The 247,259-nt window shown below is 44.9% G+C and overlaps 2 protein-coding genes across 10 annotated transcripts; one reads left to right on the top strand and one right to left on the bottom strand.

Moving 5' to 3' along the window:
* The first annotated feature begins 82,052 nt into the window (after positions 1 to 82,052).
* LOXL4 (lysyl oxidase like 4) lies at positions 82,053 to 101,080 on the top strand. 3 transcript variants are annotated; one of them, XM_032882785.1, is made up of 15 exons: positions 82,053 to 82,153; positions 85,911 to 86,219; positions 86,765 to 86,943; positions 87,853 to 88,058; positions 89,402 to 89,440; positions 89,586 to 89,772; positions 90,631 to 90,817; positions 90,999 to 91,153; positions 91,816 to 91,983; positions 92,989 to 93,151; positions 95,192 to 95,435; positions 96,532 to 96,647; positions 97,314 to 97,450; positions 97,778 to 97,889; positions 100,047 to 101,080. In XM_032882785.1, exons 2-15 carry the CDS (start codon positions 85,946 to 85,948, stop codon positions 100,112 to 100,114), a joined length of 2,235 nt encoding a protein of 744 aa, XP_032738676.1. In that variant the 5' UTR covers positions 82,053 to 82,153; positions 85,911 to 85,945; the 3' UTR covers positions 100,115 to 101,080. The 3 variants fall into 3 exon arrangements, with proteins under 3 accessions (XP_032738676.1, XP_032738660.1, XP_032738667.1); XM_032882769.1 differs by lacking the exon at positions 82,053 to 82,153 and adding an exon at positions 82,179 to 82,481; XM_032882776.1 differs by lacking the exon at positions 82,053 to 82,153 and adding an exon at positions 82,179 to 82,481 and having other exon boundaries at positions 90,634 to 90,817.
* A 2,756-nt stretch (positions 101,081 to 103,836) lies between these two features.
* On the bottom strand, positions 103,837 to 195,826 carry R3HCC1L (R3H domain and coiled-coil containing 1 like). Of its 7 annotated transcripts, none has more exons than XM_032882708.1 (8): positions 195,741 to 195,826; positions 177,825 to 177,933; positions 137,484 to 139,297; positions 124,207 to 124,382; positions 119,080 to 119,150; positions 118,109 to 118,204; positions 117,481 to 117,621; positions 103,837 to 104,622 (listed from the first exon to the last, which is right to left on the bottom strand). In XM_032882708.1, the coding sequence occupies exons 3-8, from the start codon at positions 139,281 to 139,283 to the stop codon at positions 104,555 to 104,557; spliced, it is 2,352 nt and encodes a 783-aa protein (XP_032738599.1). In that variant the 5' UTR covers positions 139,284 to 139,297; positions 177,825 to 177,933; positions 195,741 to 195,826; the 3' UTR covers positions 103,837 to 104,554. The 7 variants fall into 7 exon arrangements, 6 of the variants coding, with proteins under 6 accessions (XP_032738599.1, XP_032738609.1, XP_032738629.1 ...); XM_032882718.1 differs by lacking the exon at positions 195,741 to 195,826 and adding an exon at positions 195,413 to 195,719; XM_032882738.1 differs by lacking the exons at positions 177,825 to 177,933; positions 195,741 to 195,826 and adding an exon at positions 141,774 to 141,847.
* Positions 195,827 to 247,259: the final 51,433 nt, after the last annotated feature.

A 247,259-nucleotide genomic window follows, 5' to 3' on the forward strand; every position in this document is an offset into this window, starting at 1 on the left:
CTCCTGCTTTTCAAAGAGAGTCAGAGACTGATGGGCATAGAGACAACAGAATATTTTTGGCCCCCATGGAAATTTAAAACCACTTTTAAACATTAGGTTCCTTGTACCTCTTTGGAAAGATGAGATATTGCAATCTGGGGCTTTTTCACTGTGGAAGCATTTGCCATTAAATAACCAGCTGCTGTTTTTCTCCTTTAAAACACACATACCAAACCGCACAGGCAGGGGTTCTCCCTGCGATCAAGTCACTTCCATCCCACCTCCTAACCCCCAGGGATTTTATGTTTCCCAGGAGGGACAGCACACTGGAAATCTAATTCACCTAGCAAACTTCAGGCAGACACAGAGAAAGCAAACAGAGCCATAAGTGGCTCATTTATTTTGCCATATTTAGTTGCTTCGAGGCCCTCAGGGGCTCACAAGTCCCTCCAGGTCACAAAAACAAGCCAGCAGCTCCAGCGGGACCTTCTAAATGCAAGCACAAAGGCCCCCTTGTTTGCAGGAGATCATCTGTGAGGCTGGAAGGGCAGGAAATGGTTTAGAAGGTTCTGAACTGGGCCTCGTTGCCTCCAGGTTCCCTCCCTCTGCCCAGGCTGCACTCCTTCCGAGACCTTTCAGAAATGTCTAGCACTTCTCCTCCCAGCTTAAAACCTCACTGATGGTAGGAAGGGAGACGACCAGACATTCTGAACCTCCTGATGTAGTTTTTTTGGGGGGAGAAAAAAAGCGGTCAAACCTGCATCTGATACTGTTTCCAGCTCTAACCTGCAATTTATAGGAAACACACAGATAAAGTACATGATTCATGACCCCATAGGTTCGCAGCCCACAAAATCCAGGTTGTAGAAGACTCTACGGGACCCATGGCCAGGTTTCTTCAACAAAAAATTGCAAGGGGGAGAAAAGAGATGTAAGGGGAGCCTATGAATTCAAGGGACTTCAGAAAGCAATTTACAAATTTCATATAAATTAAGTAAACTGTTAAGAAAAAGGGGGGAGGATGACACCTGACTGCATACTTGGTGATATTAAGGAAATATTGTTAAACATTTTCCATGACTTAATGGTATGGTGGTAGTGGGTTTTTGTTTGTTTGTTTGTTTATTTTAAGAGTCTTTACCTTTTAGAGACACATCCTAAATATTTACAATCAAAACCACATGATGTCTGGGACTCAGCGTTGAATTACTCCAGGAGGGTGGGAAGAAGTGGAGGTCCAGCAGAAACTAGACTGGCCACGAGCTAGACAGGGTCCCTTGTATTGTTCCCTCTACTTTGGGGATATTTGGAAAACTGCTAAAATAAAATTTTTACATGGAAACAGTGTTCTGATGGCTCCCCAGGAACCCAGGGCCTCTATCAGCAGTGATGGATTTCACTGAGACTCCAGATGAAATATATTGCCTCCACTCGAAAAAATAGACACACACACACTCAGATACTGCCATACAATTTGGGAGATCACAGACCTTTGTGATGCCCCCCTTACACTCTGGCCCTCAAGTTCAAGTATATTAACCAATGCCCTTTGTGATCCGGCCCCAACGACCTCTGCAGCTTCTCTCCACCACCTGCTACAGAAGGGGCCCACACTCCATCCTCCGGCCTCTACTCATGAGGTCCCCTCTTTCTGAAGACACTTTGCTAAGAAGGCCCACATCATGTCACCCCTGCCCCGAGTTCTTGCTGACCATCAGCAAGCCCACTACCTGGCCCCCGCCCCCTCCCGCTGGCTGCGGATGCACCAGCCCCGTGGCCTGCCCAGTACTGGGAGCCTGGGCTTATAGCTTTGGTCCTGTTACACCGTGGGCTCTCCCGGGGCCAAGTCACCATTTTCTCTTCTACGCTGAGCCCAGAGCTTTGCACAGCCAATAAATGTTGGTCAAAATGAATTCAATGGAAAATTTAAAGCCCCAGGGTCAGGGGAGAGCTAATGGGATCTCACAGCTCCAATACTGTGTGTCAGAGCAGGGGAATAAAACGCTGAGCTCACGGCTAGCTAGTGGGTCCTGGTCACATTTGTTAGGTGAGGAGTCTGTGCCCCAGGGTGGCGAGGGTGGAAGGGGACTTGGCCCAGTCCAGTGGCCAGCACAGCCGCAGCCCAAGGGCACTCTGGCCCACGAGAGTCCTGTGTCTAGTGCTTCACTGTCTCCCCGAACAGCCTAGGGAGAACCTGTCTGCCAGGGGAGAAGGCCGTCCTCCTGGACTAGGGCCCATCCTGCTGCTCTTGAAGGTGCCGGTCGGCTTGCAAATCTGGGGTCTGCCTGTCCATCCTTGCATGCCACCCTCCCTCTCTCACACCTTCTCTTCTCTCGGGCGGCAAGTACTCTCTCGAGTTAAGCCTCAGTCACCCCTCCGTGTAGATTAGTGCCATCTATCAGCCAAGGGAAGGTGGGGGACTGCACATTCGATACTCAGCTGAGACCCGAGGCTTCTGGAACTACAAAAGCAGGATGCTACAGAACGAAGGGCCCAACCAGAAGACGTGGGCAAATATTAAGTCTAGGGCAGAGCGGCCAAAACCAGGGAAGAAGCCAGCAGGCCCCGCAGGAATGAACATGGGGCTCAGTCAGGAGCAGATGGAGCCAAGGACAAAGCCAGAAGGCGGACCCCAGGGGCTAAGCCTCCACTGCCCACGATGGCATTAGCCTGGCACTTGGTCTTTCTTTTAAGGGGTTTAGCCTTTCCCGTTTTCTAGAAGGCACCTGTGGGCTTGGGAAGGTGGGAGAGGCCCAAAGGAGACTAGCATGGCTTCTCTGAGCCTGCACTGAAGTCTACGTGTCTGGGCAGTTACAAACTAATACCCTATTTGCCCTTCCAGGCACCTTGCAGGAAGGAAGGAAGGGCTGTCCCGAGTGCCGTACTGAGGTATAACCGTGGGCACCGTACCTGTCATCTCTGGTGATTTTGCCCGTCATCCTCTGCAGCAGGTGCTGTACTCCCACCTGAGAGTTGGGGAAACGGAGATGTGGCAAGGTGGTCAAGTCCCTTTGCAAGGATATGTGGTTAGCAGGGAGTGGCACTGGGACGAGAACCCAGACCGGGGCCTCTTGAGGGAGGGGAGAAGGAGGCTCCCGCATTCCTTGGGGAGCACGCTTGTGCCTCAGTCTCCCCCGTCTGCTGGGGCCACCGACAGCAGTGCTGCTCAAACCCCAGCCTGGAATGGATGTGTGGGGGCTGTGCAAGCGTGAGTTGGTGGTGGAGTGACCTCCAGGCTGCCCGGGGAGCAGGCAGGGGTGCCGGCCCCAGCAGGTAGGAGTGGGCTTGACCAGCCTTTGCTCTCTCTCCAGCTCCCCTCCTTGCTGGACGCTGAGGCAGCCGCTGCCAGGAGAAAGTTCCAGAGAAGGTCCTTCCTCTCCAGGGCTCCTGCTTCCCGGGGCAAGATGTCTGACGCTAAAATCCCCTGCTTCCTTTTCTGTCGGTAGCATCTTACGGGGGACCTCCAAGTTGTGTTCCAGCTTCGTCCCGCCTACATTCTCTGAAAGATCTGGAAATTGCTTTTATCACCCTCTCATTATCTCATTAGCTATGAGGTGGCCAGGACTTGCCCCGTTTTGTTCTTCAAAGCTCCCAGCCCCACTCACCTCCTCCCTGCACCCGATGAAGGAAGCGCCAGCAGGGAGAGCAGAGGCTTTCCCTCCCCCGCCCTTTCTTGTGTGCAGAGCGTTAATTCCCACTATTTGTTCCTTCGGTCCTGCTTTAATCACAGACCTCCGCTGCCGTTTTTTCGCCTTTAAAGACTTTTGCGGGCACTTCCTGAGTCTCCTGAAGCTGGTCTGTCCAACTCGCGTCCTGGACGTGGGGCAGTTCTTCCCTTCGTTGCGATGATAACCTCTGCCCCAACGCCAAGTATCTGCAGCCCCGCGCCGCCCTTCTCCCCAGGAAGATGCCCCCAGACCGCAAGCCTCAGCTTCTTCATCTGTCCTCATAGCAATACGAACTAGCATGGGAGGTGTCCCCGTTTTCCAAGCCCGTTCCCTGCCCCAGGTGACCCTCCCAGTGACCCCAAGCTCATTTCGCTGCTGGGGAAACTGAGGTTCAGAGACTCTCTGAGGCCACTCTGCCGTGCAAGCTGTCCTGGCGCCTGCCTTGTGAAAGTGTGTTTGCTCCTTTCACCTCATTACTTGGGACCAGCAACAACCCAGGGATGTTCGATACATTCTTTCTCTGGGAGGACCTCGCTGTGGGTCACGTGCATGATTGTGTCTGCCCAAGCTCAGCAACCAGGAAAAGGGAGAATTTTGGCCACCACTCTTTGACTCCTGCAAGGGCTGAGGGGTATCTGCTCCTCTTTGTCCCATGTTTCTAGGCTCCAGGTCTCTTCTGCTCTGTGGGGGACAATGAGAGCCCCTCCATAGGCTTATCTGCCACCCCCCTCTCCAGTCTGGCCTCAGGGCCACATCTGGCAGCTCTCCCACATCTCTGCCCCCTCTCAACATCTGGAACTTCTTTGCAGAATGCATCAGCCCCTGCATTTCATTGGTTGTCACAGTAGAGTTTATCCGTTCCTTTCCAAACATTCTAAAACACTTTGGAACTTACACGGGAACGTCTTCAATAACCTTGCCGCTGCCCGTCTCCCTACCCACCCACCCCACTCTTGAACTTATATAGTTCTCCTGATTGCATGCAATTTCTGGATGTTAACACCTGTGGAACTTATGAACCTTTTAGATTCTTCATAACTGATGCTTTCCTTCTTGATTGGAAGAGGCACGGGACGTTTTCTCATCCTGGCTCGAACACACTCCATGGCCTAAGCAACCGCGTCCTTCAGAGACAGGACTTCGTCTGGGCTTGTGCTCACAAGCTTGGCCCATCCCCACGATCCAAAGCCTGTAGCCACCACCATGAGCACCTGTCTCAGTCGACTTGGACTGCTGTAGCAGATTACCACAAAGCAGGGGCTGAAACAACACTCTTTGATCTCTCACAATTCTGGAGTCCAGGAAGTCCAAGATCGAGATTCAGTGGCATGTGAGGGCCTACTTCCTGGTTCATAAAAGACGATCCTTTTCACTGTCTCATCACATGATGGAAGGGAAGAGGGAGCTCTCTGGGGGTCTCTTTTATGAGGGCACTAATTCCATTCATGGAAGTGCCTCATGACCAAACCACCTACCCCAAGCCTACAGATCCAAACACCGTCATGCTGGGGATTAGGTCTCAACCTGTGAATTTGGGGGTCACACAAACATTTAGTCCTCAGCAGTACCTCCTGTCTATACAGCCTGCCCTCTGTGGGACTGGGGAGAGTCTTGTTCACACAGTGAGATCGTTCTTCCTGGCATGGGATTCTTTTTTTTTTTTTTAAGATTTTATTTATTTATTTGACAGACAGAGATCACAAGTATGCAGAGAGGCAGGCAGAGAGCGAGGAGGAAGCAGGCTCTCCGCTGAACAGGGAGGCTGATGCGGGGCTCGATCCCAGGACCCTGGGATCATGACCTGAGCTGAAGGCAGAGGCTTTAACCCACTGAACCACCCACGTGCCCCCAGCATGGGATTCTCCTTGTATAGCCTTTCCTCCAGTCTGGGAGCCTCCCCGAGAAGTCACAGCACAAGGAGTGTGTGTCTTGTGGACGTAGGACAGGGGTGGGGGAGCTGTCCATGGGAGTGTTGGTCTGATGAAGGCAAAACTCTCTGAGAGATAGCCATGTGCCCTAAACCAAGGCTCATGGTAACGACCGGCATAGAAGAAAGGCGAGCCGGGTCAGCAAAGAGAGCAATGGAGTCATAGCGTAGGGCAGTTCAGGAAATTAAATCTCAGAATCTGATTCTCACTGGAAAAAAACAAAAAAAAAAAAAAAAGAAAGGAAACTATGTGAGGTGATGAATGTGCTAATTAACTTGATGGGGATATCCTTTCATAACGTGTATGTATATCAAATCACCAGGCCTACACTTCAATTATCTTACAATTGTATTTGTCAATGATACGTAGGTAAAGCTGGGAAAAAATAAGACAAACACAAATAAATAACAAAACCCTATTCCTAGCTATTCCCACCCCACCTCTTTTTACCTTTTCCGGTTTGGTATTTTTTTATCTTGAAATAATTTAGATTCCCAAGAAAGTTGCAAAACAGTACAAAGATAGGCAAAACTTCTTCGTTTTAAAAGAGAGCACAAAACTTTACCTAGTTTCCCCAAATTCTTATGTAATTATAACCCAATCTCAAAACAAGGAAATCGACCCTGGGGCAACATGTGACCTTGGTTCTATGCCATTTCTCTCACGTAGGTTTATGTAAACACCAACACAGTCAAAATACAGAACTATCGGGGCGCCTGGGTGGCTCAGTGGGTTAAGCCGCTGCCTTCGGCTCGGGTCATGATCTCAGGGTCCTGGGATCGAGTCCCGCATCGGGCTCTCTGCTCAGCGGGGAGCCTGCTTCCCTCTCTCTCTCTCTGCCTGCCTCTCTGTCTACTTGTGATCTCTCTCTGTCAAATCAATAAATAAAATCTTTAAAAAAAAATACAGAACTATCCTATCTGTATGAAAAATATAGCTTCCCTTTCATAGGGTCCTAAAAAGGTTCTCGGTGCTCTGCTAAGCAGAATCTCCTTTACTTCCTGTAACACCCTGTATAGCTAGAGTCTATGACTGTCTCCTGAATTATTAATTATAATCATTAGGACGGAAGCACAACATGGACACGTGTCTTCCCAAGGGTCTCACAGCTAGTAAATGGCAGAGAGCAAGGACTGAAGCTGCAGTCTTCGGCTGTCCGTCACATAGGCAACCATGCTGTGTCGCCTCAGGGCCTGGGTCAGGAGCCCCTTTTAGCCTGTACCTGTGGAGGATCAGGCTGGGCTGGACCTTCTGAACCCAGAGACTGAGAAGAATATCATCCTTACATCTGCCTTGTCTGATTTCGTCCCCAGAACCTGACACTCTCCGGGTTCAGGTTAGCAAATGTTTAGTGTGGAAAGTGGTTTGTGGCAGAAAATAGAAAAACAACATCATTTAAGGAGAAGTCAACCTTACCCAAGAGAATGGATTTGTAAGAGAATGAAATTGAGCAAGAAGAAGGTTTTCTCCAGGTTAGCAGGGAAGGGCAAGCCAAGACAGAGGTCAGATCGGGTTGGAAACACATTGCCAAAGATCGCTGGAAGGGAGGTAAGTGGCAGGGTGGAGGGAGGCGCCTAGAAGGTGCTACAGATACACAGAGGCCTGCAAATCTCCACCTTTTCCTCCCCATATAGCAGTGATGCTGTTCAGAGCAGACTCCGGGGTGCCTGCCTCCATTCCCACCTCATTCCTACTCCATTCTCTAAAAGAAATTCCCACTTGCAGCCTCATTTGCTATGGGGATATCAAAACTGGAGGCTGTGTGTCTTTCCTACTGCTTCTAACCAGGCAGAACCAAAAGAGGACCATGAACTGTGAGCAATGCTCAGTGTGTTGTGCCCAAAGAAAGACTCTCCTGAACCATGAAAAGTGATTTTGTTTCATCTCATCACGCATAGACCAGTGGATTCACTGGATATTGGCTGGTGTGGACTCACGAATTCATCACCTATGGCCTAGTGGATTCAGAGTATGGAATCATCACATAGAACTTCCGGATTTACTCCACTCTGTCCAGGCTCTACAATTCAGTCTTTTATTAGTATAGCAACAATGAAACTCCCTTTTCTAGAACATAAACTCCCCAGACCACTTTCTGTCCTGGAGCACCTCAATGGATCTCTCCTCTTGTGTGAGTTCCATCACAAAGCAAGCCTTTCCTTGGTCACATGTGGTCTCTGGTTCTCCTTGAACAATTTCTTTCCCTCTCACTCAGGCAATCCCTTCGAACTACAAAGGGGGATGATAATGTGTATTACAAAGAAATCTCGAATAGGTTTCCTTTCTTTCTTCTTCCCAGTATGACGTCTTTACCTCTGAAAGAAACAAGTTGTAACATATCCCGCCTGATCATGACACGGTGGTTGACAGCAAATCAACCCCCATCATTTTTTCCTGCAAAATGCAGCCCATGTTTTCAAACCTATCGCAAGTTGACGGTAGTGGGTCTCTGTGTAGTCAGTTAGTGTGGCTGCTGGAAGAATGTCGCTAATTTTGAAATGCCTTAAAGTGGTTTCCACTTGGCAAGCGAGATCGCTGCTCTTTAGTGAGATGGTATTTTTGGAAGTGACTTGATGTGGCCATTCACACAGCCATTACTCACACGTAGCCTCTTTCCCTCCTTTTTTTTTTGGTAATGGCTGCAACATTTTATAGTTACATGTTAATCCCATTTTCTACTTCCTTCTCCACTAAGCTCAGACCAGGCTGTGATATGTTTAAAGCCTCCTCTCAGCATGAAGCAAGGATGCCTGAATTCTTAGTTGACAGCAGCTTGCAGACTTGGAAGATTTCCCTCCGTTATCCTGGAGACTGTGGGCTTGTTTGAGGTCAGGATGCGGGAAGTATCTGTGTTGGCAAGACCCGCTGGGTCCCCGGGGAGCTATATTCCAACAGCAAGAAAAATGTTGTGAGTCCAGCTTAGCTGTGAGTCCAGATGTGCACACTCAGAAGAGACAGCACGCTGAGAAGCATTCAAGGTGAACACTCAGGGCAGCTGCTCTTCAGAAGCAAGGCCTGTAATTTGGCACCAAGTACCCTTTCCTGCCGTTTGTCTGGAATTGACATTGCCGGTCAGGGGGTTTGGAGATCGGCTATAAATCTCTCCCGCCTCTGATTGGATCTAGCAAGCTGCCAGCCCTCATGGGACACGCAGGTAGGTTGGCTCCTCAGTGGGCTACCTCCAGCTGTCCTGTGCGGGAGGTGGCCTCAGGGAATGAGTTATGGCCCCCGGGCCATGATCATTATTTGGAAGTTCTGCACATGGAATTGTTACCTGTGTCTGCAGGTCCCAGGAGGGCAGAACTTAAATGTTCCAGCAGATCGGTTGATTCACTTAGCTGTGATCTAGAAATTCTATGGAGAGGAACATGGGAAGGAGTTGTTGGATGGGAGTGTCAGAGGCCCGGGAGAGGCCTGTGTTGATGGATGGGGAACAGTCCCAGTCCGATCCACGAGGCGACTGATGAACCAGTGGGAACTTCGGGTTCAATGTCCACAGGCGGCAGACCTGCTGGGGGCAGGTGGGTTTTGTTACAGCTGTCATTTTTGTCCTTCCAAGGGATCCCAATAAGAGATATTCCTAAAAGAAGAGTGTCTTCATTGAAATCTAACATTTTCTAAGATAAAGTTTTTCTGTGTCCCAGACACCCTGCATAAGATTTCCCAATCCTCACAGTAGCCTTTTGCCACCGGTGCTGGGATCCATCTTTTGCCGATGACGACAATGAGGCTCAGAGAGGACCAAAGGATGTGCCCTCAGCTGGCAAGTAGCAGGACAGAGGTTCAATTCATCCCTCCTTCTTGAAGTTCCTTTACCGCTAAACAGATGTACTAATCTGCTTGGTCTGCTTTCACAAACTATCCCAGACTGGATGGCTTAAACAACAGCAGTGCTAGAAATAGTGCTGGAAAGTGGGAAGTGAAATATCAAGGTGCTAGTCCATTCAGATTTTGGGGGGTTGCCCTCGCCCTGGCTTGCATATCACTACCTTCCTGCTGTGTCCTCATACCACAGAGACAGAGAGAGAGAAAGAGGAATAGGGAGAGACAGGGAGAGAGAACAGCAACAGGGAGAAAGGAAGAGACAAAGAGAGAGAGAGAGACAGACAGGCATTCTGGTGTCCCTTCTTAGAAGAACACTTGCCCTATGGGTTCGAGGCCCCATTCCATGACCTCATTTAACCTCAACCACTTCCATAGAGGCTCTGTCTCCAAATATAGCCACACTGGGGGTTAGGGCTTTGCATTACGAATTGGTGGTGGGCGCACAATTTACAACAGAGGGCTACTGATTCTGACTTGACGTGAGTACACAAAAAAACCTCTATATCCAGCTCAGCAAGCAAACACTTGTCTTGCTTACACCTGCTCTCCTTCAAGGAGAGCTGCACCTGGGCATGTCTGATGAGAGCGGTGGCAGAGAACTGGGGTTACTGGGGTTGAGGGCTAGACCTAGGTCACGCATCCCAGTGAGATGCATAGGTCTGGCTGGAGAAGGGGTGTGTGAGCCACAGGTTACTCTGAGAGGGGTGGGGTTTGAGGCTTCCCAAAGGGGATCTGGGATTGTGGATGGAAGAAGGATTCTCTTTCCCTTCCCTCTTCCCTTTCTTTCCCTTTTCCCTATTATTTTATATTATTTATTGATTTTGGTCTTTGCCTCCCTACGGGCAGAATTCAGTGGAACCATGGAGGCCACAGTCTGTCTATTCTCATATCATAGTAACTCAGGGACTTAATGAAAGTAATGCCACAAATTCTTCTTGACTATCTCCCACCTCCTAAGCCAGCCCATTTTCAAGTATCTTTGAATGACCCAAGCTCGCTCTCCCTGCAGCTGCTGGTTCTACCTCCTGGAGCAAGACAAATGGAGGCAGGCCTTTAGAAGACAAGAACAAATCTTTTCTCTCTGCTTGAAATTTACAGTTCCCTCACCTCACTTCAAGCCCAGCATTTCCATTCATATCTCCATCTCTAAGACGAACCAGCCAGTTTCTAAAATATACTTTATTTCTACACTGGCAGCAAATTCTAGTTAAATCCGTATGCATTCACCAGAATTAAGCCCATTTTAACTATTCCCTCCATTGCTTCCTTCTGAGCCAGGAAGCTGCCATTCATCCCCTCAAAGACTCCTTAATGAGCATTATCTATGCGCCAAGACCACCAAGGCATAAGGACGACAGCTGAGGAAGAGCATCAGAATTCCCACTCTCCTAGAGCTTTGAGTCTAATGGAGGAGTCAGGCAAACAAACAAGAATGTCAGGTAGGAAATGCCACAAAATAATAACACTTTCGTTCACAGTCGAACTATAGTTCTCAAATCTAGTGAGCGCTTATTTTGAGCAAGGCACTTTGCTGTTGCAGAAGAAAGCATCTTGGGTGGAAGTATAGGGTTTGTTTATTTGTATGGGCTTCATAGAACTTTGTGCTTTTTGATCCTCCCAAGAACCTGGTAAAATAAACAGGATGGGCATTATTTTGTTTTAAGGTTTTATTTATTTATTTGAGAAAGAGAGTGAGAGCTGGCGGGGAGGGCAGGGGCAGAGGGAGAGGGACAAGCAGACTCCCTACTGAGCAGGGTGCCCCAGACAGGCGTCTAGGACTGGGGCTCAACGTGGGGCTCGATCCCAGGACCCTGGGATCATGGCTTGAGCCAAAGGCAGACGCTTAACAGCCTGAACCACCCAAGTGCCCCCTAGGATAGGCATTATTTTGATCATGAAGCTCATTTTGCAAACGAGAAAACTGAGACTCATTTTAGCAGCGACTCACAGCCAGGGAAGGCTCCCCAAGCCCGCTCTCACCGGGCATTAGCAGTATCGCATGCCAGGTTTTGACAAATGTATGCGTTCATATATTTATTGGGTGCCTTCGGTTTGTCTTGGATCTCCCCATCATCATCAGGTTTTGTAGGGAGGACCCTGATGTGGGGAGCCAGGAAGAGACTGGCTGGGAGGAAGGGACATCATCACCGAGCAGGGAGGCAGCTTTCTGAGTCAGGAAGTGTGGGGTGAGACATCTGGGGAGGTCACGCGGCCACTCCGTTCAATAGCCAGGACCGAGAGGCAGGCCAGGAGCCCCTGTGGGTCACTGCGCACAGCTGCAGGGAAACAACTGCGCTGTGGGGGCTGCGGGACCGAGGAGCAGAAGGAAATGTCTCCTAACAACTGAGGAGGCGGCTGCGTTTGGCAGTCTGCTAAATGAGGTGACAAAAAATGCTTCTGGCTCCCTCGCCGAGTCTCCGCCTTAGCAAGGACTCTCAGCCCTTCCCTCCTCCTCCATCCACTAAGAAGAGGCAACTCAGAGCACAAAGCACCCATCCTTCTCCAGATTGCTCATTGTTCATCTTTTAGTCTAAAAAAAAAAAAACAAAAACAAAAACAAAAACAAAAACACAAAACCTACACAGGACACGTTTTATTCACTCTCTGATCAGTTCTTTAAGCATTCTGCTGGGTAACCTCACGTGTCTACACACGTGTGGACACGTATCAATCCATCGTGTTTGCAGGCGCCATTGGGGCAGAAGCTGGGGGCGGGTGGGGACTGGCCATTGAGATGGTGCAGGGCTCTGTCAGACACATCTGAGAAAACAGGTGGTGGGAAGCGGGCTCCGCATGAGACACCAGACAGAATGGGAGGAAACCCTGACTTGGGCATGAGGAGGTGCGATGATGCTGGACACGGGAGAGCAGAGGCTTTCCATCTTTTTCCCTCCTGCCTCAGCAGTGGAATCCTGACTCCTTTCTGAAAAGGACTACCCATCGCCACAGAGAGTCCAAGAAGACGACAGGGCCTGGGCTCTGATGAGTGAGCCACACTCTGCCACACTCAGCGGTCAGACCTCGGTTTTCTATGGTGAGACGCTAAGCACCATGAGTCCCTTAGAAGGACATGCAGAATGAAAGTAAAATGTAAACTAGGGGCATAGAGAACAAAGCAAAAATTGAAATCAGGAAGTCCAATTCAGACACTTGATGGGTTGGATGGCCTTTGATTTGCCATCAGTCCGAGTAGGCATGTGTGACAGAATCTCTCCGACCCCATGTGCTAGTCTAGAACATGACAGGAATGGGCCAAGGGAGCCCAGACACACTCACAAGACTGCAGGAGGGATGAGAGGCAGAGGAATGCTTGCAAAGAATTCCTCAAAGACACTCGAGGTTTTCAGATCTTGCTATTCTGCTCTCAGCAGCCCATTTCCCAGTTTCCAGTGTTTTCACTTATGTGAGCTCCTTCATGAAGTCTTCACGGGGACTGCCTGCCCCTCATTTCACTGCTGGGGTTATGACCCCGTGGGGGCCATGAGCTGGGCTGTGCGAGGTGAGGTGCATCCCAGGACCCACACGGAAACCAGGCTGTCTGACCGGGCTCCTCTCGGTGTTCCTAGTCTGGTCTCGAACCTGCCACATCATCCTGCCTCGTCCTCCACTCCTTCATCTGTTCCTCATCTCCTACACTCTCGACTTCCGACCTTGACCCCAGCCTGTGGCCCATATTCATCCCTGTCCACGTAGGACTGGACATGTTCTCCCTCTACCATTTCTGGGCTCCCCTCCCCACCACGATCCACATTCAGCCTTGGGTTGCCTTTGTGTTTGTTGATCTATGCCACACTTGGTTCAGACCTCAAGACACACCCCCGGTGCGAGGCGGTGTGACCAGCATCTGCAAGAAAGGAATTCGAAGATACCGTACCAGAGAATTATGCACATAAAGCAAGAGGGTCTTTCTGCCACATCTCTGAACAGGAAAATCAATTCCACAAATATTTATTGAACACTTATTCTGTGGAAGGCATGGTCTGTATATTAAGAAGAAAAATGGTACGGCCTTGAGGTGGTGGAAAAAATAAAAACATGGTTCAACCAATTTGTAAATGTCTGAGAGACTACAGGGAACAAGGTAGGCTCCATAAAGCCCTTGTCCAATCAGACTAATATCTCTATTTATTCCAAAATAAGAATAATGACATTTCAAAGGCTATGTCATCCCTTTGGACAGTGATATGACTTCTGTTCCAGCAACCAAACAATGAGCTACATCAAGAAGTGGCACCTTGCCTGAGGGAATGAGCCAGGCGATCAGAAGGGGGTCCCGGGGGACAGCCGCGGGCAGCCACACGCCGCCGGACAAACAGCAGCTCCCAGGGAAGTGGCTTCCAGGCTTGAAAGCAAAGCTTAGCTGGGAAAACCCATGCTGCTAGCTTCTCCTTGGCCCCATTTCCAGGAGTTCTTTCCCCTTCCCACATTAAGAAACCCATGTGGCTCCACGTACTTCATATGTGTTTTCTTTTTTCTTATGGAAGGACCATTGTTCACCCCTTCTTGGCACATGGATCTCAGAGATTAATGCAAAGCTTCTAGGGCTGTACTTGACTGATGGAAATTAGAGGTAGAGGGGCATCTGGGTAGCTCAGTGGGTTAAAGTCTCTGCCTTCTGCTCAGGTCATGATCCCAACATCCTGGGATCAAGCCCCACATGGGGCTCTCTGCTCAGTGGGGAGCCTGCTTCCCCCTCTCTCTGCCTGCCTCTCTGCCTGCTTGTGATCTCTTGTCTGTCAAATAAAAATGAAAGAAAGAAAGAAAGAAAGAAAGAAAGAAAGAATAAAGAAATTAGAGGTAGAAACGAAAGAGAGCAGACCATGACTAGACCCCTGGGAGAATCCCCCCTCAGCAATCAGGCTACAAAAATGTGCCTTCTGGGGCATCACATAGAGTTATGGAACTGTGACGCTGAAGTGCATGAGACCAGTTCCAGAAGAGGGCACCCAGCCTCAGCTCAAAACTCAGCACTGGTCATGGCTACCCTTGCTGGCCAACCAGGGGGTGGTTGGGCCACCATGATTCTCAGCGCGCTCTCTTTCTGTTCATTTCCAAAATGACTTCCACTCCATGATCATGGCTTCTCCCTCTCCAGGGCCATCATAAAAAAGCATAATTCCTCAAATTTTCAGTGTCTGGGAATTGAACGCAAGATTAAGAGCTCCTCGAGTGTAGGGACCAAATGAAATATTTGAGACCCTTTTACAATTATGAAAGAAATTCAGCTCCCGGTGTGAAATTCAAACCACCTAGAGAAGATATTCCGGTCTCCCTTCACCTCTTCCCCTAGGATACCTGCTATGAATAGGTTGTCAGGTATGTGTCCAGACCTTTTATTATGCATTTCCATTCATCAAGGGTATGATTTCCACTTTTAAAGAGCTCTGTCTGGCTGCAGGGTGGAGAATGGAGTCCAGGAGGAGCCAGGAGCAAAAACAGGAAGTCCACGAAGGCAAAGTGAAAAATAATGGCCGCCTGGGCAAATATGGCAGCAAGGAGATGGAATCAAGTGGGCAGATGCAATGTATTTTGGGGAGGCAGCACCAGTAAATAATTGTTCAGTGACTCACTGAGCCAATGTTTGAGGTGACCTTCCTTTTGCGGTGTTCCACTTCTGGCCACCTTCTCCAACTGTCAGAAAACCAGAGAGCTTTAAAAATACATCCAAGCTTCCGCTCACCTGCCATCATCTAAACACTGTCCCTGGACAGCAGAGCAGATGATAGGCTGGGGAACTGCCTTGGCTAGAGGCAGAGGAAACTTTTCCTTTCAAATCCCTATTTTTAAGCACCGAGCACTTACTAGAGAGTGACCCTCCAACGTGCACGTATATTTAGCTCCTGACGGTTTCCAACCTTGGGCGGAATTTGAAGAGGCCGGATATTTGGGAAAATAACCAACTCACACTACCTTTTGAATTGCCCCCAGATTTATCCCTGGGGTGTGAGCCTATTTGCAGATTTCTTTTCCCTTCCCACTTGTTTTTAAGCTGCTGAGTCGTCCCTATACATAGCCAGGCAAGAAGCTGGCTTTGCCACGAAAATAGCGCCTTAGAGAAACAGAGCAATTTGGAAAAAGCCAAAATAGCTTTTTGCGGTAAGCTTGAGTGTCTCAAGTTTGATATTGATTTCAGTGCCCTCTCGGGTGTGGTTTTCTGGAATCGCAGGTGGAGGCAGGTCCCGGTACCACCCTTGTTTACTTCCTGGTACACACAACACACAGTGGCCCTCTGGCCACTTCTGTTGAGAATGTGGATGTAAACTCAGGGAGCAGACTTATTTTCGCATATGGTCACCAAACCTGTAGATGCTACGTTCACAATGGCCCATGGATGTCTTATAATGAATTTCAGACACCACAGAACATCCCATTTTTTTTCTACAAAACGTGATTCCTTCCACTAAGTGCTCCTTGAATTCCTTTCCTTTTGCTTTAGTGTTCGCTGCCTGGGTGACTTTTGGAAATTAGTGGCATTACTTCAGATCAGTGGTTTTCCACCCCTCCGCAACTCCGGCCTATAAGCACCTGCGGATGGGGTCTGGGCACGTGTAATGTGAAAAGGCTGCCTGGTTTGAGCCCTTTCACTCCCACTGTTTTGGTACCATCTGCACGTGCATGCTACTAGGACACAGGGAACATCTGAGTAATCAAAATGCAGGTGGTAGAAAGGCCAGGCCACTGCAAGTCTATGCCTAGAAACCCCAGCTGAGATCTTGAAGATCTCAGAAGACAAAGAAGCTATCTTTGTCCACCACGTGCAAGAGAAAAGGACACCTCTCCTCCAAAACAAATCAATAACAGATAGAATATATGAATCTCAAAATAATTATGCTGGGTAAAAGAAGCCAGACAAAAAAAATAAGTGCATACGGAAGAATTCCACTCATAAAAATTCTAGAAAACGCAAACTAATCTATAGTGATAGAAAGCATATCTTCATTTGCTAGGAGCAAGAAGGGAGGAGGGTAGGGATTATGATAGGGACTTAAGGAAACATCTTGGGATGATGGACATGTTCGTTATCTTGAGTGTGGCAATGATTTCGTGAGCAGATACATATGTCAGAGTTCATCAGATTATACCCTTGAAGTATGTACAGTTTGTTGTACATTGGTTATACTTCAAAAAAGATGGGAAAACTAAAACTACTCCAAAAGAATAAGACAGGCAGTGCTGTTCACTACTCTTGAGCCATAGGAGGAATATCAGACTAGAGTAACAGCTCATCTTCAGCACCATGCGTAACCCGTGTCAACCACGATGAGCATTACCTCATTAAATCCTCATAACAACCTTAGGAGGAAAGGCAGGTGTACAAATAATGAGTAGATTGCTCAAATTCCTTCAGTATGTAAGGGGTAGAGCTGGAATTGGGCCCATACCAAAATGGCTCCACAGCCTAATCTCCTAAATCCAAAGAAGTATTTAGTTCTGGCTTTGCCACTAAACAGGCAAGTGACTGAGTTGAGAGGGTCCCCATGCAAATATGCTTCCAAGGGCCTGAACACCTCTCAAGCAATGTCTTTTTATAATAAGACTTTCCCCCTTTTGGGTGGACTGGGGTGGGGCGGGCTCACCAGTTTATTTCCAAAATTAGTCAAAGCCTATAAGTCTTAAATAAAAAGCTGGTTGGTGCCATTTAACTATAATGTGGCAATTTGAATGTAGGAGTCACTATGTTTGAAACATAATAGTGCATTTGACTTTCTACTCCATACTTTTAATGAGTTTTTTTTTTTAAGATTTATTCATTTATTTATTTATTTGAGAGAGAGCACAAGAGCACAAGCAGGAGGAGGGGCAGAAGCAGACTCCCTGCTGAGCAGGGAGCATGATGCAGAGCTCAATCCCAGGACCCTGGAATCATGACCTGAGCCAAAGGTAGAGGCTTAACCAACTGAGTCACCCACATGCCCCAGCTACTCCATACTTTTTAAAAAATGGGTGGGTCACTGAGAGTCCCTCATGGCCACTCCTCTGGGAAGCTGAGGTAGCAGGCTATCCACATGGACAGGGCTGCTGATGCCGAATTTCTGAGTCCCACAAGGGGAAGCCCTACTCCCCTCCCTGCAAGGGAAGAAAGTTACCAGAATCTTAGAGCTCTTAGCTCTTCTCCATATCCCAGTGCTCCATCCTGCCTGGAAGAGGGGTAAGAAGCTTTCTTTTCTCTCTTGTTGGGTCTTGGGATTGTTGTACCCACACCTCATAAGCCCGCAAGTGTTCAAGTCTCAATTTTCCCCAGTTAGTAGGAAAAGAACCTGTGGCTGACTCCCCTCCAAAACTAATAAAGTATCCCTTCCTCGGACTAATGCCATGACCTTGAGCAAGTCACGTCAGCATTCCTTGCACCAGTTCCCTCAGATACAATAAAAATAACAAGTTATTAGTTAAATGGCATTGGGCAAATCGTCTAATGTCTCTGTGCCTCATTTTTCTCATCTGTGAAATGGGACTAAAAACAGTTGTTTCGTGTCATATGGGTAGTCATATGACTTACATAAGCATTAAATGAAATGATGCAACTGTTGTTAGCTGCGGCTGATCATTCCTGTGCCCCTTACAAAGAGCTTTAGGTGTTCATTTTGTATGCATGCTACAGAGGAGGATCCCAAGGTCTAAGAAAGTTAAGTAACTTGCTTAGTTAGTGAATACAAGCTAAAACTTGAGCCCCGAATTGACTACATGATGGAAAGGTCCCTCCCACTCTAGCATGAGGTGATTTTTTTTTCTTTTTGACACCAGCAATGTTAACTCCATAGCGTCCTTCCTACAACGTTTCCCAAATCCCACTTCCAACTCTTGGATTGTCACAGAGATGAAGATAGTAGGCAGAGTCCCCGATCCAGGACATTGTCCCCTGTCGGCAAGGAAATGGAGGTGGGAGTGACTGGAGGGAGCCCTCCTCCCCCCCACTGGAGGGCACTGTCTCATGTTGGCGAGTCCTTGAAACCTTAATGGCTTCCCCAATCAGCAGGTCACTTCTCCTCACCTGGGGTCTGCTGACCAGGTTAATTTCCCACTTCCAAAAGTATCTCTTGCTAGTGAGTCAGAGAACTTGTTTCTGATTTGAACTCTGAAGTTATCTGGAAACGGATGGAAAGCCTCCACAGTGATCTTGAATCAATAGCAATCCTGAAGGACACCCAGACACTTGATTTAGAAGCATCTTTGTGAACCAGACTAAAAATCTGGGATAGCAATGCCGAAACTATAACTTCTGAATCTTCTTTATTTACTGCTGCCAAATCCCAAACCTTATCTGTCAGTTCAGCGGTCTAGTTAAGAGGAACATTTCTCAGGGACAAAAATGTTGAACTGAGTTTGCCTTCAAAATTGAAAGAAGAGAAAACAGCTTGTGTTTGCTCTCTATCCGTGCCTTAATACTCCACGTTCTGGCTTCTGGGTGTAAGAAACAGAAAGCCACTTGGGGTAATTTAAATAAAAAAGTTATGGAAGAGTGAAGGGCATCTGAAGGTCACAGGGTTATACACTCATATCTACATTCTTTTTCTTAAAGAATATATTCTTAAAGCTGCTTAAGCTTTGGCCCCCATCCAAGCTGGACTATTCCTGTGCCCCGTGCTTTGGTTCTCTGCAGATTGGCCTCCTCTTCTGGCCTACCGACCTGTGGGCAGTGTTTAAAGTGTCAGCCTGAGGCCAATCTCTACATACCATTCAGCACAGGACCTGGGTACATCGCTGGAAGTTGTTGCTGCTTTTGGCTCAGATCCTGGGTAGAAAGGATCTCACCAGTTGTTGGCCAACAATGCCTGACTCTCTCCTCATCCAATCACTTGGAAGAGTGTAGCAGAGGGGAATCCATTGGTATGAAAATGCAGCTGTCCTTTCAGCATAGCCTTTGAGTGAGGGGGATTCCCACAGAAGGTAGCCCCAGACTATGTTAACCACAGTGAGAGGCAACCTACGGGGAAAGACTTTGAGGAAAATGATCAAGTCCCCCAATTGCTCTTCCTCCTCTTCCTTCTCTTTATTTCCCTTTCCTTCCCTTGGAGGTGGCAGTAGGGCCAGGGGCTAAGGGACAGCTGGGCCAAGGCAGTGGTGCCTGGCCCATGGCTCAGGAAGCTTCTATGGGCTGAGATGGTGGAAGCCAGGCTGGAAATTCAGAGGCTTCTGGCCTTGTCAGGAGATGGGAGACATAAGGGGGAGTGAGTGGAGGAGTAAATACTTTGGGGCTGGTTGGAGCTAAGTTTCTCACTTCTAGAGAAGGGATTTACAAGGAGGGAACAGAGAACCATAGAATCCTGAGGTGATGGGCTATTGTTGGAAGTGTTGGTGTAAACCTGTGGTCCGACAGAGACAAAGACAGTGAGATGACAGAGATAAGTAGGCAGGCAGTGAAAAAGAAGAAGTAGCTCTTCTTTATCTTAAATGTCAACAAACAAATGGGAAAAGAATGATGGCAACCAATTATCCCTGTTGGGCAGCCATTGCAGGGGTTGTTGATAAAGGCAGAAACAAATGCGAAGGCGGAGATGTCTCCCCAACCATATTCTGTGGTTAAAAAATACTTGTCAGCCACAGAGGGGTAAGTGGTGAGTTGATGGTAGACACGACCTTGACCTGACGGGTGACTGAGGACCCGTCACGGTGGTGCGAAGAGTTGACCGGGAGCCTCCTGATGAAATGCACCATAGCCTCATTTTTGTGCTTTCCCTGTTAAAATGCATGGCCTGAGTCTAGGCATGAGGAACATGCCTAGACTCTCACTGGAAAACCCCAGTGAGAGATCTGTACGCTTTATAAACGGTCAAGGTCAAGAAAGAGAGGGAAAGACTGAGGAACTGTCCCACACTGAAAGGAACTCAATGAGATAACCAGAGGCAGTGTGTGATCTTGGACTGGTCTTGAGCCAGGCAAGAAGAGGAAACATTGTTGGAAGAGTTGGCACATTCTGGATGAGCTCTGTGAACGAGATGGCACTTTCACAGCAGTATTTCCTGTTTCAGAGGATTTGTGGCTGTTACCGAGGAGAGTGTCCTTGATTTAGGGAAGTACATACTGCAGTATTTAGGGGCACGAGGGATCATGTCTGCAACTCATCTTCAAAGAGTTCAGGGTAGAAACACAGAGACAGAGATGGTAATGGAGCAAACGGGGTATCGTGTTAACAAATGGGGAATCTGGGTAAAGGTATAATAAAGGAAGTAGATATGTCCAGGGACAGCAAGTATAAATAGAAGGTATCTTAAGGAAGTTCTTGGAACTCTTCTTGCAAGTTCCCATAAGTCCAAAAGGACTTCAAGTTACAAAAATGTGTTTAAAAAGCAAACAAGTTTTTAAATTTCTATCCATGCCCTTGAACTCTGGATATAACGGGAAAGAAGGGCCTCTTCACTGTGCTGAGCAGAGCCTCTGAAAAATTCCAGCCATTATCTACCTCAGTGAAGTGAGGACATCCCCCTCTTCTACTGACCACCTCAAAAACACTCCAAAAAAAACAAGAAACAAAACAACAGAATAAAAAAAATAAAAACTGGGAAAAAAAGGCAAAATAAAATAAAATTTAAAAAAACTCTCACAAGTATAAACAAGGAACTGGTCCTGCTTTGGTAAGATGGTATGAGGTAAACCCCTTGTTTCTTAGAAGCAAACTACCGATTCAGGCCAGAAGTCGAAAGCCTCTGAATGTTAAAAATAAGTGCCTCTTGCAACGGCTAGACCTGATTGTGCTGAGGCAAAAATCACTGTCCATAATGTTTTCATTTACTTCAGACCTGTTACAAATCTCGACATTGAAGAAGACAGCCCAGCCTGAGGAGCCCATGCCTGGGAGTCTGACGTGGCTGGATTCAAACTCGGACTCCTCCACTTTCCACTCCCCACACTTTCCCGTGTGTCTTCAGGCAGTTCCCGCAACCCTTCTGTACCTTGGCCGCCGGGCCTGGAGGGTGGGGATCAGAGAAGCTCCTTCCTACGGTTGTGGTGAGGGTTGAGGAGGTACCAGATGTCAAGCATCCTGCGTTTGAAAGACCTTTGATAAACACCTGTCACCTTGCTTTCTGTGAAATACGGAAAAACGTCAAGGCCCACCCGGATCCCTGGGCCATGCTTTGGGAACCATCTCAGCAGACCCACAGGCACTTTGCCAGGTTCACGGGCATCTCTTCGAGCCCAGGACTCCAGCCGGATGTGATTTCTTGCCTTCACCCGAATGCCATTCCTTCTGCCTGTCTTTATTTCAACCAGACATCCCTTTATCTAGCAGCACCGAGCCCCGGCGATGCTTCTGACGCTCTCAAATTTATTCTTTTCCCTTGAAGACACTTCCTTTCACTCCTCATGGCTTATAAGCTGGGGAGACCCAGAGGAAAAATGTTCATCTGTCGCAGCCTGTCTGCAAAGAGGAGCAACACGGTAAGAAATTGGACTGAGATGAATTTTCAAAGGACTGAGCTTAATAGCAAAAAGCCAAATAAATCTGAAGGAGTGTATACACGAGACCCAGGGGCAGGGCTTTGGGTCCTTGTCTCTGAGAGGCTGGTTTATCTGGAGAAGAATGTGTCATCTTTTCAAAGCCAGCCTGATGTCAGGACGAGCGATTGTTCTTGGGCTGTCCTCCCATCGTTTGTCACGCACAGTAGGGAGCTGGCCAGGGAGCCGCCGTGGCGGGACAGGCCTCATGATCCTCTCTTAGTCTATCCTTCACCGTCATGTCAGCTGGGACTCGAGAGGGAGAAGAGAAGGATGGACCCTCTGGGCTTTCCGGCTCTCACACGAATTGCTTCCAACTGAGGGGGGACAGAGAAGAAAGGACAGTACAGACAAATGGCCCTAAAGATGCTCTGATTCTATTCAGAGCCAACTTACTCTCTGGAAGCTGGCAAGTTGCCTCCAAACATGCTTCCTGAAGAGCACCCCGACACGGGGGTTCCTCTCTTTCCCCCACAACACAGAACTATAAAATAGTACTGCATTTTAAAAGTGCTTCCTCCCCCCTTTTTCTCATTGCCGAAGACCTACACAGTATTTTAGTAAATACAGATAAGCTCAAAACGAGGGTGAGGGAAAGAAAACAAAATAGCCTAAAGTCCTACTGATAAATACGTATTTTCCTTTTTCCAAAAATAAAATGGTCCTATGCCTGATCTTTTGCAACCTCCATTTTTCACTGAACAGGGAACTGAGAAGCATTGTCCTTCGTCGTTAAGAATCCTTCCAAGCTATGCTTTGTGTTGATTGTACTATGTTCCCGTGGAACACCAGGTATTTGACTCAATCTCTGACAGTAACTACGTAGGTTGCTTCCACACTTTATAGACGATGCAGCAAGGAATACTGTTTAGAGCTCAGTCCTCACATGCAACTGTGACTATTTCCTTAGAATAAGTTCCCACAGACAAAATTAGTGTAGCTATAGTATGCGTACTTTATTTTATTTTTTTTTAAGATTTTATTCATCTATATGACAGAGAGGGAGAGAGCGCACAAGCAGGGGGAGCAGCAGGCAGAGGGAGAAACAGACTCCCCACCGATCAAGGAGCTGGATGTGGGACTCGATCCCGGGACCCACCATGACCTGAGCAGAACGCAGACATTTAACCCACTGAGCCACCCAGGTGTCTCAGGATGCACATTTAAAAAAGGTTTTGTGATATACTGCCTGGTTATCTGCCCGAGAAGTTGTACCAATGAAGTAACACGTTCTTCCTGGCAGGAGATGGCAGCTGCCGGTGTCTTCCAGCATCTTCTTTACCCTATTGCGAAAGTAATGCATGTGATTTCTTTACCCAACTTGGAAAAGTGGGATCGGGTTTAGTAACCGTGAGAGAAGGAGAAACAGGAATGAACAGCTGTTCAAGCAGACCTCCAGAATCAGGATTTACAAAAGCCAGCCTTCTCTCTCTTGTTTTTCTACTTAGAGAAGGCACACGAGCTCCATCCAGAAGGTCTGGGAGGTGCAGCACGTTTGGGAACAAAAGAATCCTCTGAATTTCCGCCACCCAGAGGTTCGCACCATGATTCCAGCAGCTTTCCTTTCGGTCGTTCATGTTGACAGATGTGTCTTGTTCATGTAAAGGAAATATTACTGGTGTCATTCCGTGTTGTGGTCATGTTTTGTCCTTTACCAAGGGCTTGCCCTCCTTCCCCCACTTAGGACACCGCCTTGCTTGCTTCTCACTCTTTCAGGGGGACCAGGGCAAGGCAGCTTCGGTGGGGGGCGGTGCTGTACTTTCTCAGCCTGGCTCCTGGGGAGGACGTCACACATCTCCCCCAAGCCCTTGACCTCTGGCTTTAACCCAGGCCTCTAAACACACCTAACCAGGCCTGCTTCTACAACCACCCATAAGCCATTAGCTGAGGCTGCATAAAGTCTAGAAGGTTCATCCCTAAGATCTCAGCTTCTCTCTAGGACCCGTGTAATGAACGAACGCCTGAAGAACGTTTCTGCATTTCCTGCAGAGGTCTTTGGAGAGAGTGTGTATGATGTACCTCTGTGTCCTTATATTGAGAGCCTCGTGAGAAATTTGTGCTCATACTGAGTGCCGGAGAAAAGTTTGCCTCTCCCGACAAATGGCTCTACTTCCTTTGGTCCAATAACTCATCATATCTCCCTTTTCGCTTTAGCTCAATTTAATGTGCAATTGCAGTAACTATCTTCTGCTAGGTTTCTGCTTTAATCATTTCCTTCCTTCATCCATGTGACTTTGGATATTTCATCTCTAACCTCACTGTCCTGGGGCCTATATTTTTGATTGTCAGTCATCGCAAATTTGTTTGGAAGTTGGTAGGAACACCCGTCATAAATAAATAAACAATCATCTTGACCCATAGGTCCCCTCTTTAAGGTCATATCTGCCTTAGTAATTAATAATTCCCTTCATTAACTCCAAGTGCCTTCCTGGTATTTCCAGACAACTGCACTTGGAGCTATTATAAGATGCACTTGGGTACATTAGACCTGAATGAGAAGAGTTGGATTTTTTAGGAATAAATTATAATATATTGGTGCCGCTTAGTCATTTTCCTGTATAACCACAGTCCTTGTATTCTCTCAGAACAAATATACTTCTCACGGGGCACCTGGGTGGCTCAGTGGGTGGTCTGCCTTCAGTTCAGGTCATGATCTCAGGGTCCCAAGATAGAGCCTCCCGGTTCAGTCATCTGCTTCTCCCTCTCTCCACTCATGCTCTCTCTCTTTCTCAAATAAATAAATAAAGTCTTTTTTAAAAAATACACTTCTTACTGTTGTGACAGTAGGTTGTTTCCCTGCAAGGATGGTAGCCAAGCCACTTCCATGCCAGCCCACTTGGTGACTGATAAAATGAAATGCATAGGGGCTTCTAGGCAGTGCTCTGGGATCTGTGGGAGGGGACACTATTTTTTCTGACCCAGTTCTGTCACTGATCATCTCTTTCCCCCTAAGGCCCCACTGCCACACATCCCCCTAAAGCCCCGCAAAGTCACATATTTCCCTTGCGCAGAGAACCCAGACTTCTCTGGTGTGTGTCTCTCACTTTGGTGTTTGTCACCTTGATGATCTCTCAATCTTGTAAACGCTCTTCCCCCTCTCAGGGCCCACTCTTTACGTGGTAGATTAGAGTAGAGACCACAATTCTTCACCCATTCCCTGCAAATACGCACTTCCGCTGGCCTCAACATGGGCATGTGCAGGTCCCCACTCCTTGACTTCACGCTGGTCCCTGGGGGTTGCCTCGGCCAATAGCAGAGGGACCAAAGTCACAGTGTATAGTTGCCAGCCAAGGTCTCCAGAGGCCTGGCAGGCTTCCTTTTGTTCCCTGTGAGCTTTGAGGACACTGATGCCCCTTCAGCCTGGGGTCCATATGAAACAGAGCTTTCCTGGATAACTTGTACATCTGTGAGCAAACCAAGTGCCTATTGTCTTATGGCACAGAGATGCTATCCTTGTTTGTTATACAGCAAAACTGACTGGTACACCCTGTGACAGATCCTTCTGGGAAGATCTGGTTCTTTTCTCTGCCCTTATCCTTTGGCCTGGATTCTGCAGACCATTTGGTGCATTCCCAGGTCCCTGGAAATTCGACTTCACTCCCCTGTATGGTCCCAGCCTGTCCCAAATAGCCCAGCTGAGGTCAGAGTCCTGAGACTCCTGTTTGTCCCATGGCTAGAATCTCTAATTAGGTCGCTGTGGAATGTATGCATCTGTCCCTGGAATTCGGGTCCTTGGCACTAAGCATAGTGCCCTGTTCCCAGGGTGCAGTAACAACACGCTGGGCCTGCACTTAGTGCCTCCACGTGTTAGTTCTGATGCTCCGTAGATTTACGGGGTAAGTATTATCCTCATGTTCGCTGTACACGAGTCAGAGGCCCTCAAAGGAAAGTAACTCGCCCAGATCTCCTGGCTGCAGGGAAGGGGAACTCAAACCTGCCTATGTGCTAGTCCAGAGTCACCCTTTTAGCTGCATAAATTGTGTGAATTGGGGGTGCCTGTGTGGCTTGGTCGGTTAAGCAGCTGCTTTCCGCTCTCGTCATGATCTCAGGGTCCTGAGATTGAGTCCCGCATTGAAATCCCTGCTCAGAGGGAAGATGGCTTCTCCCTCTCCTCCCTGCTCACGCTCTTTCTCGCAATCTCTATCTTTCTCTCTCAAATAAATAAATAAAATGCTGTGTTTTTTTTTTTTTATTTTAATTTTGTGAATGCCAACCAGGTTGGCAGACAAAGCAGTCTCAGTCATGCCGGGCTCACCTTATCTGTGCTTGGGGCAGAAGGCTGAATGAGGGGCCATGTGCTGGGCTGGGTAGCTGCCATCTCACCATTGCTCCCTCCCCGCACTCCTAATACTCCTGCAAGTGGCCTCCTAGATGGGAATCGTGACAGGATCCTGTGTAGGTCCCATGTAAGACCCCCTTGCTATGTCCTGCTGAGTAAGAGTGAGGCCTTGTGGGGGAGGAGGCCAGAGAATTCAGAAGCAAGGGAATGATGGATCCTCAAGAAGGCTTTCCAGAACTTCAGTGGGGAGCTCCAGATGGCTTGTGCAAAGGATCACTTGCTTTTCCAAGTCGATGCCTAAGGGCCCACAACTGTCCCAAACCATATAGTCACAGCAAGGCAGAGATGGATAGGGCCCTGGAAAACTTTGGTTCCAGAGGGAAAAACTGTGGCCTGTTTCTTTACACTACAGGATCCCACTCCTCACTTCCCAGCAGCAGCAGCAAGAAGTATAGGGCCAGAGCAGCATGGCAGTCCTCTTAGCAAAGCTTATTATAAGCCTATGTCTTTAACTTAGCTCGAGATCGTATCCCTTAATCCTAATTCTGAATCTGGAGCATGACTCCTCGTGTGTGAACTCATTCAGCCGAGGCTTGAATGCGCCAGACTCTCCCAAGGCAGACACTCTCTGGGCCCTGCAGGATGGAAGGTGCACCTTTTCCTCTAGACACCTCCAGATCTTTTGTTTAGGTGCATAGATTAATATGGTGAAAACCTGTCCCTTCCCCACTCCACAGGCCCCAGGGACGGTAGAAATTGCTCCCCCCAGAAGTCTCTAGGGAATGGAATATGTTTCAAAGCCGACGTGTGCCAATGGCATCCTGGAGAGAAGGGGTCCGCCTACTTCCACTTGTTTTCCACCTCCTAGCACGTCTGCTTCCCACCCTGCAATGAGTGTCTCACCTGAGAGATGAGGTTTACTTCCCAAGAGACTAATTCCTTGGAGTGGTGACCCAAGGTGGGTTCTGTTTATGTCTGAGAAGGCTTTATCTATCCTGTATCGATTCTCCAGGAGCAAAGAAAAGAGAGGGTCACTCCCTCCCCATCTTTACCCCCACGCCTGGTCCACAGTGCTCTTACAGACCTGGATTCCTCGCGGAGAGGGAGGCTGAGATCCACTCAGAAATGTCCCCAGAGGCCAGCGGGGAATGCATGTCCCCCCTGCCCTTCGACAGGTCTGCCAGAGGTGACAGCCTGGCGGTCCCCTGGCTTTCGCAGCCGCCCGGCGCCTCCCTCGCCCCTCCCCTGACAGGTGTAAATTGGCTCACAAATCCTGCCATTCCTTTCGCCCGCGCTCCACTGCGTTTCCTCGGCGATTTTCTGGTTTATTGCCCATTGCCTGGTTGCTAAGACTCCTTGTAAATTGCATTGCCCTCTGCTTTGCTCTGCCATTTGTCCAGGCTCAACATGGAAGCTGTTGTCCCGGCATTTGCCACGTGCCGGCTGTGAATCGCTCCAAAGTCAGAGCACTGCTGCAGGCGGGCCGCCACCGGAATGGCAAGGAGGCTGCACGGTGAGACGGACCCCCAAGGGCACAGAGCTAATTTATGCCACTAGGCAGAACTCATCTTTCTCGCCTGTCTCATTCCAGAGGAGGAATCAATATATTGAGGTGGTGGGCTTGCTCAGCGCTCTCGAAATGTTCCTTGATGCCATCACCCTCTAGGGACTGCAGGTGACTAAAAGACAGACAGATGGCCCTCCACTAGCGCTACAGAGACAGACAGACAAGATGTGACCAAGAAGAGGCAGAAAATGCAGGCTCCGGTCAGATGATCAAATCAGGTTCAAATGCAAGCTCTCTCACTTCCTGGCTGTGTGACCTTGAATAAGTTACCTCAGCGCTCTGTGCTTGCATTGCTCCTCTATAAAACAGAAGTACCAAGAGCACTCACTGCATTGGATTGTTGTGAGGTTTAAATGAGATGGTATTTAGAACTCCTACTCCCTGGCATATATACTAAGAGCTCAATAAATGTTAACGATTACTGCTATTATCATCAACGACATTGTTGTCCCAAAGCAGCAAGCTGGAAGCCGGTGAACACCGCACCCCGCCCATCCCTTCACCCTGCCGACTGGTCCCACACTGCAGCACCATTATTCCGACCACTCCTTTGGCTCCGTGTGTCTCGTTCGTTCCCTCCCTTGTGTGCCTTCCTCTCCAGCTCCCCCCCGGCTGACACAGTGGCTTCACATTTTCTTACACCCTTTAATCAGGAGAGGCAAGGAACTCGTCATAATGAAAAGAGGGGTCCGGGCTTTTGCTCCCTCCGCTTCAGAGCAGAATGTTATATGACGCATCACATTGCTACAGATGCCATATAGTTATATAAATTACAGGCAATGTTTTTATAACATGTACATATGAACCTTTATATAGATAACCTCTTTGTGTGGGTTCCTCTAAGAAGGTGAATGTGCATTCTCTTGGCACAGAACATTTCTCAAATGTTCTCAGCAGCCACCAGAGTCCAACGTGCTGATGGAGGCCTTCCACGTTAGCCTTCCTCTCAGCTGCCTTTATCGGAGAATGTTGCAGACCCCTGGGGGCTTAGAGGTCACTCTAAGGAACTCAGAAGTGGAAGGAAGCTCAGGAGTTACTGAACCCAAACTCTAGCCATGTCTGCGAGCCCCGTTTCCAGCCACCACTAGTCAATGGATACTGGTCTCCACGGAGAGAGATTTTTCAGTGATGGGTGGCTCAAGACAGCAGAAAGGGACTTCTTAAAACTGGAACTGAAATTTCTCCTTTTACAATTCCTTGCCAGACACCCTCTTGGACAACACTGAAGAAAACCGGAACTTTTACACACAACAGGCTTTTCAAATATTTGACTCCCCACCCCCAACCCCATCTTTCCTTCGTCCTCTCTTCTCCAGGCTAAAAAAAGCCCAAATTCCCTCAAGTATTCCAGGCCCAGTTTCTGGACCCTTCTCCATCTCATTCACTCCCCCAACCACACCCTGGGACTGACACGACCAGCATTAATGTATTCCTTACAACGCAGAGCCTGGAACAGATCCATCTAGATGTGGCCCGACCAGCCCAGGGGCTCTCACTGTGATCCCACGTGAAATTCAGATGTGTTCTCTGATCTAAAATCTGAAGGGCTCTCCAGGTGTAGCTTTGACAACTGAAACCTCCTCAGGTCTTGTTCTCCAGGACTGGTACTCAGCCGTGACTCCCCTAAACTGCATTTGCCACACTGATTCCTTCACCTAAAAGTGGAACTTTATACATTGTTCCTTGTGGTCCTGGGCTGCTCATCTCCATTTCCTCGACCAAGCAGGGATGGGTGCATCCAGGGGGCGGCCTCAACCACTCCAGCACTTAGAGAAGCAGGCATATTTACCGTGACCCTCTGTGTCTCCTTCCCCAGCCTCTGCCACGGTGCTTTGTATGCAGTAGTTGCTCAGTATGCAGTAGGCACTCACTAACAGCTAATTCTGTATCTAACCTGCCCTGTCGCCCCCAAATCCCAAGCTCCACCATGTGATAGATGTGAAAGCCCTCTGACTATTGCCAGGTGCTGTAAAGATATCACTTATTATTAATGTCATAAGGGCAACCGGATGCTGATGGAAGGCAGGAGCCCTTGGTGGTTTTCTCTACCCCCACGGTGGCTGGAAGGACGCCTTTCACACAGCAGGTGCTCCGTGAAGGTAATCGGTTGAACTGAACCGCAACAGCTTGCCCTGCAACTCAGACACAGACTTAGAAGAAGAAAGTCCAACATGGGGTGGAACGTTCTGGCCAGGTTGTGACAGGAGATGAAGGCACAGGACTAAGCAGGGAAGTAAGAAGAGAAGTGAGGACAATTCTGAACCTGACGGGATTCATCTCCCAGGCGTCTGCGCCCAATCAGCTCTCCACGCAACTGGCCAGGCCGTGGCTAAATGGCTTCAATGTGACAAGAATTTATGATTGCTCACGAGGCTATGGGTCCAAGGGGTCGGTCCCAGCCAGGCTTGGCTGGCCTCGACTGAGCTCCATTTTGCATCTGCAGTCAGCTGGCAGGTCAGCTGGGGTCCCCTCACACGGAGGTCTGGCGGCTGGCTGCAGGCAGGCTGGGGTGATGGGGTGCTGGGTTGTGAGTCTCCTATCACCCAGCAAGCTAGCTCTTGCTTATTCACTTGGCCGCTTAGCTGGGTTCTAAAGACAAAGCGGAGGTGCCCAAGATGTCTTGAGGTCTTGACATGGACTAACCACTGTCGCTTCTACTGTATTCCACGGGCCAGAGCAAGTGACAAAGCCAGCCCCTATTTAAGGGGTGAGCATAGGGGGTCCTCTACCACTTCATGTGAGGAGTTAGAATTACCTTGCAAAAGGTACACTTATAGTGAGATATGAAGAATTGAGGACATTTTAATCAATTTACCCCTTCCTTGCTTCCGTCCTTCAATCCATTCTTGCATCCATCCATCCATCTGTCCATCCATCCACCCATCAATCCGTCCATCCTTCAATACACTCCTCCTTCCGTCCATCCACCCCTCCTTCCGTCCTTCCATCCCTCCGTCTATCCTTTCACACTGCTTGGATACCGACCATAGGACAGAACCACGCCAAGTGCTGGAGGTATGGCTGGAGAACATGCATGGTGGCGACATGAGCCCCAGACTCTAGAAGCAGGTTCCAGTCTGAAGAAAGCCACCATTGAGGCAGATCTGAAGGGGGACTGCTGATAGCCATAGTTGCTTGCAGGAACAAAGTCGCCTCTGTCTTGCTGTGGCCACAGGAAGACGGTCCCTGTGCAGATGCTCCATCCACAGTCATTCGTCCCCGTGACCAGGCTACACCCCGACACCCGTCTGCCTTCCCACAGCTGCTGCCAGCATCATGAACAATTTATGAATTCAGTCAGTCACTGTGCACGTTGCCACATCGCATGTCAGTCTCACCCTGGCAAGGACATAAACAACCTGATGGGCCCCTTGAGGACTCAAGGAGCCTGGCAATGAAGTTGGCTGTAGAGCTCCGGCGGGGTGACTTGGGACAAGGCGAGGACTGCCAGACCGGGCACAGCCTAGGATAGAAAGCCCTGTGTGGAGCTCTTGGCAGGGCACTGTTATAGCTCAGTTTTATGAGCTCTTAAATCTCAACATTTACTAAAATGAGGGAGCCCGGCAGGAAGATTAAGCACTGTTGGTCCCTTTAAATCATCAGCACCAGCCATCCTGGGGGCTAGATTTGTTTTAGACCCTGGCATGATCTCTGTGTCAAAGACCCAGGGAAATGAGTGGTAGTTAATAGCTCGGTTCCTTGCCAAGTTCTGCCACGTACTAGCTGTATGACCTTGAGCAGGTGACAGAACATCTCTGTGCCTCAGTTTCCTCTTCTGTAGGCGGGGCTGTAAGCACCGGAAAGAGAATGCCTAGGAAGTTCAAGGGTAGTGTTATAGGATACGGTGACTCTGGGGGCTCTTGGTAGCTCCCAGCCCCAGGAAGAACCCCTCTCCTCCCTCTTCACTCCACCATGACCTGGAACACCAGAGGCCCACGATTCACGTTGCTGTAGAAGCCTTCAACTCTTAATCAACCAGAGTCAGAAAGATATGCTCTGACCCAGCCTTAAATGGCTCAGACCTTGGACTACTCTGAAATCACTCAGAGTTGCCCTGGGGCCCAGGGTAGAGCAGAGGCATGCTGCTTTACGCTGCGAATCTGCTGAGTGACTCCAGAAAAGTCATCTAACCTCTCTGAGTCTCGTAATGCTCCCAGGGACTTCGGAAGAATACACACGGCATCAGGATGAAAGTCCTTCAGAAATTGTAAATCTCTGCGTAATTCACTCATTCGTTCAACAAACATTCACTGAACACCGCGAGCCAAGCCCTCTGCCAAGCGCTGGAGATGGACAGAAGAGTGAGCCTCCATCCTTGCCAGACACTCCCGGCTGTGCGGACAAGCACTCAGTCAGGAAGCTCCTATCCTCAGGACGGGGTCTGGGGGAGGCCAGGGAGAGTGGCAGGTGTGCCCCGTGTCAGGGAGGATTCCCGGAGGAGGCAAGAACTGTTAAAGCGTGACAACCAGAAGGGCTTAGGCCGACCAAAGGCTGAGAGAGAGCAGGAGAGGAAGGACAAGGAGGATGAGATGACCGACTGGGGCCTCCGGCTCATATCCGCAGCAGGAGATCAGGAGGGGGAAGAGGAGAAGGCAAGCTCATGCAGGAGCCCATAGGCCACCCGGAGGGAGCTGGAGCTAACCTGAGATCACAGGGTGGCAGTCAGCCACAGCAGCTTGGACTCGGAGGAGCTAACCTGTGCTCACACGTGTCCTGAGCACTGACTGCCTGCCAAGCGCCGCACACAGGTCTTCCCAGAGAAGTCACCATAAAGGAAGGCAGTCAGCACCTGCATGTCACAGGGGAAGCAACCGCATTCCCCACCTGAGGCCCCCCGGAGAATCAGAAGCCAAGTTGGCTCTGGCCCCCAGGCAGCAATGCGTTACCCCCTCTCTGGGGCCCTGGTGAAGTGCAGCCTCCCCCACTGTCCCCAGGAACTTCAGAAGGAGGCCGTCCTCAGACCGCCCCACCCCCCCACTCCGCAGAGCTGGTTCACCCACACCTGCTGCGCTTCTCACTCCTCCTTGCCCCCCTCCAGTTGCTGAGAACAGGAATCACCTGATCCAAATTTAACCTCCCCCAGGACCTAGCGTGGAACCTGCCAGTAAACTCTGTTCCCCAGAGAGGGCACTTGGAAATCCTCTTCATTAGACTCCTAATGTGGGAAATTAAAACTACGAGCTCGAAGCTTTTTAGGGCAGCAAATAGTATTTACGGTAATACCGTTTTAGAAGATCAAATATTTATAACAGGGGAGACTCCATCATGCGGCCCGATGTCTGAGTTTCTGGGGCCGTGGCAGCTGCATTACAGACGCGCCCAGTCATTAAAACACTTTCAGGGCGCCTGGGTGGCTCAGTGGGTTGGGCCTCTGCCTTAGGCTCAGGTCATGATCTCAGGGTTCCGGGATCGAGCCCCGCATCGGGCTCTCTGCTCGGCGGGAGGCCTGCTTCCCCCTCTCTCTCTGTCTGCCTCTCTGCCTACTTCTGATCCCTCTCTCCCTCTGTCAAATGGATAAATAAAACCTTTTAAAAAAAAAAAAAAAACCACTTTCAAAACCATTTATGCTCCTGATAGCTCCTCTCCAGGGGGCAGGAGCTTTCCGGGGCTCAGTGCCAGTGACTGCAACAATGTCTCCTCTGTTCCCTCTCTCTTGGGCTAGGGGGATGTCCCCGCTTTGTTCAGGTGCTGGTGTTCCCATGGTGTCCTTTCCTATCATCCATCATTACAGCTGATGCTGGAATTACCATCCTTCTTTCTGAATTCCCACCTAAGAGTTCATTCCTTAAAGGACAGACAGTGTCTGCCTTCTGCCTGCTGTCTCCTCGGAGCCTAGGCCAGAGCCTGACACATGGTAAGGGCTGAGTACATTATTATGGAAGGAACGCCATGCCCCAAACTCATCATTTTCGTTAAGAGCCTATTGTGGATTCATCAAAGAGGGATCTTCCTAAATCTTTTTTTCCCTCCAGCTCCGTTTGCTGCGTATGCTTTTTTTAAGAGACTCCATTTTACAAGGGAGTATTTTTTTTTTTTTTGTCTGATTTAAAGTCATTTCTTCCAGGTCCAGAGTGTATCCCTTGCTTACGTGCTCCCTCTTAACTATTTTTTTCTCTTTCATCCTTGTCTCATATTATTATTAAAAGAATTTTATTATTATTTGTATAGTCTATTCTTTTTATTTCTCTGTTTTCTTACCCCAAACCTTCACCCTCTTGGTGTTCTGGAAACTTCTCTGAACCATCTCTGACCTGGGGTGTGTCAGAGATCAAGAAGCATGCCACACCCCCCCATGGCTAGTTCACTGCTGAGTTCAGAGGTAGGCAATGTTTTCCAGGAGGAAAGCTAATCAGTACCCAATATCTGGGCGTCCAGATCTTTGTAGCAGGTCCTCCTGTAAATTCCCGCAGGGGCTCTGCAGGGACACCAGGTCCTTTTACTGGGTTTTATTGGAGAGCTCAGTAAGATGCAGTTTAGGTCAGGGGGCCAGTGGCCTTGATCCCAGGATAGGCCCTTCCCCAGACTGATTGAGAAGTGGGGTGTGTGGACTCTAGAGCCCGGGGCCAACACCTGTGATGTGGCCTTGACCCAGACAACATCCCTCTGCATGGGCAGGTGGAGAAAGACAAGTCAAAATGTGGCCAGGAAGCAATGAGGCTATGTTTGGCTAATGAAACGAAGCTGCTTTTCTGGTTTCATCCCAAAGGCCAAAAGACGTCTTCAAGAGAGTTTCCTATCAATTCTATTAGACGTGAAGTCTAATGAGACTCTTCTGCAAAATCTTCAATGCCTTACATTTATCGGTTTGCCCGTACCTGTATACAGTTTCCACCTCCCCCAATACTGATGAATTAGTGACAAACGGCTTCTCTCAAACATCCTGCTTACTTACGTGTTCAATGATTTTGTCCTTCGTTATAGATCAGTGGTTCTCAAACTTGTCCGTGCGGCTGAGCACCTGGAAGTTAAGGGCTTTTTGCGGAACACCATGAAATACTGATACATTTAATCCCATTATGTGGGCCAGGAACAATTTTACTAGCAGAAAATATGACTCTATGAATGTGTGCAACCTAATAGCGTGACCACAAACACACGTGTCCTGCAAGGGGGGGAAAAAAGCTATTGGGCTGAGATCGGCTCTGTGCACAGTTTCTAGTTGGTATCTTTTGGTTGCTTGTTCATTCATGCTGTTTCCTTCTGGGGCTGCCGATTGGTCAAGGAGCCGTAGGCACCAAAGCCTTAAGAAAGAACTCAGGGGTGGAGGTAAGCAGAGCAGGCGTGAGCAGGAATCCAGTCCTCGAGGGTCAGAAAGCCCTTCCAGCTGCCCAGACAAGGGGCTCTGGTGTCTGCAGTGCCCCAGGGACTCAGGCAGCCCTCCCGCACTGTCCCCAGGCCCTGCAACTGCTAAGACCTGGGGCTAAAGCCCTTGATTCCTCGCCTGATCCCTGCAATCTCATGTTCTTGTATAACCTTATGACACCTGGGCCAGTCTCTCCCTCGTGACCGTGACAAACCAGGCGGCTGTAACTGGAAGGATGGAGGAGCAAGAAGTTGCCACCAGACAATGGATGTCACCCAGGAGAGACCCCACCCAGATAATCCAGGATGATCTCACCCCTGAACTAAGCAGTTGCCACCCAAGGAAGAGGTTTTTTATTCCCTCCTCTCCCACCACAGCCCCACCCTCTGTTCTTTCTGCCATCCATGGTCTTCGTGGACTCCTGTCTTCCACCAATGTTTTCTTCCACTTAGCTCTGTATCCCTCGTACCCGTTTCCTAGGGCTGCCATAACAAATGAACTCAAACTCTGGGTCTTAGAACAATAGAAATTTATTTTCTCATAGTTCTGGAGGCCTGAAGTCCAAAATCAATATCACTAGGTCAAAATCAAGCAGGGCTACACCCCCTCCAAAGGCTGTAGGAGAGATCCCTGGCCTCTCCCAGCTGTGGCTGGTTCCAAGTGTTCTTTAGGCTCGTGTTTGCTTGACTCCAAGCCCTCCTTCTCTCACTTTATCTGGTCTTCTTCTTTTCTGTCTCTTAAAAGGGTTTAAGGTCCACTCAGATAACCCAGAATGATCTCACCTCAAGATCCTTAATGTGATCTCAACCACAAAAACCCTTTTGCCAAATAAGGTCACATTCATAATTTCTGGGGATTAAGGCAATGGACATATCTTGGGGGAAAGCAACTGGGGGATCTGGGGGCGGGGGCCACTGCTTAACCCACAACACCCAAGATAGGATCACTCTAGTGAAAAATCTCATCACCAGGGATGATGTTAGCTTGCCTATATATCCCTCCTCTGTGGGTTCCCTATGCCCTAGTCTGCTTCCCCATCTCACTCTTGCCCACAGTCTTGGCTGATGAATTAGTGACAAACGGCTTCTCTCAAACATCCTGCTTACTTACGTGTTCAATGATTATTGCAAGATCTAGATCATGCCTGGACCCTACAGAAGCCACCCCAGTGAATGAACGGCCCCACCAACAGGTGAACCTAAGAATTGCACTTAGCTTCACTCTCATATCCTAAGACCAGCACACCTGACCTTCTAGAAGGAAGTAGATTTTCCACACAGACTGGCTTACTCCAAAATGATAAATAAATTATTTTTTTAATTTATCTTTTTAAAGCTAGCTCCTGAAGATGGTCTTTTGGGGACAAAGTCGACAATAGTAAAGAAAACAATTTCAATTGTTTATTTTCTACCATTAGGACCAGAAAGTAGGATTATCACAGTCTGATTAAAGCTGAGACTTCCTGAGGCCACTGGAAAGCCTCATCTCCTCTGCCTCTGGGGAAATATTGTCCTTAAGATGGTAAATATAATAAAGCAGATGATGCTTGAGAACAGAGTTTCACCTCTGGCTGGTTCTTCCAGGTGCGGCAAAATGGAAAGATGAAGTCGCTGCGAAGTCTAGACAGAGCCCCAACCCCAGAGGAATTCCATGGGGCCGGTGAGTGAGGGTCCCCAACTTTACCCCACGAATCCCTTCGTGCTTTGGTGCTTCTGAAATGCTTACCATCTGCCACAGGATAATAATTTCTCGTGCTGCTTGTCATCAGGCTGTTAAAATTCCTCCTCTTATATATTCATTTGAGCCATTTGGATTTTCCATCTCATTGTCTCTTATACGCAGTGCAGAATGGTGAAGGAGCCTAGACAGCTCTTTCCAATCAAACAACACCATTTTTTTCTCCTTTCAGAAGGTGACACTGAACAGAAGCAAGGCGGCGAGGGGACCCCCCCCCCCCCCGCCATCCCAGCCTACAGGGCTCATAGCCGGCATGGACAGACCCACCTCCAGCTGAAAGCATGGACCATGACCTCAGTGCATCTCAGACAGAGCAGCAAGCAGGAAATTCTGGCTGAGGGGTACCTCAGCATCACTTCCTGGCCGAGTAGTTAGAAAATAGTCTGGGTTCTTTTTTTTTTTTTTTTTTTTTAATGTCTTGTGTCTCACCAGACTGTGAATTCCCAAGGACAGAGATGATCATAGTACTAATAGCCACCATTTATCCAGCGCTTACTGTGGGCCCCGCGCTGTTCTAAGCATTTATTTTATATACACGACCTAGGCGAACCCTCATTATTGCTCGGCGAGCTGGGTGCTGCTGCTGGCTTCGTTTTGAAGGTGATGGTGCTGATACACAGGTGGCTGAAGTGGCCCAAGGATGGGGCTGGAGTCTGAATCCAGTCCCACCAATGCCAGAGCTTCTGTTCTTACCCCCCAATGCCAAACACAGTGCCTGTCACCCGGGAGGCATTGCATAAAATGAAGTGAAAAGAACAAGTGGAAAAATGAATACCTTTTCCCTACTCCTCTGCTTTGCCCACGATCAGCAGGCCCTGTCCCCATCAGCTCTTCCCAGCACTGAGATTGCAGCCTGACCCATCCGGCCAGTCCTCCAGTCCTCCCCCTGAAGGACCCCGGCCTGCTGACTTCACCAGTGCTGCTGTGTGATTGGGGCGGGGGAGGGGGGTAGCTGGCCATAGTTCTACAGAGTGAAAATCCAGAGGACAAGAGGAGAGAGAAACCAAACTTTTCTGCTGAGACTCCCGTGGGTGTGGCCACCACAGGTGAAGGCAAGTGGTTTGTCCTGTCCACGCATTTCCTGTTTCATGGCTCCCTTCCCTCTCCTTTTGCAGACTACCTGAGCCTGGTATTGGCTGCTGAGTAAAGAGGCATAAAGTAGATGTGAGAAGAGGCCTGGTCCCCGGGGTGCCCACCGAGAAGGACAGAGTGAACCTGGATCTTTTCCAGGAATCAGAGTCTCAGAGAGCAGAGGGCTCCTGAGGGCGACCAAGACGTAAAGGGACAGGACTCTGGAGTGGGCAGACTGGGTGCTCCAGCCCAGCTGAGTGGCTCAGGGAAACCTCAGCCTTTAAAACCTTCATTTCTTCATCTGTAAACCCAGGACGGTCAGCCCTCTTAATTATGAGGATGAATAAGATACAAATATGTAAAGGGCCCACCCAGTTCTCTCCTGGTCTGGCCTAGGGACTGGCCTGAGTCTTTCTGGGTCTGAAACACAGCCTCACACAGGACGGCAGTAAAATGCATTAGAACTACATGTCCCCGCTTAGAGCCTCCGCTCCACAGCTTCTTGGTTGCACGACTTCGCGATTTTTCTCTATGCCTCAGTTTCTCCAGCTCTAAGAGATGGTGTGCACTCGTCCCTCCTTCACAGTTGTGAGGATGAAGGAAGGGAAGGGCTGGAGGAGTGTCCCTCTGACTAGTAACCTCACAGCAGCAGCAGGGACAGCCTGTTCGTGACGACCCCCTCCTCATCCCCAGAGATGGGGAAGCACTGTCACCAGCAAGGACTCGCGGGAGAAGGCCCCCTCAGTCCCTTCGCCTCACACTGGAGCATCCGACATCAAAGGCCTCAGGAAAGGATCTGGAGCCCTTAGGACCCTGTGCCCTCCCTCAGAATACACAGAACCCCCCACACCCTCCATAGGAGAACACTTCTCCCCTAGCAAAGATTCAGGAACTCAGGTCTGGGGCTCTGTAGAGAGAGACCAGGGTGGGAACCCCAGGTCTGCTACATGTCCCCATACATTAAGTACTTAGCCTCTCCGGATCTCAGTTTCCTTATCTGTAAAGTGGGGGAAATCACGGTACGCAATGCCCTAGGGTTAAGCCTTAAATGAGATAATGCATGTAACTCATTTAGAATAGACACTGGCAAATCGTGAGCCCTTGGTATAGTTTGGCTATAACCCTATCTGTACCGTGCTTTACAGTTTATAAAGCATTTTTACATATTGTCTCTCCTTTTGACCATCCAATCAGAGTGGCAGACCCCAGGGGCCTCCCAATTCATCAGGTGCTGGCCATTCCAAAGTGGGAATTAGCCCCATTTGCCAGAAGAACTCAAGGATCAGAAAGGACGCGTGACAGACCCAAGGCCGGGCCAAGCCTTATGACACGGAAGAGCATCCCCTTCATCACAGTGCCAGGCTATTTCCCAACCAAGGAAAAAATGTCACCACAACCATGGAGACATTTAATTTTTTACAGCCCTGGGGATCTAAGTTACTTCTTGGCCCCGGCTCTGTGGGCAAACAGCTTTGCTTCATGTCACCTCTGAGAAGAGACCACTGTTACAAGGCCAAACCTTAGTCTTTGACATGCTAGAAACAGTTGCCCACCTCTTTTCATCCTGTAAATAAACACCTGGCATCTGGCCAGGGGCAGGGTGACCTCAGCAGAGATGAAAGCAGAGCCCTGTTGACAACCCCACCCCCCAAGCTGGAGGCAAATGGCCCCTCCTCTGTTGTTTTCCAGTATCTTCTCCCCATTAAAATGCAGCCTATGTCAATGCCCTGTTGGAAATTGTGCTTTTGCATATGTTGTGGACACTGTGACGGTACTCGTGTTCCCCAAACACTCATTTGCTGACCCAAGGGATCCCTGTAGCTAGGAGTCTCGGAGGCCTGAATAATCCCCCGATTGCAAAAGACACCCTTTAAGAGAGCAGCCAAAGCTAAACCCAGGCACCGGCAGATACATCTTCTGTGGAAGACAGCAAAGATGGATGAACACCAGCAGCCCCAAACAGAGATCCTTCTAGTTTATTCTAAAAGAAGCAAATGTGTTCATTACTCCCCTGGCCCCACCGTGGAGCTGCCCCAGGGTCCCGGGTCCCAACATATGCTCCATGGAACATTCCAGCAGTGTGAATAAATAATTCACCAGGCGCAAGAAGGCATTGGAAGAGGGGGTGCCATTACCCAATAAGTTTGAGAAGGTCTGGACTAAACAACGTTAAACCAGTGTCCTTCCTTCTCAAGCCTTTGAAAATGCTAACAGAGAGGAGCTACAAAAGAAGGGTCCAGAGCGAGATGCTTCCCATCAACATCTCCCACCCCCCCGGGGAACGGGGCTTCGAAATGCGGCCATTCTGGAAATGCCCCAGTCCCCATCCTGAGAACTCCACAAAAGCCAAGCCTGCCTTCTTTATCGTTGCTTCCCAAAAGCTCCTGGCGCAGCACCTGTCCTACAGTAGACAGCAATAAGTTTGTGACTTTAACTGAATTCTAAACCCCTTTTCATTCTAAAGCTGGTCATCAGTGGCTTTGCAAGGTGTTCGTCCTTGGAATTCTAGCAACAGATTTTAATGCTCCCAAGTGTCCCTGAACACTTGAAGCAGTTTCTACTTTGGCCTCAATTAAATGTAGCTTAAATTCCTGCCCAGGATGTTACTGGCTTCTGAGAACTCTTTCCTGGGATACCTAGCTCTTACTCTTGAAGGCAAGAGAAAAGCAATCGGCCACAAGCCCCCTCCTCCCTTCCCTGGTGTGTGGCCTTGAGCAGGGCACAGACTCCATTTCTCATGGGAAACACGAATGCGATTCCTTCCGAGGCTCACCTTGAGGATTTAATGAGAGAATGGAAGTGACATACCCGGCACACCGTGGGCCCTTTCTCGATATTAGCTCCTTCCTTCGTCACACTTCCCAAAGTCTGAGTGAGTCCCAGAGACAGGTGCACCTGCTGACAGGTGCCACCAAAGAGCTTGGGCGAGACCCTTGCAGAGGGAAATGCAAACCTCTAACTGACCCAACGAAAGGCTCACAAACGGCAATGTTGTACCTCCCCAGAGGCCCAAAAGTGAGGTCCCGGCTGAGCTGTCCCAGCTTACAGAGGTCCTCTGCTGGACGGAAGGCATCTACACTTACTCAGAACCACAGAATGCCTGGTACTCGGCCTGAGGTTTTAGCAAATAGTTCATAACCCGCATCACCAAACTCAACTTCCCTCTCGGGGCACTGAAGCTGACCCTGGGCAGTCGGCAGCTCGGAGCCAGCAGAGAGGGACAGACACATGTGCCCCAGTGTCCTGGCTTGGCCATTTAGTAGCGGTGCGATTGGGAGCATGCTAATGTCTTCAAGCCTCATTTTCCTTGCCTATAAAATGGGAATCATGATGCCTATCTCCTCAGAATGTTATTACAAAGATGAAATGAGCAAAATGGAAAGACTTTATAAACTGTGGAGTGTCCCCCCATTCTAAGAGAAGCTGTTTTGATGTTCTTTCTTGGGACAAGCCCTGTGATGTGGCCAGGGCTTCCGAGGTATGGTATGGGCTGCCCAGGGCAAGGAGGCTCTTCTCTCTGGATCCTGCAATGGAGACAGTGTCATACCCTTCGGGGACAGCTCTCTGTGACCGCCTCCCGGGAGACTCAGCTGACTTTCAGCCTAGCACTCCAACAACCTGCATAGGTTCCCTTCCTTTAAATAAAAGTGACCTTCACTGAGCGCATACTAAGAGCCGACCACGGCACCAGGGGTGCTGGGTTGCATATTAGCGAGTTCACATGTAGCCCCGTGGTTTGGGCAAGACTAGCTTCACTTCACATTTAGGGAGACGAAGACCTGGGGACCACGCTGGGGAGAGGGAAAGAGGCCAAAAAAAAAAAAAAAAAAAAAAGGAGAGAGAGAGCGAGCGAGAAATGATCTGTTTTCAAGGGAGGTGTCTGTTACCACCTGGTCAGTGAATGGAAATGATGAATCATCAGCCACTAAATTACTATTATAAGCATTAGGGAGCGACAGAAGAAAATGAGTAGAGAACGATTAAAAAACCGAGAGCAAAATGCCGGGTGCACCACGGCTGCAGCCGAGGGACGACACTCCCAGATGTGAGCAGTGGGCTTTTAGGTGGATTCTCACGTGAGTTAATTGCATTTTGTAAGTGGGGGAGAGAGGGCACAGGTGCCCACGTTATGGGAAGGTGAGACTTCCCTGGTGAGACTGGAGGTGCTGGGAGCTGGGACAGCATTTACAGGTAAAGGGACTGGCTGTGCAGGGAGCTGGGGTTGGCCAAGTCCAGAGGTTTAGTGGAGCCCAGAGCACGAGGAGGGAATTGGGAGGATTGGGACTGGGAAACCAGAGCATAGAAGTGCTTCCGCATCACGGGGTGGGCTGTTTTCTTTGGTTTCCAGGCAGCAGAGAGCCCTGTTTCCGCACAGGGTGTGATAACGTGTTGCTGTCTCTGTTCCCTGGTGTAAAGAGGGTCCAAGGATTGCCCCATAGGGTGGGGTCCCTTGCAGAAGGAACTCTCGAGTCTCCCTCTCTGAGGGTAGATTTGAGCCCTCTGTGTCTTTCTAGGAGCCAGGACCGAGGCACCCTTTCCCTGAGGAGCCTGCCTAAGCCCCAGCTTTCCCCGGGCTGGACTCCAGGGCCCCGGAAGCCTCAGGGAGCCTTGTAGCAGAAGCTGGTTCAGGGACGGCCATAAGAGGGCAGGAGAGCGCTGGTAATGGGCACTGCAGCAGAAAGCTTCTGCGGAGCAGCATGGGCCTGACCCGCAGCGGGAGGCCCTAGGAGCATGGCCCTAGGGTGTCCGGATGGGATGGGGTGGGATGCAGTGGGGTGTGGGAAAGAGAAGGAGAGGGAGGGGGGTAAGGCTAACACCGTCCCTTGTTGCAAATACCATGATGAACACTGGACTATGTCAGACAGACCTGGGTTGGATTCCCAGATGAATCACTTCCTGGCTGTGTGAGATTGGGCGAGTTAACGGACCTCTCTGTGCATCATTTCCTCTAAGGGAAATTAGGAAATGTTAATAGCAGAGTTATTGAGGTGTTCACACCAAAGAAGGGGAGGCAGTCCTGCAATGATCCTAAAGCTCTGGCAATGCCTGTCTTACACAGAGGTGCACATACGGCGGCTTGAATGTGGTCAGGGATGGGGGCTTCTCTCACCTTTATTTGGAAGAAAGTCCACTGGGGTCACTCACCTGCAGTCTCCCCAGGGCCCCTCTCACCCTCGTCCCTCACCCCATCCCTATCACTTTCCCAGCAACACCAGGAAGCTTGCCCACCCAGCACCTGACTGCAAGGAGCTGCCAGGATGTGCCTCTAAGTGTGAGGGTCCCCTCCAGGAATTCCTTCCACCTATGCCCTAAGAAGCCTGCTAGGGCCACTTCTCCCGAGCAGAGTGAGTCTGAAGTTCATGAGACACATGCACACACAGAGTCTCAGAGCTCAGACCGCAGAGAAAGTCTTCTCTGGGGAGTTGCCTGGGGAAATCGGGGCTCTTATCGCATTCCTCTTCTGCCTCCTGCACATCCCCACTTTTGTCCCTTTAGGATCTACAGGTTTAGGGAGAAGGGTGCTAGATCCCCTTCACTGATGGCCCCAAGGGATGCTCAGAGAGGTGGTGGGGAACAGAGGTGAGGACCACACCTGTATTACTATTTTGGGGGTTCCCAGCTCCCAACAGGGGGTCTCTTAGTTCACCTAATACATATGTGTGGTCATCAGATTGTGTTCCAATTACCTGGTAACAACTGGGGACCACAAGCCCCCCTGCCCTCACCCTAGACCATGCAAATAGAAGCAGCTGACCCTGGGTCACCACCTTAATAATCTCTAGGTCCTTACAATTAGGGAGTCATGGACCCCTTTGAGAATCACATAAAAGCAATCGAAACTTTTCCCCAGAGAAAGCCACCTTCACATTCCTTTCTGCATACCTTTTTAGAGAATTTATGGATTTCCCAGCTAAGGGCCACTCATGGGCCCTCCTGGACAAGATTCCCTGTACCAGCTCCTAGGAGAACTGCTCACCCTGAGAATCAGGAGATTAGGACTGGAACGGATTCTGAGGACTAGAACAGACTCTGCAACCTTAAGCAAATCAATTTGCGTCTGTGGGCCTCAGTTTTCCCATCTGTAAAATGGGGGCAATGATAATAACACTGCTCACCTTATCAAGGTTTAAGGACCAGATATGCCAGTGTGCAGATCAGAAACACAGTGGCTAGTTCTTTCAAGGGGCAACCTCCCTTCTGGGTCCTGACAGGGGTGTACAACCTCTACCTGTGCAGAGCTCATGTTAGAGGTCCAGGCACCTCATCTAGAACATAAAAGGAAGGACTGTATCCTTGGTCCCAGTTCTCTCATCCCTCAAGCTCTCTGTTTCTAGGAATACCATGGGCCACCCAGGCTAGAAGCTTGGCCTTCCTCCTCACCCAGCCCCCTGTGGCCACTCCGTCACCCTTTAGATATCTCTCAGTTCTGTCCTGCCTTCGATCACTCTCTCATCTGGATGACTCCAACAGCACCCAGTCCACAGTCTTGTCCCTCTGATCCCTCCACAAAAGAGTATCACAGGATCTTCCTAAAACTCCTATGTGATCGTGTCACTCTCCTGCTTCACCTCCCCCAGGGCTTGCCATGGCCTCCAGGATAAAAATCACACAGCCCAACATGACCCACATGGTCCAGCACATGCCTCTGCCCATCTCTCATACTCCCCAAAGGCTTGAGGCTCCCAGATGTGCACTGCTCTTCCTAGAATGTTTGTTCCCAGGCTTCCCTTCTCTTCCCATCTCCTCCTTTCCCTTCTCTGGCTCCCACGTGCCCAGGTGCTCTCCACCTAAAACTCACATGCTCTGCAAGGCCTTCCTGTCCCCTCTCACCAGGGCCAGGTTAGGAGTCCCCTCCCGCTTGCCTCTCTACTCCCTCCATCCCCCCATCAAATCACCAACCACGCTGAGTTCTAATCACCTACAGCCCCACTCAGTCACAAGCTCGCCATGGACAGGGACGAAGCCTGAATCAGGGCAGCCCCAACCCTTAGCGGTATCTGGCCTGGGGTAAACAGATGCTCCAGATGTTGACTGGGCATGTGGATGGTTTATCCGGGCACAGAAGCCATGGCCTTTGAGCACTACGCCCACCCTGCAGTGCTCAAAGACAGCATGGCTCTTTTGTGTTCCCTTCCCTGCTCCCCTCTGTGTGGCCCATCCCTTTTCCTGTAGAAAACACTTATCCCAGCCATGAGCTGCAAAGAACCTTGGAACCCAATTAAGTGAACAAATAATGAGCAGAGCTAACATCTGACACTTGATTCAATCCTCAACAACAGGCCTATGAGGTTACTGTCCCATTTCACAGACTAGAAAGCCAAGGCATGGAGAAATTCAGAGCTTTTCCCAAGCCCTTGCAGCCAGCTTCCACATCTGGGCTGTCCGATCCAAGAGAGACTTACCCTCTCGTACCAAATCACCCCTGGGTCACGCTGCAGATTTGTAGGGAGCCAGGATTGCAGCTCAGACCCCCACTCTGGGCTTGGGTCTTTGTCCTTGCCATCCTGCCTCCTCTGGGCAGCCCCAAGCCCAGAGGACGCCACTCTTGGCCTCTCCCCTAACACCCTGCTGCCTGTACAGCCCAAGGGGCTTCCTGACAGCTGAGCTCCTTTTCCAAGCCTGCCAGACCCCACAGGCATGCGCACAAGGTCCCCCCGCTCCCACCAGCTCCTACCCCGGGAGCTGCAGCGAGGACAGGAGGGCGACTCACCACGACATGAACCCAGTTCCTGAGAGGCGGACTATCTCTCACAGCCCCCAGCATCTCATCCCAGACCTTTCTCCACCCAGCCGCCCTGCTCCGAGCTGCATGCCATCCCCTCTGTTTTTATGTGCCCTCTCCCTCAGTGGGCGGGCTTCACACCTTGGTTTCCCGGACCAAGCCCTGGGGGCCAGCAGAGGAGGGGGTTGGGGGGCGGCTGGGGAGGTGCCTCCAGGGTGGCAGGCAGAGAGGGGCTCTGGTCCTCCTTCCCCACTTCTACTAGAGAGGCCCAACTGTCAGTCTGTTTCATGTAACAGAATTCCATGCATACTTCTCTTTGAACAAAGAGTTCTTTCTGAATGTGAGGAGGCCTTCAAGCCCCTAAGGTGGGCCACACCCTCAGCAGGTGCTGAGCTCCTCCAAGCCTTGTCTTCACGTTAGTGTCCCGCCAGACAGATTCCAGCCCCTCTCCTGTTGTCACCTTGCTCATATTTATAGCATTACCGTGACCACCAGAGAGCATAACGGGCTTTTTAGGCCAAATCAATTAAACTCTGCCCGTAAGTCATGTCTCCCCGATGGCTTCTACCACCCTCCTCTGAATTTGTTCTATCTTCATTATCTCGGCTCTTCATGGCCAGGGGAGGGCACTGCCCAGGAGTTCACACATGGGTTACTGGGGGAGGTCTCCCTCTCTTTCCAGCCCCATCTCCGTCCTTCTGCCCAACAGCACTTCCCGATCCCTGGCTGCAGACCTGGGCTGTGCTGTCCTCCCCCTTGTAAACTGGGAAGCAGAATCTCCTCAAGAAGGGGACATTGGTTTTTCCTCCTTTTTCTCTTTGCTCCATCCAATCTACAAATACCAAGCATCTACGCAGTGGGGTGTACACCTGGCCAGCACCTCAAGATCGCAACATGCACAGATGATTGACTTCCAAGACAGGCCCCACTGCCCTGCCATCCTGTGGAAGCTGGTGTGAAGCATTTCCCAAGGGTTGACTGTGAGCCCAGGGATTCATGAAGGTAGAACAGGGGATCTAGGAGCTTAAGGCAATGATACTATGTTCTCATTTCTCATCTAAATAAAAAATAAAATATTTGCTTTTTCAAATGGTGTGCGTGCTCTGAAGGCATGCCATGAGAACATGCCCACCGACTCAGCTGAAATCAGGAAAACTTGCCGGTGACTCAGTCCCCAGCCCATTGGCTCATCACGTAGCAGACCCCTGAGAAGCACCCTGGTAGTTTTCGCTATCACACAGTATTAAACTCTTTTTATGTTTAGTCATACTCGGCTTAATTTACACCCAGTATGGACCATTGGTTTAAGACAAGAAGCATAAGGAACACTGAGATGGAAATATGATACCGAGTTAATGAAGAGCATAAAAAACAGAATAATTCTCAAAATTTTCCCGGTATTCCATAAGACATTGCTAAAAAGGGCAAACACACAGTTTGCCCTTTTTATTTATTAAGAATAATAATTATAGGCAATTTGGCCTTTTTATTTATTAAGAAAAAAGATGATCCACTATAAAGTGTTTCTGAAAACACACTGTAATGTGTTTTTGAAAAGTGTTTATAAATAGCAGTTTCAAGCTTTCTTCTTAGTCTCAATACACAATGGAAGAAAATCCTTTACATTAAAAAAAAAAGGGGGGGGGGAATGCCTGGGTGGCTCAGTCAGTTAAGTTGCTGCCTTCAGCTCAGGTCATGATCCCAGGGTCCTGGGATCGAGTCCCACATCGGGCTCCTTGCTCTGCAGGAAGCCTGCTTCTCTCTCCGCCTCTGCCTGCTTGTGTGCGTGCTCTCTTTCTCTCTCTGACAAATAAATAAATAAATAAATAAATATTTTTTTTAAAAGTTGATTTTTCAAAACACAAAAATTTCAGTAACCCCAAGAAATGTGTCCTAAAAAAACAGCTTTTGATGCTGCAACTTATAATTAAAACCTGCATTTTAAAATATATTTGTTCTCCAAATTAAACATCAAATTATAATTTTGTCAACAAATCACCTTTCTGCATAATTAACTTAAAGCAAATTAAACATTATTTATCACTTATTCAGTGGGAGAAATGCTTAAATTCATCTTTAAGCATTATGGATATAATTAAAGAGTGATTAAAATAAACTTTATAACACAATCTTTAATAACACCCTGATCTAAAATTATATTATTACATTTAAAAATTACTCTCTTACATACCACAGAAAAATTACAAAATGATTTTTAAAAATTAATTAGTGTTGTTCTCTAAATTTTTGCAATTTTTCTTCTTTCTGAGTTCCAGGACAGATCAGCATTTGTGAGACCCTGCTGTTAGATAAAGTTGTATGCCCACTTCTGGCCAATGAGTTGGGAAGTAGAAATTTCTAGACCTTCCAAATTTCCTTTTCCCTCTGGCACAGTGACTGGTGACATTTGGGACGGTGGCTGTTCCATCAGTCGGAGTCCCTAGACCACCGCGATGAGAACAGCACTCCTGTTGTCCCATAATGGACATGTTGACCAAGCAAGAAAGAAAACTGTTTTAACTCACTGAAGTTTGGAGACTGTTACTGTATCTTACCCAAACCTATCTTGACTGATATAATTCACATGTGAGAATGTGTGAGATTATCTACCACTTTATTCCCAGATAATCTCTACCTCTAGAAATAATAATAGAGTGGGTCAAGCTTGGGTCTTGGGGAAGCACACCTGTGTCTGGATCCTGTAGCTTGGGCAACTTATTTTACTTCTCTGAACTTAGTTTCCTCATCTTCAATTGCCTGTATAATACCTACCTCGACTGGCTGGTAAAAGGATTAGAATAACATATAGAAAAGGTCTTGCACCAAATCTAACATACAGACACATTGGAAATAGAAGACATTATAGATATTTTAGTAAATGTCTTTCCTCTTCCCAGCACCACTTGTCCATGTTCCTTTCCTGCAGCAAACTACTCCTCCCCCTCTCTAATCATGTGATTCTAACGAGACTGCCAATCATGGTGGGCCATGCCCTGGCAGAAAGGATGGGCCTGTAACCAAGTCCTCACCTATCCCCCGCTCATTCATAGTGATTGGTCAAAGGGCTAAGCAGGTGACCCAAGCATGGCCAGTCGGGATGCTTCCATAGGATTTGATGTAAGGACAATGAGAGAGGTTTCGTCCTCCATAGAGAGCAATGGATGATGTCATAAGCCTAGAGCTGACAGCCATATTATTCCCTACAGACAGATAAAACTCTTCAATGAAAGAAGAGAGAAGAGCCAAGAGATGGAGTAATGTGGTGGAGAGAAGGAAAAAAGAGGAAAAGAAGGAAAGAGGGGAAGAGAGGGAGAGAAAAAGAGAGGAGAAATGAGCTCTCATCATAGTTACTCTAGATCCATCCAGCCTTTTCTGATGCCAGCAAATACCTCTTTATTCCTAGTTACATGAGTCAATAAATTCCTCGTGGGTTAAGCTAGTTTGTGTTGAGTTTCTGTTGTTTGCAATCAAAAGCATCTTGATGAGTTCAGACATGCACACACAGCCATAGCACAATCCAGGCAGGATGTGATAAGCATCGCAGAAGACACACCAAAGGTGAGCAAAAATACAGGGGAGGGAGTAGTCAGGTCTGACTGGCTAAAGCAGGTGATGATCAGGAAAGGCTTCCTGAAGGAGGTGGCATTTCAAGCAGAGCCTTCAAGAAGGGTAACCTGTCCATGAGTTTTGTTGTATTTATTTATTTTACCTTTTTAAGCACTGAGAATATACATTCTCTCCCCCACCTCATCCCTTTCAGACCTGGACAATAAATCTAGGAGGTGATGTGAATTTTCCCCCCTTTCCTATGATTAAAAATTAAAATCGTGTTAAAGAAAACATTTAAAAAGCTTCCAGAGAGATCTTTCTTAAGCCCCGTAGTTTCCCCACATCTCCCACCACCCCCGAATACTAATCAGGCATCAACAAAGCAACAGGTACCAGGGAAACACACATAAACAAGGCAGACACACCTTCCAACTTCATGGTCCACCGGGAGAGGGTGGAGGACGAGGCATCATAAATATTGATGAGAGCCCCGAGAGAAAGCAACAAGGAGCAAGATGGAAAATAACTGGGGGGTAGAGGGTGAGGCATCCATCTCACACAGGATGTCCAAAGCCTTTCTAAGGCTTCAGAAAAGAAGGCTTATTTCCTTCAGAAAAGAAGGAGGCAGTCATAAATGAGAGGAAGCCCATCGGGGCAAAGGGACCAGTGTGTTCAGAGGCTCGGAGCTGGAAGGAACAGAATGTTAGGGGACTTGAAGGAAGAGCGATATGGATACAACGTGATAATGAGAAGGAAGCTGGAGGAGATGAACCTGACAGATAGCCAAGGGCTCAAGCATGCAGTCTGGACAGCCATGGAAGGAACTGGGGTTTATTTTATGGGTCTAGAAAATTCCTGTAAAGTTTCAAGCTGGGGAATGACAAGATCTCTCCTATCCCCATCACTATAAGCCCAAATCCTAACTTTTGCCCCACCAGTCTCACGTGGCAGGATCTAAGGACCTCACTCACCTGACTGTTTGCTCTAGCTTCCTCCCCGAGGGCCAGTGTCCTAGTCCTGGCTGCCGGCCCCCTCTGTCCTGGCCACCGGCCCCCACTATCCTGGCCATCGGCCCCCACTATCCTGGCCGCCAGCCCCCACTGTCCTGGTGCTCAATTTCCAGCCTTGATTATTTGCCCTGAAGTCCATTTTCTCTGAGATTGGGGCCCCCCTGTTCTCCTCACTCTTCCCAGGCTAGAGTGTTTCAAAGTATCAAACCAGCATCCGAATCAGAACCACCCACGGAGCTTGTGCAAAACCAACCCCCAAGAGTTTGTAGAAGCTTCTGAAGCCTTCCTTCTCATATGAGGTGGGGTTTCTTTCTCCTGGCATCCCTCCCCAGGACTGACCCCTTGCTGCTGGTTGTCCTGCTTTGCCTTCCCGCTAGGCACCCAACACAGACCACCCGCCCAGGGTCCTCCCAACTTCCCAAACTCTGAATAGCCGAGGCCCATCTGCCAGCCCATGTCCCTAGCTGTTTCTTACAGGACATCCTCCTGAGTGGTGGCCGTCAGCTTGAACCACCAACACCTGTCCACCAGCCCCCTGTCCTCCTCCCCAGAGCCCCCTGGCTGGTCAGCTTCTCGCCCCTTTCAGCTGGGGATCCACAAGCCCTACAGGCAGATCTGCTTCCCCACCACCCCCGCACTGCCCCATGGCGAAACACGTGGGCTTTGTGGCTGGACGGCCTGAGTCTGAATCCTGGCGTTGCTACGGACCAGCTGGGTTGCCTCAGGCAAGTTACTCTCTTTGAGTTTCAGTCTCTTGTCTGGGAAATGAAGTGAATAGTGACTATCTTATCCTTTTGCCATGAAGATTAAATGAAATAATACATTTAGTCATTGGCAGTACATAGCCAGCACTCAATAAATGTTAGTTACTGTTGCTATTATTACTGTTGCCATGATTACTATTATTATTCCTGGCCAGGTGTGATGAGCTTGACAACCAAGCTCCCGTTCTCTTAAGCGATGATAGAAGCCTTCCTCCTGACATAAGCTTCTTCTCCCTGCTGTCCCTCCCTGAACGAGGACACTGGTCCAGTTGTCCTATGGTATTTCAGGAGATAGAAAATGGCAGGAAGCGAGTCCCTCCAGGAACAAATCGTCCCTTCCCCCAGGATAGAGCACATGGCCTGTGCTGATTGTTTACGATGAAGAGGGTTTGAACCCCTGTCCCCTCCTCCCATTTCTGCTGCCCTGGCTAAAATCTATTTTTATCAGCTTTGTACTCCCCTGAGCTATTTGGCTTCAGGGAACAGTTTCTCCGGTGGAAGGGGAAAAAAAAAAAAAAAAACACATAACCTCTAAGCCTCTCTCTAAAATCAATTGCAAGAGTGGTTCTGCTGCTCTGGCACCTTTGTGAGCTCCAGCTGGGAGACCAGCTGTTGGGATGCTGGGCCGAGGAGCTGAGCTCCGGCATACACGCCGCCGCCCCCCACGCCTGATGGGAGAAGAACGCGTTTTCTCCCAGACCAACTGTCTGGGGGTGGCCTGAGAGCTCCAGGCTCTAGAGGCAGGGCCAAGGTGGACACAAACCCGTATGTGAGCCTCCCCTTACCTGGCACCTACAGGCCATGTCAGGAAGTGGGCTGCCCAGAACCACACCTATTAGGGCTGGCGAGGCCACAGAAATCCTCTCCTGCAGCCTCTCTGGCAAACAGCTAGGGAGCTAAGGCCAGAGAGAAAGGCGCTCTCTGAGCCCTCACTGAGGCAAAGCCACAGCTCCTGGCCTCACCATGACCTCCCTGGGGGACTCATTGGCTGGGCTGCTCAGCCAGGTCATCTGTTGCCCAGAGTAACGGCCACATCTGGCTACACCAGCGTCCCTCTCCAGCCATCTGGTTGGCCCCTGGTCTCAGTCTGTTTACTGCCAGCATCGCCTTCCTGTTTGTTTTCTTACAGGAAGATCCAGAGGGGCCAGGCAGGGCCACAGCAATTGAATGGCCCTTCTGAAGAGCGGACTGTTATTCCAGCAACTCTGGAATGTCTAGAAGGATGAAGTAGCTGTTTGCAGGGATGGGGATCTGGGCCTGGTGCTAGCCCTGCGTGTGTTATGAGGTCAGAATTCTTAAATGGTACCGCATCCCCGATTTCAAAGCCTGTGTGCATCATTTCCATGCCCGCCCCTTCCCATGACCCCCAAGAGGTTAAGGCCAAGGGGCTTTGGAGCCACCACAACCCAAAGATGATCAGCTGGGGATGAAGCAGTCAACCAAGCAGCCTGGCCGCTAGCTCCCGCTCTTCCCTCTAGAATCGGAGTTTTGGAAACCACTTTAGTTCCAGGTACCTGGGCCAGACACCATAGACAGAATGAGATTTACTATAAGTGAGATGCAGAAAGTACCTCAAAATGTATGGGGTTTCCAAATAGAGGGTCACAGCAGCACATACAGCCTCTTTGTATAAAACAGACAGAAGTTCCCCTTCTACAGCTCATTTTGTTTCCAACTGTTGAAAAATTGTTGTGAGGTATTGTTTTTTTAAAAGATTTTATTCATTTATTTGACAGAGAGAGATCACAAGCAGGCAGAGAGGCAAGCAGAGAGAGAGGAGGAAGCAGGCTCCCTGCTGAGCAGAGAGCCCGATGCGGGGCTCGATCCCAGGACCCTGAGATCATGACCTGAGCCGAAGGCAGCGGCTTAACCCACTGAGCCACCCAGGCGCCCCAGTGATGTATTGATTTTGTTAGCACAATATATCTGATGGCCAGGAAACTATGGTACTTCGTTTACAAACCTGCAACATACACGACGTGAAGGGAACCGCTACGGTTACACGCAACATCACCGGGTATGTGGTGGCCTAGGGCACCGCCTCTTACCTCAGACCCTTCCAAAGTGGCCCTGTCCAGGCCTGTGACTCTCCGTTTCCATTCCCTGAACAACTGGCTCAGCCTGGGATAGACAGCTAGTAGTGACCCACAAACTCAGGGAGGAGATCGAGGGTGACCCAGGCGAGGCCGTAAGTGTCTCCCCGGCCCTCCCTGGCACAGGGAAATGGCCAGAGGCTCCGCATAGAGATAGGAGCTCAGGCCACCATCTGCTTGGAACAGGAAGAGCAGAGCAGAAGAGCAGGGAGCTGCTATTAGCCATGTAGATGGACGGTGTTGAAGGGGTGGTGGGTATTGGGGACCAGCCAGCACGGAGGAATGTAAGGAGAGCAATAAATGGGGCAGAGAGCTGAATGCTTCCAGAAAGCATTGAGACTCTACTCCCAGGGTCTTTTCTCTAAGCAGGGAAAGGATTATCCTAACTAATTTCTCGGGTGGAGAACAGATTGCTAGGTAAGATTCCCCACAGGCTGAGGACAGAACAACTGGACTCCTAGATCCTCCCCACCACAATCTCTCCGAATAGGGGAAGAAGACGGAAGTCAGACCCTTGGGGGCTTAAAATCTATTTCCACCTTCCTTTAGGAACCAATAAGTCTCCCACTTCTCCTCCCTTACCCCGCCAACCCTCCCTCCATCCATCTGGGCCCTCACCCTTGTCACTGCCTCTGGGCTCATTATCTGCCCACTGATATTCAGAATGATTTCATTAACGTCATCGCAAATGCAGTCATGAAGAACGTATTAAGGAAGTTTGAACCGGCCAGTGCTTCCCACAAAGAGCCAACTTAAATACCAAGCAAAGTATCCATTTACAGTGTCAAAGAAAACCCGCAATGCCTGGGGTCGAAGAAATATTGTTGCTCCTGGTCGATGTGGAGGGTGCTGCTGGAGAAGCTGCAGGAAAATTATTAATATCTATTTTGGGGAGACGTAGATTAAAAATAAACAGCAGTGGTTGAGGGCAGACATGTGACAATGTAGCAAATGTGAAAAACAAGTGCAAGGATGTTCAGTCACAGATTTCGAGCCTGAATGATCAAGCTTTATTTGTTCTCTGTACGGTTCATAATTTTAACCTTTTATTATGCAAAGCAGCCAGTTTGGTTTTACATTGCCAAAGGAAGCTTGGATGATTAACAGATCACATTTGTCAATCACTTCATCTATGAAAAGGTGGGTTAGCCTGAAAGAGATTTTTTTTTTAAGTTGTTTTCAACTTCTAGGACACGGAGGCATGAGCACCCAAAGTCAGCATTTTCTCCCAAAAGCTGACGCAGATGAAAACTTAAGGTGAGGAAGGAGGCTACAGAGGATGACCCAAGATAATCCCTGGGGTCCCAGGGAAGAAAGCCTCCCTGCATGCCAGTGAACAGCCTTCAGCTTCCAAAGGTGCAGGGAAGGAGCTAAGCGGCCAAGCAGGAGGGTTTGGTCTTCCTTGCTCCTTGGGAGCTCTCCAGGGTCCTGGACAGCCTCTGCATGAAACTGACCTACTGGACCATCAGGCCATGAGCAGGCCATGAACTGGGCTGTAGTCTCTGCCTTCCTGGCTTTTACCCTCCAGATACCGGCTACACCTAATATGAACAGCTTGCCAGTGTCTGTAGCCTCTGCAGACTCACACGACATGCAAAATCAGGGTAGCTGAAAGAAACTAGATTTTCATGTCAGATGTGGGTTCCACCCCCTACGTGAGTTGAGAAAGTTACCTCTTCTCCTTGAGCTTCAACTCTCTTTTCTGTAAAATTAGATAACAACATGTGCCTTTTTGGGTTGGAAACTTTTTTAATGTTGTTGAATATTAAATACTTATCTTGTTTGTGTCTGGCATAAAGCAGGTCTCAATAACAAATGCATGACATTATGACGTTTGTCAGCTTTCATGCCATGCCTGGGCTGCTTCAGCAACCTGTCAATCCCTGGACTGGTGACCCTAATTCCCCGTTCTTGAGTTAGGACTCAGTGGTCACCAGCAACAGAAAATGGGCATGGGCTTATGTTTAAAAAAAAAATGGGGGGTGTCGCATTACAAGGACATGATGATGTCTAACGGAAGCCAAGAGCCTGAGTGTGCCACGCTTCAGTAGGATGGTAAACTGGGAGTGGTGAGGTCACCAGCACACTTTGCCATCTCCTATCCCTGCTCTTCTCTGGTGTCTCCTTATTACATCTGTAGGCAATTGTCTCTGGTCTTCCACCCACCGGCAGAAAATGCGCTCTGGTGTTCACGAGCATTCACTTTATAGGTCTAAATAGATACTGGGCTAGACTGGCTCTATTTTCTCAGTTCTGATTCTTGTTTTTTGGAAGAGAAAATAAGATTGGACCTGTTGGGAATGTTCCCTGGTTAAAACAAGCCAGAGTGGGGGCGGGTCACCCAGCGGGAACATGGCTACTGGTCCATCCCAGGAGAGACAGAGTGAACACACATCCAATATTGGTTTCCCAGTCTGTGTGCCAGAGACAATGGCACCCTGAAGAAGATACTCCTGACCAAGAAGAACTGCCGTACATAGAGCCGAGCCTAGACTGTCTCCATACAACCTGTTCTAGAATAAATGTCCAGGCTCAAAGGGCTTACCTGCATAACCCCATGCTCTTGGGACACTTCTTCGCATCCTTTTTCCTACCGGTGTGTCCTAACAGCCTCACCACAGCCTCTGTTACCTGCCTTGGTAGTGCTTCTCAATTTAGCCGACCATCAGAATCACGTAGAGAGTGTTTAAAATGTGGGGATACTTAGAGCATCCCCACACTCCACCCCTTTCCCAGGGATTGTTTTAAAGCTGGGGGTGGGTGGGGGGATGGGGAGGAACTTATTTTTAAACAGCTTCCCTGGGTGATTTGGATTTACATCAGACTTGAGAGCCCTGAACCAGAGTAAACAGTCTTTTAGCACAAACGTAAATTAAGGCTCTATTATGCTAAGCCCGGGGGTAAAGGCTTTAGATATGATTTCTATAAACTGTTTCTGCTTCACCCCTCAGAGGGATAAGATGGCCTTCTTGTCTGCTGCACTGGCAAGCTTGCCAGAGCGCGATGCCTTGGGGATTGCCCCAGGGTGATTAACAGAATGATTGCTTCCGTACCATGAAGGGTTATGTCCCGTTTTCCCAAGAGCCCTCAGAAGAATGGTACCTGCAAGCCTGCAATTGGAGAAGAACAGTATTTCAGGGAAAGACAGCTACGTGAATGCCCATGGGACAGTGGGGTAGGGACTGGCCTGTGATTACAGGGCCATATTCCTCCTTGAGCCACTGTTTACATAATCCAACAGCCAGGACTAATTGTTAAGAGTCACTGCTAGTGGAAAACAAGAGCCCTCAGCCTGGCTAAGAGGGGCAGAAAGGCTCTGGGGCTGGGTGGGAGAGGACAGTTAGGACCAGCAAAGAATCAGGGCAGCTGGACAACAAGCAGAGAATATGGAAAAGCTTGAGGGGACTGGGGAGCTCGGAGGAAATCAGTTAGAGGGAGCAAAGAACTAGACAGAAAACACCAACTTCTCAGGAAGTCCAGAGAAGGATACTGGGCAGAAACAAGCTGACCACAGCTGGCCTACAGAGGCTTGTAGACTTGAGTAATTTCAGGGGAAATTTCAGGAGAAGGGTTTGCAGACCTCTCCAGAAGCAGAGGATTTGGCCTTAGCCAAAAACTTGCCTCTAACAAGCTGTGCGACCTTGGACAAGCGGCCAAGCCTCGCTGGGTCTCAGTTTCTCCATCAGTAAAATGGCAGAGCGGGAGTCACGGCTCTCCAGGGTCTGTTCCAGCTCCGAGACAGCATGATGTGGCCCCCAAGCAGGGGAGACTCAACTAGGGCTGCTCTGCGTGCTGGACTCTCCCCCTCACCCCAGGCCGGGTCTGTGGGACCACCTCACACTCAGATCCCCCATCCTGAGGGGACCACCCCTAATGACAGACTAGGAGGAGGGAGGAGCCTGGCAGCCTGGGAGGGGGCCATGGAGGTGGAGTATCACAGCCATCTAAGGAGCAGAGAGGTCGACAGCATAAGGAGACCTGACACCAGACCCATGTTCCCATTGTGGGCTTCTCCCTACAACACCCACCCCAAGGACCTCAAGGAACCCTGCAAGGAGGGCTCACTACTCCTAGTGGCAGAAGGGAAACCTGATTTCTGCTCACAATCAAGTTACGCAGGCCAACCAGGGCATCAGGTTTTTTGCTCCGGGCTGGAATGGCCCCATCGCAGTGTGGTAACTGGCTAAGTGGGCAGCCATCCACGCCTTTGATGGATGAAAAACAGATGCTGAATTACAGCTTCCTCGTGCTATCTGGTAGCTGTGGGGTCTGCATCAGTCAGTCTCTGGTGGGGGAAACAGAAACCACAGCAGTTCTTTTAGCAGAGAGAATTTAATCTAGAGAATTGGTTCAAGTCATGGATGGGAGCTGCCGGCCCCAGGGCAGGAGCAGAGTGACAGCCATGGTCTCCAGAGTGAAGTTGCTTGTAAGCAGGGCTGCGGCGGGAGGAGCGAGCAGGGAGCCGGGCATCTGCTGCCCAGCTGGTGTATCTGAGCGGGGTGCAGGGAGGCTGATTCTAGAAGCCTGTCAGAACGAACTTCTGCTGCCAGGATGCAGGACCTTCGTTAGGGTGAGGCTGACGGGAACAAGAAGCAAATCTGGAAAGAGCAAGAAAGAGTTCTCTCCTCCTCTTACCTTCTTGTCCTGTTCCGGTCTCCCCACTGGCCCAGCTGGGGCACCACAGAGCTGAATGCAGAGAATGGGGTTGGCTGAGTGACTGTATTTGGTAGCCATGGGGCCTGGTGGTGGGGGAGAATTCAGGAGGTCGGGGGTGGGCGGCAGTGTGAAAACTCAGCTAAAGCTTGCTCTGATGTGATGTTTAGGGATCCAGGGAAGTCCCAGGGTCCAGTAGCAGGATTTGGAGTGAGACCCAAGCTCAGGATGGCAGCAGTGGGTGTCTCAGTAACTCAGGGCTGGACAAGCCCCCTCCAGAGACAGGAAAGTGGACAAAGGCTGGCCTGTGGCCTCATCCCTTTGGGTGTCCACGCTTCTTCCCCTGGGGGTAGCCGGAACAGACCTGGGGAAACCCATACCTCCTCCATGCAGGTATGGGTAAGAAGTGAGCACCCCCCCTCCTACCCCCAGGGGGCCCTGCTTCTGCCTCCACCAACCACTGTCCTTGCTGGGTCAAACCCACTCACCACTGGAAGAAGGAAGGGTAAGAGCTCCTATTCTCATGCTAGAGATATTGGCAATGCACCAGAGCCATGTGTCAAATTTTGCATTGGTCCCTTTGAACTGGCTCCTTCACCTTGGAGCGCCAAGTCTGGGAAGCAGCTGCCTGTGTAGACCTGTACAGAAACGTGACCCAGTGGAGCAGCCACACTGTGTGCTACGGGCCCTCGGCCTTTACTATGTCATGGGGCAGCCGGATCGCCCACCGCTGCTGCAGCCTGCGCCCCCTCTTCCCCCGCCCAGGACAAGCAGTGATTGAATTGGCAGCCCTCACCAATCCCTTGCTCCCAGGTGCGCTGACACTGAGGCGCCTGTCTGTACCACTTTCCGCGGAATTGGATTCTCCTGTGTCTTCAGAGACTCCCTTCCCCACCCCCACAGCCGTGTTGCCTGGGATCCCCTCCTGGGCCTCATCATCCTCATCTGGGGTCCAAGACCCCTAGGAAATGATGAAAAGGAGAGGAGCCTCATGTTCACACCAAAGCTGGCCCCCCAAGAAGACCCAGACAGGGATGACATATGGGCCTCTACCACTGCCGGCAGCCCTGGAGGCCCCCATGGAAAGTGCTTGCAGCCAGGCTGCCCTTGGGAGTCTGGCTGGCCCACTCAGGCTTGAGGTTTCTCTGAGCGAGCCCTGCTGAGCCTGGGTTGGTATGTTTTCCCCGAAACTCTGTCACACCCATATCTACATGACACCCAGCACTTTGAGCTCCAAGCATACTTTTGAAAAGGGAAAATCTAGGTCAGACAGACAAACCATCCAGGCAAGGTTTCAAAGGACTTTCCATTCCCCAAACCCTTCCCTTTGAACTTGGCCAAAACTTTCCTCCTAGGCTGGTATTTCTTCCTGAGAATGACAGCCCAAAGGTGAAAAATGCAGGGCAGCGCTCACCACAAGTGGGTGGGGTTGTTTTTGAGTCTGATGAGTAAGCGAGGAAAAGTACTGGCAGCCGAGGCTAGCAGCCCAGTCCCGCCGGGGATGGCCCGGCTCTGTGCCAAGGCCTGTGCCTGTCGCTCATGCCATGAGCTGCCACTCAGAGAACTTCCCTCGTGGAACCACAACTGGGTCAAGTCACCACGCTGGCCTTTCCTCCCCATGCCTCCTGGTGTGGCCCCGTGGGGCCCAGGCCATCCGCAGACTCCAGCTCCTCGAAGTGCCGAAGCCACATGGGGCTGGTGGGCAGTGCCAACATCCGTGTCACCATCCCAGGTCTCTTCCCTGGGTCCTCGGGACACTCCTGTCCATGTGCCCTGGGACCCTGGCTCAGTTGGCCAATTCTAGCTCATTCCTCTCTGGGGGACTTTCCCCAGGAGCAGGTGGAGTGATTGCATGTTGTCCTCTCTGGGCATGTGTATGATTTGGGGGATGGGAGTGAGGGGTGGGCTTTCTTTCTCTGGGACCCTAGGAAGTAGAGCATAACTCAAAGGAATAACCACACAGACCTCACATGGCCCCCACAGCCATCCACTGCTCCCCAGCATCCAGAGGGAAAAGGGCTTTGGAGTCCCTCAGGCAGTCCCAAAAGATTCCAGAGAAAGCCCTGGAGCCTGCTGCCCCCACCAGCCCAACACCATGGGGTAAGGGGGGCAGACGGTTGGCAGTGTGGACACTCCTTCAAGAGCTGAGGCAAATGGCCCCAGTGGATAGACCTGCTGTGGGACTGAAGTCCGGAGAGCTAAAGGCAGGGTCCGCGGGTTGGGCCCCAGAACCGCCCTCCTGCACGTGTCGTCTGTCTTCCTGGGACCGTCAGAGCTAGACATGGCCCAGCAGAGGGAGATCCTTCACTTTGCCATTTTGATTTTATTTGGGGCATACAGGAACACGTGTATAGGTTCACATACCCACCACAGCAATCAGGGTATAGGACAGTTCCGTCACCCCCAAAACTCACGCTGCTGCTTCGTAGACAACCCTCCTTCCACCACAACCCCTGGCAATGCTGATCTTCTGCCAACCAAGTAAAAACAAAGTCCAGGAATGAATTACATGGCAGGCAGCAGGGATGGTGAGCCATTCAGGGCTTCCCCCAAAACACCGTAACGTGCGTAAGGTTGAGAACCCCTCAAGCCGAGGCTTCAGGTGGACTCAGGGGAACATGATCATTGGTGGGGAGAGATGGGGATTTGTCACCAGAGAGCTGGGTCTTAGCTTGGCCTCAGCTGTGTGCCCATTGGCAGGCTTCTGGGCTTTTCTGAACCTCCATTTACTGGGACTGATGCTTGCAGGTTTGAGAAGGGTGTTTCCGTTGGGAGGGGGGTCAGGCTTGGTGGTGAGTATCCGAAGAAGGTCTACACCAAGTCGTAGGCCCCAAGTGTGGCTTACCTGGAAGCGGTGTTGGAGGAAAGAACCCCTGTTGAAATAGTGAAAACAAGTTACTTTGTAGCCATGCAAACTCCCCGCTAAGAAGTCTGTGGTGGGACAACAGTTCCTGGAATGAGAGCCAGGGAGCAGATCTGACCCAGGGGAGAGAGCAAAAATGGCAAATGTGGGGTATAAATATGAACTTTCTCTTGGGACCACCCCTATGCCTCTGCTCTTCCTCACCTTCCTGGGTTTGGACCCTGAGAATCTAAGCTTCCGCAGCAGGGAGGTTCCCTGAGCAGATGGTAGGTCAGGAAATGAGGCTTTGAACCAGGGAGACCTAGTTCAAGGCCTAGTTCAAGCCACTTTCTGGCTGGATGACCGTGGAAGAGTCCCTCAACTTTGCCAGCTTCGTTTTCGTCATCGGTAGATGGGGGTGATAACAGCTCCTCCGTCATGGGGCTGTCCTGAGTGTCAAATGAAGCAACACCTGGACCGCCCCCATGTGGGCCCAGCGCACACCGTGTTTCCGGAAAGGTCAGTTTGTTTGTTGCTCTGTTGTTGTGATCATTTTTTAAACTTCAAGGAAGGATGCCGGACCTCAGTTTCCGAAACTCTCTCCCAGCTCTACTCTTGGTTAAAAGAGTGGGTCCTACTTCATCATTCTGGAAATCTACAGTCATCCAAAACTGATTTCCTGGAAACAAGGGCTACCCTGGGAAAAGAGCCAGTTCTGGCCTAGTTTTCACCCCTGGACCCAAAATGACATGACCACCAGTGTTGTTGATTGCAGACCAGAAATTCTCAAGCTCCTCATCCCTGGTGGAAGGAGTCAGGTCAAGGGCTTCTGGAGGCTGAACCAGGAGCCAGAGGAGCCTGGGGTCCTGGTCCGCCCTGCAGCCATCTGTCACTCACGCCCCCTCCGGCCCACAGTCATTCTCCAAACGCATGCTTTAAGTCATGGAGGTTTTTTCCTGGACTCAGCCACACACAGTGAGGGGACATTCAACACCCGCCCCAACTCATAAATGTACAAGCAGACTCCATTTTGCCTCAACAGGTACCTGAAAACAGCATAATAAAATGAATTGTTGTAAAGCAGCCCACGTTGTCCCAGAGGCCCACGGTTGTAATTGGTGGTTACTGGTCTGATCAGTGGTGACTTAACAGCAAATTTATATCACCAACAACGTCATAAAAGCAAATACTGTATGTCTCCATAATCACTTACAATATTCCAGCTCTGCTCCAAGTCCTATAAAATGGGCATAAATATACTGAACACTTTACTACATGAAAGGAACCAATGGCCTATTTGCAATATATGTGCAGCTATAAAAAATACAACTGTGTCATAAATCTGAACTAAAACCAATATTCCAGCCTTAATGGACATCAATTAAATATTTAATTAATGCCCGTTTTCCCTACTCGCTTTGAATTCCAAATGAATTTGGGAAGGATGATTTGGGGGGCTCTGATCTCTTTTAAAAATGGCCCAGGGACGTCCGCATGGTTACCTTTGTCCCTCAGTATGTGAAGGTCCTGGAGGAGGCATTGGCATCAGGCTTCACGAGTGAGTGAGCGAGTGAGAGGCGGTTGCTAGGAATGGTGGGAATCCCACGGAAGAGCCAAAGGGCTACCCCCCACTGCGCCCCTGCCCCTCCCTCCTCTGGAGGAGAAGCCACCCTGCCCAGTCACCCTGTGAGGCCCGAGGCTGCTCCAGCGCCTGGCTGCGGAGCTAAGGTGGGGAAGGCGGGCTGATGGAGTCACCACAGGAGGGACCACGGGTGTCAAGAGTTGTGGGCAGCTCTTCACGTGCAGAAGCCTGGGCCTCCCCCTGACATCCCACGACATTGTGGCTGGGACAGGGCCGAGGAACCTGCATGTCAGCCAGCCCCTGTCTGACCCTGGTGCACACTGGGGCTTGAGAATCCCTGCACGGGAGTGACTCTCCCCTCACTCCACTCCTGGTCATGCCCATGTGCCAGCACGCCCGCATGCGAGGGCCCTCCATGAGCCACGCCGGAACGACCCTTCCCTCCCTGTGGGGCCACACTGTCACTCGTTCGTGGTGCCTCTTTCTAGACCTTTTTTTTTTTTTCTTTTAGACCTTTTTAAAAATGTATTTGCAGACCCATATGTCATTTGAAGTTACTCTCATGTACACAGATGGCGTCATGCTACATGTGTTGATGGGGAACTTGCTTCTCTCCCTTTACAAAATGCCAGGCAACCCCGCCGTGTCCGCGCCTGCAGATCTGCCTCATTGTTTCTCTCTCCGTGTCCCTCTCTCTCTCTCTCTCATTCTCTCGCTGTCTCACATGGCACTGCATAACTAGGTTCTGCCGTGGGTTATTTCATCAGTCCCCCGCTGAGGAATGTGTAAACGGCCCCCCTCCTTTGTTCTGGTCACTAGCCACATTTCTTTGCACAAGCCTGGGGTTCATTCCCACTCTTACTATTTACGGGCACTAGGCCTAGGCAAGGAAGGAGAGAGAGAGCTCTGGGGACGGCTCCTGGCGAGGCAGGCAGCACTTGGGTGGACAGCCTTCCAACAACAAGCAGGCCGTTAGCTCAAACATGAGCTTTTCTCACTCACCTGCCTACACCTTAATCCCTTGGGACGTGGCATAACCTCCCAGCTGTGTCTCCCTTTGATGCCACTGCCTGGAGCTTCCTAACCCACCATGGGATTGGGCCGTTCCCCTCCTCCACCCGCGGCTCCAGGCAGGGCCCGCCTCCTTCCCCAGCCGCCGCTCCATCCAGTCCACGCCTGTCCAGGGTCGTCCCCCTTCGGGTCCCACCACTGACCTGCTCCAACCCACCGGGAGTGCCCACTCTCTGACTGAGTGCCATGCGGGAGGCTGTGCGGGCAGCCTTCCCACCCAGGCTGTGTCCCTCTGGACAAACCACCTGCTCCTCAAACCCACCCAAACTACTCAAACAGGGCTCACTCCTCCACGAGACCCCCCTCAGATCACTCCCGCCGCAAGCCTTCCCGCCGGCCTTCGGACTCCCCAGACACATGTCCCCTCCTGTTGGGATCTTCGCTCTAAGTCGGGCTGGGGGCAGCAGCCAGAGGCCCCGTGCTGAGGGCAGGAGAGGCCCTACCCCGAGGCTGCCCTGGCCGGCGAGAGAGGACCATGACATTTGCAGGTAGTTGCCTCCTTCTTGCCTTCACGTGCTCCCTGCGTGACTTAAAGCTCGCAGCGTCTTCTCCGCACGTCAAATTGACCCTCTTAGCTGACTGCTAGCACCAGTGCACAGAGCCTCGTAATGTCTGAAACTGGCCGTAAGAGCCATCCCAGTCCCAGCGTCTGTGTTCTCTGATTCAGCAAGTGACGGCCCAGCCCTTCCTCTGGCCTGGCTGCGGGCCCCAGAAGCCCTCCACCTCCCAGGCTCTGCCGAGCCTCCCTCAGCTGCGGGCTCTGACGGCTCTCAAGCTGCCGCGCCAGCCTCACCAGGGTGCTGGGCGAGCCCAGAACGCATCTATCACAGCCCCTACACCCTCTCTCCCTGATGGCAGCATTCTCACCTTGGGGTGCACGAGAGTCATCGAGGGCTTTAGTTCAGACTCAGTGGAGGCCCCACCAGAGTTTCGGATTCAGAAGGTCTGGGGTGGAGCCTGATAATGGGCATTTCTAGTAAGCTCCCAGGGGATGTCGAAGCTGTGGGTCTAGGGGACACACTTGGAGAACCACTGTCTTCCAGGGTTTGGAACTGGTTCCCGCTGCCCTAATTTTGGGTGAGATGAGCCTGAGGGAAATCCCTGGTTACTTTACATCCATCACCAAATCTTGTTCTCTTTCTGCAGCTGGCTTTATGCAGCCGGCAGCGGTGGCCGGCCGCCCGGCTGTGAGCTAAGCAGGGAGGGCAGCTTTGCAGGGTGGTGACCAGGTTGCTTCAAGGCACCGCTGGCATCAGAATCACCATTGCTTGAATCCCCTTCCTCTTCCCTGGCGCAGGCCAGCTATCCCTTTATTTCAATGCTTTGTGGTCCCTTGGAGACCACTTTGCAAACCTGACGAAAGCAATAGATTCCTTTCCCTAGAAAAGCATATCTACTCTTAATATTGCATGCAGGGATGCCTGGGTGGCTCGTCGGTTAAGCCACTGCCTTTGGCTTGGGTCATGATCTCATGGTCCTGGGATCGAGTCCCGAATTGGGCTCCTTGCTCAGTGGGGAGCCTGCTTCTCTCTCTGCCTCTGCCTGCCACTCTGCCTGCATTTGCTCTCTATCTCTGACAAATAATAAATAAAATCTTAAAAAAATATATAGCATGCGATTTGGCAGGACATCACAGATGCCCCCAAAGCCCACCACAGAACCCAGATCAAGGACCCTGCTCTACCTCAGCCATTCTTAACCTTCAGTGTGCAATAAGATGTCGCCTGGGCACTTAAAAAATACAGATGCCCAGAGACGCCTATAACCACCACCACAGAGGTTCTGACGCAATCTGTCTGGGGCGGGAAGGAGGCTTGAATCTTTTTTAATGTGCGGTCAAGTTGAAAACACTGAAGTTTGCCTCCTTCCTTTGGACCAGTCCTTCCTCCCCTTTCCACACTGCTTCGACCCTTCTTAAGGCCCTTCTGCTTCACGGGACCCCAGGCCAGTCCTGAGCCCCTGTTGCTTGCCATGATGATTATGGGTGCATGGGATGGCTTGGTGTCTGTCCAGGGTCACCTCACTTCAATTATCATCCTCACAAAGGTTCATGGTCAATCTCTAGGCTGTAACCGTGTCTTCTCTGAGAGGGCGTCTGGAGCAGTCAACCCCATCCTTCCCACCTGGGAATGGCCGTATGCCCCATTAACCCGGCAGCTCCTTCCCGCTTAGATTCTATCAGCGATAGAAGGAGCTGCTGTTCTGTCTTGTCTTCAGAAACAATTAAGATGAAGAAGTATCCCAAGCAACCACATGGAAAGGTCGGCTTCAGCCCAGGGCATTCGCGCACCTGTGAGAATCACGGGGCCAGAGGACGTCCCAGGAAGGTACTTTAAGACTTCCAAGACGTGGGACTCCACAATCAATACTTGGAGACAACATAGGCGATTGTAAATTGATTAAGTGAAGCGCTTAAATAAAACAATCCCAGTCTAATGATCGCTCATCTCTGACTCGAGGTACACTCTAAAGTTAGAAAAAACCATCTGTGGTTTCTCCCTACTCCTTCTGGGGAACTCAGGCAGGAAGAAGTAGAGCTTGAGGGTGGGGACTCAGGGGGAGAAGAGGAACAGTGGGCCCACTCTTGTCCCTTGCCTAGGCAGCTGGGGTTTCTATCTGTCCGGCATCCTGTCCCCTTTGTGGCACCAGCACTTCACACTCCCGTTGAGGGACTCAAACCCCATTCCATGATGCCTTGGTACCACTGCCAAACTTCCCCACTCCACCCCCACACCCTTGTCCCTAAGCATCCTCTGCCCCAGTCGGAGCTTCCCTGGTTGAATTTCAACTTGACTGATATAACCTAAGACCTCTTTACTGGCAGCCACGTAAACCAACTGCCCCTTGGTTGGCTACTAACCAGGCCCTCTGCACTGGGAGCCTGTTACCAGCCTGGATTATTCAGCTTTTCCTATATCCTTGCAATAAATTCCTTTTTTGTTTAAATTAGCTAAAGTTGGTGTCTGTTGTTTCTAGGCAACACAGGCTGATTAACTGATCCATGTCAGCCCAAAGGGCCCTCGTAGGAAAGATCCAAGGGGTGCCAGATAAGAAGCTGTATCTTGTGTTTTCTACCAGGACAGGGTGGGGGCATGCAAGCTGCTCTAGGACTAGCCTGAGTGTAGGCACTGTGCAGGTCAAGGCCATACTGAGCGGGTACCAATGCTGCAGGTGTGGCCAAGTTCAGCCATATCAGGGTTGAGGTCCATGAAGGCAACACACTGTGGAATAGCCACTTTCCAGCAACCAGAGGTGACACAGCAATGGGGCAGCTGCTCCTTCTTTGCAGAGTTTGGTCCTCTCACAGCAGAAATGTCCATCTGTGCTAGAACTATGGTTTCCTATGGTTGCTGTAACAAATTACTACAAACTACCTGGCTTAAAACAACAGAAATTTATTCTCTCAAAATCTGGTCACCAGAGGTCTGAAATCAAGGTGTTGGTAGGGCCACGCTCCCTCTGAAGGCTCTAGGGGAGAGTCCTTCCTTGCTTCATCCAGCTTCATGGAAGTTCCAGAAGTTCTTGACTTCTGGCAGTACAACTCCAGTCTCTAATTTCATTTTTAGGTGGTCTTCTTTCCTGTGTTCATGTGTCTCAAATTTCCCTCTCCTTTCTTTCATGATGACATTAGTCATTGGATTTGAGAGGCCCCCTAAATCTAAGATGATCTTATTTTTGTGTCTTTAATTGCATCTGCAAAGACCTTTCTTCCAAATAAGGCCACCTTCTTAGATTCTGGGAGTTAGGACTTGGACATATTGCATTTGGGGCCACTATTCAACCTGCTACAGATGGTATCTGATAATGGAATCCAGCCCTTCCTACCCCCAACCCCCATCAGAAAGCAGTTTGTATCTCATGGGAGTCAATGCTGGAGGAATTTTGATTGACTAAAAGTATAGCAGAGTTTGAATCAGGTTAGGAGCAACCGAGGCATAATGGTCAGGGGTATGCCATAGGTCAAAATATGCTGCAGGGCAAAGATTATAGGACTAGTTGTCAGTGCACCTAGATTCCATACTCACTGCATGGTAATATAGTAGATGCTTCTTATGCACCATTCCACACCCCTGCAGGGTGGTTCACACTTCAAAGGTAAACTTCACAATAGAGGACACAGTTGGAGAAAGAGTTGGTAAATAAATGCCCTAAACATAAGACTCTGGAAGGTAGAGAGAAGAAGGCAAACCATCCAGGGATCTTGGAAACCAAGGAATGAAATGACATTGAGTTCCCTGAGTTTTCTTTTTGCCTCATATATTCCAGACTTGTTAGTGAAGAAGCCAGCTACCTGGCAACACCAATAGTCACAGACCACAAAAGCTCCAGCCAAAGACTACTCTCTCAGCCAAAGGCTCGGGAAGTCTATCCAGACAGAAAACTTTTAGACAATGACTGCTCTACTTCAGCAAACACCATTGGGAAAACAAACAAACAAACAAACACAACAACAACACTGTGGTACCATTTCCCCACAACCTAAGGAACACATACATATATACACAACAGCAAGAGCCAAGTAAAGAGTCTAGATTTCCACCATTATGAGGCTGTAACAAGACACCTAATCCCCACCCCAAAGCAGGGTGGTATAATAGTAGAAGGTTGAGTAGGGAGCTGAGACTTGCATCTCTACTGAGTGGAGGCATATTAAGAAATCTTCAGGAAAAAAAAAAGAAGAAGAAGAAGAGGGAGGAGGAGGTGGAGGAGGAGAAAAAGAAGAAAAAGAAGGAAGGAGGAGATGGGGAGGAGGAGAACAAAAAGAAGAAGAAGAAGAGGAAAAAGAAGAAGAAATAGAAGGGGAGAGGGGTAAAAAAAAAAAGGAGAAGAAGAAGAAGAGGAGGAGGAAGAGAGGACGGAGAAGAAGAAGAAGAAAGAAAATATTTTTAAAAACCAAAAGAAAACTTTAGAACAGAAAAATTCAATAACCAAATTTTAAAATCTCAGTGGGTAAACTTGAGAACATAATGGAGAGAACAGAGGGAAGAATCAGTGGATTCAAGGATAGAGAAATAGAAATGACCTAATCTGAACAATGTAAAGAAAATAGAATTAAAGAAAGAAGAAGAGTGAATGAAGCCTCAGGGAACTGCAGAACTATAATGAAAGATCTAATATTCATCATTCATGTCACTGGAGTCCCAGAAACAGCAGAAAATTAGGGCAGGACTGAAAAAATACTTGAAGAAGTAATGGCTGAAAATGTTCCAAATTTCGCAGAATGAATAAACCTATAAATTCAAGAAGATGAACAAACTCCAAACAGGATAAATCCAAACAAATTCATACCGAGACACATCATAGTCAGACTTCTGAAAACCAAAGGCAGAAAAATCTTGAAAGCAGAGAAAGAAAAATGACCTTACCTATAGGGGAAAAACAATTTGAATGACAGTAGATTTATCATCAGGAACTAAGGACCAGAAATAAATGGCACATTTCAAGAAAGGAAAGAAATGAAAGAAAAGAACTGTCAAGACAGAATTTTATATCCAACAAGAAAAATTCTTCATGCATGAAGGGGTAATCAAGCCCTTCTCAGATGAAAAAAAAAAAAAAAACTAAAAATTTGTTGTCAGGAGGTGTATCCTAAAAGAATGGCCAGCAGTTCTCTAAACAGAGGGAAATGGTAAAAAGAAAGGAGTTTGAAACATCAGGAGGGAAGAAAGAAAAACAGAAAAATAAAAAGATGAGTAAATACCTATTTTCTTCTGTTCTTGAGTTTTCTAAGTTATGTTTGACAGTTGAAGCAAAACTTATTAACACTGTCTGGTATGGTTATAAATTATGTAAAGGAAATATTTAAGACAACTATATTATAAATGGAAGAAGATAAAGAGACAAAGAAAGATAAGGTTTCTACAGTTCACTCTAACTGGGAAAATGGCAATATCAGTAGACTTAAAAATTATATATGTTTGGGGCGCCTGGGTGGCTCAGTGGGTTAAGCCGCTGCCTTCGGCTCAGGTCATGATCTCGGAGTCCTGGGATCGAGCCCCGCGTCGGGCTCTCTGCTCAGCAGGGAGCCTGCTTCCTCCTCTCTCTCTGCCTGCCTCTCTGCCTGCTTGTGATCTCTCTGTCAAATAAATAAATAAAATCTTTAAAAAAAATTATATATGTTTAATGTATTACCTAAAGTGACCACGAAAAAATGCTACACAAATTGAGGGTATCATGCTTAGCAAAATAAGTCAATCAGAGAAAGACAACTATCATATGATCTCCCTGATATGAGGGAGAGGAGATGCAACATGGGGGGTTAAGGGGGTAGGAGAAGAGTAAATGAAACAAGATGGGATTGGGAGGGAGACAAACCTTAAGTGACTCTTAATCTCACAAAACAAACTGAGGGTTGATGGAGGGAGGGGGTTGGGGGGGGTGGGGATATGGACATTGGGGAGGGTATATGCTATGGTGAGTGCTGTGAAGTGTGTAAACCTGGCGATTCACAGACCTGTACCCCGGGGATAAAAATATATTATATGTTTATAAAAAATAAAATTTAAAAAAATGCTACACAAAGAGACACTCTCAAAAACACTATAGGGGCACCTGGGTGGCTCAGTGGGTTAAAGCCTCTGCCTTCGGCTCAGGTCATGATCCCAGGGTCCTGGGATCGGACCCCACATCGGGCTCTCTGCTCTGCGGGGAGCCTGCTTCCTCCTCTCTCTCTCTCTGCCTGCCTCTCTGCCTACTTGTGATCTCTGTCTCTCAAATAAATAAATAAAATCTTAAAAAAATAAAATAAATTGTTTAAAAAAAAAAACACACTATAGATTAGGGGTGTCTGGATGGCTCAGTCAGGTAAGCCTCTGCCTTTGGCTCAGGTTATGAGCCCTGTGTCTGGCTTCCCTGCTCAGCAGGCAGGATGTTTCTTCTCCCTCTGCCGCTCCCCCGCATGGTGCTCTCTCACTCTCTCTCAAATGAAGAAATAAAATCTTTTTTTAAAAATACTATAGATTAATCAAAATGTTGAAGTAGCACACAGGAAGGCAGGGAAAAGAAAGGGAGAAACAAACAAACAAAAAAATCCAGACAAAACAGAAAAGAAAAAGAACTAAAATGACAGACGTAAGCACTGATATATCAGTAATTGCATTAAATGTAAATGGTCTAAATACACCAGTTAAAAGGCAGAGTTGACAGAGTGGACTTAAAAACATGACCCAACTATATTCTGTCTACAAGCAACTCATTTCAAATATAATGACATATGTAGCTGGAAGGAAAGGATAGGGAAATAAAAAACACATCACTCAAGAATTGATCAAAAGGGGGCGCCTGGGTGGCTCAGGGGGTTAAAGCCTCTGCTTTCGGCTCAGGTCGTGATCCCGGCGTCCTGGGATCGAGCCCCGCATCGGGCTCTCTGCTCAGTGGGGAACCTGCTTTCTCTCTCTCTCTCTCTCTCTCTACCTATGATCTCTCTCTGTCAAATAAATAAATAAAATCTTTAAAAAAAAAAAAAAAGAATTGATCAAAAGAAGGCAAGTGGGGCTATATTAATCTCAGAAAAAGTATAGTTGAGAGCAAAGATGACGACCAGAAAGAGAGAGGCATTATGTAATAATAAAAGGGACAATCCACCAAAAAGAGCAATTATTAAATATGTATGTATGAACAAAAGAGCTGCAGATATGTGAAGCAATAACTGAAAGAAAAAAATATCAAATATCTATTATTTTTATAATCTATAATTACAGTTGGTGATGTCAACATTCCTCTTTTGACAATTGATAGAACAACCAGACGGAAAATCAATAAGATACAGAATTCAACACCACCATCAGTCAACAGAATCTCATTGACATTTATGGAACACCCTGCCCAATAATAACAGGATCCACATTCTTTTCAAGTATCCCTGGAACATACACCAAGATAGACCATATCCTTGGCCACAAAACAGACCTCAACAAATTTTTAAAAATTTAAATCATACAGAATGTGTTATCTGACCATAATAGAATAAAAAACAATACTAGAAATAAAACTGGAGGGGCGCCTAGGTGGCTCAGTAGGTTAAAGCCTCTGCCTTCGGCTCAGGTCATGATCTCAGGGTCCTGGGATCGAGCCCTGCATTGGGCTCCCTGCTCAGGGGGGAGCTGCTTCCCCCCTCTCTCTCTCTGCCTGCCTCTCTGTCTACTTGTGATCTCTGTCTGTCAAATAAATAAAATCTTTAAAAAAGAAAGAAAGAAAGAAAGAAAACTGGAAAATTGCCAAATACTTGAAAATTAAATGACACACTTCTAATTCATAGGAAAATTGCCATATACTTGGAAATTAAACAATACATTTCTAAATAATTCATAGGTCACAGAAGAAGTCTCGAAATAAAAAAATTGACCTGAGTGAAAATGAAAATATAACATCATATACATATTTATTTATAACATAAATGTATATATATTTATAATATATAAATTATATATATAAATATATATATATTTATAAAATAAAAAATAAAAAGTTATATATAAACATATATTTATATAATATATTTATATTATATAAATATATGTTTATATATAACTAAATGTTTATAATATTTATTTATAAATAAATAACATCAAAATTTATAAGACAGAAATAAAGCAGTATTAAGAGGAAAACTTACAGCACTGATGCTCACATTAGAAAAGAGTAAAGCCTCAAATCAGTAATCTAATTTCCTACCTCAAGAACCTAGAAAAATAACAAAATAAACACAAATCAGAGGAAGGAAATAATATGGATAAGAGCAGAAATTGAAAACAGAAAAGCAACAGAGAAAATTAATGAAACAAAAAGTTGGTTCTTTCAAAAGACTAATAAAATTGATAATCTTCTAGCAAGAAAATGACAAAGAAAAAGAGAGAAAATACACAAATTACCAATATCAGGAATAAAGCAGGGACTATAACACCTGTAGACCATACCCCCTGTCAGACATCAAAAGGATAATAAAAGAACAGTATGAACAACTCTACACAAATAACTGACAACACAGGTGAATTGGACCTACAGGTAATGCCATATTTAATGGTGAAAAACTGAATGCTTTTCCCTTAAGATTGGAAACAATTCAAGACAAAAATATCCATGCTTATCCCTTCTCTTCATCTTTATACTGGAGGTCCCACAAAATGCAATAGGACAAGATAAAGAAATAAAAGGCATCCAGACTGTAAAAGAGTGAAATAAAACTGTGTCTATTCACAGATAACATAGCTTTCTATGAAGAAAATCCAAAGGACTATATAAGCTACTAGAAGTGAGTTTAGCAATTTCGGAGGACACAAAGTCAATGCTAAAAAATGATTGTGCTTTTATTTACTAGTAATGATCAATTGAAAATTTAAGATGTCATAGTGTCAGGAGGCCTGGGTGGCTCAATTGGGTAAGCATGTGCCTTCAGCTCAGGTCATGATCTCAGGGTCCTGGGATCGAGTGCTGCATCTGACTCCTTGCTCATTAGGTCTGCTACCTGCTCTACCTGCCATTCCCACTGCTTGTGCTCTCTCTCTCTCCCTGAAAAATAAATAAATAAATAAAATATTTTAAAAAAAAATTAAAAGTGTTTAAGTGCCATCTATGATATCAGCAAAATGTGGAATACTTAGGCATAAATTCAAAACAATAGGTCATATTTGAGATCTTCAGGCCAAAAACTACAAATCATTAATTAAAGAATTCAGTGAGAAATGGAGAACTGGGATGCCTGGGTAGCTCAGTTGGTTAAGCAGCTGCCTTTGGCTCAAGTCATGATCCCAGGGTCCTGGGATCGAGCCCCAAATCAGGCTCTCTGCTCAGTGGGGAGCCTGCTTCTCTCTCTGCTTCTGCCTGCTTGTGCTCTCTCTGACAAGTAAATAAAATCTTAAAAAAAAAAAAAGGAAATGGAAAACTATGTGGTGTTCATGTTTTAGAAGGCACAATTTTCTTAAAAATTCTTCTCAAACTGATGTATAAATTCAGTGCAATTCCAGTCAAAATTCTGGTGGGTTCTTTGGTAGAAATTGATAAGCTGATTCTAAAATGTATGTGGAAACACAAAGGAACTAGAATAAACCAAAACAATTTTGAAAAAAGAACAAAGTTGGAGGACTCATACTATCTAAGACTTATTATAAAGTGATTAGCAATCAACTCAGGGTATTACTGGTGAAAAGGTAGGCTGTAGGCCAGTGAAACAGACCAGAGTGCAGGTGACACAACATGGAACCAGGGGTGAGGAGGGGCAGGGGGGCATTCTCCTCACTTCTGTGGGAAGGTGGCACCGTTCTGTGCCTTGAGATGTGGCAACTTCAGAAACATCAAGAGCAGGTGCCTGGGTGGCTCAGTGGGTTAAGCCTCTGCCTTCGGCTCAGGTCATGATCTCAGGGTCCTGGGATTGAGTCCCGCATCAGGCTCTCTGCTCAGCAGGGAGCCTGCTTCCTCCTCTCTCTCTGCCTGCCTCTCTGCCTACTTGTCATTTCTGTTAAATAAATGAATAAAACCTTTTAAAAAAAAAAAAAGAAGCATCAAGAGCTAGTCCCTCTGGCTTGGATCTCAGCACTTTCCCCAGTGAGCACTAGCCATGAATACTTGTTTTTCAAGAAGCTTCTCAGATAATGGACATCAATGGTGGGGGAGGGGAGGATGCAAAGCTGGGGTAGAAGATTAAGGAAGACGCTGCAATCTAACCCTAGTTAATAGCCTGGTTTATGAGCACGTGTCCTAGATGTGAACTGGGTGAGAATTTGGTTGGGGGTGGGGGTGGGGCCAAGGGGTGTTGGAAGAGCTCCTTAAATAATAGAGACAAGAACCTAGAAAATGTAACCTTTTCCATTAGCATGACCTCAGTAGCATGAAGAGCCTGGGAAACTTGGGTTATATTTACTTTTCTAGATTTCCCAAAGCAGCTACATTAAATAATAGGTGCTCAATAAACATCTGTGGAATGAACAAGTAAATAAAGGATCTTATCTGCACAAACAGATTCCACTGGCTGACGTAATTGATGTAATTCATATAATGATGTAAATATAATTCATGACGTATGTGACTTACATTGAGGGTAGGAACTGGGTCTTTATCTCTCTGTATCTCCACCAAGCATAGCAAAGGATATGGATATGACAGATCCCTGCCCGATATGAAATACAAGATAACATCCCCACTTGAATGAGACACATTCACCTATTAGCTCTGGTTTACAGATTCCTGCCCAAGGCACAAGGCAGTGCACCAAGTTCCCATCACACCACCTCACCACAGCGACAGTAATTCAGAGTGCTGGTGGGCAGGAGCTTATGCTCATTAATTGCTAATGAGGAGAGGAAATTATTTCCCCTAAGAAGTTAAGTTTCTGCTGCTATCTTGGTGGAATTCCTTCTCTTCCACTTTGTTTACTAGCACTCAGTGCTAAAAGGAGACATGGTTTATCTACATTTTTTTTTCCTGGATAGTTCAGTCACACTTTAGAGGTCAAGCTGTCCTAAGAAAAGTGGTTTTCAGTTAATGGCTAGGAAATGAAGCTTTTCTTGTCCTTTCTGGGCAGTTTCCTTGGTAAACAAATTAATAATCTTGTAGCTTTTTAACTCTTCTTGAGCCACTGGTGTGTCCAGAATGGTCCAAGATGAAAAATTATCCCTGCAACTCACGATGTACTGTGAATTATGAAAGCCAGGACCAGCTCCAGGAGGAAGGAGAGGGCCTCCAGAATCAGCTCCGGGTCCCTTCAGCCTGCCTGGAGCTGGTGGGGATCCGTGGTACCTGTTGGCCAACTGGTCTCCCAGATCTCAGACTTCAGGCTGATGTTCACAATGGCATAGATTTTGTGGTATTGAATAGATGGTGAAATTCCGGTAGTGCAGGAAGATCCTCCCGGAATCTCGACGTTGGCCTGACCTCCTACCCCTGGCCCAGCATGAGTAGGGCTCCTGAGGAGTGAGGAATCCCTCCAGCACCACCCCAGTGATGCTCTCCTTAGGCACACAGAGGTCCTGGTAGAACTCTATATAGGACAGAAAATAGGGCATGAAAATCCATTTGAGAATAACTGGGATGTAGAAGACTATGATCCCCCCAAAACTCGGCCCATCATACGTGAAGGAGGCTCCTCATAAAGCAAAAGGACCCCAAGAGGGCTGAGCCTACCAGGCATATCTGGGACTCTAAGGAAAAAGGCATCCACAGGACTCTAGATTCTATCAATGCAAACATTTTCCAGTAGTATCATCTAGAGTAGTGGTTCTCAAATGTTAGCAGGCATTAGAATGATCTGGAAGACGTGTTGAAACACAGGGCCTGTTAACTGGCATTTCTAACAGGTTCCCAGGGGATGCTGATGCTGCTGGTCTAGGACCACAGCCCAGGAACTGTTGGCCCGAAGTGTGACGTTGCCAGGCTCGCCTCTTCTTCTGTCTGCTGTTGTCTGAATAGGCCCATCCGTCAGCTCTGCCTTCTGGTGGGGGTTGTCTTTCTCCCCTGCACCTTCCCCCCATCCTCACTCCTGGTGTGGCCTTTAAGGTCAATGGTTCCTCACCTCACCTCCAGGACTCTGGCCCTGGTCTTGGCTCAGCTCCTGCTTCATCCAGGGACTTCGCTTGACCTCTGTCCTGGCCGGTTCCCACCCTCACCCTCCCTGGCAGGCCAGGTCAAGGGAATTCTCCACCCAGACAGTTCCTTGCTGCCCCCTCCTGGTTCCTGGAAGTTGAGCCTCGGTTACAGGGAAATTAACCCTTTGGAGCCTGTAAGACTGATCTTAGATTCTAGCCATATGGAGAGAACCAATTTCTCACAAAGAACTGTGAAAATAGGGCGACTGGGTGGCTCAGTGGGTTAAAGCCTCTGCCTTCGGCTCAGGTCATGATCTCAGGGTCCTGGGATCGAGCGCCGCATCGGGCTCTCTGCTCAGCAGAGAGCCCGCTTCCCTCTCTCTCTCTCTCTCTCTCTGCCTGCCTCTCTGCCTACTTGTGATCTCTGTCTGTCAAATAAATAAATAAAATCTTTAAAAAAAAAAAAAAGAACTGTGAAAATATTTGCAAAGTTCTAGATCAACAAACTCCGATGTAAGAGAATACAAGACTATGTTTAGGGCACGTGTATCTCTCTTGAATCAATAGCTCTGTTCCTGAACTTGGATTTCCTACTCACTAACCCAATGAATCCCGGAGATGATTCACAAATGGTTGATCCGGGGCTAGGAGTGGCTCCTAACACTTAGGTCTTCAGTCTGGCTCTGCCCCCAGATTGGTCAACGATCTTCCCCAGGAGGCTAAGAAGAGGCAAGTCCCCGGGCTAGGGAAGATGTGCCCGGGCTGGCCCACTAAAGCCTAGCACCCTCCAGTGCCACAGGAAACTGGGAGAAACAGTGAAGTTACTATATTTGCTGCTTTTGAAGATCCAGGAAAGCAGCTTGGAATAAGAAATGTTTTTTAATTTAACTTGTCTCGTGTTGCCTGAGGACAAAGGGGTTCAATTACACACGTGTGAGAAGGTCAGCACAGACTTCTGGGAGCTTCTGAAGGGGCCTCAGAGGCTTCCGGGCTGTGCACTGAGTCTTCATCCCGTCTCATTTCCCCCAGAACTTATGACTTTAATTTACTTGAATAGACGTGCATCCCAGCACCGCCAGCATTAGCTGCTGGGACAGGGAAAGGGGGGTTTGCAGGTGGCACTAGAGGGGAAGAGAGAGAATGAGAGGAGAGAGATTCTCAAGGGAACTGAAGAAGGGCTGGGGCTTGTAGCTGAGGGCGGGAGGTGGGGAGAGAACGAGAGGGGGTGAACAGGAGTGGGAGGACCTGGAGGGAGTAGGGAGGAGAGGAGGGGGTGAATGCTGGTTGATGACCCTCCTCAGGCGAGGACTTCAATATGAGAAGCAGGGTAATGAGGTATGAGCCTGTATCTGGGGGGAACGGGGGCTGAAACAGGCTGGCGACAGAGGCATGTGCTAAGCTATTGGTATCAAATCAAATTGATAGCCCACGCATCTGTGGGAACTCAGGGCCATTGAGTTGGGGCTCCCAGGGGAGGAGGTGGAAATAGGGGAGCCTAAGTCAGGTTCTCTGCCTTCCAGCAGCTTATGGGTTATTAAGATCCTCCCTGTGCACCCCGCCAGAACACCCCTCCCCAGCCCCTTACCCCAGCCCCCCACCAAAGGTATGAAGATTTAAATACCAGCTCAAGACAGCACCAGCAAAGATGAAAACTCCCACAGTCAGGCTCCGATCAAACCCGCCCTCACCCCCTGCCCCTCCTCAGAGAGCTTCAGTGCCCCCCACCTGCCAAGGTGAGGTAAGGCCCCACCTAGCTGTGGGGCTGCCTGGCCCACAGCTCTCTAAGCACCACACAAGTGACTAGGCAACCCCCTGTACCCCCAGAGCCCTCCTCTAAGCCACAGTCCCATCTCCATGTGGCACCTCCTGGCCCCACACCCATACCCATAGCCATCCTCAGAACTGGGCAAACGCTCCCTGCTCTTGCCCTCCACGCATCGGAGGGCATCCCCGAGGTCCTTGTCCAGGTGCCCCCTCCCCACAGGGCACAGAGTTCCCAGGGCCAAATGGATGTGCCCACGGGGGAGCCCCCATTCCACTTCCAAATCTGAGCTCAGTGAGTTTCTTGCCCCAAAAGCCAAGCCTGCTTCCAGGTCTTCCTCCTGAGTGCAGAGAACATCTCCAAGCTGTGTGCCCAGGCCCAGGGTGGCCAAAGGACCCCTGCTGTGAGGGTCTGGACAGACCCTCCTGTGTGTGTGTTCCTGTCACAGCAGAAGGTCCCTTGCTGTATGGGATGGGGCAGAAGGTGGAGAGGAAGGAGGTGTGCCATACTGGGGCTCAGGGACAGGGGTAGATGTTTCCCATAATACCATGTTTCACACAGAACTCTAAGGAGTAGAAAGTTCTGGATTCAAATCTGACCTTCTGGGTCTTTCCAAAGGTTTTGTTTGTCAAGGCAGGAAGATGGACTACGCTTTATTTAACAATGAGTTAGTTGGATTTTTAACTCTTAGACATATGCTACGAGGCCCTCTTTGACTCCTGCCCAGGCCCCGCCCATGTTGAGGGGGCCCGTCCAACCCCAAACGTTATCGAATAATGGCAATTTTTCCAAAGTTTTCAGAGAAACTGAGGGGAAGGTGACATTGCATATCACAAAGCAAAACTTTCTGAAATTTCTCCTTAACCAGCTCTGTCTTCCCCCAAATGAGCTCTCCCTCCTGCAGTAAACTCATCTCTCTCTCTCTCTCCCCAGGAACCATCTCCCAGGCCAGCCTCTCCCTTGGCGGCGCCCCCCACCCCCACCCCCAATCCACCTCTTCACCCATCACCACCGGCCAGACGTCTCCAAACCCCGCCAGCTCCCACCCCTCCCCTTGGGACGAAAGTCCTGTGCCTGGTTAAATAGCTCTCAGCAAAGGGTTCCATGTCGAAATGGTCAGTTCCCCTCCCTGCGTCCTGCCCTCTGTCACCCCGGCCTACTGTCCATCGCCGCCACGTCTGTGAGTCAGCTCCATCGGGTTGGCGCACAACTGAGGACAGAGACTGTCTGCTTCAGGTCCGTGACTCCTCTAGGACCTGATGCTTTGAGAGCATTCATGCAAGTTTTCATGGGCGAATTCATAGGGAGCTGGGATCAGACCGAGGCCTCACGGACAGGTAGAATATAAGAAATGAAGTCAGAAGAGGAAAGGAGGACAGGGAACAGGAGGAACAGCAGTGGATTCTCCATATCCTATGGGCATGAGTGAGCCACTGAGGATTCTTGAGCTGAGGCATGACAAAATCAATCAGCTAGGACTTACTGAAGTCAGGGACAGCCAAGATGCGGGAAGAGAGGAGAGGAGTTTGGCGCTTGGACGTCAGAGGGCATAGTTGCAGGAGGCTCTACCCTGGGACAGGCAGAAGGACTTGCCTGAGGCCACACAGTTCAGACAGAGCAAGAACTCAGATTCCCCCAATTCCTAAACGGTACAGTTTCCTCCATAATGAGTCTCCAAGGAGGTGGGGCCAGACTGAGCCTTGAAGGCCATGGAGAAGGAAATCTTGCCCAACAGCCAAGGCACTGGGTACTCTAGCCAGGTACAATACCTGGGGTACTGGCAACATCCCAGGACACAGTCTTCTGCAGGATACCTTGGCCTTCCCATTTGGAAGCATAGGCCCTGACTTGGGCAGGTTTGAGGAACACCCCATGGGGAAGAGACTCAGATACTTTTCAACCTCTCAGGTCCTCACCCTGGTGGGGAGGCAGAGAGTGATGCTTATACTCTGGGCTCTGGGGGACTGGGGGAGGGGAGACGGGATAACTGCTGACACCTGCCCTGTGCTCCATGGCTCCATGACCTCCCCACTTTACCGTCTCTCTGCTTAGTGAGAGTGGTGGGAAAGATAGACCCCCAATCAGCCAAAAGATGAGGCATCATCAGCATTATCATAACAGGAGCAGGTCTAGCCATTAGCCATCCTTCCAGGCACTTCTTCCACGAAGCCTTCAATCCTCAGACTCCCCCCGCCCAACCCCCCACAGCACCCGGAGCCCAGATCTAACCGGGCTTCTGCTGCAGTTTGCTGCTGGCTACTGTCCGCAGATAATGGGTGTGTGATTCTGGCCAAATCACTTAACCTCTCTGTGGCCCAGTGTCATCATCTGTCAAGAAGGGTGATGAAAGTGTCATCTGTGGGGATTTTCAGAGAATTAAATGAGATGATACACAGACCAACCACACCGCACCTGCTCACTGTTATGACGATGACGACGACAATGTCTCATCTCTTGGCTGATGATGAGTCTGTCTCCTCCACCACCCTGCAAAGTCCTTGAGGACAGGGATCACATCTGGCTTGTTTGTGTCTCCCAACACCACACAGCTCTAGCTCAAGCATCAGCACAAGCCGGCCCATTTATTCCAATCGCCAGCAAATACTGAGTATGTGTGATGCCCCAAGCCCCGTGGTGGACTCTGGGTTGAGAGATAAATGAGACGTTCCAAGGGCCCCCAGAGTCAAGGCAAGCATAGACCTGCGTATCAAGAGGTCCTTGGCTCTGGCTGAGGCTGTGAGCACAGACACAAAAGAGGAAGCAGGCAGTCTCCATCAAGCCCAATCTTATTGAGATGAACTCAACTGTCCCATCTGACGCCCATAGCAATCAAATTTAAGGGTGAGGAGATGGCCATTCGGCTGAGAAAATCCCCCCAGTAGTAAGCCACAGGCCTGAGCCTGGGACCCAAGCCCCTCACTTCTCAATAACAGAGCCTCACAGTGACCGCCCCCCCACCTTCCCCAGGAGATTGCTTCTCAGCCTCAGCCTCTGCCCAGTGCTTTGTAGGTCAATGGACTTCCGGGCAACACATCCATTCATTCCGTGGCTCTAGCTGGGGCCGGCCTCCAGAGTATTTTTAGTTCTGGGCAGTCGGGCCTGGGCGGGTGATTGGCAGCAGGTGGAGCCCTCCGTGTTGTTCCTGGCTAGGCATGAGAAGTGGCTGGGATTGGGGAGGGGGTTGAGGCATACCTGGCACCCTAGCCCACAGCTGCCTCATTGTCCCCACGGGTGGAGCTGGGCTGCTGCTGCTACCACTGACCCAAGGCTGGGAGCATTCTTTCCTGTTGATTCACGCAGGGAATGCTCTGGGCCCTGTTGGGGTGGGGCAGGGGCACTGGAGGGACATCTGGGACATGAGCGGCCAGCAGTGGACAGGAGTCCTCCAGCAGCTGGGTCAGTGTGACCTGGTTGTCCCCCAGGGGTCAGAAAGGTCTACCTTGCCATCCTAGCCCTTATCACATTCAGCCTCATGCCTTGTGGTGGTGTTTGCTTACATGTCTGTCTCCGCCCCCAGACTGGGAAGCCCCCCTCCTACCCCCGCAGTGTCTAGCACTCCAGCACCCTGTCTAGCAAGGAGGAGAAAATCAATAAAGATTTGCTGAAAGAATGAGCCTTTGGAAGGACACTCAGGCGAGGCTGGGGAAAGAAGGGGAACCAGGCTGTACTTAAACTGGGAGGCTGGAACTCTCTGCCCATTTTATAGACAGGGACACTGAGGCACCAGGAGGGAAGAGGACGATGCGAAAGAATTTGGAGGAAAGGGGCTGGGATTCCCATGCCTGGGAGTTCAGCTAAGCTGATTGGTCCTCCCCTCTTTCAGCCTTTTCTACTTTCATTTTATTTCACAGTAACCCCTAACCCCAACCCACCCTCTACACATACCCTCCCCCCATGGGCCTGTCAAGGGCCAGAACGGCCTCATTCAACTGTGTAAGGAGTTGTAGAGAAGGACTTACATTCTGCCATTTACTGTTTATTACTGGGGGAAGCAAGTCAGTCGTGTCTCTGGAAGCTCAGTGTTCCCAGCTGTACAATGGGCAGACCAGAGACCACCCGCTCCCGGAGTACTCAGTACATCTGGAGGCACCAGGGCAATGGCGAGGGCCGCTTGTTACTCCAAAGAGAGCACACCTGCACCACGCCATCCCAACCTCATTTGAACTGAGCCCCCCACTCCCCGCTCACCGCTCCAGCCCGCAAGAGGCTCTGGTGTCTTATGACAGCGAGGCGCTTCCTTGTGAAGGAAAACTGTGCTCTGGGCACAGACACCTCCCTATCCTCACTGGATCTGGGGATTCGGGGTGGGGGGGCAGGTCACCCGGTTTCGCAGAGAAGGACACTGCGCGGGGGACAGGGACTACTGAGGCCACAGGCACCCCAAGCAAACGCAGCCCGCTGGCGCCCCGCCGCCGGCCTCTCGCGGGGACTCTGATCCTGCCACAGTCCCTCCTGCTGCAGCGCGCCCGTTTCCTCCGCGGGAAACAGCCCCTCCCGACCCCTCGCCGCCCCCTGCACCTGGCCACCCCAGGACTTCCCGGGCCGAGCCCCGTGGACGCCCGCTCCCGGCCCGGGGCTCAGGGCAGAGGCGCCGAGCCACGGGTCGGGCTGAGCGCCCGCCTTGACCGGGTCCGCCCGGGGGCGGGGCCTGCGGGGCCTCCTCCGCAGGCGGCGGCGGCGGGGTGGGGGGCGCCCGCGGGCCGCAGCGGGATAAAAGGGCCCCAGGGCGCCCGGGGAGGCCCGTCAGCGCTCTCATCCCGGCGTCCGACTCCTGCCCGACCGTCCTCTGTGCTTCGGCTGGTGAGCCCCCGCCTGGCCCCTGGCCCCTGGCCTGTCTCGCGTTGTCCTGTCTGTCCCACTTCTGTCTCTCTGTGAGGCTGCCAGCCTCTGAAGGTTCCTGAAGGCTGGGGCTGGGAGAGGTGAGGGTCCCATGGGCAGATGGCCTAGCCTCCTAGTCGCTCACCAACCTGCTTCCAAGGGAAGTGACCAAATTAGGGAGCTTGGCCCAAGGCCCGCCCAGGGTGGCTGGCCCCAGCCCGCCCCGGGTGCCTGCGTGTCTTGTTTGTGAACATGCTGTGTGTAACCATTTCTCTGCCCTCATCGAGGAAGAAGCAAGGGAAGGGGCAAGGTGGGTTCAGATGTCAAACTTGTGACTTGGGGGACAAAGAGGCAGGGTACATAAACCAGAAATGATTATGCTGAGGGGTAGGGAGACAGTGAGTGGAGATGGGCAGAGGGCTTCAACCGCAGTATGTCCCATGCCTGGCCAGGTAAAGCTCAGAGTCATTTGCTGGCACTACTTCAGGTCACCATAATTCGTGGTCCCAGGGAGGGACCCCATCCCCCAAAGAGCTAGAGAGAAGGGGCTTCGAGTGATCCCAAGGCTGGTGCACACGAGGGCAGCCCCCCTCCCCCAACCATGTTCTCTCCTGAATATCCTTGGGCATTTCCAGCCCTTTCCAGGGGGGCCAGGTCAGGCCAGGTGCCAGCGTCCGCTGGGAACACCTGAGCAGGTGCCTGTCTGCGTCAAGCTGGCGAGATCCTGGATATCACTCAGTTGTACTCTGTTGGCACCAACTCCAGTGCCCTTACACCGAGGCTGGGTCATCAATCAGCCTGCAGCAGGGTGGAATTTCATTCATCCCCCTGCCTCCTTTCCTCCTTCCCCTCCTCCTGGATCCAGCGCCAGGTCTCCCACGGCTGAGAGCTTCTGAAGCCGGGCTGCCTGACTTTGTCCTGTCTGGGCAAGTTACTTAGCTTCTCTGGACCTCAGCTTCTCACCTATAAAGTAGAGATAAGTACTCCGTAAATAGTTTCAAATGTATTACAATAATTAATTATTAACTACCCTCCAACCTTCCTTCCCCTACACTATCCCCTTCTCTGCTTGTGAAGAGAACGGCCACTTCTGAGGCTGTTTCCTTCTCGAAGGGAGACTTCTCAGCTGGTGGTCTTCCCCATGCTGGGCACTGGAGGAACAGTTTTGGGGAGATGCGATGGAGGCTGGGTATGGAGACAGTGAGCAAACACTGAGTGCTGGGGTGGTGGGAGGTAGCTGGGAGGGCTTAATGGAGGAGGCAGCATCTAAGCTGAGTGCTGGAACACCTGTAGGGATTTACCGATCTGACACAGAGGGCTAGGGTCCTCCAAGTAGAAGGAGCAGTGAGAGCAGAGGCTGGGATGTGGAAGCAGAGGATGGACGGCTATGTTTGGGGAATGGTGAGAAGGCAAGTTTGGGGTGACCAGAAGCTACAGAAGGTCCTGCAGTGGCAGGCAGGCTGGGAAGAGGGGTCCTCCCCACATCTGACCCTCGGTTTCTGCTGCCACCCGTTCCCCCTCCCTGGGCCACTCTCATGAAAGGGAACTGTCCTCACCCAGATCCCAGTGTCCTGCAGCAGAAGGCCACCCCAGCTCCAGGCAGGCCTGGGACTATGCTCCTCTAATGAGAGCTCCAGGGTGCTGTGGGACATCAGCCCACTCCGTGGCCCATCATAGCATGTCACGGGGAGCAGGAGCCCTAGTGCCACCCCATCATTTTATAGGTGTTGCTCCTGAGTCTCAGAGAGAGGAAAGCTCCTGACTCAAGTCACGTAAGGACTTGGTGCCAGAGCAAGGAGCATCCTGACTCCTGGGGGATGGGGCAAGGGTGGGGGGTGGGGGTCATCATTCAGGTCAGACTCAAGGCAACCACTGGGTCCTAGCAGCTGGAGGGCTCTGAACCCAGTCCTTTTTCTCTTGTCATCTGGGGAAGGTCCTTACCCAGAGCGACTTCATTTTGGCTCAGTCCCTAGCTGTCCACCTCGTCCTTAGTGGGGCACGTCCCAAGCAGCCAGGCACAAGCTGCTCATGGTGACAGCCCGTCAGGAGCCCCCGCCTGCTCCAGAGCAGAGAGTCACATAAAGAAAACAGTGTTTAAGTCTGGAGAGGAAGTGCAGGAGGGATCACGGTGGGAAGAGACTTAACCACAGCACCCGGCCCCAGGGAGGGGAACCCGGAGAACCTGGGCTCAGAGGAAAAAGAAGCAAATCTGGAGGATGTCGCAAAGAAGGGTCCTGGGGACTTGCTGCTGAGTTCAGATATGGCCTCTGTTCCTTCTTTATCTGAGACGGGCTGGGACCACCCCAGCCCAGGGCTCCCCCAGGGCCGTTCCTGCTGCTGTGTGACAGTTACCTGTCCGGGAAAGCTGCTCTTGTCAGCGTCCAGCGCGCATCCGTTTGTCTAAGCTTCACGAGAATCCTATGAGGTCCTTGCTATTTGGTATCCCTGTTTCACGGAGGCAAAACTGGGGCATTGTGCTATGAAATCACCTGCCCAAGACTGCCCAGAAGTGGAATGAGAACCCAGGCAGCCTGACTCCCAGTCTCTCCCCTTAAGCATGGTGCAGTGCCACCTCGCAGCCATGCAACCGCGGATATTTACTGGGGCCACCTACGTACCGGCCTGGCACTCTTCTGAGCACTGGGGGCATGACACAGAGTCACTGTCCCTGTGGAGCATAAGTCCTGAGCCCATCTAGTGTCCTTCTAGGAGCTCCCTCTGGCCAGCTCTGGGCTCACCAAAGCCAGAGGATTGGTGGCCAGAGGGGTTGGGGGCTGTGTGCAGGAAGGAACAGGACTGAGGCCCAGTCTGTGGGAAGGGGAGCAGCAGGGGGCCCTGGGAGGCCCCCGCTACCGAGACTGACCAGCTACATAGGACCCCCGGGACAGCAGTGGCCATGCAAGAGCGGGTCTCCCCAGAACGAGCTCTCTTCTGACTCCAGTGCAGAATAGGGAGTCAAGGACACAATGTCCTCCATCATGTCCTGGGCTGGCATCAACTCCTCACCGGCTGCAGAGCCTGGCAGGGGAGGACCTCGAGCATTGGTGACTGCAGACCCTCTGGCAGCCCTCATCAGCCATGACCTCTCCCCCATGCTCCTCCCCGTGCCCCCATGCCCAAGACCAAGGCTGCTCATGTGTGAGGGGGAGAAGACCAGCCCTTAACCTCACCCCCCTAAGGACCCAGAGAGCAGCTGATTATAGGCTTCTGGAAACAGGAGCCTTCTCTCTGGCGTGTGCTCACTGCCTACTCTTTTTCCACGGCCCCTCGCCTCCTATAGGATGAAAAGCAGACCGTCCGCAGGTGCACAAGGCCCCCAATTGTCTGGCCCCAGCCCATGCCTCCACCTTCACCCACCCCCTACATACAGGACTATGCCAAGGTTAGCTATTTATTGAGAGCTATGTGGTAGGCTTGTACTAAGCACTTTAAATACAGTGTTTTATTTAACACTAACAACACTGAGACAAGGATTATTATTCCCACTTTATAGACGAGGAAATCGAGACTCAGTAAGGCCAACTTAAACTTCCTCAAGGTCACGTGAACAATGAATAGTGGGTTTCAACCCAGTTTACCAGCCTCCGAACCCAGACTCCATCGATACCACCGCAGACACGTGCCCATGGCACACACACACACCCTTGGAGGGGTCCTGCCATCTTTTGTCCCTGCCTGCAGGAGAAGCCGAGCTCAGGGGTGGAGGCGGTGATCATCGTCGCGTTTGCTCCTTCCCCAGGTGCCTTGGCCCCGGCTGCCCTCGAAGTCACCAGGATGTGGTCCCTACCGGCCGCCCTCTCCCTGCTCCTGCTGCTGCTGCTGCAGGGCCCCCCTTGCAGGCTGCAGTCGCCGAGCCCCGTGAAGCTGCGGCTGGTGGCCCCAGGGAGCAGGCCAGAGGAGGGCCGCCTGGAGGTGCTCCACCAGGGCCAGTGGGGTACCGTGTGTGATGATGACTTCGCTCTCCAGGAGGCCACCGTGGCCTGCCGCCAACTGGGCTTTGAAACAGCCCTGACCTGGGCCCACAGTGCCAAGTATGGTCAAGGGGAGGGTGAGTGCCTGGTGCTATCCAGCAGGATGACGAGGAGATGATGGTCGGTTGCCCTCCGAGGCTGGGCTCGCTGAGGCTTCCGCAGACTCCTGCCCACACTTTAATACCCAGCTCCGGTGGCCTCCCCTGTGAGGCATTCCCTGAGCACCCCAGCTGCCAGTGCCCCTGCTCTGACCGTCCCATTCTCTCCTGCAGTGAGGCCACCACCCTCCCCGCCGCCACCCTAGTCCACTCTTACAGAGTGCCTGGCACACGGGAGGTGCTCAGCAAATGTCGCTGAGTGGATGAATGGATGGAGGGATAGGTGGACAGGTAGATCTGATTGCTAGACCTACCTGGCATTTTCCAAAAACAGATTCTACCTCCTCTTTGCAGTAGGTAGGGTTATAGATATCAAGATCCCAGGAGAACCGACTCCTCTCCCCCACCCCTACTTTCTACACAGGCTCTGGAAGAAGACAGTTGATACCTGTGGGGTCCTAGGAAGGAGGCACAGTCCACAAGTGCCTCTCTGTCCCTAAGCAACCCCCTTCCCCTGCCCTCAGGACCCATCTGGCTGGACAATGTGCGCTGTGTGGGCACAGAGAGCTCCCTGGACCAGTGCAGGTCCAATGGCTGGGGTGTCAGTGACTGCAGCCACTCAGAGGACATCGGGGTGGTGTGCCACCCCCAGCGCCACCGCGGCTATCTCTCTGAGAGAGTGTCCAATGCCCTTGGGCCCCAGGTAAGGAGGCCCTTCAGGCCTTGGCCTGAGCTAAGGGTTGAGTCATGGGACATAGAGCCTCCTGGGTGATGAACCTGGAGGAAGAAGGAAGAGAAAGGGAGCAGCAGACTGGGCTGAGAGACGTCCCCTGGGACCCCACCTCCTGTTGGTGGCCCGGAGCAGATGCATGGACAGAGGCCCCGCCTGTAGCAGGCCAGGCTGGGGGACCGGGGGGGTCCAGGCTGGGGTTGCTGGGGATTGCTGAAGCTGCTTCCCATAGGGGAAGGCGGGGTGGGTGTGGGGCTGCCTTACCCCCAAGGCCAGCCACAGTTGCTGCCTCTTCCCAGCACAAACAACCTCAAGCTACAAACGGCCCAAGCAAACAACAGAAGCAGGCGGGGCGGGTGCTGGCTCTTACCCTCCAATGCTGGGCAGCCCTAGCCTGCGGACAGCGGAACCTGGCCCACGGATGCAGCAGACCAGGGTGCGGTCGGTGGCCTTCATGGTCTAAGTCACCCCGGACCCGGGGTCCCCTGGGCCAAGGATCCTGCTGGTAGTCTCTAGCAGCGGGTCTGTGTCCATCTTCCCCTCTCCCCAGGTGGCACAGAGAAGGTCCCTCTGCGTCCCTTGGAAGTCTCCCAAACTCCAAAGGCCCCAAGCCTGATCCCAAGGAGGGCACAGATCTGCCTGGTCCTCTCTTGAGTTGAGGGGAGGAGCGCAGACAGACCAAGGTTCTGCCTCGTGCTCACTGTGTGGCCTTGGCAAATACACTCTTATCTGGGCCTCTGTTTTCTGACCTGTCCAGGGAGGGCCAGGGTTGGGGGGTGATCTTTAAGTGTTCTGAGCCCTCGCTTGCCCATATGAAGGTCTGCAGTGGGCTCAGCAGGGGCAGGAGGCCTGGGGCCCTTGGTAACCTTATGCACCCTGCAGGGCCGGCGGCTGGAGGAGGTGCGGCTCAAACCCATCCTCGCCAGTGCCAAGCGGCACAGCCTGGTGACCGAGGGGGCGGTGGAGGTAAAGTACGAGGGCCACTGGCGGCAGGTGTGTGACCAGGACTGGACCAGGAACAACAGCAAGGTGGTGTGTGGCATGCTGGGCTTCCCCAGCGAGGCACCTGTCAAAAGTCTCTACTACAGGTAAGGAGAACCGGTGGGTAGAGGGGCGTGAGGGGCATGGGGTTGTGGGGAGGTGGCCGAGTGTATGCATGCCTGTGCGAGCTATACACGTGTTCCTGTGTGTGTGCGTGTGTGTGCATGTGCCTTTGTAAGGCAAGGGCCTTACAGAGTCCAGGGAGATGGGCAGGGCGGTGTCTGCAGCAAGACACTCCCTGGGTGTGTGACGGGGAGGGAAACAGGCTCCACGGATTTCCTGAGCTGCGGGGCTCTCAGAATAATGAGGACTGAGGATGAACTTGGAGACCCTGGGAAGTACCTAGAAATGGTCAGAAAAGAAAAACAGCCCTTGCTAGTCATATGGAAAGAGCTGAAAACCACTGAATGCACACCCGCGTGCCTGGTTAAAGAAGTGGACTTGACTGAAGATGCTTCTGGCAGGACCCGCCAGGACAGACCACCTGAGCCCCGGTCTCAGCTCTGCCAGTAACACGCCATGGCCATCGGCAGGGCCTCTAGACCTCGATCAGCCAGTCGGCAGGGAATTTCCTCTGCTCTGATCTGAGCCGGGCTTTGACGGCTGCACAAGTGAGCAAGGCGGGGGGTGGGGCAACACTTGGGAGACGAGACATAAAAACACTCTGTCCAAAACGTGACCGAACTGTCGCAAGATTGCATCAGCCTCTAAACGACACCAGCTCTGTGCCAGTGAAAACTGTGTGTGTTTCTCATCAAGGGAGACACGCACCACACTCCGTCTGTGTGGCCTCCCCTTGCCTACCCCCAGTCAGTTGAGCGGCTCTTAGATGGGTCTGCTCCCTGGGACCAGCCACGTGGCTCCATCCCTGGGGACGACTGGGATGTGGCCCCTGACTCCCCACTGCCTGGTAATTGCACCTCTGGGCCCGGCTGGCTCGTCCACCAACCCCCGAGGAGGGCAGCCCTGATTATAGCCTCTGGGTGGGCAGCCCCTACCAGAAAGCCTTCAACTTGCACCTGCCCCCAGAGGACGTTTACACTGGGTCGCATTTCTCAGGACACTCCCTATAGGCTCCCGTCCATCTGCATGAGGAGAGGGCGAGCTGGGGGCTGCCCACTCAGGGGCAGTCAAGTGCTGAAGAGACCCCAGTTTGGGACTCGTTGAGGAGGTACCTTGCTGGACCCCGCTGTTCTCCTGTGACATGGAGATCACCGGCGTCTGTGACGAGACCACGCTAACAGGGCTGCTGTGCGGCTTGGCGCTAAAATAATGCGGGCGAGTTTCCGGACGGAATCCCCGCGCAAACTCAAGGACAGCCATGAGAAGCCGGGGCACACTGGGTATTCAGCACTCCCTCCATCCCCCCGACTTGTTTTCTCCCACCTAGGAGAGTCTGGAATTTGAAGATGAAGGACCCCAAATCTAGGTGAGGAGCCACATCCCGAGGGGAGGGTGCCGAGGGGTATGGCACGAAGGGGCAGGGCACGTCCCTTTCCTCCCCAGTGCCTCAGCCTCCCTGACCCCCGAGCTCCCTCAACCCCTCCCCACCTTCAGGCTCCCTTGTCTTCCAGGTTGAAGACCCTGACACAGAAGAATTCCTTCTGGATCCACCGGGTCAACTGCCTGGGGACAGAGCCCCACCTGGCCAACTGCCAGGTGCAGGTGGCCCCAGCTCAGGGCAAGCGGCAGCTGGCCTGCCCGGGCGGCATGCACGCTGTGGTCAGCTGTGTGGCGGGGCACAAGGAGTCCCGGGCAGAGGTGGGTCCCACTGCGTGGCAGCAGGAGTGGGTGAGAGGGACAGGCAGGGAGGGACACTCCAGGACAGGCAGGAGCGGAAGGACCAATTGCCCCCATCGAGGAGGACTTGGTGCAGACTGGGAGGAGGAGAGCGAAGCCTAGCATGGTGGAAACGTGGGATTTATTTAAAAGGAACCGTTTATAACCCGCCCATAAATGGAAAGCTGACATCACGGGCCAGGAATAGCAGGTAACCATAAAGACAGTAATTACATCGTAGCTAACAGGGTTGAGGCCAAAGCTAGTGAACCTGAGCCTGGCCCTCTGTTAGAAAAAGCAACAAGCAAGTGCTGGTGAGGTGTTACGGACGTGGCGTCCTGGCAGTGGGATAGCGTCCTCCGTGAAACAGGAAGGACTGGAGAAGGTTTAACACGGAAGTCACTGCCCCACCGTGTGAGTCAGCTTCATTCATACCACATCCCTGCACAGCTTGAAATCATCTCACGGATCCCGTTGGGAACAGTGATCTAGTTTAACCCCAAGGATAAGGAAGGAACCAGGGCTGGACGACAGGAAGGGACACCCCCACCCCGCCCGAAGAGAGCAGGTAGAGGGTTGTGAAGGCCAAGAACCCCAGCTCCTAAGGCTCCCTTTTTACCACTGTGGCCCCTGCGGTGGTTCTTTGTCATGAGGTAAAGGCGCTTATGAAGAACGGCTTACTGGTGGATTCGAGGCAGTAGCTCTGAACCACCAGAGGTGGGACTGGAACCCTGGTCATCAGCTCGCCTGCGGGAAGGGGCCTGGCCCAGGATCCCCACAGCAGCTCCGCCATGCCCACTGCTGCCTCCTCTGCCTGCCCTGAAGCCGGTTTTCTCCCAGCAGGAGCTGAAGGTGCGCCTCCGCTCGGGGGCCCAGGTGGGAGAGGGTCGTGTTGAGGTGCTCATGAACCACCAGTGGGGGACAGTCTGCGACCACGGATGGAACCTCATCTCCGCCAGCATCGTGTGCCGTCAGCTTGGCTTTGGCTCGGCTCGGGAGGCCCTTTTTGGGGCCCAGCTGGGGCAGGGTAAGCAAGGAGGCCTGGGGTGGGGGGTAGGAGGCTGTGGATGGGCCACTGTTCTGTCCCTTGGTGGCCCTGGTGGTGAGGCCCAGGACTGAGAAAGTTCTCTCCGACTATGGGGGGTAAGCCACAGGGGTAGGGTTCTAGAGGCGGAGCTTTACATGGCACCTCCCCATCTCCTCGCTAGGCTTGGGACCCATCCACCTGAGCGAGGTGCGCTGCAGGGGTTCTGAGCGGACCCTCAGTGACTGCCCCTCACTGGAGGGGTCCCAGAATGGCTGTAAACATGAGAATGACGCTGCCGTCAGGTGCAACATCCCTGACATGGGCTTCAAGAATCAGGTGAGCTCAGCTTCCGGCATAGCCTCCATCGGGGGGCTTGGAAAGCATGGACAGGACACCACATGGAGCCCGTGGAGAGGGGATTCTCAGAGCTAGCCTGGAAAGCCTCTCTTCTAAGCCTCCCCGGCCTGGCCCATGTGTCCTCAAGGCCAGGGTCTGGCCTTCAGAGATGTCCCATGGCAACGAGGGCCCTTCACGTGGATGCGCGTTCCCACAATAGGTGCCCTGTGAGGAAGGGGTCTAGGGTAGAGGACCCCAGTGCTGTCGGTGCTGGGGAGTGTCACTGTGAGGCTGCATGGAATGGCCAGAGCTCAGGTGTCATGTGTCATGCGGACAGTGGACAAGTCACTCCTGTCTCTGAGCGTGGCTCTGTCTTCTGTCAGTTGGGGTTAATTGTCTCCTGGGGTTATTGTGAATGCAATAAGAGATACGAAATCCTTTTGCTCCTGGCAAGTCTTCGCTAATGATAGGGGCAGGCACCTTGAGTCCGACTGCTCTAGAGGGCAGGGACGCAGGGACTCTCTATCTAAGTATCTCAAGTGACAGAGAGAGAGATAAAGCCAGAGAAGGGGAGAACCAGCCAGGACCCGGCTCCAGGCTTGTAGTCCTGAGCCCTCCGCCCGGAGGCCGCCGTGCTCCTCCCACCCCTCTGACCACTGCAGGTGCGCCTGGCCGGCGGGCGCAACCCCCAGGAGGGTGTGGTGGAAGTGCAGGTGGAGGTGAACGGAGTCCGGCGCTGGGGGGCCGTGTGCAGTGACCACTGGGGGCTCACCGAAGCCATGGTGGCCTGCCGACAGCTCGGCCTGGGTTTTGCCAACCACGCGATCAAGGTAGGTCTCTGTCTTGCTTCCAAACTTCCTCTGTTAAAAGTGCTAACAACTCATTCATGCATTCATTGATTAGTTAGAGTGAAACTGGGGGCCGATGCCATGCTGGGGGCTGGGGACAGTGTGGTGAACAAGACACAGCTCCTGTCTCAGGAACAGTCAGCGAAGTGGGGAAGGCGGTCATTAACAAAACATTCACGCAACAGGCCCATACTTCCGTCTCTAGGGAAGAGGACTTGAGGCTCAGCAGACCAGGTGGGGAGGGGATAAACAGCCCACATGGGGGAAGCTTGACCCCACTGGGAAGATCGGGGACTGGGGCCAGAGTGGGGCTGTCAAGGGTGTGATGTGTGAAGGAGGGAGGAAGAGGCTGGCAAACGTTCAAAGTCTGCAATGCAGATGTCTCAAACATTTCTTCTGTGCTGTTCGGCACACTGCTGGGGCAGCGAGAACGCTGACACTCACTGCAGCAGCCCCGCTGAGAGACGATGCTGGCGTGGCCCAGACTAGTGGCAGTCCTGGGGGAGTTGTGGGTAGATTCGAGAGGGATCCGGGAAAGAAAACCACAAGGTCGTGTAGTGGCTGGGTTGGCACAACGTCCTCTGCTGGGCCCACACTGGCCGTTGCGGGAATGCCGGGCACCCTGCCCCTAGGAAATGGGACCTGTTCATGAGCACCGCCACCCCCCACCACCCAGCTATGGGAAGCAAAGCTGAGTGGGCAGCAAGGGAACGGGACCATCCTCTTCAACAGCTGAGGGCTGCCCTGTGGGTGAGGGTGGGGCAAGGCCAGTGGCGGAAGAATCTCCCTGCCTAGGTCCATGGGAGAAAGTTCTGCTGCCGGAGGGGTGCAAAGCAGCGGGGACTGTCGCCACGCTGCAGACTTTCAAGCTGGGGCCGGGCACAACCAGGTGGTGGCGGTCCAGCGGGGTTCCAGCATCAGACGGGTGTCGGAGGGGATGACTCCAAAGCATCCCCCCTGACCGGGCGCTGCCGGCTCTTTTCTCAGGACACCTGGTACTGGCAGGGGACGCCAGGGGCCACCGATGTGGTGATGAGCGGCGTGCGCTGCTCGGGCACAGAGCTGGCCCTGCAGCAGTGTCAGAGACATGGGCCGGTGCTCTGCTCCCATGGCTCAGGGCGCTCCTCGGCCGGGGTCTCCTGCACAGACAGTGAGTAGCACCCACGGCGCCACTGCTCCCCGCCGCCCCAGCCTGGCCAGCCCACACCGCCCCTTCTCAGGGAGGGCCTGGAAGGGTGGGGGGGTGGAAGGAGGGCTGGACTTGGAGCAGCGGCCCTGCCCTTTACCAGCTGTGGGTGCCCAAGTCACCCATCCCCTGGGGACCCAGTTCTGCCCTGCCCGGCTCACAGGGTTATGGTGAGGATTAAAGCAGAGGATAGGGGAACACACAAGGACGCACAGTCATGTTTTTCACTTTCTGTGTCGTGACCGAAAGTTGAAAGAAAAAAAAAAACAGGTGAGAAAACAAGAGAATGTGTTAGACTTAGTAAGGGCAGCCTTTTCTGCTGGGAACCCTATACACACGCACTAGGCCACAACCGCGTGTCCTCGTCCTGAGCTGTGGATTCCCCGGCAGGCTACAGAACAGGACTGTTCCGAGGCAGGGGTCCACCCCATGCATCTGGATGCTCGGGGCGGCCGCATCGGTCTGACACCTGCCGACCAGGTCGATGCCGATATACTGTATCTGGTCCCGAGGCTGCAGCTGGCACTGCACCAAGCGGCCACTTGACCTTCTCCCCAGACAGGCTTGCACGCCAAGACGTCCTTGATCTTTGTCAGCGAGCCTGAGCGCTCTTCTCTGTCCCACGCACCTTAGAAAATACCGGGTCCTCACGACACACCCTCACCAGCAGGGAGCTGTGTGGCACCAGCCTGTGCCTTCCCAGCACTGGGGGTCTGCTCCCCGGCCTGGGACCCCTGTACCCTTCCCTCAGAGCAGCAGCTCTCAGCCTGAAGGCTTCTGACATTTTGCCATGGGCGAGCACGGACAGGCAACCTGCCCACTGTATGGCCATCCCTATAACTCCTCTGTGATCTTTCTCATTCCTTTTCTTCTTTGCCCTCTCTCCTTCTCCGTCTCTCTGGAAGCTCTCCTTCTTTCCCTCAGGAACTCAAGGGTTTGCCGTGAGCATAGCCTAGGAATAAGCACAGGACCTTCGGGAACATTTGGTGATGGTCCAAGCCCCTCTGGCCGCCCAGCCCAGCACCCGCTACCACCCACAGTGCCCGCCTGCCAAAACTAACCAGCAGTCCCATCTCACTGTCCTCAGCACATAGACTCTCACCCGGCTGATGCCTCTCCCCAGATCTGAGCTGTCACCCTGCTCTTGCAAGGCAAAGTCCTGAGAACAGGCAACTTTTCTCCCCTAATGCGACATGGTAACAGCAGCAGAGCTCCACTGGCATGGGGGCAAGGACACATGGGGCTCCAAGGTGGGTGAGAGCCCCAGTGGCAGGAAGGGAACAGGCACTTCTGGCACGATGGACGCTTATGCACAGAGAAGCACTGGGAACGTCATCAGGGAAGAATGCACAGGACAGGCTGGTGCGAGTGCCCAGGAGAGCAGTCAGGTTAGAACAGGGACCCTGCGGGAGACACGGGCCTGAAACTGCAGCAGGGTGGACCGAATGGCAGAGCCCAGGAGCAGGCTCAGAGATGATCTCTTCCGACTCTTCCTACCAGCCCTCTCCCCTCCGCGCCCCTCCCTTGAAGGAACTGAGACCCAAAGAGAGTGACTGAGCTGGGGAAGCCAAGCTGGGCAGCAGGGCTCAGGAGGGGCTGTGTGAGCTAGACCACAAAGAGGCACTTGGAAGCTGAGGAGCATTTTACAAAGGAAATACCAGCTTACATCGACGGCATGCGTACCCAACAGTGACCTACCTGAGCACGTTACGGGTACTGGCGGTACTGGCATTATTACGATCCCCAACTTAGGGATGGGGAAAGAGAGCCAGAAGCTTAAGCAAGTCACAGAGCTAGTGAGAGGTGTGGCCAGAAACAAAGCAAGACTTGAACGCCAGCAGCCGACTCCAAAGCCGTCATGCCTAACCAGGGCACGGGAGCACTTGAACCCACCTTTCCTGACTCCTGTCCTGGGGAGAGCCCTGCCCTGCTGGTAGCTCCCCCAGAGAGGCCCTCTGCCCGAGAGCAACACGGCTGCCTCCCTTCCTTTGCCCTGTGCCGCAGGCGCTCCAGACCTGGTGATGAACGCCCAGCTCGTGCAGGAGACCGCCTACCTGGAGGACCGGCCGCTCAGCCAGCTGTACTGCGCGCACGAAGAGAACTGCCTCTCCCGGTCTGCCGACCACATGGACTGGCCCTATGGCTACCGGCGCCTCCTGCGCTTCTCCTCCCAGATCTACAACCTAGGCCGGGCCGACTTCCGGCCCAAGACAGGACGCCACAGCTGGATTTGGCACCAGTGCCACAGGTCAGTGCTCACTCACGCCATGGCTCACGAGGGACAAACAGCCAAGTCCAAGAATCAAACCAGTGTGGTCTTCCCCTCCCTGACCCCGGGCGCTCTCCTCGGAGGGGCGCGCACTCTGAGAGCCTTCCTTCCTCAACGCCTCACTGGCTTTGCCTCCAGGAGCCGGTAGGGAACTGCGGGGGCACTGACTGGCCCTGCCCCGGATGTACAGCCCTTAACGGTGCTCATGGGGTGCACCCCCCCCAGCAGCGGCTGGTGGAGCACTCCTTGCCAGCAGAGCTGGTCTTTGTTAGAATGATGTGGACAATTAATTTCTCTGTGGTGGACCTTAGGCCTTGTCTTTAAAAGCCACATAAAGTGAAAACTCCTAGAAACCTGGAAACCCAAAATAGACATCCCAACCAGGATGCTAGCTCTGCAGAAAAAGCTTGCTGGCTTCTGCAGCAGCAGAGCAAGGCCACCCAGAGACAAGTGGGAATGCAGGGACTGAAAGGAGACAATGGGCTCCTCTTTCCTATCAGGAGTCTCCAGCCCAGACAGGAAAGACAAGGCCTGTGACAAAGGCAGAATGGGAAAGTGGTGGTTTCTGCCTTCAGGACGCAGCATGGGTGGGGAAAGCGGAGTGGAGCGGGCAGCAGCGTTGGGACTTGGCCTTGCTGAGATAATGAGCACCTTCCCCTGTAGCAGGAACAGAGTTGTCATCAGGCCTGGATTGGAAACAATGGTAGCAATTTGGTCGCAGGCTCCCAGGGAGCAGAGTAAGCACCCCTCCTTGGCAGATTGGCCCGAGGCTGGCTCCTGGAGGTGCCCCTCCCTCCTGCCTCCGATTGGGCCTCGTGGCCAGGCACCGGCCTCCTGGAGGCTCGCAGGGCTGTGCTCTCCTCTCCTTCCCTGGATCCACACAGGGTGAGGGCAGCTGTGCCTGGCTGCCGGGCAGGGGGTGCCAGAAGGTAGACCATGGTCCCACGGATCCTGGCTTGGTGAGGGAGAAGGGCGCTGCCCTGACGATACCATTCCTCTCTGGATAGTGATGGGGCCCAGCGCCTTGGTCTGGCCTGCCGACTGCTCCAGGCTGACAGCGCTTCCCCTCCCGCAGGCACTACCACAGCATCGAGGTCTTCACCCACTATGACCTCCTCACTCTCAACGGCTCCAAGGTGGCTGAGGGGCACAAGGCCAGCTTCTGCCTGGAGGACACACACTGCCCCCCAGGTAGGTGGATCCCCGGCCGTGCAGCCTCCTGGTGTTCTCTTCCTCAGCCCCGTCCCGGTGAGGCTCCTTTCCGCCCTCAGCCAAGAACCCCTCAGGCACCTGGAGACTCTGGTCTGGCAACAGTCAGCACTCAAGGCATTCCAGAAAGATCGGTGTCTTACCTCCTGACATCTTAGGTGGAAGGTCCCTGCTGCTGCTGCATTCCCAGCACGCTTCATACCACCTGTAAAGGCTTCATACTCTCGGTATAAGTTGCAGGCTTGTTTCACTTTGACTAAGTTCTCTGAGGACACGGGTTGTCTAATTCCTGTTTGCAGTCCCACAGTTCCTAGCCTTTCAGAATGGCATGGCAAACGCTCGCTCTTCAGACGGTCAGAAGGATGTAGGGCTGGAACCTTCCACCCATAATTCCTAGGCCAACAGGAGTTCCCACTAGAGCATCCAGAGAAATCCTATCACACATGGGGTTTGCTACTGTGCTGGATTCATGGTTAGTAGAAATTCAGGCTCTGATTCCCAGGCAGGTTATCTAACAGAACCGCAGGTCCCTTGTCTGATTCCACTGAGGGAGAGGACTGGTGTGAGGAGTCCGTGTGTAGGGCCTGGCTTGCAGGGTCCCGAGCCCCTCCCCCTTGCCTCAGTAACCATTGGCGCCCTTCCACACAGGACTGCAGAAGCGCTATGCGTGTGCCAACTTTGGGGAGCAGGGAGTGACTGTTGGCTGCTGGGACACCTACCGGCATGACATCGATTGCCAGTGGGTGGATATCACAGATGTGGGCCCTGGGAATTACATCTTCCAGGTAAGGGGGCTTGGGGATCCCCCATAGGAACTCCATTTCCTGCAGATATTCCAAGTCTCCCTGCAGTCCCATGAGGGAAGAGTTTCACAAATAGGGTCTCCAACAGGTCTTGCACTTGAACACCGAAGAAGGATCCCGAGGACCTGGGTTTGAGTCTTGAGTCAGTGGACAACGTAGCATAGGAACGTTGACGCCTGCCCTCTGGGTGCCTGGAAGGACTAGTGAAGCGAAGGGTGTAAACACCCTTTGCAAGACTGCGTGCAGTGTAAACGATGATCACAGCCACTATCGTCACCTGCTTTCACTTGTCCCCTTGTCTCTCTGCAGGTGGTTGTGAACCCCCAATTCGAGGTGGCGGAGTCTGATTTCTCGAACAACATGATGCGGTGCCACTGCAAGTATGATGGGCACCGGGTGTGGCTGCACAACTGCCACACAGGTAACCACGAGCCCTCGTGGGGCCAGCCACCTATGGGCTCGGGAAGCTGGGAGCCCCTGCTCGCACCCTCCATGGGGCTGGAAGGTGGATGTGGAAGGCTAGGGGTAGGACAGAGATGAACATCCCTTGACATCTTCATAGGTCCGTTTCTAGACCCAACTGGTGATACCAGCAGCCTCACCCAGTCATAACTGACTTCTATACCCCTCTTTGTCCTTAAGGCTGTTTGGATTATAAACTCAGTCTCCCATCTGTCCTGGAGTCTTTTCTGTTACTTCAAGCCAAGTCTGGATTTCTCTTTCCCAGTCCCGTTATTGTTTGCCCTCCCTTTCGTATGGTCTTTCTTAGTCGTGCCCATCCTAAGTTGACTGCCTCACAGGCAGAAGGGGAGGTCCGCCAGCTCTGTGTTGCTGTCTCCAGCTGGGATCACGGAGCACAAGAAGGTGGCCGCAGAGAACAGGGCTCAGAACACTTAGAGGATTGGTCGTACTGGACAATGGAAGAAGCAGATTCAGTAGGGGACAGAGTACGGAAATGGTTGCCCTACTTGTCTAGGAAGGTAGCAGGCCCTCCTCTAGCTTCAAGTTACGAAATGCCTGAACTTGCTATGGGGAGTGTGCGTTCACACCCATGCTTAGCACATAGGGCGGGATGGCACTGGTTTATTCAATCAACAAACACTGAAGACCTACTTTTGTGTTGAATACTGTGCCAGGCACTAGGAAAATAAATAGGAGTAAAATGTGGAGCTCAGTGTCAAACAGGGTAAGCAGGCATGCCAAAGGATAACCCCAATACTCCTGATTATTCCAAACCCGTAAGAACTAATGCTGAGCAGGCACAGAGAGAAAGCAACAACTTGGGGGCTAGCAAGATCTCCCGGAGGAAATGATGCTTGAACCGGGTTTCAAAGGAGAGGCCCAAGTCCGGGAAGAAGGGAAGACTAGAGAACGAGCACAGGATTTGGCCCCCGAAGGCTTCATTGGGTTCCAAATCCAAGTCCACCACCTTCTAGCTGTAAATTGAGGAACATCTCAACCTCAAAGAAGTTTTCTTTTTTAAAATGGGGGAACCATGTACTTCAAACCCACTGAAGTGCTTTGCAAGGGGGGTTATGATAGGTCTTGCTAAGAGAATGACTCTCCTGTGGGTCCAGGAACCACTGACCAATTTTAGTCAAGGGGGGTGCAAAAAGATCAATCAGATTTATGTTTCCAGAAAGATCACTCTAGCAATGGATGCAAGACCGTAAGAGGAGAAAGAGGAAATAGTCCAAAGATTCAAAATTGTGTAACTGAGTAGGTTTTACTGTCACAAACTGAGACAGGAACATCAGAGTTACCAGGGACTGGAACCTAAGGCTGCACAGTGGAGAGCGCCTCCCGAATGCTAGTGGTGGGCTGCAAGGGATCCAGGGCGGCGAGGAAGGAAAGAAAAACAGTGCACTTTTGAGCACCGTAGGGGTCCTTGCACAAAACAGAGGACATACCAGGTGAGAATACAGTTATTTAATGAAAGGACTGGTGTGAAGAGGTGTGAATAGGACTAAGGAAATGAGGGTTGTGGAGGCATCTGAGGATAAGCCAGAGTGGGAAATTGTTAATGCCTTTCAGCTTGAAGGGGCACAGGGTGTCCTAGAGGCAGGTTAAAGTTCAAGCTTGGAGGGAGAACCTGACCGGAGCAGGAGGCGAGGGAGGCCACCACCACAGGAACAGGGAAGAAATACACCAATGTCTCCCTCCTTCTATCCACTAATCTTCTGCTGTTGCTTCTCATTGACCTAAATCAACCAGAAACAGAGGCTGAGGAAGCCAGAGGGAAGCTATCTAGAGCACAAAGAAAACAAATAAGGGTAGAGAATGAATCTGGGGATGGTGGGTAGGCAGAGTATCAGCATAACCCTTTCTACTCAATAGCCTGTTCTTCCTGATGTGCTTGAAACTACACAGCAGGGTCTGTTTCTACAAAATGTTTATGCCTATGACTGACCTGATGTAAAGGGTGAGTGGGGCAGAATGTAACTCTGTGTGTGTGTGTGTGTGTGTGTGTGTGTGTGAGAGAGAGAGAGAGAGAGAGAGAGAGAAGGAGAGAAATTGTCAGGAAGGGGATAAGAGCTCAGGAAGGTTGGCTTCTTATCCGTTCTCCTTTGGTCCACAGGGGATTCCTACCGAGCTAATTCAGAGCTCTCCCTGGAGCAGGAGCGTCTCAGGGACAACTTCATCTGAAGCCATGACTGCACACTTCCGGCTGCTGCCCACACACCAGATACCTCAGCTTACTGGAGCCATGCCCTTCGCAGAGCCCTAACTCAGAGGGAAAGGGGTCAGTGCCAAGGGGCACCAAGAACTGCTCAGGAAGCCTTTTGATGGCAAGGTCACCAAACCAAAATGGTACTGTTCCCTCAGGAGGACTCTGGGCCTGTCCCCTAAGGGCCTTTGGTCTATGGTCTATGGCCTCCAGGCTTTGTTGAGCTGAGCTCGTCTTCCACAAGGAGACCCAGTCCTTACTGGATCTTTCCCCAGAGTTCCTGATTCAGGAGCAATTAGAGATGGACTATGGCTCAGTCCCCCATTTGAATGGTGCTTTGCAAACGTCTTGGAGGAGTAGGGGACAAAAGGATAAAAATACACGGAAGACAGGATTAACTCTGCTAAAAGCTCAAAGTCACAACTGGCAGAGATGCTGATGAATCCAGGCCCTCATTTGGTCTGTGCTCATTTAGAACTCACCTGTTATTCCTAAGAATCCACTCTAGTGCCTTTACCTTTATCCTACCACACATATGGGTGTTTCTATGCTTCTGAAAGCATAGGCCTCAGGCATCCCCTTATCTCCTGATGAGCCAATACCACCAGTTACTGAGTGCTTGAGAAGGGGCAGGATTTCCAGAGCTGGCCAGATGGGGCCTTTCTACAGAATAACAAGAGAAGGCCAAGCAGAAAGATTGCTGCGGTGGTATGGACTCCAGCCCCTGCCATGCCTCTGCCATGGAAAAAAAAATATATATGCCATTCCTCTGGCAGGCAATCCAGTCTCCCTCAAGATCACTGTACGTCTCAGGACTGGCCTAAATTTCAGGTCTCAACCAAGCTTTTGGAGTGAACTTTGCATGGAATAAATTAGATACACATAAGAGATGATTTTTACAGGTTTGATGCTCTAATCCCAATAAAGGTTGCTCACTATGGACAGCTATAATGACAAGACTGGCTCTTTGCAGTTCCCAGCACACGAAGTCTAACTTCTTCCACTCTTGCTGAGCTGGGGACTAGGATGTGTGGGGGACACACTACTCACAACAGTCCTACTACATTTCTCCGATATTAGCCTATCGTCTGCTTCCCAATTCTCTCCCCAGGCTCAGCGCTGAAACGTGGGTCAGAAAGGTCAAGGGACGAAAGGGAGGAGGCAAGAAGGAAAAGTCCAAGGATTGTAAACTTTTATAACCGAGGCTGCAAAACCAAAGTGAACGGTAGCAGATGGGCAGATTTACAACAGTACTCCCCTCCCCACACCATGAGTGCCATCCCCTCCTCAGGGAGTAACAAGGGACACGATCTGTAGCTATCCTCTATTATTACAAAGACGTACTTTCTTCCTTCTTCTCTTCTACCTTCTCTCTCCTCCACTCCTTCCCCTCCTTCATTAGGCAAAGGGAGCACTGTATCTTGGCATGGCAGTTTAGGTAAACAAGGGAAGGACTGATTTCCTGTTGGACCCAGCAAACATCGCCCAAACAGTAACAACATTATACTCGCACATGCGGCTAATGGTCTGTGAAAGAATGTGCAGCCCGTGGGGGTGTGTGGCGACTGTGACTACATTCAGGCAGGGAGGTGACCCACCGCTTCTTCCTGGATCCAGTTTCCAAGAGAGCCAGGAAAAGCAGGCCAGGCAGCCAGCCACTGGCTCTGGTCTCAGTCTTGCTGCCCACATCACACGTTCGATAGATGGAGCCAGTTCCCATTCTTGGAAAAAGCTGTACAAGGGCTGTGTGTTATACCACCGAGTTGAAAGGGAAGGACATAGGAAGACTGCTGGCTGGCATGACTTGTAACTAGATGAGGAATGTTAACAGAATACCAACCACCAAATTCCAGACAGAACCAAAAATGTCGTAAGATTTTCACTTCAGCATTCTTTAGTCTCGCAGAGGCTGAAGGGCTGGGAACCTCAGCTTACTAATTAGAAGCTCAATTGATTTCTATTCCACCAAAACCTTCACTCTACGGGGAGCATAGCAGAACTCAAGGGGAATATACCTTTTTACTACAAATTCTAGGGGACACTGGGATTTAGTCATTTTACACGAAGCAACAAACACACCTTGAGAATGCATTCACTGTATTCTGGAACATATACAGAGGCAGCTACAGGGTGCTCTCTAGTCAGCTCTGCTTGTGAAGGCACGGGTTAGATGGGACCAACGATCTGGTTCCCATCTGGACAAGCTCAGTGTAGTCCTTGCTGGGCCAGGGAAGCTCCTCCTACGTCCACCCACTATACATCAATCCCGACGACTGGAAAAATAGAACTAAAAAGCACATTTTCTACTAATGGTAGAAGCACCAACACTCCATAGCTTTCAGTATTAGCTAAAAACAAATCCCTTTTCTGGACCTAATTATAAGGATAAATCTGAAAGTTCGAGGTGGCTGGAAAAAAAGCATATTCTACTAGCCACCTAGTACACAGAATCCGCATGAGAACAATACCTTATGGAGTTATGAGTAATACAAGAAAACTGGGTAATGAATATGTGGCTCTATGTTACCATTAACGAGGCCCTTAAAAGCCAGAATGCTATCAGAAAGGGGGAGCACCTCAAAGACAAGTGATAGGAACCATCATCTTGTTTACTCCCCCAGGTCCCTCTTAGCCTTGAAGAATCAAAACAGAGCAAAGGTAAACCTCAGAAATAAACCATTCAATATGGAGAATGTGCTGCCTTTCTAAGGCAGCCGTATCATTCAAACAGACCTGCCTGTCTTAGAGAAGGCTGCTGCCTGAAGACCGAGAGCACAAGTCCTGTAGCTGCCTGCCAGAGCGAGGGGCCTTGGTCTAGGCAGTACTAGGACGAGGGTCAAGAGAAGATTTTTTTCAATGCCCCAAACTTGAAAAGGAAGCACTGAGTATGAACAAGGGCACTTTCGGAACTGACCAAGCATGAGAAAACAAGGCTGAGGAAGAACTGCAAGAGGGCTCCAAGACCAGAGAGCAGCAGGGATCGCTGGGTCGGGGCTAAGAACCAAGGCCAGCGTCCTGTGAGGAACATTTGAACAGAGCCCCCACTCCACCATGTTCTAGACAATGCTAATGCTCCACCATTGTCATGGGCATGAAATCATACACATATGAGGCTCTTGCCCTCAGTGAAAGCACAGATGGGACATCATTTCTTGCTACCTCAGCCTCTTAAGGCCTAGCGCTGCCATTTCTTCAGCGTAGAACTTCTTTCCAAAAGCCATGAGAATGCAGGTAGAATATGAATAAAGCCGAAATTGGTGGCTCAGACTCGTCAGTGTCCTTTAGGAAATTTCTCACTGCCCAGAGGTGTTTGTTTTATTCTGGCAACTCTTCATTGTAATGGATGGTTTGGTGTCGCTTGCCAAGTGCCTCTGGCACAGGCTGGGAAGACGATACCAAGAATTTGCCGAGTGCCAGATGCCTTCTGCAGAATGTCAGGCGTGACAGAAACAGGAGGAAGCCAGAGGCCAGGGTGGGGGTGTACAGGGAGGGCAAGAAGGGGAGGGGGGCTACTGCACACCAATCCCAAGAGACGCATGTTTGTAGTATACTCTGGGGCAGAGAGAGGAGCAGCGGACTACTCGGTGCGGCTCAACACAGCCAACGGATCCATTGAACCCGTGCACAGCACCACAGGGATGGATGCGAGGAGAGCTGTTCTCCAAGTTTTTTGTGGGAATGACAACATTGACAAAGAGAGTGATGTGTGTCATCAAATGAGCTTTAATGTCTCCCTCTCACAGCATGATAGTATTGTTTCAACTGGAACTAGCACAAGGCTTCCACAGCTGACTTCCTGTGAGGACAGAGGCTGGCAGGCCCCTGGCTGCTGGAGCAGCCCCCAGGCCTCAGCTCGGTCCAAACACCCACATCTGCCGCAGCTCACCCGCTCTGGAGTTCTGGAAGTGACAGTGTCGATTCTGTGAGAACCAAGTACTTCAGAAACTGTTCCACCTCGGTACTAACTGCTCCCTCTACCAGCCCTCAGCTCTGTGAGGTCCGAGGGAGCACGCCGCCTTTGCAAGGCCAAAATCTCTCATCATCGCAGGTTTGAATCCTCTGTTTTGTAACTTCTTCAGACATCTTAGATGCGTGAGCCAGGCTAACAATGGGACCTGCCCCACCCAGAGCACTCCTGGAAGTCCTATTCAAGCCCGCACAAGTGAGCTTCCTGCCCAGTGGCTCCCTTCTATGCCCAACACAGGAGGGTAGTTCCACAGAACTGCAGTTAGAAGTGAAGACGGACAGGAGCTCACCTGCTTTCTGTATCCAGTCAGTGCTTATCTTGATGGCTTTCTCTCTTTCTTCCATTAACAAGCACTTCTGCATGTACACACAACTCTAGAAGGATCCTCCTATCTGAAGACTATGGAAATATTTTCTGAATTCATAGAACTAACCCCTTTGTTGAGTGATGTTCAAACCGCAGACTGGTCTCTGCCTTCCCAGATATCTTCCCGTTGCTTGGCTTCCAGTCGTTTTCTCTCTGGAAGTAAGGACAGTGTTAGAAGTAGGAGTACCCTTCATACCACCAGGTACTTCCCTTTAATCCAAATTATAAGCAAACTTTAATCATGAGACAAGGATTTCCTGGTCTACTTGTACCTGATTCCAAGAGTTAATATTTTTAACTTTCCAAGTGTTTTTTAAGTGGAAATAATGTGACTAGTACTATATAATAAAGAGAAAGATCTGGAGCTAATAGAAATAAAAAGTCTGTGGAGTGGGGCGCCTGGGTGGTTCAGCAGGCTGTGTTCAACTTCTAATCTCAGCTCAGGTCTTGATCTCAGGGTTGTGAGTTGAACCCACTTACTGAGTTCCACAATCCAGTCTTGCTGATAATGTATTTATTTTAATTCTACTTCTCAACTGTGTTAGTGGTTACACATAATTGCCTGTTATTCCCACTTCACTGATCTTTAAAAATATTCAACAGGGATAGAGAATATGTTTCAATATTCTTCTGCCTTCTTGCTCAAATGGAAATGGTAGCCACTTGGCTTTAGTTATATCTCCCTATTACAGTCTCACAGAAAAAATATTTCAGAGGCAAATCAAATTTCAGTATTTTCGGAGCACTTTCAGGAGTCAAAAATCTTCTGGTGGGGTGCCTGGGTGACTCAGTGGGTTGAAGCCTCTGCCTTCGGCTCAGGTCATGATCCCAGGGTCCTGGGATGGAGCCCGCATCAGGCTCTCCGCTCAGCAGGGAGCCTGTTTCCCCTCCTTCTCTCTCTGCCTGCTTGTGATCTCTGTCAAATAAATAAACAAAAATCTTAAAAAAAAAAAAAATCTTCTGGAATGCACAATTCCCACCTGGAAAAATGACTACATATAATCAAGAGAAACAAAGAAATATTTCTAAAACCAAAACAAAAACACAAATCTAGGCAATCCATCTTCAATTTGTAACAGAGAAGCTTAGTTTCCATATAATACTTTTACCAAAACCTAAGACAATACAGACTATACATGATCTGGTGACACAAGCACTTTGTGAAGTACCACCATACGAGCTCTAATTTCATGGCTAGTCATTCATCACCTTTACAATGAAATGTACATGATAAGCCTAAGTGCTTCCTCTCAAGGACTATTATTTCAGATAGTGCCTGTAAAAGATTTTCAAAGTCATGACCCAGGAGAATTATTAGAGAAATCAAGGTGAGTTTAGAGTTAACACTTGCTATGTTGACATACCTTTCCAAATCAGGATAATCCCTTACAAAATTCCTTTACTAAATATCTGACTGTACTTTAAGGACAAAGAACTTGGTCAGGAAGTTGACTGGCACTTGGAAATGTGAAAAAGAGAAATTCACTGCTATTTGGGCACCACCTTGTGGCATTATCTGAATATAGCAGCAAAGTTCTAACTTAAGAGACAAAAAAAACCAGGGGAAGGTGCGGTAGGGGGGTGGTCGGCAATTCAAAACTGAAGGCTAATTAATTCAATGCCTTGTGACTTGGCTTTAAGACAGGTTTGAACTGGGATTGGGATTCTCCAGGGAGACAACAGTAAGGAAAACTGGCTTGTCTAAAAGTAAAAGCAATGTTGGATGAGGGGCGCCTGGGTGGCTCAGTCGGTTAAGTGTCTGACTTCAGTTCAGGTCATGACCCCAGGGTCCTGGAATGTAGCCCCTAATCACAATCAGGATCCCTGCTCAGAGGGGAGTCTGCTACTCCCTCTCCTTCTGCCCCACCACCTCTGCTTGCGCTGTCTCTAGCTTTCTCTCTCTCTCTCAAATAAATAAAATTAAAAAAAAAAAAAAAAAAAAGCAGCAGCAATGTCAGATGAAAGCCATCAAAAACTGGTCCTGGATTCCTAGAAAAAGTGAAGAAACCAGGAAAGTGAAATACTAGAACTCAAAATTTTTAATAATAAGCTTAGAAATTTAAATCAGAAAGGCTATCTGGGAAGTTCTAAGAAAAAAGATAGAGTATAAGAATATAACTGCCCATAAACCACAAGTCCAAAATCAAAGCAGTTCTGAAAACAAAAAAAATATTTTTAAAGTTTAGGGCCAAAGCTCACTTGGTGATAAAATACGCTGGAAAAATAAGAGGCTGCTTATAGTCTTACACATGTCATTTTATGGAACAGTCATACACTTTGTGGCAGAAATATTAATGTTAGTGTATTTGACTTTGGTGTTAGGTTATGTTGGATAACCATATTATCTTTCTAAAATTAGAAAAGTTTAGAATACTCAAACATTTTCTACCCTAATGCTTTCTAATAAAAGATTATAGATCTCTACTGCCAAACATATGTAAATATAAGTGACAACTCTGGTGGTCAGCCATACCAGAAACCAGTGAAGGCTGGGGCACAAACTGAGAAGCACAAGGAAACGGTAGCAATGTGAGGCACACATGCCGAAATTCAGAACACGAGTGGACGAGGGATTTTTAAAGAAGAAATGTATGTATGGAGAGGCTAAGTGACTTGCCTAAGGTTACATAACCAGTGAAAAACTAAAGCTGGAACATGGGTCCTTAATTCTTCAACCAGCATACTTTCCAGTGTCCTGACATCTGAAAATATGTAAAAAAGGGAAAAATGAAAAAAAAAATGTAGTCAGAAAGATAAGGAAGCATGTCATCCCTTTATTAAAAAGAGAAAGGAAAGCAGATAATAGCTGACAGACTGCATGAAAAAAGCTCCTGTTAACTTTACCTCCAACAATTAAAAAAAGTAAACTAAAGAGAAAGCGCAAGCGCAGCCATAAGGACAAGGAGCTAATGGAAGAAGAGAAGAATCTGTATGAAATGATTAACCTACAGCGCACAGGGAGCAGGCCCTGCAGACTGTCATTGCCCAGTATGAGAAACCAGCTGGCGGCAATGATTCTATTAAATGAGGCGACTGAATCACCACTTATCACTGAGGGAACAAAAGGGCCTGAAGATGGGAAAAAAGGGCCAATTTGGTGTCATTTCAAAAGAAAATAAAGAAAAGGGATGTAAATTAACACTTTCAAAATCTACTTCTACACCTAAGAAAATAATGGAGAAAAAAAATCACAAAATTCCCAGGCAGCTGCCTACAGAGTAATAATCAACATGAAGACTGGAAGTACAAGTCTGGTCAAACTCATCTAATTGCCTTCTTTTATGGATTGACAGAGCTGATAGATTAAGGAGAAATAATTTAAGTAACCTCTTAATTTTAGCAAGGTTTTAGATTTTAGGCTTACCAAGTATTTATATAATCACTAATATCCTGGGAAATAAATAGTCTGGATCACAGAAGTGTTAAGGGGGCATTTAACAGTGGAGAGCAGAATGTTCTCCAATGTATTAAGTGTCAACACAAAGAACTAGGTGCTACTTATTTAGCAATAGTTGGTAAACTGGTCAGTTAATCCTAGGGTTAACATTTTCATCTCTGATTAGGTCAGGGATATGAGTTTACTAAATAGAAGGCAAAGGCAAAAATGTGAGTAAATACTGCATCTCAGAGTAGATGATCACATAAAGATGAAAAGAGAAACGTGGTTAGAAATGAAGGGAATTTCACGTTAGGGAAGAAAAGACACAAAGGAAATGCCACACGACCCAGATTATGAGTCAGCAATGCAGCAGAGCCCTTGAAGGCAGATAACAGAATGCCTAACCAGGATTTCAAAAGGTAGCAGTTGTGATTAAATTTTTTTTTATTACAGTTGACTAAGTATTCTATAGGGATGATTTTACTTTTATATTCTTAGTGATTTAATTAAGCATACTAGGGGATCAAATCATTGTTTACTTACTCTGCCTTTTAGGCCTGTGACCCAAAACATGCCTTTTAGAACCAGCCAATTAACCATGTAGCCCCAAGAGTAAAATGGAAATAAGTTATGAAATAAAATTTTGGCAGGCTCTGAAAATCAGAGAGTACCTTATTCTGAGAAGCAATGATATCTTTTATCTCCAATTTTAGGCGGGAATCAAGTGTTTTAATAAATGAAACATGGGGAAATTTTACACATACTCCTGCATCTGGTCTTTAAAATTCAGTTTTATTGTTTTGTGTGAATCACTGGTTTAAAACATGATTAAGACAAGTACAAAGGATCAAGGATGAACTATGCTTTGATTTCCCACTCTCCGTGCAGCTCTGATTATGCACTCTGCTAGACTAAAAATCACTTCTCCCATGTTCTAAGACTCACACACTAAAGTTTTTATCCTCCAAATATATACACTATCATTTGCTTAAAATGATTTGGGTACTTCTTTTTTCTCAACTTGTCCCAGGGTAATGTTACTTTCTCAATCTCCTTTAAAGAAAAGGAAAAAAAGCAAAACAAAACAAAAACTTTCTTACCTACTTTATTTATCTATTTACCTACCCACCTATTTATAAGCAGGTTCCATGCCCATTGTGGAGCCCAACACAGGACCTGAACTCACAACCCTGAGATCAAGACCTGTGCTGAGATCAAGAGTCAGACACTTAACTGACTAAGCCACCCAGGCACCCCTGAATCCCCTTTTTAATTAAGGGCTAAAACACAGACTTCTCATCAAAAGAGTAAGAGGACCAAAGCAGGGTGAGGGAACTTACCAGGAAGTATTTAAACCTCAAAATCACAAATTCCAAATTCATTAATTAGAAGGTTTTCACACGAAGTGTTCGACTCCGGGTTTTATAAAAAAAATATAGAGGACTTGAAAGAGTTCAGAGTAGAATCACGAATGAAATAAGATTTATGAAGAAAAAGTGACTAATGTCTGTCATGCATTCTTCCGTCAATGAACATACACACTGAGTATCTTTGAATGAACCAGACACTAAGCCAGATCGCAGAACTCCTCAAGTGGGGGTGGGGACAAAGCCTAGCTATTCTATAATACTATTTATAAAAGTACCTATATCAGGATGGCACATAGATTTCAATTTCCATGCTAATTCTGATCAAATGGCAGTGGTCAAGTCAAAACTCACAAAACACTGTCATGACTCAGCACTATTTGTCGCAGATGGGGAAGCTGCAGTACATACTTGTCTTCACTCTCATTATTACAAATGAACACTAATTTTCTAAGAGTCACATAAACAGAAGTATCCTGAATTTGTAAAGCACCTTTCTAAATGTTTTTACGTATTAACTTAGATTGTGCTCAAAAAATTCTCCAGGGTAAGTCAGGCATTCATTTTGCTTTGTTGGAAACTAGAGCACAGAGAGTATAAGAAACAAGCCCATGGCAACACAGCCGAAGTTAATGGCAAAACTCTATTACAGCCCAGGTTCCCTTATTCCTCAATAATCTGCTCTTGGCGTCTAAAGATTAGAACAGGATGGTGTCCACATGATCCCTATTTCCACAAAGGAAAAAAAGAAAAGGAAACTGGCTTAAACTATTATACAGATTTAAGTAAGACCCACGGAAGAATTTTTTGACAGTGAAAGCTGCTAAAAAAAAAAAAAAAAAAAAAAGCCTGCCATATTTAACTTTCTAAAGACCTTAAAAATTCTTTTATTTTGTTTTCCCCTGGGAAAAAATGTTAATTACTCCAAAGTCCTTCAAGAGGGAATTATAGCATTATAGAGAGAGCATGGGTTTTAATTAGAGAGGCCTTGGTATAAATGCCTCCTATCAATTTACCAACTAGATAACTTTGGGCCACATAGTTAACTTCCCTGGGCCAGCTCTAAACTGGAGATACTATCTTCCATCATGGGATTATCATAACTTACAACATTGCCTAGAGTTGTCTTCCCATCCTTTTAATCACAAAAACCCTATCATGTTTTTAATTCTAAAATCTTCAGAACTAAAAACTAATAATCCAATTAAAAATGGGCAAAAGACTTGAACAGATATTTCTCCAAAGACAAAATATAGATGGGGAAAGACATGAAAAGACACTCAACATCACTCAACCTCAGGGAAATACAAATCAAAACCAAAATAAGACCATCTCACACCTGCCAGAATAGCTAAAATCAAAAAGCATAAAAAACTACACATGTTGTATCATACTCAAAGGGTCTGTCCAACAAGAAGACCTAACAATTTTAAATATCTATGCCCCTAACATGGGAGCAGCCAACTATATAAACCAATTAATAACAAAATCAAAGAAATACATAGAGAATAATACAATAATAGTAGGGGACTTTAACACTCCCCTCACTGAAATGGACAGATCATCTAAGCAAAAGGTCAAAAAGGGAAATAAAGGCCTTAAATGACACACTGGACCAGATGGACATCACAGATATATTCAGGACATTCCATCCCAAAATAACAGAATACACATTCTTCTCTAGTGCACATGTAACATTCTCCAGAATAGATCACATCCTCGGTCCTAAATCAGGTCTCAACCGGTATCAAAAGATTGGGATCATTCCCTGCATATTTTCAGACCACAATGCTCTGAAGCTAGAACTCAATCACAAGAGGAAATTTGGAATGAACCCATGGAGACTAAACAGCATCCTTCTAAAAAATGAATGGGTCAACCAGGAAATTAAAGAAGAATTGAAAAAATTCATGGAAACAAATGACAATGAAATCTGTGGGTTCAAAATCTGTGGGACACAACAAAGGCAGTCCTGAGAGGAAAATATATAGCAGTACAAGCCTTTCTCAAGAAACAAGAAAGGTCTCAAATACACAACCTAACCCTACACCTAAAGGAGCTGGAGAAAGAACAACAAAGAAAGCCTAAACCCAGCAGGAGAAGAGAAATCATAAAGATGAGAGCAGAAATCAATGAAATAGAAACCAAAAAAACAACAGAACAAACCAACGAAACTAGGAGCTGGTTCTTTCAAAGAATTAATAAGATTGACAAACCCCTGGCCAGACTTACCAAAAAGAAAAGAGAAAGGAGCCAAATAAATAAAATCACGAATGAAAGAGGAGAGATCACAACCAACACCAAAGAAATACAAGCAATTATAAGAACATACTATGAGCAACTCTACGCCAACAAATTCAACAATCTGGAAGAAATGGATACATTTCTAGAGACATATAAACTACCACAACTGAACCAGGAAGAAATAGAAAACCTGAACGGACCCATAACCAGTTAGGAGATTGAAATGGTCATCAAAAATCTCCAAACAAACAAAAGTCCAGGGCCAGACGGCTTCCCAGGGGAATTCTACAAAACATTTAAAGAAGAATTAATTCCTATTCTCCTGAAACTGTTCCAAAAAATAGAAATGGAAGGAAAACTTCCAAACTCATTTCAGCATCACCTTGATCCCAAAACCAGACAAGGACCCCATCAAAAAGGAGAATTACAGACCAATATCCTTGATGAACACAGATGCAAAAATTCTCACCAAAATACTGGCCAATAGGATCCAACAGCACATTAAAAGGATTATTCACCACGACCAAGTGGGAATTATTCCAGGGCTGCAAGGCTGATTCAACATCCTCAAATCAATCAATGTGATACAATACATTAATAAAAGAAAGAACAAGAACCATATGATACTCTCAATAGATGCTGAAAAAGCATTTGACAAAGTGCAGCATCCCTTCCTGATTAAAACTCTTCAAAGTGTAGGGATAGAGGGCACATACCTCAATATTATCAAAGCCATCTATGAAAAACCCACTGCAAATATCATTCTCAATGGAGAAAAACTGGAAGCTTTTCCGCTAAGGTCAGGAACATGGAAGGGATGTCCGTTATCACCACTGCTATTCAACATAGTACTAGAAGTCCTAGCCTCAGCAATCAGACAACAAAAAGAAATAAAAGGCATACAAATCAGCAAAGAAGAAGTCAAACTATCACTCTTCGCAGATGATATGATACTATATGTGGAAAACCCAAAAGGCTCCACTCCAAAACTGCCAGAACTTGTACAGGAATTCAGTAAAGTGTCAGGATATAAAGTCAATGCACAGAAATCAGTTGCATTTCTCTACACTAACAACAAGACAGAAGAAAGAGAAATTAAGGAGTCAATCCCATTTACAATTGCACCCAAAACCGCAAGATACCTAGGAATAAACCTAACCAAAGAGGCAAAGAATCTATACTCAGAAAACTATAAAGTACTCATGAAAGAAATTGAGGAAGACACAAAGAAATGGAAAAATGTTCCATCCTTCTGGATTGGAAGAATAAATATTGTGAAAATGTCTATTCTACCTAAAGCAATCTACACATTTAATGCAATCCCTATCAAAATCCCATCAATTTTTCAAAGAAATAGAACAAATAATCCTAAAATTTATATGGAACCAGAAAAGACCTCGAATAGCCAAAGGAATATTGAAAAAGAAAACCAAAGTTGGTGGCATCACAATCCCAGACTTCAAGCTCTATTACAAAGCTGTCATCATCAAGACAGTATGGTACTGGAACAAAAACAGACACATAGATCAATGGAACAGAATAGAGAGCCCAGAAATAGACCCTCAACTCTACGGTCAACTAATCTTCGACAAAGCAGGAAGGAATGTCCAATGGAAAAAAGACAGCCTCTTCAACAAATGGTGCTGGGAAAATTGGACAGCCACACGCAGAAAAATGAAATTGGACTATTTCCTTACACCACACACAAAAATAGACTCAAAATGGATGAAGGACCTCAATGTGAGAAAGGAATCCATCCAAATCCTTGAGGAGAACACAGGCAGCAACCTCTTTGACCTCAACCACAGCAACTTCTTCCTAGGAACATCACCAAAGACAACAGAAGCAAGGGCAAAAATGAACTATTGGGATTTCATCAAGATCAAAAGCTTTTGCACAGCAAAGGAAACAGTTAACAAAACCAAAAGACAACTGACAGAATGGGAGAAGATATTTGCAAACGACATATCAGATAAAGGGATTTTGGGTATCCAAAATCTACAAAGAGCTTATCAAACTCAACACCCAAAGAACAAATAATCCAATCAAGAAATGGGCAGAGGACATGAATAGACATTTCTGCAAAGAAGACATCCAGATGGCCAACAGACACATGAAAAAATGCTCCACATCACTCCGCGTCAGGGAAATACAAATCAAAACCACAATGAGATACCACCTCACACCAGTCAGAATGGCTAAAATTAACAAGTCAAGAAATGACACATGCTGGCGAGGATGTGGAGAGAGGGGAACCCTCCTACACTGTTGGCGGAAATGCAAGCTGGTGCAACCACTCTGGAAAACAGTGTGGAGGTTCCTCAAAAAACTGAAACAAAAAACAGAGCTACCCTATGACCCAGCGATTGCACTACCGGGTATATATCCTAAAGATACAAACGTGGTGCTCCTTTCTCCGAAGGGGCACGTGCACCCGAATGTTTATAGCAGCAATGTCCACGATAGCCAAACTATGGAAAGAACCTAGGTGTCCAACAAAAGATGAATGGATAAAGAAGATGTGGTATATATATACAATAGAATACTATGCAGCCATCAAAAGAAATGAAATCTTGCCATTTGCAATGACGTGGATGGAACTAGAGGGTATTATGCTTAGCGAAATAAGTCAATCGGAGAAAGACAACTATCATATGATCTCCCTGATATGAGGAAGTGGAGATGCAATGTGGGGGGTTTGCAGGGTAGGAAAAGAAAAAATGAAAGAAGATGGGATTGGGAGGGAGACAAACCATAAAAGACTCAATCTCAAAAAACAGACTGAGAGTTGCTGGGGGTAGGGGGGACAGATGAGGGTGGTGGGGATATGGACATTGGGGAGGGTATGTGCTATGATGAGAGCTGTGAAATGTGTAAACCTGGCGATTCACAGACCTGTACCCCTGGGGATAAAAATATATTATATGTTTATTAAAAAATTAAAAAAAAAAAACTACACATGTTAGTAAGGATGTGGAGAAACAGGAACCCATGTGCACTGCTGGTGGGAATGCAAACTCGGGCAGCCACTGCGGAAGACAGTGTGGAGATTCCTTGAAACGTTAAAAATAGAACTACCATATGACCCAGTAATCACACAACTGGGTACTTACCCAAAGATTTTTAAAAAACACTAATTTGATAGGATACATGCACCCCTATGTTTACTGTAGCATTATTTACATTAGCCAAATTAAGAAGTAGCCCAAGCATCCATCAGTAGATGAATGGATAAAGAAGAGGTGGTATATATATATATACAATGGAGATTATTGAGCCATAAAAAAAAATGAAATCTTGCCATTTGCAACAACATGGACGGAGCTAGAGGCTGTAATGCTAAAAGCAAAAGAATAGCGTATGATTTTTCACTCATATGTGGAATTTAAGAAACAAACCAAAGGAACAAAGGGAGACAAACCCTTGTCTCTTTTGAGACAAACCCAAAAAACAGATTCTTAACTATAGAGAACAAACTGATGGTTACCAGAGAGGCATGGCGTCGGGGCGGGGGGGGGGGGGGGGGAGAGATAGGTGAAACAGGTGGTGGAGATTAAGAGTACATTTATCTTGATGAGGACTGAGTAATGAATAGAACTGTTGAATCACTGTACCCTATACCTGAAACGAATTTAACGCTGTACCTTATATTGGAATTTTAAAAAATTCTTCAGAACTGAAGTGAGAAGAGAAACAACTGCTTAATATCATATTTTCTTTCTTACTCAAGGCAGATATCCTCACCTGATTTTAAGTCTTAAGTAAAGAACAAAATTTTTCCATCTGTCTAATTCTCCCAAATAAGAGCACAATGCTAGAGGACAGATGCCTAGTGAAATGCCAAAAAGAGTATTACAGGAAATTTAAAATAAAAAAAGTACTGGAATCCGTGTTAGGCTCACCATACAAATAATATTTCCACTATTACTAAAAACAGCAGCAGCTAACATTCATCATGTATTTATTACAGGCCAAGAGAAACAGGAGAGCACGCATTCTGATGGGTTCTGAAAATGACTAAGCATTCCTTGTGAATTATCTCACTTCATTTCCATTTTATGGATGAGGAAACAGAGGCCTCCAGAGAGTAAGTACTCTGCCCAAGGTCACACAGCCAATAAATGGTAGAACTCAGAGTAGACATAGACAGTCTGATTACAGAATCTAATGTTACCCACTATGCTGTATGGACCCCTCCCCCTCCAGTAGAAGAAGATCTGGACAAAAAGAACTGTTCTGTATAATACCTAAATGGTACTTTTAATTTCCACAGAAAAAGATACTTTTTTTCCTTTTTTTTTTTTTTTAAGAAAAAACTCTTTGAGTAGTCTTGGGCTCCATGCAGGCAGGTACAAGAATATCTGCCTAATGCATAAAGAAGTCAGAAAGAGATATATCAGGAATTTTTCATATGCGTTTTCTCAGATATGAAGAATGGGAGAGCTCTGAAGCATAATAAAGAATCTTCTATAATCCGTACAGCCTCAGCACCAATGGATAAGAGGAACTTATCACAGGGAGTCTCCATTCACAACTAAAGGCCTTCTTTAAAAAAGTAATTAACAGGATACTCACTGAGCGATTTTTACTTGCATCACTGAACTGCCCATTGGTTAAGTGAGCATTTAAAACAAATACTTCAAATGAAGCTGCATGCCACTGTGTTTACAGAAAAACAGAGAGCAGTCCTCCAGACGGTCCCTGTGCAGCATTCCTGCCGCAGTACACGGAGCATTCCGGTTAAGGTGACACACAGGGTAGGAAGCATGAGACACTGCACAGTCGAATCTTCTCTCTCACTGAGCTTCTGAGATCATTGTGGTTATCACAGAGAAAGCACTTTCCTCAGAGATAACCAACTACTAAAGGGTCTTATGACACATTCACCTTTACTCTAGTTCTATTACTGCCATCTATAAAAAAACAGTTTCCGTAAAGGGCCTTTGAGTGAACATGCATTGGAAAAATCAAAACTGCCTCATTCTAATAACTAAGGCTTCAAAAATTAGTTGGATTCCACGCTGAAACTCTAGCACCTGCCATGACACACTCTGTCACTGGTTATCTGGCCAGTGCAGCTGAGAGTCCCCAAGCCGCCTGCTATCACCACAGCAGAGTGGACAGGAAGTATTAATGGCCTTGTTAGACCGGCAATAAACAAGGAGTTTGAAACTTCAATTCGTTTAATGGAAAAATGAAGTTACTTTTTGGTAAGTGGAATTTTCAGAATAAATTGCCTTTACAGATTCCACAGATCGTGAGCTAAGGCAATGAGACTGTCTAAAGCCTGGAAGGTTGATAAAAAGTACTTAAGTGTAAAGCCAGAATCCCAGGCCCTTACCTATAAGTCAACAGCCTAGAAAGAGGGAAGAGAGAGATTTTAACCTCAATTCCAAACTACAGGGAAAGAAAAACCCTGCTGTGCATCAATGGAAATATTTTCTAAGAACTCATAGGTACTGCAAAATAATCAGAAGATAGGTTTATCTAGATGTACTCTAATGGAGCCACTCAAGACTGTCTTTAGAGAAAAAAATACCTCCTATAGTTACTATCAACCATGTCAGTCGCTGGCTTTTCCTTAATCTGTCTTCTACCTGCAATCTAAATCATCAGATAATATCATGGCAATCACGGCCCTGTAAAACCAGAGCAAATGTTTAATGCCTGGGAGACTCCTATGTCTTCACAGGAAAATTTTGCTCAGACTTTGGCGCAAGAACTACAGAAAAAGCCATGGATGACGAGCTGAAGAGGCCGAACCTATCTCTTGGAAAACAACAGTTAAGAGCATGGATTAGGATGCCTTGTGTGTGGAACAGGAAGATAAGTCCTGAAATGTCTTCCTCCTAAATATAAGGCATGAAAACAATTTCAATAAACTTGGGAGGCTTCTAGGAAATGGAAATGACAAAATGGAATGGGCTTCGTTCATTTTTTTTAAACGCATGCCTTATAGTGAGCTCTATAGAACTAGAGAGGTCTAGAGAGCTAGAGAGGAACGCCATCACTTCAACTCACCTCGGGCTTCCTGCAGTTTCTTGAGCTCTGCTTCCCTTGCCGTTTTGCTCTGCTTACTTCGAACCCCAAGGGCACTGATGACTAACCTTCTGGCTAGGGCTGCTGAAGTTTCAGGGCGCTCCTTTGCTGGCTGCAGGAACTCTGAACGGGAAAAGCGGGCGGGAGTAGGAGGAAGTAAGAAGAGAAAGCGCTCTAGTGCCAAATGATTTAACTCTGTAATTAACATATAAAACAGACTAACAAGGGCTGCCTTAGCAGTAATTAATACAGGCCAATAGATGATGATCAGAGGAAACTAGCACGGCAAAACACAAACAACCCTGGCTTCGTTATCTATATTAACACAATTTCTACAGTGACCCTTGGAAACAGGTCAACACTGAGGTAAACCAGATAAGGATGTCATCAGAAAATGGTTGCTGCATTGATTGGCCATCTCTCTCTCTCTCTAAGTGGCTGCACAGATGCCTTGTTTCCAACATAGCCTTTTGTCTTTTCTTTAAAAACATACTTCCTTTAACACTGAAAATAAAAGTGGTATGTCTTTAGAACTCCAGATGAGGTACAAGTGCTAGAAAAAACAATAACACAACTATCAACAAGAAAAAGCCCGAGATTATAGGCTCACCAGCATAAGCTCTAGCTTTGGCCTTGGCTGCTCTTGTGGCCTGTGACAGGGGCCGGATTTTCACCATGGTATGTTTACTACCCAGAGCATCACGAGCTGCAAAGAGGAATAAATACAAGAAAATAGAAGATATGAGGAAGAGTGATAAAAGGAAAATTTAAGGCTAGCTCTCAGAAAGTATTTCCTAGATGTCTAGATGTTCCGCCTTTTTTTTTTTTTTTCTCATGGCAAACAAAAGAGATGGTCAGCTCCAGAAAATCCATAAACAGCTTGGCAAGTGATTATTTTAGATCAGGGATCGACAAACGATGGTTCTGTGACCAAATCTAGCCATCCACCTGTTCTTGTAACATTTTACTAAAACAGAGCGCCACTTCTATTCATTTGAATACTGTTCAGGGATGCTTTCTTGTTACAACAGCAGAATTAAGTAGTGACTTTCCACCCTAAAATATTTACTACCTGGCCCTTTACAGTTTGCAGACCCCTATTCTAGGTGGTTCAGACAGGAACCAACATCTCTAACATCTTTGAATGCCTCTGTATCACATCTTTCATGAGGCTAATGATGTAAGTGAAAAGGAACCAGGTATTATAATCTCTCAGGATCAAGGCCTACTTCAAATTCATTTGTCTGGGTGGAAAAAAAAAAAATCACAACATTTTTAAAATTCAGTCACACTGGCTTCTTAAATTTCTACCTATAATCTGTTTATGATCGTAACTGACAGTTACACAGCACATAACCCTGGAAGGAGTTGGCTCTCTCTCCAAATTGCTATTGGATTAAGGTGAAAAGGGAGAGGGAAAGCACATTGGTACAAAGTACTATGCCTCAAAAACCTGTATCTGCCATTTACCTACACTGGCTGGATAACATGCCAGTTGGCTAGAATAAAAGGGAAATAAGAACAAGTAGCAAGAGAAAACAGACAATAAGGAAAGACCACAGAAATCCACTAGGTGAATACCTGTAATCGGACTGGAGAATACTCCTAGGGCATGTGTGTCATCCACCCATTTAATATCAAAACCTTTCTTTCTGCAACAAAACAACACAATTTTATTTCTTAAAATAAAATTTACTTATGAAACATCTTTCAAATCGAGTCTCATAAAGCATTTCATGAGATAAACACTCAACGAGTGCACAGGTGGAATGGGGATAATGACACAAAAAACAGCTTGGAGGACAGAAGAAGCCACTGAATTTTAAAAGCAATAATACCATCCTAAAGAACTACCTGGCAGTATTTTACATTCCCAGCCATTTATAGACATCAACTAATTAATCTCCACATGTCCCTTGGGGAGGTAAAGTATTTATCACACTATTCACAAGAGATGCTCTTATGGGCACAGAACAAGAAGAGGTGAAAGGAGGAAGCAGAGAAGGGGCAGAAGAATATTGGAAGAGGAGGTAGACAGGGAAGGTCACCTGGATTTAAGGCAAACGTAGCCTCACGGACAGAGACAGAGAGGGAGACAGGTCATTCAAAGCAAGAAACAAACAAGAAAGAAACCCCCAAAAAACAAAACAAACAAAAAAGAAACCCAAGAAACTGAGAAAAAAGACAACTATAATCAGAGAGGCTGACCTATTATTTCGAGTTGTAGAAAGGAAGTAAAGGGAGAACAGGAAAGAACTGTGGCAAAGTCAGAAAAATTCAGGATAATTAAGATATCAAGATCAGAGAAACATCAGATGGGATTAGAATCAAAACAATGACCATTAAAAACACATTTATTTTGGAGCAGAGCTATTACATAGTGAACAGAATGACTATCAAAATGATGGCATTAGTTTTTCAGCAGGGAACTTAAAAACTGCTCATACATTCAACATAGTTCTGTAGAAAGGACAGGGGGTTGAGGGTCGGATACAAAAGGACTCAGGGCTCTGCCACCTTGAGTTCTTGGGCAGATTTGACTTCTCTTGAAGCTAGGTCTGCTTATCCGTAGAAATGGGCATAGCACCTTCCAAACAGTTACTGAAAATGGAAATGAGATCATCTGTGACAAGGCAAAAAGCACAGTGCTGAGGACTTACAGGCCTTTAATAAATGAACGGTGCTCATTATTTTTTATGACTAATAACAATATTCATTAGGAAGATTATTAATATTGATAAAAGATGGTGACTAAAATATAAAGTTGACTTGGGTATTTGACTCTCAGACATTATTATAGGCTTCTGCACCGTGACCTTGACTTTATTTTTATAAAGCACTATAAAGAAAGAAAAAGAGACAACAGCTAAAATATCTTCCTTCAGTCAAGAAAAAAATTCCTTTGAGGAAAAAAGGAATGAAGGAGGCTTTGAAGGTTAGAGAATTTCCTGAATGTAAGGGTAAGTTTGACCACGGCTTAAAATGACCACAGGGGTTGGAGACTGAAAAAGTTCAATAGCAGAAGAGCCTGTATGATAAGAGTTTACAAAAAGCTTAGAAAAAGACCTTAGATGGGATCTGGAGAGTCTTTTAGACTTTGGAATTTCATAATCCTTTAAAATGTTTCTCTTCTTTTGGGAATGTTTTTGGGTTTGATAGAAAAATGGTCTTGCAGGTAAGATTAGGAAGAAATAAAGCAAAAGTTAATTAATAATTCATAAGAATTAACTAGCCTTTAGTAGGAAATTCTAGACATCAATAAAACTAATCCTTGGTTTTAAAAATCATCATTACTAATAACAATCTAAGGTAGTACTAATTTGAGATTTAAGCTCATTGACTGGTTTTTAAAATCCATTAGGCACTTTATATGGAACAGGCCCTGATATAGGGTCTTAACATGTTAATGAATTTGACTGACTAACCAAACCTATACATTTAGCAGAACGTCTACGGAAAGATTAACTATTCTCTGGGATCCAGTTACCCCCTTATTTCTTTTAGCTATAGAACTGATATCCTCCTCCATCCAAATTTAAGTGAGGTACTTGGCTGCTAGCTAATTTTGCCTATTCTAAGAACTTCATAGAAAAACAGGGTGCTTTTTAAAAAGATTTTATTTGCAAGAAAGAGAGAAAATGAGCAGTTGGGATGTGGAGGGAGAGGGAGAGAGAAGCGGAATCCCTACTGAGCAGGGACCCCGATGCAGGGCTCTCTCCCGGGACCCAGAGATCATGACCTGAACTGAAGGCAGTCACTTAACCGACTGGTTCACTCAGGTGCCCCATGTTTTCGTACATAAAATTTCACTGAATACAATCATGCTCATTTGTTTACATACTCTCTGTGGCTGCTTTTATGCAATGATGGCAGAGTTGCCTAAAATATTTCCTATCTGGCTCTTCAAGAAAAAGTGGGAAGTTAAACCCTGATGCAGAATCTAACAAATTCAAGATCTACATGAACTGAATTTTAAATGCACATTTGTAGTATGAGACAAAAGACCTAGTTCATTTTTAGTATCAGGATGAGAATGTTAAAGTATAATCCTTCTTCGTATTGACTTTTTCCAGATCCTGAAGATCTTGTCTTTAATAACTTTCTTTCTGAAGCTTATTTTTTATTGTTTCTTTATTCCTGAAGCTTGTTTTCTTCTTATAAGCTAAAGATACAAAGGTATACTTGATTCTTTATCTTGTCCTATATGTGTATGAATTATATACATAACAAGAGTTAATGGAATTGTTTTCAAACCCTTTATATCAGTTTTAATTTGTATTTTCATTACATAATTTACTAAAATTAAAACAATGAAAAATGAGTGTGAAAAAGAAAAGATGTTGTGTCTAAAAAAACTTAACTGAATGCTGTGGAACAGCAGAGAATGGTGAAGTCACTAAAAAATCCAAAAATGACTATCAATTATGTTTGGGCAAAACAGCTATAAAGGACAGGAAACATTTTAATCTAAAAAGAGTAAGCACTCAGATGCCTCTAAAGGTACTTTAAAGTTCTCATTCCACTTTAGTTGATATGAGGAAAACATACAAGAACTCTTCTATCAATAGACCAGTAACTTGAAAGGAAAAAAAAAAGGCCTTGGCACCACATCAAAGACTGGCAAGTGACTAGACATTTATATGTGTTGTTAAAATAAACTAGTTGAGACACAGAACAATCATTTTTTATCATTCTCCACTTGACTATTTCTATCTCGGTGGTCAAAATAACCTCAAATCAGTAATTTAATTTACAGTGTTGCTGAACTCTTCGGGCCCTTGGTGCCTGGCAGAAGAAAACACGTATCCTCTCAGGAGAAATCCTCTTTTTCTACTGTAGACTTCAATTCCCACAAATAAAATTCCAAGGAAAACAGTTGGCTCACAATAAAAAATATTACTAAACCTGAGAATTTGCAGAAGCAGAACTAAAAAGACTTCAGGTAAAGGAATTACCAGACACAGACCATAGAAGGTCTATGTTTAATACATTCAAGAAATTTTTTAAATCTTGAAAATATTTTAGAAAAAAACAAGAAACTAAAAAATGACCACGCAGAGTTTAAAGAGAAATAGAGAACTTAGAAAAATGAAAAACAAAAAATGAAATTTAAATATTCAACGGACAGATTTAACAGCAAATCAAACACAGCTGAAGAAATAAATCAGTGAACTGGAAATCAGAGCTAAGGAAACGATTCAGAATGTAACAGAGACAAACACAAAAAATATAAAAGAGAGGTAACATTAGGATTAAGTGAGAAGGTCTAATATATATTTTCTTGATATCTTAGAGAACATAAAAGAGAAAGACTGACACAAAGGAACTACCTGAAGAGATAACTATGTGTTCTCCAAAACCAGTGAAAAATACTTAGTGATTTAAGAAGCTCAAATACTCTCAAGAAGAATAAATTCTTAAAAACACAAAGCCACATCACACTAAAATGCACAATACAAGACAAAGAGAAACCCCCTAAGAGCATCCAAAGAGAAAAGAGAGATTACATTCAGAAGCAACGGTTGTGAACTTTCAGCTTGCTTCTTATTTCCCACAGAGAAAGCCAGGAGACGGTAGAATAAATCTGCACATTTCTGAGAGAAAAATGACTGCCAACCTAGAATTCTATACCTAGCAAACATGTCTTTCAAAAACAAAGTTGAAATAATGCCATTAAAAAAACAAAACTGAACTGAGTTTGTTGACAGCTGACTGTTACTAAATTAAATGGTAAGAGTATGTTCCGTGCAAAAAGGAAATGATTTCAGATGGAAGATATGAGCTGCAAGAGGTATAAATGAAGAACACAGAAACCAGATAAATCTGAATGCTGACTCTATAAAAGAGTAACAGCAAATAATGGAGTTTAAAAAGAAAAAAAATTTTTTAAAAATAGTCTCCATAGCATATAGTTGGGAGTGGTGGAAAGGGAGGGAATGGAATTGGGAAATGGAGTTAAAAAGCCCTTATAGTGGGACGCCTGGGTGGCTCAGTTGGTTGGACGACTGCCTTCAGCTCAGGTCATGATCCTGGAGTCCCGGGATCGAGTCCCGCATCGGGCTCCCGGCTCCGCAGGGAGTCTGCTTCTCTCTCTGACCTTCTCCTTGCTCATGCTCTCTCTCACTGTCTCTCTCTCAAATAAATAAATAAAATCTTAAAAAAAAAAAAAAAGCCCTTATAGTGTTTGGAAAGAGTGTAAAAACATTAACTTTAGCCATTGGTAAGTTAAGCATGCATTTTGTAATTTCTAAAGTAACCACCAAAGAATAGAGACAGAGTATCATTTCCAAACAAAATAGAATGAGAAAAAAATACCTCATCAATCCAAAAGAAGGCAAGAAAGAAGAGAAATAGATGAAACAAACACAAAAAAAGATGGCAGGCATACATCCAAATACATCAATAATTATAATAATTATAATTATAAATGGACTAAATGCGCCATGAAGACATCCAGAAGTCATAATCGAAGACATTCTTCTTAAATGCCCAAAATGGACTCTAGAAAGACTATTTGGTATTTTTAAAGAACTTAGAAGACAGACTTGGTACAGAAGATTTCTAATGGACTTAGAAAAGACAATAAACAAAACTGATGCTAAAATAAACAATAGGGAATATGTAAACAAGAGATGATTTTTCAGAAGACATCTTAAGAAAACTTCATCTCACCTTCCCAAACATGCCCAACTATTTGCAAATACTTACTGATAACTGCAGAAAACCCGCAGGAGGTCTTCAGTACGAAATTCTTGGGGGAAGTCATAAATTTCAATGACATGTGGAAATTCACAGTCACTGAGGTCAATATCAGAAACTTCATGGTTGTAATAATCAAATCTAGGTTCCTGGATGCTTTTTCTATTCTTCATATTCCCTGATAACTAGAGAAGAAGAAGCATATAATTGACTGTTAAATCAAGCCAAAGCACTAAAAAATATCCTACCATATATAAATGATCCTTCCTTGTCTCCATATTCCAATTCCTTAATCTTTAACAGTGTCTCTGTATTAATGCTATTCACAAATACAAATACACAAATACAATAATGACCAGGAGTCTATCATCCAGTTTATATTAACATGAAGAATACTTTAAAAAGGTGTTGAAATTCCAACAAAGATAGGCAATGCATGAAACTTAACTTGCATCTATCAACCAGAGTGTGAGAAAATGTAGACTGATTAATGAAGTGAGTTACAAATGGTACATCTTGGAAAATGAATTTCAGAAAATAGCTGAAGAGATGAATTAATAACATTTGTTTTATTTGGCCTTATTGATCAGGCTCATCTCATAGTTTCTTTTCTGGGAGTAAACAAAAACAAACAAGAAATTTTTAAAATGAAAACACTTTGTTAGCCTACCTTTTCTTACATGTAGCTTACAAAGGAATTTGTTAAGACAAATGTGAGTGGTAGAAGTAATTGTATTTAAGGTCTCTAACATGACAGCTACCTACAGGAATTCCCACATCGCAGATCAGTTAAAAAAAAAAATTAACAGTAATGAAAAATACTCAAAATTCTACTATTCTAAAGAAAACTGAAGGCTATTCACTATTTCACGCTTCTGGAAGCAGAAGGGAAGGGGGAAAATGGAATATGGCATCAAAGCCAAGACAGTCCTTTGTCATTCACCTGTTATAAAACCTAGGGGCTAGTACTGATCACCCAAAGCCTTCAGACCTGAGGGTATCTTCTCCCCGTTAATCATCAGTCCAACTAGCAGTGGTGGGCGGAGGTAGAGAGTTCAACTAGGTCTCTTCCAGCTTTTCCCTAGTTTATACTATGCCTTACTGCCCATCAAATGAGGAAATGAGAATTTGCAATGTCAAGGATACATCTCCTTTCCTTGCAGAAGTAAAAAATGGATTCAAGAATTTATTTGGGAGGAAGAGGAGAGGGAAAGTGATATAGGTAGAATCAACAAAAATGTTTATTTATTGCTGTACCTCTAATTCCTTTTCTCCATTAAGCTTTAGTTTACATTAAAAAAAATAGGAATAATAATAGCACCTATACCTCACAGATAGGTGTGTAGATTAAATGATATGTAAGTGCTCAGCACACTAAGTATAAGACTTATATAATACCTAAGTATTCAATGAATTCAACCCACTTAATTGAATTTTAACTGAGTGCTGAGTGTATTACAGGCCAAGTGCCATATTATTTCCACTCTGCTTAGGATGTAGAAAGCAGGAAGAGAATTATTCCTTCCACCATAACAATGAGAAAAGATTAGGTGATCCATAAAATAGTAGCTTTTCTTGAACTCACCAGACCACTGAGCATGCGAGACGATCAAAAAAACTGAAATCCCAAGAGTGGCAAAAATCCCTCCAAACAGAAACAGAACACAGAAACTGTTTTGCCACTGACAGATCATGGTCAAAGAAGTGGGCACTATATAAGCTGGAAAGAAGAAATCAGCTACACTTAACAAATCCTTAAAAGCCTAAAGTGGGCTGGTCTATCAGTTTAAGATAACTGTCCCAGAGACAAGGAAGGTCAGTAGTCATTTCCAACTCCATCCTTATGTCAGTGTCACACCATCTTGATTACTGTAGTTTTTTAATAGGTTTCGAAATCAGAAAGTTTTATCTTCCTATTTTGTCCTGCTTTTTCAAAAATCATTTTGGCTATTCTAGTCTCTTGGATTTCCATATAAATCTGAGGATCAGTTTGCCAGTTTCTGCCCCAAAAGCTGGGGGGGGGGCGGTCGCTGGGATTTGCTGAATATGTACATCAATTTGAGAAGTATCTCAACAGTAAAAAGAAAAGATGAACATGGGATAGCTTTCCATTTACTTAGGTCTTCTTTAATTTCTTCCAACAATGTTTTGTAGTTTCTGGAGCACAAGTTTCATATTCCTTTTGTTAAATTTATTCCTAAATAATTTTTAAACGCAATTGTAAATGGAACTGTTTTCCTAATTTCATTTTTGGATTTCTGGCATTAACTTTTTGAGGTACTTTGTAAAAAACAAAATAAATCACTGCATGTCTGTGTATTTATAAACTGGGGTTAAATAATGCATTGTGAGACATAAACAATGCATGACTACAAAATGCCTTGGAATTATAAACCCTAAGAACTGATTATAAAGAGGAAGGAAAGGGGCGCCTGGGTGGCTCAGTCAGTTAAGTGTCTGCCTTCGGCTCAGGTCATGATCTCAGAATGGGATCAGGCTCCAAGCCCAGTATCAGGCTCCTTGCTCTGCGGGAAGCCTGCTTCTCCCTACTCCTGTCCCTCTGCCTGTAGCTCCCCGATTGTGCTCTCTCCCTCTGTCAAATAAATAAATAAAATCTTTAAAAAAATAAAATAAATAAATAAATAAAATAAAAAATGGTCTGCCAAGAACATCTATCTGTTTATGGTCCTTTGCTCTAACCTACCCAGCAAAACTCAACTTGACATACCTACTTTCCATTTCTAAGGAAACTACTGAGTGTTTTGGCTTCTGGGACTGGTTAAACGCAAAGTGTTAATAATAACAAAACACAATTCTTTTTTTTTTTTTTTTTAATTTGACAGATCACAAGTAGGCAGAGAGGCAGGCAGAGAGAGACAGGAGGAGGCAGGCTCCCTGCTTAGCAGAGAGCCCGATGCGGGACTCGATCCCAGGACCCTGAGATCATGACCTGAGCCGAAGGCAGAGGCTTTAACCACTGAGCCACCCAGGCGCCCAACAAAACACAATTCTTATTCTACATTTCATAACAATAGATATAAAGCCTGCAAATTAGATACTCCTGACTAGTTTTTCCTATCAGACACCACTATTATCAGGGATTCCTAACTTTTCCAAGGAGAAGGAAGAACTTCATTTCATTTCCCCATGGCACTGATATTGGTGAGATCAGTTTACGTTTCTACTAGTAACACCTTTTTTTTTTGGTGACGGTATGGTGGTAGGTAGGAGGCCATACTGTTAATGCCACTTTCTCTCCTGAGAACCCCAGCCAAACATGACAGGGAGCCTTGACAGAGTAAAGGAGAGAGGAATTTGTGACACTGAAGAGGGAAATGTCTAAGAGAACAATACGGAATGAAGTGAGGATCAGAGCAAGACTATGAAGGGAAGCGAGGAGGCGGGGCCGCTGTCACAGCGGGATTAGACAGGGCAATACAGACAGCTTTAAGGAGAGGCTCTAAGATTTCACACACCAATTACGTAGATACACCTGCACAGCCCAGCACGGTAGCTGCCAGCCACATGTTGCCACTGAGAACTTGAAAACTGTGGCTAATCTAAATTGAGATGTATTTTATCCATAAAATACACATCAGGTTCCAAAGACAATACAAAAAATAAAATATCTCATTAATAATTTCTTATATTGATTACATGTTGAAATTATATTCTGGATATATTATTAGATGACACTTCTCTTAATGCCCACTAGAAAATTTTTAATCATATACATGGTTCCTATTTGTAGCCTGCATCATATTTCTATTAGACAATTGAAACATTTACTCTAATAGTCACATATAGTAGAGCAAGTATCTGCTATACTGTCAATGTGAAACCTTCGTATTTTAAGACCTACGTATGTATTTTTCTTTCTGATGACTAAGAAATGTTTGATAGAGCAATAGAGGTTTTGAATTTGATTCATTCTAATCTCTCTATTAGACCAAGGGAATAAAATAACTCAGAGCAAATAATTTTGAGTTATGAATCACAAACATTTTAGGAATTATTATTATTATTTTTATTTTTGCCAGTGGTCTGTCTTGTTTATTTATAAAGTGTAAGTGAAATGTGAGTATTCCTTCATAGGCATAACCAGCTTCCATATTCAGCTAAATTAAAATCATCTTCCCCAAAGTGAGGGTTTTAAGACTCTTAAAGCCTCATAGTCTGGTCTTAAAAACAAGTCTGTAAAATAGTACCTGACTTGCTATGACTTAATTGCCTTGATCCCTTTTTATAGAGGAAAAAAAAGGATGAGAAGAGTAGGTCAATCAGGCATGGATCCTTGAGCTTTTTATTTTTTGTTGTTTTTTGTTTGATCCTTGGTTCTTCAAGGATCTCTTCTTCAAAAAGAAAAAAAGTTACGAAGTTACGAAGCCAGTTACTCTCTACAGACAAAAAACAAAAATATGCTACATTACTCTGGAATAAAGTCATATTTATATCTCTGTCAGATGAGCATGTCAGATGGCTGCTATTATTATCCTGATTACAAAGATGGAGGATTGCATCACCGAGAGACTAAAGGGTATCCTTAAGATTACAAATCAAATTACTGACAGAGTTTGAATCATAACTCAGGTCTCCTGACTGCTAGTCTAGTATTCCTTCCATAACATGATGGAAAGGTCTTTCAGTGAACACAATCAGAAACAGTGCTGTATTAATGTTCAGGACAACTAATTCTCTCTGATTAGGGATTTATGGATATAAACTATTCTAGAAAGAAGGAAGGGAAGGGCAAAAGGAGAAAAGGAAGGAGGGAGAAAGGGAAGATCAATGGCAAAACTAAAAAGATAGTACAAGGTTGCTGATTTCATTCTAGTTGTATATTCTAGATAGCATAAGGAGCATAAATTAAACTATCCAAAATACTGCCGTGACCATGTCATTCCTTTGATCAAAAATTTTCAGTCGCTGTACTTAAAGCTCTCATAATTTGGCCCCAACCAGAAGCCCCAACCAGAATAACAGCCTCTCAAAGACATCCATGTCCTAATTTCCCTTAACCTGTGGTTATGGTACATATGGCAAAGGAGAACGGAGGTAGCAGATGGAATTAAGGTTGCTAATCAGCTGACTTTAAATCGGGGAGATTATCCTGCATTATCAGAGTGGACCCAGTTATAACCACAAGGGTCCTTAAAAGCAGAAGAACTCAGAGGAAAACTCAGAGTCAGAGTGATGATATTAGAAAGACTCAGGGGCCCCGAGCCAAAGAATGTGGGCAGCCTCCAGGAAGTTGAAAAAGCAAGACAGTAAGTTCTCCCCAAGAGCCTCTGGAAAGGAATACAGCCTTGCCAACACCTTAATTAATTATCCCAGTGACACCCATTTTAGACTTCCGACCTCCAGAACTGTAAGTCAATAAATTTGTATTGTTTTAAGACACTATTTTGTGGTAATTTATTACAGCAGCAGTTTTATACTAATATACCTTTCTACCTTTATCTCATGTCATCCCTTAAAATATGCTAAATTCCAACCAAAGATTAATATTCACTATGCCTCAACACATCTTACTTCCTCCTCCCTATTGCTTTGGTCTTACTACTTCACAAGTGCTAATGTCTGTCAGTTTGCACATCTCAAAACATCACACCATTCTCCAAGGACATACTCAAATACCACCTCTTCTGTGATTCCTCCCCTAAATACCCCAAAGCATGGATAATCTAACTTGTCCTCTACCCTTTTACAGTTTTACTTCATCTACATTTACTTCATCTATACTACTTTTGAAATACTCATTACACAAGACCTTATATTAGAGCTGGACCTGGCTCTTCCTTCCACCTCATCCTGATCACCTAACCACTCACCCAACACACATTTAATGTATGTTCAGCATACATTACAAAAAGAACTTGAATTTCAATATGTAATAAAGTTGTATCATTACAAAAAGAACTTGAATTTCAATATGTAATAAAGTTGTATGAAATACAATAAACCAGTTTAAACTATAGGTATGTCTGTAACAAATTTACACATGGGGGCATAAGTTACAGGGAAAAGGACAACAAAGACTTGACCACAAGTTGGTGGTATAACATGATAACATGATTTACAGAATCAATCCATACAGTCAATTCTCAATTATATAGGCTAGGGTATCCAAGTTCTTTGTTTCTTTCTATTTTTCTCTTCCGCTTATATCTTATGGCTACATAACTGCTTATTAACTCACTTTCTGTTGAAGAAAATCAATTTAAAATGTCATTATTTACTATAAACCTTGATAAATGGAAAGATTTCATTGGAGAACAGGTTAAAGCTATAAACAAAACATAAAAAAAGCTTTTTGAACTATCTGGATTTAATTCTATCTAAGGTATGCCAGTATCACAGAAAGTTGAGAGTAACAGCCAAGAATTTTTCATGTTGGTCTACAGTATTGTGAAGAGACCAAAAGCTAGAATTAAAATATTTTACCCATTTAACTTCTCCTCTTTGGCAGACAGGGAAATAACACTATTTATTAAAAAAAAAAGTATTTCAAGTTTTTTCAAATTTCTCATAACCCAAATTCAAAAACATCCAAAAGGAGTTCCCTAAAAAGGTAATGCCATTGAAGTATTACAGCATAAATATTTATATGCTATGCAGCATAAGTGATAGGCCTCTTCTGTACTATTCTGGACTTACATCCTTTACAACAGAAGGATAAATTTAGACTTTTAAACTCTAACATTTTATATAGTAAGTGTAAGAGGAGAAAATGTCCCCAGTGGAATTCTCTACCCACAAATAAAAATTATCTACTTTATCTAGGCTATGCCCCCACTGGCCTTACCAGGAAACCACAGCTGGAAAGGCAAACTTTGGCTTCATAAAATTTGTAACAAGAATGGGTAGAATCCCCTGTAAGGTGTCATCTACAGATTTCTCTAGAATAGGTATAAGCAACATCTCAATACCTCTGGTTATCCTCAGTGGGAGAAAGCCATGGCCACAGCTTTGGATTAAGGCATAATTAAAGAGAAGAAGGCGGGTGGGGATGAACAAGGAAGCAGAAAAGGAAAAGGGCTAAAGGATATAAGAGAAAAGCTACAACAGTGAGACGTGTATGACAGCCCAGCCATTGGTTCAGATGATCATTTACTGACCCCAGGGTCAGAGGTTAAATTTGAAGAGCCCTAATTCTCTCCCATGGATGGTAACGTATGACACATGAATATATGGGCAAAGATCAAGTGAACTTCTGAACCGACATGGACCTGGTTCCTGTTCAGATCGTGCATAAGTTAACACGGCAGACTGGCGCTGGCATCCTTGACAAGATACTAAACCGATCCACCAAACAGATTTAATTAATAGTCAAGAGAAGTGCTGAGAAGGCAGGGAGACGTCTCTACTTCCTCCTCTTCCCAGCATGACTGGAAAGATTAGAAGGAGAGATGCCACTGATGATGCAGAAAGCTCAAAGATCAGACTACCCAAGAACAGGAGACTGCTAGAGGTCTGAATCTTCCCAAACTGTCCCCGACAGCTTGACTCAGGTACTGTTATGATAATCACTGACAATGGCTGCTCACAAGTCCTAACAAACACTGCAAAACAGATAAATGTAGCGTTCACTGCCATTCCACTTCTTGGTTTCTCTAGTTCCTGATTATGCTCCCTTCAACTAGCTAAGATCCTACATCGTATCTATGCCAGTTCTCCCAAATAAAAATTTCTTCCTCGTTTATTACTTTAGAGAGTATTAGCCCTTGCCTATTTGTCCCCATCAGGTAATACATATGTGCTTCTGACCTTCAAACTGCAGACTGAGACCCACTGCTTTAAGAAATGAGTCAGTCTTGTCGTGGGCAGGCAATGTAAGAGCATGACCCATTATCTGAAGGATTAGAAACACAGACTTCATGCATCAAGCCTAGGATCCAGCACGCCTGGGCATCCTCTCGGCTTTTCCTCAACAGTCTCAGTTTTGGGTCAATTCGCACAAATGATCTGTACACGGCTGCTCACTAGCACTTAATTTCTCTCTGTCCCACAGGCATTACTGCTAATTTATACCTCCTCACACCCCATCCCCAGATTCATAACACGAAACAGTCTGAATTTAAATATATTTTGACTGCTGGCTACCCACTTCAGGAGTCAGGCCTATAGCTGGGACCCTCTCTTCCTTTCTAGCACTCCCTCCCAAAGCCCAGCAACAGAGTCTTCAACGTGCCATACAAGAAATTTCTGATACAAATGACTCCATTAATTCAAATCAAAATGTAGATGAGTTTAATTCTTGTTAACCAAACTCTTTAACAGAAATGAACTAAAAAAATCATGAAAAAATTTAAACATTTTTAAAATTTTTAAAATCTTTGTGATAAAGCTGTTAGTATGTTTTTCTCCTGACTGGGGTAGAGTATACACGCTGGTTCTCTTTACCAACCCTACCATTTCCCCTCCCTGCTACTGTCACTGAACAGGGTATGAATTAAATGGAATAAACATTACAAGTGATATCGCTACTCCTACCCCAGCTGCCCCAACTATATTCCACATATACATGTCATGGAGCTCACTAAGGCAAAAGCACTGCCAGGGATGGAGTACAGCACGCCAGGAACCTCCCAAGCTGCAGACAAGAATGCCTCCTTGTACCAACAATAGAAGCCTAGAACAGTTTACCTCTCTTCAGTTCTGAAAAAGCATCAGAAATTAAATGCTGTTGGTGTGAACGCAGATTAAGAGGAAAAAAATTTATGTAACAAACCTAATGGAGCTCAGATGGGAGATTTTTTTCATTTTAGGAGATGTTTGGTTTAGAAATAAACTATGAGCAATGGTATCCCCTTAATATTCCCTCTCTTTCTGTATGAACCAGAGATCCAGTCATCATCCACTAGTGGACTGAACAACAAATAGAGTACTTAATTCAACCAGATTCTTCACTGGATGTCCCAAGTGACTGCATTCGAATATACGGCATGTGGAATCCTCATTTAGGCAGCCAATGACCTATTAATTCAGACATTTTAATAAAAATATTAAATATAAGTCTGCTAAAATGAGTTGCAACTAATAATAAAAGGTACTGTGAAAATAAAAATTAAAATAGTAATAAAACAGTGAAGGAGTCATATGGGAACCCTGAACTTTTCACTCAATTTTTTTCTGTAAACCTAAAACCACTCAAAAAAAAAGGAAAATCTATCAGTTTTAAGAAACAGAAAAAGAAAATAGAAATTGGGAACGTAACAACAATCTAAGTGGGGCTTCAAATCTTGTTTAATTCTACGGCCTCAATAACATGCAACGGTATCAACCAGTCTAGCGCTCAGGGATCTCATCCTCTGTTGACGCCACTCTCTAGATCACCCATCAGACAGTCAAACTTAGGACATCTCTCATGAAGTGGTTTTATATTAATTATCCTTCAGATTGTTATATGACTATCTAATCACATGGTTATATCCTGTTTCTCCAAATTAAAAAAAAAAAAAAAACACCTTAGATAAAGCTGAGAAAAAAGCTGGCATGTAACACAGTGCCTTTAAAATGGAAGTGATGGGGCGCCTGGGTGGCTCAGCCATTAAGCATCTGCCTTTGGCTCAGGTCATGATCCCAGAGTCGTGGGATCAAGCCCCACATCGGGCTCCCTGCTCAGCAGGAAGCCTGCTTTTCCCCCTTCCACTCCCTCTGCTTCTGATCTCTGACAAATAAATAAATAAGATCTTTTAAAAAATAAATAAATAAAATAAAATAAAACAGAAGTGATAATAACCATATATACCTAGCCATTTACAATTTACAGTTTCCCAAACTCTAAGTACTCGATCTTTCCATTTGACTGCAAAGTGATGAAGTACCAACTATTAATGAAGTCCCTAGGGGACGGGATATGAAGGACTTTCCTCCCTTCATTCTTCATATAATTTGCTTTTAGCGATGGAATTTTGAGGTTTTCCTTTTGCTTTTGGGCTTCCTACTTAAATTCAGAGAGCATTTTTCCCAAAGTCTATATAGGAAGAGCACATAAATGTTGAGTCAGTATACACAAAGGAAGATAGTTTGGGACAGCTGGTGTTCCTTTACTCTTCTCTTTTCCATGATTGTAACATTGTTAGTAGCCTTCTGTAGCAAAAAGAGACTCCTACCTAAATCAAGACCAGAAATGACCAGTTTCAAATGACCAGTGAAGGGACCAGATGCCACAGTCTATCAACATCAATGTTACGTTGCTGGTATCTTACTAACCCTCCTACCAATCAATAGATTTGCAGATCACTATAGGAGGCAGAAGGAGCTATGGACGTTTTTTTGTTTTTGTTTTTAAAGATTTTATGTCTTTATTTGACACAGAGAGATCATGAGGAGGCAGAGGCAGGCAGAGGGAGAGGGGGAAGCAGGTTCCCCACTGAGCAGAGAGCCCAATGCAGGGCTTGATCCCAGGACCCCAAGACCACGACCCAAGCCGAAGGCAGAGGCTTAACCCACTGAACCACCCAGGCGCCCCAGCTATGGATGTTTTATCTAGACAACAGTAATTCTTGTGTTCTCATACCAGATCTCAGAGGATTAGAAGGAGAAGTCAGGCCAACATCTTTCTCTTTATCAATTACCAACTTAAAACTTCTGGGCATCCCAAACCACGGCTTAAGGAGAGTAAGTGTGATCTTTAGAGGCTCATTAAGAATGGCAGTTCCAGGAATTCAGGAATGACCTATCTATGCTCTCTACCCACTCACGCAGTTTTAGAAGTTCAGACGTTGCAGGAAACTGCGTCACATGCCAATGGCTGCCACACCCTGCTCCACAGCATACCTCCCTGCCCATTAGAAGTATTAGACATACCTCCATGTGTAGCCATTGTCAACAAAGAAACAGGCCCACTGGGAAAAGAGCCAAAAAATCACTGGCTGGAAAATTTTCAAGACCGGCAGACATTCTGGTTTAGCCTTTAACAAAGTATGTTTGGAGCAATATAAATAATAAATTAAGAGTAATAGTCACTAGAGGGCTATTAATGTTACTGGATCTGTGGCATCTTTTAATAACATTATTATTACATCTCCTGAAACTCAAAGCACAGGAGACCATAGTTTGTGGAGTTGCAGCCGCTACTTGCTTTCTCAATCCATTTCCTTCCCTTGTTCTCTCATCACCACTTAAACCTCAACACAGACCCCACCCCCGGCAAGCACCAACCCAGTATGTGATATCCAAACACAACCCCCAAGAACTAGCTGTCTTTAGCTTAAAACATTACTCCATCTTCTAGCCATTCCCAGCTGTAGGTCATGCAAGTGTCCTCTTTGGCTATATTACTATGCGCCTCGGAACACAGTGACTGCCTACATTCTTTTGCACCTGTTCTAAAAAGCATTAAGACCTGAAAAACAGTTGCACACATGAACCCTCCTCCCCTATTAGAGAAGCCATATCCCTAAGCTACCACTATAGAGAATCCAAATTCCAGCAGCAGTGAAGTTTTGACAGCCCCTGGAGTCCACCCTAAAAAATCACAGAGCTCCAACTCTACCCTATCACCTACGTCCATTCAATAAATACTTACCGAGTCCCATCATGTGTAAAAGGCTCTGTGTGCCATGCCCTTCTTTCATAGGAAGCTATTCCTTCTCTCCTATGCATAACTGTGCTCTCTACCCCTCAGGTAATCCCTTTGCCATCCCTGAGACCTTCTTCCAATGACGGGATCCTTAATAACTTCTCTATATTCACCTACCTTCCCACATTAGTAGTATTTCTTAACCTAATTTGGGTCTAAAACCTCTGCTGAACAGTGTTCTTCTTTCTAGTTACGGTTGGACAGCCATCTCTAGTTACCACACTCACGTTCTGATACCTATTTACGTTGTTCTATTACCTTTTGAGCAACGGTTCTCACCTTATGTGCATCAGAGTCACCTGGAAAACACATAAATATATAGACCACTGGGCTAAAGAGTTTGCATTTCTAACAAGTTCCCAGGTGACACTCATGATGCTTACCCAGGGACCACACTTAGAGAAGCACTGCCTTTGAGAATCTGATGAAAGCTATGAAAAACTCCACATACACGTAACATTTTGCATGCAATTTCAAGGGGTTTGTGGGTGTCCACTCACAAATACCTTCTGCTCTGTATTTCTTTCAAAGGATGTTTAGGACGACGACTTGCCCATAAGGAGTGCTAACCATGGTACAGGTGCGCATGCAGACACCTAAAAACAACGAGGAACTGCTTGGTATTGGAAAGTCAGTTCTGTCCAATGGCCTGTCCCCTCTGTAGTCTCACGTGTTTCTTCACATCCGTGTGATCGTTTTTTGGTACTTCTGGTTTAATTCTCAGAAACAAAAGCACTACTCACTTCATATTTAAAAGGCTCTTTGGAATCACTCAAAAGTATTTTATAGGTAAAGATGTGGTTTGGTAGAAAGAACATAAACACTAAATTGAAATTTTGATTATGCCTTTCCTAAAAGTATGACCACTAAGCTTTAATTTCCTCATTTATAAAATTGGGGACTTCACAGGGAAATTATTTTTTCTCCTTCCAGACAAAGGTCATGCAAACCCACTATAAGGAATGAAGGGGGGAAGTGGTTCTACTATTTAAAACCAATGATTGTTATTTGTGGTAAGGAATTTAAATATTGGATATAGAGTGAATGTCTAAATTAAGAAAATGAAAAGAATTAAATAATTTCTAAAATGTCTTCAAACCCAACATTTTGTATTTATGAACTCTAACCAGCATGGCATTATTCACTTATATTTTCTGTATGTATCAACAATCATTTACACATTAATTTAACTCAGCATAAACTACATAAAAACAATCACACCTTCCCTTATTTTACCCTTCCCTTCTCTACTTCCTTCCCTCCACAGTGTCTAACAACATTGCAACGTTTCCCGGAAAAACGCAATAAAAATAAATAATAGTAAGTTATTCTTCTCCCTCAAATAGGCCTGTGTAAAATACATCTTGTCAATGTAGAAAAGCCCTTTTGAAGAAGCTTCCCTCTGTATTCCCGCAACAGATAGCCAGAACCCATTAACTGCATCCCTAATCTACTCAGTAAGATCTCTCAGGACATGGCTATTATAAACACAGCTCAATTCGGTATGTTTTACTTGGTAAGATCTACCAGGCATTCTCTTCTCAACCTACAATCCCATTTGTTTACCGCAGGAAGCCTCACTGGATGTAATGAGTGAATATATGAGTGTGCACAAATGTCTATCAAAATTACCCCAAAAATATCAGGCTCTACGAATCTATAAATCATGTAAACACTGAGCAGCTTCTACTGAACAGACCTCTTGTAGAAGACGTGGATCCAGGCAATCACCATCATCATTAAACAAAGACTCCCAGCTCTCCTCAGTAGCAGCACTTCCCTCCACACGAGCCATTTCCGTTGCTTTCGGTTCCATAGATGTTTCCATAGATACAGTTTCTATATCAGGAAAGGATACACCAAATTCCATATTCTCTGAGTCATCTTCCTCTTTTGTTTTGAACTCTTCAGTTTTTAGTTTGTGCAATGCCTCTGTTGTATCACCAGTACAATCCAGATCATTGCCCAAGGCACTGTCTGAAAGTACTTTTGTCCCATTTAACGTACTGAGTTCAGAGTCCAAAAAAGTGTTACAATTACTACCAGCAATCTTCTTTATAGGTAAGGAGGAAGCACAATCTGACAAGCTCTCTATCAACTTTCCTGTTGACTCTGTGAAACCAGAGGAAATACTCTCAGGGTAAGTATCTGAGCAAGCAGTCAGGCTGCTGGAATTTTCCACGTCATTCCCACATCTAGCTACATGAAGAGGGGCTGTATCTGCACTCATTTCTAAGTATTTTGAGAAACTACCTGTGTTACTGCAGACCTCATCAGCTGTTCTAACTGCAACTACACAAGGGCTGTCCATAGTTATTTGATCAGATGGGACATCTGTAATGTCCATCTTACATGCTTTATTAGTAATGTCACCTACACTCTTCGACTCATCTGTATCTGTTTCATGAGCAAGGAGAGCTGTATCAGAAGGTTCATACTTTATACATAAGTCATCAGCAGTGCTGTCATTCTCCTCACATTCTCTAATCACTGCAGGATCAAAAATGCCATTTACGCTCTCTAATTTGCTGACTATAGTCATTTTATGAGAGATGTTATCTAGAGTCTCAGGAATGGAATCTATACCACTCTGACCCAAGATGAAATCTGTATTGTTGGCTACCTCACTAACATTCTCAGCTTCAAAGTCTACACAAGTTTGGTCAGTGACACCATCTGGACTTCCAGGAACAGAAATAGCAGTGATGCCTCCACTACTGGGAATCAACATTCCACACGATGTTTGCATGCTTTGTTGTACAATTGCAGAATCAGAATTCAGTTTTACAGGTACTATCATACTCTCAGGTTTCAACACACAATTAAAAACTCTAGGAAACTGGGATAGTATCTTCACAACTTTGGCATCAGTTTCAATTCTGCTTTCTAAACCCCTGCTTTCAAATGTTTTGCCACTTAATTCATGCCTACTGACATCACAGAATTCCACATTTCGGAATGGTTTGTTTAGAACCTGGGCCTCATTCATTTCTGAACAAGACCGAGATAGAAGCAACTTCCCAGGTCCCGTCACATCTGTGGCTTCAACCTCCAAACATTCCACCTCCTTTGGTTTAAAATGTCTTTGTAAAGGTACACTAGGTATCCCAGGATTTGAGACACCCTCCTGACGTCCTTGGCATAATGTTTCTTTAGATCCTGTAGTTTGCCTCTTAACACAAATCCTATCTTTCTTTCTTTCTTGAAGGCACACATCTTTTCTTAATTTTGTTGAAAATTTCTTTCCTTCTCTACGGTTGTGCTCCTTTTTATCAGGATTAATGCTTAATCTCTGAGTCTCAGATTTGTCTCTGAAGATCTCCTTTTGGAAAAAACAATCCTCTTTTTGTTCTTCTTTCACCACGGAGCTAAGTGGACCACAGCTTTTTTCCTCATCACCTGACTTGAGCAGCACTACACTTCTTCGAGCTTTAGGTACATAAAGTGCCATGTCAGGCCTTCTGACTCGAACTCTGCATCTCTCTGCTGCTTGCTGCATGGTATCACCTCAATCTGCAAGAAGAGAGAATAATTCAATTACCAAAAACTAATTACAATGTATTGAGCCAAAAGATTTTTAAAGGCTAGGTAGAGGGCCTACTAATCCATCCTATAGAAACAGAAACCCTCAAGTTAAAAGAAAGCAAAACCTGCCATAAAGTAATTAATGCAACTAAGGAAAGTAAATTCCAAAATAACTCATGAGCCCATGAATTTTATTATCCATATATCCTCCTTCTTCATATCCCAAAACCCTTTATCTCTACGTCCCAAGTCCTTTCTACCTTTTTAACAAGTAGCTTTATCTTGGTTAAATAAAACGATTATTCAAAAAGTGACTGCCAGCTATTAAGTACTCATAAAACACTATTACCTCCCTATTGCTAGAGACCAGAACTTACACTGAAAAGTATATGCAAGGAAAAGCCCTAAAAACACATTAGTTCAACATAAATGTATACATATAAGTAAGAATCTTAAAAATAACTCAAATGTAGGTGAGAAAATGAGACAACTAATCCAGGACTACCTTCTAGAAGATGTTTACTATTTAATCAAATGACCTACTATAAATTTTTCTTCTAGTAGCAATAAAAAACAGCATCAGCAGGAAGAAGGAGAGTGGAGACCAAGCACTGGGATGAGAGGGGCACCTGGGTGGCTCAGTTGGTTAAGCGACTGCCTTGGACTCAGGGCATGATTCTGGAGTCCAGGGATCGAGTCCCACATCAGACTACCTGCTCGGCAGAGAGTCTCCTTCTCCCTCTGACCCTTCCCCTTCTCATGCTCTCTCTCTCTCTCAAATAAATAAATAAAATCTTAAAAAAAAAGAAAAAAGAGAAGAAATGGGATAAGACAACTCACATTAGTAACTGCTTGACAACCTCCACCATGGCTGGTCAATGGAAATTTAAAAAGGGAAAAAATTGTAACAAATGGTTAAATAAACCTAAATCTACTATAAGAAAAATACAAGAGAATGTGCCAGTCAACTTCATATTGAGTTCTTTTAATCTTCAAAATAAAACTATGAAGTATTAGTGTACCCACAATGAAGAGAATAAGGAGGTGCACTCCACAGCAAAGAAATATCCTTATACACTCAGAAATACTTATTGTTAAGAGTTCACCATACACGTCAAAGCAAATAGATAACAAGAGAGAAACAATTTCCATATCCCTAAATTCTCACCTGAACCAGAATACTTGCTCAGTGAAAATGTTGGGCTCTCAAAGCACAGGCTTTTTTCTTTTCAGCCCAGGTATATACCATGACCCTGACCATCAAGTGTTCCCAGGAATTCTCCTATTCCTTTTCTCTTCTGGTATCTTCATTATTATCTAACCCACAATTCATGATGAATTTTCTATCTTTCTGATTGTGGGTGAACAGAACTTTAACATTTAGACATGCCAGGATTTTGGAAAATGCCTACTTTTCAAAAACAGAAGTACTGAAGTGTATTTCATTGGCGGAGATCCCACAGACATCATGTGTCTTGATCTCAGCAAAGCATCTGACAATATACATCATGATGAACTTCTGCATATAAGACGGAAAATGTAGGCTACTTAATAGAACTAGTAGCACCCACAGCAAAAAATAATAGGTAAAAGAGAATTTAGGATTATTTGAAGGTGATCTGTGTCCCCATAGTCCTTTGAAATTCAACATTTTAAATAATAATTTGAATATAAACAATAAACACTGCTTATCAAACCTGCAACTGACATAAAGTCAATATGATTAATAAATACCAAAAATGGTAAAATTACAATTTAATATCATTTCTACAATCTGGAATGCTGTGCTGAAAGCAATAGGAATAAGTACAAAGATCTACTTTGATTTAAAAAGAAATTCAAGGGGCGCCTGGGTGGCTCAGTGGGTTAAAGCTGCTGCCTTCGACTCAGGTCATGATCCCAGGGTCCTGGGATCGAGCCCCGAGTCGGGCTCTCTGCTCGGCAGGGAGCCTGCTTCCCTTCCTCTCTCTCTCTGCCTGCCTCTCTGCCTACTTGTGATCTCTGTCTGTCAAATAAATAAATAAAATCTTTTTAAAAATAAATAAATAAATAAATAAATAAATAAAAAGAAATTCAACAACCCAACACTTGACTTGTGTATAATTTGCACAGAAAAAGATTTAAAGGCTTCACAATCTTAGATTACAGAGCTCAGAAAAAATACCACACAAAATACAGTTAATGGAACTAAATAGGGGCGCCTGGGTGGCTCAGTGGGTTAAAGCCTCTGCCTTCAGCTCAGGTCACGATTCCAGGGTTCTAGGATCCAGCCCTGCATCGGGCTCTCTGCTCAGCAGGGAGCCTGCTTCCCTTCCTCTCTCTCTCTCTGCCTACCTCTCTGCCTACTTGTGATCTCTGTCAAATAAATAAATAAAATCTTAAAAAAAAAAGGGGGGGGAACTAAATAAAGATATACTTCTTGCCCAAAGAGGTCTAAATGGAAACATCCAAACTACCTTTATACCTGAAGGGCTGGTTGTTCTACAGAGGAGATAAATGTTCTCTTCTGTGTTTCTCAGAAGTCAGTACCAGAACCAACTGGTAGAAATTAAAGGAAAACATAGGTTAGCTCAATATACAGAACTTTAAGAGCTCTCCAACACTATTATCAGGTAATGAGCTCCATCTCTATAGTCTGGATGACTGACTGATACACTAGAGAAAAGAATTTCTATCTGTAAATGGGTCTGGATTTATTTTAAGCATTCTTTGAACTTGAAATTCTATGATTCTATTTCTGTTCTACAGTAGACATATAATCAAAGGCTTCAAATTTAAAATTATTTGTGCTATAGCTAATGACTTTTAAAACTCAACCTTTCTTTTTTCTTAGTTAATGCCCACATGTCATGATATGATTTCCTAAAGCTGAAAAAAAGCATAAAAAATTTATACCATCCACTTCTTACCAACACACTGAACTCAATTATGCCATGACCAGCAATGTGCTGAAACATGTTTAGCAACCAGCTAAATACATATCTACATGGAATTCCAAGTACTGATTGATATTTTCACTTACATCAATGATGTCAACAATGTAACATCGTTGCTAAAGTGGATAATCATTTTTCAAATTTTTGAGCTATGTACAATGTAATAGCTAAAGACATGACACCTTTAAGTTTACATTATTAGCATTTTCTCCATCACCTTACATCTAGACAAGCAATAAACAATAAATCAAGCCCTGATTTATGGCATTTGCCTAACTCTATGATGTAAATATTCCCACCATAGCTAATTTCAAGCTATCACTGTAACATCACTGAAAACAGAGCTGGGAAAAGACACTCAGTAGCACACCATAATACAGTACTTCAACCGAAAGACACAATATTAATAAATAGCTTCAAGAACATAAATCATAGTAAAATATAGTGAAATAATTAGGAAGTGATGAATTTTAAGTATCTACTACCTTTTTATACATGCTATTTATTTAACAAGCTATATAATTTAATTTTTAATGATGGCTGTTGTTTAACCATCAGTTTGCATAATTCCTAAAATTTTAATAGTCAGCTCTCAGGCCAGTAAGAGATTCTCCAATATACCACTGGCTAAAACAATTCTTTCATAATAACACAGACCTACAAAAAAAGAGGAGCATCCCCATCTTGTGGACTTTCAAGATAATGCCAATTCAGTTTAAAGCCTTGGTGTGTTTTTGTGAACTTTTGCAACTATAGGCACAAAAGGCCTTTAACAAGGAGAGAAGAGGCGACTGTCATAAACAATTTTAAAAAAATAACTTACATTAAAAATTTCCCACTCAGTATTTACTAATAGCACTTGATGTTTTATTTCTCTCTTTAACATGGTTTTAACTTTTTTACGATATTCCACATGCTTTTATTGGTCCAGTTTCCTTCTTAACTGAAGTGGAGAATCAGTTATTTGGGGTGTATTTTGCAGTCAACTTATCCTGGAATGGCCATCAGCGTGCAATTCTGTTTAAAATTATATTATCTAAAAGAGATAAAGATTCATCTGTTAATGATGGGCAGCTAACTGCTAACATATACCTTTAAAATATTTTAGGTCAAACCATCTTTTTCTATACTATACTTCTGAACACTGGGATCATATGTGAGAACCTGTCCAATTACTTCTATGGTTTCAAATATTCCTTGAAAAAAAAAAATCAGTAATTTCCTAAAGTACCTCTCCACCCCATCTTCATGAGTAAGTGAACTAGCACAAAACAAATCAGGCTCTTACATCTTTATAACAGAATTTTAATGCTGTTTGTCCATGTTTGGCATATAAAACATATGGATCCCTCTTCAATCAACAATAGAGAATACTGGCACTTAGGGCATTCATTGGCTAATTCAACCATGAACTGATTTGATCCAGTAGTTAACCAATGGCTCACTTGGGAAATCTAATATTTGAAAGAAACTGCCTAATGGGCATGTAGACTATTCATTCTTCGAGAACAAATTAAGCACTATCACTTTGTTAGCTCATTAAAATGCATCATAACAACAGCATATATTTTGCCTTTTTACTTGGAAATAATTTCATATTCACAAATAAGTTACAGAAGTAAAAATACTACATACAGAGAGCACCTGTACATCTTTTACCTGTATTTATCTACTGGTAATTTTACCCCATTTGCTTATCATTTGCAATCATGCATGTTCCCACTCTCTACACACACACACACACACACACACACACACACACACACACACGAATTTTTTTCTAAACTTTACATGGCCCTTTATTTCCAAATACTTCAGAGTATATTTTTTACAAGCAGGCATATTATACAGTTAACAATGTCGGGAAATTTAACATGAAAGTTCTATCAAATCAAACACAGGCATTCCAATTTTGTTGGCTGATCCAGTAATGTCCTTTAGAGCATATTTCCCTCTCCAGTAATGGATCCAGTTTAGAATCAGGTAATGCATTTATTTACATCTCTTTAGCCTCCTACCTTCTAGAATGTTTCCAAAGCCCTTCACTGTATTTTATGACATTGACGTTTTGGAAAACTGCTCCCCCTCCCACCCTTTTTTTAATAGAACATCCCTCATTTAAGGTTTGTCTGATATTTCTCATGATTAGATTCAGGTTATACATTTTCACCCATATTAGGTTATATATTCTCAGAATAGTACACAGAGGGTCAAATGTCCTTCTCAGGGCATCACATCTGGAGGCACATGATTCCCATCTGTCCTTCACTGGGGACTTTATTTTGATTACCTGTGGTCAAGGTATTGTCCAATTTCTCTACAGAGTAATTACTGTGTATTTTCTCCCTTTCAACTAAAAGCAGTTGTGGGGTAACCCTCCAAGAGCACGCGAATATCCTGATCCTCATCTAAGGACTTAGCATCCCTAGATTTAGCATCCACTAATAATTCAAATCTGATCCAATCTTTATTATGATGGTTGCAAAATGATCTTCCAAACTCTGAAAGTCCCTTCGCATTTACTAGTCAATCCTTGGCTTTTTTCCTGAAAGCAGAAGTAAACCATGTATCTTCACTCACCACAAAAGCTAAGATTTCCTAAGTTAAAATTCAATGTTAAAATCTGTTTTCACCGTTGGTAGATAGAGGACATGTTGCAGATCAAAGGTATTGTCATCTTACCCCACCTCACATGTATGAAAAAGGGGAAAAGACAGGTCACTCAGATAAAGTTAACATAATCCCTTTAGTAGGTATAGCAAACATGTCCCTTTGTGCTCTTTTCCAGAAGATACCAGAATTAAGTCGGGTATACAAACACAATGATTAATCCATCCCAGATGTCTGGTAATATTTATTTCTCTGCCCCCCCCTTTTTTTAAAAGATTTTATTTATTTATTCGACAGAGATCACAAGTAGGCAGAAGCAGACAGATAGAGAGGTGGAAGCGGGCTCCCTGCAGAGCAGAGAGCCCGACGCGGGGCTCGATCCCAGGATACTGGGATCATGACCTGAGCCAAAGGCAGAGGCTTTAACCCACTGAGCCACCCAGGTGCCCCTCTCTGCCCCTTTTTAAAGTCATCTCACATTCCTTTGGGAAGGAGGCAAGGCACAATCAATTCATGTATGTTAATAAACAGAAAAAGGATCTTCTCGGTATCATTTCCATATCATTAATTTCTGCTCTCAGCTCTCATCTTTATTATTTTCTTCCTTCAATTTTCTTTGGGACAATTCTGTTCTTCTTTGATTAACTTCCCAAGTTAGTGACTTAATTAGCTATATTCTAAAGTTTTTGTTGTTGCTGTTATTACTTATGAATTACAAAAATTTTCAAACATATATAAAGAGAAAACATTTATAATGACTATCAAATACCCATCCCTCAGCTTCAAATCATGGCCAGTGTTTCATTTTATCTGTGCACATATTCCCAAATATTTCATTTCATCCTTAAGTATCTCGGTATCTATCTTTAAAAGACTTAGACTTTTTTTTTTTTTAAACAAAATCATAATACCAATATACACCTTAAAATGGGGGGGGGGGGAGATACTTCCTTATATCATCACATTTCCAGTGCCCAAATTTTGCCAACAGCGTGCCTTTTTTGAACACTTGGTTTGTTAAAATCGGGATCCAAAAAGATCTATATGCTGTCTTTTAATTTATAGGTGCCTGTCAATCTGTTTTTGTTTTCCTATCTTGCCATTCATTTGTTAAAGAAACTGGGCTATTTGTCCTATAGAATTTCCCATATTCTGGAGTTTGCTGATTACATTCTTGCAGTATTGTTCAATAAATTCTTATATATAGTCTCTGTATTTCCTATAAAGTAGCAGTTGATCTAGAGGTTTGACAGGATTTGGGTTTAATTTTTTTATAGCAAAAATATGTCTTAAATGGTGCAATGAACTTCCTATCACATCACATTGGAAAGCTATAATATCTGATTGTCTCCTTTTTGTAATGTTAACATTGATCAATGGGTTCATGTACTGTCAGCCTGAACCATTCACCATAAAGCTTTGTATCAGACTGTCACCCAATGGTTTTAGCAAGCCCTGATGAATAGTGCCAAGATATACTATTTCATCAGGGTTTACACAATGATGACATTCTAGCTATTGTTCTTTTTGTATTTATTAGCTGAAATTCTTTTATAATAAACTTTCATCAACTATTTTGTGACTCTGAGTTAGTTTATATGGGTAACACAGAATACTTTACCAGCTTCTGAATGAACTGGTTCCATGGCATCTTCCAAAGGTGACCAACATTTTGTTGATATTAACTTAATGTGTTTCAATCCACTGCAATATTCTTCTTGAAGCTCAAACTATCTTGGCCAATGGCAGCCCCATTAGAGGGCCCTTTTTACATAATCTCAAGCTGTCTCTTGACAAGAAGAGTTAGTCAAACTGAAAAGAAGTTTCTTCTTTTCCTCTTTTTATGACAAGATGTCCTACTATGGCCTACCTAGAGCTGGAATCAGCCACATTTTTCAAGAAGCCCTAGTTCATTTTAATAAAAAATAGTATTTTAAAACTATAATCTGGGCACTAACATGAGTTTATTGCTACTGGGTTGGTCATTGTGTCTAAGCCCTTTTAGATCTCACAAGCTTTTTGATTCCCAGAAAGGATAACAAAAATACCTATTTCTATGCTTTTTCTGTCTCCTAAGTTATTCAGAAGTATCTGCCAATATATCTATTTTATTTTTAAGTTGATTTCCAACTTAATTACATTGTAGTCAAAATGAGATCAATTCTTCAAAATTTGTTGATTTTGTTTTATGGTTTAGTAAAAGGTCAATTTTGGTAAATGTCTCATCTGTGCCTAAAAATAATGTATCCCTACTAAACTTTAGGGTGCTATGTGTGAAATCATTAACCAAATGGACTGAAGTATTATTCAAATGGTATCCTTACTTATTTTCTGTCCACTTAATTAAGCATGGGTATTGTGTGTGTGTTTATTAAATCATGTTTATTAAAGCATTGTTCAAATCATATCCTTACTTATTATCTGCTGGCTTAATCACTGAGATATATACATAAGGTACCTGTTTGCAGATTTAATGGTTTCTCTGTTTTTGTATGTTATTTTTTAATATTTTTATATAATTTTTGATGTTATCACTTATATTTAGAATTCTTCTTCTTTCCTGGTAAATTGTTACTTTTACCATTATGCAGCAAGCCCTACTAAAGTGGCTTTTGTCTAAAAGGAATATAACTATGTAACTTTCATTGGTATCATGAGGTATCTTGCCTTTTTACTTTTTTTTTTTTTTTTTTTTGCCTTTTTACTTTCAACTTGTCTCACCATGTTTTAGGTTCATCCTTTGCAAAACGAATACAACTTAACAGTGCATTCTTTACCCACTCTGTCAATGTCAGTCTTTTAATTGAGAATTTAGTCCACTTGTATTTATTGCAATTATGGATACATCTGGAAGTATTTCTACCTTTTTATTTTGTGCTTCCTTTTCATTTATCCTACTTTTTATAGTTTTCTTATTTTCTTGCTTTCTTTAAGGTTGATCAAGTTTTTTTTTTCCTACTGCTCAAAAGACTCTAAAATCTTATTTCTAGTCCGTTAGTGTTTTAACAAGAGTGCTTATCTAAATATCTAAAGTTAACCATTATTTGTATTTGTCTCCTACACAACCATACAATGTTTTTTATTTCACAATGCCTTCCATATGTACTCTTAGTTTTTGTTTGAAAATATCTTTACACTGCTCCCATCCTTTAATGGATTTTGACTTCCATTGTTACTGTTAAGAAATGTGTTGTCAGTCTGTCATAGGTTTGCAGGTAATCTCTGTTTATTCTCAAGATGTTCTTAAAATAGTCTCTTAAGTATTTGGTGTTCAAGTGTATACTATGTGTTTAGGTATGTGTTTAGTATTATTTTTCTCCTAGAACAAGACTATGCTTCTTGAATTTGAGTATTTTAGCTCTGAGTCTTTTTACCAATTCTATTCATTCAAGTCAATACCTTCAGATCCACCTTCCCCATCACTAGTTTTCTCTCCAAATTTGCCTGTTCTGTATTTTATCTTATCCAGTTCTTAAATTTGAATGACTAAGGTTTTGTCACAGAAGTTATATTTACCTCCTATCACCTCCCAACCCCTCCTGATCTTATGTCCTTTTAATAGCTGTGTTGATGTTGTTCTGATATTTGTTTTCTTCTATCTTTAATCATTTTTAAACATTTCCATTTTATTTTTAAATGTTTATATTTATTATAATTGTGGCATTTGCTTTTTATTTTATTAATTTTTATTATAATACCAAATATTTATTATTTAACAGTTCTACTTTCAAAATTCTTGAGGATTTAATTCTGCTGTGTTTTGTATCACGGACTTTTGCTTAAGGAACGGTCTTTCGTCATCATCTTCTCTAACTTTGGGTCAGTGAGCTCAACACCAGTGGGGCTTTATCTATGGGAATTTAATAAGTGAGACTACAAGTGTTCCTCTATGGACTGGTTCTACATTAATGCCAATTTTAAGACTGAGGTTTTCTGGACCATTCAGTAGGTATAACTATGAAACACCAACCACAGCAGCTACAAAAAATCTCAGGGACCTTTTCCACTTCACTCGGAACCCAGGTGAAAACAGAAAAGCTTCTTAATTTCTTTCTGTAACCCTAATTTTTTTTTCTAGTCTATCCTCTGAGTGGGGCACAACCTTTTGAGTATTAAAGCTTTAGGGGGTAAATTCAGTTTCTAACTCATCTCTCCTAAGCCCAGTGGCTCCACTCCTATTTCCCACATGGCTATTACAATCTAAGCTTCTTAGTTCTCAAGAATAGCAGCAACAGCAATATAAAAAATAAACAAAAACTGTAAACAATCTAAACAGGAATAACTCCTTAAAAGTATGGTTCATTCATAAATGGACCTATATCCAAAACATAATATTAAGTTAAAAAAGAAAATTATAATCCAATCATTTTTTTCTTTTTGGCACAAGTGTGTGTGCATGTATGTGTGCATGTGTGCGCACACATACATAGTGAACAGTCAATACAGGCTGTGTTTCCCAGGTTAGAATCCCAGCCCCACACTTGATTAGCCCTTTCCTTGGACAACTAACTTTACTGGGGCAAAAGTTACCACTCTAAGCCTTAGTTTACTCAGAGGATAATAACAGACTTATTTCATAGGCACACAGAACAGATTAAATAAAATGATCCATGTATACAAATTTGCTAGTCATGGTAAAGTCTCGATGAAAGTTAGCTATTATTTAAATAGGTAGTTGAGTTCCTTAGTTACAAGTTCGCAGACAGAATCAAAACTCCTTATTACAATATTCAAAATGTGCCTTGATAACCTATAAAACCCATTTCTACCTAACACTAACACCTACTCCAACTATATATCCTGGTTTTGTCTACCACTATCTCACGAAAAGTCTCATGTCATAAACATCCCATAATTCAAAGTAAACACAATCCAACTCAGTTGTAAAGTGAAAATACAAATCTTGAAAAAATGTAGGATTTCATGAAGTCTACGAAAATAGTATTGAAGGAAGTGTTCATCTCACAGCAAAACCCTCGGGGAATGAAGATCTGGCTAAATCAAACCAGTAAAAACTGAAGAAGGGAAAATGCAACATGGATGATGACAGAACAGGAAACAAGAAAGAAAATGTCAAGGGATTAAGAAAAATCCCTTGAGAAACTGCTAAAGCTCTCAATGGTTTTCCTAAACCAATGTGATAGGTCTACTCTGTAATGATAATAAGAAAATCAACCAAAGCGAAGGATGCTATTAGACTATCACACAATTTTAGTGGAAAAATTATACCAAAATATATCATTCTTTGTTAAAGGACAGCCATAATGAAAACCTAAATTTTATTAAATATGTGGTAAAATAAATGTTTTTATTTTAGAAAACTGTCACTACCAAATCTTTTTTTCATTACTTTAAGAGGTATTTTCAAAGTAGCAATTTTCTCACCTAGAACTTCTCATAAATGTGTATTTTTTTTTAAGATTTTATTTATTTATTTGACAGAAAGAGAGAGAGCACAAGTAGTCAGAGAGGCAGGCAGAGAAAGGGGGAAGCAGGCTCCCTGCTGAGCAGAGAGCCCAATGCAGGACTCCATCCCAGGACCCTGAGATTACAACCTGGGCCGAAGGCAGAGGCTTAACCCACTGAGCCACGCAAGTGCCCGTCATAAATGTATATTTCTAAGGGGAGAAAGACTATCATCTAAACTGTTAACAGTGGTTACCGCTTGGAAAGCAGAAAATGACAGATGAAAAAGAACTAAAGATTAATTATATTTTCATACACATACCTTAATAGTGTTTGAATTTGTTACAGTAATTACATTTTTTTGTAATTAAAAACAAAATCCCTAAAATTTAAAGATATGCTGTTGTTTTTGTGTAAGAGGACATTACCATGAATTGCTGTAGGAGAAAGCAAAGATAATGAAAATTGATAAACAGATCTTTATTGGACAAAAGTACTCCAAGTAGGAAAATGATGAATGGAGAAAAGAGCGACTTCTTTAATATACTTGACAGTATAATAAAACAAGTGGCATATAAATTACTTGATGTTGGAAAGATACCCTCAAATGTTGCAGAATGCTGAGCCAACTTCTACTCTTTGGTCTAAGAATGATCTAGAACAACATTGTCCAATACATAACCACTAGCCACATGTAGATATTGAGCATTTGAAAAGTGGCCAATCTAAATTGGATACCCCTTGGATTTCAAAGGCCTGGTACCCCCAAAAAAATAAAAAGAAAATATCTCACTAATATTTTTAAATTTATATACGTTGAAGTGATACTATTTTGAATATAATGAGTTAAATAAAACACATTAACATTAACTTCACCTGTTTATTTTTGTATTTTTAAATGTGACTACTACAGAATTTACAATTACAGATGAGGCTTGTATTTGTGGGCTGTGCTATATATTTAATGCAACAGCACTGGTCTAAAATCTTGCCATAACCTTAAGACAATAACAGTCTCTTTTTCCTCTTGTGTCTTACCTGTTTCAGAATTTTCCACTTACAACAAAGTAATACGCCAAACCAAGAAATCAGCTAAAACATAAATGTGTAGATAAGCTTATTATCTCTGAACACATGAAATACTTTAACATTCCATAAGTTCACAATGATCAAAAAAATAAAGCATCAAAAGAAGTAAAGTCTACTTATATTTCACAAATCAGAAAATAAGACTGATTAAACAACATTAACTATATGGTAAAAGTTATCCTCAACTCAAATTTCGGTGCATTTTTTCCATATATGTTTAAAACTGTCAAGGGCCCTAGATTTAGAATTATTTCTTTACATAATAATAAAGCTTCCTTTGTGTTGTTATTCTATCAAGAGCATTCTTATTCTCACTGGTCTACTTACAAACTGGCAAAACTAAGACATGCCAAAATCTTCCAGTTGAACACCATGTATGTCCATTTGTAAGAAATAAAGATATCTTAAAAGTAAATTTAATAATGTTTATAATAAAAGGTAATATGCAAAATATATTAAGTGGCACAAGTAAACTAACAGATTTTTGAGCACTAAAATAATGATATACTTTTAAATTCTAGCCATCCCCTCAGAAAGATTCATTGCTCTTCTGTTCCCAATCTCATAGCAGGGTGAATGGAATCACTGTCAACCCAGTTGTCACACCGGCAACCTGGAAGTCATTATCCCTGACATTTCAATCAGTTACCAAGCCCTGTTCATTCTACTTCTACACTGTTTCCAGTAATTTTCCAAAATACAAATTAGATTTGGCCGTTTCCTTGTACAAAATTCTTCCGTGGTTCCTTATCACATACACAGTCTAGCATCCTGCGCAGCATATTTGCCCCTATGTGCTGTAACTTCACTGAGACCCCTAGAACTACCTATCTGCCTAGTTTCATCTCCAGCCACTCCTAATTTCAGACTTTATATTCCATCAATTCCATACCCTGGTATGACTAGAAACATGCCCAGCTGCCTTCTCCCATCTCTGTGGTTTAAGACTTACAACCTTCTCTGTTGGCTGCTTGCCTAAATGGTCTCTTGTCTTTCAACTCTCACCTTAAAGGTTACCTCCTCTACAACTTCATCACTGACTCTCCCTGATATGCTCTGGTACTACCAGTAAGTTCCCACTATACACCTTTACCTATACCTTTATGAAAGCAATATCATATTGCTTTTATAGTTAGGGTTTGCATATCTGGCTCTCTTCTAAAAATCAAGTTCCTTCAGTGTAGGTCTAATGTCTTTCTATCTTTGTGTCTACAATGTCACAACAGTACATTTGACACTAAACGAATACCTGTCCAATCATGGCAAATGAGACTTCTTGACAGATGATGTTTCCCTAACCTCCAGTTGAGATCTGGGGCCCCATACATGTATGTATTCATTCCACAAACATTTACTGAAAACCTATTATGTGACAAATCCCGTCTTAGGCACCGGGAACACAACAACAAACAAAACAAAGTCTCTGGCCTCATGGAGCTTACGCTGTAGTAGTGGAGATAAGAAATAAACGTTTAACCTAGATGTCCATCAACAGATGAATGGATAAAGAAGAGGTGGTATATATATATGATGGAATACTATGCAGCCATCAAAAGAAATGAAATCTTGTCATTTGCGACAACATGGATGGAACTAGAGGGTATTATGCTTAGCAAAATAAGTCAATCAGAGAAAGACAACTATCATATGATCTCCCTGATATGAGAAAGTCGAGAAGCAACATGGGGGGTTTGGGGGGTTGAAAAAGAATAAATGAAACAAGATGGGATTGGGAGGGAGACAAACCATAAGAGACTCTTAATCTCACAAAACAAACTGAGGGTTGCTAGGGGGAGGGGGGAGGGAGAGGGTGGTTGGGTAATGGACATTGGGAAGGGTATGTGCTATGGTGAGTGCTGTGAAGTGTGTAAACCTGGCGATTCACAGACCTGTACCCCTGGGGCTAATAATACATTATATGTTAATAAAAAATAAAAATTAATTTTAAAAAGAAATAAATGTTTAAACATTTAATGTCTGATGCTGATAAATGCAATGAAGTAAAATGGCAGGGAAACAGATATAGAGTGATGGAGTCTGTGGCTATTTTAGAAGGCAAAACCATACAGTAAAGCAGAGAAGACCACTCTGAGGAGTTAGTACCTGAGCTGATACTTGAACTGAGTCAGTGAGTCACACGAATTATCTAGGGAAAAGAGAAATTCTAGGAAAAAAGAAGAGCAAGTACAAAAGCACTGAGACAAGACAAGCTTGAAACATTCAAGGTATAACAAGAAAACAGGTATAGTAACAATGAAGTAATAAAGGCCAAAACAAGTAGGGCTCACAGGCCAAGGCAAGAGCTCTGGAATTTATTTTGAACATGTTGAAAATCACTAAAAGATTTCAGCAAGAGAATGACACACCCTTACTCACCTTTGCTAAAGATCATTGTGGCAGAAATGTGAGGAACTGATTATAAAGGTAAGAGTAGAAGAAGGAAAATCTGTTAAAAAAAAAAAAAAAAGTCTAATAACTAATAGGCATGCAGCATGTCTCCTTCAACAGAGGAGGTCACAAGAAGTAACCAGAGTAATGATATATACTGAAGGCAAAGCTAACAAAGGCTTGGTGGAATGACTGTATGGGATGTGAAGGGAAAAGAGGAGTCACTTGGAGAGTTTGGTCTGATCAAACTCGGTGAAGACAGTTACATTTACTAAGCTACAGAAGACTGGGGGAAGGAAATAGGAAAAGAGAAATCAAGAGTTGTGATTTGGACATTTTAAATCTGAACGTTTGTTGGTCATCCTATATAGTTTCTAAGGAAGCAACTGGAAATAGAAGTCTAAAGCTCAGGGGAGGTGCAAGAATTGGGAGATAAAATTTTGCAAGTCACTGTCATAAGGATTCAAGCCAAGGAACGAGGTAAGACTACCACCTAGGGAGTGACAGAGAAAAAAGGCCACGAGGATTGAGTCATGGGGGAAATCTATGACCTTTAGATGTCAGGAAGAGGAGATGTGGTCAGCAAAGGAGAATGAAGAAGAAAACAGGAGGAACAGAAGCATGTAGTATCCCAGAAGCCAAGTGAAACGCAAGGGCTGTGTTAAGTAGAATGTAATATTATGAAGAGCTCAATTATTCATCTCAGGACAGCTAAAGTACTGTGAGCCTCAGTATTTATACATAAATCAAGCTCACATATTCAACATCATTCTTGAAAGTTATTTGTACCTTAGTAAAGTTCAGGATTACAAAATCAGTTCCTCAGTCCTTGAATTCACTCACAAATACCTAAATTCTGCTTTTTCAACAATGGACACATATAACTTTGGAGTCCTGGGTCATGATCTTGGGAATGCAGCAGTTAAAACCTATTTACATACTTGTATAGAGTACTCAGTGTTCTGATATCAAAGTTAGATTACAAAGTTCTTTTACTTGGTTACTATGGGCTACTACCTGAGGAATGAAGTCTCCAAATTAAAAAAAAAAAAAAAAAAGAGGGGTTTTTTTCAGACAGGTTACCTTTTTTATAAAGATAATAGATGGCTCAAAGAAAGGTCTGTGATAGAGGGAAAATCTCATTTTAAGAAAAAAATTAAAGTATAAAACTAAAAAAGTAAAGTTTTTCTGGTACTTTCCTTAATGCAAAAGCATTCTGCAATAAACCCCCAAATAAAAAAGCTGTATTCTCACCTTACAAAGATGATAACTATTAACATATTGCTAGATATTCTCCTAGGCCTTTTTGTATTTTTTAAAAAGCTTTGTGAGTGAGACTTATCAGAATAGATTCCGGTTAGGCTTTCTAAGCCAATTTTTTCAAATTTTTTCTTACACTCCAGCTAAAGACATTTCACATCATAACACAGTAGATTCACACACATAGATGAGACTGAAACAAATTCTATAAAACACCCTTTCTATTTGCACTGGTCTTATTTTCTAGTCTATTTTATTTTACTTTAATTTTAAAAATTGTAGTCTTATCATAATTTAAAATCAGTTTATTCACTAAGTTGTTTTACTTGACTGACTTTGAAAAATACTAAAGAGCATATTCATGTCAGAAATTTTCACAGCAGGCATAGAAAACATTCTCTGTTTAAAATGATCTGAAATTTTTGTTGTAGAGCAAGATAAGGCAAAGTAAAACATGAGTAAGACACCAGAAGGTTATACCACCTTACCAGGAGTATTTAGCAAAATAATAAAATTAGGAATATATCTATACCTAATCTTCCCACACTTTTAAGGTCCTCTACCCACGGTTGAATACACTTCTGCAAATAAAGAAAACAAGAAATGTCCTTCCTCTGCAAAAGAGCTTCACTTTAAAATATACTTGACCTAAATATAACACAGAGGCACTTGTGTGTGATATAATAACATAAAAAATTATACTTGGACAGCAGAGAAATGGCTTCATATTTAAAAACTATAAAATCTGCTAATGAACCACAACTGATTCTGCTGTAGTTTTCTTAATGCATCCTTCCGTAAATGCACTTGCACTAGTTAATACAATGACATATTTTATACTCAAAGACACAAAATAATTCCTACATCCAAGTGAAGGCTTATTCTTATTTCTATCCAAACCAGGTTTACAAAATATATTTTATATTTCAAATTAACAGAATAAAGACAATAATTTGTGACATTAATATCTAGAGCTGAAGAGATGACTCTAAGGCCTTCTTTTAACATACCCTGGACTGAAAAAGTAAGTTTTAGACACTCATTTAGAGGACCTTATATAGATTTTACTGAAAGGTATGGAAGAAACAGATTCATTAATGGGAAGTATTATCCAAACTGCTAAACTGGCCATGTATAAAGTAACACATCAGGGCCTTATTCACAGTGAAAGTCTGCTCTCAGCCCACATACAACACAACCATATTATGACCTCCGGATTACTATTTTTTTAGTAGAGTACCTGCTTTTCATTATTCCTGCCTCTTCACCACCTGTCATGTCTTGCCACTCCAAGCATTTTCATTTCTCTCAATCTAGTGAGTGCTGCAAATTCCATTGTTCAAAGTATATATAAAATAAGAATAAAAAGCTTTTTTTTTTTTTTTTTAAGTTTTATTTATTTACTTGAGAGAGAGCGAGCATGAGGGGAGAAGGTCAGAGGGAGAAGCAGACTCCCGGCAGAGCTGGGAGCCCAATGCGGAACTTGATCCTAGGACTCCAGAATCATGACTTGAGCCGAAGGCAATGGCTTAACCCACTGAGCCACCCAGGCACCCCAAGAACAAAAGTCTTCTAAGTAAGGATCAGAGATGCCTCTTATTTGAGCAAGTTGTATGAACTTTAATATATGAACTTTATGATACCTATTTTGGCCCCTTTTCACATTATTTGCTTATTTGATGATATTCGAATAGTATCATCATCATTCAAGCCTCCCCCAAACTCTACAAAGTGGTATTATTACCAGTTCAATTTTATAGATGAGAAAACTGAGCAAGGATGTTAAATAATACGTCAAAGGCCAAAGAATTAGAATGTGGCTGATTCTAATCTAGGTAATCTGACCCCAATGTGTGTGCTCCTAATTACTTTTGGAGATATGCTCTGCTCTTATGACAATACGAACATCCCAGTGTGTTTAGTACCCTCAGCTTTAGTATCTCTGACAATCCTTTGAGGGGGAAAAAATAGTTAGGAGTAACTGCATCAATTAGCTGATGCTTAGGAGATGAGAAGCCCTAACTACCACCTTTCACTTCTTCAAAAGCTGCTCCAAAAAACATAACTGAGCCATGAAAGAAAGAAAAGCCAGAGGTATACCAGTGGGTCAAAAAAGCTGTTCAGGAAGTTTTCAGAGGTCTAGCCTTGTCTAAGATTACACCATGCCTGCTCTACAGTGAATCCAAATCCAAGATTCTCCATTCCCATTTGAAGATCTACTTGCCAAGGATGATTTAGGACTGCCCCTTTTGAGATGCAGCCCCAGATGAGCTCTCTGAATACCTGCTGTATGCTGCAGAGGTCAATAAATATTCCCTGAGTAAATGTGGGGCAGGTATTTTCTGTTCCCTGCTGCCATACCAAACTACTAGCTCAACTGACTCTCAATTCTACCTTAGCTCCTTGAAAGCAAGACATGCCTTATCACTATTATATCCTCAGTGCCCAGCACCACTCCTGGCAATGGATGGCATTCAATAAATGATTGGTAAATAAATGAGTATAAATACAAATGTTCCTAACACAAACCAGTATTAATCCAGATGTCTCTCCTTGAGACTCAATAAGTCAAAGTATTCTCAATGAAAGTTAAGAATTCTTTATTCATTTATTCATTGTACTATTTTTTTATACAATTCATTACCTAGTTTCCCACAAGTGGACCTTTCTTAACTTGTGTATGTAACACATGGTACATATCTCTTTACAGAAAGAGACCTTATGTATAAACTAACAGTGAGAGCAAAATTAAACCAGACGCCTGGGTGGCTCAGTTGGTTAAGCGGCTGCCTTCGGCTCAGGTCATGATCCCAACGTCCTCGGATCGAGTCCCACATCAGGCTCCTTGCTCGGCAGGGAGCCTGCTTCTCCCTCTGCCTCTGCCTGCCTCTCTGTCTACCTGTGCTCGCTCGCTCTCTCTCCCTGTCTCTGACAAATAAATAAATAAAATCTTTAAAAAAAAAAAAATTAAACCAGAGCCAGGTTAAAGCCCTATCCCCCATATCTGGTTCATTCCAGAATACCACAATGTACTACCACCATCAAAGAAATGATGCTCTATATTTTTAAAGTATTACCCATTTTTACAGATAGTTAACATATACAGACATATTCCAATTACAAGACGCTGAAAAGCACTAAGACTATAAATGTTTCCCAGATTATAAAAACCTTATAGTATGTTGAATTTAAAGAACTGTATATGGCAACATAATTTAAATTTGTACTGCATTTAAAAAGATGATGAATTAAGCACTATGCTAAGTGTTCATATATAATAATTCATTTTACCATCATAAACAAGTCCTTAAGGTATGTACAACTATTACCATTTTAAAGATAACACTACTAAGAATCAAGGTCAAATAAGCATTGGAGCCAGAACTGAAACCCAGCTTTAACTAAGAGTTAAGTTCATAACTGCTCAAAACTCCACACCCTACAGTATACCCTCAACAAAACAACTCTTGAATTTTCTGAATCACACTAACAGTGTGATAACATACTATATTTATTTTTATTTCATCATTCTGAGAAGTAAAATTAAGGAAAATTGTTTACCTTCATGAGATCTACACATACTTTCCTAACTTAAACCCCTGAAATCTTGACTCATATAGAGGCCATTTATCACTTACTTCCCCTTTTTTTGAAAACTAGACTGTGCTCCTCCAAAACTATGAAAACACTGTTAGCATCCACCACTGCATTCTGTATAAAACTTGCCACAGCTATTGGTGGCAGTGGTCACTACTTCGGTGACACTTGGTGGAGTCTTAGAAGACTTGTACTCTCTAATGCTTGTTCTGAAGGTTTTTATAGTAACTACCACATGAAATGTTGAGTAAAAACATCTGGGAAAAACAAGGAAATTAAGTGATTAAATATAGTAAATTTCTCTCTACATGCAACAGCTCTTTCAGAAGATCGATTGTATGCTATTTTTGTTCCAAAAAAGCAAGGAAGCCAGTTTGCAGATTTTATTTGTTTATATGACAACAGGCTAAACATCAACATTGAAGGAATCAAACAGTCTTATATATTTTTTCAGTACTCAAACCCAATCAGTGAAAAGAACTAACTTTATTCACCATGGCTTACATATTATTTAGATATATTTTCCTCATCTCCTTTTCTGACTTACTTCCACCCAAAACCTCAATGAATTTTGAATCATGGGCCATGAATGGTGGTATAATTAAGGTAAACCATTGGGGCACCTGGGTGGCTCAGTTGTTAAGAGTCTGCCTTTGGCTCAGGTCGTGATACTGGTGTCCTGGGATCGAGTCCTGTGTTGGGTTCCCTGCTCCGCGGGGAGCCTGCTTCTCCCTCTCCCACTCCCCAAGCTTGTGTTCCCTCTCTCACTGTCTCTCCCTCTCTCTGTCAAATAAACAAACAAATAAATAAATAAACCAAATATATTTTCTTTCTGCTTCCTTTCTTAGGGAACAAAGGAAATTTGGAAGTTCTGCAGAAACATCCTCAAATAAGCAGGACTTCTGGACACTGTTGATGATGTAGAAAGCTAGAGAATACCATTCCCACCCATAATATATACAAAATAAATGGTGGAAAATGTGCACAATCACAAATTTTCTTGAACTCATCAGAGAAGCAAGGTCACAGGTCAAGCAACTAACCCCAGATCTAAAGAAAAGAAGAAAGGTTTCCTCAAAGACTTTTACTCAATATACTTCAAGTCTTCTTCTTCTCTCTCTCTTTCCAAACTCAATCACTTGACAAGTTCCACTGATCTTATCCAAGTATCTCTTCAAGCTGTCTAGTTTTCCCCATAACTACTCCAAGTTAAACCCATTCATACAAATGGCTAAATTACCTTAAAAATCCATCTAACTGGCCTCTCTATGTTGCTTACTTTCTATTCATTCTTCACCTTGCATCAAGAATGACCCTTTTAAAACCATTAGCTGCTCAGGAATCCCCCTCCCTAAAATCTTTCAATGACTTCCCATCATTCTTATGATAAACTCAACTTTTTTAAACATGGCTTACAAGACTCTTTTTAACCTGGCTCCAATTTCTCTTAGCTTTTGTCACTCCTGTCTTCATATGTCATACAGCCACATCAAACTTCTTTCAGATTCTTCAACTCTCCATGTTATTGGTTTTCTGGTTTGTTTTTTTTTCTTCTTAGGCTCTACACAATCTCTTTCCTCTACCTAGTCTACTCCCCAGCAGCCTCCTAACCAACTTCAACTAATTTCTACTTAACCTTTAGGACTCTATCATTATTCTTTAAGAGCTTTACCTAATCATTTTAGATCAGGTGAGGTGTCTTTGCCATATACCTCTGTTATAGCTCCTGTATTTGATAATAATTACTTCTTTAATTTTCTGGTCCTCACCACTGTACTGTATGTTCATTAAAGAAGGAATTATGTCTTCCTGCCCATCACTGTATCCCCCACACTTAATACAGTGCCTAAGACAGAATCAAAATAAATTTTTTTTTGTAGAATAAGTGAATTAAGAACAAACAAAAATAACAATTTGGGAGTAGAAACTGAAAAGGACAGATTTAAATGGTATTCTGATCAACAAAAATGCCATATCAAAATCACATCCTCAAATAAGTAGGACTTCCAGACACTGTTTATGGTATAGAAAGCTGGAGAATGTCATTTCCACCTTTAACACAAATAAAATAAAATGTGGAAAATGTGTACAATCACAGATTTTCCTGAACTCATCAAAGAAGCAAGGCCAAAGGACAAGCAACTCACCCAAAAGCTAAGGAAAGAAGACAGGGTCCTCAAAGGAGAGACAGAACATAAACACTTTCTTAGCTGCAGTGAACACAAGATGCCATAAAAGCCAGTATGAAGAACTCAGTTAAAATGTTTTAAAAGTTGCTAAAGGCCAAATATGGACTACCAGGAGAAGACAGAATGCTTGGCAAACACAGAAACAAGAGGAATTCTCACCACTCACAAAATCTTTTCCACAGACCTCAAAACGGAGGCTCAAAAGACTAAGGACTAAGCAAGAGACAGAGAAGTCTAAGTCCAGCCTTGTAGTGCAGACTTGGGAGAAATAAGTTACCAGTCCATGTGGGAAAAGTACCAAGCCCCACCTGGATCCTTCTTGCCTACCTCCTCTACAAGGAAAAAAAAAAAAAAACCCTTAAGTAGCTGGGGAAAGGTAGCAAATCCTGTTTCCCTCAGGCAACAGGTGAAGGTCCATGCAGCTAAGGAAAGTAAACAAAACAAAAACACTAACACTTCTACCCCTAAAAAAGGGGCAAGATTGCTGAAAAAGAACCACCCCTCTGAGACTCGTGGAAAGCATCTACCTAAAACTGAAACTGAACCATATCAACAAAAAATGCCATGCCTTCCTCCTCTCCCCCCAACAACAGGCTAATAAAACATAACAGCAATTGACTACTGTGAGAAGAACAAAAGCACAGAGACTTATCTGAGATGCAAGTTCAAAGGGAAGATCTAAAGCCAAGGGGAGAGCAGACATTAAGAAAAACTCTTTGGCAAACCAAACCCCACCCTAAACACAAGGTAATACGAGGGAAAGTTGAAGCCTATGGCCAAACCAAAACTCAGCTCAAAATCCTGACCAGACAGGGCTGCCTCAAACCCCTCTCCCCTCAACACAGATGCAAACATCTTCAGCAAAAGATAAAGCACACTCATTTCCAGGCATAAATACTATTTACTACTCTATACAAAATACGCAGATTTTTAACCAAAAAAAAAAAAAAAGAGCAAAACACAAAAATCAAAAATGAAACAAACTTAACTTGCACTGTTAAGAGACAAAGCAACTAAGAGAATCGGATTCAGATATGACCCTGATGTTAAAACTACCATACATGGAATTTAAAGTAATTATGATTGTGTTAAAAATTATAAAGGCAAATGTGGACAACATGTACAAGCAGATGGGCAATTTAAGCCAAGAGGCAGAAACTAGAAGAATCAACCAAATGGAAATGCTAGAAAAACACACTAACATAAATAAAAACCTTCAGTGGCCTTATCAGTAGACTCAACACAGCCATGGAAAGAGTAAGTAAAGATGGATCAGCAGAAATTACTCAAACTGAAGCAAACAAACAAACGAAAAAGGAGAGCCTGAAAACAAAACAAAGCAGAAGACAGCATTCAAGTACTATGGGAAAATATCAAATAGTCCTAACATATGTGTATTTGAAATCCCAGGAAATAAAAAAGAACTGTGACAAGCAATGTTTAAAAAGATAATAGCCAGGACGCCTGGGTGGCTCAGTTGGTTAAGCAGCTGCCTTCAGCTCAGGTCATTATCCCAGCGTCCTGGGATCGAGTCCCACATCGGGCTCCTTGCTCATCAGGGAGCCTGCTTCTCCCTCTGCCTCTGCCTACCATTCTGTCTGCCTGTGCTCGCTCTCTCTCGCTCTCTCTCTGACAAATAAATAAATAAATAAATAAAGATAATAGCCAAGAATTTTCTAAAATTAATAAAGTATGTCTAGCCACAGATCCAAAAAGCTCAGAAAACACCAAGCACTGAACACCATACATCAAACAACAGAAACCAACACCTAGACACACCATATTTAAACTGCAGGAAAGAAGAATTAAAGATAAAGAAAATGCTTAAAAGCAGCCACAGTGAAAAAGACCTATTATATACAGAGGAACAGGATAAGAACTTTAGAAACTATGAAAGCCAGACATCATTAAAATGCTGACAGAAAAAAACTGTCAATCTAGAATTCTACACCCAGCAAGAATACCTTCAAAACTGAAGAATAAAAACTTTCTCAGTCAAACTAAATATAATTCACCATAGCAAAAGATCAAAGAAGATAAAATATGTAATCATCTCAACAGATGCACGAAAAGTAGGACAAAATTCAATACTTGTCCATAACAAAAACTTTCAACAAGCTTGTTGATAAAGCTTGTTATTTTCAAGCTTGATAAAGGATACCTACTAAAAACAAAACCACAAAAAAAACCAAGCCATGAAAAAAACATACAGCTTGCATCACACCTGACGGTGAAAAATCAATTGCTTTCCTCCTAAAATCAAAAACAAGGTGTTACAGAACCCAGACAGGGTCCTGACAGAAGAATCAGGCGGCACTCAAGAGACTGTGGAGGTTAGGAGGTTTATTTAACACTGGCAGGCTCAGAGGAGGGTGATCTCCAAAGGTCTGAGCCCCCAGCACAAGCCGGGAGAGTAATTTATACCCTTCTACTTCCTCATATTTGGAACTTTTGGCACAGGAAACGGGGTAGGGAAGAACTTGGAAGGGCTCTGAGACAAGAACTGGAATTCCCTTGCTGGTTTGGTCGGCCATCTTAAGAGTACAGCTTTTCCCTTATCAAAGATAAGGATGATCATTCACACTACTTCTACTTGACAGTGAAATGAAGGTTATAGCCAATGCAATAAGGCAAGGGGAGGAAAAAAAAAAAAAAAAAGAACTCCAGGTTGGAAAGAAACGAAATTGTCTTTGCAGAATTACCTTCTACATTATAAAATCCCACAGAACTTACAACAAAGCTAGCAGAACTAGTAAGTGAGTTTAGTAAGGTAACAATAGTAGTAGTTCTATGTGCTATCAATGAACAAATAAAAATAGAAAATGTAAAAAAAATGTAAAGAGTATCACATCACTCAAAAACATGAAATACTTAGGTATAAATCTAACAAAGTATACGTAGAATCTATGCTAAAAACTGTAAGACACTGATAAAAGAAATCAAAGAATGTCTAAATAAAGGTCATGAATGGGAAGATTCAATATCACGATGTCAATTCTCCCTAAACTGTCTCTGTGTTTCAATCAGAATCCCAGAAGGAATTTTATAGAAATTAACAAGCTCATTCTGAAACAAACATAGAGGAAAAGAAACTAGAAAAGCCAAAACAATTCTGAAAAAGGAGAACAAAGTTAAGACAACTTACTCTACCTTGCACTACCTTACCTGATTACTGTATAGTAATCAAACAGTGTGGTATTGGAGAAAGGATATATAGATCAACAGAATGGGGGAAGAGTCCAGAAACAGACCCACACATATATGATCAGTTGACTTTCAACAAAGATACAAAGCAAATTCAATGATAAAAGGATAGTCTTTCCAATAAATGGTGCTGAAACAATTAAAATACATATTGAAAACAAGAAGATAATTTCTATCCATACCTCACACCATATATAAAAACTAAATCAAAATGAATCAGAGACCAAAATATAAAACCTAAAACTATACCGTTACTAGAAGAAAATATTGAAGGAAATCTTTTTTGACTTTGGGTTAAGCAAAGATTTATTAGATGCAACACCAAATGCAGATCCATAAAATTTAAAAAAAAAATGTTTAAATCAATAAACTGGACTTCAGGGGCACCTGGGTGGATCAGTGGGTTAAGCCCCTGCCTTCGGGTAAGGTCATGATCCCAGAGTCCTGGGATCAAGCCCCACATCGGGCTCTCTGCTCAGTGGGGAGCCTGCTTCCCCCTCTCTCTCTGCCTGCTGCTCTGCCTACTTGTGATCTCTCTCTGCCAAATAAATAAAATCTTAAAAAAAATTTTTTTAAATAAAATAAAATAAACTGGACTTCAGCAAAATTAAGAACTTCTGTTTCTCAAAGACACTGTTAAGAAAATGAAAAGACAAATCGCAGACTTGGAAAAAATATTTGCAAACTGCGTAACTGATAAAGAACTTTATCCAGAATACATAATGGCCTCTCAAAAGTCAATATCTAAAAACAAACAACAATTGGAACAATACTTTACCAAAGAAGATATAAAGATGGCAAATAAGGGCACCTGGGTGGCTCAGTGGGTTAAACCTCTGCCTTTGACTCAGGTAATGATCCCAGAGTCCTGGGATTGAGCCCCACATCGGGCGCTCTGCTCAGCAGGGGGCCTGCTTCCCCCTCCCCCTCTGCCTACTTCTCTGCCTACTTGTGATCTCTGTCAAATAGATATATAAAATCTTAAAAAAAAAAAAAAAAGACAGAGATGGCAAATAAACATAACACACAATGCTCAACATCATTTACCACTAGGGAAATACAATTCCATTTAGAAGAAATTCTGGAAAAAGCAAAACTTAAGGGCCAGAAAATGTATCAGTAGTTGCCAGAAACTCAAGTTCAGGTGAGGGGCTGATTACAAAGAGGCAGAGAAGAATTTTTTTGGATTGAGGGACTTGTCCTGTATCTTAGTTGTGTGGGAGTTACAGGACTGCAAGTTTTTGTCAAAACTGACACAATATACTCTAAGAAAAATAAACTTTACTGTATGTAAATTATATTATCAAATGTTTAATGAAAAAAATCACATCCTTTAGAAATTCCTATCAAAATATAGGTGACAGCACCGACTTCTTAATTTCTAATTCTTGGCTTTAAGAAGCCAGGGAGTAATTAGTGCAACTTTAATGAAGTTACATTAGTAAAACTGAAGATCAATTTGTTTCTTAAAACTTGAGGCTATAGTCTTTCCTAATTTAATTCTTTGGTCATTACTTAAAACTTCCACTGACTTACTCAACTGAACATGAATAAAGATTCTAAAACTTAGTCTGGTATCTATTCTATATATAACCAAATCACATAATCTTTGCATTGCACTCAGAGAGGTATATCAAACTGTATTTTTAATCCGGATAGTTTTGTTCTGAACAAACAACCTTAGAAAAGAGGACACAGAATATTCTAAGATACTCTGGTAATTCCAAATAACATTAGGCACATCAATATATAATACTTTTATCTAAAATATACCTTCTTTTCATAATCCCGTGCTCAAAACCTTAGTAACTCACCAGGGTCTACAACATACTAATTAATCTTACCCAGGACTCAAGATTCTCCAAAATTTGGTGTCACTCTACTGTTCCAACCATATTTCTATTACTCTGTGACACAAATCCTCCATTCTGCATCAGATGGCCTCATAATCCATTCACTCCAACTTCTGAAATGCTCTTCTTGAATTGTCTCAGTTTAAACGCTCCTCCTAGTCACTACTCCTTCAAAAGACTTATCTCAAATCCAACTTTTTCCTTTAACTGTTTGAAAACATGTTGATTTCACCCCTCTGTGAATTCCTGTGCATTCGTATCTACAGTATTCATGTCATTATATACTAACTTATATTCTTCTTTAAATGTTTTACTGATGAATGTCACCTCATATTCTCTAACATAGTTTCTTGAGAGTAAATACTATTCCTCACATGCTTCTTGTATCTTCAGGAACATAACAAATACTCAATATCCCAACAAAAAAAATTAATGTGAAAGTTAATATAAAAGTAAATTTAGAGGTGGCTGGGTGGCTCAGTCAGTTAAGCATCCAACTCTTAATGTTAGCTCAGGTCTTGATCTCAGGGTTTTGAGTTCAAGCCCTGCACTGGGGCTTCACACTAGGTGTGGAACCTACTTAAAAAAAAAATTTTTTTTAATCACTTTAAATTTTAAAGTAATTTTAAATTAATTTAAAATACTTAACTTGGGCACCTGGGTGGCTCAGTGGGTTAAAGCTTCTGCCTTCAGCTCAGGTCATGATCCCACGGTCCTGGATAGAGACCTGCATCGGGCTCTCTGCTCAGCAGGAAGCCTGCTTCCCCCGCCCCCGCCTGCCTCTCTGCCTACTTGTGATCTCTGCCCAATAAATAAATAAAATCTTTTAAAAAAATAAAATAAAATAAAACTAAAATACTTAACTTCCTGAAAAAGCTCATTTTAAAGCTTGAGGAACTGAAGCCAAGGGCACAAGCTTTCCTTCCCGAGGTCTGTGCTGTAATACTTTCATCTTCATAGTTCCAGGGTTGAACAGAGTGCCTAACATATGGAAAGTACTTAATATTCAAATATTTTACTAAATTTCATTTTCTCAGTCCAAGAGTTCTAACCCAACCCTCCCAAGATTATATTAGTACCTTGAAATGTTCTCTAATTTCTCATATGTGTTCACAGATTCTCCCTGAATAGACATTAAAAAAAAAAATCACAAAAACAAAAACTATACTTTCTCCTCCTTTTAAAGCTCACAAAGCAACTACCATAGTGCTGAGCACATGCAGAGCAGGTAGGCAATATTTCTATCAGATTTCTTAAAAGCAACATAAAGGCAGCTCATATATACTTTTCTGCTCCATGTAAAAACATACTAGTTACTATTCCTACTGGGAAGATTTATTTTTCATCATCTTTGGCAAAAATTCTAGAATGCTATCTGCCAGGTCCATTGCCCCAATAAATATGCATCCACAAGCAATTATGGAGATAGATAGCTTATGAGGAAGGGGCACTCTTTGGTCAGGTCCCAATGCTGGCCTGTGGTTAGGGGGAAGGGAAAGTTGGGGGAGGGGTGTGGCCCCCATGATTAATCACTGCCCACTCTGCTTAGGGGTATTTATCACAGCCCGCTGTCAGGTAAATCACTGGAAAAACACCTCTTCAGTAATTAATGTGAAGTGACGGATGGACAGCCCCCGGGCCCATTAATCAGGAACATCAGCAGCCTACTGAGATTATGAATGTCAGGATGCATAAACTGCCGGTGGATCAATAGGCCCAGGAATTCATCCAAGGCTCTCATTTCCGAGGCATCTCCGGTACATTAGGCTCCCCTGACCCCTCCCCCAACCTGAAATGAAAAGCAAGGCTTCAGAACAAAGAGCAGGGGCTGAGGTCTGAAGTGGCCACTGCAAGAACACAGTCAAGCTGGCCATGATAGGAAATGGACCGGGACAGGCAACATGAGCACAGAGCTGTACCTACAGTCCCTGCCTTACAATGACTTGACTTAATAATTTTACAACTTTACAACAGTGGGAACACATATGTATTAAGCAGAAACCATACTTTGAATTTCCATCTCTCCCTGGGCTAGCGGTATGCAGTACAATACTTCCTAGTGATGCTGGCCAATGGCAGCGAGCCGCAGCTCCCCGTCAGCCACACCATCACAAGGACAGACAACAGATACGCTTAAAATCACCCTGCACCCAAGCAACCATGCTGTTTTTCCCTTTCAGTACAGTACTCAATATATTACATGAGATACTCAACACTTTATTATAAAACGGGCTCTGTGTTAGATGATTCTGCCCAACTACAGGCTAATGTAAATGAGAGCATTTAGGTTAGGCCATGCTAAGCTATTATGTTCAGTAAGTTAGGTATATTAAACAAACTTTCAACTTATGATATTTTCCACTTACAATGGGTTTATCAGGACATAACCCCATCATTAGTCAAGAAAGATCTGTACTGACCAAGAGGCTCTTAGACAGCTCAGCGCCCTGGAAAAGCAGGGAAGCAGGAAGATGACAGTTAACACTCACGCAGAGCCTGATTATTCATTTTAGGAGTAATCCAGCTTCTTGCTTCTAGTCTTTTACCCATTTTTCTATACATATTTTCTTTTCTTTCCTTCATACTGACACCACTAATATAAAGTAGAGAGAAATAAGAGAAAAAAAATTCAATTTCTGCTACCTAACAACCTAGGTACAAATTTCAAATTAATAGGAAAAAGAATTTGTATAAAATAAAATCACTGAATTATCCTTGAATTTAATTCAGCCTTATCGCTCAATACTACGAAACTGGGAGTTGCCAAAAGTACCCCAGTGTTTTCAACTGAGAAAAAGGTGGTCATCCTGCCTCATTAGCATTTACAAAGCATTCTGCCAACGTAAGACATAGGTTAAAGGCTACACTGCGGCGGGATTCCAGCAATATGAAAACAGATCTTAATTCTTTTTTCGTCTCCAAGTCAAACAAACTCTCCATCAAAAAGATCTGTTCAACTTGTAATGTTGCCTGGTCACCCCAAGTTTATCAAATTGTATGGGAAGTAGGGTTGTGCTCTGGTCTCATACTGAACACATTCTAGGCTTGTGCTGACGGGAATGAGACTGCACTTGCTGCCACATCCCGCCAAACCCCAGTGCTGTGCTTTGTGGTCAGACTCAGGCCAGGGCTGCAATTGTTGGTCAGAAAGTGTCTCAGAGTTACGGCTGCCTGTTCCGCTAAATCTCATTTCATCCTACTGATGGATGGATGGACAGATGGCTGCTTGGTGAAAGCAGCATTATCAGGCAGCTTCTATGGAGCCTCTGAATGATGGATAGCCCTCTTTCTACTTTCTCCAAACCACCATCGATCCAAGCCATATTTCAGCGGTCAGGAGCCCAGTAATATTAAGACACACAATCAGGTTAAGTTACTTGCAGCGTAAACCTCTAGAACAGAAATTCTAACACTTCTGCTTTGCTGTCATGAACTAGGCTGAAAATGTTACAGTTTCATTCTTTCTAGCTGCTATCCCAATGAATTCCAACAGCTCAAAGCCCAAAGGGAACAGCTGGGCTCCATTCCTAGGAGCACTCAGAAAGCTGCTTGCCTGCCAAATCTTTTACTAGCCAATTCTGTGAAATGAACTCTGCAGTATTAGTGCACAGATCTGTGAATATGTGTACCCACGTAAAGCCATCAGGACCATACAAACCATGTAGGGTTTGTCAGTGATAAATTCACTAGCCTCAAATGTGTGGAGCTTTGGGTATACCAAGCAGACCCTGCCTACCAACACCCAAGGATGATGCTTAATTAAAGCCAGGACAGGTTAAAATTTTGTCTTTTGCTCATAATCCTGAAATTCTGTTTCTATGCAGTCTCCCTGGCTGGCTTCTATTCTCTTGTGTACATATCACATTATAAGTACTAATCCTTGACTGTTTTCATAAACACACTTCTGCATCCATTCGCTCTGTCACCTTCTAGACACTCATCTCAGCTTGTCTACTTGGACTCCATATCCTCTCTGTTCCTTCCACATTATCCAGTGCTCTCAGACAGCAACTCAGACTCATATAACTGGACACTGTATCAAAGTTATTTTCACCTATGTAGCTGGAAGAAATGGGACTCTGACTCCAGCTTTTTGATACAGATTCCCTTTGTGATATAGATGTCCTCTTTTTTCAAGGTCTCTTATCCCGAAATGATTTCTTCCCCTATGAACGCTTCATTATCAGCTATTTCCCAAATCAGCTTGGCCTAGCTCCTACCACAGTGTGGCCCCTCTTGAATGACTTGTTGCATCCTGAGCCTATGGTCTAGAGAATTTGTTTGTGGGGTTAGAAAAATGTCTCAGTGGAGTGTTTTTCTTCCTGCTCTTAAGTAGTTTACTTTAATACTTTAATGTTAATGCCTTAACAACACTTAAAGTCTTGTTCTTTGCCCAAAAAAAAAAAAAAAGAAATTATGTACTATTTTTATAAGATACTACTTAATTATAATGTTGTATCAAGAATATCACTGCCCTTCACATAAATATTAAAGAATTTTTAAAGAATCTCGGAATTACATTACTGAAAGGGATTGCATAGGTCAGAATTCAACATCTTCATTTTCCACATAAGAAAACTGAGGATCTGAGGTTGTGATGCCCATGGTTAAACAGATATTAAGTGACAAAGAAAGGTTGGTACCTAGGTTTTAATTGTAAGTGCTGTGCTCATTCTATTATATTTCTCAGATATTTCATTTTCATTCTGGGGATTTACAAAGACAGTGGAGGTAATTAGGGTTCAGTGTCACTTGTGTGTGTGCCTGTGTATTTGGGGGGGAAAAGGCAACCACAAATAACTGAATTTGGTCACCCATACTATTGTGTCTCCCACCAAAGTTGCCCACGGGTCATCTGAGAGCCACTCACTATCCTGGAGAACAAAATTTAATGAATCCCGGGCAACTAGAAACCTCTACTCTTCTCCCTTCCTCCGTATTTGTTGCAGTCCTCTCTAGAAGGCTAACAATAACAAAAGCAGAAATACATTTAATCCAAGTAGAATGAGAAGAGCGAGAAGCTCCATAACTTATTTAAACTAAATGGATATAAGAGCAATGTGACCTCCTCATTTCCAAGGATGCTACCATTCTTGTCAAAACATAGCACAAGCTGACTGACTGGACTTCACCCTCTGGTGGCCAAAATGTGTCACTGCTGCATATCCCAACTGCCAAACTCCCTCCCTATCTATCTAAAAAGCTTCCAGCTAAAAAAGATCTTGAAAACCAAGTGGTATCACCTCCTCATTTTAAAGATGAGGAAAGTGGTTGAGGAATTCGTCTAGGACTTACAGCTATGTGAGTAAGAACGGAGATGAGAACCCAGGTCTCGTATCAACAAGAACTAGTAGTCTTATCCTCATCATATTGCCTTACCCAGTTTTTCACCCCATATGTGCTCCGGAAATGAACAAAGTTTAATCAGGAAGCTAATCGTGATGCAAAAATAATCACATAATGCAGAACAAAACCAAATATATTATCCACACTAGTGCTCATCTCCATTAGTATAAACGAACAGGAAGACTTTTCCATCCCATTCCCACAAAAAAAGTGCTTCATACATGGGACAAGAACTCTACTATGACTATTCTTAACACCAGACAAAACACTTCTCCTAAGAATTTTTTAAAAAGGCACTTCTTCAGAAAAAGCAGCTTGTATAAGTGAGTAATAAGAAATGACAATACTTTGAACTCTTATTTCTATACACTCCTTAAGTTCAAGAAAGGCTGTTTAATTTCCATTAACCAAATACATTTTTAAATAATTTTTTATATTCATTTGCAAGGCTATCTTAAGTCAACATAACAATCCTTTCCTTTCATGAAAAAAGTCTTTTTACAGAGTTTCTATCTGGTTAAGATCTAGTAAGCAATGTCTAAGAGAACAATGACATTATTTTTCAAAATCTGCTGTGAACCATATCTAATTATGTTTTCTGTTTCATTAAAGTTTAGGTCCTATAAGAAAAACTGAAGAAGTGGTAAAGTAGTACCAAGAGTAGTAGCAGAGGAAGAAAAAGAGGAAAAAAATAACCAACTATCATTTAATGAGTATTTACCATGTGACCGGGACTATGCTAAATGTTTATATATATATACATATACATATGTATATATAATTATTAATTATATATAATTTGTATATTATATGTACATATATGTATATATATGTAATTACCTTACATATATACATACACACACACATACACATATATACATATATTATATATATATATATATATATATATATAAGATCTCATTTGATTCCAACTATAATACTATGAGGTGGTTATTACTACCCCAGTTTTACAAACGAGAAACCTGAAGCTTAAATAATTCAAGATCACACAGTTTTGAGCACCAGTTAGGATTTCAAAGTTCCTGCATTTAACTGTTAAAATACACTGCTTGATATTCAGCAGGAAGGTCTCTTACAATAATGTATTAATTCATAAATATTCACAAATCTGCTTCTGTATAAATACAAAAGCAACCAAACAGAGTTCAAAGACCACTGCAGTAAAACACGAAAACCAAAGAGGATAAGAATGAAAGAACTTTAATGCTTTCATGGCATGCCTATTTCCAATAACCTTCCAGCCTTAAAAGTGCTGACAATAATAACTCACTATTGTCTCTGAAACTTCCTCATTCACCTTGCCTCACCCTCAGAGCCATATGGTGAAGAATCTCACCAGGTGTCAGGAGAGGAACTCCCTCTCTTCTATTCCCCTTAAGAATAATCTCTATACTTCTTCCTACCAACTCCCCCAACCATTTGAAAACATTAGCCTTCTTTCCATACTTCCCTTTCTCCAGAGGCACATATGAACACGGGAACAGCAACCAATGAAAGTGCTAACACAAATCTTAGACTGGAGGAAGCTTCAGGGCAGAATGTAGAGCGCACTTTCAAATCAGTCTAAAAACAGAAGAAACTTGTACATCAAATACCTACTGAAGATGGTATTTTCAGATGTAACCTTCAACAGGATATAACAGCTACAGTATATTAGCATTAGTCTGTGTTAGAGATTTATAGCCTTTGCCTCTCTGCATGCAGTTGCACAAGAATACAGTTCACATAACTGGAAGAATATTTCATGAAAAATCTGATTATCAAGATAATGAAACTGTATATATGATTCCAATAGGATCGTAGGGGCACCAAAATACATAAACACACTATGGCATGAAAAGGTTTTCCTCACAACGAAACACAATTCATGTCCTCAAGTTATTTTACACTCCAGTGGCGAGAGTCGCCATGCATCGGCACCAACTGATTTCACGCTTTATAGGCTGGGAAACAGTCCGAAGCTTAGTCTCTTTCACACTCCACTGACATGGTAACCCCATAGTTCACCAACTTAACTGTCTGAAGTTTAATGTTAGTGCATTAGTGCACCTATTAATGACCACCTCAAAAGGCAGTCAGACTGAAACCTTACTATAACTGAACAGCAGTAATGTAACATGTAAGAGAGAATGGTGGAGAGAAAGCTCCGCTTCCTACTCCGCATATGTACCCAGGGAAAAGAGAAAGGAAAAACTCCCTCCTAAACTTCTTTCCCTCAGCAGACATCTGGAGGTTGGTCTGTATTTCCAGACTTCTTAGAAATCAGTTCCTCTCCTGGGTCCATCCTGGGTTTCACTCCAATATCCTACAGCTGACAAGCGAGAGAGTTGAAATGGACAAGACTTTAGGACTGTACCTCAAACTTGACATGCATTAAACTTGATCTTTCTCTCCTTTTAGGGAGAGACTAAAGCTATTAAGACTAAAGCTAATAAGCCACCCAGTAAATTTTCAAAGTAGAAACCACTAGGCTTAATCTGTGCTGTTATATATATTACCTCACTTGCTCCCGACTACATACGAAGACGTAACTATGATTATTACCTCAATTTTACAGATGAGAAATCTGAAACTTAAGTTACTTACAATCACATAGCTTCCAAGTGTTGGTTAGGACTCCAAAGTCCCTTAACTACTGTGGTAGACTAGAATATATGCCTTCTAAAACTGGAGTAGGGGTGCCTGGGTGGCTAAGTCAGCTAAATGTCCAGTTTTGGCTCAAGTCATGATCTCGGGATTGAGCCTCATGTCAGGCTCTCTGCTCAAAAGGGAGTCTGCTTGTCTCCCTCTGTCCCTCCTCCAGCTCATGGGCACTCGTTCTCTAAAATAAATAAATAAATAAATTGGGGTAAAACAACAGATAGCAGAGAAGACCCTTAAAAACGAAACAAGGGGCCCCTGGGTGGCTCAGTGGGTTAGAGCCTCTGCCTTCAGCTCAGGTCGTGATCCCAGGGTCCTGGGATCGAGCCCCACATTGGGCTCTCTGCTCAGCGGGGAGCCTGCTTCCCCCTCTCTCTGCCTGCCTCTCTGCCTACCTGTGATCTCTGTCTGTCAAATAAATAAGTAAAATCTTAATTAAAAAAAAAGTACAATAGCAATAGCAGAGTAAGTGCAAAGGTGGTGGAATCCCTGTGTTAGAGATACAGTCACAACTCGGCCCCTCTCTCTTCCCTCCTTGTGGCTATGCTAGCAAGTGTGAAGGCCAAATGTGGCTGGTAAGAATCTGAAAAACCAAAAGAAGTTTCATTTCAAAGCAGGCAAAGAAAACATTAGAAAATTAACAAATAAGAGCTTTTCTTATATGCAGATTGAAGGTTTACTTATTAGAGATTCAAGAAAAACAAATATGTAATTACCTTAGAATATAGTAACTTCAGAGCAACGCTCCTTTAAAAATCAGGAAGCCTGTATCAAACACTGCAGAAGACTTTCCAAGAAGTAGTGTACCGAACAAACATGACTCAGGTACTTAAACTGCATTTTAATCTATTATTCTTATGATATAAAAAGAAAGATAAATGTTAAAGATTGGAAAAGCTAACAATAGGTAATGGCATTTTCTCGGAGTCAAACAAATATTTATTAAGTGCAGATACCGCACTGTGCCGGGACAGTGGAGATTGTAAAGTAAGACTACAATAATGTAACATGGTCTGAACCACATGAATAATGTAACCTCCCCTTTAAGTTGTCCCTCCCTAATTGGGAAGGTAAAAAATTTTTTTCAAAAAATGTTAAGGTAATATATGATAGCCAAATAGAGACAAAAGCAGTAAATGATAAAAACCCAGAAAGAGAAATATCAGTAAGCGCCTATAATGGTTGAAGATGTCATAAAGTAGGTGAAATAGGAGGTAGGCCTTTATAGGCTGGTTTACAGAAAGAGAATCAGAGGGAGATATTCCAAGAAGGAACAGCCTAACTAATATGAAGAGGCAGTAAGTCAAAGAATGTTACCGTGGAGACAGTTAAAGAAACTAGTCTAGCTAGAGCCAAAGGCTGAACCATATTGAACCATAACTTGACCCACATTGAATTCTATTCCACAATCTAGAAATACTCAGAGGGACACCTGGGTGGCTCAGTTGGTTAAGCGGCTGCCTTCAGCTCAGGTCATGATCCCAGCGTCCTGGGGTCGAGTCCCGCATCAGGCTCCTTGCTCGCCGGGGAGCCTGCTTCTCCCTCCGCCTGTCACTCTGCCTGTGCTCTCTCACGCTCTCTCTCTCTCTGACAAATAAATAAAATCTTAAAAAAAATAAATAAATAATAAATAAATAAATAAATAGAAATACTCAGAAACGTATGCCTTGTTCCAATGAAGACTGTTCTAGCTGGCCAAGTGTTTCTAAAACACCACCACTTGATGGTATGTGTATATAAAATCTAATATATAAATAAATAACAGGATACATTTGTCTGAGATAAAGGCCCAGTCATTCTGGATCTAGATTATGAAAACCGGCCTTACTACCATTACAATAATTCCTAGAAAAGATAAGTACTATCCGTATCACTTGGACTTTTATAATCTCATTTCCTGGCATGAAGTGGTATTTCTAGTGTTTTCAAATTTTTAAAATCTATCCAATCCATACTCTCATCAATAGAACACACAGCCTTACAGTTTTGATGACAGAATGAAACAATGACACCCGAAAAGGAAACGTGAAATACCCGATTTTCTTTTCCACCAAAGGCCCCCACACTCTGGCTGTTCACAGACATTTTAGCAGAGCTAACAACAGCTTCCATTCAAACTGCCCACAGAACCTGAGTTGCTCTGCTCTTCTCTCATTGTTCCCCTCCCCACAACTTATACACAACCACCTCACACTGCTGGCCGTCTTCCCCAACTGCTGCCCAACAATTCACAGGCCATTACAGATCGTTAGCACTGCGTTCAGGGACTTGGCAAGTACTCTTGTGGGACAACGCAGTGTGTTAGTACAGCATTTTCCCGGACACAATGTCACTCTTTATAGCCAGTTGCAAATTAGTTTCTTCTTAAAAAAAATAATACTCCTAATAAGACAGGTACAAGGAGATTTTAAATAACCAAGATTAAAACTCACTTTGGTATGCTCTCAGATCAGGGCCGTTTCAGACTCATGCACAATGAAATCCCATGCCTTTACTCACACAAGCCATACACACACTACAAGAACATCAGAAGTCAGCTTTCTGATACTAACAAAAGCAAAGAGACCACCAAAAAAGATATGAATGGAAAATCTTCTTTCCTTTTTTTTCTGTAGCTGTGGCTCCTCATCCTTAGATTTTATCTGAGAATACTTTAAGCTCAGCTGTCAACGTCAATATTTACTTTTCATTATATATTGCTGTGTAAAACCATTTAATAGAAAATTCAGCAAGTCACCTCTATCACTTCATTAGTTTCCAATTTTTTGCCACATGCTTCAGCAGCACCCAAGTATGATAACCTTCTGACATTTGCTATGACTGACCCTCTCGATACCACTAAAGCCTTCACCCTACATATCAGCTTTCCAGTAAACACTGGTGACACATAAGAATCAGAAGCTGGAGGGGCACCTGGGTGGCTGAGTGAGTTAAAGCCTCTGCCTTCAGCTCAGGTCATGATCCCAGGGTCCTGGGATCAAGCCCCACATCAGGTTCTCTGCTCAGCGGGGAGCCTGCTTCCCCCTCTCTCTCTGCCTGTCTGCCTGCCTACTTGACATTCCTGTCAAATAAATAAATGAAATCTTTTTTTTTAAAAGATTTCATTTATTTATTTATTCATCGGGGGCGGAGAACACAAGCAGGCAGAGCAGCAGGTAGAGGCAGAGAGAGAAGCAGGCTCCCTGCTGAGCAAGGAGCCCGATGTGGGACTCGATCCCAGGACCCTGGGATCATGACCTGAGCCGAAGGCAGCAGCTCAACCTACTGAGCCACCCAGGCGTCCCTAAATAAATAAAATCTTAAAAAAAAAAAAAAAAAAAGAATCAGAAGCTGGAACAGACTGAAAAGATCATTAAGAGAATGTAGGTAAGAAGAGCCTCTTATAAAGCAGTGATCATATCAACTTACTATGTCTTCCTGGGGAAAAAAAACTTAATTAAAAAAAAAACCTTTAGTGTAATAGTAAACAATTAAAATCACTATATACCTCATTATTTTTCATTTCTAATTTCTTTGATAGCATTCTTCATTCTGCTTCATTATGCCATACTGAAGATATAACTGACTGTCTATTCTTGCTGAATCAGTTCTTCCAACCCCATACAATAACAGAGGTTCTTTACTGCTGCCTGTATAAACCGGACGGAAGCTCTAGAGCTTGACAGGAAGGATGTCAATTCTCGGTTCTTATGGTGGAAACACACTAAAAAGAACAAAGCTAGGATTTCAGCTTTGAGAACTAATATTTAACCAGCCCGTTCTCTTTACAACAAACACCAAAATTAGGAGTGAAGAGAAGAAAATCTTTAAGAGACCCTTAGTCCTTCAGGAAATTGCCACTCTCAAACTTGTTTTACATGAGAGTTACAAATAAAATGACACTAAAGAAAAAAAAATATAAGCAAGCAAACAAATATTTAGAGTAAATAAACAATATTTCTATAATATTTGCAGAAATCAGAGTTAACTGACTTACCAAATAAATGACATTTATTTTCTGAATAATAAAATTCTAGAACATGCAGATAGATTGTGTCTAAAGGCAAACAGCACAAAGCTTTCCTTCTGATAAACAGCAGTTTCACCTGGAAAATAATAATAATAAAAGTTATTTTTATAAAAATAACATAATTATCACTTCTCTGACACTAGTCTATGCAGTTAACTTTCATTATCTCATTTTGTGAATACTAAGAGCATAACACAGTCATTAATCTACCATAGAATGTGCAATGAAAATAAACACAAATGACAGAAATATTTCTTAGAAGCCCATCAACCAAAAAGAATAAAAAATGTCGTATTTTCTCATTCTCAGTCCTCTGAGAACTAATCTGAGGGGGCAGAAGTGCCTATTAACTGCCATTAAAGAGAGAGAGAGACAGACAGATAAAAAACAAAATAATACAAATGATGAAAAACACAAAAAGATGATCAAGCTCTAGTCATTATTACAGTTCTAACTTACAGGATGGCACATGGCGGATACTCAGTAAGAATACACTGAATGGATGGTTGGATGGATAAAAGATAAAATAGCAAAGAAAAAATAAAGCACATCAGTTAGCAGAGAAATGCAAAATATTTTTTTTGTCCATCAAACTGACAAAGATTAAAAAATAGAGCAATAAGGTCCTGTTTTGGTCAACGGATACTGAATAAAGTTCACACATTGTTAGTGGAGGTATACGTTTTATTAACGTATAAAGCATTTTAACAAATTTCAGATAATGAACTTCTACCAGAATACTTATTCCAGAACTATTTGTAATTGTGAAAAATTATAAAGAACTTTACTGTGCACCCATAAGGGCAAGGTTAAATAAATTATGGTACATCTAAACTATAGAAAAATAGCCATTAGAAAGAATAATGTAGCTCTATAAATATTGATATAAAGACCTACAAACATATTGAGTTTTTTAAAAATGGAAAATTTAACAAGAAGGGTACAAAACCAATATAAAAATCTTGAAACAATCCTGAGACACAAAAGTAGATTTAAACAAATGGATTCAACACAATTCAACATCATAAAGATGTCAGTTCTCCCTCAAGCAAGTTATGAATTTAACATAATCCCAATAAAAATCTCACTTGAGCAAACTCTCTTATGGAGATAGACAGCTGATTCCTAAAGCTCGACAGAAAAATAAAGATGTAAGACCAGCCAATGAAGCATTAGAAACGTTAAAAGCTATCTCTCGATAGATTATCAAGCCTCTATAATTAAAAGAGTGATAATGGTACAGAAATAGATAGTGAAAAGAGTAGGAAGTCCAGAAATAAACTCAATGGAAATTTAATGTATGCTAAAGGGGGCATCTCAAAACACTGGGGCAAAATTGGACTTTTTAAAGAAAAAATAGCCAGGGTAACTAATTAGCATTTGGAAAAAATTATTAAACTTGTATAATATTCATTTTAAAAACTCTAAATGGAGCAGGGATCTAAATGAAATAACTAAAATAATACAAATACTAGAAGAAAGTAAGTAAATTCTTCTCTACCTGGGGGAAAGGGAAAGGTATTCCAACTATAACCCAAAATTCAGATGCAACAAAAGACTGAAAAATTAAACTAGATAAAATAAAAGCCTAAACATACAGACATGCAATGTGTCAAAAGACAACTGACAAACTGAGAGAAAATATCTGTAACATATACAACTCAGAAAGAGCTAATATCCCTAAAATAAAGAACTCTTAAAAACGGAGGGAGAAAAAACCCTAATAGAGAAATTAATAAAAAGACACAAGACAATTCACATAAAAAAAGTATTTCAGGGAGGGAGACAAACCATAAGTGACTCTTAATCTCACAAAACAAACTGAGGTTTGCTGGGCAGAGGGGGGTTGGGGGGGGGTTATGGACATTGGGTAGGGTATGTGCTATGGTGAGTGCTGTGAAGTTTGTAAACGTGGAGATTCACAGACCTGTACCCCTGGGGGAAAAAAAATATATATATATATGTTTATAAAAAATAAAATTATAAAAAAAAAAAAGTATTTCAATGACCTTTATACACATGAGAAGATGTTCAGCCTTACTACAAACAAAAACATTAAAACTATATGGAGATACTTCTTACCTATAAGGTCAGCAAAAATTAAGAAGTATTAACACACTCTGATGATAAGGTTGTGGGGAAATGAACACTCTCATACACCGCTGGTAAGAATTCACATTTGTACAACCCCCAAAGAAGTGTATTTAGTAATATTTATGAAAATTATACAAGCTTTTAAACTTCTGACCCAACCATCCCATCTTAGGAATCTACCCAAACATTTATTTCCAACATACAAAAATATGCAGGACCAGGTTAGTCTCTGCAGCAGTTTGCAAATGCAAAATATTGGAAACAGTATAAAAGAATGGTTACCATCCTAACAATAGGGTAATACTATACAACTGTCAGAAGGAGGAAAAGACAGAGAGGGAATGTGAGTCTATAAGTTGATATGGAATGAATTCCAAAATATATTGTGTTAAATGAGGAAACCAAAATATAAAAGAGTTATCTATAATATGCACCTTTTGTGTAAAAAAGAAGAGGAAATAACAAAATATACATGTATCATTCTTGGGGGAAAAACACACAGTAAGGATAATTCAGAGAATGATGAAGCTGGCTATCTATTAGACGGTGGGTGCAAACAGGTGGTAAGGGAAAAAGAAGGGTGACACTACTCTGAGTATGTATTTTTTGTACAATTCTGACTTTTGAAACCATGTTAATGTTTCACATACCCAAAAATAAGGAAGATCAATTAGGACAGGGAGAAAAACTTAAATAAAAATAGAACCGAACTATATTTCAAATGACTAACATAACCATGTGAGGGAAGGAAGAATACTGGAGAGAGAAAACTAATCCAAGTAACTTTTAAACATGGTTTTTAGATCAGCACTGTCCAAAGGAAACATAATGGGAGCCACATAGGTACTTTAGTATTTTCCAGTAGCCACATTAAAATAAAATAGGTAGAATTAATTTTATTAATATATCTTATCTAAGTATCTTAAAATATCTCAATATTTTAGGTATAATCAACATAAAGATAATACTAAAACACTAATGATATATTTGAATTCCTTATTTCATGGTTAAGTTTTCGAAATTTAGTGTATATTTTACACTTATAACACAGTTCATGGAGAGTAGCTACGCTATTTGACTGTGGCGATTTAGACTACATATCTTTAGGCTAAAGGAAAACCTATCAACAAATATTGAACTCTCCTGGGGCGCCTGGGTGGCTCAGTCAGTTAAGCGGCTGCCTTCGGCTCGGGTCGTGATCTCGGGGTCCTGGGATCAAGCCCCCCGTCCGGCTCCCCGCTCAGCAGAGAGCCAGCTTCTCCCTCTCCACCTGCTGCTCTGCCTACTTGTACTCTCTGTGTCAAATTAAGATAGATATATCGATATATAGATCTATAAGTATAGAACTCTCCTTAGTAGGTATCTTTTTTTTTTTAAGATTTTATTTATTTATTTGACCGACAGAGATCACAAGTAGGCAGAGAGGCAGGCAGAGAGAGAGGAGGAAGCAGGCTTCCCGCTGAGCAGAGAGCCCAACTTGGGGCTTGGTCCCAGGACCCCGAGATCATGACCTGAGCCAAAGGCAGAGGCTTAACCCACTGAGCCACCCAGGCACCCCAGTAAGTATCTTTTAAATAGTGGCATGAGTAAGCGATTCTTAATCTATTTTCTGATATTCTAGGATTGAGCCAATAAGTAAAAATACAAATAATAAGGCTAGGTTTCTCACTGATGGAAAAGGGTACAGAATGAAGGAAGAACAGAATAAACCCCGCAGTAGTGGCTAGGATCAGAGGTAGCAGCATAAACTCCGTGCTTTCAGTAGACAGATGAAGATGTACTGAGTGTGTGTGCATGTACACACATACACCACACACATCTATGTCCTAGATGTCTGCCAAGAGGGCCTGGAGCAATGTTACCCAGTAGTAACGAGGGCATCAAGAATCCAGATCATGGCTTTTAAAACCATTCTCTACTAAAAGGTACCTTTCAGAGCTCCTTAAAGAAATAATTCATTCCAGGGCTCAAGATGGGAAAGTACAAGATGAGTCCAAACATTTTGTTGTGATAAAAAGTAAGGCAGTACTCAAAGAATGAGAAGGGTAAGCCAAAAGGAGACAAATTGGTTTGAAGCGGCTCCCACTGGCCAACTCAGGGACAGCAACAAAACAAATAAATAATAGAAAAAAAATGGCAGAATTAAACACCATTTAGGACCCTTCATGAAAATGACTCAGGCAGAAATCACTGATTGATACTAAAATTGGTGAATAAAAGTTTAAGAAGTAACAAGACATTCATAAAGTCTCAAACTTTTTTCAAAGATACTTCAGAATTACAAATAAAATGTGGGGGTGCCTGGGTGGCTCAGTCAGTTGTGTGTCTGACTCTTATGTCATGAGATCAAGCCCTCCCCCACCCCGCATCCAGCTCTGCACTGGCATGAAGTCTGCTTGAGATTCTCTTTCTCCTTCTGCTCCTCACTCCCCCACCCCTGCTCACATGTGCACAAAAGTGAACACTCACTCTCTAAAAAAAAAAAAGTGAATGTACTTAATCCCACTATACACATAAAAATAGCTAAAATGGTAAATGTTGTTATGTATATTTTACCACCAAAAAAATTACAAAAGGAAGAATCTTTAACTACACTGGAAAACCCAGCAGGCACTACCTTTCAAAAAACTTGGGGAAAAAAAAAAAACAGGTTGGTTTTTTTTTTTAAATGCATGAAATAGGATGGATTTTTAATGAAGTGATCCAAGATCACTTTACCAGTAATTCAACAACCTACACCTCCTGACATGATGCACTGAGAAGCGTAACTTTATTTCTATGATGCTCCTGCCAAAAATGGATAACCTAAATCCAATCATGAGAAAACATCAGATAAGCCCAAATTAGAGGCATTCTACAAAATAAGTGGCCTGAATTCTTCAAAAATGTCAATGTCATGAAAAAAAAAAAAAAAAAACCCACCAGACTGAGGAAATGTCCCCGATTAAAGGAAACTAAAGAGATATGACCATTGGAATGCACACCATGATCCAGAATTTTCTTTTGCTATGAAAACACATCATTGGGACAAGGGCTGAAATTTGAACAAGTCTGTAGATTAGATAATAATATTAAATCAATGATAATTTCCTGATTTTGACAACTGCAATGTGGTTACTTAGAAGAATATCCTTATTTTTAGAAAATGCACTTTGAAGTATAGGTATTCAGGGAAATAGGCCTGCAACTTACTCAAATAGTTCAAGAAATAGATATACAGAGTGTGTATATATAGAGGGAGAAAGGGAGAGGCAGAGAAATGAGAAGGAGGAAGAGGAGAAAGGGAGGGAGGCAGAGAAAAGGGAAATGTACAGAAGTGTTCATGTTTGAGATATCTGGGTAAATTTTTTGTATTCTTATAACTCTCCTACAGTCTGAAATTACATCAACATAAATTAAACAGAAAAAAAAAAAGATGTTAGCACAGAACCTGGCACATAATCTGTGATCCAATAAATGACAGCTATTAGATGTTGTTAATATTATCTCTAAATCCTGCACACAAAAAAATCCTCTTAAGAGATATATACATTGAGGCACATGGATGGCTCAGTCTTGTTAAGCGTCTGCCTTCAGTTCAGGTCATGATCCCGGGGTCCTGGAATGAAACCCTGCACTGGACTACTCCCTGCTCAGTGGGAAGCCTGCTTCTCCCTCCCCGACTCCTCCTGTTTGTGTTCCCTCAACACAAGCAGCTGTGGCTCTCTCTGCCAAATAAATAAATGGAATCTTTAATTTAAAAAAAGAGAGAGAGAGACATTTATGGTGGGGAAAAAAAGGAGAGGGGGAAGTAAAATAATACATGTTTCATTTAAACATACTTGCACAAATACATTAGTAAATGCACAGAAAAGACTAGTAAACACACACTGAACAGTTAACAGTGGTTAGCAGGGGAATCGAAGTGATTCTTATTTTCTTTCTCATACTTATCAGTATTTGCTAGGTTTCTTGTAATGAAGATGAATCATTTTTATGTTTTTTCCAAAAATTATTTGTAGAAAGTAAAGGGACAGCCCACAATCAAGGGAGGCATGACATTTTTCCTTTTCTGTAACAGTACCCTCTCTGCAGACCCATATTTAGTTATTATTTTTGAGCACCATATGCTGTTACTTGCCTTTCATTTATTAAAATTATAATGATTATGTAGTATCATTTCACATAAAAATGTTACAGTTAGTCTTATTAAATCCTTTCAGCCCTGTGGGTTAAGAGTGGAATGGACATACACGTATAAATTTGCATCTTTACAAAATCCTACTAATATAAAAATTTGTTTTTTAACATACAAATCAACAAGGATGGAAAGAGGAGAAAAGAGTAACACAACATTGGAAGTTGGAACATATACAGGTATTTATATAGCAGGTCCCTGGGAAGCCAAATCCCAATCCAGAAGTCGAAAAAGCAGAGACCCAACCCAATTTACAGCCAGAAACCCACACAAGGGTCAGGAACTGCCAGCACACCTCCAGAACTGGAAGTGAAATGGAGACTATCTGAGGAGCAGTTGAACCCTAGGTCCCCCTTCTACCCCTTGAAGGAAAGCTTTAGGTTATCTCTGCAGAACTTAGAAGTAGAAGGGATGATCTATGGTTTATGGGCTGACTAAAAGTGCAGAGGTCTTTCAAACAGGGTGATGAAGCGAACACATCAACAGCTAAGATCTACTGTTCCCTACTCCATCCCCATACACCAGCTCCCCCCAAATTGCAAACTGTTGTAGATTACCAGGACCTCTGAGTACCTACAAATACCCAGCACTACATAAAAATAGACAAAGACTCCCCAACCAAGCCACAACACTATTACAGAAAAAAGGCAGAAACTCAACAAGTTTCCAAGGAGTAGGTCCAAACAAAAGAAGAGGGTTCACATGTTTGCTGAGGACTTCTCAAGAGCAATAGAAGACAAGGAGAAAAAAACTATACCCTCAAAATTCAGAAGAAAAACATTTCCAATCTAGCATTTTACACTCATCCAAACTATATTCAACAAATGTGAGGACAGGGGGGAAAAAAAAAAAAAAAGACACTTTGACATGAAAAGGCTCAAAAAATTACCTCCTATGTATACTTCTTAGAAAATTACCACAGGACTGATAATTCAAAGTTCTAACAAATTCAAGAAAAGACGGATTCTTTGTAGCCATAGAAAACTGCCAGGAGTATCGGTTTTAAATCCATGCAATTGGTAAGGACAACTCAATCCAGTAGGCACTTTTACAAGCCAAACAGTCAGGGACAGAATCACATTCCCTACTGCCAACCAATGAACACAGCACCACCCAAGTAACCATGCTTCTACAGATGATGTTAACCCCCACCTCCACCTCTTAAAATCCTCCAGTCCCTGAACTCCACCCTCCCCAAAACCACTATGTAAGATAAACAACTCCACTGCCCCCAACAAAACCACTATGTAAGATTAACAATTCTTCTTTGTTCAAGGAGACTGTGATTGAAGAGATATTCTAGAGAGTGGGGTGATGGTCTCATCACCCTCTAACACCAAATGAAGAAATAAACCAAAGCAAAGAAAGGCATGTACGGAAAACAGGGTATCTAACACAAGACAAAAGTGAAGGGATGTGGGTGAATGGACATTCCAGGATTCCAGGATGCAAATTGCACCAAAAGTAGAAGGCAAACAATTCAGACTGAAGCTATGTGACAGAGTCAAGAAGGTTGAAGGCTATCATCCCCATGCTCTCTGCCATAGTACCATCTTTTTCATCCAACACAACTACTAGAGGATGGGCTCTAAGTAAGAGGGTAAATGAAGAATAAGGAAGATAAGGGTTACAATACTGGGAATCAGACTGAAAAGGAGAGAAAAGTCTAAAGATAACAAAGAGAAATCTTCCCAGGAAAAGAGCTGTGAAGTAGGCCCAGACGGTAGGACAATGAAGGTCTCCAAAGAGAAGTTGCCAAAAGATTTTTTTAAAAGGAAAGAAAATTAGAACTGACAGATAACGATGACTGACCTTGTGGAAAAATGCACTGAGAGGCTACTATTTCAGACCTATCAGCAAGTAAAATTTGCACAGGCATAATAATGTAAACATAACATCAACTATCTCATTTAACCAAATATTATAACTAAATTGGAAAGCTAGAGGAGGAACAGTAGTAGTGATGGTGGTTTAAGAACAGTACAGCTTTCTCTACCATAATAGAGACTCAATATAAAATGAAAAAAGACAGCACTGCACATATACTATTTTGAAACATGGAGATACATAAATGCCAGAAGAAATAGCTTAAGGAGCTAAAAGTGGTTACCTTTAGTGAGGAAACCAGAGCATAGGGATTCACTGTATTTTGTTACAAATCCCTTTTTTAGTATTTGACTTTTAAAACTTGTCTACTTTAAAACTATATGTCTGTTGATAAGATACAAAAAACAAGTGATGAATTTCTTAAATGTATTGTTCATCACTCAAAAAATACGTAATAAAATATTTTCAATTGAAATAAGAAAAATCTTACAGGAAAAAAAGTTTTTCCCTTTTTTTAGGAAGACCTTCACATTCGTAATACTGAAAGAACGCAAACATGCAAAATATAGAAGCTTTAAAAATAAAAAAAATTTTAAAGCAAATAATCACCATTTGAGTGGATAGACAGAATTCAGTAATTGTAATACTAGAAAGATTGTAGGTCTGATCTTACTTACAAATTCATTAATGATTAGGAGAGTGCAAATAACACATTTAATTAAATTTGCTCATTTATCTATTTGGGGAAGTACGATTAACAGCATAACAGCAGTAAAAGAGGGTAGTAATATAAAAGGACAGAGATGGATTAAAACATTGCCCAAAACAACCAAACTGGAGAGTGGATGGAAAGCTAAGTAAAATTATGGGCTTAAAACTACAAAAAAGAAATACATAAAATTTATATAAATTTATATAAAATTATATATATAATTTTACTGCACATTGTTGTCATATGAAGTAATTTAGGCCAATGCCAAGTTAAATGAGGAAATATATAAAAACACACACGCTGGGCACCTGGGTGGCTCAGTTGGCTGAGCGACTGCCTTTGGTTTGGGTCATGATCCCAGAGTGCCGGGATGGAGTCCCACCATCAGGCTCCACACCATCCACCATCTGCTTCTCCCTCTGATCTTCCCCTCTCTCATGCTCTCTCTGTCTCTCTCTCAAATAAATAAATAAAGTCTTAAAAACACACGCACACATTATGTATTTGTATATATATACACACATACATGTACAGACATACACATAAGTTTTTTCCTTAGAAGAGATTGATAATCCTTATTAAAAGCAAGGACTCATGAAGGATTACCCTCTAAAAACAAAGTACTATTGACACAGTCTGACAAGAATGGTTTTATAATTGTTTACATTTATATATAAACTCTGTCAAAGATTACCAATAATGACCAACTGTCCTAGAGACAATTAACTCTTTTATCGACCCTATATTCTTCATCTAGCTATACCTGGACTATCCTCATTGTTCCTGTTCTTTGTGCCCAGGCACTGACCACTAGAAATAGTCTATATATCCCAACACCTCCAGCATGAAGGTGTGGCTAAGTGACTAATTTTCACCAATGGAATACGGGCAGAAGTGGTACATGTAACTTTCAGTCAATATCCTTAAAGGGAAAGAGATGTATTTTCTTCTTCCTTCTTCCTAATGGTTGGAATGTGAATGAAACAGCTGGAGCTCCAGTAACTATCTTAGACTATAAAATGACTTTGGAAGAGAACAGAATCCATGCACAAAACAGCACCATGACAAATCAACCATACCAGCCCTAGACTACTTTTGGACTTCCTGACATTAAAAGAAATACATTTCTATGATGTTTAAGTCTCTTTTATTTAGCTGCAACCAAATCTAATCCCGACTGGTATAACCTCTATACTCAGACCCACTTCTTGTTTTCTTTCTTTATCTAAACAATCTTCACCTGCTCCTTTGCCAGCTCCTTTTCTGCCTCCCAAACCCTTACTATGAGTACTCACCAATATTCCACCCTTGGTCTTTTCCACTCTTCTCCTAGGCCATAAAACAAAACAAAAACCAAACACACACACACACACACACACATCTCTCTATAGTTCATGTCTTTTATTTGGGATCTAGTTTTATCTCCAGCTGTCTATCATTTCACTTGGATGAGACATAACTGAACAGGAACATAACTGATGTTTAAAACAAACAAAATAAATACCATAGTGATGGTAGCAATAGCAGTGGTTGTTATGACACTAATAAACAGCTAATATTTACTGAACTCAATATTTGCCAGGCAGTGTTCTAAATATAAGAGCTAATCCTGACAACAATCCTATGAAATAGGGAGTATTATCACCATACCCATTTTAAAAAAACGAGGAAAGAGACCCAGACAAATTAAACAACTTGCTCAAGACACATAACTAATGTATCAAAGAGATCATTCAAACCTGGGTATTCCAGAACCTACCCTCTTAACCAGAGTGCACTGGTACTTAGGATGCTATCACAGCTTCAGACTTTTTAAGTTGTCCTCAGCAACCACACTATAATCATTTAAACATCCACCGTGATAATAAATTTTATGCCTCTGCATTTTCAGAAACTGTCAAATATCACTTAGAAATCAGTAAATAAGATGAGTGATCAAGCTAGAAAATACTCTTTTGAAGACAAAGGATATGATCATCAAGTAATGAGACTGGTTTTCTTGTATGACTCTACTGGTTCTGAAATTAGTTTCAGAAGACAAGTTCCAAAGAAAATTTATTTGCTAAAATAAATGCATGGTCTCAGAAACAAATTATTTTAAAAAGAAGAGCATTCGTTTTTAGGTTCTTTAGTTTTAAAGCACCAGATTTTAAGTACCACTCAAATTATCTAATACCTAAAACTTGTATTAGCACTCGAACTCATTATCTTTCTCCCTACACCTATCTGAGCTCCTTTCCCAATGTCACTATCAATAACACCACAATATACTTGCAAGGTCAGGCTCAAAACTTTGAGGTTTTATTTCTTCCAGCTCTTCCATCCCCATGCTTACTGTTCTTCCTCCATAAGAGTACCATGTTTTCTTTCCCCATTACCCCACCACTGTCCTACTGAAATACTCTCCAGCCATTCTCCACTACAGGTTATCCAACAAAGCTGCCAGAACAACCTTTCTCACTGTTTTCATCATATGACTTTCAACAGAAGTACCATCACCTACAGGACCAAATCTACATTCTTCAGCCCAGCCTTCAAAGCCTTCCATTAATTCTTCCTCATTATCACACACTTATAAACCTAACAAATCATATCTCTGTACTACTCATCATCAGTAAAAATCATACCTTTCATTTGTGCATACTGTTAACACTCCCTTTTTGTCTCACTTAACTCACATATTGCACTCATTTTTGCTTCTAACTTCTCCTCGTTCCTCTCTGTGTGGAATTGTCTTCTGCCCTCTCCAGTCAGTCTGTTACTCTATCACTTCCTTCAAGAGCCTCCTCTTCCTTGAAGTCCAAATAACCCTCACAGAGACTGCTCTATTTTGTATTCCTCAACACAGGGACCATCCAGTAGCAGAACTAGGAGAGAATCTCAAAGACTGACCAGACTAGGCCTTCATCTGTGTATGAGTGATTTTCTAAGGAAAAGATTAATTTTCATCAAATTGTTGTATCAAATACCTTAGAAAATTTGCTGGACGGCTGCCACGGTGAAAGCCCAAAGATATCCTACAACTTGCCCTGCTTTTCAGTTTGGCAATGGTAAAGCCAGAATTCAAACCCATCTTCTCATTTCCCCACCCAAAATGAATATAAAGACCACTGCCCAGAATATAATTCCTGCTAGTTTAGAAACTGTGCTAGACACTATTCATAAAAACGTTATTTTTTTTTTACTCAGGATACAAAATTTACACACAATAACAAGCGATTCCAATTTAAGTGTGTTTGTGTTACATTAATACACATACACAAAAAACAGAAAGGAAGGAAATAATCCAAGATGTTAACAGTTACTTCCAAACAGTGAAAATAAGATATATTTCCCAAATCCTCTGTAATGAGCACATATTGATTTTATAATAGTAATAATACTTAAAAAATTAAAATTGTGTGACATTATAAAGTCAAAGATAAATTCCCTGACTGTGAACTTAAGAGTCAGAAGCAAAGAAAAGTTTCAGGCTACCCAAAGAAACAAACAAGAAGCACAGCACAAAAAAGAAACACTATGGCAAGAAGGGAAAGAAAAGCAATGTCACTAAATGTGACAACACTGGTGGCAGAAACCAAGAGCTACATGGCTTCTGGGGCTTGTCAACTCCAGTACTTAATAAATCACTGGTTCTCACACTAGAAGAGTCAAGAAACCAAAAAAGTCACTGGAAATTCTGAACGTACTGAAAGATGGTCACACTGAGTTTGAAACTGTTATCTGGGAGGGCTGCAGAGAATTACCAATCACATAAACAAATCAAGGCTATTTATTTTCCTCTAGGTCTTTTCCTAAAATTAAAATGTGAATTGAAAGCACGAAAGTTCCGAAAAGATTCACAGAATAAAAAAGTTTAGAGCCATATATAGGCCAATAAATTCATCTTTTCCTAGCACTAGGTTTTTAATTCCAGTCCAAAATCCTTTATCCAAAACTCGGAGCCAGAGAGGCTTCAGAAATCCAAATTCATGTATGTGTTTTTGTTCCTCTCTTGGACTCTGCCTTTCAGTGAGTTTCTTCCTCACAGCTACCCACCCCATTTCCAAATCATTCTTGTTACCTTTTCCCTCTGATCTTTGTAAACAAGCAGGATTGCTATTATTATCCCTATTTTACAGACAATAGAAACTATAAACTGGACTACTAATATAAATTTGAGAGTTTAGGGTTTGAATCCAAGTGCTTCTCTTCTTTCTTAAGAACTCTTCTGGTATTCCATGGCAAAGAACTTGAAAGAGCCCAATTACAAGCCAATATTAAAATTGTGCATATTTCTAAGAAGCAAATCTCCTACTAAGGAGTACCACCTACCCTTTGCCCCTATTTTTGCCTCTGTGCCAAGTTAAATGGTCAGGAACTGTCACAAATAGATACCATCACATTTACACATTAACCTGTGTTATCTGGGAACCTCATGATACTAGACACCAGAACCTGCTGTTTCCAACAGTGCTTCTCTGCTTCTCTATTTTTATCCCTAGTCTGAAAACAGCCATGTTTGACATAAAAAGGAAAAAAAAGACAGAAGAGGGAAAACAAATATTAATAAAACTGAAGAGTGAATTTGAAGAATGGAAAGCTATATAGAAGACTAGCATAAGACAGGTGAAAAATGCACGCCACAGACTGGGAGCAACTGGTCTATGTTTTATTGTGAGAGGAGAAAAACCTCTTCAAATGCAGGCTTATAGCTTGCTGAGTAACACCCTATAACTTCTCTTCTATCTAAAGCTCTGACAACTGGAATTTCTCTGTAATTCAATAAACTCTTACGAGTTACACGGGCTTCATCCATCCTGCTGGGCTCATTAACGGGGAACTCTAAATGTTTTCTCCACTAGCTAAGAGCACATTTTCTGGTGGGTGGCATAGAAGGAGGGTTCTCTTTCAAGATATAAATAACCTAATCCCATTTCTTCTCACTTCTTCTATGAGTAGGAAGTCTGCAACAAATATAGTTCAACAACTAAAAGAAATGTCTAAATTATAACTGGTAGTGGTCATCAAAGATCATCCTACAGGCCCCCAGTTTTATACAAAGTGTGAGAGCTACTCTTATATTTATACAGGGTTATAATTAAACGTCTATACTTTTACTTCTGGCACTAATTCATGTAATTCTACTATGTCTAATGAGTGCTTGAGTGCCAAACCAACAACATACCAGTTTTATCAATCATTCTGGTGAGCTGTTTTGTGAGTAGTTAGCTTATGGAGCTAATGAGGACAGGGTCACAGATTCTAACATGCAGGCCAATTAGCTTTGCTGTGTTTCAAGGTTCCATGGTCACAATCAACAACCTTAACCTTGGCTAACAACAACAACAACAACAAAAATACACTAATCATGTGAAGCATTAAGGGAATGAATATAGATGTATTACCAAAATCAATGACTATCAGAAAAATGTAATAAAAATTTTTAAAGAAATACTAGTAACATAATCTACCTTTTGCCAACCCTGGTTAGTATGTGCCTAGTCCAAATAATCTCTAATCTTTTCAGTCATGTGGGGCTGGTATTACTATTCCTGTTTGAAAGATGATAAGAAAATGAACTCGGAATGACAGTAAACCAAAGTCATAAATTACTATTAAGTAGTAGAGTCTGGATTCAAAACTTGATCTAACTCCAAAGCTTAGGCTACTTCTACAATACCATATAGTGTCTCTAGATTGTGTCTTAGGGACAGAGGACAATCAACAAAACGTTTTTATTCAGAACTATTCAGCGCAGTCATTACTACCTGAGCATACTACATACTAAATATCATACTACATTACTAACTAGCATACTACACTACAAACAGATGCTACAGCTGAGAATGAGTCTACCTTCCAAAACTTCTCTAAGTAAAAAAAAGTCAATGAACAAAAATATTTAAAACAAAGGGGAAAATAAAACATTACAGGACACAAAGTAAATTTTAATGGCAGTGACTAGTGTCATAGCTTTATATAAAAATCTACAGTGAAAAAATAGTTATCTTGATGATTCATAACTAAAAGTAAGAATAAGAGATGCCTGTGTAGCAGTTGGTTAAGCATCTTACTCTTGGTTTCAGCTTAGGTCATGATTTCAGGGTTGTGAGATGGAACCCCATGTCAGGCTCTGAGCTAAGCATGGTGGAGACTGCTTAAGATTCTCTCTCACACAAATAAATAAATAAATCTTTAAAAAATAAATAAATAAAAGAATGAAATTGGCAAGGCAGAGCCAGAGGATACCACATTAAAGAGAGTAAAGAACACATTTCCTAAGTATCTGAGCATGCGGATTTCTTATAGCCAACACCTATTTGTAGGAATTAAAAATAAACATTTCAATTCTTAACCTTAAGATTTTGCTTTGACCAACAAATCAGTTTTCTCTATTCGATTTTTCTTCACTTTTCTTCTTGGTTTCTCTAAACTCTCACTTCCTTGCAAACGCACATACACCAACGTCACTAAGAGTTCTCACCTTCAAAAAAGGAGGTCACCAAGCCTTCTGGAACCTACCCACTAAACTAACTTTTAGAGTTGAATAGTCTGACTTTAAAAAAAAGAAAAGGCAGGGGTGAGTGGAAGGACAAAAAATGCTCTACAAAATTCTGTCCTAGTTGGTAGTCAATATAAATCATAAACATAGATAATTGTTCTACTACAAGTTACAATGTACAGACAGAAAACCCCATTCTCACTACAGGTTACAAATAAAGCACCAGTTCAAAGCACATCCCAAAAACAACCTTTTCACAACAGCATCTGGAAACCTCTAAAAAATAAAAAAACGGCATAATATAATCTTTATATAAGGTGCAAATGATTTAAAAAAAAAAAAAAACCACCCTGCAATCTGAGTACTTCTACTTACAGTATTTTTGGGTTAAGGATAGCTACCTCATTTTATGGGGGGAGAAAGAGAATCTCAAGAAATACGTTATCTAAAATTATCATTTTTGTTCATCATTACAGTCAACAATTACAATAGCAATAAGATATTGAGCAATTGCTCCAGGCACTACTAAGGTCCTTATACTCACATCTCATTTAATCCTTATAGACACCTTGTGAGGTAAATGTTATTATATCTAGTTTAGAGACTAGTAAACAGGCTTAGAGGTCAGCTACTTTGCCAAAAGTCAAAGCAGAAGTAACAGCACCAGGATTTGAACTCAATTTGTTCAATTTTGTACATTCAACTAAGGCACTGTACTGCCATCCTGGTTTTTGAACCGCATTCAAGTATTTTCCAACTAAAGATTTCAATGTAAATACAGGATTACCTAATTACTACACCTCCAAACCCAGAAAAAGTTGACTGTAAAATCCCCATTCTCTCTAAGGGAAAAATAAGACAACAAGCCACCTGCTTAGAGTCTCAGATCTTAATTGCCAGAAGACTGGGATAGGGGCTATTCTGAATATATATATTCTGAACCCTAACCATGAGGAAACAAGAGTTCTAGCACATACACCTAGGATAGGTGAAGGTAACCCCAATATTTCAGCTAGTATGCACACAAGGTTAGCGGCATTGTGTTAGGATTAGAGCTAGATTTAGAACCAGTAGTATCTGAAAAGGGGGGGAAGAAAACACAAGACCAGCTGGAAACAGGCATTAGGTCAGCACCACAAATGAGGAACATTAAGTGCTGAGATATTTGTAGTTGTGTAATAAATGAAGGTTATGAGACAGCAAAAGGGGTAGACAGTTGGGCGTGTTGAGGGAAGGGAAGTGTCCAAATTCTGGGGGAACCTTAAAATCCAGATGAAGTTTAAAACTGACTCCACAGGGGCACCTGGGTGGCTCAGTCCTTAAGCATCTGCCTTCAGCTCAGGTCATGATCCCAGAGTCCTGAGATGGAGCCCGGCTCTGGCCTTCCTGACATCAGGCGTCCTGCTCCGCGGGGACCCTGCTTCTCCCTCTCCCACTCCCCCTTCTTGTGCTCCCTCTCTGGCTGTGTGTCTCTCTCTGTCAAATAAATAAACAAAATCTTAAGAAAAAAAAAAAAAAATGACTCCACAGGTGCTAGGGCCTTAATGTCACCTCTTCAACAGGAACATGGCTTAAGAATGTTTGTATGGCTTGTATTCATTTCCAAACACACTTCCACCTATTAACTCATTTGATTTTCACAAAGAGTGTGATCATATTATAATCGAGTTCATAAAGACGTAAATGTGGTTTTAAAATACAACTGCCCTACAGTGAAGAAAGGATATCGAGGCTACATCTGATATATGCTTTCTCACATATATCACTTCTGTCGGACCCCCGAAACAGCGGGAAACAGGCAGGCCAAAGACTATCATCCCCTTTTTTCAGATACAGAAACCAAGGCTGCGCTAAATGGGCTACAAAAGATGACAAGCCCAGCAAGTGGCAGACCTGAGACTCCTAGGGCATTAGACTCCAAATCCTATCCTTCTTCCCTTTCTCAACTCTGAAAGGCGTCTTTATTGATAAAGAAAACTTTTAATAATCGTACTTGGGATTTTCCGAGGGCCGCCCAGGACAACCAGGAAGTACATCCTCCCGTACAGACAGCTCACGCCCAACCTACAGCCCATAGCCCGGGGCTCCCGGCCAGCCAAGCGGACTCATTGGAAAGGCTCGCGGCCCGGAAATCGTCCCGGGCTCTTCTCGGGACGGCCTCGGTGGCCTACAGCCCCATACTCCGGGGCTGGGGGACGGGGGGGGGGGGGGGGGGGGGAAAGGGGGGGGAGAGGGGGGTTCGCCAAGGACCCGCTCAGTACCTGTTGAAACCCGGGGAAGAAATGTCCTCTCCGCAGAGAGTACTTGGGAAGAGGGCCCAGAGCGGGCACGCACTCTTAGAACAGCAAAAGGGGCTCGGAGGAACCCCGCAACCCAGGGCCCGCAGGGGTCGAAGGGCTGCAGCTTCCCAGTAACCTCCGCCCCAGGCGGGGACCCGCCCCTCGCATCACGTGAGGGGAAAAAAGTACCGGTAAAAAACAAAAAGGGAAAGGAAGTCTAGTCCAAAGTGTATGGGGAGAAGTGGAAGCGACCAGCCCCGACTGGGGGTGCGAAGGCAGGGAGGGACAAGGACGCGGGATTGCTCGTTACCGGGGGCGCCGTCGCTCTCTGCTTCCGCCGCCTCCTCGAAGCTCATGCTCTTCCGCTGGCGCCGCTGGGGCGCGCGCCAGGCCTCAACTCCGCCCCCGCCTCGCGCCGCGGGGCCTTCTGGGGACTGTAGTCCTTCCAGGCCGGTGCTACGTATGCCGCTTCCCGGTCACGTGGGGGGAGGGCTGGCAAAAAAACCCGCAAGGAAGGGAAGGCGTTTGCGCTCCTGTCTGCCAACCCTCCCCGCTTCCTCTCGGCTATAAACGTGCTCTGGCCTCCTCACGTCCGGCTCAGTCACAACATCCCTCCTTTTCCTTTCACAGCCAAGTTTTTTGAAAAAAGCAATCTAACTCGTCTCCGCTTCTTCCTGCGTGCCCTGCAGGTTCTGCCCCCAGAAAGTGCCCTAGTTGCCAATCAAATCCTCATTGCCAAACTAACGGGAGGAATTTTCAGGTCTTCCAGTTTAATCTTTAGGCACCATTTGAGGCTGTTGGACATTCTTTATCCCTTACTTTGTTACTACCTGCATTTTCCTTCTCAGGCCGTCCTTCTCAGTCTCCTTCAAGAATTCTTTTTCTAACCCATCTCTTAACTATTAGCGTTCTCCAGAGTTCTTGGCAATGGAATGAACGTTGGGGGCACCGAGCGAGGGCTGAGTGCCACATTTGTATTCGCAACTTCATAGTCCTAGGACGACTCCTCATCCCTGTCGCGCAGGCATCTCAAATGCAGCAATTTGACAAGAGAACAACCCCTCCCCCACCCCATTCACTAATAGTTACTCCAGCCCCCAACCTAGATTCCTCCTCCTCTCCCATGAGATTCCTCTTCCACCCATACTCAAATGGTCACTGAATCTTACAGAGTCTATCTCCCAAGCATCCCTTGAATCTGTTCTCTCTTCACTTCCACTGCCAGTGATTTAACTCAGACCAGCATCATTTCTTGCATTGACTTCCTTAGTGGTCTCAGCACCTCAGCACCTCTGTGTAGTCCTGCCTACTGCCATCTGGCCCATTTGTGTAAATGGCAAATTTAATCATGTCACACTTTTGGTAATCTCCTTTAAAGGATTCACTCGATTGGATTTGGGAAGAGGTATGGAGGTGAATCCCTTATGTAACTTTTACAAAACAAGAATGCTAGCCCCACTACTCCCCCACCATTGCCATCCCATATTGTGGTTGGGAGGTTCAGAGAAGGAAGATTTATAACAGATCTTAATTTAGGGTAGGTGGGCATAAGCAAATTTTAAAGGTTCCCCAGGTGATTGACTCACTTAACAAGAATGTTTTTTATTGTCTAATGCACACTAGGCATTGGGGTGGGTGCTGAGAAAATACTAGCAAGACAGTCCCTGCCCTTCTGGAGTTTACATTCTCTTGAAAGAGACAGATAGAAATCGAATGATCACATACCAGAAAACAAAACCAACAATAATAAAAACCACAATTACCAAAACCCAGAATTACCAGCTGTAATAAGAATTATGCAGGAAAAGCAAACAGTCCCTTTCCCTTCCCCTCTGCCACCTGCTCCAGCCCAGGGTGGAAATTAGCATATGCTCCTGGTCTATCAAACAAAACCTGCCAGGAGCTAATATCCTCCCACTCCCTCCCACATACATCTAGATTTACTAGACTGCTGGATTGCACTTGCTCTCTCACCTTTGCAAAAGCTGTCCCTCTGTTTGGAAAACCCTTCCCTTTCTCCCTTTACTAATTTCTACCTTGTCTAATTCTCCTCTGTTGGACCAAAAACAAACCCAGCATAACACCAGCCACATGGAAGGATTTTCCGAGGATTGGTTTGAGTCAGCTGATAACTACCAGGCAAGCAGAGGGGAGTCAGGATGGTTGAATGTGGGCTACTGAGGGCAGGGCTACATTAGCCAGTTTGGAAGCATAGGGCCTGAGCCAACATACCCATCCTTCACAACCCAGATCAGGTGTTACCTCCTCCAGGAAGCCTTTACTGAGCTCCCCCAAGATAAACTACTGCCTCTTTATTAGGTAATCATTTGCCCCCATCCCAGCCTCTTTTCCAGTGACATGCTAGACCCAGATCACACCAGGTTTGAAGAGGCAACTGTTAAATACTAAGGAATTTTACAAGTCAGTTTCTAAGCCATTGGTAGCTTGAAATCCGCTGTGACTGGAGTATTTAAACCACCATGCAAATAAGCAAATGACAAATCATGGCCTTTGGGGGGTTTTTTTGGAGAGTCTATAACTGTCTATCATCTCATGCATCTCTACGTTGTACCGTGGTGATGACTCCCCTATTAGATGAATTCCTTGTAACAACTTCATTTAGCATGTATTTATTGTTATTTACTACTATACACAAGAGACTAGCAAGATGCTGAAGGGTATACAGTGGAGAACAAAAACGCATGGTCCTTACTGTGAAGGAGCTTACAATCTAGCAGATAAGACAGAAAATAAATAAAGACCTCCATACCTACAAATTGAGTTGGGCTGCTTTGTGACAGAGCATGCTGGCAATGAGTGGTAGTGACCAGAGAACACAACACTGCTTTGACAAGGTGGTCCGGGATGGCCTGCCTGAGGAGATGAACATTCCACTGAGCACCAAAGCGTTGAGAAGGAGATAGTCAAGGGGAAAAGTGTTCCAGCCGAAGGGATCAGGCCATACAAAATAAAGCTAAGCTGTTTGAAGGACAGAATCATCAGTTTTGTGGGGTTGATATGATGATTAATTGTGTCAACTTGACTGTGCCACAAGGTGCCTAGATTAAACATTATTTCTGGGTGTGTCATCAAGGATGTTTCTGGTAGAGATGAGCATTTGAATCAGTAGACTCAATAAAGTGGATTATTTCCCTCTCCAGTATGGTTAGGCATCATCACGTCTGCTGAATCCCTGAATAAAACAAAAATCAGTGGAAGGGAAGATTCATTCCCTTCTTACCTGTTGAGCTGAGACATTGGTCTATTGGTCTTCTCCTGCCCTTGGACTAGGATTCACACCACTGGATCTCCTGGTTCTCAGGCCTTCGGACTCAGACTAGAATTATACCATTGGCTTTCCAGGGTCTCCAGCTTGCAGAGGGCAAAAGACTGTGAGTCTTCTCAGCCTCTACAATCACATGAACCAAGTCCTCACGATATAAAAAGTGTATAAATCTCATAAACACACACACACACACACACACACACACACACACACACATAAATAGGAGAAGCATACAGAGATAGAGATAGATTGATAGATATCCTGTTTCTCTGAAGAACCATTACGAATTCAGGCAGAATGTTGGTTTAGTGATCCAGATGACAAGAAGAGATAACTAGGGGTGCTTGGGTGGCTCAGTGGGTTAAGCCTTTGCCTTCGGCTCAGGTCATGATCTCAGGGTCCTGGGATGGAGCCATGGGCTCTCTGCTCGGCAGAGAGACTGCTTCTCCCTCTCTCTCTGCCTGCCTCTCTGCCTACCTGTGATCTCTCTCTGTCAAATAAATAAAATCTTTAAAAAAAAAAAAAGAATAATAATAAGAAGAAGGACTAACTAGAACTAGGTTTGCATAACCCTGAGGCCACAGGAAGGACCTTGGATTAAATTATAGCCACCAAAAGGTTTAAATAAGGGAGTGATGTTATCGATATACATTTTGATCCGATCACTCTTGGTTTTGTTTGGAGGACCACAGTAGAAGTAGGAGCACATTGTGGCTATAGTCTAGGTAAGAAACAACGAAACCAAGTGCTGGCCATGAAACGAAGTGCGTGGGTTTGACAGGTATTTTGCAGACCGAGTCTATAGGACTTGCTGAAAGATCGAAGGTAGACGACAGCGGATTGGTGAAGGCAAGAAAGGACCCAGGGACAGAGGTTGTTCATATTTATCTGCATATCCTCAACCCCTAGAATAGTGCCTGGCACATAGTAGGTGTTCAATAGCTGTGTTCAACAATTTCATTCATTCTACATGCTAAGCCCTGCGCCCTGTCAAGGTCACATTGCTTCGCATAGGGCCTCCAATAGCCCACAAAGTACCTTTGTGCAAATTTCAAAAAAAAAAAAAAAAAGGTGCTCCTTCCTCTAGGTGGATACAGCAGGGTGCCCAGATTGATGAACAGAGCAGAGACTACATTTCAACCTCCAATTACTCCCTCGGGGGACACCCCTGTGCTGGGTACCATCTGCACAACCACATACGGCATCCCTGGCTTAACATCCCTGGGAGAGGATTTTAGGGCATTGAGCCCAGAATTCCTGGGGAGAATTTGGGGTCAAGAGAAAGGAAGCTGCCGGCCTGGGGTCTCCAGAGCTGCTGCTGTGACTGAGGGTCAAACCTTTGCCCTCTGAATCCCTGTGGGCTCTTTAGCCTTGGAGCCACATTGTCTCTCCCAAATCACTCAGCCCATCAATAAAAGGCTAACTTCACAATGGTGACTTTGCTTCCTTGAGTTTCTCATCTGTCTCGGTTACTATTGTTAGAGTATGTCACGTTTACATAGTATCCAATATGTGCTCAGTGCCTTACAAAATACAATAAAGGAACGTGAAACCAAAGGACCTTGATTTTTTTTTTTTTTTTTGTAAACAGAATAAATAAGGAATGGCTGGTTTAAAGCGCCCTTAGTTCGTGGATTAAAATGAGCTGTGGTGTATTGGTTTAAAGTGATGCTGTAAACAATACAGAAAAAAGGTATGCCCCTGGGCAAGCTATTTTATCTTTGCACCCCCTGATCAGAAAGGACGCTGGAGCAGCGGGCTTCAGAAATGCAAACTAGGGACGCCTGGGTGGCTCACTCGGTTAAGCCAGTGCCTTCAGCTAGGTCATGATCCTAGGGTCCTGGGATCAAGTTCCGCGTGACTCCTTGCTCAGTGGGGAGCCTGCTTCCCTCTCTACCTCTGCCTGGCACTCTGCCTGCTTGTGCGTGTTCTCTCTTGCTCTAACAAATAAATAAATAAAATCTTAAAAAAAAAAAAAAGGAAAAGAAATGCAAACTAGGGAGGGGGTCAAGGACCTAGGAAGAGAAGAAAACCAGGGAGAGAACAAAGGGCCCTCCCTTCAGCAAAGAATAGCACTTAACACTTAACAAGTGCCTGCTATGTGCCAGGAGGCATGCTAAGCCCTTTATCTGTCTGATCTGAGACAGCCCTCACATTAACCCTACGAGGTGCCATCTATTGCCACAGGTAGGCAGGAAGCTAGGCAGGAGCAACAGGGGAATGGACCTTAGACTCCTGACTTCCTGACATCCAGCCAAGCACCGCCAACAGACCAGTCCAGGCCCCCCATCTAGCAGTCAGTTTGCCGATGCAATATCTCTGGAGAGGAAGAGTTAATTCCTCTTCTTGCACTGGTGCAGAAAGTCCCACCTCCACCTTGTTCTTATTTAACCTCTGTCCCTAGAATAGAAATAATGTTGGGTTTCCTACTCCCTGCAGGTATTTTGAATAAAGGACGCAGTTTGTTGGCTAATTATTATGGAATCCAGGCCTGTCGCTCACAGGTTGTGACCCTAGGATCCACCAAAAAGAAAATATTAATATAAGCCCACACCCTGGAGTTTCCTGGGCCCTTGTCTGTCTTGATTGGCCCGCTCCTCCCTTGATGTGGACTTCAATAAAACTTTGCTCTGCTTTGCTTTCGTTTTGCTGTCCTATGATTATTTACTGTGGCGTTGAAATGACATGAGGCTTCTTTCCTTTTCCATCTCACTCTGGGTAACAGCACCATCGCCTTGCACCGGAGGAAGCTGAGACCCAAAGCTATGCAGCTGATACGGGACAAACCTGAACTTTAAACCCTGGCAATCAGGCTCTGGAGTCTGAGCTCTCAACCACTAAATTACACAGCCTCTCAGACCGTGTTCCTGCTGCCAGGTCTCTTGTTTTAGCAGCATGACCCTTTGCAAGTCCTCGGATAACTAGTAGGGTCTCTGGTCTCAGATTCAGGGATTCCACATAGCCTGTCTGCTCAGTGATTAGGGCATGGTCATCTCTAGCCTAGCTTCAAAATGGAGAGTTTGAACAAAGCATATGTAAAAACAAAAAAACAAAAACAAAAACAAAACCTCTGCGCAGGACATTATACAATCTTCCTGAGTTTCAATATCTTCCCAATATAATACTATAATTACCTGTACAGTATGGAAGATGTAGGAGGAAATGTTCTCAGGATCGAGGGACTAAATCAACCAAACCCCTTGGAAGTGTGGGCCCTGACTGCTACCCCCAACTTGAGAATTCTCCCCTTTTGTGACTTTCAGCCAATAACCACAGAAGGATCCGAATGTTGTTGGACTTCTGGGTCCTCTTGACTAGCACCACTAAAGGTATGGGCATTAGGCATCATCTAGCGCAAAGATGAGGCTTTTTAGGACAATAAGAGGGCAGGGTAGCAAAAGTCAGCTCCCATTGAATTCATGAGGAAAAGCAGAACAGAGAACTCTGACACACAGTATGGACTCCAGACCCCAGAACCTATCTGCCCCTTGACCTCTAGGTCTGTACGGCTAAGTTATCCGATGCCACGGTGCCCACATGGAAGGAAGGGCCTGTTGATGGTATGTTCATTCTGGTCTGAGAACAACTTCACTACTCAGAGTTCCAACTGAGGACTGGTCTACTAAATTCTGTTACTTAGAGTTTCTACCATTAGATAACATAGAACCTTAGATGATTCACCAAGCCTCAGTTTCCTCATCTGCTAAATGGAGACCCACCAAAGCCACCTACCTCATTGGTTAATCATGAAGATTAAGTCCGAAGACAGAAGGGAATGGTTTTGGCTAAACGAGGAGAGGGGGCATGAGCATTACGCCAGGTTGTGCCCATAGGGGACAGAGGTGAGTAGGGAACACCTTAATTTTTTTAAATCTCAAAGCTAATTATTTCTCTCTTAAGACAGTGGTAGAGGCACAGTGTTCCTTCTTTAGTTTCCTTCCTAGTCCCAAACTATTTTCCATGGCCCCATATCACTCAGAAAGTTGTGATTCCTTGTCAACAACAACCAGCACATTGCCTTACCTAGAGTAGAAACCTCATGAGTATTTGTTAAACAAATCATCTTTTCTACTCAGCAGAATAGCAAGAATTTGGCTAGACATGTCATAAACAGTTTTATTCTCAGGGATATCCTAGAGTTCATAATCTAGTCCTCCTAAGATAACAGGACCTGAAACTGGCCCACTCAAGTCAAGAAGGTCAACTCAAGGCAGACAGAACTTCTTGTTACTCTCCAAGTATCTGTGTTATTCACATCCCCTTTCCTTTGCACATGCGGCGCCCTGAGCATCAAGTGCCCATTGTCTCCTTTCTCCTCCCTCAAGATCCAACGGACATCACCTCCACCGAACTGCTCTGGACCAACAAGTCACTTCTGCTCCTTCCCCCCGTGAACCCTCATCATCCTTGGTCATAATGCTCCCCACCTAAGTGTGTCTCTACCCCACCAGAATGAGTGCCTTAACTAAGCAGAACGCATGGCCCAAGGGGCCCACGTTCATTTATTGCATGAACTGGTTTCTCTGTCCTTTTAGGCTGGGAGTGGAAAGCCAAGAGTAAAACCAGAGGAAATCAAGTAACCAACGACTTAAGTTTACACTCTCATTCCTCGAGAACACTGTAGCTGACAGCCTCCCACCCTCAGTTCCTTTACCTCCGCAAAGCATCTTGCAAAGCATATGATGGATTGCCTGGGAGTAAGTAGAACTTCTCAAAGAGTAATTCTGCTTAACCAGGTCCCTCTTACCCACCCTCAAGCTGGTTCGTCACAGTTAAAGGACTCTGAAACAAAATAGCCTGGTTTTAAATAGTAGCTCCAGCAACAACTAGCAAGTTCAAGCAAGTTACTTAATCCTCCTTTACCTCAGTTTTTTGATACATACAGTGACGATAATAGTAGTGACATCACAGAAGGTGGACAGGGGTTGTGGGAACTAAATGATCCGTACCCAGATTTTGACACATCACAAGGGCTCCATAAACAGTAGCTTGTTTGTGAGCAATCCGCTCTTAAGGGTGACAAACCCATTCTATTCAAACCTTCAGAAAGCTGGGTTTGTTCCGAGACATCCCAGGCAGGGCGGGGGTGGAGGATGGTTGGGGCCACTCCGGAGTTCTGTCTGGTGGCTGAGACAACTGGTGTCATCGATCTTTGGTTCTGATCTGGATCCGTCACTCACCCCAGTCATGGCCCTAGCCCAGGTAGCTGATCCTCCCCAAGCCTCCTGTCCCCAGTACGGCTTGGCAGTACTGAGCTGTCTCACAAGGGGGTGCTGGAAAGATCAATCCGTGTTAGCAGAGTGCTTTGGAAATGTAACATGCTAAATATTAATGGGTCTCTCGGAGTGTCGGGAAATGTGCAACCTGAACTCTGCTCAGGGCAAGCCGAAGGTGGGGAGAGCAATTCTGGGCAGCTGATTGCCACATCCTTGGTCTAATTGGGAGGTGGTGCTGATGAAGGGGGAAGGGCAGTGAGCATCTGGGGGCTGGGCAGGGCTGTGGGATGGAAGGAGTTTCTGAGGAAGCACCTAACTCCAAGGAGACAGAAACCTGGCGTAGGTTTGGGGCAGACCCAGAAAGTCCTTGGGCTTTCTTTGCAAAAAGCAAACACAAGCTCACTGCTCGCTGTTCTCTCTCTCATTCTCTAGTTCTGGAGAGGACAGCACTGTGAGGATGTCAGCCATTTCAGTTCTTATCGCGCTCTCAACTTCCCCAAATCCCACGGGTAGGGTGATAAGTAGGAATTGTTTTAACCTTAGACAGAACTCTCAGTCCAACATCTTTAATGTAGTCCTGCCTCAGGGACTCTGCCTGTGCTATTGCCAAACAGCTGCGGAGTGACATATCCCTTAGGACACTGCTCAACTGTCTCCTCTTCCAGGAAGACTTCTTGGGCCCAATCCAGTTGATCTGGGAGCCCCTCTTTGGGGCATTGGTAGTAGCATGGGCTTGTTTCTCTAAGCGCAGCTAACAGACCCAGTCAGTGCCTGCCTATATCCTCTTGGCACCATCATTTCCTACACAGTCATGGTTTTCTAGTGCCTACGGCCAAGCATGTGCTTCCCCAGAGAGGGCAAGGCAAGCCAGAAGGGGGGGAGTTACGGGGCCAATACCCCAGATTCTTACCCTCCAATGGGATGACCCTGAGACAGCCTCTATACTAGCGCTGAGAAATCCCAAAGGAACTGAGCCCCATTGTGCACAGCAATAACCTTCTCATATAACACCTGGCCCGGCTCCTTCCCCTCCTCTGTCTCAGCTGCTCGCCCCTCTCCTGTTACTTTTAGGGATCACCAGCAGGGGACTGCTTCAGGGGCTCCCAGCCAGGTACCCTAACCTTTCACCGCTCTATGAGCCTTACCTGTTCATGCTTCTCCTTCTCACTAGACACAAGTAACTTAAGAGGAGAGACTGTTCTACTTCTCCTTGTTATCCTCAATGTTTTATACTGTGTCTGGAACAGAAATGCTCAGTAAATATTTGTTGAAGGAATGAATGAACAAGGATTGGATCAAAGGATGATCCCAATAATATTATCCCAATCTTACTAAGCTCCTCCCTCCCTAGCCTCACTATCAGAAACAAGGAATTTGGTCTCGGGGCTTAGAAAGAAAACAAATACCTATAATAACTGAACTGAACAGATGTGGCCAAAACTGGCTTACACACCGTCACAGTCAGCTCCCATCCCAGGCGGGCTGCTCCCAGGAGCCCTGCTTGTCTCCCGCAGCTCTGGCCACTGGGAATTCATCACATTGGGTAGGACAGCAGCTCCTGCTGTATATAACAGCAAATGCTTCTTTTTCCTCATGCCAACTTCTCAAGCCTCCTCTCTCTCTTCTGTTCTTCACATTAAAAAAAAACTGGCTGACTATTTTTCATGAATTTTCTGCAGTGTTGCCTTTCTTCCTGACTTTTTTACTTTCTCAGTGCTAAAAGAAAGGAAAGAACATGAATCTGTAAAAATAGTGTCCAAAAAAGCTGAAGCTAGAGAAGGAGCCAGTTCTCCAGGAAAAGCTAAAAGGAGCCAAAAGGACACAATAGCCGTGTTTGGAGGAGAACAGCACGGAAAGACTAAACCCACTGGTGGTGGAAAATTCAGAATGTACAGGTCACAGAGGCAAGGAGGTCAAGAGGTTCCACGTCCTTCTCTAGTCTTTGTGAAGGTGTTCAAACTAGAAATCGTGTGATAATCAATATAAGAATGGATAGAATCCCAACAGAAGGAAAGCCCCTACACAACATATAGCAAGGTCATATCATACAAATTCAACTATCGGCATTTGGGGAAAGAGAGGGAAAAAGAGACCAGGAGAAAATGAGCAAGCAATTACAATTCAAAGAGTCTAACACATTCTGCCTGCCTTTTCTACTCACTGAGTCCGTGTTCCAGTTGGAACATGAGAAGGGAAATAAAAAATAATTGTTGATATTAACTGAAATACTTACTGTGTGCCAGGTGCTGGTCTAAGGACCTTACATACGTGATTAAACTCTGTCCTCAGTATAACCATAGGAGGTAGGCACTACTACTCTCCCATTTCACAGATGAAGAAACTAATGCATAGGGCACTTGGATGGCTAGTGGGTTAAGTCTCTGGCTTTGGCTCAGGTCATGATCCCAGGCTCCTGGGATTGAGCCCCGAATCGGGCCCTCTGCTCAGCAGGGAGCCTGCTTCCCCCTATCTCTCTGCCTGCTCTCTGCCTACTTATGATCTCTGTCAAATAAGTAAATAAAATCTTTAAAAAGAAAGAAAGAAAGAAAGAAAGAAAGAAAGAAAGAAACTAATGCATAGATATGTTGAGTAAATTGCCAATAATCATATAGCAAGTAAGTAAGTGATAGAGCCAGGGTGAAAATGAGACAGTCTGGCTCCAGGACTCCCTAGCATCAGCTCCCAAACACCTCCTCTAGGGAAAGCATCTAGCTGACTAGGAATGATCTGGGTGTTCAGAGATCCGCATTCTGCATACTGCAGGGCTCCCAATGCAGACCAACCAATGCCTGGGGAGCACAACTGAAGAATCAGTGATTTGTTGCAATGTGGAGGATATTCAAGGAAACTTCCAGTGATATGTCCCTTTTAGCTTTCTCTGCTGACTTGAGAACGTAATCCTCATGCTAGATGTGAATTCTCTGTGCATGCGATTTGTCTAGGTCCCTAGGCCTACGTGGAAAATCTCCCAGAGAGCCAAAAGAATTTGCAGATCTCAGAGCCACCATCAAAATCTTTGAGAAATCATGAAAAGTATGACCCACCACCCTATTTCAAATGAGAAACGATTTGGGCTCATTTTCAAAGAAATTGAACTTGTTTCTGGAAACTATAATCAAGTACACTGGATATTAACATCAACTGCTGTTCGTCTTTTAGGAGAAGTTATTCAGAAGATTGACTTATTTATTCACTCCTCAAATATTTATTTGGTATCTGTTACATGTCAGGCCCTGTCTGTCATGTAACAGAATGGATAAAACTGCTGCAGGAACAGACGGATAAAACCCATGTCTTCCTAAAGCTTCCATTCCACTAGGAGACTGCCAATTAATAAATAAACGTAAGGATAATTTCAGGTGGTAATAAATGTTATTCGGTAACTAAGGCAAGGTAAAGGGACAGCAAGTAACAAGTCATGGCAGGGGGTGGGTTTTAAGTCTCTCAGCACAAGTGACAATTGAACAGAGATTGGATGAAGTGAGGAAGCAAGCCACAGGGAAGCCTGGGGGAATGCATACAGGTGAGAGCCCTAAGATGGGAACCTGCTGGGTTCAGGGAATAGCAAGGAGGTCAGAGGGACCAGACAGAAAAGTGCAAGAGTTCATGTGAGTTGTGAGAAGTGTCCAGGTGCCAGGCCAGGCCTATAGGTCACTGGGAGGAAATCGGCTTCCCTTCTGAGTGTGATAGGAAGCCATGGAGGGTTTTGAGTGGGACAGGAAAGTGATCAGATTTGGTTTTTAAAGACATAACTCTGGCTGCTGTGTAGATACAAGGACAAGCCATCTCTGCTCCTTTCTTTGGAAGTAACTACCTTTTCCTCTGTCCTTCCACATTATCTAGCCCATGTTGGGATGGTGATCTTGGGGTGTGTGTGTGTATGTGTTGTGTGTGTGTCCTCCCCTTCCCCCATAAGAGTGTCACTTCCTTGGAGACAAAAATCTGAGTTTACTTGCCCTTGTTCCTCCCCACTGATCGCCCCTCTGAAGCCTGCATGTCCACAGGCACGCCTACACCTGTGAGCACACAATGCCTAGAATATTGCTGAGCAAATGAAACTCTCAATAATTTGGGGAAAAAAAAAAAAAAGACTAACAGTACAAGGAGGCAGGTTTCAACAAAAAAAGAGGAACTCTTGAACACAGGAGTCAACAAATGGAACGGCCTGCCTTCAAAAATCACCTTTTCTCTAGAGGAGATCCTCGAGGCCTCCATCGTTCACAGGGCATCACACAACCTGGATTTAGATCATCAGATGGGGGTGATTGTGCCTTTTTAAGTGTCTTCAGAACTCTGAGCTTCTGTAATTCTAAGGATAATCATTAAATCATGAAGATTAGTAGGAGTTGGTCCACACAAGGGTCTGCATGATTCACCCCCAACAAGCTATGTCTAGAGACACCTTGATGCACCTTGTCAATGTGGTGAACTCCTTTTCATCCAACGAGACTTTTACCTAAATGTCCTTCTGTGTTAGTTTGTACTCTGTGTGTGTTCTGGGTGCCACAATTGGAGAGGAAGGTAGACAAATTGGGGGCATGACCCCAGGAGGCTAACTCGAGAATGAGAGGTCTGAAAACCCAAATCTGTAAGAAACAGCTAGAAGCACTTAGAAGAGTTCCTCTAGAAAAAAACAAAATTAAGACAAAGGAGGGAGGAAGGAGCTAGGGAAGGCATAATCATCTTCAGGTGGTGGAAGGACTGTCAGGTCCCAGTGGAGAACCATACTCCGTGTGGTCCATAAGGCAAGTAAGTCTAGGGCCAATGGGAAGAATTACAAGGAAGCTGCTTCTGGAACTGCTTAAACAAGTCCCTTCTCAACACCTAACCCAGCCCTTTCCTGCAGTAAGAACACAGTGTGTTTTAATTGAATTGGAAATTTAACTGTCTAAGTTATTCAACAACCAAATAGGCTCCAAGCCCCGAGAGCAGCCCTCCAGAAAGCTGTAGAGAGGAGACCTACTGGAATGATGTTAGGTTGAATTAAATCAGGGGAGGTGAAAGCCTTTGCATTAAGTCCCAGGTGTGAACATTTGGCAGTAGCTGCCTCAAACACCAGGGAGAACATTTGGAGGCTGCCTCTCTGCTCAGCAAGCGTGGATGTCAGTGGACAATGTCCGCTGTGGGTAGAGGGGTAGGGAATGGCAGCAAGAATGGCAGCCCGAACACCAAAGGAATCTTTTGCCCCTTCCATTGCATGTTCCTCTGTGGCTAGATTTTCGTATATCCGGTGGCCCTGATACCATTCCAATTATGAAATTCAATGAAGTGTCTTCCGGTCTCCCAAACAGGTACACATGGTTGGATTCTGCCAAGTCAGCGTGAAGCCTCCATCCACGGGCCCCATGGCTTTCAGATCCGCTCAGAGTCCCGGGGCAGCTGGCATCGATTCTGTTTGTTTCCTTAGAAAGAACAGTATTGATCCACCGCGCCGTGAAACCTGCTCCTGGGTCGCCTGGTTCCAACAAGCAATTCCCTTGTCTTTGGCAGCCATTTCAAAGTCCCCTAGGCACTCGCCTTCTATTTGGCTCAACCTCCAGCTCACTCGACTCACGCTGGGCACCACCACACAGCCCCCAGTTGAATCAGTGTTTAGAACTACTACTTTCCCACCTTCCATCAAAGCCACATTGAACCACCTGCTTCTTCGGTGCCAGGAGCAGCACGGGCACATCGCATATGGCTGGCTCCAAACCTCAGTCTCACGCAGACGAGGGAGAAACAGATGAATCACCGAGTCTGATGGAGGAGACTCTGGCAAACAAAAGTAATATTGGGGCTGGACGATGGCCAAGAGGGAGGCCATGCTCTGCTGGCAGGTGGGCTGGGGTTTCCTGGAGCTGCTGCTGTCAGGGGCGGGGGAGCCTTGATGGAGGCTCAGAAGAGGAGGGCGGTGGGTCTGGGAGTATGAGTCCAGATCTCTCCTAAAGTCATTAGTACAATGTTATAGTTTGGAAGTCATTTCCAGTGACCTGACAAGAGTTCCAAAGATGGGTCAACAAAGTGTGACATCAGGGCCAGGGCTGGACATACTGGGAGGAAGATAAAGTTTGGCATTTCCCTTCCTTCTGGATCCTCTCCCTCAAACCTGGACATACTTCCTCAGGCCCAGGAAACCATCCCTCCCTCTACCTCAGCCTACACCAGAAGAGGGAGCTCTGAGCCCTCACGCCTTCCCTCTAACACAGGATGTGTCCGTTTCAGACTCCTTTTGGGTCCCACCTCAGGCCAATGTGGTCAAGCTCCAGAACACCCAGGCTCCGGCCATCAGAGCTGATCTTCCCCATGATGTCCATAGCAGCATTATTTACAGTAGCCCCAAAGTAGAAGTAACCCAAGTGTCCATTGTTAGGTCGGTGGCCCAGGAATGCAGGAGGAACAATTAAAATGGCCACCGGGCCATCATCTTCTAGGCCACCCTCTTCCTTAACCCATGACTCTCGGCTGGAAGGATGTATGCCGAGGACACATCACCAAAAGTAACCTGATACCTATGCAGGAAACAGGAACATCAGGACTCCCTCTACCCTCCAATCACCAAATACCTTACCATATATAGTTGTGAACCCACACCCCAAATACCTTACCTTATATGGCTGTGAACCTATGCCCTGTCTTAACCCAGAAAAAAGACCCACTCGACCCCACCTGTGTGCAACTTCCCCGACTCTCCTCTCCCGAGTCGCAGAACCTCACCCGAGGGCGCCTTTAATAAACCTTGCCTTGCGCCTGTCTCGCCTGGTGTCCTATGTATCTCGCCTGTAAAACCTTACATTTCATGCAGAAACCCGGGAGGAGATGGAGCCTGTAAAACCTTACGTCCACAAAATGTGGTATAGACATACACAATGGAATCTTGTAAGCAGTAAAAATGAAGGAAAATCTTGACGCGCTACTAACGTGAGTGAAACTTGAGGACATGTGCTAAGTGAAATAAGCCAGTCCCCAAAGGACAAATACTGCAGGATTTCCCTTCCAAGAGTATCTAGTCAAATTCAGAGAAACAGAAAGTAGAATGGTGGTTGCCAGGGCTGGGAGAGGGGACAATAGAAAGTTGCTGTTTAATGTGTACAGAGGGTCAGTTTCACAAGACAAAAAAGTTCTGGAGACTGGTTACACAACAGTGAGAATGTACTTAATACTATTGAACTATACACTTAAAATGACAAACATGGTATATTTTATACTTTGTGTATTTTACCACAATTCAGCAATTTCTTTTCCTTAAGTAGGTTCCACAACCAGCATGGAGCCCAAGACGGGGCTCAAACCTACAACCCCCAGATCATAACCTGAGCTGAGATCAGGAACTGGATGCCCAACCAACTGAACCACCCAGGCACCCCTCAACATTTTAAAAACAATTTTTAAAGATTTAATTTATTATTTAGAAAGAGAGAGAGCAAGAGAAAGCAGGAGCAGGGCAGAGGGAGGGGAAGAAGCAGACTCCCCACTGAGCAGGGAGTCTGATGAGAGGCTCCATCCCAGGACCCTGGGATCATGACCTGAGCACAAGGCAGATGCTTAACTGACTGAGCCACCCAGGCGCCCCTCAACATTTTTTATATTACAAATACAGAGTGAAATGAAAAGAACCCACAGAACTCCCCCAATCTTCCCCTTGGGGGATCCCCCAGAACTGAGCACAAGCTTCTGAAGGGAGCTGGCCTTATCGCCCTTTCATCTCACTGTCTCTGATTCTGTGATATCTGCAGGAGACACTGGTTCAGCCAGCAAAGGGATGGTTCTAAGTGGGTGATAACGGCGTAAAGTGATACTTCTCCCTGTTTGTGCACTGTAACTGGAGTCTGCTGGCAATCATCTCTGGAAACCAAGGGTCATATGTAGCAGAGAGCGCTTAGGAACCATGATGGCCCATGCAGGGAGAGGTTTCAGGGTTCTCATTGGACTGGAAGCTATGTGGGAGGAAGCCAGTGTTTTTCACCACTGCTGTCAAAATTCCGAAAAACAAAACAAAACAAAAACCACACACACAATTAAAACCAATCCATCACCAAAGTGGTCATTAGTAGAAGTTGATCGTGCACACACCAAAAAGGCAGTGTGCAAACTGGGAACACTCAAACCAAAACACGGAATGGGGCCTGGGAACTATCATTACAAAGCAGCATATATAGTGAGAAAGCAGGGACTGTTTATTCTTCACAGGGGTTGGTTATAAAGTCAGCATCTTCTTACGTACTAGGGAAGTGGTCTGCAGTTACCTCCCATCAACTTTGGGAAACAGCTTCAGTCTGGCTTAGAAGTCTCAGGAATGACCCAGGTCAAGTTAGTCTTGCAAAATAAGCTAAATTGAGCTTTGTTTGTATGACCCAACTGGTTTTGCCTGCTCAGGGTATTTTCAAAGCTAGTCTCCGTTTAATTTTTATTTTAGCAATTCTCCCCTTTTGGTCATTGTCTCAGCAGGCTGAGAGCACAACCAACCAGTAGAGCGCTATTCTCCATTCACAGCCCTGATGGAATCCAATGGAAGAGTCACATGTCCGGTGTTGCCCCGAGCCGAGCTGTCAGGCCAGAGGGCTACGCAGCCACTGTCTTCATCATTTGTGGTTATTGTTGATTTCATTCATTCTCTGAGCCTAATGGATACCATTTGGCATTCGAGTGGCTGCCGCTGGGCATTTGAAACTCTCAAGAGTATGTAACACACTAGAGAGGTTGATATGATGACTGTAAGGAGAACAAGAGCCAAGGATTGAGAAATTCCCCAGAGCAGAGATTTCCCAAGAGCCATGATTTAACCAATTAAATAATTCAAATGTGTTATAATTTTTTTTAAGTTACTTACACAGGCACAACACTATGTGTTAACAAATCCAGATCCTCATGGCCACTCAGGACAGGATGAACCTGAGGACGTTTTCTTTCAGGACATGCTGACAGGCAAGCTTTCACCTCAGGCTTTGATGCAATGTGAGCAAGCAGGTGGTTTAACGAGGCATTTCCGTGGGAACATAAGAAAAATGAAGGTTGGAGCGCCTGGGTGGCTCAGTGGGTTAAGCCTCTGCCTTCAGCTCAGGTCATGATCTCAGGGTCCTGGGATCGAGCCCTGCATCGGGCTCTCTGCTCAGCAAGGAGTCTGCTTTCCCCTCCACCTCTCTTCTTGACTCTCTGCCTACTTGTGATCTCTCTCTGTCAAATAAATAAATAAAATCTTTTAAAAGGGGACTCCTGGGTGGCTTAGTGGGTTAAAGCCTCTGTCTTCGGCTCAGGTCATGATCCCAGGGTCCTGGGATCAAGCCCCGTGTCGGGCTCTCTGCTCAGCAGGGAGCCTGCTTCCCCCTCTCTCTCTGCCTGCCTCTCTACTTGTGATCTCTGTCTGTCAAATAAATAAATAAAGTCTTTTTAAAAAAAAATCGTTAAAAAAAAAGAAAAACGAAAGTTAATAGTTTGAAGAAAATTATAACTTCAGTTTCTATATTTGAACAGCAGCCAGTGAAGATTTTTCTAGACATTGGGTTCTAAGCATCTTCGGATGGGAGTGAGGGAGGGCAGTGGCAATCGGACAAATTTTCCTGGTTTGCGGTGTGAATGTCTCTTGTGAGCCTTCTGAGTAGCCACATAGCCACAGGCATGAAATTGTCCACACATGAGCTGTTGCGCTGATTTCCCTGAAGTTTACAGCAAGTCGTCCAGCTTTAGCCTGCATGGCTTCAGGAAAAGGGCAGTTTTAGTTTCATAGTGATTCCAAGTCCAAAGAGTGGGAGAAAATTGGAAAGGTTAGTTTGGAGGGTTCTAGCCAAATATTAGAGGAAACTGGAAAAGTTCAGGATCCAACCCAGTTTACGGCTAGAAAACAAAACCCCAAAGACATTTAGCAGCAATCATATCTGGTATCCACAAAATCACATCACTGAAACAATTTTTCTCTCCGTAATCATCCCCATATCTATCAAAGATAACCAAAGTAAGGCTAGTTTGTTGCAAATTAAGTCTAGTTTCAATAACTCGGCCTGATTATTGGCATAAGTGCGGCAAGAATAGTGATTAAACATATAAGCTCTTTTATATCTGCTTTGCTAGAACTTTTCATAAGGAAAGTCAGATTGGATTTTTGAAAGCTTCTCAAGGCTTGGAAGCCAAGACAAGGACTCATCCAATTGTGTCTTATAATAAGGAGAATAGATTCTTTTTGAACTTATGCACGCACTTACATTGTCATGAAAAAATAAGGAAATTTAGTAAGAGTTTCAGAATTCTGGAGGGATCAGATAGGGAGTAAAACGTAAATGTTCAACATTTGTTGCAAAGATAGATTTTACCAAATTGCTTTAAGGTATAGATAGTTTAAAGAGAGGAGAGAAAAGCCCCTTCAAATATGGAAAATGATACATTAAAGAACTAGTAATGTTTTGAATAAAGTCATAAAAATTATAATTATGTTCATCAGGTCATTCAATGTCATGCAATTAATTCTTGTTTTTGCTTTACATTGGATTAATAGCTTTATGAATCAATCTGTTTTCCATAAAAGTTTTAGAAATTCTTGCTCAGTTTAGTGCATGATCTTAAAGTTATCAGAAACCTGCCTTTTAGGATACCTGTCAAGGTCTTTTCCATCTTTTCCATGGATCTTTTTGAACATGAAGCATGTTTGCAGGAACACTTCTGCGAAAGCATCAGAGCAAAGCTGTCTGCAGATAACAAAAGACTTAAAAATGGCCATCGTTAGAGATCTAACGAGAGCTCTCACACAAACACACACACACACACACACACACACGATACAATTGGCCACTAAATGTAGATATTTTTGTGATGCACAATATTTTAAGGTAATAGCTGGAATTATGATTGAAAACATTATACAAGGACATGTCAGATTTTTAAGAATTTCATACAAATCTATACCTAAAGAAAGCTTAGCATCACTTCTTTTTTTTTTTTTTAAGATTTTATTTATTTATTTGACAGACAGAGATCACAAGTAGGCAGAGAGGCAGGCAGAGACAGAGAGGGGGAAGCAGGCTCCCCACCGAGCAGAAAGCCCAATGCGGGGGGCCGATCCCAGGACCCCGGGATCATGACCTGAGCTGAAGGCAGAGGCTTTAACCCACTGAGCTACCCAGGCGCCCCTTAGCATCACTTCTTATTTGACAATGCTTCCCATGAAATTTAACCTATTCAAAAATTTACATAGCTGTAAAAAACAGTTCTTTCAATAGAGAAGACTAATTTTTCTTAGGTAATCAAAAGTCTCATAAATCAAAACAGAATTTTTGTTTTCTAGGCAGATTACATAAAAGATAAAGAAACTTTGTTCACAATTTTTTATTATGAGCAGACCAATAATCTCAAAGTTTATGATTCTAACAAAGAGAAAATCAAATTCTGATTTTTTACCTGTGTACTATTTTTTTTAAAGATTTATTTATTTATTTATTTGACAGAGATCACAAGTAGGCAGAGAGACAGGCAGAGAGAGAGGAGGAAGCAGGCTCCCCGATGAGCAGAGAGCCTGCTGCAGGGCTCGACCCCAGGACTCTGAAACCATGACCTGAGCCAGGCAGAGGCTCAACCTATTGAGCCACCCAGGCTCCCCTTACCTTTGTATTTTTGATATTAAAATTATCCTTTTTTCCTCTTTAACTCAAGTAAGTCTCTTCCAATCTTAGCTTGACCACATAAAATTCCTTTCTCAGTGTTCTTTTTCCATCAACCTTCTACAATGTTTGTATCCGTTCACCTTTTGCTCTTTTTCCCTCATTCTGGAATGAACATTTTACTTTAGGACAAAATTACTTTCTTGTTTCCTTTACCAAAAAAAAATCCTACATCCTTTGTATCTTTCCTTATCTAAAACAAAACAAAACAAGCAAAATATACTCTATTTTCCTGACCTACTTTACATATATAGTCATTGTCTTTTACCCCTACTATTTCAAGTGGTTTTAATCACATATATTAATTAGAACTCTTAATTATGAGAATCCTTAGCTCTAGCGAAAACTAAGAAGTAAGCAATTGTGGACTGGCAAGTTTATAAATACTTCTCATAATTTCTTCAAGAATATTTTTCCTCACAATGAATTTTCCAATGTGGCACAAAACATGTTATTAATAGGCTCCAATATTTTTGTCTCTATGTAAAAAAAATTAAAAAGGTAAAAGTAGCTAAACTTAAACTTATGTTTAGTTCTTAATGTTTATCATATTTGGAAACAATTTAGATATTTAAAGAATATTCATTATTTAGTTTAACTTAATATAAAATTTCTATATTATTTACATGTATTTAAATTACTTGCTTTTAACAATTACTCTTTAATGACTTCTTAAACAACTAACCATCATCTTAAGTTATTTTTCATGTTGACAAATTTTGAAGACATGTCTGCTTTTCTTAAACCAACAAACTTAACCAAGCTTTTATTTATCAAACTTTATCCCAGATCATGTGAACTTAAAAAACTTTTTATTAGTTTCTATATTTCTGAAAGTATATTTGATTTATATAAAAGCTTAATTTTCTTTAAGACAATTAAATAGAGCTCTTTACAAATTAATTTTGGCAATGCCATTCAGAGGCAGACAAATATCACATATCTATAATGTATGAACTAGGACATACATAAACATACAGACAGATCTTAAAGCTGTTGTTTTAAAATTTTTAACCAGATACGAAACTTAAAAAAATAGTTCTGTCCAAATTGTGTTTCTGGCCAATAGACTAAGTTAAGTTTACTTATTCCTGTGATCAAAGAGTTTTCACTAAGGATTTTTAATTTGTATGCCATCAAGATCCTTCTAGAGCTGTTTTTGAGTCATTTTGTCTTCGAGAAGCTTCTGAAAACCACTCAAAGAATGCATTTCATCATCTCTGAGGTTTGGAATCTCTCTTTTAAGGATACCCCTTAAGATAAACTTCTCTAAGTTAAAGTTTCCCCAAAGTAGCCACTACAATTCCAAAAGTTCATCCGTTTTCCAAAGAGGCACAAGAATTTGGCCCACAGGTCAGGTGGAACTCATCTCTGCCTTTAGAATTCCTAAGATGTCTTAACTATGAAGGCGCCCGTTTTTCAACAGCAGTTCCAAAACACAGAAAATCACATGCACCCCACCCTTTTAAACAGAATAGGGTGACTTACCAAAGCGCTTCAGCAAACAAAATGCACAATATAGTCAGAGAGCTCCAAACACAAAGAGAGTGGCGCTCGGATTCAAGAGAGACTTACCCTCAAAGCCCAGGGGCAGCAAGACAGCAGGGAATTCAAAGGGCTCTGTGGGTACCAGCACCTGTTCACTCGAGAGCCTCAGAGTCATAGGGGTCTTCTTTGAATTCCACTTCTCACACCATGAAATGTCAAAGTTCAGAAATAATAGAAGCAATACCAGTGAATCACCAAAGTAGCCATTAGTAGAAGTTGAGTGTGCGCACACCAAAAAGGCAATTTGCAAACTGGGAGCACTCAAGCCAAAACATGGAATGGGGCTCGGCGGTCTATCTTTACAAAGCAGCATATATAGTAAGAAAGCAGGGACTGTGTTTTCTTCACAGGGACTGGTTATAATGTCAGGATTTTTTTTATATGCTAGGAAAGTGGTCAGTGGTTACTTCCCATCAATCTTGGGAAACAGCTTAAGTTTTGCTTAAAATTTTCAGAGGCATAAGCCAGGAATGACCCAGGTCAAGTTAGTCTTGCAAATAAGCTAAATCGAGCTTTGTTTGTATGACCCAACTGGTTTTGTCTGCTCAGGGAATTTTCAAAGCTGGTCTTCATTTGTTTTGTTTTTAAAGATTTTATTTATTTATTTTAGAGAGAGTGTGTGAGTCGGGGAGGAGCAGAGGGAGAGGGACAAGCAGACTCCACGCCGACTGCAGAGCCCAACGCCGGGCTCCATCCCACTGACCCTGAGATCACATCCTGACCTGAGTGGAAAACAAGAGTCCAATGTTCAACCAACTGAGCCACCCAGGAACCCCCACTTGCTTTTTTTTTTTTTTTTTAAACACTGCTTTACCCCAGACCTGGGTCCCGGGCCTGAGCCTTAGTGACACTCAATGGTTTTATTTTCCCCAATAACAGTCAATAAAGCTGGGCCCCTTAAATAAGACAAAGCAAGCAGTTTTAAACGTAAAGCCTCTTATGGAAAAGGATGTACTTTCTACCTGTTCACTAAATAAATTTTGTTCTCCAATATCCCTTCTTTTAGAGGAAATACCTCTCCCTCATTCTTGTTGTTGGTCAACCACCGCGTCCTTCCCCATGGGCCACAAGGGGTGGGCAAGGGACCCAGACTGAGCCAACCGTAGTACTACATCCTTTGGACCCACTCTCTGGTCTATATGCGGGCACAGGACCCAAGCAGGGTCAATGAGAATCCTTCCATGAGATCTGCATGCAGACACAAAGATAGGTTGTGAGCCCTTTTAGCTCACAAACAAGTAACCACCCTTCCCACCGACTAGAGATCCTGCCTCAGAATGAAGCCGCAGAAGCAGGGCTCAGAGCTGGAGAAAAAGAGACAGCACTCTCACCCTGGGATTGTAACCCCTGGATGAGGCAGTGCTTAAAACCAGACCCACTCTAGAACATTTCGTTTGTGGGAGTCGATAAATTCTTTCTTTTTTCCCCCTTAAGCCTGTTTGACTTGGGCTTATAGACCTTGCAGCGAAGAATCCTAACAAATACAGTCTGTTCATTTCAGCTTGTGTGTTTTCCATATGTATTTCGCCTTATCACATTGACTTTTTAAGAGTCCACAAAATGTATTCTGCACATCTTTGTATGCAGTGCACCAAGACACAGCATACAAATCTGAAGGGAAAGATTTAGAAAAGCCAATGTTTGTCCTAATAGTCAGTCCAATAGAAGTGAAGTGTTGGGGGAAGGGAAGAGTTTCCCTTAACTAGTATTTTAAAATTATCTGCTATGTGCCAGATGTGTTCACAGGTACTTGTAGTTCATCATCTCCAACCCTAGAAATAAGGTATTCTCTGTCTACTTTACAGATAAATATCACGGTTCAGAGAGGTTAAACAACTCACCCCACTACCCAGCTGTTAAAAGGTAGAAAAAGCTTTCCAACTCAGACCTCAGAGTCCAAGCTCAATGGCCTTGCCAGGGTCCAAGCCTGCCTCCAAGACAGGAGATAAGATAAGCTCAAATCCCAGACAAGGAAAATAGAGGAATTCATTCATGGATTCATTCAGCAAATTCTTATCCAGTGTCTGTTATCCACCAATGTCTGTGAAAATGCTTATTAAACCAAAATATACTATACACGTGCGAAGTATTATCAACGTGGGCAAGGCCCCATGCTAGGCACTGTAGAAGGGGAGGAATAACAATGGATAAAGCAGCCTTTTCCCCAGGGGCATACGATAGAGTAGACCTAGAAATATTACACAGCCAAATATGATTAATGGCATAAGAGAGGTTCAAAGTGCTTTAAGAGTTCTGAGCAGGAGATGTTCATATCTGATTGAGGGAGCCGGAAAGACTTCATCAAAAAAAAAAAAAAGTATATTAGGTAAGTGCAAATGAATGTTCTGCTAATGATGTGTTTCCGCGGGTGCAGATGGGATTTTGGAAAGAATGGGAAATAGAAATGAAAAAGAAAAGGAGGAAGAAGGGAGAGAGAGAGGAGGAGGAAGGGGGGAAGATGGGTGAGGGGAAGAGGGGAAGAGAAGAAAGGAAAAGGAGAAAAGAAAGGGAGAGAGAGACAGGGAGGGATGAGAAAAGAGGCAAGCAGGCAGACCCACAGGAGGCCAGCAGTGGCAGCGAGGGCCTGGGGCTGGGGCCCTGGCAGCAGGCCGTGGACCAGGGTTGCTCTAACCTTTCACTTCACAAACACTTCGAGAGGGCAAGCAGCCCTGTGGATTACTCATGCATCCATTCTACTTACCATCGCAAAATAATTGAAATTGCTACTTAATCTAGTAACCCCCACATCTTCGAATAGAAGGAACTTCGTAATTCCAAAATTCTAGGGGCCTTAACTTGAGTGGGAATATGACTCACCCGTGGAGCTTGCTCAAATGCAGACCCCCTAGACCCTCTCTCCAAAGAGTCATTTTTAGCAGTACTGGTTTGGCTCCAGGGAATTTCGATTTTTAGAAGTCCTTTGCGGGACTCTGATGCAAGTGTTCTGAGGCCCATGCTTTGAGAAACATTGTGACCTGACTGTGTTGTCTCACAGGTAAAGCAGCAAGAGAGTCCCAGAGCGGTGAAAAGACCTATTTGAGGCCACAGAGCTAGTTAGTGAAATTCCAGGCCCAGAACTCAAGTCCACGGACTCCCAGTCCATTGTGGTTTTTTGTTTTTAAATTTTTATATTATTATTAACATATAATGTATTATTTTTTCAGGAGTACGGGTCTGTGATTCATCAGTCTTACACAATACACAGTGCTCACCACAATCTCCCCAGTCTCCATCACCCAGCCACCCCATCCTTCCCACCTCCCTCCCCTCCAGCTTGTTCCCGAGATTGACAATCTCTTATAGTTTGTCTCCCTCTCTGGTTTCATCTTGTGTCATTTTCCCCTCTCTAGCCCACCCCCACCCCCAGGCTTAATAGCTATACTGCTCAGATATCAGCCCTCAGCTTCCAGGAATATCCATATGGACCAAGCTCAGAGAACCATGGCTCCAAATCATCCCAGGATGCAAGAGTTCTCAAGTGTCGTAGTTAGAGCCAAATAAATATTTGTTGACTTGACCAATCCCTCGCTTTTTCACAAGAAAGAAAAAGAAAAGAAAAGAGGTTCTAGTGAATCTGCAGATAAAAGAATAAGACTCCTTGTCAGGCACCTTCTTACAGCATCTCCTCTCCATAACATTGACCTTGATTCAGGCTAACGTAGGGAGTATTTATTTAAGCACTTATTATTTCCAAGACCCCGTGTTCTGTGCTTAAAAGATACAAAAATAAAAGTCTACTTTTCTATTCTGATGAGTGTCACAAGAGTAACACATTGTAGGGGTTCAACAAAGAAATGTGTATCTATTTGGGGAAATCAGAATATACCTTATTGAGATGTCTTTTGAGACGAATCTTAAAGGATAAGCAGTATTTCAATGGGTGAAATAAGAAGGGAACGTGGTCCAGGTGGGATCCATGTCACTGGCAGCAAGATGGGAAAGAAATTGGAAATAGCCCACTTTGGCAGTCTCTTGGGCACCAAGGAAAAAGTAACGGGATTATAAGATCAGAAAGATCAGGAGAGACACTGCGGTGGAAGACTTACAGAATTAGGAAGCAAAGTTTGGTCTAAATCTGAAACACTGAGAAATCATTGAAGATGCTTTCTTGCTTTGCTGTTTTAGGAAGACGTTTCTGCTAAAGGTGTTGTGTCGGGTCAGCAGCTGGGATAGCCAGGAGGCAGGAAAGACCAACTGGGAAGATAGTCAACTTGAGAGCGAGATAATGAAGGTGAGGATACAGCAAGAGGTTTAAGTGTGAGACCATAACCATTGATAGTGGGATGTGGAGGAGAGGAGTATGGGGATGACTCTACAGTTTCAAACTAGGGCAACTGATTGATCAGACATAGAAGAGGGAAATAAAGCTGATTTGGTTTGGGTGGTAGTGAAAAAGGTGGTGTTGAATACTAAAATGAAAGCTTCATAGACTGCATACAGCTACTCCGTAAAAAGCTGGCAATGCTGGAATTGGCAATGGGGAGACAGGGGTTATGGAGGGCTGTAGAGGAATCATCCACATAGATGGGATCACGGAACCTGCTAGAATGGGGGAGAGCGATGAGATAAAAAGTATAAAGGGAAACAGTGAAGAGGGCTATAATGGTTAAAAGTTTCAATTCCAAGTAACAGAAGCCCTAAGCCTTATGATTTCAATAGTACAAGGAATTTATCGACTCATGTGACTGAAAAATCCCTGCTTCTGACCAGTCTACACAATCAGGGGTCTGAATCTGTTATGCTTCAGTTCTCCCAGCTCTGCTCTGTTCTGTGTTTTGACTTCATCTTCGTACTAGATTGCTTCAGGGTTGTAAGATGGTGGCCAACAGCAATTAGCAGTTAGATTGATATGCTTTATCACTTATATCCATGAGGAGAGAAAGCACTGGATTCCCTCAACTATGAAACATAAGGCTTGAGCTTTGATCTCACAGAGTAGTCATAGGTCACCGGTAAACATCACATGGTGATGGCACTGGTCTGCTTTCCCCTGAACCATTACTGTGGTAGGGAATGGGTTTATACTCGTAGCCTTAGATCAATCATCACTTACCATTAGAGGTGGGATGGGATCAATTTCCCCTAATTCTCTTGGCTGCCATAGAGTGGGAGGTAGCGGTAATTTGAAGTTGACTAAAAGATCCAAGGACAGATTCTTCTAAAGGCACAACACTGATAGGAGAGAGGAGCTCTAAGGGAATAGCACTGCCATGGAACCCCAGACAGGAGAAAATTTCCAAGTGGACACACTAGTCAACAAGGTGGTAAGGATGATGACTGACAAAAAATCACTTGTTTGGGTGACTAAGAAAATTATCGGTGCCTCGAGATGGCCACTTCAGTTGAGCATTGGTCATCCACGAAAGAGCAAGAGACAGAGAAGGAAATGGCAGGTGAGAAGGTGATATGGGGCTCATCCCTTCAGAAAGACGGACAGTGACAGAAGAAGAGAATAGTTTGGGAGAGAAGGGAAATTGCTTACGCCTTTTAGGAAAAGAAAGATGAAAGGGGGATGTTTGTGGGCTGTGGAGAAAGAGCAAGAGAGATGGATCATGTAAAGGGTGGAAAAGTGAGTGCCCCATGATTTTGAAGAGACAGGAATGAACAAGGTCAACTATGCAGCAGGGAGGTGTGCTGAGAGGAAACTGGGCACCTCTTCCTCAGAGATCAGCCTAGGAGGGGAGCCAGGGTGAAAAGAGAAATGTTGATGTGGAAGAGAATTGAGCAAACTGGGAGACACGTGCCTGTAACTTTCTCAGTAAAATCACCTCTGGAGGGTGAGAGTGGCTGGAAGGCCCAGGCAGACCCTGGAGATTTGGACCAACTCTGCAGAAAATCATTAGGAGGCTACAAAATATGAATGAAAGGACCCAAGATTTGCAAATTGGTAAAGTCTTTGTGGAGGCCAGTCTTGCACCTTGTGAAAAAAAAGCCACAAAAATATTTCTGGCCTTTGACCCAATAATCTCTCTTCTGGGAATATATGCCATGAAAATAACTGAAAAGGAAATACAAACTATTTGCAAAAAGATGTTTACTGCTGCCTGTTCATAACAGGAGAATCCTGGCAAGCACCCAAATGCTCCACAATCGGGGCATGGTTAAGTAAACCATGGAACATTAATATGATGAAATATTATATAACCATTTCAAGTGATAAGTAGGAGTTCTCTGTCAAAACATGAAGAAAGTGTATACAGAAAAATGTTAGGTGAACGAGGTACAGTATGAAATAGGATGGATGAGTTTATTTCTACCCCGGAAAATGATGCTAATACAATGCCATGGTTCATAAAAGGTCACTGAATTATGTAAACGGTTGGTGTGAGGAGGTGGAGAGATTTTTTTCCCCTTTATAAAATTGTTTAAATGCACATTTTTTTAAAAAACCTGTCAAGCAGCTGAAGCCAGTCAGCATGCATTTATAGTGACGCTGACCTGCATGGCTCTCAGGCAATCTCCCTTTGCAGAGAAAGAAAGACAAAGAGCCATTTGGAGCCATTCAGAGCAGCGGTCAGAGGTCTGAGGCAAGAGATGCCCTAGTTCTTTGCTGAAATAGCCCATCGTGCGTGGTGCAGGTTTGTAGGGAGCTGAGCAAAGATGGGAAGAGATAAGGGTACTCAGGCAAATAAATTGGGAGGAGGGGGGAGCCTGAAGACCCCTGGTAGAGAAAGGGTTGTGCAAATAATGGAAGTGAGTAGGTGGGAGCTTTGGGGTCCTTGGGGTGTTTTACAGGATGGGGAGACCATGGGACAATGAGAAGATGGGAACTAACCATGAGGTATGGTTGGGGGCAGGGTAGAGAAAGGTCCTTGGAGTAAAAGAGCTAGGACAGTGATGTTGGATAGACGGATCTGGAATGAACAGAAAAGTATAACAAACACAATGGACATCCATTCGTTTACTCATCAAACAAATACTTATGGAGCTTTAACCATGTCCCAGGTACTATCGTTGGCACTAAGGAACCAACACTGTGATCTGCCCCCACTAGACCATGCCCCATGTTTCCTTCCTGCAGCAGGCCCTACTGTATGATTGGTATTTAGTTACTTTGGGTTTCGAGGATATAGAAATGAGTTCTGTTGGTCTTTTAAAGCAGGATCCATTCAGGTTTCTAGAGCCCGAGGAGGGGAGGTCATCAGGGCCCGCTGACCTGTCCCAGAGCAGCTGGGAGAGTTGTTCCCCAAGGACAGGGGCACAGCAGAGATGGAGGGGTCAGGTTTAAAAGGGAAGGGATAAGAGACACCATCCTTTCTAGAACCAGAAGAAGTGACACGAAGATGAATACAGGGACATGTTAAGATGTATTGAGGTGGAGAGTGGCGTGTTTGGAAATCACTCATGGACGTTCTCAGGGTTTTCCATGAAGTCATTCAATTTATGATTTGCTGGGCATCTGCCTAGCCACACAGCTCTGGACCAGGGATTGTGGGGCCTGTAGAGATGAGAACACTCACTACTATTCTCGGAACACTTACAAAGCTGTAAAATCAGAGTTGGTTTTGAGAACTGGGGCTTGGGAAAAGATGATCTACTCCTGAATCCCCGAGGGAAGGAAGAAACAGTGACGATTGTCCAGGGCTCTGTCCCCCTCCTGAGTTCCAGGAAACGTGGGGCTGGAAACGAGAAGACTGTCATAGGCAGGGTTTCCAGGGCTCAGCCGGAGGTTAGAGGGTTAGAGGGGTAGGAGGCTGCAGCAGGGCTGGGGAGGGACTGCTGGACTGGGGAGAGCAAGAGTGGACGAGTAATGGGGGCTGGTCCTGGGAAGGTGACAGAGATCCTTCTCTAGAGCCTTACCTTATCTGGGGGAGAATGGGCAAAGGCCTTCAGACCAAGTGGTATGATGCCTGGTGGCAGAGAAAGCCTGAGCACACAGACACTGGGAAAGGCTGGAATGATGGGATCTGGCTCAGGAGCTGTCCACCAGCGCAGTCCCTCTGCCAGTCCACCTAGGAGGTGCTGGCACCAGAGGTGGGGTATGGAGGGTTGTTTAGTCAGAAACATTTACTGAACTCACACAATTCTGGTTTCTAATTCTTACTCTGCCATCTACTAATCATGTGTCCTTGGACAGGTCACTTCACTTCTCCAAGCCTCAATTTCTTCATCTGTGAAATGGGTTTACTCCTCTGGAGGATTACATGAAATCATGTACATGAAGGCCCTCCAGAGTGCTGAACAAGCCATCAGTTCATGCTAGCTAGTATTTTTATTAAGAACCAGGCCTAGTTCTGTGAGGGATACAAAGAGGAGTGGGATGCAGCCCTTCCCCCCCCTTCCTGCCAGAACTTCCTTTAATGAGGAAAGACAGATATAAACAAGGGATCACAACCAACTAGAATTTAGTGTGGTAATTGTTAAAATAGTAGCATGGCTGCTATGGGAGCCTGGAGGAAGAAATAATTAGTTCTGCCTGGAAAGGTCAGGGAAGGCTTCCCAGAGGAGGAGGCATTTGAGCTGGACCATGAAGCGGATCACCTGGCAGAGAGAGGGAGAAAGGCATTACAGGAGAGCAACTGCCTTGAGCAAAAGCAGGGAGGCATGCAAGGGCAGTGTGGGCTCAGGGAATGGGGTCTGGTACTGCCAGCCCGCGGCCTGGCAAGGCGAGGTAAGTAGAGAGCTGGAGGGTTTCTTGGGGCCCCTACGGGAAGAGCCTCGAGCTAAGAGCCTGACCTAAAGTGTGCAGATGGATTTTTGCCGCAGTGGGCTATTTCTGAATCTTTGTCAGCAAAGGAGTGACGTGCTCAGGAGAGAAGGCTCTGGTGGAACGGGGAACGGAAGGAAGAAGTTAAGAGCAGGTGCAGGGACACCAGCAGGAACCTGAGGCTCAGCTCAGACCCTGCCCCCTGCAGCCACCCTGCAGGACTGCCCCAAACGATTTCCTGTGTAGAGATCCAGTCTTCACTGTACCCATAGCATCCAGGGCCTGCGGCCACCCACCCTGTCCCCCCTATCCCCCTGCCGTGGGTGAGAGTTCCCCCTGGTGAATACGGTGCCAGACACTGTGGGCCCAGAGTTCTCCTGCCATTCTGGGGGTGCTCTGTGGGCTCCACACCAGTTGGGGGGCCATCAGGAGGCAGACAGCCTTGGAGTCTTTCACAGGAGGAGTGAAAGGACAGTCCCCACCTGTTAAGTTGATTTTCCTTTTCAAAAAGAGAGAGCTTTGCTGATGAAGAGCGATAAGTATCTTTCACTGGTGAGGAAAGGATTTTAATAACATCTGCTGATGACTCTTGCCCTGCTCCACCGAGATACAGAGACTCATTCTTTTTTCCTTTAATAACCCGGCATGGCCACGCCGGGAGGGAGCCAGCTCTGGCCGCTCCCTTCTCCTCGCCCCAGTGACACACAGCCCTGAGCCCCCAGCTCAGTCCTTTCCTGTGTCCTTGGTCTTCCTCTCTTCCCTGCTGCCAGATCCCACCTCCCTTTTCTTCCCTCCCCTGCCTCTCATTTGTCTGAGTCAGGAGGGGCTGGGGATACCTGATTAACAAAGAACTCACTCCAAAGAGATCCGTGAGCTGGTCAGTGGGGGAGTGAGCTCCCCGTCGCTTTGGTAGTGATCACATAGGCTGGAGATCTTGCCAAGGAGTTTCACATTAGCTGATAAAATGAGGTTCTCAGACTTCAGTTAACTCTAGGATCACCTGTGGACCTTATTCAAAATACAGTTCCAAGCCCTGCCCCCAAGCTTCCGCTCTCTGGGTCTGCAGAGGGCCAAGGAATTGCAGCTTCCATAAGCCCCTCAGGAGACCACGGCAGGAGACACTTGGATGAGCTTGGACAAGCTGCTGCCTCAGACTGTCCTGCTAACCCAAGCTAACAGCCTTTCCTCCAACGCCACCTGCTTTCCACAATCCACAGAAATCCTGACCCGTTTTGATGGTCTGGGAGCTGAAACAGTATGGTATGGGACACCTGGTTGTGTAATCACAGAAGCAACACTTACTGAGCACATGAGTACATGTGCATGTGCTTACATGGGTAAGCACTTTGTATGCCTCTCATCTGGTCCCGCGATTGTGCTGTGAGCATGCCCTTTATTGCCCTGGTGCCAGGCACCCCGGCCCCTGCCCCTAACCTCACGCCATGTGGCTCACAGCAAGCCTGTTGGAGAGAGGCTACCGGGAGGAAACACTTGGGAAAACCCGCCATGGAAACATCTTTACCATAAGAAGCTCAAAAGAAAATGGTCCTCAAACAAAGAGAGCTATTTTTCCAATTATTTCCCTTCCCCGGGTCTTCCTGTGTATGGCCTGATGTCCCTCCTCCCAAATAATTCCCTCCCTCCCTCACTCACTCCACACCCTTGAACTCAATTCCCAAACCACCCTGTTTGCCACCCATCTCCTGGGTTCTCACACCTATAACACACAGATTTCCCTTGATGCCCTCTCTCCTGCAAACCTTACCCTGAACTTGGGTGACCCCTCCCTGCGGCCTCTCTGGGATTCACCCCTTGATTGTTTTCTGGCCTCACACCAGCCCCCACTACCACCACCTCTTCATGCCTGGAAGGCTCCTTTCACCACCCTCCTACCTAGAATTCTGTCCTCCACTCTTCCAAGTCTCCTAGGGTGCTGAGCGGCAGTTCCATCTTCCTAAGCTCGTCCCTGTCATCTTGATTTACCTCCCTTCACCATCTGCACGGGCTCCACATTGTTTTCCACACGGAGTCCGGGTCCCCTGGACTCCAACCCGCGTCTCCCTGCTTCAGCCGTGGGAATCCTTCCCTGCCTGTCTGCTGTGTTCTCTCCAGCCACAGCCCTTTGCTTTGGCAGTTTGGGCCACCAGACAGACCCCCAGCCCATTTTCTCTCACCCCAACCCTTCCCTCTGTAATGGCCCAGTGCCCAGCTCCTCACCCCTCCCTGCCCCCACAGCCTTCTCTGGCTGAGCCCACCTTCCTTTATGGCAAATTCCTGGACACAGTGAGTACGCTTAACACCGCCTGCTCTCACACTCATTTGTTGTCTTAGAATTATTCTAAGGTTGTTTCAGGTCTGTGTATTTTTCTCTCCCCAGCCAGATGCTGTTGTTTAAGAACAATAACCAGACCTTCTTGCTCTTGGTCTCCTGCGCGATACCCCCCCACCACTCCGCCAGAACACAGGGAATGGCTTTAGTAACTTTGCATCAAATTGAAACAATTCCTAAATGACCATCCCTTTAATTACAATGAATGACTCTGAAGTCCAAAGCCAGTGGAGTGTGTGCTTTGTGGATGGAAATGATCAGATGATATAATGGGGACAAAGAACATAGGACTAAAAGGTAGAACACCTGCTTTATAGTCACTCATTTTCTACGGAGCAGCTGTATGATCCAGGGCAAGTCTCTGCACTCCTCTGTCCTGAGGGGTCAGGCCAGATGCTGCGAGACCCTTTGCAGCTCCCACATTATGCTCTGTGCTGACCCGCCACCCTCTCTCCCAGTCATCGAGCAAGGACACACGTGTCTCTCTGGATCTTCTTTTACTTACATGCGAAACGCAGGCTTTGGTAATAGTGACTAATTTATAGAGTTGTTGTAAGGATTAAATGCAACAATTCAGAAGGCTCTTGGCCCAGAGCCTGTCCCGCAGAAAGTAATAATAAATGGTGGCTATTATTACGTCACTTGGCCAGGGTTGGGAGAAGGCGGTGTGCTCACGGGAGAAAAGATGGTGGGTTCTGATCCAAGTAGGAAGTCCCAGTGTCCATGATGCCATCTGAGCCCGGAAGAGGTCAGGCTGGGGTCCTGCCCAGTGGCCTTGCAGTGGCTAGAGCGCCAACTGTCCCATTCATGACAGCACTGCTGGCAGTTGGGGTGACCCTGCTGTATAGTCCCATCGATTTTCCCATTACCCGTTAATGCTGTGTATTAAAGGCTTTGCAGATCCACTCTGTTACCTTCTTTCTTTATTATCTCCGGGGCCCGTCCAGCTGTTTGGGAGGCTAAATTGCCTGCCCAGGAAAGCTCTCCTGAGGGTGAGGCCCCTCTCCTTGGACAGCGCTTGGAAGCCAGGAGCCTTGGAGTCCCTCCTGGCTCTCTCCTTGCGCCATGCACACACTGACAAGGACCCCGCAGGAGCAGAGACTTGGGGCCACCATACAACCCACTGCCAGCTGCAGGGGGAGATCCCAGTGAGGTCTTCACCCCGCCGCCGCTGGGTATCTCCTTTGGTCTTTACCTGGTCTCAGCCTATTCCTGATGAAACTGCCTTTACTTGATCCTCCCCTCCCAGGCTCTCACCTTGCTTCCTCTTGGCCCCGTCTGTCTCTGCCCTATCCCAAGTTCTCTGCCCTATCCCAAGTTCTCTGCCCCAGCCCTGCCTCCCAGAGGTCTCTTTGTTTATCGATTCCGTGTCATATTCCAGATCCTAATCCATTTGCAAGCCTTGCAAAAGCAGCCCTATTCTGAACTTCAGTTTGCCTTGATATTCTTATTTGGGAAATGGGACTATGAGTCCTCTCCCCGGGACCAGGGGGGAAATGGAGTCCAGATGGTTCTCTGAGCAAAAGAGGCCAGAAGAACAAGCACTGCTATTATTTTTGAGGTATAACCAAAGATAATGAGGTTGATATTTCATACTATAATCATCTATGCAAATTAATTATTTCTTCATTCACCTTGAAAAGCAAACCAGCAATTCAAAGATGTATATGCAACCCGTGCTTGGCTGGCCTCCTCATCAGCATGTCTGCACCCTCTGAGGGCAGGTTGGAGTTTGGGATATGATTGATCAGAATTAAGTCTGGTGAACAAACTGTGTAATCAAACAGAATATTATTCGCCTCCTTGCAATGCTGTAAAGTAAGGAGATGGCTTGGTATTAAGGGAGACTTTTTAGAACTCAGTGAGGAGTTCTAAAACATTCTTTGGAGTAAGTGTTGCTTCCCAGGGTGACAGTTTTGAAGGGAAATGCGCTTACATGATTAAGTCTTGATCTGCTGGTATATTAAACAGAAACTTGTTTGGTGGCAGGTGAAAGAAGGCCCTAACGGGAAAAATAATTTGTCTCAGGGACTGAAACATCCACGGTTAGGTTCTCTTTCAGGAATGGCTGCATCCAGGGGCTGAAATTATATATTCAAGACCTGGTCTTTCTTGATTTTCTCAGTTCTTTTCCTATGCTTTCTGTTTACTCTCAAGCAGGCCTTCCAAACTCGGTTGGGTCCCAGCCGCTCAATCTTCAAAAGCAGTGGAGAAGAGAGCTTCACTTTCCTGGCAGTTCCCAGAAAAGCTCCAAGATGGATTCTCACTGGCCTGGCCTGTGTGATCCCTTCCCGAAACCATCACCCTGGCCCAGGGGATGGAATTTCCTGAGTGACCAAGTCTAGGTCAAATGTGTTTTCTGGAAATCAGGTTTATTCCACATGGATCAAGAGAAGGAAGGCAGAGGGATGCGGTCCACAGAGGAAAAAATGCAGTGCTAGTTCCAGAAGAAAGGCAAGTGTTTGCTTGGCAGACAAAAACAGCCAACATGCACTATGGCTCCTTTTTTTTAATGGGTTTCATAGTTGCTATATTAAAGTAACGGAATCATGAAAGATTTTCTTTTAAAATATTTTATTCTTGTGTTATAGTTAACAAAATAAATAGAAATACAGATGTCCCTCAAAAGCGATTTGCTCTTGGCAGGGCGGCGGGGCGGGGGGGAACCACTTTATTCATTTCTGGTTGCATTTTACCGTGTCCTTGCACTGAAATGTAAGGGCATTTGTCTGGAGAGGTTTCCAGGAAGGTCTAACCAATTAGCATGGATATGTTCTCATTTGTTCTCCCCTTTATGCAACATCTGGCTGGCAAGTTGGGCAACACTGTCTGGTTATAGAATAGAATTAAGGTTTTTAAATGCTGTTTAGAATTAGAACCCTTTTGGCAAATACCATCACCTCCACCTGTCGAACAGATGACAACAGAGCTGTACCAGGTGACTGGGGGTAAGAACCCCAAATCCCATCTGCTGAGCCCTCTCCTTCTCCTGTTTTCACCCTTTCCCTCAGCCTCTGATTCATGACTGCAGAATCCTGGGGCTCCAAGAAATGCAATGTGAAAACCACTGGCATAAGCAAAGGAACTAGCTCTCTAGAACAAAGTCTGGGGCTTTGGTTTCAGCACCGTAGATGGAAGACGAGCAGAACAGACATTTATTGAGCACCTACTGTTCAGAGGCTATACCTTCCTTATGGCAATGTAATGTAGGTGAAATGCGTACACCATCCCCATGAGGAAGGAATTATTATCCCTTTTTGCAGAAGGGAAGATTGAGTCTCAGAATATCATGAAACTGACAAAGTATGAAACTTGTCTCAAAGCCAGGTCTTTCTGATTCAAAGTGCCCCATGTCTCCATGGAGGTTCATGGAGTATCCCCTCTACGCCAGGGGTCATTCTAGGGGCTTGGATCCAGACTATTTTCCTGGATCCTTTCAAAGCCCTTTCCCTAAGGGAAAGGATCCAGATCCCAAAGAGAACATATTGTATGACTTTATATAAATTTCAAAAATATATTTACCTGATCTATAACTATGGAAATCAAAAACAGTGGTTACCCTTGGTAGAGCAGGGATGGAGTGGGGGGGAGGGTAGCTACTGACTGGGGAGGAAGCTGAGGGAGTCGTGTGGGGTGCTGGGAATGCTGTGTGTCTTGATCTGGGTGATGGTCGCCCAAGGGCACACATATATAAAAATTCCCCAAGCTACACACTTAAGATTCATGTGATTTATTACATGCGAGTTATACTTCCGTTTTACAAAATTAAAACCCTACTATTTTTTTTTTTTAAATTATAATTGTGCACGTGAGAAAGCTATGGTTCAGGAAGGAAACTGGTCTAGGGTCCTACGGTCAGGATTGGAATAGTCGAAGGACCGTGTGGTGCCCTTTTCATGGCAAGGGCGCTCATCTCTGGCATTTTCAGCAACCTCTGGGTGGAAGCAGTCATATCCAGGGACTGTCATCAGAAAGACCTGTGTGCTCAAGGCCACGTCCTTACCCCTGCCCTCTCCCGCCCCCCACTCCCCTGACACTGCACCGCATTCTTTTCATTGTGTGGCTTTGGTTCAATGGTGCCTTAGAGCTCTCTCGTGTTTCTGTGTTGGTCTGATGGCTATGCAAGCCCTCCCTGGAGAGGACAGAGCCCTGGGCAAGGCGTGGGCTCAGAGCCAGGAAAGGGGTAGGTTGTGAGTGGGTGAGGGAGAGAAAGCCAGGCCTTCCCACACGCCATCAGGGACATTTTGTCTCCTGTCGGAAGACCTGGCCTCTGCCCCCTCTTGCACTCAGAGCCTCCAGGGCCAGTCTCTGTGTCCCCAGAGAGCCCTTCAGGCATCACTTCTGCCTACTCAAGCCCTGCCTGGGTCCTTCCCTCTTCCCTTACACTATAAAAGCAGCTTCTATTTTTAGGTTCCATTGTAATGGAGACCCTGGGGTTCGGGCCAGGGATCCAGGGAGCTGGGAAACCACAGTCCCAGTGGCTGGATAGGCTGTATGACTGAGTGGATAAAATGGCAGCAGCCTTGGCATCCAGTGGGTATAAACCAAAGTCTGGTGATGAATCACCAGGAAGCCCTGAGGGGCTGGGCTAGGATCAGGGTCAAGTGAAAGGCCTGCCTCCTTCCCATCCCCTCTGCTGCAGTCCTACCCCAACTCCCATGAAGCTTTAGGAACAATCAGCCCAAACCCAAATCTGGCCACATCTTCTACTAAAAAACTCTGCAAGGCCTCTCCTTATACCCTGCGGCTCGGGAGCACCAACAGAGGGTTTTAAGGAAGGAAACAAGGGCTATGATAGAGTTGGCATCTGAGCCAAGTCCTGGACGATGAGTCGGGTTTCAGGAAGTGAGCAGAGAACCCACCGAGGGGACTCAGGAGCTTTGAGGAAGAGAGGTTTCTACGGTCAGGGCCAATCTAGAATATTGAGCTTCACACACAGGCACTGACCACTAGTGACAAAATTTTTAAAAAGAAGAATAAACTAGCAATGGCATTTACCTAAAAATAAATAAATAAATAAATATATATTTTTCCCCCTATGTAAAAAGGTCCAGAGAGAAAATATGTTGGACGCAGGAAGATCATGTATTCAATCATTCAACAAGCATTATTGAGCACCTCTTATGTGCCTGCCACTGGACAGGGTCCTGAGGAAACAGCATCAAACAGAGAAAATATGGATGGTACCCTCTGGGGGTGTATCATCAACAAAAAGGAGAAATACGGAGCCAGAGATAGCCAGCGTGACATGTGATGTGAAGGAGAAGGCCGGGATGGTAGGAGAACTCCTCAGGGAAATCTCACCCATCTGGGGCACTGTGACCTTCCAGCTGAGACCTAGAGGGTGGGAACAGGAGAGGCAGGAGCAGTGGGGGAGAGGTCTGGGCGGAGCGAACACACAGAAAATGTCTCTGAGGCTGGAAAGAACTGGGCACATTTCGAAGTTCTTAAAAAGTTGAACATGGCTGGAGCTCAGAGTGGGGAGGAATCCTGGTAGACAAGGAGGGAGAGGGGAGCAGTGGGGACGGCAGAGGCAAACTGGGACCCAAGGGTCTGTGGGAAAGCCCATGTGCCATGTGCAAGATCACACTATTTCCAGGAGGGTGGATGGGGGAGGGCTGTAAGAAGGGTACGGGGGCCTCCATTTAGGTGGTCATTGCAATGCCAGAGAGAGATGGCACAGGCATAGTTGGGGAGTAGAGAGGAGAGGATGCATTCCAGGGCCTGGTGGAGACAGAATCCACAGGACCTGGGGGGCAGGGAGGGAGGACCACACCATGGTAGTGAAAGCCTCTTTCCCCTTCAGTCCCTCCCCATCACCAAATCATGTGTTCCAAGCTCCTGGAAGCCAAACAGCAGGTCTTGGGACCACATCTGTCCCAGGACCTTCCAGGTCAGAGATGCTCAGCCGCTAGCTGCTCAATGACTGAATGATAACCACCGACAAGAATCTGAATTGATCCCAGCTGTGGCCGGCAATAGCCAGCCCTGGCTTTTCTCTCCTCTCGTCTGGTCTCCTGTGGAGCGACAGGCAGAGCCCAGGGGGCAGGGGGCAGGAGTGGCTTGTGGGCCCAGTGCCACCTGGAATGCTTAAAACATGAATTGCAAGTCAAGTGGCCCCTCTCACAGTTAATCGATGGCAGCATATCCTGATCGCTTTCATTATTATTATTTTCTTATGCATGTGTGATCGGGAGATTTATTGTTGAGGCTACAGAGGCAAAATCAATTATTCATGTTATAAATTAGAAAATGATTTATGTCTACAGGAGACGGGGCCTCAGCGAGCCGAGCCCATTACAGATAAGCTTTGCTGAAAGGACCAAGATTTATCTGTAAACTTCACAAATTGCAGCTGGCCAATCCAGTCCTGCCCCCCACCCTTCCCCCAGGGCACCCATCCCTCTTCCTGAGTCATTCTGTCTTTCTCTGTCGTCCACCATCCCCTTGACTCCTATTTCCTCTCCGAGTTTCCCACTGACTCCTTGTTCTTTCCTGTTTTTCACCTTTGACAAATGCCCCATCCCTTGCTCCTATCTCTTTTGGGGGAAAATGCTCCTATATCTTTTGGGGGAAAAAACATGCTTGAACTTCTAAATAAACTTCCTGGTCTCTGGGGATAGCTTCCCCCGTGCAGGAAAAAATAATCAGGGAAAAGCTAGGGAAGAATCCTCTTCATCCACCTGCAAACCTCTTGAGAGGACCAAGTCACCTCTCTTGGAGCAGATGACTCCTGCCCCTGGTAAAAGATGTCCATTACCCAGCATCTGCACTGTCTTTCTCCCGGGTTCCTCCCAGGGAACACGGCAATGAGGAGCAACGTGAGGCTGTGGAAAGCCCATGGGCTTGGAGTCACATGGACAGGGAGTTGAACCCTAGCTCTGCTGCCAACAGTGTGACTTTGGGCAAGTCATACCCTCTGAGCCTCAGTTTCCCCATCTGTAATATAGGTTTCCAGCACTGGGCCCACCTCATAGGACTGTTGGAGGAGTAACAGGCATGGGGCCCCAACACAAAGGGAATGCCCCCCCAAGCTGTGAGTTTATTTGGGAGGACAAGAGACTGCAAATGGAATATCCCTCCCTCTCCCTGCTTCTCACTCTTCTGTCAAACAACAGCGGCCCTGAACTCAAAGAAAAATTGATCCATCAAAGAGGGGTCCTGAAAGTAAGGGAGAAGTATGAGCCGATGATGACCGCTTCCAGTGAAGGCATCAAGAGCACAGGGAAAGGAGTTCTGGCCCAGGAGTCAGGAAAGCAAGGTTACAGACTCGTCCTCTCATGAACCTGTGACCGCAGCAGGTCTCAGTGATCTCTGGGTCTCCCTTACCCCTCCAGTTGAAGGGAGGGGGGCAGGGAGAAACACCTTCCCTGCTGCCTCATAGGTTTGTTTTGTTTTATTTTAGAGAGTGAGCAAGCATGTGCTCTGGGAGACACTGAGGGAGAGGGAGAGAGAATCTTAAGCACAGAGTACTGCATGGGGCTCGATCTCACCACCCTGGGATCATGACCTGAGCCTAGATCAAGATTCGGACACTTAACCGACTGAGCCACCAAGGCGTCCCCCGTCATAGGTTTTTGTATCCAATGAAAAGAAGGCTCTAGAGTTGTTTGGAAAATCACGATAATCACAACAGCTTCTAGCATTCTTACAGGATGTCGTTATGAGAGAAAAAAGAGATTTGGGTCTGGTGGAGGACAACCACACCAGAAATGTGCTTAAGAAGAATCAGTCTCTTAAACAGTTGAGTAAATGCACCTAGAATGCCCTGACGTGACCGCAGAGCCCCCTGAGGGAGGCTCACACCTAACCAGCGGCTGTGGTGGTCCTGGCCCTGCCAGACTTCCAGATCCAAGGCCAATGTGATGGCACAGGGCCGTCTCACGTCTGATTTGGGGCAGCGGCAGGAAGTGCTGGCCCAGAGAGCTTCACTGCTCTGAGCGCCCACAGTGTGCCAGGCCCAGCCTACAGTCTAGTGGGGGAGACAGACACTAACAAAACAACACACACACATAAAACTATGAATAGGAAGCCCCAAGAGGATTCTATGATAAGGACGTGCCAGGAGATGTGAGATCCAGGAAGGGGGCCCAGCTCCAGTCTGGGAGTCAGACAAGTCCCCTATAAAGATTTGGGTCATAGCCAGGACCCAAAGGACCAAAGGACAGGTAGGGGTAAGGACGGGAAAGTGACAGGTGGGGAAGACTGTATGAACCCCATGGTGGGGGCGGGGGATAGCAGGGGTTAAAGAAGGAAAGCAGGCCAGTGTGGCTGGAGAGTGTGAGTCAGGAAGCAGATAACTGGTGATGAGTGTGGAGAGGAGGCATGGGTCAACTTTGGAGAGAATCTAAAACTGCCTCTAGCTCCCCACTGGGGAACCTGCCTGGTTTTGAGTGATTGTCTACCTGAAGCCCAGGAGCCTGATCCCAGGGGCATAGTCCTGGCCTGGGAAATGGTACAGCCCTCTTCCAAAGGGCTGGAACCCTGGGATCTGCTGAGCCTCCTTCTTCAAGGAATCTCATGTTGAAAGAAGGGCTTCTCCCTCTATCTGGAAGATCATGAGAGACTAATCTCCAAGCTCCCCAAGTAAGTTCCAGAGTCCACTCCACACTCCCCGCCAGAGCCCTGGGCTCTATCTCCAAATTCATGGGCCTTTGCCCCTGTGCATCCTGAGGACTGATAATGTTTCTCACTGCCCATGGCTCTTTCTTTAAGTCCTGACACCTGGTCTTTGAGTTGATGGGAACTCCATGAACCCATCCTCTCTGTGCTCAGTGAGACAGCCCCTACAGCTCCTGGTCTTGCCCAGGCAAGAACCATATCCCCCAGAGCCAGCCTTGAGTGCCACTTAGGATACACAAGTCCTCTAAGGCCTCCCCTTCTGTTGACCAAACAGCTTCAGACTCACCTCAGCGCCAAAGATATTCTCATTAGATTCAACTTTAATTCTTTCTTCTTATCTCTGGGGGCTGGTGTTTGGCTGTTTCCAAAGAGTATTAGATATTTCCCCCAGAAATCCCACCGACCTTAAAGCCCACATTAGTTGATCCCACTCTCCACCTCCAAATCCCAGTGGCTCCCCATTGGTCATGTCTATAATGAGTGTCGAAGTCATTAACATGGCAGAGAAGATCATGGAAGTGGGGCCCCACGAGATGTCCCCAGCCCGGTCTGTCCCCAGCTATAGAGGACACTGATCACGCAGTGTCCTTCATGCTGGCACATGGCCTCTCTCCATCAAAATCCTGCTTGTTCATCATGGTTCAGTTCAAACACTGCCTCCCAGGAGGCCCCCCCAGGGATGGAGATAGCATAATGTAGTAGAGAGTCCCCAGGCCTTGAACCTTGGCTTCTCTACTGAATGGTTGTGTCCCCTCACCCAAGACCTAACCTCTCTGGGCCTCGGCTCTCTAGATCTTAGACAGAGGTAGACCATTTCCACCCCTGGTAATGGTAGAGTCCATGTGTTGGGGCAAGAGCTGGGGCTTGGGGTCCAAGTCCAGCTAAGGAGACAGATGAACACTTAAAACCACCCAAAGATATGGGGAGTGGCCTTTCAGAGGCAATCCAGGGCTTTTGGGGGCCACAGAGCACTCTTGGAACAGGGCCTCAGTACTAACACAGAGCTGGGAGGAGTCTGGGGAAATACTTTGTCAGTGCTACCTTGCTGTACACATGGTAGTCATCAGCTCTGGATTATCAAGGAAGGCAGTTGGGGGGTTTGGGGGGAGGGGAGGTGGCACACATAGACCCCTGGCAGGAGCTGGCAGCTGCCCCTGGGACACGGACCAGCTTGGATGGGGATGGGAGCTTCAGCTCCCGCCGGAGAGGAAAGTGCAGGCGGTTGATGGACTAGCTTTGGCAACGCTTGGTTACCTTGTCCTGCCAATAAAGTCACCAGGATTGAAAAATGAAACCAACTCCCTCCCTTGCCCTTGTCCTCGGGTGTTCTATGTGTCTAAGCTCTGTCCTTTTCGCTGCCAAATTACCTTTGCTCCCCTTGCTCTGAAAACCTGCTGGCGAAATGACCCCCCATGTAGGTCATACAGCAACACTGGATGTGTTAGGCCCATGGATGGTTCTGGAATTGAAGGTGGCTGGATTCACAGGGGAGGGGAGATGGGTCTGAAGGGAAGGGACCATCTGTCTCTCACCCCAGCTGAGAAACCGCTCATGAGGCTTTGTTTAAAGGCAACAGGGAGTCAGTTAAAAGTGTTTATCTGCACTGGTTCAGAATTGGGGAGGCCTGGAATGGAATTATGGGTTCTGCCACTTGGCAGCTGTGTGATCTTGGAAAAGTTGACTTACCCCAAGCCTCAGTGTGCTCATCTGAAAAATGGGGGGAATAATGCCTACCTCAATGAGTTGTTATGAGTCTTCAGTGAAGTTATGTGTTGAATTTAATGCCTGATTGCCAGTGTTTTTTTTTAAAGATTTTATTTATTTATTTGACACACAGAGAGAGATTATAAGTAGACAGAGATGTAGGGAGAAAGAGAGAGAGGGAGGGATGCTCCCCGCTGAGCAGAGAGCCCGATGTGGGCCTCAATCCCAGAACCCTGGGATCATGACCTGAGCTGAAGGCAGAGGCTTAACCCACTGAGTCACCCAGGCGCCCCTGCCAGTGGTTGTTGTAAATGGCAACCATTATTACCAACTGTCCATGCTGAACCTTCCTGCTTTCTCTCAGAACCACATGAGGAGGCCAGCAGTTAAAGTAAAGCAGACTGGGAAAAAGAAGTTAAGATTGTTATTAGGAGGGTGTTTATGGGCTAAGAGGAAAATAGGTTTGTGGGGAGACACATTGCCCAAGAACTTAAGCACCCTACCTCAAATTCCCCCTCGACTAGGGGGTGGGCACAGGAGGAGAGCGGCCAAGATTTATGCCCCCAGAAATGCAGGGCGCAGGCTGGGTCTTGCAGACTCTGGGCGGAGAGCCAGGCTGGTGTTAACTATAACCAAGCCTGAGATTCTCCTCTTTAAAAAGCTCTCTAAGCCTCTGTGCAGAAAAATGCCTAGCACAAATATAATACATGCTTAATAAATTTTTGTTGAAAGAAAGGGGAGTGGTAGAAGGGGAGAGGGAGGAAGGGAAGAGGAAAAGGAAGGCGGGCTCTAAGGAAGGAAGCCAGTGAGAGCATCGAGGTGCTCTAGGCTCGCACCTGCTCCCCATCTGCGACACCTGGCAGGTAAGCAGGTTACTTCTGGTAGGCCCCACCACCTCCCAAGCTCTGCTGTGAATGTTAGAATCTGATCACTTCCCCCACTGCTCAGGGGCAGACAGCTGGCCCACAAGCCCTTCGTGCAGATCCTGGCAAGGCTGTGGCCCCTCACCTCCAGCCCCAGGCTCAGGATGGGCAGCGTAGGTATGAGCTAAGATCTCCCAGGCCACCTGCTGCCTCCCTCCTCCTCTGATCCCACGGATCTTTTCAGCTGCCATCCCAGCTCCTTGCCTTGCTTCACTAACCGAGCAGCTCAACAGTGCACTGCTCCTCAGGCTCCAGAACCTCCATGCCTTTGCAGCATCAGCTTGGTTCACCCTTTAGAAAGAGCAACTCTGTCTGAAACATCCCACATTGCCCAGCTGGTTTGTAACTGCCTTTCCCTCGCTTCCCTGTTACCGACTATCTCCCCTCTTACCAAAGGAGCTTCTCCTGTCCTCTGGATGGAGGCTCCACTTCATTTTGAATTAAATCAGTGTATCTGGTTCTGTTCTAGGTGGGCACTCAGACATGTAGGGTCATCTTAGGAAACCCCGATCCACCTCCAAATTTGCTCACATCTTTGGTCCAGAACATTGTTCACTCTCCTTGTACCACCCCCAACCATTCTCCTCCCGCCAAAGTCTACAGATGATGCTTCTGTAAGTCCCTACATTTAGCTTACCTCTTCCGATAGAGATCACACTTAAGGCCCAGCTCAAAGGCCACCTCCTCCCGAAGCCTTCCCAGAACTCAACCCTCAGAACCGATCACCAGCACTTAGCCTACAGCCCTGTTTTCAGCACAAGTCACAGGCTGCCTGCATTAGGCTCAGTCGTGTGTCTCCCTCCCCACCCCACCCTTAATTTTATAAGCAGGAACCTTATTCATCTCTGCATCCCTGGCCCTAAGCTTGTTGCCTGGAAGGTACTACAATAATGTATGTTGAGTTGTCTAAATGGTGGACACCTATGGGCTGGCTGCTTTCCCAGGCCCCCAGGCCCCTCAAAAGATGAAAAACCATATTCTTAAGAAGGCCATCACTTTGGGTTCACAATCACCTGGGGATGAAACAAAGACTGGACAGTTTTCCTGGCCAGCCCCGTGGCCTCCAGCACACACATAGAACGGCCCGTGTGTGTGCAGGTGCCAGCCGTCATCAAACCGTCATGCTTACAGACTAGCCACAACCACAACACTGATTTCTACCAGGCCCCTAGATCTTTTTCATCCAACGCATACATAGCCTCAGAGTACTTCCCCCACCTCCACACACACCTTTTCATGTATAGAGTTTATGTTTTCTCCTTTTTGGATAAAAACATAGCTTTGATCCACTTGTCTGTATAATGACCAGGAAAGCATGGATTTGGGTCAGCATTCATCTTCTTCCTTTTCCCGATTTCCGTTTCCCTTGTAGAGGACACCTTCAAGTTAAAAACCTCAGGCCTCTTCAGATGCACTCCTTCCCCATATCCAAAGAGTCTGTTCAATCTTGGGAATGTTTCCAGATTTCATCCCCCCTTCCCATCTTTAGAGTTGTCACTGTCCTGATGTGGTCCTCAACACCTCCCATCCAAGGACCGCTCCAGTGGAACACAAGAGCAGAAGAGAACAGTAGAAATCATGGCCCAATTGCCTCATTACGGAGATGGGGAGACTGAGGTTCAGATGTGAACTAACTGCCTAGTGTCAAGCTGAGAGGGAGCGAATGTCCCCTGAGGAAGGGTCCTGGTCTACCATATTCAGCTCTGTGTCCCCAGCACCTGGCAAAGTGGCCCAGAGCCCTGGAACCAGTAAGTGCAAGGCCTAAACCACAGTGCCAGATTCAGAGCTGGGTCTTTGGACTCTCAGCCCGGGATACTGTCCTTCCTGGCAGTGAGGTGCCCCATGTGGCTCAACCCCAGCCACCAACTGAAACTGTGCTTCAACACCCAACAAACGCTTCTTTTGACAGGTAACCCTCCTGCCTCAGAACTTAACATGGATCCTATTCAAGGCACCTGGATGGCTCAGTTGGTTAGCATCTGTGTTTGGCTCAGGTCATGATGTCAGGGTCCTGGGATTGAGCCCCATGTTGGGCTTCCTACTCAGTGGGGAGATTGCTTCTCCCTATCCTCCTGGCTCATGCTCGCTCCTTCTCATGCATGCTGTCACTATCTCTGTTTCTCTCTCTGCCAAATAAATAAATAAAATCTTAAAAAAAACTACTATGGATTCTTATTCATTACCTTGTAATGAAACACACTTACCCTCCTTTCTCAAATCATAGGGGCACTAATGTTTTTCTTTCAGAAGAAAATTAAAATAGTATGTACTGTTGAGGGTGAGAGAAAGAAGAGAATGGACTTTGACATCCAAAATTCATGAAAATCCAGACCTGATCTCTGGGCAACAGGATCTCAGACCGGGACACAATGAACCACTCTGACTAGCTCGATGAAGTTGAGGAGAGGGACAAAAGGGGGTCCAGGGCCATGTGGGATAAGATGGAAGAACTGGAACTGAGGGAACCTTAGCTTCTTCTGGGGGAAGCAGAGCTCAGCAGCCAGGATCTGTCCCCCAGTCAGTAAGCTCTGCCCTGGCGCTCATCAAGTGGGGAGGTCAGGACAGGCTCAGTCTTCAGAACAGAAACCAGGAGGCTTCACACAAAACTGGTGTCTTAGCTGAGTATTCCCCTTCTTGGGGGCTGGAGCTACCGTGCCAAAGGGAGGACCACCACCAAGTGTCTGCTATCTTTAGTCAAACATCCAAGACTGGGCCCCCTCTCTGCATTCATCTGCTCTTGCTGCCAGAACAAAGTATCACCAACTGGGTGCTTAAACAACAGAAATCTATTTTTCTCACAGTCCTGGAGCCAGAAGTCTGAGATCAAGGAGTCAGCAGGGTTGATTTCTTCTGAGGCTTTCCTCCGTAGCTTGTGGATGGCCACCTTTTCCCTGTATCTTCACAAGGTTTTTCCTCTATGCTCACACACCCTTGTGCCCGAACCTTCTCTTCCTATAATGACCCCAGTCATCTGGATTAGGATCTACCCTAACAACCTCATTTTAACTCAGTGTCTTCTTTAAAGATTCTGTCTCTGAATACAATCACATTAGGGTAGTTAGGACTACAGCATATGAATTTGGGATTTTAGAATCTTAGAATTTAGCCCATAACATCCTCTCAGAGAACAGAGTCCAGAGTGGTATGGACACAGGATAAAGGCTGCAGAAAACCTACCCGGCCTCTTCTTGACATGTGCCCATGAGTAGGAGGGATTTAAAAGCAAATACCTGCTGATAAATGCCTATGGGTTTGGGGCTTTCCAGCTGAAGACCTTTGAAAGAGCACTGCTTCTGAGACTGTGCCAGCAGTAAAGAGGTTCTGAGCAGGCAGTGTCTTCAACACAGTTCTAGGAAAGTCTCCCTGGGCAGAATGAGGGTGTGAGAATCAGCCCTCATTCAGCTACCATATTCAGCTCACCATATAGGGAGCCCAGGCAGCACAGAGCTCTCAATGACAAGAAATGGGAGTCAGATAAGCAGCTCCTTCAGCAGGACCAACATGGTGGGAGGTAGAGTAAGGCAGCAGAGCTAAAGACCTTGGGAATAAAGGCCTGGTAGAGACCTGCTGTGCTAATAGTTCTAGTTAATGGCCTTGCTGAATTATACCCTTTACCCTGTAATTTTGTAGTCCTGCCCACCTTGACTCTGGACTTGACCATGTGATTTGCTTTGGTCAACAAAACATTAGCAAACATACTTGTGAGCAGAAACTTAAAAGGTGCTTGTTTGCTTCCACTCCCTATATGACTGGGTTCATTGGCCATGCACATCTGCCATACCATGAGAGTATATTTGGGCTAGTCTGATGGACACTTGACAGATACCTGAGTCATACAGACATTCCAGACATCCAAGCCATCCAAGATCAGCCAACAGCAAGCCAAACACTCCACAAATGTAGAAGAATGCAACCATTACAGGAAAACTTCCTAGCAGAACACTGACCCACAGCAAGGTAAATAAATTATTGCTTTAAGCTTCTGAATAGTGGGGTAGTTAGACCTCATTATTATGGTAAATTCAAGAGAAAAAGCACAACAGGCAGCATTCAAGCACCAGACCACAGCCAGGGATCCAGAGACTCTTGGATCTGAGGGAGTCTGACAATTTGAGATCCTGAAAAAAACAGACTGGCAGAAGCCTGGAGGCCAGAGCAACAGCAGGACTTGAGCCCTGATGTCAAGACAGATTCCTCCTTACCTTGTATCCCTGATCCTCCCAAGTCCTGACCTTTACCTCTCTTCCATCAAGGTTATTTGTGCATTTGGCTAATCCACACACTAGATATTACATGTCTTGGCTTATCCCTCATTGTCTTTCCTCTTCTCTCCATCTCTCAAGGGTGCCAGAAAAACACACTGAACCAGGAACCAGAAGCCTGGCTCTTCTTATACTGAGTGACCTTGGGCATTTCAGTCCCCATCACTGATACTCAGTTTAATGGCCTGTCAAATAAGGGGTGAGACCAGATGACATCTAGGGTGCCTCCAGCATTCCCTGTCACTAGTGATCCCAGATCTTTAGTTTCTTCCTTTCACCTTCCACTCTCTACTTGTTAACCTTGCCTTCTTGTCTGTATGCAGTTTGTTCCAGCTACCCGAGAAACAAAGCATTGAAAACCTATGCATTTCTGGTGCCATCTATTATCAACATTCCCTCATCATCTATTAGGAAGAAACATTTCCCCTTATCTTTCTCTTGTTCCTAGTGTATTTTAAAGAATGTTTTTCTATTTCCTTTTATGTGTTTTGCAGGTTGCATCTCATTTCTTTCTTTGATTTTTCTCTTCTCACACCTATAAATTCTGGCTATTTCTTTGTTCTTTTCTTGGGCAATCAGGCCAAGCTTCCTTTTTTTGCCTTTCCAACAGGCAGATCTGTTCCCTCTGCAGCTTTTTGTCTGACCAATGAGATTTCTCCTCATCACTTACCAAACCTGTTTCAGTTGGAGTTTGTTTTTTTTTTTTTCAATAGGACTTTAATTAATTCTGTATGCTCGATTGTTGTTTGGTAGTCACATCTCTGCAACTTAACTGAGTGACCTTGGCCAGATCTCAGAGCCTCAGTTTCCTAACCTGTAAAATAGGGAAGAAATATCTGCCCTTACTACCTGCCAGCGTTTTTATGAGGCTCTCAGAAGACGGTAAGACAGTCTTTAATAAACTGCAGAGAATGGTATAAAGAGAGGGGTCATGGTTTTTGTGGACAGGCTTGATCTTCTGTCTTATGGAAGTGAGCTCTACTGGTAAAACCAGGAATCAGAACGGTTTTTTGTTCTGAAGAGCTCACTAAGCAGGGATTGCTCACCTTTGCATAGCCTCCCCATTTCTCTCTCAAAAGATAAGACCATTGAGGAAACCTCTGGCCTAACTGCCTGGGACTGTGTATTTCTACTACAGGGCTCCAGAATATTTAACATTTTTCTTGTCCTGTCTGAATCCTCCTCATCTTTTTTTCTGGCTCTTTAGGAAGGTCCTCTCTACTCCAGATGATACCATTTGAACCATCTTCCACATTTCTGTGTGCCCTTCTCTCCCCAACAAGTAAAACCATGAGATTCAGGTTGATCTGTCAGAGTACATGAACATGACCTAAATAGGACCAACCAGAGTCTTATCTGTGATCAATGCACAGAATTTGGGAGAGAGAAGATACTTTTATGCTGGTGTTGCAGATCAGAAAGGGTGTGATTCCTGGCAGCCATCGTGTCATCACATGATGAAAGCCTATCTCCAGAATGAAGCAAAGCAGAGAATAAGAGCTGGAGGAAGGGATGGTCAGGATGATATCTCTCATTCTCTCTTCTCCCCTACCCCATGCCCCACCAAATTTAGCAACTGAAGCCAGATCTATATCTAAACTTCCTAGTCTTCTGAGCTAACTGCCTATCTTTTTGGTTAGGCTTGTTTGAGTTGTAGAAACTGTTATCTTACTGAAAGATTTCTGCCTAATATACCTCATACATCTCAAATAGTTCTGGAGTCTCTCTGCTCCCCCTTACTACTAGTTAGTGCTGTCACATGGCCAAGATAGCAAGGAGACACTTAGAGGAAAAAGGGAACCTGGGGAGCTTGTCTTTCCCTCATGAGCTCACATAAACTGTATACAGACTAGAATGTTTCTTCCTCCCATGGTGGCCTTAAGGAGGGAATCATGAGGATTTAGAAAGATTCCAGGCTTTAGAGGGAAACAGACATGGGTCTTGATCCTGTTCCTATTTATAAGCCCTGTTACTTGGGACCTATACCCTCTCTGAGCTCCTTTCTTACAAGACTATTTAGAAATAATGTATTTACACAGCCTGGCTTATAGTAGACACTCAATAAATGGTGCCTATTATAAAAAGTTTCTTAATCTTTCTGAATTCAACTTTCTAAACTGAAATGGTCTTTCCTTTGTGTTTCTTTTCCTGTTTTCTTGGAAACTTCTGTTATCATAGTTTTTGGTCATTTTCTGTAGGGTAATCTTCAACTTTAAAATACTTAAAGACTTCTTCTTCCCTACTGTACCTGGATGCTGTCTGCATGTAACAGGCCCTCAGTGAGTGTTTGTGGGATGAATGAGTTGGTGAACACTGAAATGGAAAGTGCATTCACCTCATTATAGCTCTACTTTCAGCACCATGGAGCTGTCCGCAGTATTCTCGGGAACCAAGGAGACAACTCAGAATTTCAAACTTAAATATGGGATGCCTGGGTGGCTCAGTTGTTAAGCGTCTACCTTTGACTCAGGTCATGATCCCAGGATCCTGGGATTGAGCCCCGCATTAGGCTCCCTGCTCAGAGGGAAGCCTGCTTCTCCCTCTTCCACCCACCCCTAATTTGTGTTCCCTCCCTTGTTGTCTCTATGTCAAATAAATAAACAAAATCTTAAAAAAATTTTTTTTAAATATGGATTGTCTAGCCAATTTCTTTAACTCTGTCAGTGTTTTATCTGGTATCTCCAATCTGGAAGTAGGCTCTTTGGTAAGAGGGAATTTTCCATATGTTTCATTTTTTTCCTCATTCATCCATCCAACAAAACTTGATGAAAGTTCCTGTGGTGGGAAAATATCTATTACCTTTAAAGAGCCTATAGACTCCCAAAAGTAAACTTACAAAAGCAAAAACTTTCCTCTACAAATTTCTAGACACACGATGCCTGCTCCCTGGGGATAAAAACAGAATCATGTGATATTAATGGTGGAAAAAACCTTCAAAATCATTGAATATAACATCTTTTAGCACACCATCCCACTATCCCAACCACAGTTTATTCTTTCATGCAAAACTGGTGCCCCATGACTTTTCCAAGGCCATGCTTTCTGGTTTGTTATTTGCTTTTTTGTTTGTTTGTTTGTTTGTTTACAGAGAGAGACACAGCAAGAGAGGGAACATAAGCAGGGAGAGTGGGAGAGGGAGAAACAGGCTTCCTGCCAAGCAGGGAGCCTGATGTGGGGCTCGATCCCAGGACCCCGGGATCATGACCTGAGCAGAAGGCAGACGCTTAATGACCGAGCTACCCAGGCGCCCCTATTATTTGCTTCTACACAAATTTCATGAACCTATATTCAAGAATTCAAAGGTTTCCATCTTTGGAATTCTGGAGAGCAGCCCAAAGTTCTCATAATTTCTGCTCTGGTTAAGAGCCCTCTGGTACTCCTTGTCATGAGTCTACATTGCTCCCTTCCCCTCCACCTTCTGAATGAGCTTGCTTGCTTTGTGTTCAAGGCCACACCACTGCTTTATCCCTTTTCCATGTATTCCTTTCTCTCAGAGTAGTCTGGCTACAGGGCTGGCCCAGAATTTTAATTATACACATCATGTTGTGGTCACCAGTACCAGGAACCCCTCCAGGGGAGGATGTTTTGCAGATTACCTCTGGGGAGTCAGGATCCCCCTGCCAGAATGTTCTGTCCTCTTCTCCATCACCTTTAGATATAAAATTGTT

The sequence above is a fragment of the Lontra canadensis genome, unplaced genomic scaffold (genome assembly GCF_010015895.1).
Source record: "Lontra canadensis isolate GAN:19392208 unplaced genomic scaffold, GSC_riverotter_1.0 scaffold3, whole genome shotgun sequence".
Taxonomy (NCBI): Eukaryota; Metazoa; Chordata; class Mammalia; order Carnivora; family Mustelidae; genus Lontra; species Lontra canadensis.

Excerpts from the sequence above, each read along its gene's own strand:
- LOXL4 (XM_032882769.1), top strand. The coding sequence starts at position 82,424 with ATGCTGTGTGTAACCATTTCTCTGCCCTCATCGAGGAAGAAGCAAGGG. Across the intron at positions 90,818-90,998 it reads TGGGGCCCAGCTGGGGCAGG|GCTTGGGACCCATCCACCTG; the intron begins GTAAGCAAGGAG and ends TCTCCTCGCTAG. Across the intron at positions 97,890-100,046 it reads GCTGCACAACTGCCACACAG|GGGATTCCTACCGAGCTAAT; the intron begins GTAACCACGAGC and ends TTTGGTCCACAG.
- R3HCC1L (XM_032882708.1), bottom strand. The coding sequence starts at position 139,283 with ATGCAGCAAGCAGCAGAGAGATGCAGAGTTCGAGTCAGAAGGCCTGAC. Across the intron at positions 117,622-118,108 it reads CAAAGCTAGAGCTTATGCTG|AGTTCCTGCAGCCAGCAAAG; the intron begins GTGAGCCTATAA and ends TTTCCCGTTCAG. Across the intron at positions 104,623-117,480 it reads GAAACTGCAGGAAGCCCGAG|AGAGAAAACGACTGGAAGCC; the intron begins GTGAGTTGAAGT and ends CCTTACTTCCAG.